Genomic DNA, 288358 nt, shown 5'->3' with positions numbered 1-288358 from the left:
ATTTTATTACCATATACAATAAAAGTGCGCTGTACATCGCAAAACACTGCATCCCATAAGAGAAAACAATACACCCACACATTATCTGAGTTCCAAAGCTCATTGATATATATATTTGTTATTAAAAGGATATGGATTCAATATATTACAAAGTACAGTATACCTATAGTTACATGGTTACACTCACACAGTAAGCAGTTAAAACATACAGTTACAGTTACATACAGTTACAGTTACAGGCCAGCGATACAATTACCATATCTTTCAATGCATTCTCCTCTTAATATCTCTCTCTCTCTCAGCAAATAAATACAGGAACTGATCTGGCAATAACTCCATCATCGTCTAGTCCAAAACACAGCAACTGACCTCCTGTGTGATCAGCAATGTGTTATCTAGTTTTGGGGGAGGGGACTCTCATTCATGATGAGTCACTGGTTTGTTCGTGTGCTGATCAGGTTCAGCCTTGGGGACGTCCAAAGGGGCTGGCCTGAGCTTCCTGTCCACTACCTGTTTGGAATATCTATTGTTCTAATAAAAGTGATTTTAGCTTTTATACATTTAATCATAATTATTTGTTGCAATGTCCTACAACTTAATAACAAGTATCAAATAAATCTACACATTAATCTGGTTGTTTTAATAGTAAATATGACAGGTCTATCTTGCTTTGTTCAAATAATACACATACATGACATTACTTCATTATATAATTTTAAATCATGATGTCTGGCGCTTGATATTATTATAATCATGTACTGCATGAAATAAGTGTCGAATCCATCTCTGTGGCATGTCCGTGTAAATGTGTGTGTTACCATATATTGCTGTGCTTGCTGCGCGTATTTTCAAGTATAGCGACTCAGAATGTGTGTAGTTTGTATGTTCTTTTTATGTAATATTTTTGACTTCGACAAATACTGGTGGTCACTGGTCAGCAAAATTCTGCACTGTCCTCCTATACTACAATGCAGCACAGATATGGAGCGTTTTTCAGGCAGAGAACGTAGATATTTTCAGCACACTGAGCACAGATATTTGCAAGCACACTAAGCACAGATATTTGCAGCACACTGAGCACAGATATTTGCAGCACACTGAACACAGAAACTGAGAGAACGCTGCACGTCCTCTCCCTATCATCTCCAATGCACGAGTGAAAATGGCGGCGACGCGCGGCTCCTTATATAGAATACGAATCTCGTGAGAATCCGACAGCGGGATGATGACGTTCGGGCGCATTCGGGTTAACCGAGCCATACGGGAGAATCCGAGTATGCCTCGGACCCGTGTAAAATGGGTGAATGTCGGGGGGGTTCGGATTCCGAGAAACTGAACCCGCTCATCACTACTTTTTACACATTACAGCAGACAGTATCCCCTTTTTTCACATTACGGCAGACAGAGTCCACCTTTCACACATTATGGCAGACAGAGTCCACCTTTTGCACATTAGGTAGACAGAATATAGACAGACAGACAGAATAGATTATAGATACTTACTGTCTCTCCGCTGGCTCAGTCAGTCAGGCTCCTCAGTGCAGCTGCTGGCAGATCCCAGGCAGGCGAGGAGGAGGGAGGTGGACTCGGGAGCCGCAGCAGCGCACTGTAATTGGTGGCGGCGCCGCTGCAGCTGTCCCTCTCCTTCCACATAGGCTGGCCATCGCCACTGTGAATGCTGGGATGCGCTTCACTCATCCCAGCATTCACAGCGGCGGTGGCCAGCCAATGTGGAAGGAGAGGGACAGTTGCAGTGGTGCAGCCACCAATTACAGTGCGCTACTGCGGCTCCCGAGTGCCCCTCCCTGCTCCCCCTTCTCTCCTGCCCCTGGAGCTGCTGCTCTTCTCTGCGCACACGCAGGTGGTTTGTAATGAGTCAGTTTGACTCATTACAATGCCGCAGACTAAAGGGCGACTGCGCTGTACCAGGCACACCTGGCACACACGTAGCTACGGCCCTGCCAATGGGATCCTGACTGCCGGGATATTAACTACACCCCGAATATAATAAGAACAAGTTGTCATATGGCCACCAAACAAGAATAAAAGCAGACATTGGTAGGCTCACAAATATGACAAAATGAGCAATTACATAGTACACAGATGTTTAATGTCGTTCAGACCATGATGCTGATAAGTTATGTGCATTTCTTCAAAGTTAACCTTTTAATAGATGATGAAAGCTTTCTATGTAGGATCAGACTAGGTGCATAAGACAGTGCCACAGTTAATGTGAGTGTTGCAATATTTCATTTTGTATACAGGTGCTTTATTTTCAAGTTCTCTATGTACAGAACTGTAAAAAATTGCATTTAAGAGTAGACAGTGTATTTTAAAAATGCTCAAAGAATACATAAATGTTAATGTAATGGTCTTAGCATAGGTATGAATAATATATGTATGACTCTCTGTTGAAGTGCCAACATTCTATATTTTATATATCTTTGGTAGTGCACAGTGTAAGGACAAATATATCCAATCACCGTTACCACTTAAGAGTCAATGACTTTGCAGACTTACTCTCTGTTTTGAATTGTTATGAACTATGAATGTCCAGAAATAAACAGAAGACACCAATATCTCTGTACGATATAAACTGTATATGCATTACATTGTCATAAGTCATACAGTGGCAAACACAGGATTTTGAAAGGGGGGTTTCCAAATAATTGGCTGCAGAATCTATGAAAAAATAGCTCAGCCACCATCAGCCTCCCCAAACCCCCCTGCATAAATAGAAAGCACATCCACCATCATTCTCTACGATATCCCCCCACCACTCATGCTGGTCTTACAAACAACTGCTGCGGTTATCAGGACACTGATACCCCTTTCACACTGCCAATGCCGGATCCCACCCGGGAATTGGAAAATGGGTCCTTCCCGGGTGGGATCCGGCATTGGCAGCTGCTGCAGACTTTCCCGACCCGGAGGCGGGGGCAGAGGTGGCGCTGGGAGATGAGATCATCTCCGCGCCACCTCTCCCTATCTAGTAAACGGGTCGGAGCCCGTTTACGCAGCCACTGACCTGGTATTCAACCCAGGTATAACACTGCTTTATACCCGGGTTGAATTGCCGGGTCAGGTGACCCGGGATTTCGGCTATGCCCCTTTAACACCGCACGCCGACCCGTGTCGACCCGGTAATATGCCGGGTCGATACCGGGTTATTTGTGTGCTCTGAAAGGGGTATGAGTGTGGTGACTAATCCAGAATAATTTATTATAGACCACCGACTTATTGCAGCAATAAGGAATCTTTAATAGTGGGTTTTTTTTTAAACAATTACTGCACACATTGCCCCCCCTTGTAAAAAAATGAAACAGATGCTAGACAGAGAGAGGGTGGGAAGGACAGATGCTGGGAAGAGACAGTGTGTCCCAGCCATATGGTGGGCAGAGAGAGGGTGGGAGACATGATGGACAGAGAGAGGGGAGACAGACAGATGATGGGCAGAGAGAGGGGAGAGCAGCCATATGCTGGGCAGAGAGAAAGAGGAGACAGACAGATGCTGGGCAAAAAGTGTGTGTGTGTGTGTGTGGGGGAAGGGGGGGGGGGGTCAGATGCTGCGCAGTGAGAGGGAGGAATCCAGATTCTGGGCAGAGAGAGGGGGACACAGATGCTGGGTAGAGAGGAGGGGGGAATACAGATGCTAGGCAGAGAAATGAGGGCAACCAGATTCTGGCCAGAGAGAGGTGGGGACAGATGGTGGGCAGATAGATGGGTGGCAGATGGTGCGCGGAGAGAGGTGGGGGATAGATGGTGGGCAGATAGCTGGGTGGCAAATGGTGGGCGGAGAGAGGTGGGGGACAGATGATGGGCAGATAGATGGCTGGCAGATGGTGGCAAAGAGAGGGGGAGACAGCTTGTGGGCAGAGAGAGGGGGAGACAGCTGGTGAGCAGAGCGAGGGGGAGGCAGATGGTGGGCAGATAGAGGGCAGGGAGGGGAGGGAGAAGATGGTGGACAGAGAGAGGGGAGGCAGATGGTGGACAGAGAGAAGGGGTCAGATGGTGGGCAGAGAGAGGGGGACAGATGGTGGGCACAGAAAATAGAGAGACACAAACATGCAGAGAGACAGCAGTGGGTGTCAGAGATAGGCAGAAGGTATGGGAACAGGAGCATTAACCGTGGAGCCAGGCTGAGTACTCACAGATAGGGGCCATGCTGAGAGATCCTCAATGTCCCAGGGGTCAGTGAAGCAGGTGCCAGTCTCCTCCAATCGGGTGCTCTTCTAATCAGCATGTGCCAAGCTCCTCCAATCAGAGCTCAGCACATGCTCTTCTGACCCTGGCCCTGAAATAATGTGAGACTCTGCACTGCAATGGGTGGTGAGAGATGCATTTGCAAGGATTCCCCTGCTGCTGCCTCAGATGAATTTTCCCCTCTCCCTCCCCGCACAGGTCACTGCGAGTCCGAGAAATAAAGAAAGACAGCCCCTTTGACACCTGCCGCCCGGAGGCAAATCCTTCCTTTGCCTCCCGGACTTACGCCACTGTATGCTCGTGCCCCTCCTCAAATCCCCATGCCGAGACCTTAACTTGAGAGGAGCTGTGCACCCTCGCTTCAGCACTCTCTACATGGTTTCCAGGTACTCTGAAACCCCCCCTGCGTGCGCATATGTCATATGTATGTGAAATTACATATAAATCCTGGTTTGTTTATACAAAGTTAATTTGAAATTAATTGAATTGAATTGGACGATAAATTAGTATTTTTTAAAGATCGTCTAAGTTTCAAAATAACTTTGAACTATAGCTAGTATACAGGGCCATAGGGAAGGTTATTACAAGTTTTCAGTTTAAAGGATCCAGATTTATATTGCTTGAAAGCAATAGCAACTGGAATTAGATAGCTCACTGTTAAGCCACAGTATATAGGGCCTAATTCAAGGTTGATCACAAAAGCAAAATCTTCCTCTAATGGGCAAAACCATGTGCACTGCAGGTGATGCAGGTGTAACATGTGCAGAGAGAGTTAGATTTGGGTGGGGTGTGTTCAAACTGAAATCTAAATTGCAGTGTAAATATAAAGCAGCCAGTATTTACCCTGCACAAAAACAATGGGGGTCATTCCGAGTTGTTCGCTCGGTAAATTTCTTCGCATCGCAGCGATTTTCCGCTTAGTGCGCATGCGCAATGTTCGCACTGCGACTGCGCCAAGTAAATTTGCTATGCAGTTAGGAATTTTACTCACGGTTTTTTCATCGTTCTGGTGATCGTAATGTGATTGACAGGAAGTGGGTGTTTCTGGGCGGAAACTGGCCGTTTTATGGGTGTGTGTGAAAAAACGCTACCGTTTCTGGGAAATTACACAATTGCATCATACATTTATAAACCTAAATTTATTTTCATCCATTTTAAGTTTTCTCATTTATAATCCATTTTATTTCATTCCAAATCATCCTTCCACCCATTCCCAACAATTTTTCCCCCCCTCCCTCTTTTCCAGCACATTCAACACATAGATCTAACAAGTCTCAGTCCGTTTTCCCCTTTTCCCTTTTCCAACATGGCCGCCACTAACAATATGCCAGCACCTTCATGATAGGAGCACTCAATTGTCCTTCATCTCATCTCCACCAATCATACGTCAAAGCGTCACTTAAATATCGGCCACTAGAGAGCGGCAGAGAGATGCTCTCGTGATCAAGCCTCGTAAGGTGAAACGTACGTCGGGGCAACGCGTCATTCAGTGACGTCATCGCGTTACCGCCCGATCCGGAAGTGGGCGGCCGCGGCTATCATCGTTCACAGCGGAGAACTCCGGGAGATGCCAACATCAGACACCACTAACCAAAGTGGTGGGGGTAAAGTACACTAGACCACCATGGCAATTGAACATTACTTGCCTAGGGACCTGCTTACTCCTCTCCCATGAACCTTGCTTTTGGCACAGTGTGCACCCTCCAAGTATTGCATAACAGTACAGCATTGAGGTATTAGTATACTCTGCCACCAGGCACAATCTTATTATTAATTTTGCATTCTCCGCCTATACCAAGGATGACTACCTGATATCTATTTATTAATCACTATAGGGACCACAGCAAATGCTTTGGAGCCAGCCTTGAGCTTTAAAGTGTGTCTCTCTTTATATATGTACCTAATTTGTCAATACCAATCAAATTAATTTATTGTCTAACTTTACCTCTATTAAGATTTCAGTAATTTTTAGAGCCAGCCTTGAGCTCAATTAATTTTTTCTTGCTATGTTTTTTGGTGTTTCTGCTATGAACTTGCCTTTAATGAATTAATTTTTATATATTTAATGAACCCATTTGTGCACTACTCAGCGGCTTCACCTCAATTCTACATTGCCCTAATTGGATCCCTCAATCTTCAATTTTTTATTTAATTTCTCAGAACAATCAATACATTGTCTATTCACTTATTTATTTATTTATTAATCAACAAGTTTCTGATGAGCATACTTTTGCTATCATAGCTCTGTCAGTTTGGCTTCTACAAGGATTGTCATCTCGGTACTTTGAATTAATTGTCTGTTAATTATCAATTATTTATCAATCAAGTCCAGGACACAATCTTTATCAATTATCAAATTATTCATTCATTTTTTTCATTTTTCTCTTTTTTTCATTTTTTTCATTCCTTCATTTTTTTCATTTTTTTTTTTTTAATTTTTTTACATTTTTTTTCCTTTTTTTTTTTCATTTATGCCTGCACTGTCTTTTATTGTAAAAAGTCAGCCAGCATCCAGCTCCTGTTGAGCCTTTCCATTAGAACAATACCAGTCCATACAACTAATTAGAAGACAGGATCCCACAATCCTTACCAATTCATATTCAGAATTCATTTTCCTGTCTCTCTCACAACGCTGGTCTCAAATTCCCACTTTTTCTCTTCACACACTCTCTCATCTGGAAATACAATTTCGGACTATTAACAGTTCTGATTCTATGTAAAGTACAGATAGCAGAAGAGGAATTTTCTTCTCCTTCAACAAACGGCCCACGGCCATACTACCCTGAATACGCCCGATCTTGTCCGATCTCGGAAGCTAAGCAGATATGGCCTGGTCAGTATTAGGAAGGGAAACCTCCTGAGAATACCAGGTGCAGTGGGCCATTTTCCAAGGAGAACATCTCCACCCTTCTCCTTTTTCTCTTTCTCTCTCTCTCTTCTTTTCCCTTTCTTTTCTTTTCTCTCTTTCCTTTCCCTCTTCTCTTCTTCATCTCCTCATCCGCAGTCAGACACCATCCCCAGATTTGACCATCATTTGCTGGCATTTCTTTGTCCCTTACTATAACAGATACAGTTATCCAAGGTATACCCATATATTTTCACCTACATAACGACCTTGTACCTCATTTGTTAAAAAGGTCAACAAGATCTTTTACTAAGAGTATCGTTGCTTGTCATTTTTCTATTTATTACATTTTTTATACAAGGATCAATTAAAGGTTAAGTTTTAATTACAATATCTCTATCTTTATCACACCTATACATTTTTCAAGAGTGCTCCCAAAAAAGGATTTTTGTCTTTTCTCTTTTTTCAATGTAGTTCATCTACAAATTTCTGGGAGCACCACCAATCGATAAGCAGTTCTAAACTTGTCTTGCTAACTGCTCACATATTGGTTACCTTATCATCCCTATATTTACACACTTATATGATACTGGTGCGGATTCACACTCATCATAGTAGTACAGTCCTTTGGTACTGAGGTTCTTTCCTCAGCTCTCGGATCCAGCACAGTCTTTTGGGCAAAATCATAGCCCATTAATTGAACATTAGTTCTAAATAATTATTCATCAACTCTTTTCCTTTTCGAGTTTTTTGTATAAAAATTATATAAAAAACATTATATTTATTTCTCTCTGCCCCCCAAAAAAACTACGGCCAGGACACTATGACTACTTTCAGTTTAAAAACAGAACTGTCAAACAGGAGATCCTTAGAAGATCTGGACACCATCTTTCCAATCAAAATACCTGATCCCATCTCGGAGGCTAATTGGGAAGATGATCTGTTCCACTTGAAGAAAACCCTCCAGAGACGCATCAGAGTAGACTGGGATCTGACCAGTTTGGAACATTATTGTAGACAAAAAATCACCCCTAGAGGACTACGACCAAAACTCTTTCCATCTTTTGAACTCTCCACGGATAACCTACGCAAAGACTGGGAACAATGCCTTCTAAAATGCTCACAAGACCTTATGGGCATTTTGATAAAACATAACCATTTAATCATGGAAGAATGTACCAAAGAAGTTGAAAATCTAGGCTTAAAACTTGAACAATGGGAAGGCAATTCAGCCTTTCAAGATCTATTTGGCAAAATGAAAAAGGAACTGGAATCATATGAAGACAACATCATAGAACGGAAGAAGACCAAGTTCGCAAGAGATAAGCGAGATTTTACATCTGGGCACATTTTCAAATGGATACACCAAACTCGCAGGAGGGACGCTTCAAGACGTGAACACACCCCATCATCCTCTGAAGTGGAATCCTCAGATGTTGAAGATCATCAGGACCCCAACCCAGACTCCCGAGAACCATTTCAATCCAGGAGGGATTCCAGCTTTCATTCCTCCGTCTCATCGGCTTCTTTTTTAGAGGCAAGCAGGGGCAAAACCCGTGGATACCCCGCAAAACAAAAACCAGGCGGGGCGGAAGGAAGAACAACAAGACCAAGATGGAGATCACCCCAACAGAAACGATATCCCTCCAGGAAGCGCAAGTAACCAATAATAACATCACTAAACTGAGAATTATTAATCTCCCATCACATGTCCTAACACAAGATCAAACTAATGTCCTGGAAAAAGGCCTTTCCTTTTCACCAACGAATCATTTCAACCGATTCAAGTGGGAAATAAACCTCCGCCTGTTTGGACGTAAACTACTGCTCATGAAACATTTTTCCAAAAAAAACACTGACAGTCTCCAACCCGACACTGATGTACTCAATTTTTCACAGCAAGAACAGGATGCTTTAGCCATCCTAGAAGAATTATCAGATGAACAACCTTCCCCATCCAGTCGTCCCATCTGCAGAAAGAAGTCAACCTTTTTTCCTCAGGACAATTTGAGCCCTGAAATTAAAGTATTCCTCAATCTGGTGTCAAGGGATTTCGACACACTATACCGACATCAGAAAACACACAAATTCGTGGATAATCTATCCAGACAACAAAAAAATGCACTCACAGAGATACAGGAATGGGATGATGTCCAAATCAAGAGGTCGGACAAAGGAGGAAATATCGTCATCTGGCCCACTGCACTATACCTCAAAGAAGCCAACAAACAATTGAAGGATACTTCTTGCTATAAGACCACCTTATTCGACCCCACACAAAATTTCCAGGTGATATACTCCCGGATCATTGACAAACACCTACGGCAAGGTACTATCACAAAAACGGAGTGGGAATATTTGCATACCCCGCATCCAAGAACGCCAACACTTTACCTGCTACCCAAAATCCACAAGAATGTGGACAACCCACCTGGACGACCCATAATATCTGGTAATGGGGGCCTTTTGGAGAAAGCCAGTTGTTTTCTTGACGTTCATTTAAGACAACATGTCCTGAGCCTCCCTTCCTATGTCAAAGATACAACAGACGTATTGAAGAAGATCCAGGGCATACACCTAGATGATTCTCATATACTGGTGGGTCTGGACGTGGAGTCCCTATACACATCCATAAAACATGATTTAGGCATAAAAGCAGTCAAATACTTCCTCTCCATGGAGGGCATTGGTGATTTCCAAGAATTCCTCTTAGAACTACTCCACTTCGTCCTGAATCATAATTACTTTCTGTTCAACAATCACTTCCACATACAGACCAGAGGCACAGCCATGGGTGCGGCATGTGCACCCACATATGCGAACCTTTTTCTTGGGCTGGTGGGAACGAGAAATGGTCTTCAATGAAAAGCAAGAAGACTATACCAACCACATCATCATATGGATACGCTATATCGATGATATTTTTATGATCTGGGACGACACCCTAGATAATTTGGAGAAGTACATTCTCTCTCTCAATGACAATCAAATAAATCTCAAATTCACCTACACCAGCAGCAAAACCAGCATACCATTCCTCGATCTCAGGATATATCGGGACGACACCAACACCATAGCAACAGAAATTTTCAGGAAAGAGACATCAACAAATAGCTTGCTGCATTCAACCAGCAGCCATTTTCCTCCAACAATAAGAAATATTCCCAAAGGGGAATTTCTTAGATTGAAACGAAATTGTACAGAAGACTCCACTTTTCAGACCAAAAGTATTGAACTAGCAGCAAGATTAAAAGAAAGAGGTTATAGCAATAGGCTAATTAAAAAAGCCAAATCTGAAGTGCACAAAATAAACCGGGACTCTTTGATCTTTCCGGCCGAGAAGACCAAAGAGGACAAAGGTACCCTACGGTTCATAGGGGATTTCTGTAAAAATTGGAAAGATGCCAGGAAAATACTACAAAATCATTGGCACATACTCAAGATGGATGTGGACCTCTCAGATCAAATTGGCCAAAATGTAAACATGAGTTGGAGAAGGGCACCAAACTTGAAAGATAAACTTGTAAGAAGCCACTTCTCAAGCCCTCCGAAACAAAGACAGCACAGAGGCAGTCACCCGTGTGGCAGTTGTAAGGCATGTCCTCACATCAAAAACACAATGAATGTAACAGACAAATTTAACCAGAAAATCGAAGTCAACGACTTCTTCAACTGTAAAACAGAGAACGTTATTTACTGCATCACATGTCCCTGCGATTTGAGATACATAGGCATGACATCTCGCATGCTGAAGGTAAGGGCACTTGAACACATCGGCACAGTGAGGAATGCCAGATCTGACTCGGCGAGATTCAAGAAACTTACCACCGTTGCCAGACATTTCTTACAATTTCATGACAGCCGCACAGAGGATCTCGGTATCTTTGGCCTCGAACACGTCCGTTTGGGTCTCAGAGGTGGTGATTCCAATATTGCACTTCAAAAGAAGGAATCAGAGTGGATCTTCAAACTGGACACCCTTATGCCAAGGGGCCTCAATGAATACATCAATTACAGCATTTTTCTACAATCATAAACACCATGTCTCACCATTTCTCACCACAGCCACACTTCATACCATCACTCATACTCAATCTAAGGTTTTCCCCTTCACCCGCACACCATGGATTCATCATCCTACACACCACACACACACCCACACCTTTTATTACAGGCCCCCCCTTGTTTTTCTCCCCCCCTTTCCCCCCCCCTTTTTTTCCCCCTCCCCCCTTCTTTACCCCGCCCCCTCCTTCTATTTGTCCCCCGTTCCTCCACTTTCAAATAACAATCACAGGCCACTCCGCACTCTCAGCACAATATTTATTCCTTTCATCACCACAATCATCAAAATTTATGATTACAATCAATTTACTCTCACTCTCCCCTCCACCCGCACACCACTGTTTCACCATCATTCACACCACACACACACACCTTATATTTTAGGCCCCTCTCTCCCCCCTTTTTCCCCCCCTTCCCACCTTCCCCCCTTTTTTTCCTCCTCCTTCACACTATCATCACAGGCCACTCCTCAGGCCTCTTCCAGCACAATTTTCCTTTTCCTCTCTTCTCCTTTTTATTTTCATTTTTATATTTTTATATTTATTTCTATTTTTATATTTTTTTATATTTATTTATATATATTTATTTTTATTTATTTTTATTTTTATATTTATATTTATTTTTACTTTTATTTTATTTTATCAAATCTCTTTAACATTTATATTCTTTCATTTTCATTTTACACAATTGCATCATACATTTATAAACCTAAATTTATTTTCATCCATTTTAAGTTTTCTCATTTATAATCCATTTTATTTCATTCCATTTCATCCTTCCACCCATTCCCAACAATTTTTCCCCCCCTCCCTATTTTCCAGCACATTCAACACATAGATCTAACAAGTCTCAGTCCGTTTTCCCCTTTTCCCTTTTCCAACATGGCCGCCACTAACAATATGCCAGCACCTTCATGATAGGAGCACTCAATTGTCCTTCATCTCATCTCCACCAATCATACGTCAAAGCGTCACTTAAATATCGGCCACTAGAGAGCGGCAGAGAGATGCTCTCGTGATCAAGCCTCGTAAGGTGAAACGTACGTCGGGGCAACGCGTCATTCAGTGACGTCATCGCGTTACCGCCCGATCCGGAAGTGGGCGGCCGCGGCTATCATCGTTCACAGCGGAGAACTCCGGGAGACGCCAACATCAGACACCACTAACCAAAGTGGTGGGGGTAAAGTACACTAGACCACCATGGCAATTGAACATTACTTGCCTAGGGACCTGCTTACTCCTCTCCCATGAACCTTGCTTTTGGCACAGTGTGCACCCTCCAAGTATTGCATAACAGTACAGCATTGAGGCATTAGTATACTCTGCCACCAGGCACAATCTTATTATTAATTTTGCATTCTCCGCCTATACCAAGGATGACTACCTGATATCTATTTATTAATCACTATAGGGACCACAGCAAATGCTTTGGAGCCAGCCTTGAGCTTTAAAGTGTGTCTCTCTTTATATATGTACCTAATTTGTCAATACCAATCAAATTAATTTATTGTCTAACTTTACCTCTATTAAGATTTCAGTAATTTTTAGAGCCAGCCTTGAGCTCAATTAATTTTTTCTTGTTATGTTTTTTGGTGTTTCTGCTATGAACTTGCCTTTAATGAATTAATTTTTATATATTTAATGAACCCATTTGTGCACTACTCAGCGGCTTCACCTCAATTCTACATTGCCCTAATTGGATCCCTCAATCTTCAATTTTTTATTTAATTTCTCAGAACAATCAATACATTGTCTATTCACTTATTTATTTATTAATCAACAAGTTTCTGATGAGCATACTTTTGCTATCATAGCTCTGTCAGTTTGGCTTCTACAAGGATTGTCATCTCGGTACTTTGAATTAATTGTCTGTTAATTATCAATTATTTATCAATCAAGTCCAGGACACAATCTTTATCAATTATCAAATTATTCATTCATTTTTTTCATTTATCTCTTTTTTTCATTTTTTTCATTCCTTCATTTTTTTTTTTTTCTTCATTTTTTTTACATTTTTTTCCCTTTTTTTTTCATTTATGCCTGCACTGTCTTTTATTGTAAAAAGTCAGCCAGCATCCAGCTCCTGTTGAGCCTTTCCATTAGAACAATACCAGTCCATACAACTAATTAGAAGACAGGATCCCACAATCCTTACCAATTTATATTCAGAATTCATTTTCCTGTCTCTCTCACAACGCTGGTCTCAAATTCCCACTTTTTCTCTTCACACACTCTCTCATCTGGAAATACAATTTCGGACTATTAACAGTTCTGATTCTATGTAAAGTACAGATAGCAGAAGAGGAATTTTCTTCTCCTTCAACAAACGGCCCACGGCCATACTACCCTGAATACGCCCGATCTTGTCCGATCTCGGAAGCTAAGCAGATATGGCCTGGTCAGTATTAGGAAGGGAAACCTCCTGAGAATACCAGGTGCAGTGGGCCATTTTCCAAGGAGAACATCTCCACCCTTCTCCTTTTTCTCTTTCTCTCTCTCTCTTCTTTTCCCTTTCTTTTCTTTTCTCTCTTTCCTTTCCCTCTTCTCTTCTTCATCTCCTCATCCGCAGTCAGACACCATCCCCAGATTTGACCATCATTTGCTGGCATTTCTTTGTCCCTTACTATAACAGATACAGTTATCCAAGGTATACCCATATATTTTCACCTACATAACGACCTTGTACCTCATTTGTTAAAAAGGTCAACAAGTTCTTTTACTAAGAGTATCGTTGCTTGTCATTTTTCTATTTATTACATTTTTTATACAAGGATCAATTAAAGGTTAAGTTTTAATTACAATATCTCTATCTTTATCACACCTATACATTTTTCAAGAGTGCTCCCAAAAAAGGATTTTTGTCTTTTCTCTTTTTTCAATGTAGTTCATCTACAAATTTCTGGGAGCACCACCAATCGATAAGCAGTTCTAAACTTGTCTTGCTAACTGCTCACATATTGGTTACCTTATCATCCCTATATTTACACACTTATAGGATACTGGTACGGATTCACACTCATCATAGTAAAAACGCGGGAGTGGCTGGAGAAACGGAGGAGTGTCTGGGCGAACGCTGGGTGTGTTTGTGACGTCAAAACAGGAACGACAAGCACTGAACTGATCGCAGATGCCGAGTAAGTCTGAAGCTACTCAGAAACTGCTACGAGGTGTGTAATCGCAATTTTGAGAATCTTTCGTTTGCAATTTTAAGATGCTAAGATTCACTCCCAGTAGGCGGCGGCTTAGCGTGTGTAAAGCTGCTAAAAACAGCTTGCGAGCGAACAACTCGGAATGACCCCCAATATAACCCACCGAATCTAACTCTCTCTGAACATGTTATATCTGCCACACCTGCAGTGCACATTGGGGCTAATTCAAACCTGATTGCTGCTGTGCGTTTGCGCACAGCAGCGATCAGGGCTGAACTACGCATGCGCCGGCGCCGTAGTGCGCCCGCGCATGCCAGACAGCCGAAGGCTGTCTTAGTCCTGTGATCGCCTCTGCCTAATTGACAGGCAGAGGTGGTCGATGGGCGGGAGGGAGCGGGCCGGCGGCATTTGGCCGCCATTTTGGGGGCGCGGTTCAGGTAATGCAGGCGTGCCCGGACCATTGGGGGGCGGGCCACTGCGGCTGCATGATGTCACACACAGCCGCTGTGTCCCAGGCAGCGACATGTAGCTCCCTGCCAGTGCGCAGGAGCTGCGCTGTGGGGAGCTAATCTTCAAGTACAAAAGCTGGCATGTGGGGCGGACTAGCCCTGTGCTGGGCTTCCCCCAGCATGTCTGAAGACTGATCATATATGTGCTAAACTTAGAACATCTACGATCAGGTCTGAATTAGGCCCATTGTTTTGTCCATTAGGAGAGCGAAATGACTGCATAGGAATGGAGAGAGTTAAACATCCTGTGAGGGGTGGACCTAGCTGTGAGGAAAGTACAGCCCATGGAAAAAGGGGAGGGTTAATATATATAGGGAATGCTAGGCCAGCTCGGTCTCTCTTGCTGCTGAATTGCCTTGGTGAGTGCTGCATAGCAGAGTCTCCCCATTGTTAGCCTTTGTTTTGCTCTAGCTCCATTTATTAAAAAGCCACTTCCTCTTCAATATTTATCATCTGTCTGTGATGGCCGCATCTCGCTCTCGCCGTGCCGCCGGGACCCCCAGCCCGTTACCGCTCATCAGGCGGTGGGTCTGGGCCCGAGGACGGGCTGGCTGGCACTGAGGACGGCTTCCCGTCCTCTGGGGCTTACGCGGGCGCTGGTGTGGACGGGGCGCGGCGGACCCAGTCATCCTTGCCGCTAGGTTCCGGGCCGGTCTTGCCGGCCGGGCGCGGGTGGCGGGGAGGGCTGGGGGTGCAGGCAGGATGCCCGGAGGTGGACGTGCATCGGCCCTCACCTCCGGGTGCAGCGTTGGCGGCTTCGGTGCCGCGTTCGGGCGCCTGCGGTGGGTGGTCGACGGAGGATGCAGTGTCGTCCCCCGTCTCTTCCCCCTCGTCGCGGCCGTGAGCCGGTGCCAGGCGAGGGGGGCTGAGCGGGCAGGAGGTGGCGGCAAGTCGGACGAGGCCCGTCGCGGGGTCTCGTCCGTCAGTTCCCCATGCAGGCGCGGATGGAGGGTTAGTGGCGGGAAGAGGCGGGCCGCGCGCACGCCCGCGCTCTCCACAGGTGGCGCCATTCGCGCAAGTGTGCGCGCAGCAGCGCCGCTGGTCTCCTTGTCTCCCCGGCTGACTCCCTTGCAGCCGGAGTCCGGCGGGGGCGGGGGGGGACACAGCAGAAATGAGCAGGGCAGCGGGGAGTCACGCCGCGGCGCCCTCCCAACGGGCGGATGGAGCTCTGGCCTGCGGGGGGAGGGTGCGCGCGGGGGGGGGGGTCTGACAGCGGAGGCAGCACTGGCACCATAAGGCAGACACTGGGGGGGAGCAGTGACTGGTGGGGGGACCGGGCCGCTGGTGGTCTGGGGCGCTGCCGGTTCCCCATCGGGCCAGTCTGGGCTTCGGGCATCGGGCCCCCTGTTGGCGCCTGTCGGGCAGGGAGGCGCGCGCCGGCATCTGCGGGGGATCCCGCGGGTGACGGCAATGAGATTTGGGGTGGTCAGGACCCCTCCGGAGAGCTGGCGTCGGCCCTGTCAACGGTGGTGGCGGCATTGGGTCCGCTGGCCGCTGCCGCATCCCCGGGGGTGGCAAGGCGTTCCGGCACGCATGCAGTAGCAAGCGGGTTCGGTACGCGGGCGGTGTCAGCGGCGCAGCGAGTTGCTCGCGCTTGCCGCGAGCTGGGGGCGGCCGCGGCGCAGCCGGGTCATCGTTACGTGCGGGACGAGCAGGGGCGCGAAGTGGGGACGCCTTCGCCCCGGGGTGCTAGGCATGCGCCGCGATTGGTTTCTGGGTCCTTTGCTCCGTCATCTTCTTCAGGTGATCGCGGAGAAGTTGAGATGGTGGGGGGCGAGGAAGAGGATGTCGCATTTGCCACACCGGAGGATTCCCTGTCCGAGCAGTCGACGTCATCAGGTGAGGTTGAGCATTCTGGGTCGGGCTACAGCACGCGCTCTAGTTCTCGCAGCTCTTCCTTTTCTTCTTCCCTGTCGTCGCCGGCGTCCGAAGTCAGTAGCACGACTAGGGCAAAAAAGCGCGTGACTAAATACGCCAAGAGGGCGGCGGGACAGCAGGAGAGGCGGAAGAGACGTAAGCGGCTTAGCGAGCAGGGCCAAGAAGCGCCGCAATTTGCCTGGGGTAGTCCACTGCGATTACACTGCCGTGATGCCGGGACTTCGGGATAGCTGCCGTAGAAAAATCTGCAGGGGCGATTACGTTGATATGTTCGTCTTGACGAAGGACGCAAAGAAGGACTATAAGTCAGCATCAGCGAAGAAGGGCATCGGGGCCGAGGCTTTCCGTACCTTCGACAACTGGCTGGCTGGTTTTTGCGTCTTCGCGGCTTGTTACCTAGAAGATAGGCTTGACGAACATATGAACGTCATTAGATACCTGCATTTAATACACGATATGCAGCGAACATCGTCGGGCATCGAATGGCGGATGTATGATGAGAAATTCCGGGAAAAACAGGACTGCTTGCAGGTGATTGACTTCGGTTGCAAGGACGTGGAAGTCTGGCTCCAAGTCACTCGGGCTTCTCAACCGGCTAGGGAGCCCCGGAATCCGGGGGCAGACGGGCACCGCGCAGGGTCGTCCCCCCAAGGGACCGGCGCGGACGGCGAATCGGGCAAGACAGGTAGGTTGGCCGTCCATGTGGGGGGGCAGGGCGCCGCAAAAGGGAAGGGTTTCGCATTTAACAATGCGTCCTGTTCCTTCGGCAAGCAGTGTCGGTTTCGACATTTGTGCTTGCAATGTGGCGGCTCCCACCCAGCCTCTACCTGTTTTAAGGGCAGTCGCCAGGGCGCCCGGGGTAAGCAAAGTTACCCAAGACCTGGCGCGAGCGGGAGCGCTCCGCAGGGCACCAACGCCAATTAATTTGGATACAATGGCCAAGTGGTTGGGTTGGTATCCAAATAAGGCGGACGCTCAGTTTTTGTTTTACGGTTTTCAGTTTGGTTTTCGCTTGCCTGTTGCGAGCAAGGTTTCGGTCCGGGCCCAACGGAATCTCCAGTCTGCTCATGCCTTGCCGTCGGTTCTGCGGGAGAAAGTGGATAAGGAGATAAGGCTGGGTAGGATGGAGGGACCGTTTATCTCACCCCCGGTGGATGACTTGGTCATCTCCCCAGTGGGGGTAGTTCCCAAGAAGACTCCAGGTGCTTTTAGGCTCATTCAGCATCTTTCTTACCCGTCTGGGTCGTCGGTCAATGACGCGATACCACCGGCTCTATGCTCGGTGGTGTACCAGTCGTTTGACGAGGCGCTAGAGTTGGTCCGTAGTTACGGCCCTGGGGCCCTGATGGCTAAGATCGATGTGGAATCCGCGTTTCGGTTGCTGCCGTTGCATCCGGATTCATTCCTTTTTATGGGTTTTCGGATTGGAGCGGAGTATTTTATCGACAAATGTTTGCCGATGGGATGTTCCGTTTCCTGCTCGTTTTTTGAACGGTTTAGCACATTTTTACATTGGTGCGTGGAGTCTTCATCAGGGGGTCATGGAGTCGCCCATTACCTCGATGACTTCCTGTGTGTGGGTCCGGCGAATTCGCCACGCTGCGGCGACTTGCTGTTCAGCATCTGAGCTCTGTTTTTCACTTTGGCGTTCCTGTGGCCGAGGATAAAACGGAGGGGCCGGTCTCCTGTTTGTCATTCTTGGGGATCGAAATCGACACAGTGGCAGGATCGTGTCGCCTGCCTCAGGACAAGGTTGCGAAGCTCCGCAAGGCTATCTGCCAGTTCGTAAGGTCACGCAAAGTCACGCTGCGACAGGCGCAGTCCTTGCTGGGCCTTTTGAACTTTGCTTGTCGGGTAATCCCGATGGGCAGGGTTTTCTGCCGGAAGCTGGAGAGGGCGACTGCGGGGTGTGCCAGACCGCATCATTTCGTACGCTTGTCCTCCGAGATTAAGAGGGATTTGGCCGTATGGGCCTCGTTCCTGGAGGACTTCAACGGGGTGTGTATATGGCAGGCCCCAACAGTCGACAGCGCTGGGCTGCAGCTGTTTACAGATGCGGCGGGTTCCTCTGGGTTCGGTTGCTATCTAGAGGGATCTTGGTGCGCGGCCTCGTGGCCGGCGGAATGGCATCGCGAGGGTTTAACTAAGGACCTTTTGCTGCTGGAGCTTTTCCCCATTATGGTGGCGCTGGAGGTTTGGGGCGATCATCTGGCGCATCGCAGCATCTTGTTTAGATGTGACAATCTGGGTGTGGTGCATGCGATAAATAACCAGAGGGCGAAATCGCTGGTGGTCCTGAGGGTGCTGGGGCAGTTGCTGTTGACATGCTTCCATAGGAATGTGTGGTTCCGCGCGCAGCATGTGCCTGGTCTGGAGAACAGAATTGCCGACGCGTTGTCACGAGGTCAGTGGGAGAGGTTTTGTTTGTTGGCACCCGAGGCCGATGAGCAAGGGTTTCAATGTCCCGGTTATGTCTGGCAGGTGATCGGGCCGGACTGGAGGGTCTAGCGATGCGGTCAGTCACTCCAAACACGCTCAAGGCTTACGGACAAGCTTGGAGCGAGTGGGAGGAGTTTGTCCGAGGACGAAGTCAACAAGGTAAGAGCGGGCATCGGATGATGCTTTCTTTTATTTGGCAGCTGTTTGTTACGGGTAGGTCCAGAGCGGTGGTATCCCAGTACTTAGCTGGTATTTCGTTCTTTAACAAAATCAAGGGTGTCCTTGACGTGACAAAGAGCGTGATTCTGCTTAAGGCGATGAAGGGGTGAGCGCACGTGGCGCCGACGCCGCCTGATAGGAGGCGGCCCATTGATGCGGCCTTGCTTCCGGCTGTCATCATGGCGGTTGGCAGTATCGCGTCGTCTATTTTTGAGTCGCTGCTGTTCCGTTTGGCGTTCTCAATGGCTTATCACGGTGCCTTTCGGGTTTCGGAGCTGGTGGTGCCATCTAAGCGAGCAGATTCGCGCATGCTTCTCGAGGACGTGGTGGTGGGTGAGAGGTCCTTGCTGTGCAGATTGCGTCGCTCTAAGACGGACCAAGTAGGTAGAGGTCGATGGGTCACCTTGGTTTCGGCGCTGGAGGAGAGCATTTGCCCAGTGAGGTTGGCAGTACAATATGCGGCAGTACGGCCCGATGGTCGGGGGTCGTGGTTGCTGCATTATGACGGTCTGCCAGTGACAAAATATCAGTTTCGTTGGATGCTGGGTCGCTGTCTGGCGAGCTTGGGCCTTCCACCCGCTGCTTTCGGGACGCATTCCTTCCGCATCGGGGCTGCGACGTCGGCTGCGTCGGCAGGGTTTTCCGTGGCTGAAATCCAGGCGGTGGGGCGATGGAAGTCGTCGAGTTACAGACGATATATTCGCCCCGTTGCATGATATGTTTGCTTGAATATGGTTTTGTTTATTTGTAGTTGCAGAAGTCCTGTTGTAAAGTTCGGTACGTCCTTGTGTGGTGTATCTGTTTGTCTCCCCTGTTTATCCTACTCAGGGATTAGCCACTCGCCGCTGCTGGCAGCGGGGGTCTGGAGTTCTTTTGCGATTTTTTGCCTGACTTGACGGACTGAATTCTAATCTACAATTCAGCTGATCAGTTCTAATCAAAGTCCCTCAGCAGGTTTTTACGCTTTCACCTCCAGCTGAGTTCTTACATGTTTTTCCCATTTTATACCCCCCCCCCCCCCCGTTTATTTCTTATTTTAATATTGATTTTCCCATTGTGTGTTTATGTTCTGCTTCAAATTGGCTGGAAGCTTGTGCAGATCGGCTAGGCCGTTACTTCTGCAAGACACGAAAATCCATTTTTTCTTTTGGCAGATCCTTCAGGTTAATGCATTTAATAAACTCTGCTTTAGATTCTTATTAACCGAATTTTTACCCCTTTCCTTCTCTTCAGGTTGGGTAGACGATGATTTGGCAGTCTGGGTGGTTGGCCACTCTTATGTGTACTGGGCAGCCAGGTTTTTGGCCTCGGAGGGGGCGCAGAGGTTTCCTAGGGCTCATGGCGTTCGTTGGCTTGGTTGGCGGGGAATGATGTGGAAAGATCTGAAGAGTAGATTAGTCAGTCAGGCCAGCGAGCATGGAGTCCCTAGGGTACTGGTTGTCCATTTAGGTGGCAACGACCTGGGGAAGAGGACATCTTTGGAGCTGCGGTGGGCCATGATGAAGGATCTGGCCTGTGTGGCCGCAGCATGGACCAATTGTGTCTTGGTGTTCTCAATGATGGTGCCAAGGTTGAGTTGGCGAGGTGTGGCGGACGGTCGCCTGATTGATGAGGCCAGGCAGAAGGTGAATGGGGCGGTGGCGAAGTGGGTGTTGTCCCACGGAGGCAAAGTGGTTCGCCACCCTAGGATTCGGTTTCGAGACAGTCACCTTTTTCGGCCTGATGGTGTGCATCTGTCCAATGAGGGGATGATGCTTTTCCTGGAGGATCTGTTTCTTGTGTTGCAGGAGTTAGGTTGAGGTTATGGTGGCGGTGCGAAGACTCTGGGGAGGAGTCTTTCGCTGTTTGGTATGGTTTAGGTGCACTCACCTCCATTGACTTTTAAGGCCGCTCGACCACCCGTCCGGGGGCAGCGGCATCACCCATCAGGGTGGGTAGTCACCGTGGGGGTATGAGTTGGGCACCTATTACCGATTTTATAGTTTGTATTTAAATTAGGATAGTTTTGAATTTTAACGTTTTAAGGTTAGCGTCAGTTTAATAGAGCCGTTCTTTTTTCTGCCACCATATGCCGGCTGAATCGGCATGTTAAATAAATTTTTCAATTTACAGGTTTACTAATGGTTAGGGTACAATAAGTAGCTAACAATTTTCTGCCAAATTCAAGTCTCCGTGTCATTATTTCTTGGTATTAAAGGTAATGAATGCTTTACTTTTGAATAAGGGTGAATAAGGGGTCCACAAATTATCATTAGGAGGTTTAGGAGAGCGAAATGACTGCATAGGAATGGAGAGAGTTAAACATCCTGTGAGGGGTGGACCTAGCTGTGAGGAAAGTACAGCCCATGGAAAAAGGGGAGGGTTAATATATATAGGGAATGCTAGGCCAGCTCGGTCTCTCTTGCTGCTGAATTGCCTTCCCGCCCTCCCACCCTGTTTGGTAGAGCTTCTGGCACGGAGTGCCTTGGCTTTGAATTGTTAGTCTGGTTTTATTGTTGGCTATTTGTTGGCGGAAAAGAACGGCAGGTTGTAGTTTGTCTTGTTAGCTGTAGTGATTTACAGTTTGGTGTGGTTTAGGTGCACTCACCTCCATTGACTTTTAAGGCCGCTCGACCACCCGTCCGGGGGCAGCGGCATCACCCATCAGGGTGGGTAGTCACCGTGGGGGTATGAGTTGGGCACCTATTACCAATTTTATAGTTTGTATTTAAATTAGGATAGTTTTGAATTTTAACGTTTTAAGGTTAGCGTCAGTTTAATAGAGCCGTTCTTTTTTCTGCCACCATATGCCGGCTGAATCGTCATGTTAAATAAATTTTTCAATTTACAGGTTTACTAATGGTTAGGGTACAATAAATAGCTAACAATTTTCTGCCAAATTCAAGTCTCCGTGTCATTATTTCTTGGTATTAAAGGTAATGAATGCTTTACTTTTGAATAAGGGGTCCACAAATTATCATTAGGAGGTTTAGAGAAAGATTTTGCTCTTGCAATCAACCTTGAATTAGGCCCATAAAGATGAATGGCTGAAAAGGCCAGTTCGAAGATCCACAGGTTAACTAATTGGATTTATCCACTTAAAACATTTCTCATAAAACTTTTCCTTAGTTTGTTACATTTATCCTTGGCCAGTTTAGTTCAGACAGGTGTAAGGGGGGGGATCCGGTCTGAAGATCGACAGTGTCTAGGTCGACAATGTTTAGGTCGACCACTATAGGTCGACAGTCAGTAGGTCGACATGGATGGAAGGTCGACAGGGTTTCTAGGTCGACATGTGCTAGGTCGACAGGTCTAAAGGTCGACATGAGTTTTTCACATTGTTTTTCTTTTTTTGATTTTTTTCATACTTAACGATCCACGTGGACTACGATTGGAACGGTAAAGTGTGCCGAGCGAAGCGAAGGCACCATGCCCGAAGCATGGCGAGCGAAGCGAGCCATGCGAGGGGACGCGGTGCACTCATTTGGGATCCCGGTCACTCTACGAAGAAAATGACACAAAAAAATAAATAAATCCTCATGTCGACCTTTAGACCTGTCGACCTAGCACATGTCGACCTAGAAACCCTGTCGACCTTCCATCCATGTCGACCTAGTGACTGTCGACCTATAGTGGTCGACCTAAACATTGTCGACCTAGACACTGTCGATTTGATGAACCACACCCGTAAGGGGGTCATTTTTCTGGGCCCACCATTAGACCTTATAATAGAAACCTTCAGTAAAATAAAACAATTTCCTCACTGAAGTGCTTTGCTTGACTGTTTTTTTTTTAAATTAGAGATGAGCAAATTTTTTTCAATGAGTCTACCATGTGTCTTGTTCAGCATTTGGCTGTGAGAATAGCCAATTTTCTGGGGTGGAATTTGTTGCTGAGAGCTGAGTCCTACCATAAAGCCACTGTGATACCCTGAAACTGCAGCCCAAATCAACTGTGGCACTACAGGTGTCAGCATGACTTTAAAAAAAAGTAAAATGTTTGCTGAAGTTGCATAGCACTGTGCCAGCAGCCTACAGCTTGCAGCACAGAAGGAGTTAACAGCACAGCTCATAGCAATACAGATCAGTCTGCAAAATGCAAAGTGCATGACTCACCCATTTGCAGACTAAGAGCGGGAAATCCCAGATAGAATGTGTTCCTGGGAATGCAAAGTTATAAAAAGGTTGTCCTGCAGCAGCCTGCAGAACAGTGAGCTGAGGAGAGTGAGCAGGCAGTGAGGAGACTGAGAGAACAGTGAGCTGAGGAGATCGGGGCAGAGGCGGGAAGACAGAGAGAGAGGACCGCGGTGTGAGGGAAACGAAGAGAGCGCGCCCACCCGCTGGAATCGCTGCTGCCTGCCACGGCCGGAGAGAAGGAACAACACCGCCGCGTGGACAAGAGAGGGAGGTGGCTCAGGTCACGGAGGCTTCCTGACACCTGCCCAACATCAAAGACGCCGCGGCACAAGGGCTCGAGATCCGGAAGGGTGGAGATCGCGTGGGAAGAGGATTCCCCTAATAACAGTCATACGGGAGAGGCTGCAGTGATTGGGAGCACAGCTGCAGACAGCAGGAGCAACGAATATACCGCAGGTACTCTCACTTATCCCCAATATCCCAGCTATCCGGGTTACAGGAACCCCAAGTACAGAAGCACTGTACCTGGGTCTTCATAGATGTTTCCACGTAAAGTAGAGGGTTATCATTAACTGCCGCCTGTCAGAAAGGGGGACGCCCCTAACCCTAAACAGCTCCGTCAAAGACTCTCCCTATGTAATAGCGCCTCCTAACGGGTCCATGTTATGATCTTCACACTTATACTGCACCCAGTTGTTACAACACAGTTCAACAAAAGGTAACAGGACTGTGCAAACCCCTGTTCTTACTGTGCAAGCCAGAACTGGTCTGTTTACTAGTTTATATCACTGGATGATAACTGACTTACCTTTCTGTGGATACAAATGCGGTTGGTACCGTGAGACATTACTGCTGTTCTGTATTATGGAGAAAGTGGTTTTGCATGCCTGTTTACAACTGTTTACCTTGCGTCCACTGACGCCTCCTTAGAAGTCCTCTGTTTCAGTATAAGCAGTCTATTAGAGAGACATTGGCTGCAAACGCCCCCTCGTGGACAGTTTAGGGAGGGCTCCCGCGTTACTGCCAGGACATACTTTACCCTAATAGGACATTATTCTCCAAAGGATTGGTAGTATGGGTGAAGTATTTGATTGTTTGATTTGGTCAAAGTTATACCTTCAAGGTGTTAAAACTGTGAATGCTGTTATAAGACAGGGAAAGACTCAGGATATTGTAATAATGTTCAACCTATGCAACTGTGTTTAATGAAAATTGAGTTACAGCGGTGACTGATATCGTCAGTGCAATAAATGGTTGTCACCGTCTCCATGTGTCGTGGTCCTTGAGCACATTGGGTTTGGGTTGCCCTTCCGGGGTTCTCCTGGTCCTTCTGCCCCAGCCTTACAGGTGAGGAGAAGAATAGACGCTGGCCAAGACATAGTTGAAGAGTGGATACAGCCGATTACGAGACCGACAGAGTTTCAGGTACGAACCCTTTTATAGAGATATTACACTTGGCGTTACGAACAGGATCGTTTCAAGATGTCGAACCCAGATGTTCCGGAGTCATCCTCGGCACAGGGACAACCACCAGCGGCACCCGGAAATCCGACAGGGACAACGGCATCACCGATCACCATGCCATATTACTTTGGGGCCTCATGGTTGCCGACATATGCAGGAAAACAAGTCCCTGGCTCAAGTACTTTCAAGGCATTCAAAGACAAAATGCTCTCCATGTTCCGCCTATATACGCTCACGGAAGAACAAAAAGTAGAGATCCTGAAGGGGCAATTAACCGGCCCAGCACTGAGGGAGATAGAAGCATGGGAGGATATGGAGAAGAAGAGTGCAGATTGTATACTCCAGAAATTGAGGAACATATTTGAATGCAGAACGGTAGCAGAACTAAAGAGCCATCTGTACGCAAGAAAGCAACGACCAGGCGAATCTCTACGGGAGTTTGCACTAGGCCTACAGGAAGCCTTGTGGGCTGTACGAACACTAGATCCACTGGATGCCGGACTGACCGATGACACCCTAATTAATTTATTTATGGAAGGAGCACAAGGTGAAGCGATTCGGTCACAATTACGAATGTGGAAACGCCAAAAACCGGACAGTTCCTTCTCTGCATTTAAAGAAGATGTTCTACAGATCTTAGGAATGAATCAGGGCAACGAGGCTGAAAACGACGAGACACCAAGGAAAGTGGACAAAGAAAGCCTCCAGAGCATCCCTTCGTACAAGAATGTAGACACCACTACCCGAGCGGGGGCAGTCCTTCAGCAGGCACAAGCCCCAACAGGGCCAGACACTATCGAAACCCTTAACCGACAGATGTCAGAAGTGACGCCCAGCCTGTCTCGGATGAGCCAGAAGCTGGAAGAACTCGGCAAAGAACCAAGTGGAAGCCGACACAGAGAAGGGCGTCAAGAACGCGGTGGAAGACGCCACCCTCGATGGGAGGTCACGAGGGAGTCAGGCCGAAGGCCTACCGATCGGTTTGACCCACAGGGTCGACCGATTTGTAGGGGATGTCACCAGAGCGGACACATCGAACGGAACTGCCCACTTGACCCTTTAAACGGGGGGACCCCGAGGCGAGGGACCGACCCTCGGGAGGAGAACCACTGACAGGTCCGCCATCGCGGGATTGGTGGCCCCAGTATGTAGGAGAGTGCCCTCACCTGAACATCCGCATCAATGGGATCGAAATACCAGCTCTCTTAGATACGGGCTCACAAGTCTCTACAATCCGATTCACGGAGTTCCTCCAACACTGGGACGAAGCTACCATTGTGTCCCCACCCACTACATGGCTCCACTTGCTAGCCAGCAATGGACAACCCATCGCCTTCCAAGGCTACTGGGAAGCAGACGTGGAAGTAGGAAACGCCGCCTTGACCCGCCAAGGATACCTCATCACCACTGCGCCCAATGCACACTTGCCACCCGTGATCCTAGGCATAAACATTCTGCGAAACTGTCCAGAGGAACTAGTAGAAGCCCTGCGACACGAGATGAAGACCGCGACCCCTAAGGAGCGAAAGGCCCTGCAACAGACCGTCAAAGTACTACAGGGCCGAAGGAAATTCATTAATGGTCAGGGTGAGAATGGAAAAGCCCGAATCACCGACCGCCAACCTGTTCTGTTGAAACCGAATTCGGAGCAAGTGGTGTGGTGCAAAACGAGAATTGGTCCGGGGGGAAGAAACTACGAGGCTCTGGTGGAACCCTGTGACCGGGACGGACAACAGCCGTTCGCTGTGGCGAGGAGACTAGCCAAGGTGGTACACGGGAGGGTACCAGTCCGTCTTCTGAACCCACACTCGTATGCCATCAGACTCTACAAGTATTGTCCGGTGGCGAAGGTCAGTTGGATTGACTTCCAAGACATCGTGAGACAGGGGGTAACCATGGCTCAATCAGGAGCGGCAGACGGTGAAAAGTCGGCGGCTGAGGAAGAACCCCCATGGTGGTCCGAGATCCAGATTGGCGATGTTGACACCCCCACTGACCAAAGAGATGGAATATTACAGCTGGTGCGACGCAACGTTGCTGCATTCAGCCAACACCCTTCGGATTTTGGTCAAGCGGATGAAGTGTATCATCACATTCCCACCGGGACAACCCCTCCTATCAAGGAACGCCACCGGCCCCTCCCCCCAACTATGTACCAGCCAGTGAGGAACATGATTGCGGAAATGAAAGAGGCTGGAGTCATCCGCGAAAGCCACAGCCCATGGGCCGCTCCACTGGTGATAGTGAAGAAGAAGGACTGTAGCCTGCGCTTCTGCGTAGATTATCGCAGGCTCAATGCTGCAACTCACAAGGACGCCTATCCGCTTCCCCGAATCGAGGAATCTCTGACAGCCTTGAAGACGGCGGCGTATTTCTCCACACTGGACCTCACCAGCGGCTACTGGCAGGTCCAAATGGCCCCTGAAGACATTGAGAAGACGGCCTTCACTACGCCAATGGGCTTATTCGAATTCTTAAGGATGCCATTTGGACTCTGCAACGCCCCGGCCACCTTCCAACGTGTCATGGAGCATTGTCTCGGACACCGCAACTTCGAGATGGTCCTGCTGTACCTCGACGATGTGATAATCTTCTCCAGAAACTACGAGGACCATCTGCGACATTTGGAAGAAGTGTTCCAACAGTTGATCCACTGCGGCCTGAAGCTTAAACCGAGCAAATGTCACCTGCTCAAGCCCAAGGTCCAGTATCTGGGGCATGTCGTCAGCGCTGAGGGCGTGATGCCCGATCCGGAGAAGATCAGAGTCGTTCAGGACTGGCCAGTCCCCAAGACAGTCAGAGATGTCCGAAGCTATTTGGGATTTGTGGGGTACTATCGATGCTTCATTGAACAATTTGCAGCAGTGGCAGCCCCGTTGCACGAATTACTCAGAGGCCAATCGGGTCATGAGCGAAGAGGGTCGTCCCTGGTATGTTGGGGAGAGGAACAGCAGCGAGCCTTTCATCGGTTGAAGACGTCCTTAATCGAAGCCCCGTTGTTGGCCTATCCCGATTATGAACAACCATTTCAAGTTTACACAGACGCTAGTCACCGGGGTTTAGGGGCCGTACTATCCCAGGTGCAGGACGGGCGGGAAAGAGTGATTGCATACGCCAGCTGGGGCCTCCGCAAGACCGAGCGTAACTGTGAGAATTACAGCGCATTTAAGCTAGAGTTACTCGCCCTCATCTGGGCCGTCACCGAGAAGTTTAAACACTATCTGGCCGCCACGCCGTTCGTCATCATGACGGACAATAACCCGCTGGCACATCTGTCTACTGCTAAGCTCGGAGCCTGGAACAGAGATGGGTATCCCGATTAGCAAATTTCCAGTACACCGTATCCTACTGAAGTGGGAAGTCCAACGGGAACGCCGATGCCCTCTCCCGATTACCCACTGTGGACATTATAGAGGAAGATAGAGATGTGGATGAGGATGTCGAAACCCCGGTGTTTAAAGTCTCTCGAAAGGGACGAACGGTCACGTCAGACCCCCTATCCGTCACCGGACCTCCACGAGTGGAGAATGCCCTACTGGATGCTCCCACAGTCGACTGGTGCGAGAAGCAGCGGAAGAATCCAGTGCTGAGGGAACTGGTGGCCTTGTTGCACCAGCGGCGCCCATTGACCTGGGCCCAACGGGATAAAGCCGACCCGGAATTGATAAAGTTACTACGGCATAGGGACCGCATTCACTTGGAGGAGGGAATCCTAGTGCGTACCAGCATAGATCCAAGTACCCACCAACCAGTCACTCAGGTGGTTGTATCCAAAGATCAAGCTGCTCTTCTGCTCACGGCCTACCATGACAAGTCCGGGCACTTCGGCACACAAAAGACTGAAGCTATCCTACGCACACGGTATTTCTGGGTGGGCATGCGAGAAGATGTAGAAAGATGGTGCCGCGACTGTGTTCCATGCACAAGGAAAAGGCAGGCCGACATTACCCAAAAGGATCCTCTGCATCCCATTAAGAGTCAACATCCACTGCAAATTGTTGCCCTGGACCACGTGAAATTGGAGCCGAGCACCAATGGATATCTGTATGCCCTTACAATAACGGACCATTACAGTAAATTCCTAGTAGCCGTCCCGGCTAAAGACCTCACTGCAAAAACCACTGCTGAACTGTTTTTGAAGCACTTTGCCAGGCCCTATGGGTATCCAGACTGCATCTTGACCGACCAAGGCCCTGCCTTTGAGTCGCAGTTGTTTCACGAACTGTGTTCCTACTACGGCTGTCGGAAAGCTCGGACTACAGCCTATCACCCACAGGGGAATGGATTGTGTGAAAGAGCTAACCAGACCCTCATCGGGATGCTCCGGAGCCTGGTGGCAGAAGATCGCACCAAGTGGCCGACCGTACTCCCCGAATTAACCTATCTTTACAACAACACTGAACATTGCTCTTCCGGCTTCACACCGTACTACCTCATGTTCGGCCAACGAGGCAAATTACCCCAGGACCTGGAATTGGCCCCTGCTGTGGTCCCTCCCATCGACCCAAAGACCGACTGGGTCCGTGAGCACCAGCGGAGGATAGAAGCTGCCCGAGAAATTGTAATAAAAAGAATTGAGCATGCCCAGCAGCGCCAAGAGATAAACTACAATGCCCACATCCGACCGGAGGCACTGAAGACTGGGGACCTTGTCTGGAAGAAACGGAATCACCGTACCAGCAAGCTTGACGCTATGTGGGAAAGTTGCCCGTACGTCGTGATCAGCGTTCCTGAGGGCGACTGACACACCTATAAGATCCGTAAGGGCCCGGAAGGTCCAGTCAGCATGGTACCAAGGGACCAACTCAAGCTCTGCACCGTAGAGTTACCAATGAGAAGCGCAGCTCCACCTGTGGCAGAGGGACGGGAGACCCTAGGGGGCATACCCTTACACGATCCCATGGAGCTCTTAGTGTTTATGGGTGGACTACCACCACCGCATTCAGCCCCACCCATAACGCCAAACCTGGTGTTCAATGGGCCTGTTGAAGACCAGGATCGGCCTAGCCTAATTACCGCTCCTGACGAGAGCGACATCCCTGGGGTTGAGACCAGAAGGTCGGGACGCAGCACCCAGGGCGTCCCGCCTTTAAGGTATAGGGAGTAAACTGTTAACCGTTTCCACTGTATACTTATATCCGATTTGTTTACACCTGTTTATTGTTATGCTTAAATTGAGATTTATATTAGAGACTTTGGCCTGCTGCCATAGGCGTGAGGACACGCAAGATTTTAGCTGGGGTGCATGTGATACCCTGAAACTGCAGCCCAAATCAACTGTGGCACTACAGGTGTCAGCATGACTTTAAAAAAAAGTAAAATGTTTGCTGAAGTTGCATAGCACTGTGCCAGCAGCCTACAGCTTGCAGCACAGAAGGAGTTAACAGCACAGCTCATAGCAATACAGATCAGTCTGCAAAATGCAAAGTGCATGACTCATCCATTTGCAGACTAAGAGCGGGAAATCCCAGATAGAATGTGTTCCTGGGAATGCAAAGTTATAAAAAGGTTGTCCTGCAGCAGCCTGCAGAACAGTGAGCTGAGGAGAGTGAGCAGGCAGTGAGGAGACTGAGAGAACAGTGAGCTGAGGAGATCGGGGCAGAGGCGGGAAGACAGAGAGAGAGGACCGCGGTGTGAGGGGAACAAAGAGAGCGCGCCCACCCGCTGGAATCGCTGCTGCCTGCCACGGCCGGAGAGAAGGAACAACACCGCCGCGTGGACAAGAGAGGGAGGTGGCTCAGGTCACGGAGGCTTCCTGACACCTGCCCAACATCAAAGACGCCGCGGCACAAGGGCTCGAGATCCGGAAGGGGGGAGATCGCGTGGGAAGAGGATTCCCCTAATAACAGTCATATGGGAGAGGCTGCAGTGATTGGGAGCACGGCTGCAGACAGCAGGAGCAACGAATATACCGCAGGTACTCTCACTTATCCCCAATATCCCAGCTATCCGGGTTACAGGAACCCCAAGTACAGAAGCACTGTACCTGGGTCTTCATAGATGTTTCCACGTAAAGTAGAGTGTTATCATTAACTTCCGCCTGTCAGAAAGGGGGACGCCCCTAACCCTAAACAGCTCCGTCAAAGACTCTCCCTATGTAATAGCGCCTCCTAACGGGTCCATGTTATGATCTTCACACTTATAATGCACCCAGTTGTTACAACACAGTTCAACAAAAGGTAACAGGACTGTGCAAACCCCTGTTCTTACTGTGCAAGCCAGAACTGGTCTGTTTACTAGTTTATATCACTGGATGATAACTGACTTACCTTTCTGTGGATACAAATGCGGTTGGTACCGTGAGACATTACTGCTGTTCTGTATTATGGAGAAAGTGGTTTTGCATGCCTGTTTACAACTGTTTACCTTGCGTCCTCTGACGCATCCTTAGAAGTCCTCTGTTTCAGTATAAGCAGTCTATTAGAGAGACATTGGCTGCAAACGCCCCCTCGTGGACAGTTTAGGGAGGGCTCCCGCGTTACTGCCAGGACATACTTTACCCTAATAGGACATTATTCTAAAAAGGATTGGTAGTATGGGTGAAGTATTTGATTGTTTGATTTGGTCAAAGTTATACCTTCATGGTGTTAAAACTGTGAATGCTGTTATAAGACAGGGAAAGACTCAGGATATTGTAATAATGTTCAACCTATGCAACTGTGTTTAATGAAAATTGAGTTACAGCGGTGACTGATATCGTCAGTGCAATAAATGGTTGTCACCGTCTCCATGTGTCGTGGTCCTTGAACACATTGGGTTTGGGTTGCCCTTCCGGGGTTCTCCTGGTCCTTCTGCCCCAGCCTTACAGGTGAGGAGAAGAATAGACGCTGGCCAAGACATAGTTGAAGAGTGGATACGGCCGATTACGAGACCGACAGAGTTTCAGGTACGAACCCTTTTATAGAGATATTACACCACAATAGAGCAGAGTGACTTGACAGTAATGGTTATAAGTCTTTTCATATAGTATAATTTCCACAACATGGAAATGTACAAATACAGTGCAGAACTGAGAAGCAAAAGCATTTTGCTAGGATTGTATTGCCATGTGCCTGAGAAGTAGCCAGGAAACTTTATTCACATGATATTGCAAGTTTGCTTATATCTATTTAAAGCAGGGGTGGGGAACCTCCGGCCCGTGGGCCGTATAAGGCCCGCGAAGCCGTTTGCTCCGGCCCACCCGCTTCTCTGTGAGACACGCCGCTGTTCAGTCCGGCGGCAGCGTGTCTCAGCTGTCAGGACATGGACTCACGAGGGGAGCGCGGCTATTGTCGGGTGGCGGCAGCGTGTAGGACTTGAAACCGGCCGCCGGTTCGTGAGCCAATCAGAGCTCGCGGACCGGCAGCCAATCAGGAGCCACGGCTGCCGGTCCGCGAGCTCTGATTGGCTCTCGAACCGGCGGCTGATTTCAAGTCCTACACGCCGCCGCCCAACATAGCCGCGCTCTCCTCCGTGTCCCGCCGAAAGAAGCAGCGGTAAGCAGGATGGGGGGCATCTGTATACCTGGCACTGTGGGGACATCTGTATACCTGGCACTGTGAGGGGCAATTGTATAACTGGCACTGTGGGGGGCATCTGTATACCTGGCACTGTGGGGGGCATCTGTATACCTGGCACTGTGGGGGCATCTGTATACCTGGCACTGTCAGGGGCATTTGTATACCTGGCACTGTGGGGGCATCTGTATACCTGGCACTGTGGGGACATCTGTATACCTGGCACTGTGGGGACATCTGTATACTTGGCACTGTGGGGGGCATCTGTATACCTGGCACTGTGGGGGCATCTGTATACCTGGCACTGTGGGGACATCTGTATACCTGGCACTGTGAGGGGCATTTGTATACCTGGCACTGTGGGGGCATCTGTATACCTGGCACTGTTGGGGCATCTGTATACCTGGCACTGTGAGGAGCATTTGTATACCTGGCACTGAGGGGGCATCTGTATACCTGGCACTGTGAGGGGCATTTGAATACCTGGCACTGTGGGGGCAATGGTGGATCTGGCACTGCACTATTGGGGGCATATGTGTATCACGTCCCATTTTAACTATCCACACCCATTTTTTTGGCATGCTTGCCTCTGGCGAGCACACACAGTGCCTCTAAGGGGCAGACCTACTGGAGGGCAGGGTAATTTTTTAAGTTGAGAATTTTTGTATGGCCCCCTAAGGATTTTATAAATATCCAAATGGCCCTCGGTAGAAAAAAGGTTCCCCACCCCTGACTTAAAGTAATCCTGAATTCATTCATATGCTAGAACTACTATTAATAGCAATAACCATCACACTGCAGGAGTGTTACCTTTCCTTGGTAAATGTGCAACTGCGCCCTCTACAGACCACTACAAGTGCCTCTTTATTGCAACGTGTTAACATAATATTGGCCCTCATTCCGAGTTGTTCGCTCGCTAGCTGCTTTTAGCAGCTTTGCACACGCTAAGCCACCGCCTACTGGGAGTGTATTTTAGCATAGCAGAATTGCGAACGAAAGATTCGCAGAATTGCGAATACAAGTTTCTTAGCAGTTTCTGAGTAGCTTGAGACTTACTCCTCCACTGCGATCAGTTCAGTCAGTTTCGTTCCTGGTTTGACGTCACAAACACACCCAGCGTTCGCCAAGACACTCCCCCGTTTCTTCAGACACTCCCGCGTTTTTCCCAAAAACGCCAGCGTTTTTTCGCACACACCCATAAAATGGCCAGTTTCCGCCCAGAAACACCCACTTCCTGTCAATCACACTACGATCACCAGAACAATGAATTTTCTTCGTTAAGCCGTGAGTAAAATACCAAACTTTTTTGCAAATTTACTTGGCGCAGGCGCACTGCGAACGTTGCGCAACGCGCAGTTTGCGACTAATCGCTCCGTTGCAAAAAAAAACTAACGAGCGAACAACTCGGAATGAGGGCCATTATTCCAATGCTTTTTGTTGCCTTATTTTATTATGTTAGAAATTTTACTAATTCTCTTTTTATTTTTTTTTACAAATTGTCAGTCTACAATGTACTTCAGCTGTAGTAGCTAAAAAGTGTCCAGTTCTGATGTCTCTGGCAGCAATCTTTTGGATTCCTGTATTGCGGTACACGAGGCAAATTATATTTATTAAAGGATAAAGGCATACTTAATATTTGTATGTTAGAGTTTGCACACCCTCCCCCATTCTGACTCTGCAGTCACAAGGATGCAAGTCAGGTGTGAACAAAGAAGCTGTGATTACTCCTGTTCGGAGGAATATCTATTATAATGCGCCAAGGAGAAATTATGTAACAAAAAACCCTAGATGTGCTCATAATGGAGTCCTACCACAAATGTCACAAAAGCGTGGAAGCACATGTATTTCTACTTTGGGGTTTTCCCAGGGTCTAAAGGTGTGTACACACGGTGAGATTTTTTCTTCCGATTCTGACTATATAGTCAAAATCGGAAGAAAAGTTAGTGCAGATCGCAAGGTGACAGTCACCTTGCGATCCCGATTCGATGCCGATGCGCAGTCCCGCGCGGTCGGAATCTAAAGAATTAATAGACTGTGCAGGCAAGTCAATTTTGGCTATCTCTATAGAAGAGATAGGCAAAATCGGGACTTAGCCAAAATCGCACATAGCAAGTATCGCAAGCACACTTATTATGTGCTTGCGATACTGGCTAAGTGCCGACCCGGCCCCTGTCGCATAGTGAGAATCGGGCATAGCCCGAATCTCACCGTGTGTACACACCCTAAGTCATTCCATGGAGTGTGCCCACTGTATTACACTCCCACCTTGATACCATACCTCACAACTGTCCCGTTTTCAGCGGGACAGTCCTGCTATTTGGACACTGTCCCGCTGTCCCTCCTGCGGTTCGCAGTGTCCAGTGGGTGGGGGGACAGTTGGGAGAACCAGTGACCACTGCTGCTCTGCTTTGCAAAGCACCCGGTGATCACTGAATAGAAGCCGTGCGCATGCGTATGTCATCTGAACAGTGCGGGGAGGAGAGGAATGGGGCTGCCCAGCTGCTCAGGGAGCACAGAGCACCCCCCAAAACATCAAAAAACGGGGATCGTAGTGCGTATTTTCTCGAGGCCCCGCCCCTTTTCCGGCCACGTTCACGCCTTCGCCGCAACAGGTCCTGCATTGAAAATTACAAAAGTTGGGCGGTATGTGATGTTACTGTCAGAAGCAATGAACTGCATAAGAACTTCCTACAGCGTATCTTGTGTTTCTTAAATTAGCTTAATTTCATAAATTATGCAATGTGTATAAATGATGGCAAACATGCTTTATGTGCACTGATGCTGCTTCTCCCCCATGTATGACAGCGGTGGTGCGGGCAAGGAGACAGGAGCGCAATGTGCCCCTATCCATATCGCTGATGTGTCAACAATGTATGACTGACCATTCCCCCACCTGCAGCTACTGATATCGACAGCTGCAGGTGTCATTGCCTATACACCACAGCAGGGACAGCGCTGTCTCTGGCTGTGGCAGGTGCCAGCTCCAGGATACGTGTGAGATCTCGCAAGACTTGCAAGTTCGTGTGCATGCCCAGTGGCAAAGTGGGAAGACTGATACCGGCACGATATGTGCCAGTATCATACATTTCCCCCTAATGCTGATATAACACATTTACAGATATTTTATTGCCTATATAAAACCACACACATATTAGACAACAGCAGCACAGTTTTCTTCACACCCATTTTTTCTGTTGCTTTGGTAGAATAATCTGGGTAATTTTCTTGGATTGCCACAGGACAAAAGTTACCAGCCCTCCCTTAAAAGTATCTCCCCTGTGATCCTATAGAGCAGGGACATCTTCAAGGCTGTATTGGGGGTACAAATGTAAGGGGTCTGACCAGGAGCCCGGAGCACGTAAGACAGGTGGCACCTCCCACCACACCTCCACGTGGTGATAGAAGTTATTGCCCATGTGTAGCTGTATGGTGATATTGCTGCGAGTACTGCACTGCTTCCTAGGGGGTGAAATGCTGATTGCAAAGAGACCACAGCAGGACTTGGAGTGCCTGGGGAAATGGTAGATGCCTGGGGAAATGGAAGCCTTCTACAAATATGCAAATCATGTGGTAATGCGCTGTAGGTGCCTCTGATGAAGTTATGCGGCATCTGCTAGATATTAAGCTGGGTAGACACTACAGCGATGTCGGCACAATATGCCGTTTCGTAACAACATATTACCTACAGCGCTCAGTGTGTAAGGGGGATTGCGCGCTCCCGCGGACGCTAGCGATGGACAATTTGTATCTGTGTGCTGCACATAAAACCATGCGTTGTCACTAGCATCCTGTATTATGCTGGATGGAACATGAGGCCCGGACCACGCCCTCAAAACGGCGGCCCAACTCAGACGGCCTGCCCAGCAAACGCCTCTGCCTGTCAATCAGGCAAAGGCGATCGCTGGGCTGAGATGCCGATCGCATCTCTACCATGCGTATGCACAGTTCAGAGCTGATCGCCTGCTGTGCGAGAACGCACAGCAGCGATCAGGTCTGAATTAGCCCCATAGTGTCAAACAGAACACACCATGCAATCCATTTACATTGCTCAGGAATCCGGTCTTTAGGTCAACAAGCCTTAGGTCGACAGTTTCTAGGTCGACCACTGTTGGTCATCAGTAAGTAGGTCGTCATGGTTTCTAGGTCGACAGGGACTCTAGGTCTACATGTACTAAGTTGACATGACAAAAGGTCGACATGAGTTTTTCACATTTTTTTCCTTTTTTTAACTTTTTCATACTTTCCGATCCACGTGGACTACAATTGGGAATGGTAACCTGTGCCGAGTGCAGCGGTAGCGGAGCGAGGCACCCTGCTTGCGAGCCATGCGAGGGGACACGGTGCACTAATTGGGGTTCCCCGTCACTCTACGAAGAAAACGACACAAAAAAAGTAAAATAACTCACGTCGACCTTTTTTTATGTCGACATAGAAACCATGTCGACCTACTTACTGTCGACCAATTGTGGTCGACCTAGACACTGTGGACCTAAGTCTATCTAACATACCACACCCCATTGCTCAACACAATAATGTCTGAAGACATGAAATCAGTGGTGTAGCCAGCTTTTACATGAGAGGGAGCAAACATGGCAAAATAGGCTCCTCAAACCCAGGTGTTCCCCACGTGCCCCTTATAAGGCCCATCACACCCCAGCATACCCCCTAATTGCTAATAAGCAAATATTTTTGTTATGCCCTCTAATATACTTCTATATTGTTATCCTATGTCACTTTGATAATTTTGGGGGTACAGGCTGATTTCCCCATTTTTACCTGCACTTTTCGCTGGTTAACACATCGCAGGTCACCCCTTTTTCTCTTACGTCCTAGAGGATGCTGGGGACTCCGTAAGGACCATGGGGTATAGATGGGCTCCGCAGGAGACATGGGCACTCTAAATACTTTAGAATGGGTGTGCACTGGCTCCTCCGTCTATGCCCCTCCTCCAGACCTTAGTTAGATACTGTGCCCAGAGGAGACTGGGTGCACTGCAGGGGAGCTCTCCTGAGTTTCTCTGAAAAAGACTTTTGTTAGGTTTTTCTCTGACGTCCTAAGTGGATGCTGGGGACTCCGTCAGGACCATGGGGAATAGCGGCTCCGCAGGAGACAGGGCACAAAAGTAAAAGCTTTAGGATCAGGTGGTGTGCACTGGCTCCTCCCCCTATGACCCTCCTCCAAGCCTCAGTTAGGTTTTTGTGCCCGGCCGAGAAGGGTGCAATCTAGGTGGCTCTCCTAAAGAGCTGCTTAGAGTAAAAGTTTTGTTAGGTTTTTTATTTTCAGTGAGTCCTGCTGGCAACAGGCTCACTGCAACGAGGGACTTAGGGGAGAAGAAGTGAACTCACCTGCGTGCAGGATGGATTGGCTTCTTAGGCTACTGGACACTAGCTCCAGAGGGACGATCACAGGTACAGCCTGGATGGGTCACCGGAGCCGCGCCGCCGACCCCCTTGCAGATGCTGAAGAGAGAAGAAGTCCAGAAATCGGCGGCTGAAGACTTCTCAGTCTTCATGAGGTAGCGCACAGCACTGCAGCTGTGCGCCATTGCTCTCAGCACACTTCACACCAACGGTCACTGAGGGTGCAGGGCGCTGGGGGGGGCGCCCTGGGCAGCAATGAAAGTACCTATGCTGGCTAAAAATACATCACATATAGCCCCTGGGGCTATATGGATGTATTTAACCCCTGCCAGGTTGTCAGAAAAACGGGAGAAGAAGCCCGCCGAAAAGGGGGCGGGGCCTATTCTCCTCAGCACACAGCGCCATTTTCCTACACAGCTCCGCTGCTAGGAAGGCTCCCAGGCTCTCCCCTGCACTGCACTACAGAAACAGGGTTAAAACAGAGAGGGGGGGCACTTATTTGGCGATATTATTATATATTAAGATGCTATAAGGGAAAACACTTATATAAGGTTGTCCCTGTAAAATATAGCGTTTTGGTGTGTGCTGGCAAACTCTCCCTCTGTCTCCCCAAAGGGCTAGTGGGGTCCTGTCCTCTATCAGAGCATTCCCTGTGTGTGTGCTGTGTGTCGGTACGTGTGTGTCGACATGTATGAGGACGATGTTGGTGAGGAGGCAGAGCAATTGCCTGTAATGGCGATGTCACTCTCTAGGGAGTCGACACCGGAATGGATGGCTTATTTAGGGAATTACGTGATAATGTCAACACGCTGCAAGGTCGGTTGACGACATGAGACGGCCGGCAAACCAATTAATACCTGTCCAGGCGACTCAAACACCGTCAGGGGCTTTAAAACGCCCATTTACCTCAGTCGGTCGACACGGACACAGACACGGACACTGACTCCAGTGTCGACGGTGAAGAAACAAACGTATTTTCCATTTGGGCCACACGTTACATGTTAAGGGCAATGAAGGAGGTGTTACATATTTCTGATACTACAAGTACCACAAAAGAGGGTATAATGTGGGGTGTGAAAAAACTACCTGTAGTTTTTCCTGAATCAGATAAATTAAATGAAGTGTGTGGTGATGCATGGGTTTCCCCCGATAGAAAATTATTGGCGTTATACCCTTTCCCGCCAGAAGTTAGGGCGCGTTGGGAAACACCCCTTAGGGTGGATAAGGCGCTCACACGCTTATCAAAACAAGTGGCGTTACCGTCTCCAGATACGGCCGCCCTCAAGAAGCCAGCTGATAGGAGGCTGGAAAATATCCTAAAAAGTATATACACACATACTGGTGTTATACTGCGACCAGCGATCGCCTCAACCTGGATGTGCAGCGCTGGGGTGGCTTGGTCGGATTCCCTGACTGAAAATATTGATACCCTTGACAGGGACAGTATTTTATGGACTATAGAGCATTTAAAGTATGCATTTCTATATATGCGAGATGCACAGAGGGATATTTGCACTCTGGCATCAAGAGTAAGTGCGTTGTCCATATCTGCCAGAAGATGTTTATGGACACGACAGTGGTCAGGTGATGCAGATTCCAAACGGCACATGGAAGTATTGCCGTATAAAGGGGAGGAGTTATTTGGGGTCGGTCCATCGGACCTGGTGGCCACGGCAACAGCTGAAAAATCCACCTTTTTTACCCCAAGTCACATCTCAGCAGAAAAAGAGACCGTCTTTTCAGCCTCAGTCCTTTCGTCCCCATGAGGGCAAGCAGGCAAAAGGCCAGTCATATCTGCCCAGGGAAGAAGACTGCAGCAGGCAGCCCATTCCCAGGAACAGAAGCCCTCCACCGCTTTTGCCAAGTCCTCAGCATGACGCTGGGGCCGTACAAGCGGACTCAGGTGCGGTGGGGGGTCGTCTTAAGAGTTTCAGCGCGCAGTGGGCTCACTCGCAAGTGGACCCCTGGATCCTACAAGTAGTATCCCAGGGGTACAGATTGGAAATTCGAGACGTCTCCCCCTCGCAGGTTCCTGAAGTCTGCTTTACCAACGTCTCCCTCCGACAGGGAGGCAGTATTGGAAACAATTCACAAGCTGTATTCCCAGCAGGTGATAATCAAAGTACCCCTCCTACAACAAGGAAAGGGGTATTATTCCACACTATATTGTGGTACTGAAGCCAGACGGCTCGGTGAGACCTATTCTAAATCTGAAATATTTGAACATTTACATACAAAGGTTCAAATCAAGATGGAGTCACTCGGAGCAGTGATAGCGAACCAGGAAGAAGGGGACTATATGGTGTCCCTGGACATCAAGGATGCTTACCTCCATGTCCAAATTTGCCCTTCTCACCAAGGGTACCTCAGGTTCGTGGTACAAAACTGTCACTATCAGTTTCAGACGCTGCCGTTTGGATTGTCCACGGCACCCCGGGTCTTTACCAAGGTAATGGCCGAAATGATGATTCTTCTTCAAAGAAAAGGCGTCTTAATTATCCCTTACTTGGATGATCTCCTGATAAGGGCAAGGTCCAGAGAACAGTTGGAGGTCGGAGTAGCACTATCTCAAGTAGTTCTACGACAGCACGGGTGGATTCTAAATATTCCAAAATCGCAGCTGTCTCCGACGACACGTCTGCTGTTCCTAGGGATGATTCTGGACACAGTCCAGAAAAAGGTGTTTCTCCCGGAGGAGAAAGCCAGGGAGTTATCCGAGCTAGTCAGGAACCTCCTAAAACCAGGAAAAGTGTCAGTGCATCATTGCACAAGGGTCCTGGGAAAAATGGTGGCTTCTTACGAAGCGATTCCATTCGGCAGATTTCACGCAAGAACTTTTCAGTGGGATCTGCTGGAAAAATGGTCCGGATCGCATCTTCAGATGCATCAGCGGATAACCCTGTCTCCAAGGACAAGGGTGTCTCTTCTGTGGTGGCTGCAGAGTGCTCATCTACTAAAGGGCCACAGATTCGGCATTCAGGACTGGGTCCTGGTGACCACGGATGCCAGCCTGAAAGGCTGGGGAGCAGTCACACAAGGAAAAAATTTCCAGGGAGTGTGATCAAGTCTGGAGATGTCTCTTCACATAAATATACTGGAGCTAAGAGCAATTTACAATGCTCTAAGCTTAGCAAGACCTCTGCTTCAAGGTCAGCCGGTATTGATCCAGTGGGACAACATCACGGCAGTCGCCCACGTAAACAGACAGGGCGGCACAAGAAGCAGGAGGGCAATGGCAGAAACTGCAAGGATTCTTCGCTGGGCGGAAAATCATGTGATAGCACTGTCAGCAGTGTTCATTCCGGGAGTGGACAACTGGGAAGCAGACTTCCTCAGCACGACCTCCACCCGGGAGAGTGGGGACTTCATCGGGAAGTCTTCCACATGATTGTGAACCGTTGGAAAAGACCAAAGGTGGACATGATGGCGTCCCGTCTGAACAAAAAACTGGACAGGTATTGCGCCAGGTCAAGAGACCCTCAGGCAATAGCTGTGGACGTTCTGGTAACACCGTGGGTGTACCAGTCGGTGTATGTGTTCCCTCCTCTGCTTCTCATACCTAAGGTACTGAGAATTATAAGACGTAGAGGAGTAAGAACTATACTCGTGGCTCCGGATTGGCCAAGAAGGACTTGGTACCCGGAACTTCAAGAGATGCTCACAGAGGACTCATGGCCTCTGCCGCTAAGAAGGGACTTGCTTCAACAAGTACCATGTCTGTTCCAAGACTTACCGCGGCTGCGTTTGACGGCATGGCGGTTGAACGCCGGATCCTAAGGGAAAAAGGCATTCCGGAAGAGGTCATTCCTACCCTGGTCAAAGCCAGGAAGGAGGTGACCGCACAACATTATCACCACATGTGGCGAAAATATGTTGCGTGGTGTGAGGCCAGGAAGGCCCCACGAAGAAATTTCAACTCGGTCGATTCCTGCATTTCCTGCAAACAGGAGTGTCTATGGGCCTCAAATTGGGGTCCATTAAGGTTCAAATTTCGGCCCTGTCGATTTTCTTCCAGAAAGAATTGGCTTCAGTTCCTGAAGTCCAGAAGTTTGTCAAGGGAGTACTGCATATACTAGAGATGAGCGGGTTCGGTTCCTCGGAATCTGAACCCGCCCGAACTTCAGCTTTTTTTACACGGATCCGAGCGACTCGGATCTTCCCGCCTTGCTCGGTTAACCCGAGCGCGCCCGAACGTCATCATGACGCTGTCGGATTCTCGCGAGGCTCGGATTCTATCGCGAGACTCGGATTCTATATAAGGAGCCGCGCGTCGCCGCCATTTTACACGTGCATTGAGATTGATAGTGAGAGGACGTGGCTGGCGTCCTCTCCGTTTAGAGAAGAAATAGATAGGAGAGTGAGAGTGAGACAGTGACACTTCATTTACTGGAGCTTAGGAGGAGTACTCAGACAGAGAGTGCAGAATTTTGCTGATAGTATTAGTTAGTTATACTAGTGACAGAGTGAGACAGTGACACTTCATTTACTGGAGCTTAGGAGGAGTACTCAGACAGAGAGTGCAGAATTTTGCTGATAGTATTAGTTAGTTATACTAGTGACTGACCAGTGACCACCAGTGCAGTTTTATATTATTTAATATAATCCGTTCTCTGCCTGAAAAACGATACACAGTGACTCAGTCACATACCATATCTGTGCTCAGCCCAGTGTGCTGCTGCATCATCTATGTATAATATCTGACTGTGCTCACACAGCTTAATTGTGGGGGAGACTGGGGAGCAGTTAGGTTATAGCAGGAGCCAGGAGTACATATTAAAAAATTAAACAGTGCACACTTTTTTTCTGCAGGAGTGCCACTGCCAGTGTGACTGACCAGTGACCTGACCACCAGTATGACCACCAGTGCAGTTTTATATTATTTAATATAATCCGTTCTCTGCCTGAAAAAACGATACACAGTGACTCAGTCACATACCATATCTGTGCTCAGCCCAGTGTGCTGCTGCATCATCTATGTATAATATCTGACTGTGCTCACACAGCTTAATTGTGGGGGAGACTGGGGAGCAGTTAGGTTATAGCAGGAGCCAGGAGTACATATTAAAAAATTAAACAGTGCACACTTTTTTTCTGCAGGAGTGCCACTGCCAGTGTGACTGACCAGTGACCTGACCACCAGTATATAGTATACTATATTGTATTGTGAATGTCTGCCTGTAAAAGTTAAACACACGTCGTGTGACTTGTGTGGTGTTTTTTTATTCTATAAAATAAAAAACTCATTCTGCTGACAGACAGTGTCCAGCAGGTCCGTCATTATATAATATATACCTGTCCGGCTGCAGTAGTGATATATATATATTTTTTATATCATTATTTATCATCCAGTCGCAGCAGACACAGTACGGTAGTTCACGGCTGTAGCTACCTCTGTGTCGGCACTCGGCAGTCCATCCATAATTGTATACCACCTACCCGTGGTTTTTTTTTTCTTTCTTCTTTATACATACTACATCTCATTATCATCCAGTCTATATTAGCAGCAGACACAGTACAGTACGGTAGTCCACGGCTGTAGCTACCTCTGTGTCGGCACTCGGCAGTCCGTCCATAATTGTATACCACCTACCCGTGGTTTTTTTTTTCTTTCTTCTTTATACATACTACATCTCATTATCAACCAGTCTATATTAGCAGCAGACACAGTACGGTAGTCCACGGCTGTAGCTACCTCTGTGTCGGCACTCGGCAGTCCGTCCATAATTGTATACCACCTACCCGTGGTTTTTTTTTTCTTTCTTCTTTATACATACTACATCTCATTATCATCCAGTCTATATTAGCAGCAGACACAGTACAGTACGGTAGTCCACGGCTGTAGCTACCTCTGTGTCGGCACTCGGCAGTCCGTCCATAATTGTATACCACCTACCCGTGGTTTTTTTTTTCTTTCATCTTTATACATACTACATCTCATTATCAACCAGTCTATATTAGCAGCAGACACAGTACGGTAGTCCACGGCTGTAGCTACCTCTGTGTCGGCACTCGGCAGTCCGTCCATAATTGTATACCACCTACCCGTGGTTTTTTTTTTCTTTCTTCTTTATACATACTACATCTCATTATCATCCAGTCTATATTAGCAGCAGACACAGTACAGTACGGTAGTCCACGGCTGTAGCTACCTCTGTGTCGGCACTCGGCAGTCCGTCCATAATTGTATACCACCTACCCGTGGTTTTTTTTTTCTTTCTTCTTTATACATACTACATCTCATTATCAACCAGTCTATATTAGCAGCAGACACAGTACGGTAGTCCACGGCTGTAGCTACCTCTGTGTCGGCACTCGGCAGTCCGTCCATAATTGTATACCACCTACCCGTGGTTTTTTTTTTCTTTCTTCTTTATACATACTACATCTCATTATCATCCAGTCTATATTAGCAGCAGACACAGTACAGTACGGTAGTCCACGGCTGTAGCTACCTCTGTGTCGGCACTCGGCAGTCCATCCATAATTGTATACCACCTACCCGTGGTTTTTTTCCCTTTCTTCTTTATACATACTACATCTCATTATCATCCAGTCTAAATTAGCAGCAGACACAGTACAGTACAATAGTCCACGGCTGTAGCTACCTCTGTGTCGGCACTCGGCAGTCCATCCATAATTGTATACTAGTATCCATCCATCTCCATTGTTTACCTGAGGTGCCTTTTAGTTGTGCCTATTAAAATATGGAGAACAAAAATGTTGAGGTTCCAAAATTAGGGAAAGATCAAGATCCACTTCCACCTCGTGCTGAAGCTGCTGCCACTAGTCATGGCCGAGACGATGAAATGCCAGCAACGTCGTCTGCCAAGGCCGATGCCCAATGTCATAGTACAGAGCATGTCAAATCCAAAACACCAAATATCAGTAAAAAAAGGACTCCAAAACCTAAAATAAAATTGTCGGAGGAGAAGCGTAAACTTGCCAATATGCCATTTACCACACGGAGTGGCAAGGAACGGCTGAGGCCCTGGCCTATGTTCATGGCTAGTGGTTCAGCTTCACATGAGGATGGAAGCACTCAGCCTCTCGCTAGAAAACTGAAAAGACTCAAGCTGGCAAAAGCACCGCAAAGAACTGTGCGTTCTTCGAAATCCCAAATCCACAAGGAGAGTCCAATTGTGTCGGTTGCGATGCCTGACCTTCCCAACACTGCACGTGAAGAGCATGCGCCTTCCACCATTTGCACACCCCCTGCAAGTGCTGGAAGGAGCACCCGCAGTCCAGTTCCTGATAGTCAGATTGAAGATGAAGATGTTGAAGTACACCAGGATGAGGAGGATATGGGTGTTGCTGGCGCTGGGGAGGAAATTGACCAGGAGGATTCTGATGGTGAGGTGGTTTGTTTAAGTCAGGCACCCGGGGAGACACCTGTTGTCCGTGGGAGGAATATGGCCGTTGACATGCCTGGTGAAAATACCAAAAAAATCAGCTCTTCAGTGTGGAGGTATTTCAACAGAAAAGCGGACAACAGGTGTCAAGCCGTGTGTTGCCTTTGTCAAGCTGTAATAAGTAGGGGTAAGGACGTTAACCACCTCGGAACATCCTCCCTTATACGTCACCTGCAGCGCATTCATAATAAGTCAGTGACAAGTTCAAAAACTTTGGGCGACAGCGGAAGCAGTCCACTGACCAGTAAATCCCTTCCTCTTGTAACCAAGCTCACGCAAACCACCCCACCAACTCCCTCAGTGTCAATTTCCTCCTTCCCCAGGAATGCCAATAGTCCTGCAGGCCATGTCACTGGCAATTCTGACGAGTCCTCTCCTGCCTGGGATTCCTCCGATGCATCCTTGCGTGTAACGCCTACTGCTGCTGGCGCTGCTGTTGTTGCTGCTGGGAGTCGATGGTCATCCCAGAGGGGAAGTCGTAAGCCCACTTGTACTACTTCCAGTAAGCAATTGACTGTCCAACAGTCCTTTGCGAGGAAGATGAAATATCACAGCAGTCATCCTGCTGCAAAGCGGATAACTGAGGCCTTGACAACTATGTTGGTGTTAGACGTGCGTCCGGTATCCGCCGTTAGTTCACAGGGAACTAGACAATTTATTGAGGCAGTGTGCCCCCGTTACCAAATACCATCTAGGTTCCACTTCTCTAGGCAGGCGATACCGAGAATGTACACGGACGTCAGAAAAAGACTCACCAGTGTCCTAAAAAATGCAGTTGTACCCAATGTCCACTTAACCACGGACATGTGGACAAGTGGAGCAGGGCAGGGTCAGGACTATATGACTGTGACAGCCCACTGGGTAGATGTATGGACTCCCGCCACAAGAACAGCAGCGGCGGCACCAGTAGCAGCATCTCGCAAACGCCAACTCTTTCCTAGGCAGGCTACGCTTTGTATCACCGCTTTCCAGAATACGCACACAGCTGAAAACCTCTTACGGCAACTGAGGAAGATCATCGCGGAATGGCTTACCCCAATTGGACTCTCCTGTGGATTTGTGGCATCGGACAACGCCAGCAATATTGTGTGTGCATTAAATATGGGCAAATTCCAGCACGTCCCATGTTTTGCACATACCTTGAATTTGGTGGTGCAGAATTTTTTTAAAAACGACAGGGGCGTGCAAGAGATGCTGTCGGTGGCCAGAAGAATTGCGGGACACTTTCGGCGTACAGGCACCACGTACAGAAGACTGGAGCACCACCAAAAACTACTGAACCTGCCCTGCCATCATCTGAAGCAAGAAGTGGTAACGAGGTGGAATTCAACCCTCTATATGCTTCAGAGGTTGGAGGAGCAGCAAAAGGCCATTCAAGCCTATACAATTGAGCACGATATAGGAGGTGGAATGCACCTGTCTCAAGCGCAGTGGAGAATGATTTCAACGTTGTGCAAGGTTCTGATGCCCTTTGAACTTGCCACACGTGAAGTCAGTTCAGACACTGCCAGCCTGAGTCAGGTCATTCCCCTCATCAGGCTTTTGCAGAAGAAGCTGGAGACATTGAAGGAGGAGCTAACACGGAGCGATTCCGCTAGGCATGTGGGACTTGTGGATGGAGCCCTTAATTCGCTTAACAAGGATTCACGGGTGGTCAATCTGTTGAAATCAGAGCACTACATTTTGGCCACCGTGCTCGATCCTAGATTTAAAGCCTACCTTGGATCTATCTTTCCGGCAGACACAAGTCTGCTGGGGTTGAAAGACCTGCTGGTGACAAAATTGTCAAGTCAAGCGGAACGCGACCTGTCAACATCTCCTCCTTCACATTCTCCCGCAACTGGGGGTGCGAGGAAAAGGCTCAGAATTCCGAGCCCACCCGCTGGCGGTGATGCAGGGCAGTCTGGAGCGACTGCTGATGCTGACATCTGGTCCGGACTGAAGGACCTGACAACGATTACGGACATGTCGTCTACTGTCACTACATATGATTCTCTCACCATTGAAAGAATGGTGGAGGATTATATGAGTGACCGCATCCAAGTAGGCACGTCACACAGTCCGTACTTATACTGGCAGGAAAAAGAGGCAATTTGGAGGCCCTTGCACAAACTGGCTTTATTCTACCTAAGTTGCCCTCCCACAAGTGTGTACTCCGAAAGAGTGTTTAGTGCCGCCGCTCACCTTGTCAGCAATCGGCGTACGAGGTTACATCCAGAAAATGTGGAGAAGATGATGTTCATTAAAATGAATTATAATCAATTCCTCCGTGGAGACATTGACCAGCAGCAATTGCCTCCACAAAGTACACAGGGAGCTGAGATGGTGGATTCCAGTGGGGACGAATTGATAATCTGTGAGGAGGGGGATGTACACGGTGATATATCGGAGGATGATGATGAGGTGGACATCTTGCCTCTGTAGAGCCAGTTTGTGCAAGGAGAGATTAATTGCTTCTTTTTTGGTGGGGGTCCAAACCAACCCGTCATTTCAGTCACAGTCGTGTGGCAGACCCTGTCACTGAAATGATGGGTTGGTTAAAGTGTGCATGTCCTGTTTATACAACATAAGGGTGGGTGGGAGGGCCCAAGGACAATTCCATCTTGCACCTCTTTTTTCTTTAATTTTTCTTTGCGTCATGTGCTGTTTGGGGAGGGTTTTTTGGAAGGGCCATCCTGCGTGACACTGCAGTGCCACTCCTAGATGGGCCCGGTGTTTGTGTCGGCCACTAGGGTCGCTTATCTTACTCACACAGTCAGCTACCTCATTGCGCCTCTTTTTTTCTTTGCGTCATGTGCTGTTTGGGGAGGTTTTTTTTGGAAGGGCCATCCTGCGTGACACTGCAGTGCCACTCCTAGATGGGCCCGGTGTTTGTGTCGGCCACTAGGGTCGCTTATCTTACTCACACAGTCAGCTACCTCATTGCGCCTCTTTTTTTCTTTGCGTCATGTGCTGTTTGGGGAGTGTTTTTTGGAAGGGCCATCCTGCGTGACACTGCAGTGCCACTCCTAGATGGGCCCGGTGTTTGTGTCGGCCACTAGGGTCGCTTATCTTACTCACACAGTCAGCTACCTCATTGCGCCTCTTTTTTTCTTTGCGTCATGTGCTGTTTGGGGAGGGTTTTTTGGAAGGGCCATCCTGCGTGACACTGCAGTGCCACTCCTAGATGGGCCCGGTGTTTGTGTCGGCCACTAGGGTCGCTTATCTTACTCACACAGTCAGCTACCTCATTGCGCCTCTTTTTTTCTTTGCGTCATGTGCTGTTAGGGGAGGGTTTTTTGGAAGGGCCATCCTGCGTGACACTGCAGTGCCACTCCTAGATGGGCCCGGTGTTTGTGTCGGCCACTAGGGTCGCTTATCTTACTCACACAGTCAGCTACCTCATTGCGCCTCTTTTTTTCTTTGCGTCATGTGCTGTTTGGGGAGGGTTTTTTGGAAGGGTCATCCTGCGTGACACTGCAGTGCCACTCCTAGATGGGCCCGGTGTTTGTGTCGGCCACTAGGGTTGCTTATCTTACTCACACAGTCAGCTACCTCATTGCGCCTCTTTTTTTCTTTGCGTCATGTGCTGTTTGGGGAGGGTTTTTTGGAAGGGCCATCCTGCGTGACACTGCAGTGCCACTCCTAGATGGGCCCGGTGTTTGTGTCGGCCACTAGGGTCGCTTATCTTACTCACACAGCGACCTCGGTGCAAATTTTAGGACTAAAAATAATATTGTGAGGTGTGAGGTATTCAGAATAGACTGAAAATGAGTGTAAATTATGGTTTTTGAGGTTAATAATACTTTGGGATCAAAATGACCCCCAAATTCTATGATTTAAGCTGTTTTTTAGGGTTTTTTTGAAAAAAACACCCGAATCCAAAACACACCCGAATCCGACAAAAAAAATTCGGTGAGGTTTTGCCAAAACGCGGTCGAACCCAAAACACGGCCGCGGAACCGAACCCAAAACCAAAACACAAAACCCGAAAAATTTCCGGCGCTCATCTCTAGCATATACAACCCCCTTTTGTGCCTCCAGTGGCACTGTGGGATCTCAACGTAGTTCTGGGATTCCTCAAATCACATTGGTTTAAACCGCTCAAATCTGTGGATTTGAAATATCTCACATGGAAAGTGACCATGATGTTGGCCCTGGCCTCGGCCAGGCGAGTGTCAGAATTGGCGGCTTTGTTTAACAAAAGCCCATATCTGATTGTCCATTCGGACAGGGCAGAGCTGCGGACTCGTCCCCAGTTTCTCCCTAAGGTGGTGTCAGCGTTTCACCTGAACCAGCTTATTGTGGTACCTGCGGCTACTAGGGACTTGGAGGACTCCAAGTTGCTAGATGTTGTCAGGGCCCTGAAAATATAGGTTTCCAGGACGGCTGGAGTCAGGAAAACTGACTTGCTGTTATCCTGTATGCACCCAACAAACTGGGTGCTCTTGCTTCTAAGCAGACGATTGCTAGTTGGATGTGTAGTACAATTCAGCTTGCACATTCTGTGGCAGGCCTGCCACAGCCAAAATATGTAAATGCCCATTCCACAAGGAAGGTGGGCTCATCTTGGGCGGCTGCCCGAGGGGTCTCGGCTTTACAACTTTGCCGAGCTGCTACTTGGTCACGGGCACACCCTGGCTGAGGAGGACCTGGAGTTCTCTCACTCGGTGCTGCAGAGTCATCCGCACTCTCCCGCCCGTTTGGGAGCTTTGGTATAATCCCCATGGTCCTGACGGAGTCCCCAGCATCCACTTAGGACGTCAGAGAAAATAAGAATTTACTTACCGATAATTCTATTTCTCGTAGTCCGTAGTGGATGCTGGGCGCCCATCCCAAGTGCGGATTGTCTGCAATACTTGTACATAGTTATTGTTACAAAAATCGGGTTATTATTGTTGTGAGCCATCTTTTCAGAGGCTCCGCTGTTATCATGCTGTTAACTGGGTTCAGATCACAGGTTGTACAGTGTGATTGGTGTGGCTGGTATGAGTCTTACCCGGGATTCAAAATCCTTCCTTATTGTGTACGCTCGTCCGGGCACAGTATCCTAACTGAGGCTTGGAGGAGGGTCATAGGGGGAGGAGCCAGTGCACACCACCTGATCCTAAAGCTTTTACTTTTGTGCCCTGTCTCCTGCGGAGCCGCTATTCCCCATGGTCCTGACGGAGTCCCCAGCATCCACTACGGACTACGAGAAATAGAATTATCGGTAAGTAAATTCTTATTTTTATTTTCAGGGAGCGCTGCTGGCAACAGGCTCCCTGCATCGTGGGACTGATGGGAGAGAAGCAGACCTACTTAAATGATAGGCTCTGCTTCTTAGGCTACTGGACACCATTAGCTCCAGAGGGTCGGAACGCAGGTCTCACCCTCGCCGTTCGTTCCGGAGCCGCGCCGCCGTCCTCCTCACAGAGCCGGAAGATAGAAGCCAGGTGAGTATTAAGAAGAAAGAAGACTTCAAAGGCGGCAGAAGACTTCAGATCTTCATTGCTCCCACACATACACACACAGCGGGCACTGTAAGGGTGCAGGGCGCAGGGGGGTTGGGTGCCCTGGACAGCAATATTAACCTCAAGGGACACTGGCATATAGATTAGATACTGCGGAGGCGGTATATTAAAAAAAAACCGCCAGTATAAATAATTTGAGCGGGACCGAAGCCCGCCGCTGAGGGGGCGTAGCTTGATCCTCCAGCACTAACCAGCGCCATTTTCTCCACAGAACACTGCAGAGAAGCTGGCTCCCCGGACTCTACCCTGCTGAACTCGGTTACAGAGGGCAAAAAAGAGGGGGGGGGCACATTTAATTGGCGCAGTGGGTGTAATTATATATATTTATATAAAAGCGCTGTACTAACTGGGATTTCTCTTACGTCCTAGAGGATGCTGGGGACTCCGTAAGGACCATGGGGTATAGACGGGCTCCGCAGGAGACATGGGCACCTAAAATAACTTTTCCTATGGGTGTGCACTGGCTCCTCCCTCTATGCCCCTCCTCCAGACCTCAGTTAGATTATGTGCCCAGAGGAGAAGGGTACACTGCAGAGGGCTCTCCTGAGTTTTCTGTGGAAATAGAATTTTGTTAGGTTTTTTATTTTCAGGGAGTCCTGTTGGCAACAGGCTCCCTGCATCGTGGGACTGAGGGGAGAGAAGCAGACCTACTTAACTGATAGGCTCTGCTTCTTAGGCTACTGGACACCATTAGCTCCAGAGGGAGTCGGAACACAGGTCTCACCCTGGGGTTAGTCCCGGAGCCACGCCGCCGTCCTCCTCACAGATGCCGGAAGATAGAAGCCGGGTGAGTATGAGAAACAAGAAGACATCTCAGGCGGCAGAAGACTTCAGATCTTCATGAGGTAAGGCGCGCAGCGGTAAGCTGCGCGCCATTGCTCCCATACACAACACACAGACAGCACTGATGGGTGTAGGGCGCAGGGGGGGCGCCCTGGGCAGCAATAAACCTCGTTTTTGGGCAATAAGGTGCTATTAGGCTGCGGAGGCAGCAAATAGATGATCCCCCGCCATTTTTGTGAAAATTGAAGAGGGACTGAAGCCCGCCGCTGGGGGGGCGGAGCTTGATCCCTCAGCACTAACCAGCGCCATTTTCTCCACAGAGCTGCATGAGAAACGCTGGCTCCCCGGACTCTCCCCTGCTGAACGCTTCAGAGGTTGGAAAAAAGAAAGGGGGGGCACATTGGCGCGCAGTGAGTGGGAAATTGGATATATACTGTATATATAATCTAAAAGCGCTATCTGTTTTTTCCAGTGTCATTTGGGCGCTGGGTGTGTGCTGGCAACTCTCTCTCTGTCTCTCCTAAGGGCCTGGTTGGGGTTTTGTCCCCTTATAGGTATATCCCTGTGTGTGTGGGGGTCGGTACGTGCGTGTCGACATGTCTGAAGCGGAAGGCTTCTCCAAGGAGGAGTAGAGCAGATGAGTGGTGTGTCCCCGTCGGTAGTGCCGACTCACGAATGGATGGACATGTGGCATATGTTGAATGCAAGTGTGACATCTTTACATAAGAGGCTAGATAAGGCTGAATCCGGGGAGGCGTCAGTGGGTCAATCCTCGGATTGGACTGACTTACAGGGCCCGTCGGGGACTCAAAAGCGTCCCTTGGCAAAAATTGTGGACACAACTACTGACACGGACTCTGATTCCAGTGTCGACTATGATGAAGCTAAATTGCAACCTAAGGTGACAAAGAGCATTCAGTGTATGATTATAGCAATAAGAGATGTGTTGCATATTGCTGATGAACCCTCTGTTCCTGACACGAGGGTACACATGTTTAAGGGAAAGAAACAGATAAACTTTCCCCCATCTCATGAACTTAATGAGTTTTTTGAAAAAGCTTGGGAGAATCCGGATAAGAGACCGCAGATTCCCAAAAGAATTAATATGGCATACCCCTTCCCTACACAGGGTATGTTGGGAATCCCCTCCCACTGTGGACAAGGCTTTAACGCGCCTGTCAAAGAAAGTGGCGCTACCGTCTCCAGACACAGCGGCCCTCAAGGATCCTGTGGATCGCAGGTAGGAGACTACTTTAAAGTCTATTTATTCACATACTGGAGCTTTGCTAAGACCGACAATTGCGTTGGCATGGGTATGTAGCGCAGTTTCAGCCTGGACAGATAACCTGTCGGCTGACCTTGATACCATGGATAGAGATACTGTTTTGTTAATTCTAGCCCTTATCAAAGACGCAGTCTTGTATATGAGAGACGCTCAAAGCGACATTGGATTACTGGCATCCAGAGCCAATGCCATGGCTATTTCAGCGAGAAGATCCTTATGGACCCGCCAGTGGACGGGTGTTGCGGATTCGAAAAAGCATATGGAGGTTCTACCCTATAGGGGAGACGTGTTGTTTGGGGATGGGCTGGCGGACCTGGTTTCCACAGCTACCGCAGGTAAATCTAACTTTTTACCGTTTATTCCCCAACAGCAGAAGAAAACTCCAACATATCAGATGCAGTCCTTTCGGTCACAAAAGTCCAGAAGAGGTCGGGGATCCTCCTTCCTTGCCAGAGGTAAGGGTAGAGGGAAAAGAACACCTGCTTCGGCTGGTGCCCAGGAACAGAAGTCCTCCCCGGCTTCTACAAAACCCACTGCATGACGCTGGGGCTCCCCTGCGGGAGTCCGCACCGGTGGGGGCTCGTCTTCGACTCTTCAGCCAGGTCTGGGTCAGCTCAGACCTGAATACTTGGGTGTTGGAAATAGTTTCCCAAGGCTACAAACTGGAATTCGAAGAGGTGCCCCCACGCCGATTTTTCAAGTCGGCCTTACCAGCTTCTACCCCAGACAGGGATGTAGTGTTAGCTGCAATTCAAACGCTGTGTCAACAGCAAGTAATTATCAGGGTTCCCTTGAACCAACAGGGAAGAGGGTACTATTCAACCCTCTTTGTGGTCCCGAAACCGGATGGTTCGGTCAGACCTATTTTGAATCTAAAATCCCTAAACCTGTACATGAAAAGATTCAAATTCAAGATGGAATCGCTCAGGGCGATAATAGCCAGCATGGAGGAGGGGGAGTTTATGGTGTCACTGGACATAAAGGATGCTTACCTTCATGTCCCCATATATCCTTCCCATCAGGAGTACCTGAGATTCGCTGTACAGAATTGTCATTTCCAATTTCAGACGTTGCCGTTTGGGCTTTCCACGGCCCCAAGGATTTTCACAAAGATAATGGCGGAAATGATGGTGGTCCTGCGCAAGCATGGAGTCACAATTATCCCATACTTGGACGATCTCCTGATAAAGGCGAGATCAAGAGAGCAATTGCTGAGCAATGTGACACTCTCTCTGAGAGTGCTCCAGCAACACGGTTGGATTCTAAATCTACCGAAGTCACAGTTGATTCCGACAACTCGACTAACGTTCCTAGGTATGATACTGGATACGGAACAAAAGAAGGTTTTTCTCACGTTGGAAAAAGCCCAGGACATCCAGAACATGGTCAGAGACATGCTAAAAGCCAAAAAGAGTGTCAGTTCATCAATGCACTCGTGTTCTGGGGAAAATGGTGGCAGCCTACGAGGCCATCCCCTTCGGCAGGTTCCATGCAAGGACGTTTCAATGGGACCTTCTGGACAAATTGTCCGGGTCCCATCTACATTTACATCGGAAAATAACACTGTCCCCCGGGGCCAGGGTGTCTCTTCTATGGTGGCTGCAAAGGGATCACCTTCTGGAGGGTCGCAGGTTCGGAATTCAGGACTGGATCCTGGTAACCACAGACGCGAGCCTCCGAGGATGGGGAGCAGTCACCCAAGGAAGAAATTTTCAGGGACTGTGGTCAGACCAGGAGTCCTGTCTACACATCAATGTGTTGGAGCTAAGAGCCATATACAATGGCCTTCGACAAGCGGAGAGTCTTCTTCGCAGCCTACCGGTTCTGATTCAATCAGACAATGTCACAGCAGTGGCTCATGTGAACCGCCAAGGCGGGACAAGAAGCAGAGCCGCGATGGCGGAAGCAACCAGGATTCTTCACTGGGCGGAAAATCACGTAAGCGCTCTGTCAGCTGTCTTCATTCCGGGAGTGGACAACTGGGAAGCAGACTTCCTCAGCAGACACGATCTCCATCCAGGAGAGTGGGGACTTCATCAAGAAGTCTTTGCAGTGATAACGGGTCTTTGGGGAGTTCCTCAAATAGACATGATGGCGTCTCGCCTCAACAAGAAGCTTTGGAGGTATTGTGCCAGGTCCCGGGACCCTCAGGCAGTAGCTGTAGACGCCCTGGTAACGCCATGGGTGTTCCAATCGGTCTACGTGTTTCCTCCTCTTCCTCTCATCACAAAGGTGTTGAGGATCATAAGGCGAAAAAGAGTACAGACAATACTCATTGTTCCAGACTGGCCTCGAAGGGCCTGGTACTCAGATCTTCAGGAGATGCTCACAGGAGATCCCTTCCTCTAAGGGAGGACCTGTTGCAGCAGGGTCCCTGCGTGTTCCAAGACTTACCACGGTTACGTTTGACGGCAAGGCGGTTGAACGCCGGATCCTAGCTGAGAAGGGGATTCCGGAGGAGGTCATCCCTACTCTAATAAAGGCTAGAAAGGAGGTGACGGTAAAGCATTATCACCGTATCTGGCGAAAATATGTGTCTTGGTGTGAAACCAAGAACGCCCCTACGGAAGATTTCCATTTGGGTCGTTTTCTCCACTTCCTACAGACAGGAGTGGATATGGGCCTGAAATTAGGCTCTGTTAAGGTACAGATTTCGGCCCTCTCGATATTCTTTCAGAAGGAATTGGCTTCTCTTCCAGAAGTCCAGACTTTTGTAAAGGGAGTGCTACACATCCAGCCTCCTTTTGTTGCAGTTCATAAAATCACACTGGTTTGAACCACTTAACAAGGTTGAGTTGAAATTTCTTACCTGGAAGGTGGTCATGTTGTTGGCCTTAGCATCTGCAAGGCGAGTGTCAGAATTGGCGGCCTTGTCTCACAAGAGCCCCTACTTGATTTTTCATGTTGATAGAGCGGAATGGAGGACACGCCCTCAATTTTTGCCTAAGGTGGTTTCTTCATTCCATTTGAACCAACCCATTGTGGTGCCTGTGGCTACGAGTGACTTGGAGGATTCCAGGTCCCTGGATGTAGTCAGGGCCTTGAGGATTTATGTAGCCAGGACGGCTACAATTAGGAAAACAGAGGCTCTGTTTGTCCTGTATGCTGCCAACAAGATTGGCGCGCCTGCTTCGAAGCAGACTATTGCTTGCTGGATCTGTAACACGATTCAGCAGGTTCATTCTACGGCTGGATTGCCGTTACCGCATTCGGTTAAGGCCCATTCCACTAGGAAGGTGGGCTCTTCTTGGGCGGCTTCCCGGGGCGTCTCGGCATTACAGCTTTGCCGAGCAGCAACTTGGTCGGGGTCAAACACTTTTGCTAAATTCTACAAGTTTGATACCCTGGCTGATGAGGACCTAGCATTTGCTCAGTCGGTGCTGCAGAGTCATACGCACTCTCCCGCCCGATTGGGAGCTTTGGTATAAACCCCATGGTCCTTACGGAGTCCACAGCATCCTCTATGACGTAAGAGAAAATAAGATTTTAAACCTACCGGTAAATCTATTTCTCCTAGTCCGTAGAGGATGCTGGGCGCCCGTCCCAGTGCGGAAACTCTGCAAGACTTGTATATAGTTGTTGCTTACATAAGGGTTATGTTACAGTTGGAATCGGGCTTGGACCGTTACTGTTGTTTGTTCATACTGTTAACTGGTTATGTATGTTCCAGGTTACATGGTATGATTGGTGTGGGCTGGTAGGAATCTTGCCCTTGAATTTATAAAATCCTGCCCTCGTATTGTTGTCCATCTCCTCTGGGCACAGTTCTCTAACTGAGGTCTGGAAGAGGGGCATAGAGGGAGGAGCCAGTGCACACTCATAGGAAAAGTTCTTTTAGGTGCCCATGTCTCCTGCGGAGCCCATCTATACCCCATGGTCCTTACGGAGTCCCCAGCATCCTCTACGGACTAGGAGAAATAGATTTACCGGTAGGTTTAAAATCTTATTTTTATTCCAGTGTCCGGTGGTGCTGGGTGTGTGCTGGCATACTCTCTCTCTGACTCTCCAAAGGGCCTTATTGGGGGACTGTCTCCATATAGATATATCCCGGAGTGTGTGGGGGTGTCGGTACGTGTGTGTCGGCATGTCTGAAGCGGAAGGCTCATCTAAGGTGGAGCACCTGATTGGTTGGATATGTGGAATGTTTTAAATGCAAATGTGTCTTTATTACATAAGAGATTGGACAAAGCAGAGTCCAGGGATAAAACAGGGCGTCAATCCATGGCTTTGACTGTGTCACAGGGCCCTTCATGGTCTCAGAAATGTCCACTGTCCCAAGTAGCAGACACTGATACCGACACGGATTCTGACTCCAGTGTCGACTACGATGATGCGAGGTTACACCCGAGGGTGGCCAAAAGTATTCATTATATGATTATGGCAATTAAAGCTGTTTTGCATATCACAGAGGACCCCTCTGTCCCTGACACGAGGGTATGCATGTTTAAGGAAAAGAAACCTGAGGTAACCTTTCCCCCATCTCATGAGCTGAATGAGTTATTTGAAAAAGCTTGGGAAACTCCAGACAAGAAACTGCAGATTCCCAAGAGAATTCTTATGGCGTATCCTTTCCCGGCACAGGACAGGTTACGGTGGGAATCCTCACCCAAGGTGGACAAGGCTTTAACGCGCTTGTCCAAAAAGGCGGCGCTACCGTCTCCAGACATGGCAGCCCTCAAGGATCCTGCTGATCGCAGACAGGAGACTACCTTAAAATCAATTTATACACATACGGGTGCCTTGCTCAGACCGGCAATAGCGTTGGCTTGGGTTTGTAGTGCTGTAGCAGCTTGGGCAGATACCTTGTCAGCTGACATTGATACCCTAGATAGGGATACCATTTTGTTGACCTTAGGTCACATTAAAGATGCAGTCTTATATATGAGAGACGCTCAGAGAGACGTTGGTCTGCTAGGTTCGAGAGCCAACGCCATGGTGATTTCGGCTAGGCAAGCCCTGTGGACCCGCCAATGGACGGGTGATGCCGACTCAAAGAGGCATATGGAAGTTTTGCCTTACAAGGGTGAGGTTTTATTTGGGGAAGGTCTCGCGGACCTGGTTTCCACAGCTACCGCAGATAAATCTACTTTTTTTACCTTATGTTCCCCCACAGCAAAAGAAACACCACAATATCAGATGCAGTCCTTTCGTTCGCATAAGTCTAGAAGAGGTCGGGGCTCTTCCTTCCTCGCCAGAGGTAAGGGTAGAGGGAAAACAATGCCTGCTACGGCTAGTTCCCAGGAGCAGAAGTCCTCCCCGGCTTCTACTAAATCCACCGCATGACGCTGGGGCTCCACTGAGGTAGTCCGCGCCGGAGGGGGCACGTCTTCGACTCTTCAGCCAAGTCTGGGTTCAGTCAGACGTGGATCCTTGGGCAATGGAAATTGTATCTCAAGGCTACAAGCTGGAATTCGAAGACGTGCCTCCTCGCCGGTTTTTCAAATCGGCTTTACCAGCTTCTTCCCCAGAAAGGGAGATAGTTTTAGCTGCAATTCAAAAACTGTGTCTACAACAAGTGGTTGTTGAGGTTCCCCTAGTTCAACAGGGGAAGGGGTACTATTCAACCCTATTTGTGGTCCCGAAACCGGATGGCTCGGTCCGACCCATTCTAAATTTAAAATCCCTAAACCTGTACTTGAAAAAGTTCAAATTCAAGATGGAATCGCTCCGGGCAGTTATATCCAGCCTGGAAGGGGGGGATTTTATGGTGTCACTAGACATAAAGGATGCATACCTTCATGTCCCCATATATCCCCCTCATCAGGCGTACCTGAGATTCGCTGTACAGGACTGTCATTACCAGTTTCAGACGTTGCCGTTTGGGCTGTCCACGGCCCCGAGGACTTTTACCAAAGTAATGGCGGAAATGATGGTGCTCCTGCGCAGACAGGGAGTCACAATTATCCCGTACTTGGACGATCTCTTGATAAAAGCGAGATCGAGAGATCAATTGCAGAAAAGCGTGTCGCTCTCCCTGAGAGTGCTGCAACAGCATGGCTGGATTCTAAATCTACCAAAGTCACAGTTGATTCCAACGACTCGGCTATCTTTCTTAGGCATGATTCTGGACACGGAACTAAAGAGGGTTTTTCTCCCAATGGAAAAAGCCCAGGAACTCCAGAACATGATCAGAGACCTGTTAAAACTGAAAAGAGTGTCAGTCCATCAATGCACTCGAGTACTGGGAAAAATGGTGGCGACCTACGAGGCCATCTCCTTCGGCAGGTTCCATGCGAGGACGTTTCAGTGTGACCTTCTAGACAAGTGGTCGGGGTCCCATCTTCAAATACATCGGAAAATAAGCCTGTCCCCCAGGGCCAGGGTGTCTCTCCTGTGGTGGCTGCAGAGTGCTCACCTTCTCGAGGGTCGCAGGTTCGGCATTCAAGACTGGGTTCTGGTGACCACGGACGCGAGCCTCTGAGGATGGGGTGCAGTCACACAAGGAAGACATTTTCAGGGACTATGGTCAAGCCAGGAGGCTTGTCTACACATCAACGTACTGGAATTGAGGACCATATACAACTGCCTACGACAAGAGGAGAATATGCTTCGCGACCTACCGGTTCTGATTCAATCAGACAACGTCACAGCTGTGGCTCATGTAAACCGCCAAGGCGGGACAAGGAGCAGAGTGGCAATGGCGGAAGCCACCAGGATTCTTCGCTGGGTGGAAAATCACGTAAGCGCTCTGTCAGCGGTCTTCATTCCGGGAGTTGACAACTGGGAAGCAGATTTCCTCAGCAGGCACGATCTCCATCCAGGAGAGTGGGGACTTCATCAGGAAGTTTTTGCAGAGATAACAAGTCAGTGGGGACTTCCACAAATAGACATGATGGCGTCACGCCTCAACAAGAAGCTTCGGAGGTATTGTGCCAGGTCAAGGGACCCTCAGGCAGTAGCGGTGGACGCCCTGGTGACACCATGGGTGTTTTAGTCGGTCTATGAATTCCCTCCTCTTCCGCTTATCTCAAAAATACTGAGAATCATAAGACGAAAAAGAGTGCAGACAATACTCATTGTTCCAGATTGGCCTCAAAGGGCCTGGTATTCAGATCTTCAGGAAATGCTCACAGAAGATCCGTGGCCTCTTCCTCTCAGGGAAGACCTGTTGCAGCAGGGGCCCTGCGTGTTCCAAGACTTACCGCGGTTACGTTTGACGGCATGGCGGTTGAACACCAAATCCTAGCGGGGAAGGGTATTCCGGAGGAAGTCATCTCTACTCTGATTAAGGCTAGGAAGGAGGTGACGGCGAAACATTATCACCGCATCTGGAGGAAGTATGTATCTTGGTGTGAAGCCAAGAATGTTCCTACTGAGGATTTCCATCTGGGCCGTTTTCTCCACTTTCTACAGACAGGAGTGGATATGGGCCTAAAGTTAGGCTCCATTAAGGTACAGATTTCGGCCCTATCAATTTTCTTTCAGAAGGAATTGGCTTCTCTCCCAGAAGTCCAGACTTTTATAAAGGGAGTGCTGCATATCCAACCTCCTTTTGTGCCCCCAGTGGCACCATGGGACCTTAACGTGGTGTTACAGTTCCTAAAATCTCACTGGTTTGAGCCTCTTCAAACAGTTGAATTAAAATTTCTCACTTGGAAGGTGGTCATGTTGTTGGCCTTGGCATCTGCAAGGCGGGTGTCCGAATTGGCGGCTTTGTCTCACAAGAGCCCCTATCTGATTTTCCATGTGGATAGAGCAGAATTGAGGACTCGTCCTCAATTTTTGCCAAAGGTGGTTTCATCTTTTCATATGAACCAAACTATTGTGGTGCCTGTGGTTATGGGTGACTTGGAGGATTCCAAGTCCCTTGATGTAGTCAGGGCCTTAAAAATTTATGTAGCCAGGACGACTCGGGTTAGGAAAACAGAGGCACTGTTTGTCCTGTATGCAGCCAACAAGGTTGGCGCTCCAGCTTCTAAACAGACTATTGCTCACTGGATCTGTAATACGATTCAGCAGGCTCATTCTACGGCTGGATTGCCGTTACCAAATTCGGTAAAGGCCCATTCCACTAGGAAGGTGGGCTCTTCTTGGGCGGCTGCCCGAGGCGTCTCGGCATTGCAGCTTTGCCGAGCGGCGACTTGGTCGGGGTCAAACACTTTTGCTAAATTCTACAAGTTTGATACCTTGCCTGAGGAGGACCTCATGTTTGCTCAATCGGTGCTGCAGAGTCATCCGCACTCTCCCGCCCGGTCTGGAGCTTTGGTATAATCCCCATGGTCCTAACGGAGTCCCCAGCATCCTCTAGGACATAAGAGATAACAAGATTTTAAACCTACCGTTAAATCTTTTTCTCCTAGTCCGTAGAGGATGCTGGGCGCCCGTCCCAGTGCGGACGAAGTTCTGCAAGACTTGTATATAGTTATTGCTTACATAAGGGTTATGTTACAGTTTTGATCAGTCTCTGGCTGATGCTGTTTTGTTTCATACTGTTAACTGGTTTGTATGTTCCAAGTTGTACGGTGTGGATGGTGTCGGCTGGTATGTATCTTGTAAAGAGTTACCAGGTGAGCGCTCAATGCCAATGATGGACACAGCAATAAAAATAAACTAATTTATTACAGAAACTGACAACATATAACACATTTTTTGTGTTATATGTTGTAATGCTCACCAGGGTAAATGCTCACCCTGCTCACTAGGGTAAAACACAAGGCGTTCCCGGTGTGAATTGGAGTGTGTCCTCCCAGCAGCTGATTCCAATTGCTTAAACCTCCAGCGCGACTGCACTATTCAATCCCCTCTATCACACCGGGAACGCCTTGTGTTTTACCCTGGTGAGCATTACTCCATCAGTACTGGGGGTGGAGAACGTTGCACTGGTGTACTCACATTCTGTCGGAGGAGAGAGCGGCTCCCCGCTTACGCTGCAGACGGACTACGCCGCTGACGAGTCCCGCCGCTGACGGATGTCTCACCCGTGCACAGGGTGATAAAGAGCGGCTACTAATACACCACTGCGGTGCAGCAAAGGAAAAACTGCCAAGTCTGTGAGTAACAGCTATTTCACAAATCCTAAATATTTGCACCGCTCATATATTTACCAAATCTGGAAATCGATGAACTCTTTCCATATTGGAATTGAACTCATATCACCTCGAGGACACCCATATGCACGGTTGTGCTAAGGGATCCGGTCTGAAGATCGACAGTGTCTAGGTCGACAATGTTTAGGTCGACCACTATAGGTCGACAGTCACTAGGTCGACATGGATGGAAGGTCGACAGGGTTTCTAGGTCGACATGTGCTAGGTCGACAGGTCTAAAGGTCGACATGAGTTTTTTTAAAAAAATTTATTTTTTATTTTTTAATGCTTAACGATCCACGTGGACTACGATTGGAACGGTAAAGTGTGCCGAGCGAAGCGAAGGCACCATGCCCGAAGCATGGCGAGCGAAGCGAGCCATGCGAGGGGACGCGGTGCACTAATTTGGGATCCCGGTCACTCTACGAAGAAAACGACACAAAAAAAATAAAAATCCTCAGGTCGACCTTTAGACCTGTCGACCTAGCACATGTCGACCTAGAAACCTGTCGACCTTCCATCCATGTCGACCTAGTGACTGTCGACCTATAGTGGTCGACCTAAACATTGTCGACCTAGACACTGTCGATAAAACGAACCACACCCTTGTGCTAAATATTCTTGTGTCTTTTACATTTGGGCGAGTAATTAATTACAGATAAAAGCTATTAGAGATTCATCTCTTAACTTAGGTATTATGACTACCTTCTGAGTACTTATGATTAGTTCTTACCATTGTTCATGCTAGAGGTTTCCGGAACCTCAGTTTTATATGATTATTGTAGTGTGGTCCTGTTTATTTTAATGTGTTATATGTTGTCAGTTTCTGTAATAAATTAGTTTATTTTTATTGCTGTGTCCATCATTGGCATTGAGCGCTCACCTGGTAACTCTTTACAATTGTTCTGTTGCTTGAGGAGGCTGGCTACCTCCTTACCAGGTGGCAGCTAATCCCAGGGTGCACACACACACAGGTCTGTCCAGCGCCATCAATACCTCTATTCTATTTCTTTTTCTGGTATGTATCTTGCCCTTGGATTAACAAAAATCCTTTCCTCGTACTGTCCGTCTCCTCTGGGCACAGTTCTCATAACTGAGGTCTGGAGGAGGGGCATAGAGGGAGGAGCCAGTGCACACCCATTCTAAAGTATTTAGAGTGCCCATGTCTCCTGCGGAGCCCGTCTATACCCCATGGTCCTTACGGAGTCCCCAGCATCCTCTACGGACTAGGAGAAAAAGATTTACCGCTAGGTTCAAAATCTTATTTTCGCGATATTTCAATAGGATAGGCTGAAAACCTGGAACACACATCAGCAATAAGCCTTTTTTTTAAATAATAGGTGCAATAACTTTAACGGCAGTCGTGTATCGTGTTATCGCAGCTAATTGGATACCCCCTTAGACTCAGTCGCACGCACATATATAAATGTTGTGCATCAAATTGATCAGTGTAGTCTAGGAATGTAGTTTTGTTGCTCCCAGTTGTTTTATTTAATGTGAATAAGATGCACATTTTAATTGGAAAAGATGCTCCGTGTGGCAGAGTCACCAGGTCCTGGCGTGACAGGAATGTCTGTTTTCCATGACTAGAATAGGGGCACACACTATTCTACAATTGTACAATGATATATCTGAGCTCTACTGAAATAATGATTTTCTGCAAAAATCATTCATACTGTATGTTTAAGGTCTGGGATATTTTTCTGTGTAACCTTTCTCACTTGTAAATATTTCTGTAAAGCTTCTCTATTGTGTAATATATTCTCTATACACATCATAAATTTCTACAGATTTCTCTTCTTATATCTTTGGGGCTGTTTGCAAACGGATCTTAAATCCGGGACATTTTTAATAGCTGCGGGCGTAAATGATGAGCAATGGGCTGTTATTCAGAGGAGAGATAAGAATTAATATTTGTTGTCTGCCTGTACTGCGGAGAAACTCCTGGATCACATCATTTCTCACCAGCAGGTAGGAGGTCTGGGCTTCAGGAAAGGTGAGCTGCAGGTACACCAGGCAGGTATTGCTACAGTACAATACAGCTCGAGAAAAAGAAAAGGTGAAATGAGGCATGGTTTGCTGACAGTGCCTACAGGGCAGGATCCGGTTAGGATCCCGGTGTTTGGGATTCCGGCAGTTGGAATACTGATGCCGGAATCGCGACACTGTTCGGAATACAGACGCCGGGATCCCGACATGGATCGAAATGACGGTGCCAGGACCCCAAAACCTAGAATCCTGAATGAGACACTGCCAGCACTGCACAGAGGTAAGCTGTGGGGGGAGGTTAGGTTAGGTTGCGGGGGAAGGTTAGTGTTAGGCTGCCGGGAGGTAGGGTTAAGGTTAGGCACCACTGGGGAGGGTTAGGCTGCGGGGTAGAGAGGGTTAGGTTTAGGCTGTGGGGAGGGGGGGTTAGGGTAAGGCACCACCAGGGAGGGCTAGGGTTAGGCTGCGGGGCTGGGGGAAGGTAAGGGTCAGGCTGAGTGTAAGTAGGGTTAGGGAGGGTGGGGATTAGGTGTGGCATATTTACCTTCTAGGTGACGGGGTCCTGAGTATCAGGATGCCAATGACGATATTTTGACTGCCGGCATCCCAAGCGCTGGGACCCCGATACCATCCCCTACCATACCCTTCCAGGGAAACTACTTATTGAAGTTCTAAGGCATGAGAACACATATTGTTACACATCTGAGAGATAATATGTATTTCAGAGGGAAATAATGTACTGGTTGCTGAGTTTAAAGTATTTAAAGTATATTGCTTCTATAATGTAAATTGTATATAAATTATATTTATATTTTAAAATGAGTTTTGGGAAGATTTGGGAACCTCTCACTCAGACTGTCCTCCAAGAGTCCTGCTCTCATGGTAGCACAGGGAGAATAGGTAGTGCTGGCACACTCTTAAGCATAGTTGCCTACCCTCCCTCATTCTGCAGGAGACTCCCTGAAATAGCAGCAATCTCCCTCACTCCCTGAAAAGTCCAGCAATATCCCCTGATTGTACCTTACCCCCATTATGCAGCTATTACATTCTTGGGGGAAAAGTAAATCAGAGATACTGTACATACATTCAAATGGGATCATTCAGTGCCATTTCCCTGCATTGGTTACAAGGCACAATGATCCCTATGGCCACTTACAGTATATGGAACCTCTTGTAAAACACAATACACAAACAAATCCTGCAAAATATCAGTGTCTTTTCTTCAACAAATAGATCTTACTGACTTTGGGGCTCATTTACATTTGGATGCAAGTCATTTTCATGACACGCCTCTCAGATGTAGCAGGACGCGCCCACGCTGATAGGTGTTACTGTCACATCTCCCTGAAATGCTTTTTCAAAAGTAGGCAAGTATGCTCTTAGGAGGGAATCCAATTACCAGGCTGTGATGTGTTCACAGGTGCAAGCAAGTGTATTCCGCACTTATGGAACTCACAAAAATTTGGGGCACTAGAAGGGGCCATGAGGGGTGGGAGTTCAGGTGCCATTGCCCCGTCAGGGGCAACTCACACCTTTCACAGAGAGAGATCTGTCCTTAGCAAAGACTAAGGGTCTGATTCAGAGTTGTACCAATGCCGATATTTACAGTGTTGAGCGATTATCGGCTGATTGCTCATGCATCACAGTCACACTGTGCATGCGCAGTGGTTCACTAGGAACGACAGTCACAAAAAGGATTTATTTGCAAAGTGATTGACAGGCAAGGACCATTTGTGGGCGGTAATGGGGAGTGGTTGCAAAAACGCAGGTATGTCACAACCGTATTTGGGGCATGTCTCAGCCTGCGACTGCGATCCCATACACAGAAAACATGGCGCCAGCGTCTCAGTTCCCGAAGCCATTATTTGCAACCACAGAGTTGCCCAGGACTGCGACAATGGAATGATCTGTGACCAGTGCTGAGGCTTTGTGCGCAGTTGCTGGAATCTGTGAAGTTGTCTGTGGGCGTCTCACTGCAAATCTTGGTGCCTGAGAGTAACATTCAGGCTTGGACTGGCCCACAGGGGAAACCACCGGTGGGCCCTACTGCCTGGGGGTCCACCTTCTGCTCTAAGGATCAAGTTCCAGACTATGCACTTGAATTATACATTATACATATGTTACCTTATACTGGACTATGGTGTATTTTCTACAGTGCATTGCTGTTATTAATCTGCTATTAATCTGGCACATTATCATGCATGCAGCAGCTGAATTTACTGTATATATTTATGAAGGGGCCCAGACGTTGCACTCTAGTGGTTAGTCAAACCAGTGAGGAAGCAGGCCACACCCCCTATGCAGACTGGCCACACCCCTAACATGGGCCCCTACCACTGTATTCCCCCGGTGGGCCCTACATGCCCCAGTCCGACACTGGTAACATTTGCATATTCCGCACAGTATCTGTGTACAGGATCGAAGCTGCCAATGCATTAGTGTAAATACTGTAGTGCATGTCTGGGAACACTGGGAATATGTCCGTGTGGCCAGTGACAGTGACTGGTGGCCAGAGCATATATGTCATTGGGGACCACAAGAAAACTAATTCTTTCCTCTCTAGTTCAGTACAGACTTATCTACCTAATTGTTCTGGGTTCCTCCCCCTATCTACTATAGGAGAGTGAGTGCTACCTGCATGCAAAATATGTCAAGTGTTTCCTTTCAGATTTTGAAGATAATTTCCAGTGCGGTGGGTGATAGGGGTGATATGATATACTGTATTTAATGTTCATCAAATGGGAATCAAACAGCGCGGATGGAACACTTTTTTTTTAAGATAAGACAATATAGTTTATAAATTGTATTAAATTACCAGTATATTAAATTATAAAGTTGATTCTTTTAAGTATTTGACATTGTATATCAAAAAAGGAGAGAATTGTAACCACAAACAATGCATCTTTCAGATAATACATATGATGAGGCTGTCACTTAGTGAAGGTAAGTGCCACTTCCATTGATCTAAACGTGTGTATAGACAAAGCGCCTAATTCAGACTTGATCGCAGCAGCAAAATTGTTCTCTAATGTGCAAAACCATGGTGGTCATTCCGAGTTGTTCGCTCGGTAATTTTCTTCGCATCGCAGCGATTTTCCGCTAATTGCGCATGCGCAATGTTCGCACTGCGACTGCGCCAAGTAAATTTGCTATGCAGTTAGGATTTTTACTCACGGCATTACGAGGTTTTTTCTTCGTTCTGGTGATCGTAATGTGATTGACAGGAAGTGGGTGTTTCTGGGCGGAAACTGGCCGTTTTATGGGTGTGTGTGAAAAAACGCTGCCGTTTCTGGGAAAAACGCGGGAGTGGCTGGAGAAACGGGGGAGTGTCTGGGCGAACGCTGGGAGTGTTTGTGACGTCAAACCAGGAACGAAACTGACTGAACTGATCGCAGTTGCAGAGTAAGTGTGGAGCTACTCAGAAACTGCTAAGAAGTGTCTATTCGCAATTCTGCTAATCTTTCGTACGCAATTTTACTATACTAAGATTCACTCCCAGTAGGCGGCGGCTTAGCGTGTGCAAAGCTGCTAAAAGCAGCTTGCGAGCGAACAACTCGGAATGACCACCCATGTGCACTGCAGGAGGGGCAGATATAACATGTGCAGAGAGAGTTAGATTTGGGTGGGGTGTGTTCAATCTGCAATCTAAATTGCAGTGTAAAAATAAAGCAGCCAGTATTTACCCTGCACAGAAACAAAATAACCCACCCAAATCCAACTGTCTCTGCACATGTTATTTCTCTGACGTCCTAGTGGATGATGGGACTCCGTCAGGACCATGGGGAATAGCGGCTCCGCAGGAGACAGGGCACAAAAGTAAAAGCTTTAGGATCAGGTGGTGTGCACTGGCTCCTCCCCCTATGACCCTCCTCCAAGCCTCAGCTAGGTTTTTGTGCCTGGCCGAGAAGGGTGCAATCTAGGTGGCTCTCATAAAGAGCTGCTTAGAGTAAAAGTTTTGATAGTTTTCTTATTTTCAGTGAGTCCTGCTGGCAACAGGCTCACTGCAACGAGGGACTTAGGGGAGAAGAAGTGAACTCACCTGCGTGCAGGATGGATTTGCTTCTTAGGCTACTGGACACTAGCTCCAGAGGGACGATCACAGGTACAGCCTGGATGGGTCACCGGAGCCGCGCCGCCGACCCCCTTGCAGATGCCGAAGTAAGAAGAGGTCCAGAAACCGGCGGCTGAAGGCTTTTCAGTCTTCATGAGGTAGCGCACAGCACTGCAGCTGTGCGCCATTGCTCTCAGCACACTTCACACCAACGGTCACTGAGGGTGCAGGGCGCTGGGGGGGGCGCCCTGGGCAGCAATGTTAATACCTTTTCTGGCTAAAAAGAATACATCACATATAGTCCCTGAGGCTATATGGATGTATTTCACCCCTGCCAGGTCTCAGAAAAACCGGGAGAAGAGCCCGCCGGAATAGGGGGCGTGGGCCTATCTCCTCAGCACACAGCGCCATTTTCCCTCACAGAACTGCTGGTGGGAAGGCTCCCAGGCTCTCCCCTGCACTGCACTACAGAAACAGGGTTAAAACAGAGAGGGGGGGCACTTATTTGGCGATATGATTATATATTAAGATGCTATAAGGGAAAACACTTATATAAAGGTTGTCCCTGTATAATTATAGCGTTTTGGTGTGTGCTGGCAAACTCTCCCTCTGTCTCCCCAAAGGGCTAGTGGGGTCCTGTCCTCTATCAGAGCATTCCCTGTGTGTGTGCTGTGTGTCGGTACGTGTGTGTCGACATGTATGAGGATGATGTTGGTGAGGAGGCGGAGCAATTGCCTGTAATGGTGATGTCACTCTCTAGGGAGTCGACACCGGAATGGATGGCTTATTTAAGGAATTACGTGATAATGTCAACACGCTTCAAGGTCGGTTGACGACATGAGACGGCCGGCAAACAAATTAGTACCTGTCCAGGCGTCTCAAACACCGTCAGGGGCTTTAAAACGCCCATTTACCTCAGTCGGTCGACATAGACACAGACACGGACACTGACTCCAGTGTCGACGGTGAAGAAACAAACATATTTTCCTTTAGGGCCACACGTTACATGTTAAGGGCAATGAAGGAGGTGTTACATATTTCTGATACTACAAGTACCACAAAAAAAAGGGTATTATGTGGGTGTGAAAAAACTACATGTAGTTTTTCCTGAATCAGATAAATTAAATGAAGTGTGTGATGATGCGTGGGTTTCCCCCGATAGAAAATTATTGGCGGTATACCCTTTCCCGCCAGAAGTTAGGGCACGTTGGGAAACACCCCTTAGGGTGGATAAGGCGCTCACACGCTTATCAAAACAAGTGGCGTTACCGTCTCCAGATACGGCCGCCCTCAAGGAGCCAGCTGATAGGAGGCTGGAAAATATCCTAAAAAGTATATACACACATACTGGTGTTATACTGCGACCAGCTATCGCCTCAGCCTGGATGTGCAGCGCTGGGGTGGCTTGGTCGGATTCCCTGACTGAAAATATTGATACCCTTGACAGGGACAGTATTTTATTGACTATAGAGCACAGAGAGATATTTGCACTCTGGCATCAAGAGTAAGTGCGATGTCCATATCTGCCAGAAGATGTTTATGGACACGACAGCGGTCAGGTGATGCAGATTCCAAACGGCACATGGAAGTATTGCCGTATAAAGGGGAGGAGTTATTTGGGGTCGGTCCATCGGACCTGGTGGCCACGGCAACAGCTGGAAAATCCACCTTTTTTACCCTAAGTCACATCTCAGCAGAAAAAGACACCGTCTTTTCAGCCTCAGTCCTTTCGTCCCCATAAGGGCAAGCGGGCAAAAGGCCAGTCATATCTGCCCAGGGATAGAGGAAAGGGAAGAAGACTGCAGCAGGCAGCCCATTCCCAGGAACAGAAGCCTTCCACCGCTTCTGCCAAGTCCTCAGCATGACGCTGGGGCCGTACAGGACCCCTGGATCCTACAAGTAGTATCCCAGGGGTACAGATTGGAAATTCGAGACGTCTCCCCCTCGCAGGTTCCTGAAGTCTGCTTTACCAACGTCTCCCTCCGACAGGGAGGCAGTATTGGAAACAATTCACAAGCTGTATTCCCAGCAGGTGATAATCAAAGTACTCCTCCTACAACAAGGAAAGGGGTATTATTCCACATTATATTGTGGTACTGAAGCCAGACGGCTCGGTGAGACCTATTCTAAATCTGAAATATTTGAACACTTACATACAAAGGTTCAAATCAAGATGGAGTCACTCAGAGCAGTGATAGCGAACCAGGAAGAAGGGGACTATATGGTGTCCCGGGACATCAGGGATGCTTCCTCCATGTCCCAATTTGCCCTTCTCACCAAGGGTACCTCAGGTTCGTGGTACAGAACTGTCACTATCAGTTTCAGACGATGCCGGTTGGATTGTCCACGGCACCCCGGGTCTTTACCAAGGTAATGGCCGAAATGATGATTCTTCTTCAAAGAAAATGGACGATATCCTGATAAGGGCAAGGTCCAGAGAACAGTTGGAGGTCGGAGTAGCACTATCTCAAGTAGTTCTACGACAGCATGGGTGGATTCTAAATATTCCAAAACCGCAGCTGTTTCCGACGACAATTTGCTGTTCCTAGGGTTGATTCTGGACACAGTCCAGAAAAGGGTGTTTCTCCCGGAGAAGAAAGCAAGGGAGTTATCCGAGCTAGTCAGGAACCTCCTAAAACCAGGAAAAGTGTCAGTGCATCATTGCACAAGGGTCCTGGGAAAAATGGTGGCTTCTTACGAAGCGATTCCATTCGGCAGATTTCACGCAAGAACTTTTCAGTGGGATCTGCTGGAAAAATGGTCCGGATCGCATCTTCAGATGCATCAGCGGATAACCCTGTCTCCAAGGACAAGGGTGTTTCTTCTGCGGTGGCTGCAGAGTGCTCATCTACTAAAGGGCCGCAGATTCGGCATTCAGGACTGGGTCCTGGTGACCACGGATGCCAGCCGGAGAGGCTGGGGAGCAGTCACACAGGAAAAAAATTTCCAGGGAGTGTGATCAAGTCTGGAGACTTCACTCCACATAAAACAATGCTCTAAGCTTAGCAAGACCTCTGCTTCAAGGTCAGCCGGTATTGATCCAGTGGGACAACATCACGGCAGTCGCCCACGTAAACAGACAGGGCGGCACAAGAAGCAGGAGGGAAATGGCAGAAACTGCAAAGATTCTTCGCTGGGCGGAAAATCATGGGATAGCACTGTCAGCAGTGTTCATTCCGGGAGTGGACAACTGGGAAGCAGACTTCCTCAGCAGGCACGACCTCCACCCGGGAGAGTGGGGACTTCATCGGGAAGTCTTCCACATGATTGTGAACCGTTGGGAAAGACCAAAGGTGGACATGATGGCGTCCCGCCTGAACAAAAAACTGGACAGGTATTGCGCCAGGTCAAGAGACCCTCAGGCAATAGCTGTGGACGTTCTGGTAACACAGTGGGTGTACCAGTCGGTGTATGTGTTCCCTCCTCTGCTTCTCATACCCAAGGTACTGAGAATTATAAGACGTAGAGGAGTAAGAACTATACTCGTGGCTCCGGATTGGCCAAGAAGGACTTGGTACCCGGAACTTCAAGAAATGCTCACAGAGGACTCATGGCCTCTGCCGCTAAGAAGGGACTTGCTTCAGCAAGTACCATGTCTGTTCCAAGACTTACCGCGGCTGCGTTTGACGGCATGGCGGTGAAACGCCGGATCCTAAGGGAAAAAGGCATTCCGGAAGAGGTCATTCCTACCCTGGTCAAAGCCAGGAAGGAGGTGACCGCACAACATTATCACCACATGTGGCGAAAATATGTTGCGTGGTGTGAGGCCAGGAAGGCCCCACGAAGACATTTCAACTCGGTCGATTCCTGCATTTCCTGCAAACAGGAGTGTCTATGGGCCTCAAATTGGGGTCCATTAAGGTTCAAATTTCGGCCCTGTCAATTTTCTTCCAGAAAGAATTGGCTTCACTTCCTGAAGTCCAGAAGTTTGTCAAGGGAGTACTGCATATACAACCCCCTTTTGTGCCTCCAGTGGCACTGTGGGATCTCAACGTAGTTCTGGGATTCCTCAAATCACATTTTAAACCGCTCAAATCTGTGGATTTGAAATATCTCACATGAAAAGTGACCATGCGGTTTGCCCTGGCCTCGGCCAGGCGAGTGTCAGAATTGGTGGCTTTGTCTCACAAAAGCCCATATCTGATTGTCCATTCGGACAGGGCAGAGCTGCGGACTCGTCCCCAGTTTCTCCCTAAGGTGGTCTCAGCGTTTCACCTGAACCAGTTTATTGTGGTACCTGCGGCTATTAGGGACTTGGAGGACTCCAAGTTGCTAGATGTTGTCAGGGCCCTGAAAATATAGGTTTCCAGGACGGCTGGAGTCAGGAAAACTGACTTGCTGTTATCCTGTATGCACCCAACAAACTGGGTGCTCTTGCTTCTAAGCAGACGATTGCTAGTTGGATGTGTAGTACAATTCAGCTTGCACATTCTGTGGCAGGCCTGCCACAGCCAAAATATGTAAATGCCCATTTCACAAGGAAGGTGGGCTCATCTTGGGCGGCTGCCCGAGGGGTCTCGGCTTTACAACTTTGCCGAGCTGCTACTTGGTCAGGAGCAAACACGTTTGCAAAATTCTACAAATTTGATACCCTGGCTGAGGAGGACCTGGAGTTCTCTCATTCGGTGCTGCAGAGTCATCCGCACTCTCCCGCCCGTTTGGGAGCTTTGGTATAATCCCCATGGTCCTGACGGAGTCCCAGCACCCACTAGGACGTCAGAGAAAATAAGAATTTACTTACCGATAATTCTATTTCTCGTAGTCCGTAGTGGATGCTGGGCGCCCATCCCAAGTGCGGATTGTCTGCAATACTTGTACATAGTTATTGTTACAAAAATCGGGTTATTATTGTTGTGAGCCATCTTTTCAGAGGCTCCGCTGTTATCATACTGTTAACTGGGTTCAGATCACAGGTTGTACAGTGTGATTGGTGTGGCTGGTATGAGTCTTACCCGGGATTCAAAATCCTTCCTTATTGTGTACGCTCGTCCGGGCACAGTATCCTAACTGAGGCTTGGAGGAGGGTCATAGGGGGAGGAGCCAGTGCACACCACCTGATCCTAAAGCTTTTACTTTTGTGCCCTGTCTCCTGCGGAGCCGCTATTCCCCATGGTCCTGACGGAGTCCCAGCATCCACTACGGACTACGAGAAATAGAATTATCGGTAAGTAAATTCTTATTATCTGCCACACCTGTAGTGTACATGGTTTTGCTCATTAGAGAACAAATTTTCTTTTGCGATCAGGTCTGAATTAGGCCCAGTGTTTGGGCCATTTACACATCAGCGCTGTACATGTGATGACGTATACTGTAGCAGGCATAGGTTACAGGTATGTTGGTCTCTAAACCACCGCAGACTCAGTGTATCCCATAGTCATCGGTTACAAGTACAGGTTATAGGTGTGTCACTGTAAGTCTCTGCTTTCCAGACACACAGCCACATGCATAGGAGGCCACTGCTCCTGCCATATGACTGGTGCAAGTTTCCATGGTGTGACAGATGGTGGTGTATAAGGATGCACCAATCTGTAGTACGGCGTGCCCAGGTGCTAAAGTGGGCATCTCAGGGGGTCATTCAGATGTGATCGCTGGGCAGCGATTTTTGCAGTACTGCGATCAGATAGTCAGCACCTACAGGGGTAGTGGTTTTTTTCTGCTGTGCGAAAATGCACAGCAGCGATCAGATCTGAATGACCCCCCCAGTCCTTACACATTCGGCCGCACGAATGTACACAAGAAAAAGAGTATGTAGGGGGTCATTCCGAGTTGATCGTAGCTGTGCTAAATTTAGCACAGCTACGATCAGGAACACAGACATGCGGGGGGATGCCCAGCACAGGGATAACCTGCCCCGCATGTCAGTCCCTGCCTGTCGCTGAAGTACAAAAGCATCGCACAGCGGCGATGCTTTTGTACTTTAAGGAGTAGCTCCCAGCCAGTGAAGCTTTTGCGGGCTGGCCAGGAGCTACTCGTCGCTGCCAGGGTCGCAGCGTCTGCATGTAACGTCATGCAGCGGCTGCGGCCCGCCCCCCACGCGGTCTGGCCACGCCTGCGTTAGCCGGACCGCGTCCTGTCAATCAGGCAAAGGTGATCGCTAGGCTACGACAGCGGCGCTTGCGCAGTTCTGACCTAATCGCTCCGCTGCAATAAACTGCAGCGAGCGATCAGGTCAGAATGACCCCCGTAGGCTATTGCATAAACTACCAGATGGGCGACCGCCAATAGATGTTGCTGCGAGTGTCTCAGAATAAGCCCCATAATGTGCAGAGCTACAACATAGACCATTCCTCACCACTACCAATGACCCTGCCTGGCCCACACACAAGCTTGAGGAATAATTGGAAAGCTATGATTTGCTGTTTAAGCTTTTCACTTTATTATAACAGAAAAGTAAGATATACAACTATTAGAATTTATAGATAATTCTATTTCTCTGGTTAACACTGACCTGCTATGGTTGTGTCTTCCTATCACAGTACAGTCGGCACAGCCATAATTATTTTGTTGAAAACTCTATATCAGCCAGGAGTAACTCCAGCTGGAGTCTTACATTTATTTATCTATCCAATCTGTGAGAAATGATTATAATGTATATTGATATATGGCCATAATTTGATTGTATTTCAGGATTCTGGATAATTAGTTTGGCGCTGTGGGGCTTGATGAGCATTGCGATGATCACAGTAGGTACAGTATAGACCACATTATCTCTATTTGGGGGTATGCTGATGTACTGTATGTGGAGTATTAGAACAAAAAGGTACAATGCATGGGACATGACAGACAATAACCTGCAGCCCTATTAGGTCCCACATTTTTCCCACCCAATGAAGATAAACAGAACAATAGCTATAGCAGTCCATGAAGGCATTGGAAATTTGGGGGGGGGGAGGGAGATGCAAGAGAGGAGAAGGCCGTGTGCAGACTCTGTCTGGGCCCTCATCTCTCTAGCCAGCAGCGCTGTAGACTGTGGGCGATCGGTTCACTAGGGGATCCTAGCGCTTTCCCAGACTCTAGTGTGCATGTTCAGGTCTCCGGGAACATGGTGCAGCAGCCATTTTCCGAGTGATTTTCTTACTTTGCATGCGCAAATGCCAGAAAAATTGCTGCCATGCCATTTTCCTGGTGATTTCTGCAGCACTGCAGCTGCTGACTCTGGAGAGTAAGTATTGAAAAAAATGGTTGCAGCCATTATAAATATGCCAGTGGGGAGATGTATCAAGCCTTGGACAAAGATAAAGTGAAGAAGTTGCCCATAGCAACCAATAAGCTTCTGATTGTCATTTATCTAGCACAGTCTATGAAATGGCTGAAGCTTATTGGTTGCTTTGAGCAATTTCTCCACTTTATCTTTCTCCAAGGCTTGATACATAGAGTTTGCACATTCTAAGGCAGGCATTCCCAACCGCGGTCCTCAATGCACACCAACAGTGCAGGTTTTAGTGATATCCAGGCTTCAGCACAGATGGTTAAATCAAAATAACTGAGGTACTAATTAAGTCACCTGTGTTCAAGCCTGGATATCACTAAAACCAGGACTATTAATGTGCCTTGAGGACCACGGTTGGGAAACACTGCTCTAAGGGGTCTTTTCATGAAGCAGTGAAAAAAGTGGAGAAACAGGCCAGTGGAGAAGTTGCCCATGGCAACCATCAGCATCACCCTTACATTTTATAGAATGTACTTGACAAAGACTTCTTTCAAAGCTGATTGGTTGCTATGGTCCACTTTTCCGCTGGACCTTTTCTCCGCTCTTTTCACTGCTTCATGAATAGACCAGTAAGTCTCGCCATATACAGGTTCCTAACATGCCGATGCACTGTATGTTAGCCTAGGGAACTGTCTGTTTTGTTTGCAGTAAAGAGCTCGGGGCATGATTCAGAGATGGACTCAGACCAGATTATTTTACACAGTTGAGCGATTATAGGCTGACTGCACATGTGACTAAGAGTCACACTGCACACGTGCGGTGATGGCCTCACAACGGCAGCAGAGAAGATCAGTGGTGGACGCTGCCCGAGGATGCAGCACAGGCCACATATAGAGCGGGGGGAAGGGGGGTGGGGGGGTTTGGGGTCGGTTAATACTTGTATGTAACTTAAGCTTTATTATACTTTTCATGTGTGTTATAAAATGTGTACAGACTGGCTGCCTGTCCCCAGGGATCAGCAGCACAACTGGGCATATCATAACCACCGCTGCACAGATCGGGAAACAGCACTCAGATTTATTAAGCCTGGTGAAGTGATAAAGTGGAAGGTGATAAAGCACCAGCCAGTCAGCTCCTAACTGTCATTTTTCAAACCCAGCCTATGACATGGAAGTTAGGAGCTGATTGGCTGGTACTTTATCACCTTCCACTTTATCACTTCACCAGGCTTAATAAATCTGCCTCTCAGCTTATCCTTCCTCTATAACCCACTACCAGATTCCATTGGCTAGTTACACAGGAGCCTGGGGCGGGTTATACAGGAAGGAGAAGCTGAGTGCTGTGTTCCAGCTGGTGTAGCGGTGTCAGTGATAAACCCAGCGGCGCTGCTGATGCCCGGGGACAAACATCCAGCCAGCACATGTTTTATAACACACTTTAAAGGTACAATGGGGTCTATTCGTGAAGCAGTGAAAAGTGTGGAGAAGTGAGCCAGTGGAGAAGTTGCCAATGGCAACCAATCAGCATTGAAGTAACATTTCTAATTTGCATACTGTTCAGTTGTACAGAGCAGCCGATTGGTTGCCATGGGCAACTTCTCCACAGGCTCATTTCTCCACACTTTTCACTGCTTCATGAGTAGACCCCTTAATTGCTTATATATAAGTATTAACTTGCCCCTCCGCCCTGCTATATGTAGTCTGCTGCAGCCCACGGGCAGCATCCATCACTGGAGAGGATTTATTCGCAAACTGGTTACAGTGATGGAGTGGTTATGGGAAGTGCCGGCAGAAACATTGGCATATCATGACCATTTTTGGAGTGTATCAGTCTGCAACTGTGATCCCATATGCAGCTAGAATGACTTTGATGTTTTACTTCCTGCGGCCATGCTTTGCGTCTATAGGGCTACTCAGAATTGTGGTAACCAACTGATCTGTGAAGGATTTTGCATCTTTGTATGCAGCCCCTGGGATTTACAAAGCCGCTGGCAGGTGTCTCAATGCTAATCCTGGTGGCTGCGCCATTTGTATATTTACGCTGTTGCGGTATTAGTGTACTTTTCTTAATCAGGAGTCAAACATAACAATCCCAATAATCACATAGCAACAGCTGCCAGTGGCCATGTGAGGAGAACTGTGTGGCAAATGTCTGTAGCATGTTTCATTCCTGCATGTGAGATGCCCTCACTTCTCGCAAGTGGATACTCATATTCCAGGGGTTCCCAAACTGGGTGCCATGGCAGCATGAAACACCTTGGGGCACTTACAGGGGTACCCTGGATTGGTGGTCCATGTAATAGGCAAACCAGTGTTTGTGGCTTTCAGTAATAAAATATGTTGACAGAAGCGAATCCTGGGAGTTATGCAGAGATGGATGCAGATCATCTTGCTTCCTGCAGTAAGATCCGTGGCACCCCACCAGAGCTGCCATGGACATTTAACTTACTTCTGTGCCCCAACATAATACAGCCTGGCAGAACACATTGTGCCTGACAGCAGGGAAAGAGTTAAGGTCATTTTCTGTGCTGTATCTGGCATGCACTGGGACAGTTAACAGCTGGGTGCTGGGACCATTGGTAGTTGGGTGGCACCCATCTTAAGGGAGAGTGATGGAGTGGGTGTGTGAGGAAACACGACACCCATAAAGAGAGAATAGAACCTGTGGAGAGCGAAGCTCGCCACCAAGCCCGCAATGGACTTTGTTGCCCTTGCCCCCCTTTTATGTATCTGGCACTGTGGTGGCATATCTGCACTGTGGGGGCATTTATGTATCAGGCACTGTGGGGGCGTTTATGTATCTGGCACTGTGGGGGCATATCTGCACTGTGGGGGTATTTATGTATCTGGCACTGTGGGAGCGTTTATGTATGTGGCACTGTGGGGGCATATCTGCACTGTGGGGGCATTTATGTATCTGGCACTGTGGGGGCATTTATGTATCTTGCACTGTGGGGGCATATCTGCACTGTGGGGGCATTTATGTATCTGGCACTGTGGGGGCATTTATGTATCTGGCACTGTGGGGGCATATCTGCACTGTGGGGGCATTTATGTATCAGGCACTGTGGGGGCATATCTGCACTGTGGGGGCATTTATGTATCTTGCACTGTGGGGGCATTTATGTATCTGGCACTGTGGTGGCATTTATGTATCTGGCACTGTGGGGGCATATCTGCACTGTGGGGGCATTTATGTATCAGGCACTGTGGGGGCATTTATGTATCTGGCACTGTGGGGGCATATCTGCACTGTGGGGGCATTTATGTATCTGGCACTGTGGGGGGCATGTCATGTGTATCTGGCACTGCTGAGGGGCATGTCATGTGTATCTGGCACTGCTGGGGGGCATGTCATGTGTAGCTGGCACGGCTGGGGAGCATACCATGTAGTGTTCCCGCTAGGCGTCTGTGGCTAGGCAAAGTGTCTAACGTGCTCTGCTTGGTGCAAAGTGTCTAACGTGCTCTGCCTGGCGCAAAGTGTCTAACCTGCTCTGCCTGGCGCAGTGTGTATAGGAGGTTCTACCTGGTGCAATGTGTATTAGCTGCACTACTGTGTGGTGTAATGCGAATTGCCACTATTATGTGGCCACACCCCTTCTCCACGAAGCAACGCCCCTAAATTTTTCCTGCACGCCTTCGGCGCGCACTGTCCGTGCTTTGGCATGTAGGTAGGGGAGCACCAAGCATTACAGTATGTACATCATTTTGCTCTCCTAACTTAAAAATGTGCCCTCCCTGTGATCAACACCCTGCCCTAAAAAGTGAATACTATCATGTGTAGCTGGCACTGCTGCGGGGCATGTCATGTGTAGCTGGCACTGCTGCGGGGCATGTCATGTGTAGCTGGCACTGCTGCGGGGCATGTCATGTGTAACTGACACTGCTGCGGGGCATATCATGTCTATCTGGCACTGCACATTATGTGTATCTGGCGCTATACTGGAGACATTGTGTGTAAGGAACACTACTGTGGCTGTTATGTGTAAGAAAGAAAGGGTAATGTGGGCGCTCGGAGGGGATCGTAAATCAATGGCTGCTGGTTTTGTAAATGTTAAACTTTGTTTATTGGTATAAAACTTCTAACAAATAGACATTAAATGGCTAGAGTGCCATTAACAATTCATATACACAATTAAATGAAAAATAAAATAAAAAACAGATTAAAACAATGATTAAAAATAATGACTGTGTCCTGGGCCTCAGAACTTGTAAGTGTTTAGGTACCAACCCTAGTTGATGTTAGTTCTCTTGCATGCATATGCCAGCTGTTAGTTGTAATAAGGGTTAGTGCATATTATGCTCAAACTGCACTTTGCAGGAGAGAAGGCTAAGTAATATTGAATAAAGCCTTTTTGATACTTCACCAAGAAGAGCTGATAGATGTGATATTCAATGGTATGGCTGGATGTAAAACGTGCCAATCCCGCAGCTGTATCCTGTCGGTGAGACTTGTTTGGTCCACTCACTGTTTAAATGGCTGTCCGCACAGCGGCGGTTCTCCTTAGCAGTGCCTGCTGTAGATGGTGTGGTGTGCTGTCTTGTAGCTCTGAGCCTGAACAGGAGCGGAGACAGGGAATCGCACGTGCAAGTTCTGGGTAGCAGGGGACGCTGTAATGCCGTGATCCGCGGCTTCCGTGTTCGGGGCTTCCGGCTTCCGGTTGCGGTCCACCTGCGTTCCACAGTCGTAACAGGCAGGTGACCTGTTACGACTGTGGAACGCAGGTAGACCGCAACCGGAAGCCGGAAGCCCCGAACCCGGAAGCCGCGGATCACGGCATTACAGCGTCCCCTGCTACCCAGAACTTGCACGTGCGATTCCCTGTCTCCGCTCCTGTTCAGGCTCAGTGCTACAAGACAGCACACCACACCATCTACAGCAGGCACTGCTAAGGAGAACCGCCGCTGTGCGGACAGCCATTTAAACAGTGAGTGGACCAAACAAGTCTCACCGTCAGGAGACAGCTGCGGGATTGGCACGTTTTACATCCAGCCATACCATTGAATATCACATCTATCAGCTCTTCTTGGTGAAGTATCAAAAAGGCTTTATTCAATATTACTTAGCCTTCTCTCCTGCAAAGTGCAGTTTGAGCATAATATGCACTAACCCTTATTACAACTAACAGCTGGCATATGCATGCAAGAGAACTAACATCAACTAGGGTTGGTACCTAAACACTTACAAGTTCTGAGGCCCAGGACACAGTCATTATTTTTAATCATTGTTTTAATCTGTTTTTTATTTATTTTTTCATTTAATTGTGTATATGAATTGTTAATGGCACTCTAGCCATTTAATGTCTATTTGTTAGAAGTTTTATACCAATAAACAAAGTTTAACATTTACAAAACCAGCAGCCATTGATTTACGATCCCCACATTACCCTTTCTTTGTTTCTGTATAGCACGGTGGATACCCAGGTCCACCATTGTGGGCAGCCAGAAGGGTGATCTGTTTTTCCATAAAGAACTGAAGTAATATTACTAATTTATCTTTTAAACCAAAACCTTTTTTAATCAGCGCCCACTTTTGTCTTCGGACATCCCCCTCCTTCTTGTTATGTGTAAGGCTGCTAATTGTGTGCGTAGAAAATATATTTATAGTTTGATTATATGAAGTTACGAGGCCACGCCCACTTTTCCAGAGACCACACCCACTTTTCCAGGAACGCGCGCGCCGGTTGGGGGCGCTCTTAAATTTTCTCGCTCAGGGTGCTAGTAGGCCTGGAGCCGGCCCTGCTTCTCACCGCATCCTGGGTCACAGCGGCTGCATGTGATGTCATGCAGCCGCCACGGCCCGCTCCCCCAACGGTCCAGACATGCCTCTGTTGTCCTGACCGCGCCACGCCAACTGCGTTCTAACGCCATTGGCATGCCCCCTCCCACCCTGCGAATGCCTCTGCCTTTGCAAAGCACACTTTGTAACTCCTCCCCTGTATATGCTCACCAGCACCTCACAAACTGCCACCTGTACCCAGCACCACACACACTGACACACAGCCCCTTGCACCCAGCCCCTCACCAGCACCTAAAACACAGCCCCCTGTACCAAGCATCTCACACACTGACACAGCCCCTCACCAGCACCACACACACTGCCCCCCTGCACCCAGCACCACACACACTGACACACAATGCTCCCTGTACCCTGCACCACACACACTGACACACAGCCCATTGCACCCAGCCCCTCACCAGCAATTGAAACACAGCCCCCGTACCCAACATCTCACACACTGACACACAGCCCCGTGTACCCAGCCCTTCACCAGCCCCTCACACAGTGCCCGCCTGTACCCAGCACCACACACACTGACACACAGCCCCTTGCACCTAGCCCCTCACCAGCACCTGAAACGCAGCCCCCTGTACCCAGCACCTCACCCATTGACACACAGCCCCGTGTACCCAACACCTCACACAGTGCCCCCCTCTACCCAGCACCACACAAACTGACTCACACTGCTCCCTGTACCCAGCACCACACACACTGACACACAGCCCCCTGTACCCAGCCCCTCACCAGCACCTCAAACGCAGCCCCCTGTACCCAGCACCTCACACACTGACACACAGTACCGTGTACCCAGCACCACACACACTGACACCCAGCCCCTCACCGGCACCTCACACACTGCCTCCCTGTACCCAGCACCTCACACACTGACACACAGCCCCTCACACACTGCCCCCTGTACCCAGCACCACATACACTGACACACACTGCTCCCTGTACCCAGCACCACACACTGACACACAGCCCCTTGCATCCAGCCCCTCAAATACAGCCCCCTCACTGACGCACCTCACACACTGACACACAGGGCCGGATGTACTAAGCGGAAAATGCTGTAAACTCCCTGTTTACCGCATTTTCCTGATGTACTAACCCCCGGCCGGCAGGTCAGCGCCGCGGCGGGGTACGCCAGCTTTAGCTGGCAATAGTCCATAGAAGCCTATGGGCTTCTCTCCGCGGCGCTGTGTGAGGGATCCGATCAGATCCCTCCTAACATACCCTGCGGCCACCCCCGTCACCCCACGCATGCGCAGACTGACTCCTGGGCCGAATCCCGGAAGTCAGGCTGCCGATGCGCATCGCGGAGGTCAGCTCTTATCGGAAGAGCTGTCCTCCGCAATGCTGATCGTATATGTTAGTACATATGCGATCAGCATCGTGGCGCAGGGTGGCGATGGGCGGCGATGTACATTAGTACATCCCGCCCATTGTCCCACTGTACAGTACACAGCATCTCACACACTGACACACAGCTCCCTGTGCACACAGCATCTCACACACTGACACACAGCTCCCTGTGCACACAGCACCTCACATACTGACACACACAGCCCCCTGCACCCAGCACCACACACACTGACGCACAGCTACCTGTACACACAGCACCTCACACACTGACACACAACCCAACATAACTGCCAGTATTGCTGTATGGCGTTTCTAGGCGGTTGTCTAATTAGACGCAGCTGTAACATATGTGGGCATGCTATAGGAGTGACCTGTGCCTGTTGCTGATAGTGGTTACGTATATAGACACTGAATTGCTCACATTGGAGGCCATACTCAGACGGATGATCTGCACCTAGCATTGGGCTGGTCAAAGTGTCATTAGTGTGACCGATGGTGGCGTCTAATGACGCACAAAGCATGATTGCAGTGGGATGACAGTGGGCATCTCAGTCCTTGTCATTCATATGCATGGATGTACACTACGTAGCTGCATTAGCAGAAAGTAGCAGACACAATGTCTGGTGAAAGTGTCGAGCTGCTGAAAGTGTCATTAGTGTGACTGATGGTGGCGTCTAATGACGCACAAAGCATGATTGCAGTGGCATGACAGTGGGCATCTCAGTCCTTGTCATTCGTACGCACGGATGTACAATACATAGCTCAGAGGGTGGAACCTTTTTTCTACCGAGGGCCATTTGGATATTTATAAAATCCTTCGAGGGACATACAAGTCTGCCCCCGCGCGCGCCAAAAAAATGGGTGTGGCCAGTTAAAATGGGACGTGATACACATATGCCCCCAATAGTGCAGTGCCAGATCCACAATTGCCCCCACAGTGCCAGGTATTCAAATGCCCCTCACAGTGCCAGGTATACAAATGCCCCCACAGTGCCAGGTATACAAATGCCCCTCACAGTGCCAGGTTTACAGATGCATCCACGGTGCCAGGTATACAAATGCCCCCACAGTGCCAGGTATACAAATGCCCCCACAGTGCCCGGTATACAGATGTCCACACAGTGCCAGGTATACAGATGCCCCCACAGTGCCCGGTATACAGATGCCCCCACAGTGCCAGGTATACAGATGCCCACACAGTGCCAGGTATACAAATGCCCCTCACAGTGCCAGGTTTACAGATGCATCCACGGTGCCAGGTATACAAATGCCCCCACAGTGCCAGGTATACAAATGCCCCCACAGTGCCAGGTATACAGATGTCCACACAGTGCCAGGTATACAGATGCCCCCACAGTGCCAGGTATACAGATGCCCCCACAGTGCCAGGTATACAGATGCCCACACAGTGCCAGGTATACAAATGCCCCTCACAGTGCCAGGTATACAGATGTCCCCACGGTGCCAGGTATACAGATGTCCCCCACAGTGCCAGGTATACAGATGTCCCCCACAGTGCCAGGTATACAGATGTCCCCCACAGTGCCAGGTATACAGAGGCCCCCACAGTGCCAGGTATACAAATGCCCCTCACAGTGCCAGGTATACAAATGCCCCTCACAGTGCCAGGTATACAAATGCCCCTCACAGTGCCAGGTATACAGATGCCCCCCACAGTGCCAGGTATACAGAGGCCCCCACAGTGCCAGGTATACAAATGCCCCTCACAGTGCCAGGTATACAGATGCCCCCACAGTGCCAGGTATACAAATGCCCCTCACAGTGCCAGGTATACAGATGCCCCCCACAGTGCCAGGTATACAGATGCCCCCACAGTGCCAGGTATACAGGTGCCCCCCCCCTCCCCGTCCCGCTTACCGCTCCTTTCAGCGGGGACACGGAGGAGAGCGCGGCTATGTTGGGCGGCGGCGTGTAAGACTTGAAACCAGCCGCCGGTTCGAGAGCCAATCAGAGCTCGCGGACCGGCAGCTGCGGCTCCTGATTGGCTGCCGGTCCGCGAGCTCTGGCTGGCTCACAAACCGGCGGCTGGTTTCAAGTCCTACACGCCGCCGCCCGACAATAGCCGCGCTCTCCTCCGTGTGGTGACAGCTGAGACACGCTGCCGCCGGACTGTGCGGCGGCGTGTCTCACTGAGAGGAGCGGGTGGGCCGGACCAAACGGCTTTGCGGGCCTTATACGGCCCGCGGGCCGGAGGTTCCCCACCCCTGACATAGCTGCTTTAGCAGAAAGTAGCAGACACAATTTCTGTAAAAGACCCAAGGAAGGCTGCATCTGCATCCAACAGAATCAGGCCCTATGACGAGCGAGTTTCCACCCCCTCAACAGGACAGTCTATCTTATAATTTAGTGCTGCTTCTAGGGAAACTAATTTGCTCCAATAAGTCTGACAACTCTCTGCTCTTGAATGGATACAGAGGGCCTAATTCAGACAGGTGCTGGTGCACCTCAAAAATGTGTAAATGACATTTATGCTCTCTGCCCGACTGTCAAAATCCTGACAACCATTGACAGACGGTCAAAATCCCAACATGGTCAATATACCGACATTTAAAATACCGACTAGGACAAAATATTGACATTTGAAATGTCAACAGGTCAAAAAGTCGACATGCGTTTTTCATGATTTTTTCATTGAAACCAACTTGTTCATACTTTACTATCCCAGTAGATCAGGAGGGGGAGCAGTGAACCATGCAAGGGGACGCGGTACACTTATATAGCATCAGTGTCAACCTATGTCGACATACACACCAAAAATACAATTAAAAACTTGTGTCAAATTTTTGACTTGTCAACATTTTAAATATCAGTATTTTGACCTTGTATGTATTTTAAATGTTGGTATTTTGACCTTGTCAGTATTTTGACCTTGTCGGTCAATTGTTGTCGGGATTTTGACTGTTGGGATTTTAGGTATTTCATACTGATCCCGAATGTAGCATAAGAATCATGCAGAAGTCCATTTCATTTAAGTGGAATTGGAAATATGGGGATGTTCCCTGATGGTTAGCATTCACTCATTCACTGATCTGCTTGTTAGTGTTGGCTGTGACCAATAGAAGATACCTGGGTTATGCTGCGAGCTTTATATGTGACATTCACTGTTCTTACAGTGTAACACAACTCATGCCTGAAGTCTGGAAAGGTCTTTCAAAAAGACGCAACTCAGAATTAGGCCCTGTGAGAAGGGATCCCGCCCCCTTAGCAAACCCTACCCCGCCTCTATTAGGGCTGCTTCCAGAAATTTCCCGGGCTGGTTTTCCATCCCAATCCACCCCTGTACAAATGTACTGTATGTTCAGTCATCTGTATCTCAATTTTATTGCTACTCAAAAACAGCAAAATAAGGTGTAAGATCCGGGGGATCCGATTATCTGTGCCTTCCCCAGATCGCTTTGAATTTAATGGTCTGACCACTGAATGGCTGAGGGAGACATCTGTCACTGCTCTCAGCCAATCAATGCGTCCCCATTGACTTCAATTAGGAAATGTGGCGGCTCCCACCGCAGAGAGAACACCGTCGGCCGCACTGTCGACACTGTCAGGCAACTGCCCGCTCAGTCACCCTGTCCCTTTGCAGAGCCCCTCCTCCTGCTGCCAACACTGTCGGCACCCCTGTACTGAGGACACCACTGGGACACCCGCACTGCAGAAACTGCTGGAACCTCTGCAATGAGGACACCACTGGCACCCCTGCACCGAAGACACCACTTGGACACCCGCACTGCCGATACTGCCAGCACGTCTGCAATAAGGACACAGTTGACATCTCTGCACAGAGGACACTAGTGGGACACCTGCACTGCCGGCACACCTGCAACGAGGATACCGTCAGCACCCCTGCACTGAGGACACCACTGGGACACCTGCACTGCCAATACTGTCGGTACCACTGCACTGAGGACACCCCTGGGACACCTGCACAGCCGACACCTTCTGCACCCCTGCAATGAGGACACCGTCGGCACCCCTGCACTGAGGACACCACTGGGACACTTGCACTGCAGGCATCGGTTAAATGAGGATACCATCGGCACCCCTGCACAAAGGACACCACTAGGACACTTGCACTGCTGGCACCCCTGTATCCGACCCACTGCTGTTATTTGGTGATTGGGGAGACTTTGGGGAGCTGCTCAACAAGAATGCTGAGTGATCATGGCTTAACATGGGCACAGTTCCTGTCTTCAGTGACTCAGGGCCCACATCAGAAAGGTACAGACTGGGCACTGAGAATAGGCATGTGCTGGGGGCATGTGCACTTCTGTATAGTGATGAGCACCGGAAATTTTTCGGGTTTTGTGTTTTGGTTTTGGATTCGGTTCCGTGGCCGTGTTTTGGATTCAGACGCATTTAGGCAAAACCTCCCTGAAATTTTTTTGTCGGATTCGGGTGTGTTTTGGATTCGGGTGTTTTTTTACAAAAAACCCTCAAAAACAGCTCAAATCATAGAATTTGGGGGTCATTTTGATCCCATAGTATTATTAACCTCAATAACCATAATTTCCACTCATTTCCAGTCTATTCTGAACACCTCACACCTCACAATATTATTTTTAGTCCAAAAATTTGCACCGAGGTCGCTGAATGACTAAGCTAAGCGACCCAAGTGGCCGACACAAACACCTGGCCCATCTAGGAGTGGCACTGCAGTGTCAGACAGGATGGCACTTCAAAAAATAGTCCCCAAACAGCATATAATGCAAAGAAAAAAAAAGAGGTGCACCAAGGTCGCTGTGTGACTAAGCTAAGCGACCCAAGTGGCCGACACAAACACCTGGCCCATCTAGGAGTGGCACTGCAGTTTTCTAGCGAGAGGATGAGTGCTTCCATCCTCATGTGAATCTGAACCACTAGCCATGAACATAGGCCAGGGCCTCAGCCGTTCCTTGCCACTCCGTGTCGTAAATGGCATATTGGCAAGTTTACGCTTCTCCTCAGATGCTTTTAATTTAGATTTTTGGGTCATTTTACTTAACTTTTGTTTTTTGGATTTTACATGCTCTCTACTATGACATTGGGCATCGGCCTTGGCAGACGACGTTGATGGCATTTCATCGTCTCGGCCAGTGGCGTAACTAGAAATTTTTCTCCCCCAAGCCAAAAAATTCTTCGGCGCCCCCCCCCCCCCCCCCATAATTGGCAGTAGTAAAGGGACAAATATGCGCGCGCCGAAGGCGTGCGCTGCCAAAAAGGGGTGTGGTTTCATTGAAATGGGCGTGGCTTCGCATAAAGGGGCGTGGTATTGCAGGAAAAGACTACCTTATACCCCAGTTTTGCAACCTGCACGCCCAGACGTTAGCCACCACAGGAAAGAAAAATAATCCTGATTCATGCCCCTTACATTATTTGTCATTTTTCCTCCTTATAGTAATGCCCAGTATACATTATGCCACATACTGCAATGGCCCTTAGACATTATGCCACACACAATAATGCACATGACACAATATGCACACACTGTAATGCCCCCGACACATTATGCCACACACCGTAATGCCTGTGACACATTATGACAGGAATCGCAATGCCCGTTATACATTATGCTACACACTGCAATACCCCTGATACATTATAGCACATACAATGTCTGTGACACATTATGACACACACCGCAATGACCCTGAGACATTATACCACATACCACAATGATCGTGATATAGTATACAACACACCGTAATGCCTGACACATTATGACACACACCGCAATGTCCGTGATACATTATGCCACACTCCGTAATGCCCATTACACATTAAGTTCTACAGTAAGGCTTCTAATTACTTTTAAATTACCTGCTCGTTGCCAGGGGTTTCATACTCTTGGTTCCATGCACGGTGCCAGGGATTTTCATGCTCAGGGTGTCATGCTCGTTGCCAGGGGTTTCATGCACTGGGTGTCATGCTCGTTGCTAGGGGGTAGTGCTTGTTGGTAGGGCCATGCTCCCAGTGCCACATATGCCCCCAGTGCCAGATATTCCCCCACAGTGCCAGGTACATGCCCCCAGTGCCAAATATACCCCCCCAGTGCCAGATATTCCCCCACAGTGCCAGGTATATGCCCCCAGTGCCAGATATTCCCTCACAGTGCCACATAAGCCCCCTCAGTGCCTGCTCCCCCCAGTGCCAGATATTCCCCCACAGTGCCAGGTATATGCCCCCAGTGCCAGATATTCCCCCACAGTGCCACATATGCCCCCTCAGTGCCTGCTCCCCCCAGTGCCAGATATTCCCCCACAGTGCCAGGTATTTGCCCCCAGTGCCAGATATTCCCCCACAGTGCCAGGTATATGCACCCAGTGCCAGATATTCCCCCACAGTGCCAGGTATATGCCCCCAGTGCCAGATATTCCCCTCACAGTGCCACATAAGTCCCCTCAGTGCCTGCTCCCCCCCAGTGCCAGATATTCCCCCACAGTGCCAGGTATATGCCCCCAGTGCCAGATATTCCCCCACAGTGCCACATAAGCCCCCTCAGTGCCTGCTCCCCCCAGTGCCAGATATTGCCCCACAGTGCCAGGTATATGCCCCCAGTGCCAGATATTCCTCCACACAGTGCCAGGTATATGCCCCCAGTGCCAGATATTCCCCCACAGTGCCAGGTATATGCCCCCAGTGCCAGATATTCCCCCACAGTGTCACATAAGCCCCCTCAGTGCCTGCTCCTTCCAGTGCCAGATATTGCCCCCAGTGCCAGATATTCCCCCACAGTGCCGCCAGGTACATGCCCTCAGTGCCAGATATTCCCCCACAGTGCCTGCTCCCCTATTCCCCCCAGTGCCAGATATTGCCCCACAGTGCCAGGTATATGCCCCCAGTGCCAGATATTCCTCCACACAGTGCCAGGTATATGCCCCCAGTGCCAGATATTCCCCCACAGTGCCGCCAGGTACATGCCCTCAGTGCCAGATATTCCCCCACAGTGCCTGCTCCCCTATTCCCCCCAGTGCCAGATATTGCCCCACAGTGCCAGGTATATGCCCCCAGTGCCAGATATTCCTCCACAGTGCCGCCAGGTACATGCCCTCAGTGCCAGATATTCCCCCACAGTGCCTGCTCCCCTATTCCCCCCCCCCCGCCGCTCCTTTGTGTTGGAGGGACACGGAGGGCACAGCGCGCGCCTCTCCCGTGTCCTTCCTGGCTATCCTGCGGGTCTAATAAAGGAAGTGCCGGTTCGTGAGCCAATCAGAGCTCACGAACGGCACTTCCTTTATTAGACAGGCAGGAGAGCCAGGAGGGACACTGGAGAGGCGCGCGCGGTGCCCTCCGTGTCCCTCCAACACAGCAGCGGAGGGAAGGAGACCGCAGATTGACATGCGGACGCTCGTCCGCATGTCAATCTGTTCTAAGTCAGTGGCGCCCCCGCAGCCCCTCGCCCCCAAGCCACCGCGAGGACTGCGGGGGCAGTAGTTACGCCACTGGTCTCGGCCATGACTAGTGGCAGCAGCTTCAGCATGAGGTGGAAGTGGATATTGATCTTTCCCTATTTTACCCTCCACATTTTTGTTCTCCATATTTTAATGTGTGGAATTATATGCCAGTAATATATCAATAGCAATGGCCTACTGTACCGTACTGCTATATATTATATACTGGTGGTCAGCAAAATTATGCAGTGTCCTCCTACTACTGCGCACAACAACTAAAATGCACCACAGGTATGGATGGATAGTATACTTGACGACACAGAGGTAGGTAGAGCAGTGGACTACTGTACCGTACTGCTATATATTATATACTGGTGGTCAGCAAAATGATGCACTGTCCTCCTACTACTGCGCACAACAACTAAAATGCACCACAGGTATGGATGGATAGTATACTTGATGACACAGAGGTAGGTAGAGCAGTGGACTACTGTACCGTACTGATATAATACTGGTGGTCACTGGTCAGCAAAATTCTGCACTGTCCTCCTACTATATACTACAATGCAGCACAGATATGGAGCGTTTTTCAACCAGAGAACGTAGATATTTTCAGCACACTGAGCACAGATATTTGCAAGCACACTGAGCACAGATATTTGCAGCACACTGAGCACAGATATTTGCAGCACACTGAGCACAGATATTTGCAGCACACTGAACACAACTGAGAGAACGCTGCACATGTCCTCTCCCTATCATCTCCAATGCACGAGTGAAAATGGCAGCGACGCGCGGCTCCTTATATAGAATACGAATCTCGCGAGAATACGACAGCGGGATGATGACGTTCGGGCGTGCTCGGGTTAACCGAGCAAGGCGGGAAGATTCGAGTCTGCCTCGGACCCGTGTAAAATGGGTGAAGTTCGGGGGGGGGGGGGGGGGCGGGGGGGGGTTCGGATTCCGAGGAACCGAACCCGCTCATCTCTACTTCTGTAGGAGGCATCCATGTCTGCGTCGGTATTTTAAACATGGTTTCAGGGTTTTTTCTTTGCTGTTTATTAACTACTACTGCTTTTAGAGCAATGCTATTCTACACACGATTCTTAGTAAATTTCTGTGATGGATTGTTTTCTATTGATAGTACTTGCAACTTGGTTCGATTGGTTATTGCTAATACATTACTAATTTGTAAAACATTTTTAAATAGAAATAACTGCCTTGTGTTTGTGCCGCTGCTCTGTTGTTCAGTTTAGCCAGCCCAACGTGTTGGTGAAGAATATTGTAAACTGTGAGGTGGTCAAAATTGACTGTAAATGACTGTAAATTAATTTTATTGAGGTCAGTGATACAGTAGTTACAAAAACAGGCCCAAATTCTGTGATTTTAGCTGTTTTTATGAGTTTTGTATAAAAAATACAGATCCGATACCAAAACCCAAGATTTTGGTCGACTCACATGAATACTCCATAGAAATGGATATACTGTACTTGCACCCCACAAAAGCAGAGATGCATCTTAACAGTGCCAGTAATAAGTGTAAAGGTCGAATTACCATATCTGTGCAGATTGTAATGTACTGAAGTGCCACAGACTGTAGACAAGAGAGAATAGAGACATAACGTAGTAGTTATCCCTTTAAAAAAATGAATTAGTGCAGGTTGAGTCTCCCATATCCAAAATGCTTGTAAACAGAAGTATTTTGTATATTGAATTTTCTTTTTTTTTTTTTTTTTTTAATATATACATACCATAATCAGATATCTTGGGGATGGGACACAAGCCTAAACACAGAATGCATTTATGTTTCATATACACCCTATACACATAGGGGGGTATTCAATTGAAGTCCGAAACTGCCATCTTGGCGGAAAGACTGCATTTTCTGACTTTTTTTTAGCTCAGAAGGGGTTCCGACCTATTCAATCCTTTCCGACAAGTCGGCAATTCCGAAAGCACGTGGATTGGCGGATTAGCCACTGATCCACGTGTTTTGTCGGATTCCGCCGCCAGAACTGACAGGTTTTGGCCCCGATTCCGAAAATGTCAATCCGACTTTAAAAAAAGTCGGATTGGCATTGTTGTGAACGGCCAAATCCACTCATTGAATGCTCAGATGTCGGATCCTTTCCGTTGTAAAGGATCCAACATCAATTGAACACACCCCATAGCCTGAAGGTCATTTTATACAATATTTGTAATCATTTTGTGCATGAATAAAAGTTTGTGTACATACAGAAAATTCATTTCTGTTTCATATACACATTATACACACAGCCTGAAGATAATTTTATACAATATTTTGAATTATTTTGCACATTAGACTGTGTACATTGGTACTGATTCATGTTTGTAAGCAAAACAAAAAAGCAAGCAACTGGGCAAAACCATGTTGTCTTGCAGGTGAGGCAGATGTAACATGCAGTGAGATTTAGATTTGGGTGGGGGGTGTTCAAACTGAATTTTAAATTGCAGTGTAAAATTAAAGCTGTCTAACATTTGTGGGCTACATGCAAAAGCAGCCGGAATTTACACTGCACAGAAAAAATACAATTGTATTTGCTCCCCTTGCATGGCAACATGGGGGGTAATTCATACCTGATCACTAGGGGGCATTTTTTGCATCCCTGCGATCAGGTAGTCGTCGCCTACAGAGGGAGGGGGAATTCGCTGTGCATGTGTGCATTCGGATGTGTTAGAGAGGTGCACAAACTAATTTTGTGCAATCTCTATGCAGCCCAGGACTTACTCTACCAGTGCGGTGATCGGGACCGGAGCTGACATCAGAAACCCTCCCTCCAAACGCCTGGTCCCTCCTGCATTTTTCCTCAAAAACAGTCAGTTGCCACCCACAATTGCCCTCTTCCTGTCAATATCCTTGCGTTTACCGGTGCGATGGGATTTTTCCCACCATCCCGTCGCTGCAGACCGTCGCATTTGCGCATTGAGGTGCATTTGCATACACAGTTCAGACCTGAACGCCCTCTGTGCAAAAACGCACAGCAGCAATCAGGTCTGAATCGGCCTCATGGTTTGTTTCAGACACAAAGGTTCTTCGCTGCGGTGCAAATGGGTCAGAACTGCGCATGTGCAGCGTGCGCAATGCGCACACGCTTCATTGCCTGGCGACGGGGATCGCCGGGCAATGGCGCGCACAGCGCCGATCGCAAGAAGATTGACAGCAGAGAGGCGTTCCGAGGCGATACTCACCGTTGGATGCCGTTTTTGAGGAGTGGTCATCCAAACGCAGGCGTGTCCAGGCAAACGGAGGGCGAATGTCTGACGTCAAAGCCAGGAGGAACGTCGCTGGATCCGTCGCACAGGGTGAGTAGATACAGTCTTACTCTTCAACAGCACAAAACTTTTTTAGCTAAGCAGGGCTGCACAAGCGAACACAGCTCTGCTACGCTAAAATACACTCCCCCATAGGGATTAGTTGATCGCACCAGCAGCAAAAAGTTGCTGGCTGTGATCAACTCGGAATGACCCCCCAAGCCAAAACATTCTCTGGCGCCCCCCCCCATAATTGCCACTAGTAAAGTGATGAATATGCGCCGTGCGCCGCAAAAAAGGGTCGTGGCCTTGCTGAAATGGGTGTGGCTTTGCTTAAAGGGGCATGGGCTTGCAGGAAAAGACTACCTTATACCCCAGTTTTGCAACCTGCACACTCAGACGTTGGCCACCACAGGAAAAAAATAATCCTGATTCATGCCCCTTACATTATTTGTCATTTTCCTCCTTATAGTAATGCCCAGTAAACATTATGCCACATACTGTAATGGCCTTTAACATTATGCCACACACAATAATGCCCATTACACAATATGCCACACATCGTAATGCCCCTGACACATTATGCCACACACCGTAATGCCTGTGACACATTATGCCATGCATCGCAATGCCTGTTATACATTATGCCACACACTGCAATGCCCGAGACATTCTAGCACATGCAATACCTGTGTTACAGTGCACCACGCACCGTCATGCCTGTGACACATTATGACACACACAGCAATGCCCGTTATACATTATGCCACACACTGCAATGCCCCTGAGACATTATACCACAATGCCCGTGATATCATATAGTATACCATACACCGCAATGTCCGTGACACATTATGACTAGAGATGAGCGGGTTCGGTTCGTTGAGATCCGAACCCCCCCGAACTTCACCCATTTTACACGAGTCCGAGGCAGCCTCGGATCTTCCCGCCTTGCTCGGTTAACCAGAACGCGCCCGAACGTCATCATCCCGCTGTCGGATTCTCGCGAGATTCATATTCTATATAAGGAGCCGCGCATCGCCCCCATTTTCACTCGTGCATTGGAGATTGAACGGAGAGGACGTGGCAGCGTTCTCTCCCTTAAAAGCTCCGTAATCTGTGCTCTCTGTGCTGCAAATATCTGTGCTCAGTGTGCTGCAAATAATCTGTGCTCAGTGTGCTGAAAATATCTACGTTCTCTGAATGAAAACGCTCCATATCTGTGCTCAGTGTGCTGCAAATTTCTGTGCTCAGTGTGCTGCATTGTGGGGACTGGGGACCACCAGTATAATAATATATACTATTCTATAGCTTCTATACTGCTTGTCAGGACACATGTGTCACAGTTACACTGCTCTGTACTGATATATACAATAATATATATACTATTCTATAGCTTCTATACTGCTTGTCAGGACACATGTGTCACAGTTACACCGCTCTGTACTGATATATATATATATAGAGATGAGCGCCGGAAATTTTTCGGGTTTTGTGTTTTGGTTTTGGGTTCGGTTCCGCGGCCGTGTTTTGGGTTCGACCGCGTTTTGGCAAAACCTCACCGAATTTTTTTTGTCGGATTCGGGTGTGTTTTGGATTCGGGTGTTTTTTTCAAAAAACACTAAAAAACAGCTTAAATCATAGAATTTGGGGGTCATTTTGATCCCAAAGTATTATTAACCTCAAAAACCATAATTTACACTCATTTTCAGTCTATTCTGAATACCTCACACCTCACAATATTATTTTTAGTCCTAAAATTTGCACCTAGGTCGCTGGATGACTAAGCTAAGCGACCCTAGTGGCCGACACAAACACCGGGCCCATCTAGGAGTGGCACTGCAGTGTCACGCAGGATGGCCCTTCCAAAAAACACTCCCCAAACAGCACATGACGCAAAGAAAAAAAGAGGCGCAATGAGGTAGCTGTGTGAGTAAGATAAGCGACCCTAGTGGCCGACACAAACACCGGGCCCATCTAGGAGTGTCACTGCAGTGTCACGCAGGATGTCCCTTCCAAAAAACCCTCCCCAAACAGCACATGACGCAAAGAAAAAAAGAGGCGCAATGAGGTAGCTGTGTGAGTAAGATAAGCGACCCTAGTGGCCGACACAAACACCGGGCCCATCTAGGAGTGTCACTGCAGTGTCACGCAGGATGTCCCTTCCAAAAAACCCTCCCCAAACAGCACATGACGCAAAGAAAAAAAGAGGCGCAATGAGGTAGCTGTGTGAGTAAGATAAGCGACCCTAGTGGCCGACACAAACACCGGGCCCATCTAGGAGTGTCACTGCAGTGTCACGCAGGATGGCCCTTCCAAAAAACACTCCCCAAACAGCACATGACGCAAAGAAAAAAAGAGGCGCAATGAGGTAGCTGTGTGAGTAAGATAAGCGACCCTAGTGGCCGACACAAACACCGGGCCCATCTAGGAGTGTCACTGCAGTGTCACGCAGGATGTCCCTTCCAAAAAACCCTCCCCAAACAGCACATGACGCAAAGAAAAAAAGAGGCGCAATGAGGTAGCTGTGTGAGTAAGATAAGCGACCCTAGTGGCCGACACAAACACCGGGCCCATCTAGGAGTGTCACTGCAGTGTCACGCAGGATGTCCCTTCCAAAAAACCCTCCCCAAACAGCACATGACGCAAAGAAAAAAAGAGGCGCAATGAGGTAGCTGTGTGAGTAAGATAAGCGACCCTAGTGGCCGACACAAACACCGGGCCCATCTAGGAGTGTCACTGCAGTGTCACGCAGGATGTCCCTTCCAAAAAACCCTCCCCAAACAGCACATGACGCGCTCTGTACTATGCCATTGGGCATCGGCCTTGGCAGACGACGTTGCTGGCATTTCATCGTCTCGGCCATGACTAGTGGCAGCAGCTTCAGCACGAGGTGGAAGTGGATCTTGATCTTTCCCTAATTTTGGAACCTCAACATTTTTGTTCTCCATATTTTAATAGGCACAACTAAAAGGCACCTCAGGTAAACAATGGAGATGGATGGATACTAGTATACAATTATGGATGGACTGCCGAGTGCCGACACAGAGGTAGCTACAGCCGTGGACTACCGTACTGTGTCTGCTGCTAATATAGACTGGATGATTGATAATGAGATGAAATCAATATATATATGTATGTATATATAATATCACTAGTACTGCAGCCGGACAGGTAGATAATATATTTATTAGGTATTGGTAATAATGACTGATGACGGACCTGCTGGACACTGTCAGCTCAGCAGCACCGCAGACTGCTACAGTAAGCTACTATACTATAGTAGTATGTACAAAGAAGAAAGAAAAAAAAAAACCACGGGTAGGTGGTATACAATATTATATATATATATATATATATATATATTATATACAATTATATATATATTAAACTGGTGGTGATTGATTATTAAACTGGTGGTCAGGTCACGTTGCAACTTGCAACTAGTACTCCGAGTCCTAAGCAGACAATCACAAAATATATTATTATACTGGTGGTCAGTGTGGTCACAACAATGGCAGTGTGGCACTGACTCTGGCAGCAAAAGTGTGCACTGTACGTTATATGTACTCCTGAGTCCTGCTCTCAGACTCTAACTGCTCCCCACTGTCAGTGTCTCCCCCACAAGTCAGATAATACACTTACAGTCACACTATCTAATCTATAAATATCACTTCAGTAAGTAGTATAGTAGTATACAGTATAGTAGTACTCCTCCTAATAATGCTCCCCAAAATACTGTGTCTCTCTCTTCTCTAAACGGAGAGGACGCCAGCCACGTCCTCTCCCTATGACTCTATAAATATCACTTCAGCAAGTAGTAGAGTAGTATACAGTATAGTAGTACTCCTCCTAATAATGCTCCCCAAAATACTGTGTCTGAGTAGTATACAGTATAGTAGTACTCCTCCTAATAATGCTCCCCAAAATACTGTGTCTCTCTCTTCTCTAAACGGAGAGGACGCCAGCCACGTCCTCTCCCTATGACTCTATAAATATCACTTCAGCAAGTAGTAGAGTAGTATACAGTATAGTAGTACTCCTCCTAATAATGCTCCCCAAAATACTGTGTCTGAGTAGTATACAGTATAGTAGTACTCCTCCTAATAATGCTCCCCAAAATACTGTGTCTCTCTCTTCTCTAAACGGAGAGGACGCCAGCCACGTCCTCTCCCTATGACTCTATAAATATCACTTCAGCAAGTAGTAGAGTAGTATACAGTATAGTAGTACTCCTCCTAATAATGCTCCCCAAAATACTGTGTCTGAGTAGTATACAGTATAGTAGTACTCCTCCTAATAATGCTCCCCAAAATACTGTGTCTCTCTCTTCTCTAAACGGAGAGGACGCCAGCCACGTCCTCTCCCTATGACTCTATAAATATCACTTCAGCAAGTAGTAGAGTAGTATACAGTATAGTAGTACTCCTCCTAATAATGCTCCCCAAAATAGTATACTGTGTCTCTCTCTTCTCTAAACGGAGAGGACGCCAGCCACGTCCTCTCCCTATGACTCTATAAATATCACTTCAGCAAGTAGTATAGTAGTACACAGTATAGTAGTACTCCTCCTAATAATGCTCCCCAAAATACTGTGTCTCTCTCTTCTCTAAACGGAGAGGACGCCAGCCACGTCCTCTCCCTATGACTCTCAATGCACGTGTGAAAATGGCGGCGACGCGCGGCTCCTTATATAGAATCCGAGTCTCGCGAGAATCCGACAGCGGGATGATGACGTTCGGGCGTGCTCGGGTTAACCGAGCAAGGCGGGAGGATCCGAGCCTGCTCGGACCCGTGGAAAAAAGCTGAAGTTCGGGCGGGTTCGGATTCAGAGGAACCGAACCCGCTCATCCCTAATATATATATATATATACAGTAAATGTAATATATATACTATTCTATAGCTTCTATACTGCTTGTCAGGACACATGTGTCACAGTTACACCGCTCTGTACTGATATATATATATATATATACACAGTAATATATATACTATTCTATAGCTTCTATAATGCTTGTCAGGACACATGTGTCACAGTTACACCACTCTGTACTGATAGATATATATATATATATATATATTGTGATTATATAGAGCGGATGTTTAAGTGTTCACTTTTCTCTCTCCCCCCCAGCGTTGCCATGGTCACGCGGCCCACGGAGCAACGATACGTCACTTCCGTCTTAGATGTGACACACAGAATACCGGACAGGAAGTGCGGCTGGCGTGGCTGCGGCGGACGCTGGCGGGGAGATCAGAAAGAGGAGGGGGGTAAGTGTGTATTTATTGTTCACTGTTGTCACTGTGTGTTTGTCCTGAACACGGGGAGGTGGTCCCCGAAACGTTGACCTCACGAATATAGTTTTTCACTGACTTCAAAGCCTCTGAGTGCCGCCTCTGATTTCTGCTATTGGTACATGTCAGGGACAGGTTCCCTGGGGAGGGCACCGGAGCGAGGTACACCCTGAGGGGGAGGACTGGAGTGCCGGAGCTTATCTTCTATATATATATATATATATATATATATATATATACATCTATCCAGTAATATATATACTATTCTATAGCTTCTATACTGCTTGTCAGGACACATGTGTCACAGTTACACCGCTCTGTACTGATATATACAATAATATATATACTTTTCTATAGAGATGAGCGCCTGAAATTTTTCGGGTTTTGTGTTTTGGTTTTGGGTTCGGTTCCGCGGCCGTGTTTTGGGTTCGAACGCGTTTTGGCAAAACCTCACCGAATTTTTTTTGTCGGATTCGGGTGTGTTTTGGATTCGGGTGTTTTTTTCAAAAAACACTAAAAAACAGCTTAAATCATAGAATTTGGGGGTCATTTTGATCCCAAAGTATTATTAACCTCAAAAACCATAATTTACACTCATTTTCAGTCTATTCTGAATACCTCACACCTCACAATATTATTTTTAGTCCTAAAATTTGCACCGAGGTCGCTGTGTGAGTAAGATAAGCGACCCTAGTGGCCGACACAAACACCGGGCCCATCTAGGAGTGGCACTGCAGTGTCACGCAGGATGTCCCTTCCAAAAAACCCTCCCCAAACAGCACATGACGCAAAGAAAAAAAGAGGCGCAATGAGGTAGCTGTGTGAGTAAGATTAGCGACCCTAGTGGCCGACACAAACACCGGGCCCATCTAGGAGTGGCACTGCAGTGTCACGCAGGATGGCCCTTCCAAAAAACCCTCCCCAAACAGCACATGACGCAAAGAAAAAAAGAGGCGCAATGAGGTAGCTGTGTGAGTAAGATTAGCGACCCTAGTGGCCGACACAAACACCGGGCCCATCTAGGAGTGGCACTGCAGTGTCACGCAGGATGGCCCTTCCAAAAAACCCTCCCCAAACAGCACATGACGCAAAGAAAAAAAGAGGCGCAATGAGGTAGCTGTGTGAGTAAGATTAGCGACCCTAGTGGCCGACACAAACACCGGGCCCATCTAGGAGTGGCACTGCAGTGTCACGCAGGATGTCCCTTCCAAAAAACCCTCCCCAAACAGCACATGACGCAAAGAAAAAAAGAGGCGCAATGAGGTAGCTGACTGTGTGAGTAAGATTAGCGACCCTAGTGGCCGACACAAACACCGGGCCCATCTAGGAGTGGCACTGCAGTGTCACGCAGGATGTCCCTTCCAAAAAACCCTCCCCAATCAGCACATGATGCAAAGAAAAAGAAAAGAAAAAAGAGGTGCAAGATGGAATTGTCCTTGGGCCCTCCCACCCACCCTTATGTTGTATAAACAAAACAGGACATGCACACTTTAACCAACCCATCATTTCAGTGACAGGGTCTGCCACACGACTGTGACTGATATGATGGGTTGGTTTGGACCCCCCCCAAAAAAGAAGCAATTAATCTCTCCTTGCACAAACTGGCTCTACAGAGGCAAGATGTCCACCTCATCTTCACCCTCCGATATATCACCGTGTACATCCCCCTCCTCACAGATTATCAATTCGTCCCCACTGGAATCCACCATCTCAGCTCCCTGTGTACTTTGTGGAGGCAATTGCTGCTGGTCAATGTCTCCGCGGAGGAATTGATTATAATTCATTTTAATGAACATCATCTTCTCCACATTTTCTGGATGTAACCTCGTACGCCGATTGCTGACAAGGTGAGCGGCGGCACTAAACACTCTTTCGGAGTACACACTTGTGGGAGGGCAACTTAGGTAGAATAAAGCCAGTTTGTGCAAGGGCCTCCAAATTGCCTCTTTTTCCTGCCAGTATAAGTACGGACTGTGTGACGTGCCTACTTGGATGCGGTCACTCATATAATCCTCCACCATTCTATCAATGTTGAGAGAATCATATGCAGTGACAGTAGACGACATGTCCGTAATCGTTGTCAGGTCCTTCAGTCCGGACCAGATGTCAGCATCAGCAGTCGCTCCAGACTGCCCTGCATCACCGCCAGCGGGTGGGCTCGGAATTCTGAGCCTTTTCCTCGCACCCCCAGTTGCGGGAGAATGTGAAGGAGGAGATGTTGACAGGTCGCGTTCCGCTTGACTTGACAATTTTGTCACCAGCAGGTCTTTCAACCCCAGCAGACTTGTGTCTGCCGGAAAGAGAGATCCAAGGTAGGCTTTAAATCTAGGATCGAGCACGGTGGCCAAAATGTAGTGCTCTGATTTCAACAGATTGACCACCCGTGAATCCTTGTTAAGCGAATTAAGGGCTGCATCCACAAGTCCCACATGCCTAGCGGAATCGCTCCCTTTTAGCTCCTTCTTCAATGCCTCCAGCTTCTTCTGCAAAAGCCTGATGAGGGGAATGACCTGACTCAGGCTGGCAGTGTCTGAACTGACTTCACGTGTGGCAAGTTCAAAGGGCATCAGAACCTTGCACAACGTTGAAATCATTCTCCACTGCACTTGAGACAGGTGCATTCCACCTCCTATATCGTGCTCAATTGTATAGGCTTGAATGGCCTTTTGCTGCTCCTCCAACCTCTGAAGCATATAGAGGGTTGAATTCCACCTCGTTACCACTTCTTGCTTCAGATGATGGCAGGGCAGGTTCAGTAGTTTTTGGTGGTGCTCCAGTCTTCTGTACGTGGTGCCTGTACGCCGAAAGTGTCCCGCAATTCTTCTGGCCACCGACAGCATCTCTTGCACGCCCCTGTCGTTTTTTAAAAAATTCTGCACCACCAAATTCAAGGTATGTGCAAAACATGGGACGTGCTGGAATTTGCCCATATTTAATGCACACACAATATTGCTGGCGTTGTCCGATGCCACAAATCCACAGGAGAGTCCAATTGGGGTAAGCCATTCCGCGATGATCTTCCTCAGTTGCCGTAAGAGGTTTTCAGCTGTGTGCGTATTCTGGAAAGCGGTGATACAAAGCGTAGCCTGCCTAGGAAAGAGTTGGCGTTTGCGAGATGCTGCTACTGGTGCCGCCGCTGCTGTTCTTGCGGCGGGAGTCCATACATCTACCCAGTGGGCTGTCACAGTCATATAGTCCTGACCCTGCCCTGCTCCACTTGTCCACATGTCCGTGGTTAAGTGGACATTGGGTACAACTGCATTTTTTAGGACACTGGTGAGTCTTTTTCTGACGTCCGTGTACATTCTCGGTATCGCCTGCCTAGAGAAGTGGAACCTAGATGGTATTTGGTAACGGGGGCACACTGCCTCAATAAATTGTCTAGTTCCCTGTGAACTAACGGCGGATACCGGACGCACGTCTAACACCAACATAGTTGTCAAGGCCTCAGTTATCCGCTTTGCAGTAGGATGACTGCTGTGATATTTCATCTTCCTCGCAAAGGACTGTTGAACAGTCAATTGCTTACTGGAAGTAGTACAAGTGGGCTTACGACTTCCCCTCTGGGATGACCATCGACTCCCAGCGGCAACAACAGCAGCGCCAGCAGCAGTAGGCGTTACACGCAAGGATGCATCGGAGGAATCCCTGGCAGGAGAGGACTCGTCAGAATTGCCAGTGACATGGCCTGCAGGACTATTGGCATTCCTGGGGAAGGAGGAAATTGACACTGAGGGAGTTGGTGGGGTGGTTTGCGTGAGCTTGGTTACAAGAGGAAGGGATTTACTGGTCAGTGGACTGCTTCCGCTGTCACCCAAAGTTTTTGAACTTGTCACTGACTTATTATGAATGCGCTGCAGGTGACGTATAAGGGAGGATGTTCTGAGGTGGTTAACGTCCTTACCCCTACTTATTACAGCTTGACAAAGGGAACACACGGCTTGACACCTGTTGTCCGCATTTCTGGTGAAATACCTCCACACCGAAGAGCTGATTTTTTTGGTATTTTCACCTGGCATGTCAACGGCCATATTCCTCCCACGGACAACAGGTGTCTCCCCGGGTGCCTGACTTAAACAAACCACCTCACCATCAGAATCCTCCTGGTCAATTTCCTCCCCAGCGCCAGCAACACCCATATCCTCCTCATCCTGGTGTACTTCAACACTGACATCTTCAATCTGACTATCAGGAACTGGACTGCGGGTGCTCCTTCCAGCACTTGCAGGGGGCGTGCAAATGGTGGAAGGCGCATGCTCTTCACGTCCAGTGTTGGGAAGGTCAGGCATCGCAACCGACACAATTGGACTCTCCTTGTGGATTTGGGATTTCGAAGAATGCACAGTTCTTTGCTGTGCTGCTTTTGCCAGCTTGAGTCTTTTCATTTTTCTAGCGAGAGGCTGAGTGCTTCCATCCTCATGTGAAGCTGAACCACTAGCCATGAACATAGGCCAGGGCCTCAGCCGTTCCTTGCCACTCCGTGTGGTAAATGGCATATTGGCAAGTTTACGCTTCTCCTCCGACAATTTTATTTTAGGTTTTGGAGTCCTTTTTTTTCTGATATTTGGTGTTTTGGATTTGACATGCTCTGTACTATGACATTGGGCATCGGCCTTGGCAGACGACGTTGCTGGCATTTCATCGTCTCGGCCATGACTAGTGGCAGCAGCTTCAGCACGAGGTGGAAGTGGATCTTGATCTTTCCCTAATTTTGGAACCTCAACATTTTTGTTCTCCATATTTTAATAGGCACAACTAAAAGGCACCTCAGGTAAACAATGGAGATGGATACTAGTATACAATTATGGACTGCCTGCCGACTGCAGACACAGAGGTAGCCACAGCCGTGAACTACCGTACTGTACTGTGTCTGCAGCTAATATAGACTGGTTGATAAAGAGAAGATGTCTATGTAACTATGTATGTATAAAGAAGACTGAAAAAAATCCACGGTTAGGTGGTATACAATTATGGACGGACTGCCTGCCGAGTGCAGACACAGAGGTAGCCACAGCCGTGAACTACCGTACTGTACTGTGTCTGCAGCTAATATAGACTGGTTGATAAAGAGAAGATGTCTATGTAACTATGTATGTATAAAGAAGAATGAAAAAAAACCACGGTTAGGTGGTATACAATTATGGACGGACTGCCTGCCGAGTGCAGACACAGAGGTAGCCACAGCCGTGAACTACCGTACTGTACTGTGTCTGCAGCTAATATAGACTGGTTGATAAAGAGAAGATGTCTATGTAACTATGTATGTATAAAGAAGAATGAAAAAAATCCACGGTTAGGTGGTATTACAATTATGGACGGACTGCCTGCCGAGTGCAGAGACACAGCCGTGAACTACCGTACTGTGTCTGCTGCGACTGGATGATAAATGATATAAAAAATATATATATATCACTACTGCAGCCGGACAGGTATATATTATATATTATATAATGACGGACCTGCTGGACACTGTCTGTCAGCAGAATGAGTTTTATTTTTATAGAATAAAAAAAAAAAAACACACAAGTGAAGTCACACGACGAGTGTTTAACTTTTTCAGGCAATCACAATATAAGTATACTACTAACTATACTGGTGGTCAGTGTGGTCAGGTCACTGGTCAGTCACACTGGCAGTGGCACTCCTGCAGCAAAAGTGTGCACTGTTTAATTTTAATATATTATGTACTCCTGGCTCCTGCTATAACCTATAACTGGCACTGCAGTAGTGCTCCCCAGTCTCCCCCACAATTATAAGCTGTGTGAGCTGAGCAGTCAGACAGATATATATGATATTATATATAGATAATAGATGATGCAGCACACTGGCCTGAGCCTGAGCAGTGCACACAGATATGGTATGTGACTGAGTCACTGTGTGCATCGCTTTTTTCAGGCAGAGAACGGATTATAAAGTAAACTGCACTGTCCTCACTAGTAAACTCTCTCCACTCAGTCTCTACACTTCTACAGTAACAGTACTCCTCCTAGTCAGCTCCAGTAAATCTCTCTCAGTCTCTTATAATCTAAATGGAGAGGACGCCAGCCACGTCCTCTCCCTATCAATCTCAATGCACGTGTGAAAATGGCGGCGACGCGCGGCTCCTTATATAGAATCCGAGTCTCGCGATAGAATCCGAGCCTCGCGAGAATCCGACAGCGTCATGATGACGTTCGGGCGCGCTCGGGTTAACCGAGCAAGGCGGGAAGATCCGAGTCGCTCGGACCCGTGAAAAAAAACATGAAGTTCTGGCGGGTTCGGATTCAGAGAAACCGAACCCGCTCATCTCTACTTTTCTATAGCTTCTAGTATTACAGTGCAGCATTTTGGTGACCAACAGTATACATATATAGTACAGTACAGTAGGCCATTGCTATTGATATATTACTGGCATATAATTCCACACATAAAAAAATGGAGAACAAAAATGTGGAGGGTAAAATAGGGAAAGATCAAGATCCACTTCCACCTCGTGCTGAAGCTGCTGCCACTAGTCATGGCCGAGACGATGAAATGCCATCAACGTCGTCTGCCAAGGCCGATGCCCAATGTCATAGTAGAGAGCATGTAAAATCCAAATAAACAAAAGTTCAGTAAAATGACCCAAAAATCAAAATTAAAAGCGTCTGATGAGAAGCGTAAACTTGCCAATATGCCATTTACGACACGGAGTGGCAAGGAACGGCTGAGGCCCTGTCCTATGTTCATGGCTAGTGGTTCAGCTTCACATGAGGATGGAAGCACTCATCCCGCTAGAAAAATGAAAAGACTTAAGCTGGCAAAAGCACAGCAAAGAACTGTACGTTCTTCTAAATCACAAATCCCCAAGGAGAGTCCAATTGTGTCGGTTGCAATGCCTGACCTTCCCAACACTGGACGGGAAGAGTTGGCGCCTTCCACCATTTGCACGCCCCCTGCAAGTGCTGGAAGGAGCACCCGCAGTCCAGTTCCTGATAGTCAAATTGAAGATGTCACTGTTGAAGTACACCAGGATGAGGATATGGGTGTTGCTGGCGCTGAGGAGGAAATTGACAAGGAGGATTCTGATGGTGAGATGGTTTGTTTAAGTTAGGCACCCGGGGAGACACCTGTTGTCCGTGGGACGAATATGGCCACTGACATGCCTGGTCAAATTACAAAAAAAAATCACCTCTTTGGTGTGGAATTATTTTAACAGAAATGCGGACAACAGGTGTCAAGCCGTGTGTTGCCTTTGTCAAGCTGTAATAAGTAGGGGTAAGGACGTTAACCACCTAGGAACATCCTTCCTTATACGTCACCTGGAGAGCATACATCAGAAGTCATTGACAAGTTCAAAAACTTTGGGTGACAGCGGAAGCAGTCCACTGACAACTAAATCCCTTCCTCCTGTAACCAAGCTCCTACAAACCAAACCACCAACTCACTCAGTGTCAATTTCCTCATTAGACATGAAAAACAATAGTCCTGCAGGCCATGTCAATGGCAAGTCTGACGATTCCTCTCCTGACTGGGGTTCCTCCGATGCATCCTTGAGTGTAACGCCTACTGCTGCTGGCGTTGCTGTTGTTGCTGCTGGGAGTCGATCGTCATCCCAGAGGGGAAGTCGGGAGACCACTTGTACTACTTCCAGTAAGCAATTGACTGTCCAACAGTCCTTTGCGAGAAAGATGAAATATCACAGCAGTCATCCTGCTGCAAAGCCGATAACTCGGGTCTTGGCAGCTGCGGTGGTGTTAAACGTGTGTCCGGTATCTACCGTTAATTCACAGGGAATTAGAGAACTGCTTGAGGTACTGTGTCCCCGGTACCAAATACCATCTAGGTTCCATTTCTCTAGGCAAGCGATACCGAGAATGTACACAGACGTCAGAAAAAGAGTCACCAGTGTCCTAAAAAATGCAGTTGTACCCAATGTCCACTTAACCACGGACATGTGGACAACTGGAGCAGGGCAGACTCAGGACTATATGACTGTGACAGCCCACTGGGTAGGTCAGTGACGTGGGGTCGGGTGAGGCAGGTGAGGCAGAGCCTTTCCTATCATACTTACGTTTAAACCAGAGTTTTGACTGAATAAAATATATGAAAAAATAAGATTTTACTCACCGGTAAATCTATTTCTCGTAGTCCGTAGTGGATGCTGGGAACTCCGATAGGACCATGGGGAATAGCGGCTCCGCAGGAGTCTGGGCACAACTAAAAGAAAGCTTTTAGACTACCTGGTGTGCACTGGCCCCTCCCACTATGACCTTCCTCCAAGCCTCAGTTAGGATACTGTGCCCGGAAGAGCTGACACAATAAGGAAGGATTTTGAATCCCGGGTAAGACTCATACGAGCCACACCAATCACACCGTATAACACGTGATACCATATCCAGTTAACAGTATGAAACATAACTGAGCCTCTCAACAGATGGCTCATAACAATAACCCGTTAGTGAACAATAACTATGTACAATTATTGCAGACAATCCGCACTTGGGACGGGCGCCCAGCAACCACTACGGACTACAAGAAATAGATTTACCGGTGAGTAAAATCTTATTTTCTCTAACGTCCTAGTGGATGCTGGGAACTCCGAAAGAACCATGGGGATTATACCAAAGCTCCCAAACGGGCGGGAGAGTGCGGATGACTCTGCAGCACCGAATGAGAGAACTCAAGGTCCTCCTCAGCCAGGGTATCAAATTTGTAGAATTTTGCAAACGTGTTTGCCCCTGACCAAGTAGCAGCTCGGCAAAGTTGTAAAGCCGAGACCCCTCGGGCAGCCGCCCAAGATGAGCCCACCTTCCTTGTAGAATGGGCTTTAACCGATTTAGGACGCGGCAGTCCCACCACAGAATGCGCCAGCTGAATTGTGCTACAAATCCAGCGAGCAATAGTCTGCTTAGAAGCAGGAGCACCCAGTTTGTTGGGTGCATACAGGATAAATAGCGAGTCAGTTTTCCTGACTCCAGCCGTCCTGGAAACATAAATTTTCAAGGCCCTGACTACGTCCAGCAACTTGGAATCCTCCAAGTCGCTAGTAGCCGCAGGCACTACAATAGGTTGGTTCAAGTGAAAAGCTGATACCACCTTAGGGAGAAACTGGGGACGAGTCCTCAATTCTGCCCTATCCATATGGAAAATCAGATAAGGGCTTTTAAATGACAAAGCCGCCAATTCTGATACACGCCTGGCCGAAGCCAAGGCCAATAACATGACCACTTTCCACGTGAGATATTTTAGATCCACGGTCTTTAGTGGCTCAAACCAATGTGATTTTAGGAAATTCAACACCACGTTGAGATCCCAGGGTGCCACTGGAGGCACAAAAGGGGGCTGAATATGCAGCACTCCTTTTACAAATGTCTGAACTTCAGGTAGTGAAGCTAGTTCTTTTTGGAAGAAAATCGACAGAGCTGATATCTGCACCTTAATGGAGCCTAATTTTAGGCACATAGACACTCCTGCCTGTAGGAAGTGCAGAAATCGACCCAGCTGAAATTCCCCTGTTGGGGCCTTATTGGCCTCACACCAAGCAACATATTTCCGCCATATGCGGTGATAATGTTTTACAGTTACATCTTTCCTGGCTTTAATCAGCGTAGGAATGACATCCTCCGGAATGCCCTTTTCCTTTAGTATCCGGTGTTCAACCGCCATGCCGTCAAACGCAGCCGCGGTAAGTCTTGGAACAGACAGGGCCCCTGCTGCAGCAGGTCCTGTCTGAGCGGCAGAGGCCATGGGTCCTCTGAGATCATCTCTTGAAGTTCCGGGTACCACGCTCTTCTTGGCCAATCCGGAACCACGAGTATTGTCCTTACTCCTCGTTTTCTTATTATTCTCAGTACCTTTGGTATGAGAGGCAGAGGAGGGAACACATAAACCGACTGGTACACCCACGGTGTCACTAGAGCGTCCACAGCTATTGCCTGAGGGTCCCTTGACCTGGCGCAATATCTAGTTTTTTGTTTAGGCGGGACGCCATCATGTCCACCTGTGGCCGTTCCCAACGATGTACAATCAGTGTGAAGACTTCTGGATGAAGTCCCCACTCTCCCAGGTGGAGGTCGTGCCTGCTGAGGAAGTCTGCTTCCCAGTTGTCCACTCCCGGAATGAACACTACTGACAGTGCTAGCACGTGATTTTCCGCCCATCGGAGAATCCTTGTGGCTTCTGCCATTGCCGTCCTGCTTCTTGTGCCGCCCTGTCGGTTTACATGGGCGACCGCCGTGATGTTGTCTGACTGGATCAGTACCGGCTGGTGTAGAAGCAGGGGTTTTGCCTGACTTAGGGCATTGTAAATGGCCCTTAGTTCTAGAATATTTATGTGTAGGGAAGTCTCCTGACTCGACCATAGTCCTTGGAAGTTTCTTCCCTGTGTGACTGCCCCCCAGCCTCGAAGGCTGGCATCCGTGGTCACCAGGACCCAGTCCTGTATGCCGAATCTGCGGCCCTCTAGAAGATGAGCACTCTGCAGCCACCACAGCAGAGACACCCTGGTTCTTGGAGACAGGGTTATTAGCCGATGCATCTGAAGATGCGATCCGGACCATTGGTCCAACAGGTCCCACTGAAAGATTCTGGCATGGAACCTGCCGAAAGCAATTGCTTCGTAAGAAGCCACCATCTTTCCCAGGACTCACGTGCAGTGATGCACCGACACCTGTTTTGGTTTCAGGAGGTCTGACTAGAGATGACAGCTCCTTGGCTTTCTCCTCCGGGAGAAACACTTTTTTCTGGACTGTGTCCAGAATCATTCCCAGGAACAGTAGACGTGTCGTCGGAACCAGCTGTGACTTTGGAATATTCAGAATCCAACCGTGCTGGTGTAGCACCTCCTGAGATAGTGCTACTCCTACCAACAAATGCTCCCTGGATCTCGCCTTTATTAGGAGATCGTCCAAGTACGGGATAATTAAAACTCCCTTTTTTCGAAGGAGTATCATCATTTCCGCCATTACCTTGGTAAACACCCTCGGTGCCGTGGACAGTCCAAACGGCTGTGTCTGGAATTGGTAATTGCAATTCTGTACCGCAAATCTGAGGTACTCCTGGTGAGGATGATAAATGGGGACATGCAGGTAAGCATCCTTGATGTCCAGGGATACCATGTAATCCCCCTCGTCCAGGCTTGCAATAACCGCCCTGAGCGATTCCATCTTGAACTTGAATTTTTTTATGTATGTGTTCAAGGATTTCAAATTTAAAATGGGTCTCACCAAACCGTCCGGTTTCGGTACCACAAACAGTGTGGAATAGTAACCCCGTCCTTGTTGAAGTAGGGGCACCTTGACTATCACCTGCTGGGAATACAGCTTGTGAATTGCCTCTAGTACAGCCTCCCTGTCCGAGGGAGTTGTTGGCAAGGCAGATTTGAGGAAACGGCGGGGGGGAGACGCCTCGAATTCCAGCTTGTACCCCTGAGATACTACTTGAAAGATCCAGGGATCCACCTGTGAGCGAGCCCACTGATCGCTGAAATTTTTGAGGCGGCCCCCCACCGTACCTGGCTCCGCCTGTGGAGCCCCACCGTCATGCGGCGGACTTGGAAGAAGCGGGGGAGGACTTTTGCTCCTGGGAACCAGCTGTTTGTTGCAGCCTTTTTCCCCTACCTCTGCCTCTGGACAGAAAGGACCCGCCTTTTCCTCGCCTGTTTTTCTGGGTCTGAAAGGACTGTACCTGATAAAACGGCGCTTTTTTAGGCTGTGAGGGAACATGGGGTAAAAATTAGAGATGAGCGGGTTCGGTTTCTCTGAATCCGAACCCGCCCGAACTTCATGGTTTTTTTCACGGGTCCGAGCAGACTCGGATCCTCCCGCCTTGCTCGGTTAACCCGAGCGCGCCCGAACGTCATCATGACGCTGTCGGATTCTCGCGAGACTCGGATTCTATATAAGGAGCCGCGCGTCGCCGCCATTTTCACACGTGCATTGAGATTGATAGGGAGAGGACGTGGCTGGCGTCCTCTCCATTTAGATTAGAAGAGAGAGAGAGAGAGATTGACCTGATTTACTGGAGCTTAGGAGTACTGTAGAAGTGTAGAGAGTGCAGAGTTTACTAGTGACTGACCACAGTGACCACCAGACAGTGCAGTTTTATTTAATATATCCGTTCTCTGCCTGAAAAAAACGATACACACAGTGACTCAGTCACATACCATATCTGTGTGCACTGCTCAGCCCAGTGTGCTGCATCATCTATGTATATATATCTGACTGTGCTCAGCTCACACAGCTTATAATTGTGGGGGAGACTGGGGAGCACTGCAGTGCCAGTTATAGGTTATAGCAGGAGCCAGGAGTACATATTATATTAAAATTAAACAGTGCACACTTTTGCTGCAGGAGTGCCACTGCCAGTGTGACTGACCAGTGACCTGACCACACTGACCACCAGTATAGTTAGTAGTATACTATATTGTGATTGCCTGAAAAAGTTAAACACTCGTCGTGTGACTTCACTTGTGTGGTGTTTTTTTTTTTATTCTATAAAAAACTCATTCTGCTGACAGACAGTGTCCAGCAGGTCCGTCATTATATAATATATACCTGTCCGGCTGCAGTAGTGATATATATATATTTTTTATATCATTATTTATCATCCAGTCGCAGCAGACACAGTACGGTAGTTCACGGCTGTAGCTACCTCTGTGTCGGCACTCGGCAGTCCGTCCATAATTGTATACCACCTACCCGTGGTTTTTTTTTCTTTCTTCTTTATACATACATACTACTACATCTCTTTATCAACCAGTCTATATTAGCAGCAGACACAGTACAGTACGGTAGTCCACGGCTGTAGCTACCTCTGTGTCGGCACTCGGCAGTCCGTCCATAATTGTATACCACCTACCCGTGGTTTTTTTTTCTTTCTTCTTTATACATACATACTACTACATCTCTTTATCAACCAGTCTATATTAGCAGCAGACACAGTACAGTACGGTAGTTCACGGCTGTAGCTACCTCTGTGTCGGCACTCGGCAGTCCGTCCATAATTGTATACCACCTACCCGTGGTTTTTTTTTCTTTCTTCTTTATACATACATACTACTACATCTCTTTATCAACCAGTCTATATTAGCAGCAGACACAGTACAGTACGGTAGTCCACGGCTGTAGCTACCTCTGTGTCGGCACTCGGCAGTCCGTCCATAATTGTATACCACCTACCCGTGGTTTTTTTTTCTTTCTTCTTTATACATACATACTACTACATCTCTTTATCAACCAGTCTATATTAGCAGCAGACACAGTACAGTACGGTAGTTCACGGCTGTAGCTACCTCTGTGTCGGCACTCGGCAGTCCGTCCATAATTGTATACCACCTACCCGAGGTTTTTTTTTCTTTCTTCTTTATACATACATACTACTACATCTCTTTATCAACCAGTCTATATTAGCAGCAGACACAGTACAGTACGGTAGTCCACGGCTGTAGCTACCTCTGTGTCGGCACTCGGCAGTCCGTCCATAATTGTATACCACCTACCCGTGGTTTTTTTTTCTTTCTTCTTTATACATACATACTACTACATCTCTTTATCAACCAGTCTATATTAGCAGCAGACACAGTACAGTACGGTAGTTCACGGCTGTAGCTACCTCTGTGTCGGCACTCGGCAGTCCGTCCATAATTGTATACCACCTACCCGTGGTTTTTTTTTCTTTCTTCTTTATACATACATACTACTACATCTCTTTATCAACCAGTCTATATTAGCAGCAGACACAGTACAGTACGGTAGTCCACGGCTGTAGCTACCTCTGTGTCGGCACTCGGCAGTCCGTCCATAATTGTATACCACCTACCCGTGGTTTTTTTTTCTTTCTTCTTTATACATACATACTACTACATCTCTTTATCAACCAGTCTATATTAGCAGCAGACACAGTACAGTACGGTAGTCCACGGCTGTAGCTACCTCTGTGTTGGCACTCGACAGTCCGTCCATAATTGTATACTAGTATCCATCCATCTCCATTGTTTACCTGAGGTGCCTTTTAGTTGTGCCTATTAAAATATGGAGAACAAAAATGTTGAGGTTCCAAAATTAGGGAAAGATCAAGATCCACTTCCACCTCGTGCTGAAGCTGCTGCCACTAGTCATGGCCGAGACGATGAAATGCCAGCAACGTCGTCTGCCAAGGCCGATGCCCAATGTCATAGTACAGAGCATGTCAAATCCAAAACACCAAATATCAGTAAAAAAAGGACTCCAAAACCTAAAATAAAATTGTCGGAGGAGAAGCGTAAACTTGCCAATATGCCATTTACCACACGGAGTGGCAAGGAACGGCTGAGGCCCTGGCCTATGTTCATGGCTAGTGGTTCAGCTTCACATGAGGATGGAGGCACTCAGCCTCTCGCTAGAAAAATGAAAAGACTCAAGCTGGCAAAAGCAGTAGCACCGCAAAGAACTGTGCGTTCTTCGAAATCCCAAATCCACAAGGAGAGTCCAATTGTGTCGGTTGCGATGCCTGACCTTCCCAACACTGGACGTGAAGAGCATGCGCCTTCCACCATTTGCACGCCCCCTGCAAGTGCTGGAAGGAGCACCCGCAGTCCAGTTCCTGATAGTCAGATTGAAGATGTCAGTGTTGAAGTACACCAGGATGAGGAGGATATGGGTGTTGCTGGCGCTGGGGAGGAAATTGACCAGGAGGATTCTGATGGTGAGGTGGTTTGTTTAAGTCAGGCACCCGGGGAGACACCTGTTGTCCGTGGGAGGAATATGGCCGTTGACATGCCTGGTGAAAATACCAAAAAAATCAGCTCTTCGGTGTGGAGGTATTTCAACAGAAATGCGGACAACAGGTGTCAAGCCGTGTGTTCCCTTTGTCAAGCTGTAATAAGTAGGGGTAAGGACGTTAACCACCTTGGAACATCCTCCCTTATACGTCACCTGCAGCGCATTCATAATAAGTCAGTGACAAGTTCAAAAACTTTGGGTGACAGCGGAAGCAGTCCACTGACCAGTAAATCCCTTCCTCTTGTAACCAAGCTCACGCAAACCACCCCACCAACTCCCTCAGTGTCAATTTCCTCTTTCCCCAGGAATGCCAATAGTCCTGCAGGCCATGTCACTGGCAATTCTGATGATTCCTCTCCTGCCTGGGATTCCTCCGATGCATCCTTGCGTGTAACGCCTACTGCTGCTGGCGCTGCTGTTGTTGCTGCTGGGAGTCGATGGTCATCCCAGAGGGGAAGTCGTAAGACCACTTTTACTACTTCCACCAAGCAATTGACTGTCCAACAGTCCTTTGCGAGGAAGATGAAATATCACAGCAGTCATCCTACTGCAAAGCGGATAACTGAGGCCTTGGCATCCTGGGTGGTGAGAAACGTGGTTCCGGTATCCATCATTACTGCAGAGCCAACTAGAGACTTGTTGGAGGTACTGTGTCCCCGGTACCAAATACCATCTAGGTTCCATTTCTCTAGGCAGGCGATACCGAAAATGTACACAGACCTCAGAAAAAGAGTCACCAGTGTCCTAAAAAATGCAGCTGTACCCAATGTCCACTTAACCACGGACATTTGGACAAGTGGAGCAGGGCAGGGTCAGGACTATATGACTGTGACAGCCCACTGGGTAGATGTATGGACTCCCGCCGCAAGAACAGCAGCGGCGGCACCAGTAGCAGCATCTCGCAAACGCCAACTCTTTCCTAGGCAGGCTACGCTTTGTATCACCGCTTTCCAGAATACGCAAACAGCTGAAAACCTCTTACGGCAACTGAGGAAGATCATCGCGGAATGGCTTACCCCAATTGGACTCTCCTGTGGATTTGTGGCATCGGACAACGCCAGCAATATTGTGTGTGCATTAATTATGGGCAAATTCCAGCACGTCCCATGTTTTGCACATACCTTGAATTTGGTGGTGCAGAATTATTTAAAAAACGACAGGGGCGTGCAAGAGATGCTGTCGGTGGCCAGAAGAATTGCGGGACACTTTCGGCGTGCAGGCACCACATACAGAAGACTGGAGCACCACCAAAAACTACTGAACCTGCCCTGCCATCATCTGAAGCAAGAAGTGGTAACGAGGTGGAATTCAACCCTCTATATGCTTCAGAGGTTGGAGGAGCAGCAAAAGGCCATTCAAGCCTATACAATTGAGCACGATATAGGAGGTGGAATGCACCTGTCTCAAGCGCAGTGGAGAATGATTTCAACGTTGTGCAAGGTTCTGCTGCCCTTTGAACTTGCCACACGTGAAGTCAGTTCAGACACTGCCAGCCTGAGTCAGGTCATTCCCCTCATCAGGCTTTTGCAGAAGAAGCTGGAGACATTGAAGGAGGAGCTAACACGGAGCGATTCCGCTAGGCATGTGGGACTTGTGGATGGAGCCCTTAATTCGCTTAACAAGGATTCACGGGTGGTCAATCTGTTGAAATCAGAGCACTACATTTTGGCCACCGTGCTCGATCCTAGATTTAAAACCTACCTTGGATCTCTCTTTCCGGCAGACACAAGTCTGCTGGGGTTGAAAGACCTGCTGGTGAGAAAATTGTCAAGTCAAGCGGAACGCGACCTGTCAACATCTCCTCCTTCACATTCTCCCGCAACTGGGGGTGCGAGGAAAAGGCTCAGAATTCCGAGCCCACCCGCTGGCGGTGATGCAGGGCAGTCTGGAGCGACTGCTGATGCTGACATCTGGTCCGGACTGAAGGACCTGACAACGATTACGGACATGTCGTCTACTGTCACTGCATATGATTCTCTCACCATTGAAAGAATGGTGGAGGATTATATGAGTGACCGCATCCAAGTAGGCACGTCACACAGTCCATACTTATACTGGCAGGAAAAAGAGGCAATTTGGAGGCCCTTGCACAAACTGGCTTTATTCTACCTAAGTTGCCCTCCCACAAGTGTGTACTCCGAAAGAGTGTTTAGTGCCGCCGCTCACCTTGTCAGCAATCGGCGTACGAGGTTACATCCAGAAAATGTGGAGAAGATGATGTTCATTAAAATGAATTATAATCAATTCCTCCGCGGAGACATTGACCAGCAGCAATTGCCTCCACAAAGTACACAGGGAGCTGAGATGGTGGATTCCAGTGGGGACGAATTGATAATCTGTGAGGAGGGGGATGTACACGGTGATATATCGGAGGATGATGATGAGGTGGACATCTTGCCTCTGTAGAGCCAGTTTGTGCAAGGAGAGATTAATTGCTTCTTTTTTGGGGGGGGTCCAAACCAACCCGTCATATCAGTCACAGTCGTGTGGCAGACCCTGTCACTGAAATGATGGGTTGGTTAAAGTGTGCATGTCCTGTTTTGTTTATACAACATAAGGGTGGGTGGGAGGGCCCAAGGACAATTCCATCTTGCACCTCTTTTTTCTTTTATTTTTCTTTGCGTCATGTGCTGTTTGGGGAGGGTTTTTTGGAAGGGACATCCTGCGTGACACTGCAGTGCCACTCCTAAATGGGCCCGGTGTTTGTGTCGGCCACTAGGGTCGCTTATCTTACTCACACAGTCAGCTACCTCATTGCGCCTCTTTTTTTCTTTGCGTCATGTGCTGTTTGGGGAGGGTTTTTTGGAAGGGCCATCCTGCGTGACACTGCAGTGCCACTCCTAGATGGGCCCGGTGTTTGTGTCGGCCACTAGGGTCGCTAATCTTACTCACACAGCTACCTCATTGCGCCTCTTTTTTTCTTTGCGTCATGTGCTGTTTGGGGAGGGTTTTTTGGAAGGGCCATCCTGCGTGACACTGCAGTGCCACTCCTAGATGGGCCCGGTGTTTGTGTCGGCCACTAGGGTCGCTAATCTTACTCACACAGCTACCTCATTGCGCCTCTTTTTTTCTTTGCGTCATGTGCTGTTTGGGGAGGGTTTTTTGGAAGGGACATCCTGCGTGACACTGCAGTGCCACTCCTAAATGGGCCCGGTGTTTGTGTCGGCCACTAGGGTCGCTAATCTTACTCACACAGCTACCTCATTGCGCCTCTTTTTTTCTTTGCGTCATGTGCTGTTTGGGGAGGGTTTTTTGGAAGGGACATCCTGCGTGACACTGCAGTGCCACTCCTAGATGGGACAGGTGTTTGTGTCGGCCACTAGGGTCGCTAATCTTACTCACACAGCTACCTCATTGCGCCTCTTTTTTTCTTTGCGTCATGTGCTGTTTGGGGAGGGTTTTTTGGAAGGGACATCCTGCGTGACACTGCAGTGCCACTCCTAGATGGGCCAGGTGTTTGTGTCGGCCACTAGGGTCGCTTAGCTTAGTCATCCAGCGACCTCGGTGCAAATTTTAGGACTAAAAATAATATTGTGAGGTGTGAGGTATTCAGAATAGACTGAAAATGAGTGGAAATTATGGTTTTTGAGGTTAATAATAATATGGGATCAAAATGACCCCCAAATTCTATGATTTAAGCTGTTTTTTAGAGTTTTTTGAAAAAAACACCCGAATCCAAAACACACCCGAATCCGACAAAAAAAATTCGGTGAGGTTTTGCCAAAACGCGGTCGAACCCAAAACACGGCCGCGGAACCGAACCCAAAACCAAAACACAAAACCCGAAAAATTTCAGGCGCTCATCACTAGTAAAAATGCTGACTTCCCAGCTGTTGCTGTGGAAACGAGGTCCGAGAGACCATCCCCGAATAACTCCTCACCCTTATAAGGCAAAACTTCCATGTGCCTTTTGGAATCTGCATCCCCTGTCCACTGCCGAGTCCATAAGCCTCTCCTAGCAGAAATGGACAAAGCACTTATTTTAGATGCCAGCCGGCAGATCTCCCTCTGTGCATCTCTCATGTATAAGACTGAGTCTTTATATGCTCTATGGTTAGCAGAATAGTGTCCCTGTCTAGGGTGTCAATATTTTCTGACAGGGAATCTGACCATGCAGCGGCAGCACTGCACATCCATGCTGACGCAATAGCTGGTCTAAGTATAATGCCTGTGTGTGTATATATAGACTTCAGGATCGCCTCCTGCTTTCTATCCGCAGGCTCCTTCAGGGCGGCCGTATCCGGAGACGGAAGTGTCACCTTTTTAGACAAACGTGTGAGCGCTTTATCCACCCTAGGAGGTGTTTCCCAACGTGCCCTATCCTCTGGCGGGAAAGGGAACGCCATAAGTAATTTTTTTGAGATTATCAATCTTTTATCAGGGAAAGCCCACGCTTCTTCACACACTTCATTTAATTCTTCAGATAGGGGAAAAACTACGGGTAGTTTTTTCTCCCCAAACATAATACCCTTTTTAGTGGTACCTGGGTTTATATCTGAAATGTGTAACACCTCTTTCATTGCCTCAATCATGCAACAAATGGCTTTAGTGGACATTAGATTAGACTCATGGTCGTCGACACTGGTATCAGTATTCGTGTCGACATCTGCGTCTGCCATCTGAGGTAGCGGGCGTTTTAGAGCCCCTGATGGCCTTTGAGACACCTGGGCAGGCACGAGCTGAGAAGCTGGCTGTCCCGCATTTGGCATGTCGTCAAATTTTTTGTGTAAGGAGTCGACACTTGCACGTAATTCCTTCCATAAAACCATCCACTCAGGTGTCTGCCCCGCAGGGGGTGACATCACTTCTATAGGCATCTGCTCCGCCTCCACATAATTTTCCTCCTCAAACATGTCGACACAGCCGTACCGACACACCGCACACACACCGGGAATGCTCTAACAGAGGACAGGACCCCACAGAAGCCCTTTGGGGAGACAGAAAGAGAGTATGCCAGCACACACCAGAGCGCTATATAATGCAGGGACTAACTGAATTATGTCCCCTATAGCTGCTATAATATTTACTGCGCCTAAATTTAGTGCCCCCCCTCTCTTTTTTACCCTTTTCTGTAGTGTAGACTGCAGGGGAGAGCCAGGGAGCTTCCTTCCAGCGGAACTGTGAGGGAAAAATGGCGCCAGTGTGCTGAGGGAGATAGCTCCGCCCCTTTTTCGCGGACTATTCTCCCGCTTTTTTAAGGATTCTGGCAGGGGTCATTATCACATATATAGCCTCTGGGGCTATATATTGTGATTGTTTTGCCAGCCAAGGTGTTTTTATTGCTGCTCAGGGCGCCCCCCCCCCCCCCCAGCGCCCTGCACCCTCAGTGACCGGAGTGTGAAGTGTGTATGAGAAGCAATGGCGCACAGCTGCAGTGCTGTGCGCTACCTTGGTGAAGACAGAAGTTTTCATGCCGCCGATTTTCCGGACTTCTTCTTGCTTCTGGCTCTGTAAGGGGGACGGCGGCGCGGCTCCGGGACCGAACACCAAGGCCAGTTCCATGCGGTCGATCCCTCTGGAGCTAATGGTGTCCAGTAGCCTAAGAAGCCCAAGCTAGCTGCAAGCAGGTAGGTTCGCTTCTTCTCCCCTTAGTCCCTCGATGCAGTGAGCCTGTTGCCAGCAGGTCTCACTGTAAAATAAAAAACCTAAATAAACTTTCTTTCTAGGAGCTCAGGAGAGCCCCTAGTGTACATCCAGCTCGGCCGGGCACAGAAATCTAACTGAGGCTTGGAGGAGGGTCATAGTGGGAGGGGCCAGTGCACACCAGGTAGTCTAAAAGCTTTCTTTTAGTTGTGCCCAGACTCCTGTGGAGCTGCTATTCCCCATGGTCCTTTTGGAGTCCCCAGCATCCACTAGGACGTTAGAGAAATACTGATGATTTGATGGAAATATCTTCTTTGCATTATTCTAATAATTTTTATAGCCCAAACTCTGGAGTAAAAAGTCTATGGCAGGTGAGGCAGTGCCTCACATGTGTATCCTTTCCACACATCTCTAATCAAAACTCACCAGATTTACAGGAGTTTATAATGCTGCACCTGTGTATAATGCCCATATGTACCCTTTGGCTCATATATTGCATGTAAATCTGGCTCTGGGTTTAGCCATTGCCTCCTGAGCCATTTAGCTCACCGCACGTCCCTGGGGTAGATGTATTGCCACCCGCAACAAGAACAGCAGCGGTGGCACCAGTAGCAGCATCTCGCAAACACCAACTCGTTCCTAGGCAGGCTACGCTTTGTATCACCGCTTTTCATAAGAGGCACACAGCTGACAACCTCTTACGGAAACTGAGGAACATCATCGCAGAATGGCTTACCCCAATTGGACTCTCCTGGGGATTTGTGACATCGGACAACGCAACCAATATTGTGCGTGCATTACATGTGGGCAAATTCCAGCACGTCCCATGTTTTGCACATACATTGAATTTGGTGGTGCAGAATTTTTTAAAAAACGACAGGGGCGTGCAAGAGATGCTATCGGTGGCCCGAAGAATTGCGGGCCACTTTCGGCATTCAGCCACCGAGTGCCGAAGACTGGAGCACCAGCAAACACTCCTGAACCTGCCCCGTCATCATCTGAAGCAAGAGGTGGTAACGAGGTGGAATTCAACCCTCTATATGCTTCAGAGGATGGAGGAGCAGCAAAAGGCCATTCAAGCCTATACAGCTACTTACGATATAGGCAAAGGAGGGGGAATGCACCTGACTCAAGCGCAGTGGAGAATGATTTCAACGTTGTGCAAGGTTCTGCAACCCTTTGAACTTGCTACACGTGAAGTCAGTTCAGACACTGCCAGCCTGAGTCAGGTCATTCCCCTCATCAGGCTTTTGCAAAAGAAGCTGGAGAGATTGAAGGAGGAGCTAAAGTGGAGCGATTTCGCTAGGCATGTGGGACTTGTGGATGGAGCCCTTAATTTGCTTAACCAGGATTCACGGGTGGACAATCTGTTGAAATCAGAGCACAACATTTTGGCCACCGTGCTCGATCCTAGATTTAAAACCTATGTTGTATCTCTCTTTCAGGCAGACACAAGTTTGCAGAGGTGCAAAGACCTGCTGGTGAGACACTTGTCAAGTCAAGCGAGTGCTGACATCTGGTCCGGACTGAAGGACCTGCCAACGATTACTGACATGTCATCTACTGTCACTGCATATGATTCTGTCACCATTGAAACAATGGTGAAGGATTATATGAGTGACCGCATCCAAGTAGGCACGTCAGACATTCCGTACGTATACTGGCAGGAAAAAGAGGCAATTTGGAGGCCCTTGCACAAACTGGCTTTATTTTACCTAAGTTGCCCCCCCCCCCTACCTCCTCCAGTGTGTACTCCGAAAGAGTGTTTAGTGCAGCCGGTCACCTTGTCAGCAATCGGCGTACGAGGTTACTTCCAGAAAATGTGGAGCAGCAATCGGCGTACGAGGTTACTTCCAGAAAATGTGGAGAAGATAATGGCCCTCATTCCGAGTTGATCGGTCGCAAGGCGATTTTAGCAGAGTTACACACGCTAAGCCGCCGCCTACTGGGAGTGAATCTTAGCTTCTTAAAATTGCGACCGATGTATTCGCAATATTGCGATTACTAACTACTTAGCAGTTTCAGAGTAGCTCCAGACTTACTCTGCCTGTGCGATCATTTCAGTGCTTGTCGTTCCTGGTTGACGTCACAAACACACCCAGCGTTCGCCCAGGCACTCCCACCGTTTCTCCGGCCACTCCTGCGTTTTTTCCGGAAACGGTAGCGTTTTCAGCCACACGCCCCTGAAACGCCGTGTTTCCGCCCAGTAACACCCATTTCCTGTCAATCACATTACGATCGCCGGAGCGAAGAAAAAGCCGTGAGTAAAAATACTTTCATCATAGTAAAGTTACTTGGCGCAGTCGCAGTGCGAACATTGCGCATGCGTACTAAGCGGATTTTCACTGCGATGCGATGAAAAATACCGAGCGAACAACTCGGAATGAGGGCCAATGTTCATCAAAATGAATTATAATCAATTCCTCTGTGGAGACATTCACCAGCAATTGCATCCAGAAAGTACACAGGGACCTGTGATGGTGGATTCCAGTGGGGATGAATTAATAATCTGTGAGGAGGGGGATGTACACAGTGAAAGGGGTGAGGAATCGGACGATGAGGAGGAGGTGGACATCTTGCCTCTGTAGAGCCAGTTTGTGCAAGGAGAGATTGATTGCTTCTTTTTTGGTGGGGTCCCAAACCAACCAGTCATTTCAGTCACAGTCGTGTGGCAGACCCTGTCGCTGAAATGATGGGTTTGTTAAAGTGTGCATGTCCTGTTTGTACAACATAAGGGTGGGTGGCAGGGCCCAAGGACAATTCCATCTTGCACCTCTTTTTTCTTTAATTTATCTTTGCATCATGTGATGTTTGGGGCCAGTTTTTTTAAGTGCCATCCTGTCTGACACTGTAGTGCCACTCCTAGATGGGCCAGGTGTTTGTGCCGGCCACTTGGGTCGCTTAGCTTAGTCATCCAGCGACCTTGATGCAAATTTTAGGACTAAAAATAATATTGTGAGGTGTGAGGTGTTCAGAATAGACTGGAAATGAGTGTAAATTATGGTTATTGAGGTTAATAATACTATGGAATCAAAATGACCCCCAAATTCTATGATTTAAGCTGTTTTTGAGGGGTTTTTGAAAAAAAAACACCCGAATCCAAAACACACCCGAATCCGCCAAAAAATTTTCAGGGAGGTTTTGCGAAAACGCATCCGAATCCAAAACACGGCCGCGGAACCGAATCCAAAACCAAAACACAAAACCCGAAAAATGTCCGGTGCACATCTATAATTATGACACACACCGCAATGTCCGTGACACATTATGACACACACCGCAATGTCCGTGATACATTATGCCACACACCACAATGTCCGTGATATATTATGCCACACACTGCAATGCCCATTACACATTATGCCCTACAGTAAGGCTTCTAATTACTTTTAAATTACCTGCTCGTTGCCAGGGGTTTCATGCTCTTGGTTCCATGCACGGTGCCAGGGGTTTTCATGCTCAGGGTGTGATGCTCGTTGCCAGGGGTTTCATGTGCTATGTGTTATGCTTGTTGCCAGTGTTATCATGTGCTAGGTGTCAAGCTCGTTGCCAGGGTGTAATATTCGTTGCCAGGGGTTTCATGCACTGGGTGTCGTGTTCATTGCTCGGGGGTAATGCTTGTTGCCAGGGATTTTATGAGCTGGGTGTCGTGCTTGTTACCAGGGGGTAATGCTTGTTGCTAGGGCTGAGCCCCCAGTGCCACATATGCCCCCAGTGCCAGATATTCCTCCACTGCGAGATCAAAGTATACCCCCATAGTGCCAGAAACACATATGCCACCAGTGCCACATATGCCCCCACAGTACCAGATACACATATGCCCCCAGTGCCAATATGCCCCCCAGTACCAGATACACATATGCCCCCAGTGCCCCATATGCCTCCCCCCCACTGCCAGCTACACATATGCCCCCCAGTGCCAAATATGCCCCCCGCCCCCCCAGTGCCAGCTACAACCCCTCCTCCGCTGCTCTGCTGTCCAGGATGGAGGGTGGTGGTACAGTCCAGGAAGGAGCCGGAGGGCACAGCGCGCGCCTCTCCTGTGTCTCCGGCAGCGTGTCTGTCAAACGAAGTGCCGGTTCGTGAGCCAATCAAAGCTCACGGACCGGCGGTTGCGGCTCCTGATTGACTGCTGGTCCACGAGCTCTAATTGGCTCACGAACCGCCACTTCATTTGACAGACATGCCGATGCCCGCTGCCAAGAGGGACACAGGAGAGGCGCGCGCTGTGCCCTCCGTCTCCTTCCCTTCGCTAGACCTGTGTATGGGTTTGTGCGTGTGTGTGTGGGGTGGAGTGGTTACCAGCTTAAATCTTGCCAACAGCACCAAGTCTCTACAGCAGTCAGTGCCGGCGCCCCCGCAGCCCTGCGCCTCCAAGCCTCTGCAGTGGCTGCGGGGACTGTAGTTACGCCACTGGGGGGGGAGATATAACATGTGCAGACAGAGAGAGTTAGATTTGGGTGGGTTATATTGTTTCTGTGCAGGGTAAATACTGGCTGCTTTATTTCTCTGATGTCCTAGTGGATGCTGGGAACTCCGTAAGGACCATGGGGGAATAGCGGCTCCGCAGGAGACTGGGCACAACTAAAGAAAGCTTTAGGACTACCTGGTGTGCACTGGCTCCTCCCACCATGACCCTCATCCAGACCTCAGTTAGGATACTGTGCCCGGAAGAGCTGACACAATAAGGAAGGATTTTGAATCCCGGGTAAGACTCATACCAGCCACACCAATCACACCGTATAACTCGTGATACTATACCCAGTTAACAGTATGAAATATAACTGAGCCTCTCAACAGATGGCTCAACAATAACCCTTTAGTTAGGCAATAACTATAAACAAGTATTGCAGACAATCCGCACTTGGGATGGGCGCCCAGCATCCACTACGGACTACGAGAAATAGATTTACCGGTGAGTAAAATCTTATTTTCTCGAACGTCCTAAGTGGATGCTGGGACTCCGTAAGGACCATGGGGATTATACCAAAGCTCCCAAACGGGCGGGAGAGTGCGGATGACTCTGCAGCACCGAATGAGCAAACTCTAGGTCCTCCTCAGCCAGGGTATCAAACTTGTAGACTCTTGCAAAAATGTTTGAACCCGACCAAGTAACAGCTCGGCAAAGTTGTAAAGCCGAGACCCCTCGGGCAGCCGCCCAAGAAGAGCCAACTTTCCTCGTGGAATGGGCTTTTACAGATTTAGGGAGCGGCAGTCCAGCCGCAGAATGTGCAAGTTGAATCGTGCTACAGATCCAGCGAGCAAGAGTCTGCTTAGAAGCAGGAGTACCCAGCTTGTTGGGTGCATACAGGAAAAATAGCGAGTCAGTTTTCCTGACTCCAGCCGTCCTGGAAACATATACATTTCAGGGCCCTGACTACGTCCAGTAACTTGGAATCCTCCAAGTCCCAAGTAGCCGCAGGCACCACAATAGGTTGGTTCACATGAAAAACTGATACCACCTTAGGAAGGAATTGGGAACGAGTCCTCAATTCCGCCTTAGCCATATAAAATACAGATAAGGGCTTTTGTATGACAAAGCCGCCAATTCTGATACACGCCTGGCCGACGCCAAGGCCCACAGCATGACCACTTTCCACGTGAGGTATTGTAGCTCCACGGATTTAAGTGGCTCAACCCAATGCGACTTCAGGAAATCCAACACCACGTTGAGATCCCACGGTGCCACTGGAGGCACAAACGGGGGCTGACTATGCAGCACTCCCTTAACAAAAGTCTGAACTTCAGGCAGTGAAGCCAGTTCTTTTTGGAAGAAAATCGATAGAGCCGAAATCTGGACCTTAATGGAACCCAATTTTAGGCCCATAGTCACCTCTGAATGTAGGAAGTGCAGAAATCGACCTAGCTGAAATTCCTCCGTTGGGGCCTTACTGGCTTCACAGCACGCAACATATTTCCGCCATATGCGGTGATAATGGTTTGCGTTCACTTCTTTCCTAGCTTTAAATAGCGTAGGGATAACTTCCTCCGGAATGCCCTTTTCCTTCAGGATCCGGCGTTCAACCGCCATGCCGTCAAACGCAGCCGCGGTACATCTTGGAACAGACAGGCCCCCTGCTGCAGCAGGTCCTGTCTGAGCAGCAGAGGCCATGGGTCCTCTGAGATCATTTCTTGGAGTTCTGGGTACCAAGCTCTTCTTGGCCAACCCGGAACAATGAGTATAGTTCATACTCCTCTCCTTCTTATTATTCTCATTACCCTGGGTAAGAGAGGCAGAGAAGGGAACACATACACCGACTGGTACACCCACGGTGTTACCAGAGCGTCCACAGCTATCGCCTGAGGGTCCCTTGACCTGGCGCAATATCTTTGTAGCTTTTTGTTGAGGCGGGACGCCATCATGTCCACCTGTGGCCTTTCCCAACGGTGTACAATCATTTGGAAGACTTCTGGATGAAGTCCCCACTCTCCCGGGTGGAGGTCGTGTCTTCTGAGAAAGTCTGCTTCTCAGTTGTCCACTCCGGGAATGAACACTGCTGACAGTGCTAACACATGATTTTCCGCCCATCCGAGAATCCTTGTGGCTTCTGCCATCGCCATCCTGCTTCTTGTGCCGCCCTGTCGGTTTACACGAGCGACCGCCGTGATGTTGTCTGACTGGATCAGCACCGGCCGGTGTTGAAGCAGGGTCTAGCCTGACTTAGGGCATTGTAAATGGCCCTTAGTTCCAGAATATTTATGTGTAGGGAAGTCTCCTGACTTTTCCATAGCCTTGGAAGTTTCTTCCCTGTGTGACTGCCCCCCAGCCTCGAAGGCTGGCATCCGTGGTCACCAGGACCCAGTCCTGTATGCCGAATCTGCGGCCCCCTAGAAGGTGAGCACTCTGCAGCCACCACAACAGCGACACCCTGGCCCTTGGAGACAGGGTTATCCGCCGATGCATCTGAAGATGCGACCCGGACCACTTGTCCAACAGACCCCACTGGAAGATCCTTGCATGGGACCTGGCGAATGGAATTTCTTCGTAAGAAGCTACCATCCTTCCCAGAGCTCGCGTGCCTTGATGCACCGACACCTGTATTTGTATTAGGAGGTCTCTGTCTAGAGACTACAACTCCTTGGACTTCTCCTCCGGGAGAAACCCTTTTTATCCTGTTCTGTGTCCCGAACCATACCCAGGAACAGTAGACGCGTCGTAGGAACCAGCTGCGACTCTGGAATATTCAGAATCCAGCCGTGCTGTTGTAGCACTTCCCGAGATAGTGCTACTCCGACGAACAACTGCTCCCTGGACCTCGCCTTTATAAGGAGATCGTCCAAGTACGGGATAATCATTTCGGCCATTACCTTGGTAAATACCTCGGTGCCGGGGACAGACAAATGCCAACATCTGGAATTGGTAATGACAATCCTGTACCACCATTTTGAGGTACTCCTGGTGAAGAGGGTAAATAGGGACATGCAGGTAAGCATCCTTGATGTCCAGTGATACCATGAAATTCTCCAGGCTTGCAATAATCGCCCTGAGCGATTCCATTTTGAACTTGAACCTTCGTATATAAAAGTGTTCAAGGATTTCAATTTTAGAATGGGTCTCACCGAACCGTCTGGTTTCGGTACCACAACATTTTGGAATAGTAACCCCGGCCTTGTTGAAGGAGGTGTACCGTGATCTCACCTGCTGGAAGTACAGCTTGTGAATTGCCGCCAGTACTACCTTTCTCCGAGGGCAGCAGGCAAGGCTGATGTGAGGTAACGGCGAGGGGGAGTCGCCTTGAACTCCAGCCTGTATCCCTGTGATACTACTTGCAGAACCTAGGGATCCACCTGTGGGCAAACCCACTGGTCCCTGAAGTTCCCGAGACACGCCTTCACCACACCTGTCTCCACCTGTGGAGCCCCAGCGTCATGCGGTGGACTCAGAGGAAGCGGGGGAAGATTTTTGATCCTGGGAACTGGCTGTCTGGTGCAGCTTTTTCCTTCTTCCCTTGTCTCTGTGCAGAAAGGAAGCGCCTTTGACCCGCTTGCTTTTCTGAAGCCGAAAGGACTGTACCTGAAAATACGGTGCTTTCTTAGGCTGTGAGGAAACCTGAGGTAAAAAAATTTCTTCCCAGATGTTGCTGTGGATACGAGGTCCCAGAGACCATCCCCAAGAGACCATCCCCAAACAATTCCTCACCCTTATAAGGCAGAATCTCCATGTGCCTTTTAAAGGCAGCATCACCTGTCCACTGCCGGGTTTCTAATACCCTCCTGGCAGAATGGACATTGCATTAATTCTGGATGCCAGCCGGCAAATATCCCTCTGTGCATCCTTCATATATAAGACGACGTCTTTAATATGCTCTATGTTAGCAAAATATTATCCCTGTCTAGGGTATTAATATTATCTGACAGGGTATCAGACCACGCTGCAGCAGCACTATTTATGCCGAGGCAATTGCAGGTCTCAGTATAGAACCTGAGTGTGTATATACAGACTTCAGGATAGCCTCCTGCTTTTTATCAGCAGGCTCCTTCAAGGTGGCCGTATCCTAAGACGGCAGTGCCACCTTTTTTGACAAACGTGTGAGCGCCTTATCCACCCTAGGGGATATCTCCCAACGTGACCTATCCTCTGGCGGGAAAGGGTACGCCATCAGTAACTTTTTAGAAATTACCAGTTTCTTATCGGGGGAACCCACGCTTCTTTACACACTTCATTCACTCATCTGATGGGGGAACAAAACACTGGCTGCTTTTTCTCCCCAAAAATAAAACCCCTTTTATGTAGTACTTGGGTTCATGTCAGAAATGTGTAACACATTTTTCATTGCCGAGATCATGTAACAGATGTTCCTAGTGGATTGTGTATATATCTCAACCTCGTCGACACTGGAGTCAGACTCCGTGTCGACATCTGTGTATGCCATCTGAGGTAACGGGCGTTTTTTGAGCCCCTGATGGCCTTTGAGACGCCTGGGCAGGCGCGGGCTGAGAAGCCGGCTGTCCCACAGCTGTTACGTCATCCAGCCTTTTATGTAAGGAGTTGACATTGTCGGTTAATACCTTCCACCTATCCATCCACTCTGGTGTCGGCCCCACAGGGGGCGACATCCCATTTATCGGCCTCTGCTCCGCCTCCACGTAACCTTCCTCATCCAACATGTCGACACAGCCGTACCGACACACCGCACACACACAGGGAATGCTCTGACTGAGGACAGGACCTCACAAAGTCCTTTGGGGAGACAGAAAGAGAGTATGCCAGCACACACCAGAGCGCTATATAATGCAGGGATTAACACTATAACTGAGTGATTTTTCCCCCAATAGCTGCTTGTATACATATATTGCGCCTAAATTTAGTGCCCCCCCCCCTCTCTTTTTAACCCTTTGAGCCTGAAAACTACAGGGGAGAGCCTGGGGAGCTGTCTTCCAGCTGCACTGTGAAGAAAAAATGGCGCCAGTGTGCTGAGGGAGATAGCCCCGCCCCTTTTTCGGCTGACTTTTCTCCCGCTTTTTTATGGATTCTGGCAGGGGTAATTTATCACATATATAGCCCTGGGACTATATATTGTGATGATTTGCCAGCCAAGGTGTCTTATATTGCCCTCAGGGCGCCCCCCCCCCCCCCAGCGCCCTGCACCCATCAGTGACCGGAGTGTGAGGTGTGCATGAGGAGCAATGGCGCACAGCTGCAGTGCTGTGCGCTACCTTGTTGAAGACAGAAGTCTTCTGCCGCCGATTTTCCGGAACACTTCTTGCTTCTGGCTCTTTAAGGGGGCCGGCGGCGCGGCTCCGGGAACGAACACCAAGGTCGGGTCCTGCGGTCGATCCCTCTGGAGCTAATGGTGTCCAGTAGCCTAAGAAGCCCAAACTACCACCTGTTAGGTAGGTTCGCTTCTTCTCCCCTTAGTCCCTCGCTGCAGTGAGTCTGTTGCCAGCAGATCTCAATGTAAAATAAAAAACCTAAATATACTTTCTTTCTAGGAGCTCAGGAGAGCCCCTAGTGTGCATCCAGCTCAGCCGGGCACAAGATTCTAACTGAGGTCTGGAGGAGGGTCATGGTGGGAGGAGCCAGTGCACACCAGGTAGTCCTAAAGCTTTCTTTAGTTGTGCCCAGTCTCCTGCGGAGCCGCTATTCCCCATGGTCCTTACGGAGTCCCAGCATCCACTTAGGACGTTAGAGAAATTTAGGTTTTTTTATTTTCAGTGAGATCTGCTGGCAACAGACTCACTGCTACGAGGGACTTAGGGGAGAGAAGCAGACCTACCTGCTTACAGCTGGCTCTGGCTTCTTAGGCTACTGGACACCATTAGCTCCAGAGGGATCGAACACAGGCCCAGCCTCGGTCGTCCGGTCCCGGAGCCGCGCCGCCGTCCCCCTTGCAAAGTCAGAAGCAAGAAGATGTTCCTGAAAATCGGCGGCAGAAAACTTCGGTCTTCATTAAGGTAGCGCACAGCACTGCAGCTGTGCGCCATTGCTCCCCATGCACACCACACACTCCGGTCACTGATTGGGTGCAGGGCGCTGGGGGGGGCACCCTGGGGCTGCAATAAGAGTACCTTACTGGCAAAATAACACATAATATAGTCATTAAGACTATATATGTGTAAAATCCCCTGCCATATATTCCATAAAAAAGCGGGAGAAGCCCGCCGAAAAAGGGGCGGGGCTATCTCCCTCAGCACACTGGCGCCATTTCCTCTCACAGCACCGCTGGAAGGACGCTCCCAAGGCTCTCCCCTGCAGTTTCCAGACTTCATAGGGTAAAAAAGAGAGGGGGGGCACTAAATTTAGGCGCAGTATCTGTATATTAATAGCAGCTATAAGAGAAAAATCACTGTATGTATAGTGTGAATCCCTACATTATATATAGCGCTCTGGTGTGTGCTGGCATACTCTCTCTCTGTCTCCCCAAAGGACTTTGTGGGGTCCTGTCCTCAGTCAGAGCATTCCCTGTGTGTGTGCGGTGTGTCGGTACGGCTGTGTCGACATGTTTAATGAGGAGGCTTATGTGGAGGCGGAGCAGGTGCCGATAAATGTGATGTCACCCCCTGCGGGGTCGACACCTGAGTGGATGGTTATGTGGAAGGAATTACGCGACAGTGTCAACTCCTTACATAAAAGGTTTGACGACATAGCAGATGTGGGACAGCCGGCTTCTCAGCCTGTGCCTGCCCAGACGTCTCAAAAGCCATCAGGGGCTCTAAAACGCCCGTCTACCTCAGATGGCAGACACAGATGTCGACACGGATACCGACTCCAGTGTCGACGATGATGAGACTAGTGTACATTCCAATAGAGCCACCCGTTACATGATTACGGCAATGAAAAATGTGTTGCATATTTCTGATATTACCCCAGGTACCACAAAAAAGGGTATTATGTTTGGGGAGAAAAAACTACCAGTGGTTTTTCCCCCTTCTGATGAATTAAATGAAGTGTGTGAAGAAGCGTGGGCTTCCCCCGATAAGAAACGGGTAATTTCTAAAAAGTTACTAATGGCGTACCCTTTCCCACCAGAGGACAGGTCACGTTGGGAGACATCCCCTAGGGTGGATAAAGCGCTCACACGTCTGTCAAAGAAGGTGGCACTACCGTCTCCGACACGGCCGCCTTAAAGGAACCTGCAGATAGAAAGCAGGAGGCTATCCTGAAGTCTGTATATACACACTCAGGCATTATACTGAGACCAGCTATTGCTTCAGCATGGATGTGCAGTGCTGCAGCTGCGTGGTCAGATTCCCTGTCAGAAAACATTGATACCTTAGACAGGGACACTATATTGCTAACCGTAGAGCACATTAAAGATGCAGTCTTATACATGAGAGATGCACAGAGGGATATTTGCCGGCTGGCATCTAAAATAAACGCAATGTCCATTTCTGCCAGGAGAGGATTGTGGACTCGGCAGTGGACAGGTGATGCTGATTCTAAAAGGCACATGGAAGTTTTGCCTTACAAGGGTGAGGAGTTGTTTGGGGATGGTCTCTCGGACCTCGTTTCCACAGCTACAGCTGGGAAATCAGCATTTTTACCCCATGTTCCCTCACAGCCAAAGAAAGCACCGTATTATCAGGTACAGTTCTTTCGGCCCCAGAAAGGTAAGCGGGTTAGAGGCGCGTCCTTTCTGCCCAGAGGCAGAGGTAGGGGGAAAAAGCTGCAGCATACAGCCAGTTCCCAGGAACAAAAGTCCTCCCCCGTTTCCTCTAAGTCCACCGCATGACGCTGGGGCTCCACAGGCGGAGCCAGGTACGGTGGGGGCCCGTCTCAAGAACTTCAGCGACCAGTGGGCTCGCTCACGGGTGGATCCCTGGATTCTACAGGTAGTATCTCAGGGGTACAAGCTGGAATTCGAGACGTCTCCCCCTCGCCGTTTCCTCAAATCTGCCTTGCCGACGGCTCCCTCGGACAGGGAGGCAGTGCTGGAGGCAATTCACAAGCTGTATTCGCAGCAGGTGATAGTCAAGGTACCCCTCCTTCAACAGGGACGGGGTTACTATTCCACAATGTTTGTGGTACCGAAACCGGACGGTTCGGTGAGACCCATCTTAAATTTTAAATCCTTGAACACTTATATACGAAGGTTCAAGTTCAAAATGGAATCGCTCAGGGCGGTTATTGCAAGCCTGGACGAAGGGGATTTCATGGTATCACTGGACATCAAGGATGCTTACCTGCATGTCCCCATTTACCCCCCTCACCAGGAGTACCTCAGATTTGTGGTACAGGACTGTCATTACCAATTCCAGACGTTGCCATTTGATCTGTCCACGGCACCGAGGGTATTTACCAAGGTAATGGCAGAGATGATGATACTCCTTCGAAAAAAGGGAGTTATAATTATCCCGTACTTGGACGATTTCCTTATAAAGGCGAGGTCCAGGGAACAGTTGCTGATCGGAGTAGCACTAGCTCGGGCAGTGCTACAACAGCACAGCTGGATCCTGAACTTTCCGAAGACGCAGCTGGTTCCTACAACGCGTCTACTGTTCCTGGGGATGGTTCTCGACACAGAACAGAAAAAAGTGTTTCTCCCGGAGGAGAAGGCCAAGGAGTTGTCATCTCTAGTCAGAGACCTCCTAAAACCAAAACAGGTGTCGGTGCACCACTGCCTGCGAGTCCTGGGAAAGATGGTGGCTTCTTACGAAGCAATTCCATTCGGAAGGTTCCATGCAAGGATCTTTCAGTGGGATCTGTTGGACAAGTGGTCCGGATCGCATCTTCAGATGCATCGGCTGATAACCCTGTCTCCGAGGGCCAGGGTGTCGCTGCTGTGGTGGCTGCAAAGTGCTCATCTTCTAGAGGGCCGCTGATTCGGCATACAGGACTGGGTCCTGGTGACCACGGATGCCAGCCTTCGAGGTTGGGGGGCAGTCACACAGGGAAAAAATTTCCAAAGACAATGGTCAAGTCAGGAGACTTCCCTACACATAAATATTCTGGAACTAAGGGCCATTTACAATGCCCTAAGTCAGGCAAGACCCCTGCTTCAACACCAGCCGGTGCTGATCCAGTCAGACAACATCACGGCGGTCGCCCATGTAAACCGACAGGGCGGCACAAGAAGCAGGATGGCGATGGCAGAAGCCACAAGGATTCTCCGATGGGCGGAAAATCATGTGTTAGCACTGTCAGCAGTGTTCATTCCCGGAGTGGACAACTGGGAAGCAGACTTTCTCAGCAGACACGACCTCCACCCGGGAGAGTGGGGACTTCATCCAGAAGTCTTCCAAATGATTGTACAACATTGGGAAAGGCCACAGGTGGACATGATGGCGTCCCGCCTCAACAAAAAGCTAAACAGATATTGCGCCAGGTCAAGGGACCCTCAGGCGATAGCTGTGGACGCTCTGGTAACACCGTGGGTGTACCAGTCGGTGTATGTGTTCCCTCCTCTGCCTCTCATACCCAAGGTACTGAGAATAATAAGAAGGAGAGGAGTAAGAACTATACTCATTGTTCCGGATTGGCCAAGAAGAGCTTGGTACCCAGAACTTCAAGAAATGATCTCAGAGGACCCATGGCCTCTGCCGCTCAGACAGGACCTGCTGCAGCAGGGGCCCTGTCTGTTCCAAGACTTACCGCGGCTGCGTTTGATGGCATGGTGGTTGAACGCCGGATCCTGAAGGAAAAGGGCATTCCGGAGGAAGTTATCCCTACGCTAATTAAAGCTAGGAAAGAAGTGACCGCAAACCATTATCACCGCATATGGCGGAAATATGTTGCGTGGTGTGAGGCCAGGAAGGCCCCAACGGAGGAATTTCAGCTAGGTCGATTTCTGCACTTCCTACAGTCAGGGGTGACTATGGGCCTAAAATTGGGTTCCATTAAGGTCCAGATTTCGGCTCTATCGATTTTCTTCCAAAAAGAACTGACTTCACTACCTGAAGTTCAGACATTTGTTAAGGGAGTGCTGCATATTCAGCCCCCTTTTGTGCACCCAGTGGCACCTTGGGATCTCAACGTGGTGTTGGATTTCCTAAAGTCGCATTGGTTTGAACCACTTAAAACCGTGGAACTAAAATATCTCACGTGGAAAGTGGTCATGCTGTTGGCCTTGGCTTCGGCCAGGCGTGTGTCAGAATTGGCGGCTTTGTCTTGTAAAAGCCCTTATCTGATTTTCCATATGGATAGGGCGGAATTGAGGACTCGTCCCCAATTTCTCCCAAAGGTGGTTTCAGCGTTTCATTTGAACCAGCCTATTGTGGTGCCTGCGGCTACTCGTGACTTGGAGGACTCCAAGTTGCTGGACGTAGTCCGGGCCCTAAAAATCTATGTTTCCAGGACAGCTGGAGTCAGAAAGACTGACTCGCTCTTTATCCTGCATGCACCCAACAAGTTGGGTGCGCCTGCTTCAAAGCAGACTATTGCTCGCTGGATCTGTAGCACGATTCAACTTGCACATTCTGCGGCTGGACTGCCGCATCCTAAATCTGTAAAAGCCCATTCCACGAGGAAAGTGGGCTCTTCTTGGGCGGCTGCCCGAGGGGTCTCGGCTTTACAACTTTGCCGAGCTGCTGCTTGGTCGGGTTCAAACACGTTTGCTAAGTTCTACAAGTTTGATACCCTGGCTGAGGAGGACCTTGCTTTTGCTCATTCGGTGCTGCAGAGTCATCCGCACTCTCCCGCCCGTTTGGGAGCTTTGGTATAATCCCCATGGTCCTTACGGAGTTCCCAGCATCCACTAGGACGTCAGAGAAAATAAGATTTTACTCACCGGTAAATCTATTTCTCGTAGTCCGTAGTGGATGCTGGGCGCCCATCCCAAGTGCGGATTGTCTGCAATACTTGTATATAGTTATTGTTTAACTAAAGGGTTATTGTTGAGCCATCTGTTGTGAGGCTCAGTTATATTTCATACTGTTAACTGGGTATAGTATCACGAGTTATATGGTGTGATTGGTGTGGCTGGTATGAGTCTTACCCGGGATTCAAAATCCTTCCTTATTGTGTCAGCTCTTCCGGGCACAGTATCCTAACTGAGGTCTGGAGGAGGGGCATAGAGGGAGGAGCCAGTGCACACCAGGTAGTCCTAAAGCTTTCTTTAGTTGTGCCCAGTCTCCTGCGGAGCCGCTATTCCCCCATGGTCCTTACGGAGTTCCCAGCATCCACTACGGACTACGAGAAATAGATTTACCGGTGAGTAAAATCTTATTTTTTACACTGCAATTTAGATTTCAGTTTAAACACACCCCACCCAAATCTAACTCTCTCTGCACGTTATATCTGCCTCCCCTACAGTGCACATGGTTTTGCCCATCTGTTAACAAATTTGCTGCTATCATCAGGTCTGAATTAGGCCCAAAGTTACTTGCTTTTTTTTTTTTTTTGCTTTACTTACAAACATGAATCAGGCCCTCCGAACCATCAGAAAACGAAAGTGTCACTATCTCAGTAGTGCTCAAAAAATTCAGTATTTCGGAATATTCAGTATTTCGGAAGTCTGGATATAGGAGACTCAACTTTTCTTTCCTACAGTTGTGGAAATGTTCAAAAAAGGAAGAATGTGATAACCTGTTTTCCGCGCAGTGAGGGAAAATCTCCAAGCAGCCTTAATATCTACAAGAGAGGAACAGAGCACTCAGTTCCACACAGAAAATAATACTAGAAAGAAGTATATATCTGGGGCGCTGGTTTTCCCTAGATAATTTGATGCAGAGAAATATTTAAAATTGTTTTTATTTAAAACAATCCAAAACAACTTGGATACAGTGACTATAAGCAGTCAATATCACATAAAAATGACACATAAAAATTACACAAATAAAGTTATAGGTATAGTGACATAGTGCAAGTAATTTGTTTTCATTTATCACAGTACCATATTCTGAATTAACACAGTGCATTTGGGACATCAAATTTATATCAGTCTCTCACCAAAGGCAGGTGCTGCGGTGGGCTAGCTTATAGATAGTGCAGGTCCCGGGCTGTTAGGCTCGGCACCACCGCAGAAAGCTTCAACAGACCAATTAGATGTTCCTCCCATTTGTGTTTTCCTGAAGGTGCACGTATTCCAAACAACACGTTTCGGTTATGATAACCTTTTTCAAGAATGGATATCATGCAGCCCACACTGGGGGTTTAAATACCCAATGGATGTATGCCTAAGTGCACCTTGATTAGCTAATTTCCATTTTATTATCACAGTAAGTGTCCCGTTTGTGTGCCATTACGATGGTTTGCGTTCCAAAAATGCCGGAACCGGAAATGACGTCATTCATTCCACCCGGAACTTCCGTTTGCGTTCCACTGCGATCACAGTTGATTACGGGATATGTGAAGTATCCAGAGCCGGCCCTAACCAATATGATGCCCTAGGCAAGATTTTGGCTGGTGCCCCCTAGCACCACCCCAGGTTCCGCCTCTGACCTTGCACTTCTTTACCAGAACCATCACCCCTCAGCCATAACAGTCCTTATTTTGGTGTTTGTACCCCCTATATTTTAAATAGGAACAGTTCGCACATTTGGCGCACAGCCCAAAAAGGGGTGTGTTTTTGCTGGCAAGGGGCATGGCCACACAATAGTAACCCCAATTCCAAATACGCCACACAGTACTGCACTTTATTCACATTTGATCATGCGATAGTTTCCATAATTAATATTACATCCCACAGTAGTATCACTTTACCTTATAAACGTTACTCCTCACAGTAGAGCCCCTTATTCACATTACATCACACTGAATTGCTCTTTATTCACATTACACTACACCCTATTGCTCTTTATTCACATTAGACGACACAGTAGTACCCTTTCTATACGCAACACCACATAGAAGAGCACTTTAAACACATAATTCCACACAGTAATGCCCCTAACACATATGAGACACATTATTAATGTCCTTCTAAACATAATGTGCTTACACATTATGACAACCTTTATTAATGCCCTTTTACACAGAATGTCCCTTACACATATGCCGCACATTATTAATGCCCTAATACACATAATGACACACATAGTGCCCCCTACACATTTGCTGCACATTGTTAGTGCCCCTATACACATAATGACAAATACAGTAGTACCCTGTTACACATACTGTATGCCACACATTATTAATGCCCTTATACACATAATGACACATAGTGCCCCTTATACATATGTTGCACATTAATGCATTTTTACATGACACACATAATGCTCCTTACACATATTCCGAACACTACTGCACAACCAACCCACTCACATGCACACAGCACTCACACTGCTGCTAACACTGTGACCTCTGCCTCTGCTTGGATACAGATGTGTCCTCATAAATCTTGCCTCAGTGCTAACGTCGGGCACATTTTTTAATGAAAATGCATCTTATTTGCATTATTATGTGGCTAGGATGCACAAGCAGCTTCTGCTGATTAAAATGATATACAGCATGCCTTTATACTGTGTGAGACTGTGGCTGTATCTGCATATGAAATGTTACACACAGAATATAGGCATGCTGCATATCATTTTAATCAGCAGAAGCTGCTGATGCCCCTGGGCATATCAAATGCCCTAGGCAATTGCCTAGTTTGCCTATAGCTATGCCCAGCTCTGGAAGTATCTCTAATGATTCTTATTGTATCATGCACTTCTTTAGTATAGTATATTTGAGTATTTAATGACCCTCCCTCATCCCCAACCGTTACATATTTAATGATTCCCCCACCCCTTAACTATTCAATTTACACCCCCCTCACTCCCACCCTTTATATATTTAATGAACCTCTCCCCACCTTTTACAAAATATTTAATTAATTTCTACCCCCATATCTTTACATTCTCACTAATCTGAGGCAGATTCAGATTCCGACTCTACACTCCAGCCTCCGGCTCGTCACCTTCTTGGGGCATGAGACATCATGAATGTCTCATCATCCAGGGTCAACTGCACAGCGCTGTCTGCATCTACTTGTTACTGACGCCAATGGAGAAGAGGAGCTAGCAGTACCACTGCTGCAGTTACATACTGCAGAGTCTGACACAGTTCCAGGAGTCAAGGAAGAATTTGTCCGTCTCCATACACCATACTTGCCTACCTGACCCTCTCCATGAGGGAGAAAATGCTCTGTTCCTGGACTTTCCTGGTAATGTATGATTGCCATCACCTGTGGTGAAACACCTTTCTTATCAATTAACTAGCTCACCACAGGTGATGCCAATCATACTTTACCAGGAAAGTCTAGGAACAGAGCATTTTCTCCCTCATGGAGAGGGTCAGGTAGGCAAGTATGCCATACACCGCCCCAGGCAGCAGCTCTCCCAGCAGCTACCACTGATGGGAGAGCTGCTGCTGTCGGTGCAGCCTGAAGATGGGCAAATTAATCCCTGGACAGCAGCTCCGGCCAGGGGGCCCCTTGAAATAGTGTGGCCCAAGGTACTTATGCCCTAGCACCCCCCCCCCCCCCCCCCCTTAATCTGGCTCTTTGCATGCGCAGAGGGCCTCCTGGGCCGGAACAGTGCAAAGCACTGGAGCAGATGGATACTAGAAAGGTGCGTCGACAGCACTGGAGCAGATGGACACTGGACAGGTGCGGCAGCAGCACTGGAGTGGATGAAAACGGGAACACTTGATATGTGCGTAGGCAGCACCAAAGTTACTGGACAGTACTGAGGGCACAGGAGTGGATGGACACAGCACAGCTCTGAGCACAGGAGCAGCTACTGGAGTGTATGTTTTTCACAATGACAGCTCACCATTATTTATGTGATGGATGGATGGACACTGGATTCTCGTGAGATTCGGATTCCATTAAAGAGCTGTGCGTCGCCGCCATTTTCACTCGTGCATTGTAGAGGGTACAGAGAGGACGTGGATACGTTCTCTCAGTGGCAAATCTCAATATCAGTGCTCAGTATCAGTGCTTATTGCTGCTCAGTAATACTAGTACAGTGTCTCTGTTGTGCTGCATCTTGCTGCTGCAGGGTGCTGTGGTAGTAGTGTCCTGTGACTGTGTATCGTTCATCATCATTCCAGTCACAGTGGTATCTGGGGGGTGACAATTCCAGAGTGCTTTTGTGCTGCTCAGTAATAGTTACTAGTACAGTGTCTCTCTTGTGCTGCATCTTGCTGCTGTAGGGTGCTGTTGTAGTAGTGTCCTCCTGAGACAGTGTATCGTTCATCATCATTCTAGTCACAGTGGTATCTGGGGGGTGACAATTCCAGAGTGCTTTTGTGCTTCTCAGTAATACTAGTACAGTGTCTTGTGCTGCATCGTGCTGCTCAGTGTCAGTTCTCCATAGTATCATCAGTGCTCAGTATCAGCAGTGCTCAGTATCAGTGCTCAGTATCATCCAGTGCTCAGTATCATCAGTGCTCAGTATCAGTGCTCAGTATCATCCAGTGCTCAGTATCATCAGTGCTCAGTATCAGTGCTCAGTATAATCAGTGCTCAGTATCAGTGCTCAGTATCATCAGTGCTCAGTATAATCAGTGCTCAGTATCAGTGCTCAGTATCATCAGTGCTCAGTATAATCAGTGCTTAGTATCATCAGTGCTCAGTATTAGTGCTCAGTATAATCGGTGCTCAGTATCATCAGTGCTTAGTATCATCAGTGCTCAGTATCAGTGCTCAGTATCATCAGTACTCAGTATCAGTGTTCAGTATCAGTGCTTAGTATCATCAGTGCTCAGTATAATCAGTGCTCAGTATCATCAGTGCTCAATGTCATCATTGCTCAGTAACAGTGCACAGTATCAGTGCTCAGTATCATCAGTGCTCAGTATAATCAGTGCTAAGTATCATCAGTGCTCAGTATCATCAGTGCTCAGTATCATCAGTGCTCAGTATCAGTGCTCAGTATAATCAGTGCTTAATATCATCAGTGCTCAGTATCATCAATGCACAGTATCATCAGTGCTCAGTATCATCAGTGCTCAGAATCATCAGTGCTCAGTATCATCAGTGCTCAGTATCAGTGCTCAGTATAATCAGTGCTCAGTATCATCAGTGCTCAGTATAATCAGTGGCCAGTGTCTTGTGGTGCTCAGTAATACTACATTACTAATACTAGTACAGTGTCTTGTGCTGCATCTTGCTGCTGTAGGGTGCTGTGGTAGTGTCCTGTCCCTGTGCATAGGTCATTATCAATCCAGTCACAGTGGTATCTGGTATCTATCTAGTGGTATCTAATTCCAGACATTACTGCCGTCTAATTCCAGATATATTACTGGCATATAATTCCACACATTAAAAAATGGAGAACAAAAATTTGGAGGGTAAAATAGGGAAAGATCAAGATCGCCTTCCACCTAGTGCTGAAGCTGCTGCCACTAGTCATGGCAGAGTCGATGAAATGCCATCAACGTTGTCTGCCAAGGCCGATGCCCAATGTCATAGTAGAGAGCATGTAAAATCCAAAGAGCAAAAGTTCAGTAAAATGACCCAAAAATCTAAATTAAAAGCATCTGAGGAGAAGCATAAACTTGCCAATATGCCATTTACCACACGGAGTGGCAAGGAACGGCTAAGGCCCTCTCCTATGTTCCTCATGACTAGTGGTTCAGCTTCACATGACGATGGAAGCACTCATCCTCTCGCTAGAAAAATGAAGAGTTAAGCTGGCAAAAGCACAGCAAAGAACTGTGCGTTCTTCTAAATCACAAATCCCGAAGGCGAGTCCAATTGTGTCGATTGCGATGCCTGACCTTCCCAACACTGGACGGGAAGAGGTGGCTCCATCCACCATTTGCACGCCCCCTGCAAGTGCTGGAAGAAGCACCCACAGTTAAGTTCCTGATATTCAAATTGAAGATGTCACTGTTGAAGTACACCAGGATGAGGATATGGGTGTTGCTGGCGCTGAGGAGGAAATTGACACGGCGAATTCTGATGGTGAGGTGGTTTGTTTAAGTCAGGCACTCGGCGAGACACCTGTTGTCCGTGGGATGAATAAGGCCATTGACATGCCTGGTCAAAATACAAAAAAAATCACCTCTTCGATGTGAAATTATTTCAACAGAAATGCGGACAACAGGTGTCAAGCCGTGTATTGCCTTTGTCAAGCTGTAATAAGTAGGGGTAAAGACGTTAACCACCTAGGAACATCCTCCCTTATACACCACCTGGAGCGCATTCATCAGAAGTCATTGACAAGTTCAAAAACTTTGGGTGAAAGCGGAAGCAGTCCACTGACAACTAAATTCCTTCTTCCTCTTGTACCCAAGCTCCTGCAAACTACACCACCAACTCCCTCAATGTCAATTTCATCCTTAGACAGGAACTCCAATAGTCCTGCAGGCCATGTCACTGGCAAGTCTGACGAGTCCTCTCCTAATTGGGATTCCTCCAATGGATCCTTGAGTGGAACACCTACTGCTGTTGTCGCTGCTGTTGTTGCTGCTGGGAGTCAATCGTCATCCCAGAGGGGAAGTCGGAAGACCACTTGTACTACTTCCAGTAAGCAATTGACTGTCCAACAGTCATTTGCGAGGAAGATGAAATATCACAGCAGTCATCCTGTTGCAAAGCGGATAACTCAGGCCTTGACAACTATGTTGGTGTTAGACGTGCGTCCGGTATCCACCGTTAGTTCACAGGGACTTAGAGAATTGCTTGAGGTAGTGTGTCCCCAGTACCAAATCCCATCTAGTTTCCACTTCTCTAGGCAGGCGATACCGAGAATGTACACAGACGTCAGAAAAAGTGTCCTCAGTGTCCTAAAAAATGCAGTTGTACCCACTGTCCACTTAACCATGGACATGTGGACAAGTGGAGCAGGGCAGACTAAGGACTATATGACTGTGAAAGCCCACTGGATAGATGTATTGCCTCCCGCAGCAACAACAGCAGCGGCGGCACCAGTAGCAGCATCTCGCAAACGCCAACTCGTTCCTAGGCAGGCTACACTTTGTATCACTGCTTTCCATAAGAGGCACACAGCTGACAACCTCTTACAGAAACTGAGGAACATCATCGCAGATTAGCTTACCCCAATTGGACTCTCCTGGGGATTTGTGATATCGGACAATGCCACCAATATTGTGCGTGCATTATGTGGGCAAATTCCAGCACGTCCCATGTTTTGCACATACAATTAATTTGGTGGTGCATAATTTTTTGAAAAACGACAGGGGCGTGCAGGAGATGCTGTCGGTGTCCTGAAAAAATTGCGGGCCACTTTTGGCATTCAGCCACCGCATGCCAAAGACTGGAGCGCCAGCAAACACTCATGAACATGCCCTGCCATCAGCTGAAGCAAGAGGTGGTAACGAGGTGGAATTTAACACTCTATATGCTTCAGAGGATGGAGGAGCAGCAAAAGGCCATTCAAGACTATATATCTGCTGACGATATAGGCAAAGGAGGGGGAATGCACCTGACTCAAGCACGGTGGAGAATGATTTCCATGTTGTGCAAGGTTCTCCAATCCTTGAACTTGCCACACGTGAAGTCAGTTCAGACACTGCCAGCCTAAGTCAGGTCATTCCCCTCATCAGGCTTTTGCAGAAGCAGCTGGAGACATTGAAGGAGGAGCTGAAACGGAGCGATTCCACTAGGCATGTGAGACTTGTGGATGGAGCCCTTCATTCGCTTAACCAGGATTCACGGGTGGTCAATCTGTTGTAATCAGAACACTACATTTTGGCCACCGTGCTCGATCCTAGGTTAAAGCCTACGTTGTATCTCTCTTTCCGGCAAACACAAGTCTGCAGATGTTCAAAGACCTGCTGGTGAGACAATTGTCAAGTCAAGCAGAACGTGACCCGCCAACAGCTCCTCCTTCATTTTCTACTGCCACTGGAGCTGCCAGGAAAAGGATAACATTTCCAAAACCACCCGCTGGTGGTGATGCAGGGCAGTCAGGAGCAAGTGCTGACATCTGGTCCAGACTGAAGGACCTGCCAACGATTACTGACATGTCGTCTACTGTCACTGCATATGATTCTGTCATCATTCAAAGAATGGTGGAGGATTATATGAGTGACAGCATCACTGTAGGCATGTCAGACAGTCCGTACGTATACTGGCAGGAAAAAGAGGCAATTGGGAGGCCCTTGCACAAATTGTCTTTATTTTACCTAAGTTGCCCCCCCTCTAGTGTGTACTCCAAAAGAGTGTTTAGTGCAGCCGGTCACCTTGTCAGCGATCGGCGTATGAGGTTAGTTCCACAAAATGTGGAGAAGATGATGTTCATCAAAATGAATTATAAATTCCTTAAGGAAGACCTTTACCAGCAATTGCCTCCAGAAAGTACACACATGTGATGGTGGATTCCAGTGGGGACGAATTAATACTCTGTGAGGAGGAGGATGTACACAGTGAAAGGGGTGAGGAATCGGACGATGAGGATGAGGTGGACATCTTGCCTCTGTTGAGATAGTTTGTGCAAGGAGAGATTGATTGCTTCTTTTTTGGTGGGGGCCCAAACCAACCAGTCACTTCAGCCACAGTCGTGTGGCAGACCCTGTGGCTGAAATGATGGGTTTGCTAAAGTGTGCTTGTCCTGTTTATACAACATAAGGGTGGCTGGGAGGGCCCAAGGACAATTCCATCTTGCACCTCTTTGCATTTATTATTTATCTTTGCATCATGTGCTGTTTGGGAACTATTTTTTTTTAAGTGACATCCTGTCTGACACTGCAGTGCCACTCCTAGATGGGCCAGGTGTTTGTGCCAGCCACTTGGTTCACTTAGCTTAGTCATCCAGCGACCTCTGTGCAAATTTTAGGACTAAAAATAATATTGTGAGGTGTGAGGTGTTCAGAATAGACTGGAAATGAGTGGAAATTATGGTTATTGAGGTTAATAATACTATAGGATCAAAATTACCCCCCAAATTCTATGATTTAAGCTGTTTTTGAGATTTTTTTGAAAAAAACACCCAATTCCAAAACGCATCCGAATCCGACAAAAATCCGAAAGGGTGGTTTTGCCAAAACGCGTCCAAATCCAAAACGCGACCGCGGAACCGAATCCAAAACCAGAACACAAAACATGAAAAATGCCCGCTGCACATCTCCCCCTTCTCTAAAAATCTATCCTTCTTCTAATGTGTGTGTGTGTGTGTGTGTGTGTGTGTGTGTGTGTGTGTGTGTGTGTGTGTGTGTGTACTGACATTGACACAATGGCTATCAGAGGCACTTCTTCTAAAGCTTCACAGAAGCTTTATGCTTGTAAAAAGTGCTCTGCCAAATTCACACAGCAAACTGAGGGTTCCTTATACTGCGATAGCTGTGAGTCAGCAACCCCAGTGGAAAGTCCTGCGATTATGTAGGACCCCACTCCTACTTGGTTAGCTCAACTGGCAGGGATCATGTCTCATCTTTCTGTGGAACTGGCTGCCTCTCATAAGGATAGAGAAGCATCCAGGTCCCTGGCTTCACTACCCGAACCAGATTGTGTGCAAAGTTTAGCCAAATCAGTAGTGGGGCTAAGGAGGACTGTGGGGGCGTCTAAATCCCCAACTTCTTTTTCTACACAGACTGTCTCTAAAAAGAGACAATTACCAGCAGTATTGCAGTCCAATGAAGCAGACACTGATGATTTGTCTCCTTTAGAGGAGGGGGAGGTTGAACAAGACTCAGACACTGAATTAATTCAGGAAGACACAGAGATTGAGTCAGAGGGTTTAGATTAGACGCACTCATTCGGGCAGTGCGTCAGGTTTTACAGATTACGGATTCTGATCCGACTCCACCGCAACCTTCCTTTGTTACTAAAAGACAAAGGAATGCTATTTCCTTTCCTGTTTCTGCTGAAATAAATAAGAAATTTTAGGCAACACATAGGCTTTTACTTGCCTATCCTTTTCCAGAGGAAAGTAGAGCTAAATGGGAGACTCCTCCACTGGTAGATCCATCTCTATCTAGATTATCAAAAAAGACTATCCTACCGGTACCCAGTGCTACCTCGTTAAAGGAACAGGCTGATCGTAGGTTGGAAAATACTTTAAAGTCCATCTACTCAGCAGCAGGGGTACTTCTTCATCCTACCATGGTGGGTCCTTGGGTTAATAAGGCTAGAAAGGCTTGAGCAGAACAATTGGTGGCAGGGTTATAATCTGGTCTATCTACAGATCAGTTGATTACACTGTCAAAACATATCAGAGAATCTGTCATTTACTTAGGGGAAGCATCCAAAGATGCAGGAACCATTGGATCCAGAATATCTGCATAGTCGATTTCAGCACGTCGAGAGCTCTGGCTTAGGCAATGGCAAGCAGATGCAGAATCCAAAAAGGCAGTAGAGGCAATACTGTTTAATGGCGAGTTCCTGTTTGGTCAAGAACTGGATACTCTGATCTCCAAAGCCACGGGAGGTAAGTCGACGTATCTTCCCTCTGCAGCTCCAGCTCCCAGGAAGACTTATTCTGGACCATTCTTCTGGTCCTTTTGAGTTCCGTAAAAATTCAGAGGACATGCCAGAGGCGGAACCACCTCTGTCAGAGGTAACAGAGGCCGGGATCGTGCTGCAACCACAACAACCTTGCAACCGGACCCTAAATCTGCCACTGAGCCAGCCGCATGACGGGCTACCCTCCATCCTGGGGGATCCCAGGGTGGGACCTCGTTTGCTGAATTTCAAACAAGTTTGGTCAGAAACCTGCACAGACGCCTGGGTAAGAGATATCATTGTCCAGGGTTACAAACTCGATTTTCAGTTCAAACCTCCTCCAAGATTTTTTACCACAGGTTTACCAGGAACGTCAAGATTCCCTTCACCAGGCAATACAAAGACTCCTGGAGATAGGAGTCATAGTTCCAGTACCTCTCCACTGGCAAAAACAGGGATTTTATTCCAGTTTATTCATGGTACCGCAGCCAGACAGCTTGGTGAGACCCATTCTGAATTTAAAGAATCTCAATTCCTTTTTGAGAGTATTCAAATTCAAAATGGAGTCCCTGCGCTCTGTTATAACTGGTCTAGAACCGGGGGATTTTATGGTGTCAATCGACATCAAGTATGCTTACCTCCATATACCAATTTGGCCTCCTCGTCAGAGTTTTCTCAGGCTTGCGGCCAAAGATTTACATTTTCAATTAAAGCCTTACCTTTCGGTCTTTCTTCAGCACCTCGAGTTTTTACAAAGGTCAATGGCAGTAATGATGGTGCAATTGCGCTCTCAAGGGGTGAATGTTGTTCTCTACTTGGACAATCTACTCCTAAAGGCCCAGTCAGAAGAAAAGTTGGTGAACAATATGAAAATAGCCCAAGCTTTTCTCATAAGACACGACTGGATCATAAATATCCAGAAGTCTCAGTTACAACTGACACAGCGGATTCAGGGGGTAATTCAGACCTGACTTTTTTGCAGCCCTGCGATCAGACAGTCGGCACCCACTGGGGGAGTGTATGTTAGCTGTGCAAGTGTGCGAACACATGTGTAGCAGAGCTACACAAACTGATTTTGTGCAGTCTCTGCGCAGCCCAGGACTTACTTAGCCGCTGCAATCACTTCAGCCTGTCCGGGACCGGAATTGACGTCAGACACCTTCCCTTCCAACGCTTGGACATGCCTTCATTTTTCCAGACACTCCCTGAGAATGGTTAGTTGCCACCCACAAACGTCCTCTTCCTGTCAGTCACCTTGCGATCACCCGTGCGATTGCTTTTTTCGCACCATCCCGTTGCTATGCATTGATCTCCGTTGCTGCGGTCTGTCGTGCCTGCGCATTGTGGTGCATACGCATGCGCAGTTCGGACTGTGAGAAAAAGCAGCCTAGCGATCAGGTCTGAATTACCACCTCAATTCCTAGGAATGATCATGGACACTGTACTTCAGAAAATATTTCTCCCTCACGACAAGATACAGTCCATTCAGGAGTTGGTTCGTCTGGTCTTACAACATCGCATAGTATCGTTTCATCTTTGCATTTGGCTTCTGGGGGAGATGGTAGCTGCCTTTGAGGCAGTACAATACAGCAGATTCAACTCCAGGCCGTTTCAACTAGATCTCCTTTCCCAATGGTCAGGTTCACATCTTTTTTTGCATCAGATAGTTCAGCTGCTACCCAAGACGCGTCTATCATTGCTTTGGTGGCTGAACACGGCAAATCTGTCCAAAGGCAGAAACGTTGTGGTCACAGATTCTCACAACGGATGCCAGTCTCTGTGGATGGGGAGCGGTGATTCTAGATTGTCAATTCCAGGGCCTCTGGTCTCCGTCCTACCTATCAATATACTGAAACTTCGGGCTGTCTACAACGCTCTCCTATTGGCGTTTCATCTCCAACAGGGACTTGCAATATGCGTGAAGTTGGACAATGCCACGGCGGTGGCATAAATAAATCAGCAAGGAGGAACCCGCAGCAGGGCAGCTATGAAGTAGGGAACCAAGATCCTAAAGGTTTGCAGTAGCAATATTGGCAGTGTTCATACCAGGAGTGGAGAACTGGGAGGCCGATTACTTAAGTCATCAGCATATGCATCCAGGCGAATGGGAATTGCATCCTCAAGTTTTTCAACAACTAGTAAATCGATGGGGACTTCCGCATATAGATCTCATGGCATCCAGACGGAACCACAAACTTCCTCGGTATTGCTCTCGCACCAGAGATCCTGCGGCGGAGGCGGTGGATGCATTGACTGTTCCTTGGAATTTCTACTTTGTGTTTTTTTCCCCTCCATTTCCCCTGTTACTTCGTCTACTCAAGTGGATCAAACGAGAAGCGGTCAGGGTTCTACTCGTGGTACCAGACTGGCCTTGCAGAACATGGTACAGTGACTTACTTCAATTACTCATAGACGACCCGTAGACGCTACCTCTTCGGCAGGATCTGCTGGTACAGGGACCTTTCGTTTATCTAAACTTAGAACGGCTACGTTTGACGGCGTGGCTGTTTAAAGGGAGATCCTAAAACACAAAGGAATTCCATCACCAGTTATTCCTACTATGAGTGCTAGAAATGAGGTCACCTCAAAGCACTATTACCGCATATGGAAAGCATGCTGTACATCTCATGGTGTGAGCAGCGTCAGTTCTCTGCTACTTTCTTTAGATTGGCCAAACTTCTGCTTTTCCTCCAGGCTGGTTTCTCGGCAGGTTTAAGCATAAGATCTCTCAAAGTTCAAGTCTCAGCCCTTTCGAAATTTTCCAGAAAAAATTGGCCTTAATGCCTGAAATACAAACTTTCCTTCAGGGGGTTATCCATCTTAAACCTCTGTTTTTTCCTCCCACAGCTCCTTGGGATCTGGATACGGTTCTAACCTTTTTACAATCGCTTTACTTGAACCTCTGGAATCGGTGGAGCTAAAATTTCTTACGTGGAAGGTAGTTTTACTACTGGCCCTGGCTTCGGCTTGGAGGGTTTCCGAATTAGGAGCTCTTTCGTGCCGTCATCCATATTTAATATTTTATGAGGACAGAGTGGAACTCCACACTCAGAGGTCTTTCTTACCTAAGGTTGTTTCTGCATTTTACATTAACCAATCTATTGTGGTCCCAGTGCTATCAAGCGATTCTCCTTCTTCGAAATCCCTGGATGTGGTTCGGGCCCTGCGTATTTATGTGGAAAAAACAGCTGTCTTACGCAAGACTGGTGCTCTTTTTGTTCTCTATGATGCTGCCAAGCCTGGTTGGCTGGCCTCAAAACAAACTTTGGCTCATTGGATCAAATTTACCATTAGGCAAACATATCTTGCAGCCTCTCTTCCACCACCGAGTTCAGTTTCAGCCCATTCCACTCGATCAGTAGGTTCTTCCTGGGCGGCTGCTAGAGGAGTTTCTTTGACACAGTTGTGCAGAGCAGCAACGTGGTTGGGGAAACATATGTTTACCAAATTCTTTTGCAGCTTCGGCTTCTCAGTTTGGCCGAGCAGTGCTTCAGGACCCTCAGTGCTTTCACGCCCGCGTTGGGAGCTCTGGGAGGTCCCCACCATAAAGATCCTCCAGTGTCCCCTAGTGGATGAAGGAGAAAACGGGAATTTTGGTACTTACCGGTAAATCCATTTCTCCAATTCCACAGGGGACACTGGATACCCTCTCAGCGCTGGGCGTCTCCTTATTTTTCTTTTCTCCATGTTAGGAGATTTCTATAGGTTTATCTACGGTTACATTGACTGGTGACAATTACAGTTGTGATAGTTATTGTTTGTGTTGTATATATTTTACTGTTCTGTGTTTTCACCTCCTCTTCTGTTCGAGTCTGTCGAGCCATCTCTTCTCGGGCTCAGTTTTCAAACTGGTCTGTAGTGGGGGCATAGAGGGGAGGAGCCAGTCACAATTCTAAATAATTTAAAGTGCCAGGCTCCCACAGGACCACCATCTATACCCCACCGTAAAGATCCTCCAGTGTTCCCTGTGGAATCGGAGAAATGGATTTACCATTTAGTACCAAAATCCAGTTTTTATTGACAGGAGGTAATAACAAGGTAAGCAATACACATATACGGTACAGACACATATAACAAAAGCAGGGTATATCTGCAATACATTACAGCAGTCAACAGAAATTATATGGAAGGTGAGAGTGTGTTCAAGGTGGTAGACAGTAAATGAGAAATACAGACACAATATACAAAAATCACAGCATGGGTAGGTAAAATTACACATCTCGCCTGGGATAGTTCAAAATGGAACACCAGAGTCTAATACTTCTAAATTGTACCATTTAGTAGATTGGAAGCATTTCCATAAGGCCTCCCTAACTAACAGGGATAAAGTATGAACATATGGAAGCCATGTATCAAAATATTTTCTCGTTAACTTTTCTTTCTAAAGCGTGGTGTTGGTCCAATCTAAATAAAACAAATATGAGATTCTGGGGTGTAGCATTGAAATAGGAACAGATTCAGAGGAAATCCATTGTGAGAGAATCTTTTTTTTTTTTTTTTTATGGCTGCAGCCAATTTAATAAGTAAAATATGTTTCCCTTTAGATAATGTATTGGGAGGAGATTTAGGGTAAATGCCCAAAATGTCCAGGTTTTATCAATAGTGAATTGAATTTTGAAGTCATTTATAATATATATTTGAAGTGCATGCCACAAGGCTTGCACCTTCAGGCAGGACCACAAGAAATGAACAATGGGGGTAATTCAGACCTGATCGTAGCAGCAAATTTGTTAGCAGTTGGGCAAAACCATGTGCACTGCAGGGGGGACAGATATAACATGTGCAGAGAGAGTTAGATTTGGGTGGGGTGTGTTCAAACTGAAATCTAAATTGCAGTGTAAAAATAAAGCAGCCAGTATTTACTCTGCACAGAAACAAAATAACCCACCCAAATCTAACTCTCTGCACGTTATATCTGCCACACCTGCAGTGCACATGGTTTTGCCCAACGGCTAACAAATTTGCTGCTACGATCAGGTCTGAATTACCCCCAATGTCTGCTTCTGGTGAACCACATTTAAAAGTCAGAAGTAGGGGCATCCCCAATGAGAAATTTCAGTTTAGGCGTAAAAATGGGCCCTATGTAAGATTTTCTGGTGCATCTCTGTATATGAGAACGAGACCAGTATTTTATCCAGATTCATAGTAGTATCTAGAATGGATTCCAGTGTGAGGTCAGAAAACTCCAGTTTCCATTGCAACAAACCAATATTACCAGAGTCCCGATTAAGCAAAGGTTGTGAATAGGTGTGTATGAGAGCGGTGGAGAAATGGCCTCCCAGATCATGGCGTAGTGTACCATCCAAGGTATTAATCCTATCCATCTTGGTCAGAGTAGACACAACCCTTTGTACATAACTACTCACTTGCAAAAAAGGGAATAGGGGAATCACTAAAGATGGAAATCTTTCCATTATCTGTGAGTGTGTGAGTAGGACTAAATCTTCCTTGCGTGAAAAGTGATAGACATACTTAAGGCCCTATTTATACCATGTATAAAATATCGGAGAAGTGTTGTGCAGTTCGAAGTCGGGATTACCCCAAAGGGGTAAAAATAGAGAGGTATGCCGCGATGTTTCAAGTTTAGAGCACACAACCCTCCACGCCATACAGGTAAATGATAATAACACAATGGGGTCATTCCGAGTTGATTGTAGCTGTGCTAAGTTTAGCACAGCTACGATTGTAAACTCAAACATGCGGGGGGACGCCCAGCACAGGGCTAGTCCGCCCCGCATGTCAGTGCCGGCCCCTCCCCCCGCACAAATACATAAGCATCGCACAGCGGCGATGCCTTTGTATTTGAGGAGCAACTCCCGGCCAGCGCAGCTCCTGTGGCTGGCCGGGAGTTACTCGTCGCTCCCGCTGGCATCAGCGGCTGCGTGACACGTCACGCAGCTGCCGCGCCCCGCCCCGCCCCCCCAACAGTCCGGCCACACTTGCGTGGCCGGACTGCTCCACCTAAACGGCGGCTTAACGCCACCGTTCAGCCCCTTCCCGCCCAGCGACCGCCTCTGTCTCAGGCGCATGCGCAGTTCCGACCCAATCGCTGCGCTGCGACAAACTCGAGCAGCGAGCGATCGGGTCGGAATGACCCCCATTGTCTTTTACAGTGTCAGGCATGGAGGGCGGTGTATTGTGCAAAAGAGATACTAGGTCCCAAGTCGGTGCAAAGGTTTGTTCTAGGTGTTGGTTAGCATAAACATTACATCCATTAATCCAATCTAAAGATATTCTATAGTTGCTGCAAAATATTCAACAAGGTAGGTACATATGGTTCCCACCAACAGTGATTATAATATGGTTGCAAAATAGGAATCATTATCCCTGTGCATTAAACCAAAATTTGGGGGCAAATATCCAGTCTGCCATATTATAATCACTTTTGGTGTGAACCATATGTACCTACCTTGTTGCATATCTTGATTTTACCCCTGAGGAAGTCCTGCTAAAAGACAAAACGCATAGAGTTTTTAAGGTGATTAGGATACCTTGATTACATCCGGGAGTCCCCACCACTGAGCTCACATCCTGGGGTGGTTGGTGGCACAAACTTGTACATCTGTCCTGGTGTAACCTTGGTTCCTATAAAACACCTTGTATTGAATGTTCATCAATATTGTATATTTTATACTGGATGTTCAAATAAAAATCAAATGTTTTATTAATCTGAGGCCTTTTGGCCATGTTCTTGGGTGTTATATTCTTTGGGGTGAGGATATCTTTGCAGGATAAATATTTGGCTGAGCATAACTAAAAACTCACCATCCCAGGCTGGGGTTCCAATCAAATCATATAAGAATACGTCACTGAACAATTGCATATTTTTCTTCTATAATCATGTATGAACTTGATTTTGGACAATTGCTTTTAACATCTTTAGCGTCCTCTGGTTTCCATTTTTCTAATAATTCAAATTAGTTCAAAATGGAGAGTAAGTATGGCAGTGCAGTGCACGGGTTACTAAAGTAAAGCAGTATGTCATCTGCAAATGCTGAAAATGTATGTTCCAAATGGGCCAACTTAATGCCATGCCATCTATCTTCTTTCAGAAAATGCCTAAAATGGGTGTCTAATGACAGGTTGAACAAAAGCTGGGGTAGGGAGCAGTATTATGGGCATTAATTGTTAAGAAAGCTAGTGGCTGCTGATATAGGGTGTGAAACACATGCAAAAAGTCAGGACCAAATTCTTGGTACTGAAGAATCCTACTTAGATGAGTCCAGGAGACTCTATCAGCATCGCAACTAAGGACTATGTTTCCTGTCTCCAGAGAGTTATGTGCTTTGATCATGGCCACCAATAATGAGCAGACATTGTGAACTGAATGTCTGTTACACAGAAAACCTGTTTGTGCTGGGTGCAGCAATTTAGGCAGAACCAGCTAAAGACGGGAATCAATAATTTTTGTAAAAATCTTGAAGTCCTGGTTCAAAAGCGATATTGGTCTATAGGAGGAAACCAATGTGGGGGTTTTATTTGGTTTGGGTAGGACAATTACCATAGCGGTGTTAAAATCAGGTGGGGCCTGGTGACCTGTAAGAATGGAATTATAGAATTTGGAGAGATGCAATCTTATTTGTGGGGAAAGGAGTTTATAGCACAAGGCAGAAAGGCCATCTGCACCTGGAGTTTTCCCATTGGGTAAAGATTTAATAACCGCCTCTAGCTCTGCGTCAGTGATGGGGGAACTGAGAATGTCTCTATCAGCACCAGAAAGGGTAGGAAGGCCTGCGTGAGTCAAAAAGTCAAGATCCATGGCGGGTTGGTCAGGGGGAGCTGTATAAAGATTTTCAAAGATTTCAAGAAAGACATCATTAATTTTATCCTAGGCCAGTGTTAATGTATACACAAAAGAAAGAAGGAAAAGGCTGTATTATCGGTGCACATGAGGAAGATTGGATCTGGTTATCACATCTACCTATATTTAATTAAAATTTAACTTTTATTGATATCTGTTTAAAAATCGTGTACATTACTTACACATAACCATGAGTATAAGCGAAACATAGAGGTTAAAATTGTGACATAGACAAAACATACATAGTGCAAATGAAGTAAAGGTGATTTAAAGATTAAAATGTGTGTCCACGTGTCTTATTCCAATGTCCAAAAATGTGTATCCTATTATTCCATAATGGGATCAATATTCATTCATATGTTTAATTATTATTAAGCTCTTAGACAAGGTATTTGGGCAACAAAAAGATTATTAATTATGGTGATATCTTAGATATTATTGCAATATGAGCTGTTGGTACCAATTTGTTTGTGACAGAACCGCTGTCGCAATGTCTGGTTGAGTCAGATGTATGATGGAGTGTAAAATACACAGGTGGTGCTATAAATTTAATATGAATATATATTATATTCTGGGGAGATGGATATCTTCCTCAGTTGTTTATAATCAATAGCATATATGATATTATATAGGAATATATCTTTCCTTTGGATATATGTCAATCAGCTCCAATAGTTAGATATTCATAATGTTGTTATCTCTAACAGGAAACACCTTATTTTTTGGGAATCAATGACACCTATTTAGGTGTCAGTATACGACCTCCCAGATTATGCACCACCATTAAACATCTGATCTAATTGTTAAACAGGAGAAGCCTTCATTAGATATGTATATGTAGCAGTGTATTATATAAGGACTTTATTATCCTGATATGTACCACCTAGTAGAGATGGATTACCCAAACAGCATTAGATATTAGTGTTAACACATTCTTTTATTCACAGCAGCTACATTGACTTGAAGGATTCATTTTGGAAACATTTGTTGCAATTGCGTCTGCTCAGCATAAAAGGATAGAGTGTATCTATTTGAACTCAAAACAGTGCCTTCTGCTCTCTATGTATATTAAAGGATTTTAACAGCCACTGCTGCGTTGTTCATTGATTAACTGTTATCTAATCAGCAAGTATATAGTTTTCTATTTTTCAGTAATCATCTGTTCATAATCTCTTAATAATGGCTGTGATAATCACTGTATATAGTAACTGGGTAGCGCTGATTGGTCATTAGTTCATGAACATTTGTTGCAATTGTATCACAGGTGTTTAATGACACTGACACTTCTAATATAAAGATCTGGTAGATTTATCTTCACTTGGAGCAGTACTTATAGCTTCCTATATATTTTCAACTAAATCTAACAGCTAATGCTGCATTCATTATATATTGCCAATTTTTGCTATCCACTGAGCAGAAGTGTAATAGGCCCTACACACATGCCGATATTCTGAAAGATATGAACGATCTCGTTCATAAATGAACGAGAACTCGTTCATATCTTTCAGTGTGGAGACTCCAGCGATGAACGATGCGCGTCCCCGCGCTCGTTCATCGCTGATCTCCCATCGGCTGTGCATGCAGGCCAATATGGACGATCTCGTCCATATTTGCCTGCACTTCAATGCAGCCGGGTGACGGGGGGAGTGAAGAAACTTCACTCCCCCCGTCACTGCCCCCCCGCCGCCGGGTTGCTCGTCGGCCGAATTGGCCGTCGGGCACCTCGGCGGCGCATCGCCGAGTGTGTAGGGCCCCTAACTCTCTGAGATTCAGTATTTAGATATCCGATTGAGTCTAATAGCTAGTGCTGCATTACTTGTATAATGACAGTCTTGTTGTCCACTAAACAGGAATATAACTCTCTAAGATTCACTATTCATGTATTCGCTGCCTCATACTGATAATCTAAACATCATAGTTAAATAGAGCTAACTAAACATTGTAACCCGGGTTCAGCCCTGACGAAGCTGTCAGAGTAACGGCGGAACACGCGTGTGGGCAGCGTGTCTCCATGTGTCTCCATGTTACAATGTTTAGTTAGCTCTATTTAACTATGATGTTTAGATTATCAGTATGAGGCAGCGAATACATGAATAGTGAATCTTAGAGAGTTATATTCCTGTTTAGTGGACAACAAGACTGTCATTATACAAGTAATGCAGCACTAGCTATTAGACTCAATCGGATATCTAAATACTGAATCTCAGAGAGTTACACTTCTGCTCAGTGGATAGCAAAAATTGGCAATATATAATGAATGCAGCATTAGCTGTTAGATTTAGTTGAAAATATATAGGAAGCTATAAGTACTGCTCCAAGTGAAGATAAATCTACCAGATCTTTATATTAGAAGTGTCAGTGTCATTAAACACCTGTGATACAATTGCAACAAATGTTCATGAACTAATGACCAATCAGCGCTACCCAGTTACTATATACAGTGATTATCACAGCCATTATTAAGAGATTATGAACAGATGATTACTGAAAAATAGAAAACTATATACTTGCTGATTAGATAACAGTTAATCAATGAACAACGCAGCAGTGGCTGTTAAAATCCTTTAATATACATAGAGAGCAGAAGGCACTGTTTTGAGTTCAAATAGATACACTCTATCCTTTTATGCTGAGCAGACGCAATTGCAACAAATGTTTCCAAAATGAATCCTTCAAGTCAATGTAGCTGCTGTGAATAAAAGAATGTGTTAACACTGATATCTAATGCTGTTTGGGTAATCCATCTCTACTAGGTGGTACATATCAGGATAATAAAGTCCTTATATAATACACTGCTACATATACATATCTAATGAAGGCTTCTCCTGTTTAACAATTAGATCAGATGTTTAATGGTGGTGCATAATCTGGGAGGTCGTATACTGACACCTAAATAGGTGTCATTGATTCCCAAAAATTAAGGTGTTTCCTGTTAGAGATAACAACATTATGAATATCTAACTATTGGAGCTGATTGACATATATCCAAAGGAAAGATATATTCCTATATAATATCATATATGCTATTGATTATAAACAACTGAGGAAGATATCCATCTCCCCAGAATATAATATATATTCATATTAAATTTATAGCACCACCTGTGTATTTTACACTCCATCATACATCTGACTCAATCAGACATTGCGACAGCGGTTCTGTCACAAACAAATTGGTACCAACAGCTCATATTGCAATAATATCTAAGATATCACCATAATGAATAATCTTTTTGTTGCCCAAATACCTTGTCTAAGAGCTTAATAATAATTAAACATATGAACGAATATTGATCCCATTATGGAATAATAGGATACACATTTTTGGACATTGGAATAAGACACGTGGACACACATTTTAATCTTTAAATCACCTTTACTTCATTTGCACTATGTATGTTTTGTCTATGTCACAATTTTAACCTCTATGTTTCGCTTATACTCATGGTTATGTGTAAGTAATGTACACGATTTTTAAACAGATATCAATAAAAGTAAAATTTTAATTAAATATAGGTAGATGTGATAACCAGATCCAATTTTCCTCATGTGCACCGATAATACAGCCTTTTCCTTCTTTCTTTTGTATATCTATGATAGCTGTAGTTGGTAGCACCCCCATAATAGATGGTAACTACCATAAATTTAAATAGGGGTCTTTGATGGAACTTATGTTTCAAATGTAGATTAAGAACATACAGTGTGTGTGCAGATACAATTTTTGTTCGCCAGTGTTAATGTACCCTGACTAGGTCGAATAGATGGGAAATGTTTAGGGGCCGATGAAGCTTTCACTAAGTGTTGCACTTTTTGTGTTATTTTTTTCTGCCAGCTCTGCAGCCATTGCAGCTGGTGTATATTTTAGGCTTTTCAACTTCATCCTTGGTTTTGTTGCAGTGAGCGTTTCAGGTGGCTGGGTACAAGTGAGCCTTTTTATGTATGATCTGTTGGGTAGTAAAGTATTAATCACAACTATTTTAGGATGTTATACAGATTTTTCTAGTATTTGCTCTAATTTCAAGCTGTCTTTGGTAATATTGGGGTCTATTCATAAAGCAGAGAAAAGCCCAATTTTGCGGAAAACAGCAGTATTCTCTGCTTTGTGCTATTCACGGAGCAGGTTACCGTGAAGTAGTTCCTGACTTTTCCAGTGGCACCACCGCTCCGTGCCTGTATCGCATCACCATACTTTAGTATGAGAATGTGATGAAACACATTAGGACTCTGCCCACGTCTTTTTCTTGGCATACACCAGGGACACAACATCAGGTTGGATCCTCCAGACTTTTCTCTCCAGCGCACAGCTAGGCAAGGTAATTCCAAATATCCGAGGGCGCTCGGACAATTCTGGCCGCTTGGAGGTCTATTGATTGCTACCCAGTACTGAATATAAGTGATGTGCACCGGAAATTTTTCGGGTTTTGTGTTTTGGTTTTGGATTCGGTTCCGCGGCCGTGTTTTGGATTCGGACGCGTTTTGGCAAAACCTCCCTGGAAATTTTTTGTCGGATTCGGGTGTGTTTTGGATTCGGGTGTTTTTTTACAAAAAACCCTCAAAAACAGCGTAAATCATAGAATTTGGGGGTCATTTTGATCCCATAGTATTTTTAACCTCAATAACCATAATTTCCACTCATTTCCAGTCTATTCTGAACACCTCACACCTCACAATATTATTTTTAGTCCTAAAATTTGCACCGAGGTCGATGGATGGCTAAGCTAAGCAACACAAGTGGCCGACACAAACACCTGGCCCATCCAGGAGTGGCACTGCAGTGTCAGACAGGATGGCCGATTTAAAAAATAGTCCCCACACAGCACATGATGCAAAGAAAAAAAGAGGTGCACCAAGGTCGCTGGATGGCTAAGCTTAGTGACCCAAGTGGCCGACACAAACACCTGGCCCATCTAGGAGTGGCACTGCAGTGTCAGACAAGATGGCCGATTTAAAAAATAGTCCCCAAACAGCACATGATGCAAAGAAAAAAAGAGGTGCACCAAGGTCGCTGGATGGCTAAGCTAAGCGACCCAAGTGGCCGACACAAACACCTGGCCCATCTAGGAGTGGCACTGTAGTGTCAGACAGGGTGGCCGATTTAAAAAATAGTCCCCAAACAGCACATGATGCAAAGAAAAAAAGAGGTGCACCAAGGTCGCTGGATGGCAAAGATAAGCGACCCAAGTGGCCGACACAAACACCTGGCCCATCTAGGAGTGGCACTGCAGTGTCAGACAGGATGGACGATTTAAAAAATAGTCCCCAAACAGCACATGATGCAAAGAAAAAAAGAGGTGCACCAAGGTCGCTGGATGGGTAAGCTAAGCGACCCAAGTGGCCGACACAAACACCTAGCCCATCTAGGAGTGGCACTGCAGTGTCAGACAGGATGGCCGATTTAAAAAATAGTCCCCAAACAGCACATGATGCAAAGAAAAAAAGAGGTGCACCAAGGTCGCTGGATGGCTAAGCTAAGCAACCCAAGTGGCCGACACAAACACCTGGCCCATCTAGGAGTGGCACTGCAGTGTCAGACAGGATGGCCGATTTAAAAAATAGTCCCCAAACAGCACATGATGCAAAGAAAAAAAGAGGTGCACCAAGGTCGCTGGATGGCTAAGCTAAGCGATCCAAGTGGCCGACACAAACACCTGGCCCATCATGGAGTGGCACTGCATTGTCAGACAGGATGGCCGATTTAAAAAATAGTCCCCAAACAGCACATGATGCAAAGAAAAAAAGAGGTGCACCAAGGTCGCTGGATGGCTAAGCTAAGTGACCCTAGTGGCTGACACAAACACCTGGCCTATCAAGGAGTGGCACTGCAGTGTCAGACAGGATTGCCGATTTAAAAAATAGTACCCAAACAGCACATGATGCAAAGAAAAAAAGAGGTGCACCAAGGTTACTGGATGGCTAAGCTAAGCAACCCAAGTGGCCGACACAAACACCTGGCCCACCTAGGAGTGGCACTGCAGTTTTCTAGCGAGAGGATGAGTGCTTCCATCCTCATGTGAATCTGAACCACTAGCCATGAACATAGGCCAAGGCCTCAGCCGTTCCTTGCCACTCCGTGTCGTAAATGGCATATTGGCAAGTTTTCGCTTCTCATCAGATGCTTTTAATTTTGATTTTTGGGTCATTTTACTGAACTTTTATAGTATACTTGACGACACAGAGGTAGAGCAATGGACTACTGTACCGTACTGCTATATATATACTGGTGGTCAGCAAAATTCTGCACTGTCCTACTATATAATACTGCGCACAACTAAAATGAACCACAGGTATGGATGGATAGTATACTTGACGACACAGAGGTAGGTAGAACAGTGGACTACTGTACCGTACTGCTATATATTATATACTGGTGGTCAGCAAAATTCTGCACTGTCCTCCTACTATATAATACTGCGCACAACTAAAATGCACCACAGGTATGGTTGGATAGTATACTAGACGACACAGAGGTAGGTAGAGCAGTGGACTACTGTACTGCTATATATTATATACTGGTATCAGCAAAATTCTGCACTGTCCTACTATATAATACTGCGCACAACTAAAATGCACCACAGGTATGGATGGATAGTATACTTGACGACACAGAGGTAGGTAGAGCAGTGGACTACTGTACCGTACTGCTATATATTATATACTGGTGGTCAGCAAAATTCTGCACTGTCCTCCTACTATATAATACTGCGCACAACTAAAATGCACCACAGGTATGGATGGATAGTATACTTGACGGCACAGAGGTAGGTAGAGCAGTGGACTACTGTACCGTACTGCTATATATTATATACTGGTGGTCAGCAAAATTCTGCACTGTCCTCCTACTATATAATACTGCGCACAACTAAAATGCACCACAGGTATGGATGGATAGTATACTTCAGTGATCGCAAAAACGCGCTATAACGCGTATTTTACGAGTTATAGGCAGTGGGGGACTCAGTTTTGAAAAATGAGGGGGTCCTGCGGGACGCGCTGTGACTCCCCTACCAATTACTGCAGGCAGCTGCACGTCGCGTCTCTTCAACCAGTCATAGCCAGCAGAGTCCCCAACCAATCACTGCTGGCAGCGTTTCCTCTCATCCAATCACTGCGGCAACCTCCGTCCTGACTTCTCTTCACGCTCTGCAGCTTGAATCCTCCTCCTTGGGCTCCGGGTGACAGCAGTCGAATGCTGGGGCTGAGACGGGATTTAGCAGCGCTCTCTGTGCCGGCTGCAGGGCGGACTCCAGGTTTGAATTTAAAGGTGAGGACGCGCTGCGCTGCGCTGCACGGCAATGCGCTGTCAGTGTGTGATCCGTCCTCCTCCCTGTTCTCACCCGTCTGTGCGCTGCCGCGGGATACGGGGCCGACGCTGCGAGTGGGAGGCAATGTCCACACAGCCTGGCAGACGGGACAGTGAGCGGGGCAGCGGCTACTCTGCTGCTCTGTCCGCTCCTCGCCTGGCTCATTACATAGGGAGGGAGGGAGGGAGGGTGATGCGGCGCTGGTAAGATGCGGCTGCTGGGGGCCATTGCTACAGGCTGGATAAGCTAATATCGATATGGTGTTGTGAGTGACAGGCAGGACACCCCCTCCAGTGACACCTGCAATGACTGAGCACCCCCTTCCTGCACAATTCCCCCCCCCCCACCCTTTTCCGCACAATCACTGTGGATACCACCTTCCCTCGCTGACACCCATGATCGCTGTGTCTGGGGGGGTCTGAGGTGGTGGCTGCAAAGTGTGTAACGTGCTGTACCCGGCGCAAAGTGTATAACGTGCTGTACCCGGCGCAAAGTGTATAACGTGCTGTACCCGGCGCAAAGTGTATAACATGCTGTACCCGGCGTAAAGTGTATAACGTGCTGTACTCGGCGCAAAGTGTATAACGTGCTGTACCCGGCGCAAAGTGTATAATGTGCTCTACCCGGTGCAAAGTGTATAAAGTGCTGTACCCGGTGCAAAGTGTATAACGTGCTGTACCCGTTGCAAAGTGTATAACGTGCTGTACCCGGCGCAAAGTGTATAACGTGCTGTACCCGGCGCAAAGTGTATAACGTGCTGTACCCGGCGCAAAGTGTATAATGTGCTCTACCCGGTGCAAAGTGTATAAAGTGCTGTACCCGGTGCAAAGTGTATAACGTGCTGTACCCGTTGCAAAGTGTATAACGTGCTGTACCCGGCGCAAAGTGTATAACGTGCTGTACCCGGCGCAAAGTGTATAACGTGCTGTACCCGGCGCAAAGTGTATAACGTGCTGTACCCGGCGCAAAGTGTATAACGTGCTGTACCCGGCGCAAAGTGTATAACGTGCTGTACCCGGTGCAAAGTGTGTTACGTGCTGTACCCGATGCAAAGTGTATAATGTGCTCTACCCGGTGCAATGTGCATAAGCGGCACTACTGTGTGGTGTAATGTGAATTGGCACTATTATGTGGCCACGCAGCCTAAATTTTTGCGGCACGCCTTCGGCGCGCATTATCTGTTCTTTGCAGTGTAGGACTAGGAGCACCAATTCACTTTCTGCCACAAAGGTGCCAAAATGTCTAGTTACAGCTCTGGTGCAGTGTCTGTATGCTACACAGCCCAGCGGCTTTGTCACTTCCCCCCTCCTGCTACACTTTTGTAGTGTCCAAATCAAGTCTGTGTTTTCATGTTTGAATCGGTAATGAGATTAATATGAACCTTCACTTCAATGGGACCCAGAAAAGGACCGGTAGGACCCCAATTTTTAAAAGTGATGGGTCCCTGGGACCCACTTTTTTTCCGGCTCAGCGCGATCACTGTACTTGACGACACAGAGGTAGGTAGAGTAGTGGACTACTGTACCGTACTGCTATATATTATATACTGGTGGTCAGCAAAATTCTGCACTGTCCTCCTACTATATAATACTGCGCACAACTAAAATGCACCACAGGTATGGATAGATAGTATACTTGACGACACAGAGGTAGGTAGAGCAGTGGACTACTGTACCGTACTGCTATATATTATATACTGGTGGTCAGCAAAATTCTACACTGTCCTCCTACTATATAATACTGTGCACAACTAAAATGCACCACAGGTATGGATGGATAGTATACTTGACGACACAGAGGTAGGTAGAGCAGTGGACTACTGTACCGTACTGCTATATATTATATACTGGTGGTCAGCAAAATTCTGCACTGTCCTCCTACTATATAATACTGCGCACAACTAAAATGCACCACAGGTATGGATGGATAGTATATTTGACGACACAGAGGTAGGTAGAGCAGTGGACTACTGTACCGTACTGCTATATATTATATACTGGTGGTCAGCAAAATTCTGCACTGTCCTCCTACTATATAATACTGCGCACAACTAAAATGCACCACAGGTATGGATGGATAGTATACTTGACGACACAGAGGTAGGTAGAGCAGTGGACTACTGTACCGTACTGCTATATATTATATACTGGTCGTCAGCAAAATTCTGCACTGTCCTCCTACTATATAATACTGTGCACAACTAAAATGCACCACAGGTATGGATGGATAGTATACTTGACAACACAGAGGTAGGTAGAGCAGTGGACTACTGTACTGTACTGCTATATATTATATACTGGTGGTCAGCAAAATTCTGCACTGTCCTCCTACTATATAATACTGCGCACAATTAAAATGCACCACAGGTATGGATGGATAGTATACTTGACGACACAGAGGTAGGTAGAGCAGTGGACTACTGTACCGTACTGCTATATATTATAGACTGGTGGTCAGCAAAATTCTGCACTGTCCTCCTACTATATAATACTGCGCACGACTAAAATGCACCACAGGTATGGATGGATAGTATACTTGACGACACAGAGGTAGGTAGAGCAGTGGACTACTGTACCGTACTGCTATATATTATATACTGGTGGTCAGCAAAATTCTGTACTGTCCTCCTACTATAGGTTGAGTATCCCTTATCCAAAATGCTTGGGACCAGAGGTATTTTGGATATGGGATTTTTCCGTATTTTGGAATAATTAGATACCATAATGAGATATCATGGTGATGGGACCTAAATCTAAGCACAGAATGCATTTATGTTACATATACACCTTATACACAGCCCGAAGGTGATTTTAGCAAATATTTTTTATTACTCTGTGCATTAAACAAAGTGTGTGTACATTCACACAATTCATTTATGTTTCATATACACCTTATACACACTGCCTGAAGGTCATTTATTACAATATTATTAATAGCCTTGTGTATTAAACAAAGTTTGTGTACATTGAGGCATCAGCAAAAAAAAATTTCACTTTCTCACTCTCTCTCAAAAAAGTCCGTATTTTGGAATATTCCGTATTTCGGAATATTTGGATATGGGATACTCAACCTGTATATAATACTGCGCACAACTAAAATGCACCACAGGTATGGATGGATAGTATACTTGACGAGACAGAGGTAGGTAGAGCAGTGGACTACTGTACCGTACTGCTATATAATACTGGTGGTCACTGGTCAGCAAAATTCTGCACTGTCCTCCCATACTACAATGCAGCACAGATATGGAGTGTTTTTCAGGCAGAGAACGTAGATATTTTCAGCACACTGAGCACAGATATTTGCAAGCACACTGAGCACAGATATTTGCAGCACACTGAGCACAGATATTTGCAGCACACTGAACACAGAAACTGAGAGAACGCTGCACGTCCTCTCCCTATCATCTCCAATGCACGAGTGAAAATGGCGGTGACGTGCAGCTCCTTGTATAGAATACGAATCTCGCGAGAATCCAACAGCGGGATGATGACGTTCGGGCGCGCTCGTGTTAACCGAGCAAGGCGGGAAGATCCGAGTCTGCCTCGGAACCGTGTAAAATGGCTGAAGTTCGGGGGGGTTCGGATATCACTACTGAATATACCTTTACCCGTGCAACACATCACCGGGAATCATTAGTGCCGCGTATTGCTGAACTTTGCACCATACAGCACTGAAATATATATATAGAAACATAGAAACATAGAATTTGACGGCAGATAAGAACCACTTGGCCCATCTAGTCTGCCCCCTTTTTTTTATCCTTTAGGCAATCTCAACCCTTTTTGAACCTTAATTCTTTGTAAGGTTATATATATATATATATATAAAGCAGCAAAAACAGGCTGGCACTCGTAGAGACTTAGAATAATGGAAGACACAATTTAGTTGTCAACGTTTCAGGGCTTCTGCCCTTTTATCAGGACCAACTGTAAAAAGACATTTCATAAAACATTTATACTTTACCACACCACGTGCACCATCCATCCACAGCGCCCGCGGAGACCCGATGATGTCATTGGCGCTCGCCAGCGCCGGCGACCCGGCATCAGAGGGGGGCGTGGAGTAACAACAAGTGTCCCATCACCATGGAAACCTGGAACGGCTAATGAAACAAAAACATGAACATGCCCTGAAATGTTGACAACTAAACTGTCTTCTATTATTCTAAGTCTCTACGAGTGCCAGCCCGTTTTTGCTGCTTTACATTTGTCTTTGGGAGCAGGGCACCGAAGCATTCATTACATTAACTAGTGGAGTGCCGGACCTTGTGTTTATATATAAATGTATGTATATGTATATAATAGTGATGTGCACCGGACATTTTTCGTGTTTCGTGTTTTGGTTTTGGATTCGGTTCCGCGGCAGTGTTTTGGATTCGGACGCGTTTTGGCAAAACCTCACCGTAAATTTTTTGTCGGATTCGGGTGTGTTTTGGATTCGGGTGTTTTTTTCAAAAAACCCTAAAAAACAGCTTAAATCATAGAATTTGGGGGTCATTTTGATCCCATAGTATTATTAACCTCAATAACCATAATTTCCACTCATTTCCAGTCTATTCTGAACACCTCACACCTCACAATATTATTTTTAGTCCTAAAATTTGCACCGAGGTCGCTGGATGGCTAAGCTAAGCGACACAAGTGGCCGACACAAACACCTGGCCCATCTAGGAGTGGCACTGCAGTGTCAGACAGGATGGCACTTCAAAAAAATAGTCCCCAAACAGCACATGATGCAAAGAAAAATGAAAGAAAAAAGAGGTGCAAGATAGAATTGTCCTTGGGACCTCCCACCCACCCTTATGTTGTATAAACAGGACATGCACACTTTAACGAACCCATCATTTCAGCGACAGGGTCTGCCACATGACTGTGACTGAAATGACTGGTTGGTTTGGGCCCCCACCAAAAAAAGAAGCAATCAATCTCTCCTTGCACAAACTGTCTCTACAGAGGCAAGATGTGCACCTCATCATCATCGTCCGATTCCTCACCCCTTTCACTGTGTACATCCCCCTCCTCACAGATTATTAATTCGTCCCCACTGGAATCCACCATCTCAGATCCCTGTGTACTTTCTGGAGGCAATTGCTGCTGGTGAATGTCTCCACGGAGGAATTGATTATAATTCATTTTGATGAACATCATCTTCTCCACATTTTCTTTAAGTAACATCGTACGCCGATTGCTGACAAGGTGAGCGGCTACACTAAACACTCTTTCGGAGTACACACTGGAGGGGTGGCAACTTAGGTAGAATAAAGCCAGTGTGTGCAAGGGCCTCCAAATTGTCTCTTTTTCCTGCCAGTATACGTACGGAATGTCTCACGTGCCTACTTGGATGCGGTCATTTATATAATCCTCCACCATTCTTTCAATGGTGAGAGAATCATATGCAGTGACAGTAGACGACATGTCAGTAATCGTTGGCATGTCCTTCAGTCCGGACCAGATGTCAGCACTCGCTCCAGACTGCCCTGCATCACCGCCAGCGGGTGGGCTCGGAATTCTTAGCCTTTTCCTCGCACCCCCAGTTGCGGGAGAATGTGAAGGAGGAGATGTTGACGGGTCACGTTCCGCTTGACTTGACAATTTTCTCACCAGCAGGTCTTTGAACCTCTGCAGACTTGTGTCTGCCGGAAAGAGAGATACAACGTAGGTTTTAAATCTAGGATCGAGCACGGTGGCCAAAATGTAGTGCTCTGATTTCAACAGATTGACCACCCGTGAATCCTGGTTAAGCGAATTAAGGGCTCCATCCACAAGTCCCACATGCCTAGCGGAATCGCTCTGTTTTAGCTCCTCCTTCAGTGTCTCCAGCTTCTTCTGCAAAAGCCTGATGAGGGGAATGACCTGACTCAGGCTGGCAGTGTCTGAACTGACTTCACGTGTGGCAAGTTCAAAGGGTTGCAGAACCTTGCACAACGTTGAAATCATTCTCCACTGCGCTTGAGTCAGGTGCATTCCCCCTCCTTTGCCTATATCGTGGGCAGATGTATAGGCTTGAATGGCCTTTTGCTGCTCCTCCATCCTCTGAAGCATATAGAGGGTTGAATTCCACCTCGTTACCACCTCTTGCTTCAGATGATGGCAGGGCAGGTTCAGGAATGTTTGGTGGTGCTCCAGTCTTCGGCACGCGGTGGCTGAATGCCGAAAGTGGCCCGCAATTCTTCGGGCCACCGACAGCATCTCTTGCATGCCCCTGTTGTTTTTAAAATAATTCTGCACCACCAAATTCAATGTATGTGCAAAACATGGGACGTGCTGGAATTTGCCCAGATGTAATGCACGCACAATATTGGTCGCGTTGTCCGATGTCACAAATCCCCAGGAGAGTCCAATTGGGGTAAAACATTCTGCGATGATGTTCCTCAGTTTCCGTAAGAGGTTGTCAGCTGTGTGCCTCTTCTGGAAAGCGGTAATACAAAGCGTAGCCTGCCTAGGAACGAGTTAGCGTTTGCGAGATGGTGCTACTGGTGCCGCTCCTGCTGTTCTTGCTGCGGGAGGCAATACATCTACCCAGTGGGCTGTCACAGTCATATAGTCATGAGTCTGCCCTGCTCCACTTGTCCACATGTCCGTGGTTAAGTGAACATTGGGTACAACTGCATTTTTTAGGACACTGATGACTCTTTTTCTGAGGTCTGTGTACCTTTTCGGTATCGCCTGCCTAGAGAAATGGAACCTAGATGGTATTTAGTACCGGGGACACAGTACCTCAATCAAGTCTCTAGTTGCCTCTGAATTAACGGTGGATACCGGAACCACGTTTCTCACCGCCCAGGCTGCCAAGGCCTGAGTTATCCACTTTGCAGCAGGATGACTGCTGTGATATTTCATCTTCCTCGCAAAGGACTGTTGGACAGTCAATTGCTTACTAGAAGTAGTACAAGTGGTCTTCCGACTTCCCCTCTGGGATGATGATCGACTCCCAGCAGCAACAACAGCAGCGCCAGCAGCAGTAGGCATTACACTCAAGGATGCATCGGAGGAATCCCAGGCAGGAGAGGGCTCGTCAGACTTGCCAGTGACATGGCCTGCAGGACTATTGGCTTTCGTGTGTAAGGAGGAAATTGACACTGAGGGAGTTGGTGGTGTGGTTTGCAGGAGCTTGGTTACAAGAGGAAGGGATTTAGTGGTCAGTGGACTCCTTCCGCTGTCACCCAAAGTTTTTGAACTTGTCACTGACTTCTGATGAATGCGGTCCAGGTGACGTATAAGGGAGGATGTTCCTAGGTGGTTAATGTCCTTACCCCTACTTATTACAGCTTGACAAAGGCAACACACGGCTTGACACCTGTTGTCCGCATTTGTGTTGAAATAATTCCACACCGAAGAGGTGATTTTTTTTTGTATTTTGACCAGGCATGTCAATGGCCATATTCGTCCCACGGACAACAGGTGTCTCCCCGGGTGCCTGACTTAAACAAACCACCTCACCATCAGAATCCTCCTTGTCAATTTCCTCCCCAGCGCCAGCAACACCCATATACTCATCCTGGTGTACTTCAACACTGACATCTTCAATTTGACTATCAGGAACTGGACTGCGGGTGCTCCTTCCAGCACTTGCAGGGGGTGTGCCAGTGGTGGAAGGCGCAAGCTATTCCCGTCCAGTGTTGGGAAGGTCAGGCATCGCAACCGACACAATTGGACTCTCCTTGGGGATTTGTGATTTAGAAGAACGCACAGTTCTTTGCTGTGCTTTTGCCAGCTTAAGTCTTTTCATTTTTCTAGCGAGAGGATGAGTGCTTCCATCCTCATGTGAAGCTGAACCACTAGCCATGAACATAGGCCAGGGCCTCAGCCGTTCCTTGCCACTCCGTGTCGTAAATGGCATATTGGCAAGTTTAGGCTTCTCCTCAGACGCTTTTAATTTTGATTTTTGGGTCATTTTACTGAACTTTTGTTTTTTTGATTTTACATGCTCTCTACTATGACATTGGGCATCGGCCTTGGCAGACGACGTTGATGGCATTTCATCGTCTCGGACATGACTAGCGGCAGCAGCTTCAGCACGAGGTGGAAGTGGATCTTGATCTTTCCCTATTTTACCCTCCACATTTTTGTTCTCCATTTTTTAATGTGTGGAATTATATGCCAGTATCAATAGCAATGGCCTACTACTATATATACTGCGCACAACTGAAATGCACCACAGGTATAGAATGTAGATGGATAGTATACTTGATGACACAGAGGTAGGTACAGCAGTGGCCTTCCGTACCGTACTGCTATATATACTGGTGGTCACTGTCAGCAAACTGCAAAACTAAAATGCACCACAGGTATAGAATGTAGATGGATAGTATACTTGACGACACAGAGGTAGGTACAGCAGTGGCCTTCCGTACCGTACTGCTATATATACTGGTGGTCACTGTGTCAGCAAACTGCACAACTGAAATGCACCACAGTTATAGAATGTAGATGGATAGTATACTTGACGACACAGAGGTAGGTACAGCAGTGGCCTTCCGTACCGTACTGCTATATATACTGGTGGTCACTGTGTCAGCAAACTGCAAAACTAAAATGCACCACAGGTATAGAATGTAGATGGATAGTATACTTGACGACACAGAGGTAGGTACAGCAGTGGCCTTCCGTACCGTACTGCTATATATACTGGTGGTCACTGTCAGCAAACTGCACAACTGAAATGCACCACAGGTATAGAATGTAGATGGATAGTATACTTGACGACACAGAGGTAGGTACAGCAGTGGCCTTCCGTACCGTACTGCTATATATACTGGTGGTCACTGTGTCAGCAAACTGCACAACTGAAATGCACCACAGGTATAGAATGTAGATGGATAGTATACTTGACGACACAGAGGTAGGTACAGCAGTGGCCTTCCGTACCGTACTGCTATATATACTGGTGGTCACTGTGTCAGCAAACTGCAAAACTTAAATGCACCACAGGTATAGAATGTAGATGGCTAGTATAGTTGACGAAACAGAGGTAGGTACAGCAGTGGCCTTCCGTACCGTACTGCTATATATACTGGTAGTCACTGTCAGCAAACTGCAAAACTAAAATGCACCACAGGTATAGAATGTAGATGGATAGTATACTTGACGACACAGAGGTATGTACAGCAGTGGCCTTCCGTACCGTACTGCTATATATACTGGTGCTCACTGTGTCAGCAAACTGCACAACTGAAATGCACCACAGGTATAGAATGTAGATGGATAGTATACTTGACGACACAGAGGTAGGTACAGCAGTGGCCTTCCATACCGTACTGCTATATATACTGGTGCTCACTGTGTCAGCAAACTGCACAACTGAAATGCACCACAGGTATAGAATGTAGATGGATAGTATACTTGACGACACAGAGGTAGGTACAGCAGTGGCCTTCCGTACTGTACTGCTTTATATACTGGTGGTCACTGTGTCAGCAAACTGCAAAACTAAAATGCACCATAGGTATAGAATGTAGATGGATAGTATACTTGACGACACAGAGGTAGGTACAGCAGTTGCCTTCCGTACCATACTGCTATATATACTGGTGGTCACTGTCAGCAAACTGCACAACTGAAATGCACCACAGGTATAGAATGTAGATGGATAGTATACTTGACGACACAGAGGTAGGTACAGCAGTGGCCTTCCGTACCGTACTGCTATATATACTGGTGGTCACTGTGTCAGCAAACTGCACAACTGAAATGCACCACAGGTATAGAATGTAGATGGATAGTATACTTGACGACACAGAGGTAGGTACTGCAGTTGCCTTCCATACCGTACTGCTATATATACTGGTGGTCACTGTCAGCAAACTGCAAAACTTAAATGCACCACAGGTATAGAATGTAGATGGATAGTATACTTGACGACGCAGAGGTAGGTACAGCAGTGACCTTCCATACCGTACTGCCTTATATACTGGTGGTCACTGTGTCAGCAAACTGCACAAATGAAATGCACCACAGGTATAGAATGTAGATGGATAGTATACTTGACGACACAGAGGTAGGTACAGCAGTGGCCTTCCGTACCGTACTGCTATATATACTGGTGGTCACTGTCAGCAAACTGCACAACTGAAATGCACCACAGGTATAGAATGTAGATGTATAGTATACTTGACGACACAGAGGTAGGTACAGCAGTGGCCTTCCGTACCGTACTCCTATATATTATATACTGGTGGTCAGCAAAATTATGCACTGTACTACTATATACTACACAATGCAGCATAGATATGGAGTGTTTTTCAGGCAGACAACGTATACTGGTGGTCACTGGTCAGCAAAACTCTGCACTGTACTCCTCCTATATAATATTATACTGGTGGTCCCCAGTCCCCACAATAAAGCAGTGTGAGCACAGATATATGCAGCACACTGAGCACAGATATGGAGTGTTTTTCAGGCAGACAACGTATACTGGTGGTCACTGTCAGCAAAACTCTGCACTGTACTCCTGCTATATAATACAGCTGCTCCCCAGTCCCCACAATTAAGCAGTGTGAGCACAGATATATCCAGCACACTGAGCACAGATATGGAGTGTTTTTTTCAGGCAGAGAACGGATTAAACTGGTGGTCACTGATCAGCAAAACTCTGCACTGTACTCCTCCTATATTAATATAAAGCTGCTCCCCAGTCCCCACAATGATATAAGCAAGCACAAATATTTGCATCAACTCAACAATGAATAAATGGAGAGGACGCCAGCCACATCCTCTCCCTAACATTTCCAATGCACGAGTGAAAATGGCGGCGACGCGCGGCTGCTTATATAGAATCCGAATCTCGCGAGAATCCGACAGCGGGATGATGACGTTCGGGCGCGCTCGGGTTAACCGAGCCATACGGGAGAATCCGAGTATGCCTCGGACCCGTGTAAATTGGGTGAAGTTCGGGGGGGTTCGGTTTCCGAGGAACCGAACCCGCTCATCACTAATATATATATATATATATATATATATATATATCGGTTCTCAGAGAACCAAACCCTACCGGACTTCACGTCACGAGCCCGGATCCGAGTCAGGCTCAGGTTTTCCCACCTGACTAGGAAACCAGAACGAGGCATAACGTCATCATCCCGCTGTCGGATTCTTGCAGAATTTGGATTCCATATAAGGAGCCGCAAGTCACGGTAATTTTCACTCCAGTCTCGGAGAGTGTAGTGAGAAGACGTGTCTTCGTCCTCAGTGACTGTGTGGGCGGGAAAGTGGAGTAACGATTCTAGTGCTGTCTTGTGCTGCTCAGTCCAGTGTAGTCAGTGTCTTATGCTGCATCACTCCAGCCAGTCACAGTGTTGGTGTCCTCTGCTGCTATACAGTATGTCCCCAGTGCTGCTGGCTGCTGTATAAGTCCCTTGCAGTTTTGCTGTGTTTGTCTTGCATCAGACCAGGGGTAGTGTCTCTCTTGTGCAGCATCAGTCCACTGACCAGTCACAGTGGTGGTGTTATCTGCTGCCATATATCCAGTGTTACTGGCATATAATACCAGTGATATTGCCATATAATTCCCGTGATACTGGCATATAATTACAGTGATATTGCCATATAATTCCCGTGATACTGGCGTATAATTACAGTGATATTGTCGGATTCCTGTGATATTGCCGTATAATTACATTGATATTGCCATATAATTTCCGTGATACTGGCATATAATTACAGTGATATTGCCGCATAATTCTCGGGATACTGGTGTATAATTCCATAATTCCTGTGATATTGCCGTATAATTACAGTGATATTGCCATATAATTTCCATGATACTGGTGCATAATTACAGTGATATTGCCGCATAAACCTCGGGATACTGGCGTATAATTCCATAATTCCTGTGATATTGCCGTATAATTACAGTGATATTGCCATATAATTTCCGTGATACTGACGTATAATAATTACAGTGATATTGCCGCATAATTCTCGGGATACTGGCGTATAATTCCATAATCCTGTGATATTGCCGTATAATTACAGTGATATTGCCGTATAATTCCTGTGATATTGCCGTATAATTCCTGTGATACTGGCGTATGATAACAGTGATATTGCCGTATAATTCTCGGGATACTGGCGTATAATTCCTGTGATATTCCCATATAATTACAGTGATATTGCCATATAATTCCCGTAATACTGGCGTATAATTACAGTGATATTGCCATATAATTCTCGGGATACTGGCGTATAATTCCTGTGACATTGCCGTATAATTACAGTGATATTGCCATATAATTCCCGTGATACTGGGGTATAATTACAGTGATATTGCCATATAATTCCTGTGATACTGGCGTATAATTACAGTGATATTGCCGTATAATTCTCGGGATACTGGCGTATAATTCCTGTGATATTGCTGTATAATTACAGTGATATTGCCGTACAATTCCTGTGATATTGCCGTATAATTCTCGGGATACTGGCGTATAATTCCTGTGATATTGCAGTATAATTACAGTGATATTGCCATATAATTCCTGTGATATTGCCATATAATTCCCGTGATACTGGTGTATAATTCCTGTGATATTGCAGTATAATTCTCAGGATACTGGCGTATAATTCCTGTGATATTACCGTATGTTTGTGCAGCACACTTGTGTTGCTTAGCTTAGTCATACAGCTATCTCATTGCACCTATTTTTCATCTTTGCATGATATGCTGTTTGGGGGTCTTTTTTTTATATCTGCCCTCCTGTCTGACACTGCGATGAAACTCCTAGATGGGCCAATTGTTTGTGTCGCTTAGCTTAGTCATACAGCTACCTCATTGCACCTCTTTTACATCTTTGCATGATGTTCTGTTTGGGGCCTTTTTTATATTTGCCCTCCTGTCTGACACTGCAGTGAAACTACTAGATGGGCCAATTGTTTGTGTCGCTTAGCTTAGTCATACAGCTAACTCATTGCACCTCTTCTACATCTTTGCATGATGTTCTGTGTGGGGCCTTTTTCTTTAAATCTGCCCTCCTGTCTGACACTGCAGTGCCACTCCTAGATGGGCCAGGTGTTTGTGCTGCACACTTGTGTCGCTTAGCTTAGTCATACAGGAACCTTGGGGGACCTCTTTTTCATCTTTGCATCACGTGCTATTTGGGGCATGGTTTTTTACAGTGCCATTCTGTCTGACACTGCCGTATAAGTCATGGGGTACTGTTGTATTAGTCCAGGGGTACTGCCTTATAAGTCCACCAATTGCAGAATTTTTTTTAAATGATAGGGGCGTGCAGGAGATGCTGTCAGTGGACTGAAAAATTGTGGGCCACTTTCGACATTCAGCCACTGCATGCCGCTACTAGATGGGCCAGGTGGTTGTGTCGCTTAGCTTAGACATTAAGCAACCTCGGTGCACTTCTTTTTCTTCTTTGCATCATGTGCTGTTTGGGGCCTGGTTTTTTAAAGTGCCATCCTGTCTGCAGCTGCAGTGACACTCCTAGATGGGCCAGGTGTTTGTGCTGCCCACTTGTGTCGCTTAGCTTAATCATACAGCTACCTCATTGCACCTCTTTTTCTTCTTTGCATGATGTGCTGTTTAGGGCCTATTTTTTAAATCTGCTATCCTGCTGCCACTGCAGTGCCACTCCTAGATAGGCCAGGTGTTTGTGCCGCACACTTGTGTTGCTTAGCTTAGTCATAGAGCTACCTCGGTGCAACTTTTATACCTAAAAACAAGTCCCTTATTCCGAGTTGATTGCTCGCTAGCTACTTTTTGCAGCCATGCAAAAGTTTAGTCACCACCCATGGGGGAGTGTATTTTCGCTTTGCAAGTGTGCGATCGCATGTGCAGCCGAGCGGGACGAAAAAGTTTTTTCCAGTTTCTGAGTAGGTCTGAACTTACTCAGCCCTTGCGATCACTTCAGCCTGTCTGGTTCCGGAATTGACGTCAGACACCCGCCCTGCAAACGTCTGAACACACCTGCATTTTCCCTACCAGAAAACGGTCAGTTGACACCCATAACGCCTTCTTACTGTCAATCTCCTTGCGATCGGTTGTGCGAATGGATTCGTCGCTAGAAGCATTGCACAGCAAGATGCTGTTTGTACCCATACAACGCGCGTGCACATTGCGGTGCATACGCATGCGCAGTAGTAACCTGATCGCTGCGCTGCGAAAAACGGCAGCGAGCAATCAACTCGGAATGAGGGCCAATATTGTGAGGTGTTCAGAGTAGACTGGAAATTAGTGGAAATGAATGTTATTGAGGTTAATAATACCGTAGGATCAAAATTACCCCCAAATTCTGTAAATTTTAGCTGTTTTTATGTTTTTTTCAAAAATCATCCAGATCTAAAGCCAAAACCAAAACACGAAAGAGTGGTTTTGGCAAAACCAAGCCAAAATCAAAACACGAGCGGGGAATTAGAACCAAAACCAAAACACAAAGCACGAAAAGTGCCTGCCGCACATCTCTATTTAGAAATGTGCGGCGGACACTTTTCAGGTTTTGTGTTTTGGTTTTGGGTCTGGATCCCCGCTTGTGTTTTGGATATGGATTAGTTTTGCCAAAACCATATTTTTGGTTTTGGATCTGGATGATTTTTGGAAAAAAAACAAAACCTAAAAACAGCTAAAACACACAATTTGAAGGTAATTTTGATCCTATGGTATTAGCCTCAATAACATTAATTCATAGAAACTTAGCAACATAGAATTTGACAGCAGATAAGAACCACTTGGCCCATCTAGTCTGCCCCTTTTTTTATCCTTTAGGTAATCTCAACCCTTTTTGAACCTTAATTCTTTGTAAGGATATTCACATGCCTATCCCAAGCATGTTTAAATTGCTCTACAGTCTTAGCCTCAACCACCTCTGATGGGAGGCTATTCCACTTATCCACTACCCTTTCTGTGAAGTAATTTTTCCTTAAATTTCCCCTGAACCTGCCTCCCTTCAGTTTCAGTGTATGTCCTCGAGTTGTAATACTTCTCTTCCTTTGAAGAATGTTTCCCTCCTGAACTTTGTTAAAACCTTTGGTATATTTGAAAGTTTCTGTCATGTCTACCCTTTCCCTTCTCTCCTCCATACTATACATGTTTATCTTTTAGCCTTTCCGGGTAAGTTTTGTGATGTGGGTCATGCACCATTTTAGTTGCCCTTCTTTGTACACTCTCTAATGTATTTATATTAGTGATGTGCACCGGAAATTTTTCGGGTTTTGTGTTTTGGATTCGGTTCCGAGGCCATGTTTTGGATTCAGACGCGTTTTGGCAAAACCTCCCTGAAAATTTTTTTGTCGGATTCGGGTGTGTTTTGGATTCGGGTGTTTTTTTACAAAAAACCCTCAAAAACAGCTTAAATCATAGAATTTGGGGGTCATTTTGATCACATAGTATTATTAACCTCAATAACCATAATTTCCACTCATTTTCAGTCTATTCTGAAAACCTCACAATATTATTTTTAGTCCTAAAAATTGCACCGAGGTCGCTGGATGACTAAGCTAAGCGACCCAAGTGGCCGACACAAACACCTGGCCCATCTAGGAGTGGCACTGCAGTGTCAGACAGGATGGCAGATTTAAAAAATAGTCCCCAAACAGCACATGATGCAAAGAAAAAAGAGGTGTACCGAGGTCGCTGGATGGCTAAGCTAAGCGACCCAAGTGGCCGACACAAACAACTTGCCCATCTAGGAGTGGCACTGCAGTGTCAGGCAGGATGGCACTTCAAAAAAATAGTCCGCAAACAGCACATGATGCAAAGAAAAAAAGAGGCGCAATGAGGTAGCTGTGTGACTAAGCTAAGCGACCCAAGTGGCCGACACAAACACCTGGCCCATCTAGGAGTGGCACTGCAGTGTCAGACAGGATGGCAGATTTAAAAAATAGTCCCCAAACAGCACATGATGCAAAGAAAAAAAGAGGTGCACCAAGGTCGCTGGATGGCTAAGCTAAGTGACCCAAGTGGCCGACACAAACACCCGGCCCATCTAGGAGTGGCACTGCAGTGTCAGACAGGATGGCAGATTTAAAAAACAGTCCCCAAACAGCACATGATGCAAAGAAAAAAAGAGGCGCAATGAGGTAGCTGTGTGACTAAGCTAAGCGACCCAAGTGGCCGACACAAACACCTGGCCCATCTAGGAGTGGCACTGCAGTGTCAGACAGGATGGCCGATTTAAAAAATAGTCCCCAAACAGCACATGATGCAAAGAAAAAAAGAGGTGCACCAAGGTCGCTGGATGGCTAAGCTAAGTGACCCAAGTGGCCGACACAAACACCTGGCCCATCTAGGAGTGGCACTGCAGTGTCAGACAGGATGGCAGATTTAAAAAACAGTCCCCAAACAGCACATGATGCAAAGAAAAAAAGAGGCGCAATGAGGTAGCTGTGTGACTAAGCTAAGCGACCCAAGTGGCCGACACAAACACCTGGCCCATCTAGGAGTGGCACTGCAGTGTCAGACAGGATGGCCGATTTAAAAAATAGTCCCCAAACAGCACATGATGCAAAGAAAAAAAGAGGTGCACCAAGGTCGCTGGATGGCTAAGCTAAGTGACCCAAGTGGCCGACACAAACACCTGGCCCATCTAGGAGTGGCCCTGCAGTGTCAGACAGGATGGCACTTCAAAAAAATAGTCCCCAAACAGCACATGATGCAAAGAAAAAAAGAGGCGCAATGAGGTAGCTGTGTGACTAAGCTAAGCGACCCAAGTGGCCGACACAAACACCTGGCCCATCTAGGAGTGGCACTGCAGTGTCAGACAGGATGGCAGATTTAAAAAATAGTCCCCAAACAGCACATGATGCAAAGAAAAAAAGAGGTGCACCGAGGTCGCTGGATGGCTAAGCTAAGCGACCCAAGTGGCTGACACAAACAACTGGCCCATCTAGGAGTGGCACTGCAGTGTCAGACAGGATGGCAGATTTAAAAAATAGTCCCCAAACAGCACATGATGCAAAGATAAAAAGAGGTGCACCAAGGTTGCTGGATGGCTAAGCTAAGCGACACAAGTGGCCGACACAAACACCTGGCCCATCTAGGAGTGGCACTGCAGTGTCAGGCAGGATGGCACTTCCAAAAAATAGTCCCCAAACAGCACATGATGCAAAGAAAAAAAGAGGTGCAATGAGGTAGCTGTGTGACTAAGCTAAGCGACCCAAGTGGCCGACACAAACACCTGGCCCATCTAGGAGTGGCACTGCAGTGTCAGACAGGATGGCAGATTTAAAAAATAGTTCCCAAACAGCACATGATGCAAAGAAAAAAAGAGGCGCAATGAGGTAGCTGTGTGACTAAGCTAAGCGACCCAAGTGGCCGACACAAACACCTGGCCCATCTAGGAGTGGCACTGCAGTGTCAGACAGGATGGCAGATTTAAAAAATAGTCCCCAAACAGCACATGATGCAAAGAAAAAAAGAGGCGCAATGAGGTAGCTGTGTGACTAAGCTAAGCGACCCAAGTGGCCGACACAAACACCTGGCCCATCTAGGAGTGGCACTGCAGTGTCAGACAGGATGGCAGACTTAAAAATTAGTCCCAAAACAGCACATGATGCAAAGATAAAAAGAGGTGCACCAAGGTCGCTGGATGGCTAAGCTAAGCGACCTAAGTGGCCGACACAAACACCTGGCCCATCTAGGAGTGGCACTGCAGTGTCAGACAGGATGGCAGATTTAAAAAATAGTCCCCAAACAGCACATGATGCAAAGAAAAAAAGAGGTGCACCAAGGTCGCTGGATGGCTAAGCTAAGTGACACAAGTGGCCGAAACAAACACCTGGCCCATCTAGGAGTGGCACTGCAGTGTCAGGCAGGATGGCACTTCAATAAAATAGTCCCCAAACAGCACATGATGCAAAGAAAAATGAAACAAAAAAGAGGTGCAAGATGGAATTGTCCTTGGGCCCTCCCACCCACCGTTATGTTGTATAAACAGGACATGCACACTTTAACGAACCCATCATTTCAGTGACAGGGTCTGCCACACGACTGTGACTGAAATGACTGGTTGGTTTGGGCCCCCACCAAAAAAGAAGCACTCAATCTCTCCTTGCACAAACTGTCTCTACAGAGGCAAGATGTTCACCTCCTCCTCATCGTCCGATTCCTCACCCCTTTCACTGTGTACATCCCCCTCCTCACAGATTATTAATTCGTCCCCACTGGAATCCACCATCTCAGGTCCCTGTGTACTTTCTGGAGGCAATTGCTGGTGAATGTCTCCACGGAGGAATTGATTATAATTCATTTTGATGAACATCATCTTCTCCACATTTTCTGGAAGTAACCTCGTACGCCGATTGCTGACAAGGTGACCAGCTGCACTAAACACTCTTTCGGAGTACACACTGGAGGGGGGGCAACTTAGGTCAAATAAAGCCAGTTTGTGCAAGGGCCTCCAAATTGCCTCTTTTTCCTGCCAGTATACGTACGGACTGTCTGACATGCCTACTTGGATGCGGTCACTCATATAATCCTCCACCATTCTTTCAATGGTGACAGAATCACATGCAGTGACAGTAGACGACATGTCAGTAATCGTTGGCAGGTCCTTCAGACTGGACCAGATGTCAGCACTCGCTCCAGACTGCCCTGCATCACTACCAGCGGGTGGACTCGGAATTCTTAGCCTTTTCCTCGCAGCCCCAGTTGCGGGAGAATGTGAAGGAGGAGCTGTTGATGGGTCACGTTCCGCTTGACTTGACAATTTTCTCACCAGTAGGTCTTTGAACCTCTGCAGACTTGTGTCTGCCGGAAAGAGAGATACAACGTAGGTTTTAAATCTAGGATCGAGCATGGTGGCCAAAATGTAGTGCTCTGATTTCAACAGATTGACCACCCGTGAATCCTGGTTAAGCGAATTATGGGCTCCATCCACAAGTCCCACATGCCTAGCGGAATCGCTCTGTTTTAGCTCCTCCTTCAATGTCTCCAGCTTCTTCTGCAAAAGCCTGATGAGGGGAATGACCTGACTCAGGCTGACAGTGTCTGAACTGACTTCACGTGTGGCAAGTTCAAAGGGTTGCAGAACCTTGCACAACGTTGAAATCATTCTCCACTACGCTTGAGTCAGATGCATTCCCCCTCCTTTGCCTATATCGTAGGCAGATGTTAAGGCTTGAATGGCCTTTTGCTGCTCCTCCATCCTCTGAAGCATATAGAGGGTTGAATTCCACCTCGTTACCACCTCTTGCTTCAGATGATGGCAGGGCAGCTTCAGGACTGTTTGCTGGTGCTCCAGTCTTCGGCACGCGGTGGCTGAATGCCGAAAGTGGCCCGCAATTCTTCGGGCCACCGACAGCATCTCTTGCACGCCCCTCTCGTTTTTTAAATAATTCTGCACCACCAAATTCAATGTATGTGCAAAACATGGGACGTGCTGGAATTTGCCCAGATGTAATGCACGCACAATATTGGTGGCGTTGTCCGATGTCACAAATCCCCAGGAGAGTCCAATTGGGGTAAGCCATTCTGCGATGATGTTCCTCAGTTTCCGTAAGAGGTTGTCAGCTGTGTGCCTCTTATGGAAAGCGGTGATACAAAGCGTAGCCTGCCTATGAATGAGTTGGCGTTTACGAGATGCTGCTACTGGTGCCGCTGCTGCTGTTCTTGCGGCGGGAGGCAATACATCTACCCAGTGGGCTATCACAGTCATATAGTCCTGAGTCCGCCCTGCTCCACTTGTCCACATGTCCGTGGTTAAGTGGACATTGGGTACAACTGCATTTTTTAGGACACTGGTGAGTCTTTTTCTGAGGTCTGTGTACATTTTCGGTATCGCCTGCCTAGAGAAATGGAACCTAGATGGTATTTGGTACCGGGGACACACTACCTCAATCAAGTCTCTAGTTTCCTGTGAATTAACGGTGGATACCGGAAACACGTTTCTCACCACCCAGGCTGCCAAGGCCTGAGTTATCCGCTTTGCAGCAGGATGACTGCTGTGATATTTCATCTTCCTAGCAAAGGACTGTTGGACAGTCAATTGCTTACTGGAAGTAGTACAAGTGGTCTTCCGACTTCCCCTCTGGGATGACGATCGACTCCCAGCAGCAACAACAGCAGCGCCAGCAGCAGTAGGCGTTACACTCAAGGATGCATCGGAGGAATCCCAGGCAGGAGAGGACTCGTCAGACTTGCCAGTGACATGGCCTGCAGGACTATTGGCTTTCCTGTCTAAGGAGGAAATTGACACTGAGGGAGTTGGTGGTGTGGTTTGCAGGAGCTTGGTTACAAGAGGAAGGGATTTAATGGTCAGTGGACTGCTTCCGCTGTCATCCAAAGTTTTTGAACTTGTCACTGACTTCTGATGAATGCGGTCCAGGTGAGGTATAAGGGAGGATGTTCCTAGGTGGTTAACGTCCTTACCCCTACTTATTACAGCTTGACAAAGGCAATACACGGCTTGACACCTGTTGTCCGCATTTCTGTTAAAATAATTCCACACCGAAGAGGTGATTTTTTTTGTAATTTGACCAGGCATGTCAGTGGCCATATTCGTCCCACGGACAACAGGTGTCTCCCCGGGTGCCTGACTTAAACAAACCATCTCACCATCAGAATCCTTCTTGTCAATTTCCTCCTCAGCGCCAGCAACACCCATATCCTCATCCTGGTGTACTTCAACAGTGACATCTTCAATTTGACTATCAGGAACTGGACTGTGGGTGCTCCTTCCAGCACTTGCAGGGGGCGTGCAAATGGTGGAAGGCGCAACCTCTTCCCGTCCAGTGTTAGGAAGGTCAGGCATCGCAACCGACACAATTGGACTCTCCTTGGGGATTTGTGATTTAGAAGAACGCACAGTTCTTTGCTGTGCTTTTGCCATCTTAACTCTTTTAAGTTTTCTAGCAGGAGGATGAGTGCTTGCATCCTCAGGTGAAGCTGAAGCACTAGCCTTGAACATAGGCCAGGGCCTCAGGCGTTCCTTGCCACTCCGTGTCGTAAATGGCACATTGGCAAGTTTACGCTTCTCCTCAGACGATTTTGATTTAGATTTTTGGGTCATTTTACTGAGCTTTATTTTTTGGGATTTTACATGCTCTCTACTATGACATCGGGCATCGGCCTTGGCAGACGACGTTGATGGCATTTCATCATCTCGGCCATGACTAGTGGCAGCAGCTTCAGCATGAGGTGGAAGTGGATCTTGATCTTTCCCTATTTTACCCTCCACATTTTTGTTCTCCATTTTTTAATGTGTGGAATTATATGCCAGTAATATATCAATAGCAATGGCCTACTACTATATATACTGCGCACAACTGAAATGCACCACAGGTATGGATGGATAGTATACTTGACGACACAGAGGCAGGTAGAGCAGTGGCCTACTGTACCGTACTGCTATATAGTATATACTTGTGGTCAGCAAACTGTGCAAAACTGAAATGCACCACAGGTATGGATGGATAGTATACTTGACGACACAGAGGTAGGTAGAGCAGTGGCCTACTGTACCATACTGCTATATATTATATACTGGTGGACAGCAAACTGTGCAAAACTGAAATGCACCACAGGTATGGATGGATAGTATACTTGACGACACAGAGGTAGGTAGAGCAGTGGCCTACTGTACCGTACTGCTATATAGTATATACTGGTGGTCAGCAAACTGTGCAAAACTGAAATGCACCACAGGTATAGGTGGATAGTATACTTGACGACACAGAGGTAGGTAGAGCAGTGGCCTACTGTACCGTACTGCTATATATTATATACTGGTGGACAGCAAACTGTGCAAAACTGAAATGCAGCACAGGTATGGATGGATAGTATACTTGACGACACAGAGGTAGGTAGAGCAGTGGCCTACTGTACCGTACTGCTATATAGTATATACTGGTGGTCAGCAAACTGTGCAAAACTGAAATGTACCACAGGTATGGATGGATAGTATACTTGACGACACAGAGGTAGGTAGGGCAGTGGCCTACTGTACCGTACTGCTATATATTATATACTGGTGGACAGCAAACTGTGCAAAACTGAAATGCACCACAGGTATGGATGGATACTAGTATACTTGATGACAAAGAGGTAGGTAGAGCAGTGGCCTACTGTACTGTACTGCTATATAGTATATACTGGTGGTCAGCAAACTGTGCAAAACTGAAATGCACCACAGGTATGGATGAATAGTATACTTAACGACACAGAGGTAGGTAGAGCAGTGGCCTACTGTACCGTACTGCTATATAGTATATACTGGTGGTCAGCAAACTGTGCAAAACTGAAATGCACCACAGGTATGGATGGATAGTATACTTGACGACACAGAGGTAGGAAGAGCAGTGGACTACTGTACCGTACTGCTATATATATAGTTATACTGGTGGTCAGCAAAATTCTGCACTGTCCTCCTACTATATACTACAATGAAGCACAGACATGGAGCGTTTTTCAGGCAGAGAACGTATAATACTGGTGGTCACTGGTCAGCAAAACTCTGCACTGTCCTCCTGCTATATAATACTGCTGGTCCCCAGTCCCCACAATAAATCAATTAGCACACTGAGCACAGATATTTGCAGCACACTGAGCACAGTCAGATATGGAGCGTTTTTCAGGCAGATAACAGAGATATTTGCACTTGCAGCACATTGAGCACAGATATTTGCAGCACACTGAGCACAGATATTTGCAGCACAATTTGCAGCCCACTGAACATAGAAACTGAGAAGACGCCAGCCACTTCCTCTCACGATCATCTCCAATGCACGAGTGAAAAATGACGGCGACGCGCGGCTCCTTATATAGAATACGAATCTTGCGAGAATCCGACCGCGGGATGATGACGTTCGGGCGCGCTCGGGTTAACTGAGCAAGGCGGGAGGATCCGAGTTGCTCGGACCCGTGAAAAAAAAGGTGAAGTTCGGGCGGGTTCGGATCCCGAGGATCCGAACCCGCTCATCACTAATTTATATCCTTCTGGAGATATGGTCTCCAGAACTGGACACAGTATTCCAGATGAGGCCGCACCAATGACCTATACAGTGGCATTATTACTTCTCTTTTCCTGCTACTGATTCCTCTTCCTATGCAACCAAGCATCTGACTTCCCTTTCTCATTGCTTTGTTGCATTGCTTTCCTGCCTTTAAGTCACTTGAAATAGTGACTCCTAAATCCCTTTCCTCCTCAGTAGTTTCCATTATAGTACCTTTGATACTATATTTAGCCTTTGGGTTTTTGAGACCCAAGTGCATGATTTTGCATTTTTTAGTATTAAACTGTAGTTGACATGTTCTTGAGCATTTTTCAAGTCTAGCTTGGTCATCAATCATTTGTTTTACACCTCCTGGTGTGTCTACCCTGTTGCATATCTTTGTATCATCTGCAAAAAGGCATACTTTCCCTTCGATACCATTTGCAATGTCACCAACAAAAATATTAAAGAGAACTGGTCCGAGTACAGATCCCTGGGGTACTCCACTGGTAACATTTCCCTCCATAGATTGCACTCCATTTACTACAACTGTCTGTTTCCTATCCTGCAACCAGTTTCTTATCCATTTAACTATTTTATAATCCACCCCCACACTTTCAAGTTTATTTATCAGTCTGCGATGTGGGACAGTGTCAAATGCCTTACTAAAGTCTAGATATGCTACATCTACAGCTCCCCCTTGATCTATTATTTTCATCACAGAGTCAAAAAAGTCAATAAGATTTGTTTGGCATGATCTCCCACCAGTAAATCCATGCTGTTTTGGATCCTGTAAGTTGTTTGAATTAAGATATTCCACAACTCTTTCTTTTCCATTACTTTCCATTACTTTCCCTACTACTGATGTAAGGCTTACTGGTCTGTAGTTACTTGCTTCTTCCTTGCTTCCACTTTTGTACAGTGGAACTACATTTGCTCTTTTCCAGTCCTCTGGAATGGCACCTGTATTTAGTGACTGGTTAAATAATTCTGTTAATGGTGCCACCAGCACATCTATTAGCTCTTTTAGTATCCTTGGGTGTATTCGATCTGGCCCCATTGATTTATCCACTTTTAGTTTTGAAAGTTCAGTTAGGACCTTCTCCTCTGTAAATGTACTTTCATCTACCTTATTTTTATGAATGTCCTTGCAACTTAACTCTGGCCCTTCCCTTCTCCTTCTGTAGTAAATACTGAGCAAAAATAATGATTTAGGTGATCTGCTATTGCCTTGTCTCCCTCCACCAAATTCTCACTCTCTGTCTTAAGTCTTATTATTCCTCCATTTGATTTCTCCTTTCATTTATATACTTAAAAAAAGTTTTGCCCCTTTATCTACTGACTGGGCCATTTTCTCCTCAGCTTCTGCCTTTGCATGTCTGATCACTTTCTTAGCATCCTTCCGTCTGTCAGGATACACCTCTTTGTCATTATTATTTTGAGTCTGTTTGTATTTCCTAAAAGCCATCTTTTTTGCTTTCACACTAGTTGATACTTGTTTTGTGAACCACACTGGCTTCCTTTTCCTGGTGCTTTTCCTCACCCTTTTGATACAAAGGTCTGTTGCCCTTAGTATTGCACTTTTCAGTTTTTCCCACCTCTCCTGCCCCCCTTCCAAGTCACTTAAACATCTCCCCATTTTTGCAAAGTCAGCATTTCTAAAATCCAACACCTTTGTTTTTGTGTGACAGGAGTTGGATCCTGTCTTTATACTAAACCATACTGCTTGATGATCACTGGATCCCAGGTGCTCACCCACATATATGTCTGATATCCTGTCACCATTTGTAAGAATTAAATCTAATATAGAGTCTTTGCGAGTGAGCTCCCTCACCAATTGCTTGAGAGATGCTCCCTGTAAGGAATTTAGAAATTTGACACTTGTAGTTGTACTTGCAAAGGACCCCTGCCAATTTACATCAGGTAAATTAAAGTCTCTTATGATTATGACTTCTCCCTTTAAAGCCATTTTAGAGATGTCCAACAATAGGTTCCTGTCCAAATCCTGCCCCTGGCCTGGTGGTCTATAGATCACCCCAATGCGAATAATGTCCTTCTCCCCGGTCTCTGTGGTGACCCAAAGGGCCTCAGTTTTGTCCTCAACATTTTATATTAAAGTAGCATTTATGCTTTTTTTCACATACATTGCTACCCCTTCTCCTATTCTTCCCATTCTATCCTTCCTAAATAAATTGTATTCACACTCATTTCCAGTCTATTCTGAACACCTCACACCTCACAATATTGTTTTTAGGCCAAAAAGTTGCACCAAGGTAGCTGGATGATTTAGCTAAGCGACACAAGTTGGTGGCACAAACACCTGGCCCATCTAGGAGTGGCACTGCAGTGGCAGACAGGGTGGCAGTTTTAAAAAATAGGTCCCAAATAGCACATAATGCAAAGAGAAAAAAGAGGTGCAACGAGGTAGTTGGATGACTAAGCTAAGCGACACAAGTAGGCAGCACAAACACCTGGCCCATCTAGGATTGGCATTGCAGTGGCAGACAGGGTGGCAGTTTTAAAAAATAGGTCCCAAATAGCACATAATGCAAAGAGAAAAAAGAGGTGCAACGAGGTAGTTGGATGACTAAGCTAAGCGACACAAGTAGGCGGCACAAACACCTGTCCCATCTAGGATTGGCATTGCAGTGGTAGACAGGATCAGTTTTAAAAACTAGGCCCCAAAGAGCAAATGATGCAAATAAAAAAAAAGGTTCACCGAGGTTGCTGGATGACTAAGCTAAGCGACACAAGTGTGCAGCACAAACATGTGGCCCATCTAGGAGTGGCACTGCAGTGTCAGACAGGATGGCAGTTTTAAAAACTAGGCCCCAAACAGCACATAATGCAAAGAAAAACAAGAGGTGCAAGATGGAATTGTCTTGGGCCTTCGCACCCACCCATATGTTATTTAAACACGACATTCATAGTTTAATAAACCCATAATTTCAGCGACAGGTGGTCCCCCTGGAAAAAGCTTGCCAAGTTCTCTGAATCATAGCTAGCTACAAACATACCACCTCCATATTTGATGACTTTTCACATTATGAGAATAGGCAAGAGGAAGAGGACAGTGTCAAGAAGGTGATTAAAAATTAGAGAGGCACATGCAATCAGGAACAACACACAGGCTGGAACAGAAAGGACTTCAACCAAGCAAATATGTAATTACCACATTACTGGAGAAACTGAAAAATTAGGGGCCAAAGCCTCCAAAATTGTACCCCCTTCTCCATTTTCAGGGATTAAGATATTCTCGGATTTAATGCTGAGATGCAAATAAACTGGTATATACCACAGGATCAAGGTTGGATATTTTCCCCTCCAAGGAGTCTGGAGACTTATTTTGTGAAAATCTCATGGGTTTCTTTTCTTTAAATTTGCCTTATTTTTGTTTTTCACAGCTCCCAGTTACACGCATGTGAGCATACCTATGTGTCCCAGTTACACGCATGTGAGCATACCTGTGTGTCTTGTTTATTTTATTCATATCTTATTTTTAAATAAAGCAGCCCCTTAGATGTTTTAGCAGCCCCTCCTGAGCCCCAACAGCAGGGCCGGATGGGGCAAGTTGAGTTCATGTGGATTTGGTAAAGTACTAAGCACAACTGTGCAGTACATTTTTTTGTTATTGTGCCCCTGCCCTAGTGGAGCTTACCACTGTACAGTCGAAAATAATTTCATACTATAAGTAGGACTGTGGGAGGAAGCAATGCTAACCTCTGTGCCCACAGCATGCCTCAGCCTGGCAAGCCAGACATCTTCCTGGCTGTAAGCCACCATGAGACTCCATGCTGGGCCTTATTCAGTAACTGTATGTGCCTCACAGGAGCTCCTGGCCCATCTATTGCTGCAGTTCAATGGAAAGCTGATGCAATGCAAGATCACTGAATCTAACACCGTGAGGTCTTGTGCTAACCCTACGCAGCCCACAGGAAAAGAGCCCTGTACAACAAATGCGCATCTTGTAAATAAATAATCCCAAAATGTGGAACATCAATAATGAATCAAACTTAAGGTTGACTAATTGGAGCCATTCATTTGAGTGAGTCCCTAACATGAAATAATTGAGAAGAACCTCTCTCTAATGCTCCGGCAGAAAATATCAGTTTTACCTCTCCGGCAGTTGTGTTGGATTATGATTCAATCTCTTCTGAGTCATACTGACTTTGGCCAAAAGTGTGTTCTCTCCCCACTTTATTTAAAAACACTTCGGCAATTTCCATTTCCACCTTTGCGGCTAGTTTTCACAAATCTGTTTGTGATGTTGAAGCTTGTTTCATATCTGCTCTAGGCATTCATTTAAACCTAGGATCAAGTACAGCAGCACCCCTGAAATTATACGGCAGCACCCCTGGAATTATACGGCAGCACCCCTGGATTTATACAGCATAGGCAGCACCCCAGGAGAAATACACAGCACAGCAGACAGGCAACAGTACCCAAGGAATAAAACGACAGTGGGGCATCACCCCTGGCCTGATAGGGCAGAGGGGCAGCACCCCATATAGGGCAGCACCCATGGAATGATGTGGCAAAGAAAAGATGTGCGAGATGGAACACTTTAACAAACCAATCATTTCAGCGACAGGGTCTGCCACACGACTGTGGCTGAAATAATTGGTTTCTTTGGGCCCCCACCAAAAAAGAAGCAATTAATCTCTCTGTGCACAAACTGGTTTTACAGTGGCAAGATGTCGTCCTCATCCCCAAATCCCCCCCTCCTTCATTGTTTAAATCCTCATCCTCACAGAGAAATACTATTTAAATAAACAAACAAACAAACCACATCATTTAGGTGTCAGTGGACTCCTTACGCTATTACCCAAAGTTTATGAACTTGACAATGGGCCTAATTCAGACCTAATCGCTTGCTAGGGTTTTTTTGTACTGCTGCTAACAGATAGTCGCTGCCCTTAGGGGAGTGTATTTTCGCTTTGCAAGTGTGCGAATGCATGTGTAGCAGAGCTGTACAAATTGATCTTGTGCAGTCTCTGAGTAGCCCAGGACTTACTCAGCCGCTGCGATCACTTCAGCCTGTCCGGGACTGGAATTGACGTCAGAAACCCTCCCTACAAATGCTTGGACACGCCTGCATTTTTCCAACCACTCCCAGAAAACGGTCAGTTGCCACCCACAAACTGCTTCTTCCTGTCAATCTCCTTGCGATCGCCCATGCGAATGGATTCTTCGCACAAACCCATCACTGAGCGGCGATCAGCTTTGGACCTGTGCGACACGCCTGCACATTGTGGTGCATATGCATGTGCAGTTTAGACCTGATCGCAGCATTAGTGAGCGATCAGTTCTGAATTACCCCCAATGACTTATGATGAATGCGCTGCAGGTGACGTATAAGGGAGGATGTTCCTAGGTGGTTAATGTCCTTACCCCTACTTATTATAGATTGACAAAGGCAACAGATGGCTTGATACCTGTTGTCTGGATTTGTGGAGAAATAATTTCACACCGAAGAGATGGCTTTTTTGGTATTATGTCCAGGCATGACAATGGGCTTTTTCATCCCATGGGCAACAACTGTCTCCACAGGTGCCTTATTCAAACAAACCACATCACCATCAGAATCCTCATCGTCAACTTCCTCCGCAGCGCCAGCTATGCCCATATCCTCCTCATCCTGGTGTCCTTCTACAGTGACATTCTCAATCTCAATATCAGCAACTGGACTGGCGGTGCACACAGGACCAGTGTAATGTTATTTTAACAGCAGCATACCTATATTTTTACAGCATACAGGACCAGTGTGTGATTTTTTTATTTTTAACAAATGCACCCCTACATTTTTACAGCATACAGGGCCAGTGTAATGTTATTTTAACAGCAGCACCCCTATATTTTTACAGCATACAGGACCAGTGTGATTTTAATGTTTAATAAACTGCACCCCTGAATTTTAACAGCATACAGGGCCAGTGTAATGTCATTTTAACAGCAGCACCCCTATATTTCACAGCATACAGGAGCAGTGTGCTTTTAATTTTTAATAACTGCACCCCTGAATTTTTACAGCATATAGGGTCAGTGTAATTTTTTTTAACAGCAGCATCCCTGTATTTTACAGCATACAGGAGGACAGCTACACCCATGTACAGCTGCAGCACCCGTAACAGCACATGAAACACCAGTGACAGCCAGGACAGCACCTCTAACACAGCACAGGTACACCACAGTGACTGCAGCTGCACCCCTACAGAGCACACACTAACCCCACCGAACACCACCACTCACAGAGAGACAGAGGTCTGTCTCCCTCGCTCTCCAAGTCCGGAGTGAAAATGGTGGTGATGCGCTGCTGTTTATATGGAATCCAAAATCTGTGTGAATCCGACAGCGGTATGATGACATTTTGCCTCATTCTGGTTTCCGAGTCTGGTGGGAAGTCTCAAGCCGGACTCGGATCTGTGCTCAGAATGGGATGTTTGGGGGTGTTTGGTTCTCTGAGAACTCAACCTGCTCATCTCTAATATATATTTCTCTTACATCCTAGAGGATGCTGGGGTCCACATTAGTATCATGGGGTATAGATGGGTCCACCAGGAGCCATTGGCACTTTAAGAGTTTGAGAGTGTGGGCTGGCTCCTCCCCCTATGCCCCTATCACCAGACTCCGTTTAGAAAATGTGCCCGGAGGAGCCAGTCACAGCTAGGGGAACTCTACAGAGCTTTTCTAGTTAAAGTTATTTTTAGAGTTTATTTTTTTACAGGAGGCTGTTGGCAACAGCCTGCCTGCAACAAGGGACTAAGGGGGGGAGCAGTGTCCGCTCTGCGGTGTCTGAGCCACTGTCTCTGCTGACTGGACACTGAGCTTCAGAGGGGTCGGATCGCTCTCCGCCACAGGGGACCGCTCGCCCCAGCAGCATGCCGCCAACCCCTTACAGAGCTGAAGATGTGGTGAGTGAGACACCGACCCCCCTAAAAAGTGGGGGGCCAGTGTGAAGATGGCAGCAACAGGGAGGGAGAGCAGTATTAACTGCGCTCCTGTGAAGGTTCAGATGCACATGGTGCGGCGTTCTGAGGGGCGCCCTGAGCCAGCGCTTACCCCCACACTGGTCCACAAGTCTGTCGGGGTCCGCGGATCTCAGCCAGCAAGTTTTACCTCAGGCCAGTATTATCTATGAAGAGCGGGAAGACAGCACCATTAAGGGGGTGGAGCTTCTCCTCAGAGCGGACCCAGCAGCGTTCCAGCGCCATTTTCCTGCCTGCACAGCGCTGGATGGAAGAACAGGTCCCTCCACAGCAGCTCCAACTGTCAGCTCCAACTATCAGTACACTGTACCAGGGGGCTGTAGAAGGGGGAGGGGAGGCTGTAAACCGACTGTGTCTCCTATTAAGGGACACAGTCTACGCTGACAAGGGGTCTCCCTTTGCTGAAAGCGCTGTGTGTGGGTTGGCTCCGATCTCTGTGTCTCTCTTGCCATTCTTGGGGGGGAAACTCTGTCTGCCCCCACCTGTGTGTGTGTGGAGTGTTTGATGGTCTACTTTAGCTATGTCCAGGGACACTGTGTCATATGCTGCAGAGGAGTTATCCTCCCAGGATGATCCCATTCCATGTAATCAGGATAGCACTGGTTTAGCACAGATACCAGCAAGGAAGCCAGAGTGGTTTTCCTCTATCAAATCTTGGATTTCTCAGATTTCTGACAGGGTTGCAAGTAATGAATCTGCAACCCAGGTATTACAGAGCTCTATGGCAGTATGTCCTGGTTCTGGTACCTCAGGATGCCCCATTATGTACCCCCACAAACGTGTGCTTGTGCATGTCACACAAGATGACACGGATACCGATTCTGACACTACAGATGGTGATGGTGATGTGTTGCAGGGGTCCCCATCTCTTGCAAAGGGGTGCAATTGTTGATAGAGGCTATCAGGGATGTGTTAAATGTTAATGATACCACACCTGAGCAGGTTGAGTTGGATCTTTTCAGTGAAAATACAAGAGCCTTGCTAACCTTCCCTGCGTCAAAGGAATGGAATGCTATATTTGAAAAAGCATGGGTAAACCCTGAGAAAAATTCCAGATCCCTAATAGGGTCCAGGTGGCGTAGCTTTCCCTGAGGAGGATAGGAAAAAATGGGAAAACCCGCCGATTGTTGATGCCTCTGTGTCCAAACTGTCAAAGAAGGTGGTTTTACCGGTTCCAGGATCTTCCGCCTTAAAGGAGCCGGCTGATAGGAAAATTGATAACGCGCTTAAATCAATGTATACTGCTTCAGGGGCCATATTACGTCCCACTATTGCTGCTGCATGGATTGCAAAGGCAATAGTAAAGTGGTCGGCTACCTTACTTGAGGATTTTGATATGATGGATAGGGATGACGTTGCATTGTATTTACGCAACATACATGATTCTGCAGGTTTTATGGTAGAATCTATGGCTGCGGGAATATCTTCCATGTCTGTTTCAGCTCATCGGGGACTGTGGCTGCGCCAGTGGTCGGCCGACACGGAATCCAGAAAAAGTGTTGAGTCCCGACCCTATACAGGTCAGGCTCTCTTTGGGGAAGCTCTAGCTGCGTGGATATCCACCGCTACAGCGGCTAAGTCTCCGTTTCTTCCCTCAGCAGCACCTGCTCCGAAGAAATCTTTCTCTTCATCTGCAACGCAGTCCTTTCGTCCTGACAAGCCTAGAAAGGCCAGAACTTCCAATACCTTCTTTAGGGGAGGTCGGGTTAAGTCCAAGAAACCTGCCACTGCAGGTTCCCAGGAACAAAAGCCTGCTTCGGGTATGCCAAAGTCCTCTGCATGACGGTGGACTGCATGCCCCGGTGGTGGGGCCAGTGGGAGCGAGACTCAAACACTTCAGTCATGTCTGGATATCGTCCGGCCTGGATCACTGGGTGGTAGATGTTGTGTCTCAGGGATTCAGGCTGGAATTTCAAAGTCTCCCGCCTCATCGCTTTTTCAAGTCAGGCTTGCCAACTCTGTTGGAGGACAGCCCTGTACTACAAGACGCTGTCCAAAAGCTGGTAGAGGCACAGGTAATTGTGCCAGTACCACCTCACATGCTGAACAATGGTTACTATTCAAACCTTTTCGTGGTACCAAAACTGGATGGTTCAGACAGGCCCATTCTGAACCTAAAATCATTGAACCCCTTTCTAAAGGAGTTCAAGTTCAAGATGTAGTCTCTCAGGGCGGTGATATCAGGTCTGGAAGGAGGGGGATTCCTGGTATCCCTGGATATCAAGGATGCGTACCTCCACATTCCGATCTGGCTGCCGCATCCGGCTTATCTCCGTTTCGCATTGCTGGACTGTCATTTCCAGTTCCAGGCACTGCCATTCAGCATCTCCACAGCACCGAGGGTGTTTACCAAGGTGATGGTGGAAATGATGATTCTCCTCCCCAAGCAGGGTGTGAACATCATTCCATATCTGGACGACCTTCTGATAAAGGCATCATCCAAGGAGATCTCACAACGCGACTGCTCCAGAGTCACGTTTGGATTCTGAACCTTCCAAAGTCACATTTGGAACCAACCCAGAGGTTGTAATTTCTGTGAATGATCCTGGATACAGAAGTGCAGAGGGTGTTTCTTCCGCAGGAAAAGGCGTTGGTGATACAAGCCATAGTTCGGGATGTCCTGAAGCCACCTCAGGTGTCGGTTCATCAATGCATTCACCTATTGGGAAAGATGGTGGCCTCTTACGAGGCTCTCCAGTAGGGGAGGTTCCACGCTCGGACCTTCCAACTGGATCTCCTGGACAAGTGGTCGGTATCTCACCTCCACATGCACCAGAGAATTCGTCTGTCGCCAAAGGCCAGGATTTCACTCCTCTGGTGGCTCCAATTGCCTTACCTTCTGGAGGAATGCAGGTTTGGGATTCAGGTCTGGGTCCTTCTAACCATGGATGCGAGCCTTCGGGGCTGGGGAGCAGTCACTCAAGGAGTAACCTTCCAAGGACGGTGGTCAAGCCTGGAAGCCGGCCTGCCCATCAACATCCTGGAACTAAGAGCCGTCTACAGCGGTCTTCTTCAGGCGGCCCCTTTTCTGAGAAATCGGGCCATTCAAGTGCAGTCGGCCAAACATAACAACAGTGGCTTACATAAACCAACAAAGCGGAACGAAGAGTAGAGCGACAATGTCAGAGGTGATAAGAATACTCCTCTGGACAGAAAAGCACGCGTTAGCACTGTCAGCCATCTTCATTCTGGGAGTAGACAACTGGGAAGCAGACTTCCTCAGCAGACACGATCTCCATCCAAGATAGTGGGGACTCCATCCGGAGGTGTTCAAGAAAATAACAGATCTTTGGGGTTTACCCCAAATAGACATGATGTCCTCTCGTCTCAACAAGAAGTTCCAATGTTATTGTTCCCGGTCGAGGGACCCATAGGCAGTGGCAGTGGACGCCCTGGTGTCTCCGTGGGTCTTCCAGTCAGTGTACGTGTTTCCACTACTCCCACTCATCCCAAGAATCCTAAAGCTCATAAGGAGAACAAGGGTTTAAGCAATCCTCATTGCCCCAGACTGGCCAAGAAGGGCTTGGTACACGGATCTTCTGAATCTACTGCAAGAAGAGCCGAGGCCTCTTCCTCTTCGGGAGGAGGAGCCATTCGCCTATCAAGACCTACCACGGCTACGTTTGACGGCATGGAAGTTGAGCGCCTGATTCTTGCTCGGAAGGGCATTCCGAAGAAGGTTATTCCTACCCTCATACAGGCTAGGAAAGGGGTAACATCTAAACATTACCATCGTATTTGGAAGAAATATGTCTCTTGGTGTGAGTCCAAGAAGTTTCCTATGGTGGAGTTTCAACTGGGACGTTTCCTCCTCTTCCTGCAAGCAGGAGTATATATGGGCCTGAGTTTGGGTTATGTGAAGGTCCAGATTTCAGCCCTATCCATTTTCTTTCAGAACAATTGGCTGCCCTCCCTGAGGTTCAGACCTTTTTAAAGGGAGTTCTGCATATCCAACCTCCTTTTGTACCGCCTAAGGTGCCTTGGGACCTTACCGTGGTGTTGCAGTTCCTCCAGTCGGATTGGTTTGAACCTCTACAGGAGGTAGAGGTCAAATTTCTTACATGGAAGGCGGTCACTTTGTTGGCCTTGGCTTCTGCTAGACGTGTGTCCGAGCTGGGGGCTTTATACTGTAAAAGCCCTTACTTGATCTTCCACGAAGATAGAGCTGAGCTCTGGACTCATCAGCAGTTTCTTCTGAAGGTTGTGTCGGCATTTCATATCAACCAACTTATTGTGGTGCCAGTGGCTACTGACTCCTTAATTACATCAAAGTCCTTGGATGTCGTAAGGGCTCTGAAGATATATGTGAAGAGAACTTCTCATCACAGAAAGTCGGACTCTATGTTTGTCCTCTATGATCCCAAGAAAATTGGGTGTCCTGCTTCTAAGCAGACTATTTCTTGCTGGATTAGGTTCACTATCCAGAATGCTAATTCTATGGCAGGGCTGCCGTGTCCAAAATCTGTTAAGGCCCACTCTACTCGTAAGGTGGGGTCTTCCTGGGCGGCTGCCCGGGGTGACTCGGCAGTGCAACTTTGCCGAGCTGCAACTTGGTCTGGGTTGAACACGTTTGCAAAGTTTTACAAGTTCGATACTTTGACCTCTGATGATCTGAAGTTCAGTCAATCAGTTCTGCAGGAGCCTCAGCGTTCTCCCTCCCGTTCTGGGAGCTTTGGTACATCCCCATGGTACTAATGTGGACCCCAGCATCCTCTAGGACGTAAGAGAAAATAGGATTTTGGTTACCTACCGGTAAATCCTTTTGTCGTAGTCCGTAGAGGATGCTGGGCGCCCGTCCAGCGCTTCGTTCTCCTGCAAATGTTATTTGGTTCAGTACAACTTTGTTTTAGTTGAGTACTGCATTGTTACTTGTTAAGTAATGTTTCAGCTGTTGCTGAGTAGTTCAAGCTACAGTAGTTGACTTAACGTGCCTTGTATGTGTGAGCTGGTATGAATCTCACCACTATCTGTGTTACATCCTTCTGTCGAAGTATGTTGTCTCCTCAGGCACAGTTTATAGACTGAGTCTGGTGGGAGGGGCAAAGGGGGAGGAGCCAGCCCACACTCTCAAACTCTTAAAGTGCCAATGGTTCCTGGTGGACCCATCTATACCCCATGGTACTAATGTGGACCCTAGCATCCTCTATGGACTACGAGAAACGGATTTACCGGTAGGTAACCAAAATCCTATTATTTCCCTAGCAAATATCGCTGGTTAGTCCTCGTTCCGCACATTGCTATGATCGTGTCAATATAGAGTCACTTATATTCATTGGGCAATATAGACTCTAAGGGGTATATTTACTAAGGTCCCGATTTTGACCGAGATGCCGTTTTTTCATCAAAGTGTCATCTCGGTAATTTACTAAGCAATAATCACGGCAGTGATGAGGGCATTCGTAATTTTTTGGAAGTCCAAGAAAAAAATTACGAATGAATACACCATCGGTCAAAACGCGGCTGTTTAAGTATGAATCTCGGTCATTTACTAAGAAGTGCAAAGCAAAAAAAAATAAAACACTGCTGTGAAAAATTACAACTCGTAAAAAAGTGCTAAAAAAAAACAGACCTGCTTTTTTAATCCGTGATTGTATAGGCATGCAGGGATCCATGAGATCCGTGCATGTATATCAGTGGGAAGGGGTGGGAAAGTGGTTATTTTCTTAAAAAAAATTGCGTGGGGTCCCCCCTCCTAAGCATAACCAGCCTCGGGCTCTTTGAGCCGATCCTGGTTGCAGAAATATGGGGGGAAAAATGACAGGGGTTCCCCCATATTTAAGCAACCAGCATCGGGCTCTGCGCCTGGTTCCAAAAATACGGGGGACAAAAAGAGTAGGGGTCCCCCGTATTTCTAAAACCAGCACCGGGCTCCACTAGCTGGACAGATAATGCCACAGCCGGGGGTCACTTTTATATAGTGCCCTGCGGCCGTGGCATCAAAAATCCAACTAGTCACCCCTGGCCGGGGTACCCTGGGGGAGTGGGGACCCCTTCAATCAAGGGGTCCCCCCCCCCAGCCACCCAAGGGCCAGGGGTGAAGCCCGAGGCTGTCCCCCCCATCCAATTGGCTGCGGATGGGGGGCTGATAGCCTTTTGTGAAAATGAAAAGATATTGTTTTTAGTAGCAGTACTACAAGGCCCAGCAAGCCTCCCCCGCATGCTGGTACTTGGAGAACCACAAGTACCAGCATGCGGCGGAAAAATGGGTCCGCTGGTACCTGTAGTACTACTACTAAAAAAATACCCAAAAAAAGACAATACACACACACCTTGAAAGTAAAGTTTTATTACATGCATCCACACAACATACATACATACTTACCTTATGTTCACACGAGGGTCGGTCCTCTTCTCCAGTAGAATCCATGGGGTACCTGTTGAATAAATTCTACTCACCAGATCCAGGGTCCCAGGCTCCTCGGATAATCCTTTTGTAATCCACGTACTTGATTAAAAAAAAAAAACGGAGAGCCGAGCCACGCACTGAAAGGGGACCCATGTTTTCACATGGGTCCCCTTTCCCCGAATGCCAGAAACCCACTCTGACTGATGTCTAAGTGGGTTTCTTCAGCCAATCAGGGAGCGCCACGTTGTAGCACCCTCCTGATCGGCTGTGTGCTCCTGTACTGTCTGACAGGCGGCACACGGCAGTGTTACAATGTAGCGCCTATGCGCTCCATTGTAACCAATGGTGGGAACTTTGTGGTCAGCGGTGAGGTCACTTTCGGTCAACCGCTGACTACAAAGTTCCCACCATTGGTTACAATGGAGCGCATAGGCGCTACATTGTAACACTGCCGTGTGCCGCCTGTCAGACAGTACAGGAGCACACAGCCGATCAGGAGGGTGCTACAACGTGGCGCTCCCTGATTGGCTGAAGAAACCCACTTAGACATCAGTCAGAGTGGGTTTCTGGCATTCGGGGAAAGGGGACCCAAGTGAAAACATGGGTCCCCTTTCAGTGCGTGGCTCGGCTCTCCGTTTTTTTTTTTAATCAAGTACGTGGATTACAAAAGGATTATCCGAGGAGCCTGGGACCCTGGATCTGGTGAGTAGAATTTATTCAACAGGTACCCCATGGATTCTACTGGAGAAGAGGACCGACCCTCGTGTGAACATAAGGTAAGTATGTATGTATGTTTGTGTGGATGCATGTAATAAAACTTTACTTTCAAGGTGTGTGTGTATTGTCTTTTTTTGGGTATTTTTTTAGTAGTAGTACTACAGGTACCAGCGGGCCCGTTTTTCCGCCGCATGCTGGTACTTGTGGTTCTCCAAGTACCAGCATGCGGGGGAGGCTTGCTGGGCCTTGTAGTACTGCTACTAAAAACAATATCTTTTCATTTTCACAAAAGGCTATCAGCCCCCCATCCGCAGCCAATTGGATGGGGGGGACAGCCTCGGGCTTCACCCCTGGCCCTTGGGTGGCTGGGGACCCCTTGATTGAAGGGGTCCCCACTCCCCCAGGGTACCCCGGCCAGGGGTGACTAGTTGGATTTTTGATGCCACGGCCGCAGGGCACTATATAAAAGTGACCCCCGGCTGTGGCATTATCTGTCCAGCTAGTGGAGCCCGGTGCTGGTTTTAGAAATACGGGGGACCCCTACTCTTTTTGTCCCCCGTATTTTTGGAACCAGGACCAGGCGCAGAGCCCGATGCTGGTTGCTTAAATATGGGGGAACCCCTGTCATTTTTCCCCCCATATTTCTGCAACCAGGGTCGGCTCAAAGAGCCCGAGGCTGGTTATGCTTAGGAGGGGGGACCCCACGCATTTTTTTTCTCCGTTTTACAGTGTTTATTTAAAAAAAAAAAAAATGAACCGCAGCACGGATCACACAGATCCGGCCGAGATTCATTGTGATAAAGTCGGCAGTGTTTTGCTAATCACTGCCGTAAAAAAACGGAAAAAAACACGAATGACATCGACATCGGAACAAATGAAAAATTCGAATACGACAGCTTAGTAAATTAGGCGTAATAAATTCAAAAAGTTGCAGTTTTACACTTTCGATGTCATTCGTGATTGAACTTTGACCTTTTTCCGAAAATTACGAATGTTAGTAAATATACCCCTAAGGGGTATATTTACTAAGGTCCCGATTTTGACCGAGATGCCGTTTTTTCATCAAAGTGTCATCTCGGTAATTTACTAAGCAAAAATCACGGCAGTGATGAGGGCATTCGTAATATTTTGGAAGTCCTAGGAAAAAATCACGAATCAATACACCATCGGTCAAATACGCCTGCAATTTGCTAGAAATCGGGAATTTACTAAAAAGTGCAAAACACAAACACTGCCGACAATAGCCAAACACTGCCGTGATAAAATACAAATCGTGAAAAAGTGCTAAAAAAAAACAGACCTGCTTTTTTATCCCGTGTTTGTATAGGCATGCACGGATCCATGAGATCCGTGCATGTTTTTCAGTGGGAACGGGGGGGAAATGTTATAAATTTTCTGAAAAAAATTTGCGTGGGGTCCCCCCTCCTAAGGCAAACCAGCATCGGGCTCTTTGAGCCGATCCTGGTTGCAGAAATATGGGAAAAAAATGGACAGGGGTTCCCCCATATTTAAGCAACCAGCATCGGGCTCTGTGCCTGGTCCTGGTTCCAAAAATACGGGGGACAAAAAGAGTAGGGGTCCCCCGTATTTTTGAAACCAGCACCGGGCTCCACTAGCTGGACAGATAATGCCACAGCCGGGGGTCACTTTTATACAGTGCCTTGCGGCCGTGGCATCAAATATCCAACTAGTCACCCCTGGCCGGGGTACCCTGGGGGAGTGGGGACCCCTTCAATCAAGGGGTCCCCCCCCCAGCCACCCAAGGGCCAGGGGTGAAGCCCGAGGCTGTCCCCCCCATCCAATAGGCTGCGGATGGGGGGCTGATAGCCATTGTGAAAAGTGATTGATATTGTTTTTAGTAGCAGTACTACAAGGCCCAGCAAGCCTCCCCCACAAGCTGGTACTTGGAGAACCACAAGTACCAGCATGCGGCGGAAAAACGGGCCCGCTGGTACCTGTAGTACTACTACTAAAAAAATACCCCAATAAAGACAACACACACACACCTTGAAAGTATAACTTTAATACATCCATCCACACCTCCATATACACATACTTACCTTATGTTCCCACGCAGGTCGGTCCTCTTCTCCAGTAGAATCCATTGTGTACCTGTAGAAAAAATTATACTCACATAATCCAGTGTTTTCGGCTCCTCTGTAAATCCTTTTGTAATCCACGTACTTGAAAAAATAAAAAAACGGATTCCCGACCACGAACTGAAAGGGGACCCATGTTTTCACATGGGTCCCCTTTCCCCGAATGCCAGAAACCCACTCTGACTGATGTCTAAGTGGGTTTCTTCAGCCAATCAGGGAGCGCTACGTTTGGCACCCTCCTGATCGGCTGTGTGCTCCTGTACTGTATGACAGGTGGCACACGGCAGTGTTACAATGTAGCGCCTATGCGCTCCATTGTAACTAATGGTGGGAACTTTCAGGTCAGCGGTGAGGTCACTTTCGGTCAACCGCTGACCTGAAAGTTCCCACCATTGGTTACAATGGAGCGCATAGGCGCTACATTGTAACACTGCCGTGTGCCGCCTGTCAGACAGTACAGGAGCACACAGCCGATCAGGAGGGTGCCACAACGTAGCGCTCCCTGATTGGCTGAAGAAACCCACTTAGACATCAGTCAGAGTGGGTTTCTGGCATTCGGGGAAAGGGGACCCATGTGAAAACATGGGTCCCCTTTCAGTTCGTGGTCGGGTATCCGTTTTTTTATTTTTTCAAGTACGTGGATTACAAAAGGATTTACCGAGGAGCCGAAAACACTGGATTATGTGAGTATAATTTTTTCTACAGGTACACCATGGATTCTACTGGAGAAGAGGACCGACCTGCGTGGGAACATAAGGTAAGTATGTGTATATGGAGGTGTGGATGGATGTATTGAAGTTATACTTTCAAGGTGTGTGTGTGTTGCCTTTATTGGGGTATTTTTTTAGTAGTAGTACTACAGGTACCAGCGGGCCCGTTTTTCCGCCGCATGCTGGTACTTGTGGTTCTCCAAGTACCAGCTTGCGGGGGAGGCTTGCTGGGCCTTGTAGTACTGCTACTAAAAACAATATCAATCACTTTTCACAAAGACATCAGCCCCCCATCCGCAGCCTATTGGATGGGGGGGACAGCCTCGGGCTTCACCCCTGGCCCTTGGGTGGCTGGGGGGGGGGACCCCTTGATTGAAGGGGTCCCACTCCCCCAGGGTACCCCGGCCAGGGGTGACTAGTAGGATATTTGATGCCACAGCCGCAAGGCACTGTATAAAAGTGACCCCCGGCTGTGGCATTATCTGTCCAGCTAGTGGAGCCCGGTGCTGGTTTCAAAAATACGGGGGACCCCTACTCTTTTTGTCCCCCGTATTTTTGGAACCAGGACCAGGCGCAGAGCCCGATGCTGGTTGCTTAAATATGGGGGAACCCCTGTCCATTTTTTTCCCATATTTCTGCAACCAGGATCGGCTCAAAGAGCCCGAGGCTGGTTTGCCTTAGGAGGGGGGACCCCACGCAATTTTTTTTTTACATTTAAACTTTATTTTTTTGTTAAACAAAGTGCACAATGAAGCCCAGCACGGATCTCTCAGATCCGGCCGAGATTCATTGTATTAAAGTCGGCAGTGTTTTACAAGTCACTCACGTAAAACACTGCCAAAAAAAACGAATGACATCGACATCGGAAAACCCGAAAATGCAGAATACGGCAGCTTAGTAAATTAGTCGTAATCAATTCAAAAAGTTGCATAATTACACTTTCGATGTCATTCGTGATAGTGATGAGCGGGTTCGGTTTCTCGGAAACCGAACCCCCCCGAACTTCACGCTTTTTACACGGGTCCGAGGCAGACTCGAATCTTCCCGCCTTGCTCGGTTAACCCGAGCGCGCCCGAACGTCATCATCCCGCTGTCGGATTCTCGCGAGGCTCGGATTCTATCGCGAGACTCGGATTCTATATAAGGAGCCGCGCGTTGCCGCCATTTTCACACGTGCATTGAGATTGATAGGGAGAGGACGTGGCTGGCGTCCTCTCCGTTTAGAGTAGACTAGAGAGTAGTAGAGACACTTGATTTACTAATTTTGGGGAGCATATTAGGAGTACTACTTGCTGATAGTGTGACCAGTGACCACCAGTTTAATTAATCCGTTCTCTGCCTGAAAAAAAACGATACACAGTGTGACACAGTCACATACCATATCTGTGCTCAGCCTCAGTGTGCCCTCAGTGTGCTGCATCATCTATGTAATACTGTATATCTGACTGTGCTGAGTGCTCACTGCTCACACAGCTTAATTGTGGGGGAGACTGGGGAGCAGTTATAGCAGGAGTACATATTTTAACAGTGCACACTTTTGCTGCCAGAGTGCCACTGCCAGTGTGACTGACCAGTGACCACTGACCACCAGTATATTGTGATTGTCTGCCTGAAAAAGTTAAACACTCGTCGTGTGGTGTTTTTATTCTATAAACGCATTCTGCTGACAGTGTCCAGCAGGTCCGTCATTATATAATATATACCTGTCCGGCTGCAGTAGTGATATATGTATATTTTTCTCTAACGTCCTAAGTGGATGCTGGGGACTCTGTAAGGACCATGGGGAATAGCGGCTCCGCAGGAGACTGGGCACAAAAGTAAAGCTTTAGAACTACCTGGTGTGCACTGGCTCCTCCCCCTATGACCCTCCTCCAAGCCTCAGTTAGATTTTTGTGCCCGAACGAGAAGGGTGCACACTAGGTGGCTCTCCTGAGCTGCTTAGTGAAAAGTTTAGTTTTAGGTTTTTTATTTTCAGTGAGACCTGCTGGCAACAGGCTCACTGCATCGAGGGACTAAGGGGAGAAGAAGCGAACTCACCTGCGTGCAGAGTGGATTGGGCTTCTTAGGCTACTGGACATTAGCTCCAGAGTGACGATCACAGGCCCAGCCATGGATGGGTCCCAGAGCCGCGCCGCCGGCCCCCTTACAGAGCCAGAAGACAGAAGAGGTCCGGAAAATCGGCGGCAGAAGACGTCCTGTCTTCAACAAGGTAGCGCACAGCACTGCAGCTGTGCGCCATTGCTCTCAGCACACTTCACACTCCGGTCACTGAGGGTGCAGGGTGCTGGGGGGGGGCGCCCTGAGACGCAATAAAAACACCTTGGATGGCAAAAAATGCATCACATATAGCTCCTGGGCTATATGGATGCATTTAACCCCTGCCAGAATACATAGAAAAACGGGAGATAAGGCCGCCGATAAGGGGGCGGAGCGTATCTCCTCAGCACACTGGCGCCATTTTCCCTCACAGCTCCGTTGGAGGGAAGCTCCCTGGCTCTCCCCTGCAGTCACTACACTACAGAAAGGGTTAAAAAAGAGAGGGGGGGCACTAATTACGCGCAGTATTAAAGATACAGCAGCTATAAGGGGAAAAACACTTATATAAGGTTATCCCTGTATATATATAGCGCTCTGGTGTGTGCTGGCAAACTCTCCCTCTGTCTCCCCAAAGGGCTAGTGGGGTCCTGTCCTCTATCAGAGCATTCCCTGTGTGTGTGCTGTATGTCGGTACGTTTGTGTCGACATGTATGAGGAGAAAAATGATGTGGAGACGGAGCAGATTGCCTGTAATAGTGATGTCACCCCCTAGGGGGTCGACACCTGAGTGTATGAACTGTTGGAAGGAATTACGTGACAGTGTCAGCTCTGTATAAAAGACAGTGGTTGACATGAGACAGCCGGCTACTCAGCTTGTGCCTGTCCAGACGTCTCATAGGCCGTCAGGGGCTCTAAAGCGCCCGTTACCTCAGATGGCAGATATAGACGCCGACACGGATACTGACTCCAGTGTCGACGGTGAAGAGACAAATGTGACTTCCAGTAGGGCCACACGTTACATGATTGAGGCAATGAAAAATGTTTTACATATTTCTGATAATACGAGTACCACCAAAAAGGGGTATTATGTTCGGTGAGGAAAAACTACCTGTAGTTTTCCTGAATCTGAGAAATTAAATGAGGTGTGTGATGATGCGTGGTTTTCCCCCGATAACAACTGATAATTTCTAAAATGTTATTGGCATTATATCCTTTCCCGCCAGAGGTTAGGGTGCGTTGGGAAACACCCCCTAGGGTGGATAAAGCGCTCACACGCTTGTAAGAACAAGGACTCTACCCTCTCCTGAGATGGCCGCCCTTAAGGATCCTGCTGATAGAAAGCAGGAGGGCATCCTAAAAGGTATTTACACACATACTGGTGTTATACTGCGACCAGCAATCGCCTCAGCCTGGATGTGCAGTGCTGGGTTGGCGTGGTCGGATTCCCTGACTGAAAATATTGATACCCTAGATAGGGACAGTATATTTTTGCCTATAGAGCATTTAAAAGATGCATTTCTATATATGCGTGATGCACAGCGGAATATTTGCCGACTGGCATCAAGTCTAAGTGCGTTGTCCATTTCTACCAGTAGAGGGTTATGGGCACGACAGTGGTCAGGTGATGCGGATTCCAAACGGCATTTGGAAGTATTGCCTTATTAAGGGGAGGAGTTATTTGGGGTCGGTCTTTCAGACCTGGTGGCCACGGCAACAGCTGGGAAATCCACGTTTGTACCCCAGGTCGCCTCTCAACATGAGAAGACGCCGTATTATCAGGCGCAGTCTTTTCGTGGACAAGCGGGCAAAAGGTTCCTCATTTCTGCCCCGTGACAGAGGGAGAGGAAAAAGGCTGCAGAAATCAGCCAGTTCCCAGGAACAGAAACCCTCTCCCGCCTCTGCCAAGCCCTCAGTATGACGCTGGGGCTTTACAAGCAGAATCAGGCACGGTGGGGGGCCCGTCTCAATGAATTTCAGCGCGCAGTGGGCTCACTCGCAAGTAGACCCCTGGATCCTTCAGGTGATATCTCAGGGGTACAAATTGGAATTCGAGACGTCTCCCCCTCGCCGTTTCCTAAAGTCGGCTTTACCGATGTCTCCTTCTGACAGGGAGACAGTTTTGGAAGCCATTCACAAGCTGTATTCCCAGCAGGTGATAATCAAGGTACCCCTCCTGCAACAGGGAACGGGGTATTATTCCACACTGTTGTGGTACCGAAGCCGGACGGCTCGGTGAGACTGATTCTAAATCTAAAATCTTTGAACACTTACATACAGAGGTTCAAATTCAAGATTGAGTCACTCAGAGCAGTGATTGCGAACCTGGAAGAAGGGGACTACATGATGTCTCGGGACATCAAGGATGCTTACCTTCATGTCCAAATTTACCCTTCTCACCAAGGGTACCTCAGGTTTATGGTACAGAACTGTCACTATCAGTTCAGACGCTGCCGTATGGATGGTCCACGGCACCCTGGGTCTTTACCAAGGTAATGGCCGAAATGATGATATTCCTTCGAAGGAAGGGAATTTTAGTTATCCCTTACTTGGACGATTCCCTGATAAGGGTAAGATCCAGGGAACAGTTGGAGGTCGGTGTAGCACTATCTCAGGTAGTGTTGCGGCAGCACGATTGGATTCTCAATATTCCAAAATCGCAGCTGGTTCCGACGACTCGTCTTCTGTTCCTAGGGATGATCCTGGACACAGTCCAGAAAAAGGTGTTTCTCCCGGAGGAGAAAGCCAGGGAGTTATCCGAGCTAGTCAGGAACCTCCTAAAACCAAGCCAAGTCTCAGTGCATCAATGCACAAGGGTTCTGGGTAAAATGGTGGCTTCCTACGAAGCAATCCCATTCGGCAGATTCCACGCAAGAACTTTACAGTGGGACCTGCTGGACAAATGGTCCGGGTCGCATCTTCAGATGCATCAGCGGATAACCCTGTCACCAAGGACAAGGGTGTCCCTCCTGTGGTGGTTGCAGAGTGCTCATCTTCTAGAGGGCCGCAGATTCGGCATTCAGGACTGGGTCCTGGTGACCACGGATGCCAGCCTGCGAGGCTGGGGAGCAGTCACACAGGGAAGGAATTTCCAGGGCTTATGGTCAAGCCTGGAGACATCACTTCACATAAATATCCTGAAGCTAAGGGCCATTTACAATGCTCTAAGCTTAGCAAGACCTCTGCTTCAAGGTCAGCCGGTGTTGATCCAGTCGGACAACATCACGGCAGTCACCCACGTAAACAGACAGGGTGGCACAAGAAGCAGGAGGGCAATGGCAGAAGCTGCAAGGATTCTTCGCTGGGCGGAAAATCATGTGATAGCACTGTCAGCAGTATTCATTCCGGGAGTGGACAACTGGGAAGCAGACTTCCTCAGCAGACACGACCTCCACCCGGGAGAGTGGGGACTTCACCCAGAAGTCTTCCACATGATTATAAACCGTTGGGAAAAACTCGACAGGTATTGCGCCTGGTCAAGGGACCCTCAGGCAATAGCTGTAGACGCTCTGGTAACACCGTGGGTGTACCAGTCAGTGTATGTGTTCCCTCCTCTGCCTCTCATACCCAAGGTACTGAGATTGATAAGACGGAGAGGAGTAAGCACTATATTCGTGGCTCCGGATTGGCCAAGAAGGACTTGGTAACCGGAACTTCAAGAGATGCTCACGGAGGATCCGTGGCCTCTACCTCTAAGAAGGGACCTGCTCCAGCAAGGACCCTGTCTGTTCCAAGAATTACCGCGGCTGCGTTTGACGGCATGGCGGTTGAACGCCGGATCCTGAAGGAAAAAAGGCATTCCGGATGAAGTCATCCCTATCCTGATCAAAGCCAGGAAGGATGTAACCGCAAAACATTATCACCGCATTTGGCGAAAATATGTTGCGTGGTGCGAGGCCAGTAAGGCCCGACGGAGGAAATTCAACTGGGTCGATTCCTACATTTCCTGCAAACAGGAGTGTCTATGGGCCTGAAATTGGGGTCCATTAAGGTTCAAATTTCGGCCCTGTCAATTTTCTTCCAAAAAGAACTAGCTTCAGTCCCTGAAGTTCAGACGTTTGTAAAAGGGGTACTGCATATACAGCCTCCTTTTGTGCCTCCAGTGGCACCTTGGGATCTCAATGTAGTTTTTGGTTTCCAAAAGTCACATTGGTTTGAACCACTTAAATCTGTGGAGTTAAAATATCTCACATGGAAAGTGGTCATGCTGTTGGCCCTGGCCTGGGCCAGGCGCGTGTCAGAATTGGCGGCTTTATCCTGTAAAAGCCCTTATCTGATTTTCCATTCGGACAGGGCGGAATTGAGGACTCGTCCTCAGTTTCTCCCTAAGGTGGTTTCAGCGTTTCACCTGAACCAACCTATTGTGGTGCCTGCGGCTACTAGGGACTTGGAGGACTCCAAGTTGCTAGACGTTGTCAGGGCCCTGAAAATATATGTTTCCAGGACGGCTGGAGTCAGAAAATCTGACTCGCTGTTTATCCTGTATGCACCCAACAAGCTGGGTGCTCCTGCTTCTAAGCAGACTATTGCTCGTTGGATTTGTAGTACAATTCAGCTTGCACATTCTGTGGCAGGCCTGCCACAGCCAAAAATCTGTAAATGCCCACTCCACAAGGAAGGTGGGCTCATCTTGGGCGGCTGCCCGAGGGGTCTCGGCTTTACAACTTTGCCGAGCAGCTACTTGGTCAGGAGCAAATACGTTTGTAAAATTCTACAAAATTGATACCCTGGCTGAGGAGGACCTGGAGTTCTCTCATTTGGTGCTGCAGAGTCATCCGCACTCTCCCGCCCGTTTGGGAGCTTTGGTATAATCCCCATGGTCCTTACGGAGTCCCCAGCATCCACTTAGGACGTTAGAGAAAATAAGAATTTACTTACCGATAATTCTATTTCTCGTAGTCCGTAGTGGATGCTGGGCGCCCATCCCAAGGGCGGATTGTCTGCAATACTGGTACATAGTTATTGTTACCAAAAAATCGGGTTATTGCTGTAGTGAGCCATCTTTTCTAGAGGCTCCTCTGTTATCATGCTGTTAACTGGGTTTAGATCACGAGTTATACGGTGTGATTGGTGTGGCTGGTATGAGTCTTACCCGGGATTCAAAATCCTTCCTTATTGTGTACGCTCGTCCGGGCACAGTATCCTAACTGAGGCTTGGAGGAGGGTCATAGGGGGAGGAGCCAGTGCACACCAGGTAGTTCTAAAGCTTTACTTTTGTGCCCAGTCTCCTGCGGAGCCGCTATTCCCCATGGTCCTTACGGAGTCCCCAGCATCCACTTTATATAATATATACCTGTCCAGCTGCAGTAGTGATATATATATATTTTTTATATCATTATCATCCAGTCTATATTAGCACTGCAGCAGACCCAGTACGGTAGTCCACGGCTGTAGCTACCTCTGTGTCGGCAGTCGCTCGTCCATCCATAATTGTATACCACCTACCTGTGGTGTTTTTTTTTTTTTATCTTCTTGATACTACTAGTAGCTTACTTTAGGAGTCTGCATTGCTGAGCTGACAGTGTCCAGCAGGTCCGTCATTATATAATATATACCTGTCCGGCTGCAGTAGTGATATATATATATATTTTTTATATCATTATCATCCAGTCTATATTAGCAGCAGACGCAGTACGGTAGTCCACGGCTGTAGCTACCTCTGTGTCGGCAGTCGCTCGTCCATCCATAATTGTATACCACCTACCTGTGGTGTTTTTTTTTTTTTCTATCTTCTTGATACTACTAGTAGCTTACTTTAGGAGTCTGCAGTGCTGAGCTGACAGTGTCCAGCAGGTCCGTCATTATATAATATATACCTGTCTGGCTGCAGTAGTGATATATATATATTTTTTTTATATCATTATCATCCAGTCTATATTAGCAGCAGACGCAGTACGGTAGTCCACGGCTGTAGCTACCTCTGTGTCGGCAGTCGCTCGTCCATCCATAATTGTATACCACCTACCTGTGGTGTTTTTTTTTTTCTATCTTCTTGATACTAGTAGCTTACTTTAGGAGTCTGCAGTGCTGAGCTGACAGTGTCCAGCAGGTCCGTCATTATATAATATATACCTGTCCGGCTGCAGTAGTGATATTTATATATATTTTTTATATCATTATCATCCAGTCTATATTAGCTGCAGACGCAGTACGGTAGTCCACGGCTGTAGCTAATTCTGTGTCGGCAGTCGCTCGTCCATCCATAATTGTATACCACCTACCTGTGGTGTTTTTTTTTTTTCTATCTTCTTGATACTAGTAGCTTACTTTAGGAGTCTGCAGTGCTGACAGTGTCCAGCAGGTCCGTCATTATATAATATATACCTGTCCGGCTGCAGTAGTGATATATATATATTTTTTATATCATTATCATCCAGTCTATATTAGCAGCAGACGCAGTACGGTAGTCCACGGCTGTAGCTACCTCTGTGTCGGCAGTCGCTCGTCCATCCATAAGTATACTAGTATCCATCCATCTCCATTGTTTACCTGAGGTGCCTTTTAGTTGTGCCTATTAAAATATGGAGAACAAAAATGTTGAGGTTCCAAAAATAGGGAAAGATCAAGATCGACTTCCACCTCGTGCTGAAGCTGCTGCCACTAGTCATGGCCGAGACGATGAAATGCCAGCAACGTCGTCTGCCAAGGCCGATGCCCAATGTCATAGTACAGAGCATGTAAAATCCAAAACACCAAATATCAGTAAAAAAAGGACTCAAAAATCTAAAATAAAATTGTCGGAGGAGAAGCGTAAACTTGCCAATATGCCATTTACCACACGGAGTGGCAAGGAACGGCTGAGGCCCTGGCCTATGTTCATGGCTAGTGGTTCAGCTTCACATGAGGATGGAAGCACTCAGCCTCTCGCTAGAAAAATGAAAAGACTCAAGCTGGCAAAAGCACAGCAAAGAACTGTGCGTTCTTCGAAATCACAAATCCACAAGGAGAGTCCAATTGTGTCGTTTGCGATGCCTGACCTTCCCAACACTGGACGTGAAGAGCATGCGCCTTCCACCATTTGCACGCCCCCTGCAAGTGCTGGAAGGAGCACCCGCAGTCCAGTTCCTGATAGTCAGATTGAAGATGTCAGTGTTGAAGTACACCAGGATGAGGAGGATATGGGTGTTGCTGGCGCTGGGGAGGAAATTGACCAGGAGGATTCTGATGGTGAGGTGGTTTGTTTAAGTCAGGCACCCGGGGAGACACCTGTTGTCCGTGGGAGGAATAGGGCCATTGACATGCCTGGTTAAAATACCAAAAAAATCAGCTCTTCGGTGTGGAAGTATTTCAACAGAAATGCGGACAACATTTGTCAAGCCGTGTGTTGCCTTTGTCAAACTGTAATAAGTAGGGGTAAGGACGTTAACCACCTCGGAACATCCTCCCTTATACATCACCTGCAGCGCATTCATCATAAGTCAGTGACAAGTTCAAAAACTTTGGGCGACAGCGGAAGCAGTCCACTGACCAGTAAATCCCTTCCTCTTGTAACCAAGCTCACGCAAACCACCCCACCAACTCCCTCAGTGTCAATTTCCTCCTACCCCAGGAATGCCAATAGTCCTGCAGGCCATGTCACTGCCACTGGCAATTCTGACGAGTCCTCTCCTGCCTGGGATTCCTCCGATGCATCCTTGCGTGTAACGCCTACTGCTGCTGGCGCTGCTGTTGTTGCTGCTGGGAGTCGATGGTCATCCCAGAGGGGAAGTCGTACTCGTAAGACCACTTTTACTACTTCCACCAAGCAATTGACTGTCCAACAGTCCTTTGCGAGGAAGATGAAATATCACAGCAGTCATCCTGCTGCAAAGCGGATAACTGAGGCCTTGGCATCCTGGGCGGTGAGAAACGTGGTTCCGGTATCCATCATTACTGCAGAGGCAACTAGAGACTTGTTGGAGGTACTGTGTCCCCGGTACCAAATACCATCTAGGTTCCATTTCTCTAGGCAGGCGATACCGAAAATGTACACAGACCTCAGAAAAAGACTCACCAGTGTCCTAAAAAATGCAGTTGTACCCAATGTCCACTTAACCACGGACATGTGGACAAGTGGAGCAGGGCAGGCTCAGGACTATATGACTGTGACAGCCCACTGGGTAGATGTATGGACTCCCGCCGCAAGAACAGCAGCGGCGGCACCAGTAGCAGCATCTCGCAAACGCCAACTCTTTCCTAGGCAGGCTACGCTTTGTATCACCGCTTTCCAGAATACGCACACAGCTAAAAACCTCTTACGGCAACTGAGGAAGATCATCGCAGAATGGCTTACCCCAATTGGACTCTCCTGTGGATTTGTGGCATCGGACGCCAGCAATATTGTGTGTGCATTAAATCTGGGCAAATTCCAGCACGTCCCATGTTTTGCACATACCTTGAATTTGGTGGTGCAGAATTATTTAAAAAACGAGAGGGGCGTGCAAGAGATGCTGTCGGTGGCCAGAAGAATTGCGGGACACTTTCGGCGTACAGGCACCACGTACAGAAGACTGGAGCACCACCAAAAACGCCTGAACCTGCCCTGCCATCATCTGAAGCAAGAAGTGGTAACGAGGTGGAATTCAACCCTCTATATGCTTCAGAGGTTGGAGGAGCAGCAAAAGGCCATTCAAGCCTATACAACTGAGCGCGATATAGGAGGTGGAATGCACCTGACTCAAGCGCAGTGGAGAATGATTTCAACGTTGTGCAAGGTTCTGCAACCCTTTGAACTTGCCACACGTGAAGTCAGTTCAGACACTGTCAGCCTGAGTCAGGTCATTCCCCTCATCAGGCTTTTGCAGAAGAAGCTGGAGACATTGAAGGAGGAGCTAACACAGAGCGATTCCGCTAGGCATGTGGGACTTGTGGATGGAGCCCTTAATTCGCTTAACAAGGATTCACGGGTGGTCAATCTGTTGAAATCAGAGCACTACATTTTGGCCACCGTGCTCGATCCTAGATTTAAAACCTACCTTGGATCTCTCTTTCCGGCAGACACAAGTCTGCTGGGGTTCAAAGAACTGCTGGTGACAAAATTGTCAAGTCAAGCGGAACGCGACCTGTCAACATCTCCTCCTTCACATTCTCCCGCAACTGGGGGTGCGAGGAAAAGGCTCAGAATTCCGAGCCCACCCGCTGGCGGTGATGCAGGGCAGTCTGGAGCGACTGCTGATGCTGACATCTGGTCCGGACTGAAGGACCTGACAACGATTACGGACATGTCGTCTACTGTCACTGCATATGATTCTCTCCCCATTGAAAGAATGGTGGAGGATTATATGAGTGACCGCATCCAAGTAGGCACGTCAGACAGTCCGTACTTATACTGGCAGGAAAAAGAGGCAATTTGGAGGCCCTTGCACAAACTGGCTTTATTCTACCTAAGTTGCCCTCCCACAAGTGTGTACTCCGAAAGAGTGTTTAGTGCCGCCGCTCACCTTGTCAGCAATCGGCGTACGAGGTTACATCCAGAAAATGTGGAGAAGGTGATGTTCATTAAAATTAATTATAATCAATTCCTCCGTGGAGACATTCACCAGCAGCAATTGCCTCCACAAAGTACACAGGGAGCTGAGATGGTGGATTCCAGTGGGGACGAATTGATAATCTGTGAGGAGGGGGATGTACACGGTGATATATCGGAGGATGATGATGAGGTGGACATCTTGCCTCTGTAGAGCCAGTTTGTGCAAGGAGAGATTAATTGCTTCTTTTTTGGTGGGGGTCCAAACCAACCCGTCATTTCAGTCACAGTCGTGTGGCAGACCCTGTCACTGAAATGATGGGTTGGTTAAAGTGTGCATGTCCTGTTTATACAACATAAGGGTGGGTGGGAGGGCCCAAGGACAATTCCATCTTGCACCTCTTTTTTCTTTCATTTTTCTTTGCGTCATGTGCTGTTTGGGGGGTGTTTTTTGGAAGGGCCATCCTGCGTGACACTGCAGTGCCACTCCTAGATGGGCCAGGTGTTTGTGTCGGCCACTAGGGTCGCTTAGCTTACTCACACAGCTACCTCATTGCGCCTCTTTTTTTCTTTGCATCATGTGCTGTTTGGGGAGTGTTTTTTGGAATGGCCATCCTGCGTGACACTGCAGTGCCACTCCTAGATGGGCCAGGTGTTTGTGTCGGCCACTAGGGTCGCTTAGCTTACTCACACAGCTACCTCATTGCGCCTCTTTTTTTCTTTGCATCATGTGCTGTTTGGGGAGTGTTTTTTGGAAGGGCCATCCTGCGTGACACTGCAGTGCCACTCCTAGATGGGCCAGGTGTTTGTGTCGGCCACTAGGGTCGCTTAGCTTACTCACACAGCTACCTCATTGCGCCTCTTTTTTTCTTTGCATCATGTGCTGTTTGGGGAGTGTTTTTTGGAAGGGCCATCCTGCGTGACACTGCAGTGCCACTCCTAGATGGGCCAGGTGTTTGTGTCGGCCACTAGGGTCGCTTAGCTTACTCACACAGCTACCTCATTGCGCCTCTTTTTTTCTTTGCATCATGTGCTGTTTGGGGAGTGTTTTTTGGAAGGGCCATCCTGCGTGACACTGCAGTGCCACTCCTAGATGGGCCAGGTGTTTGTGTCGGCCACTAGGGTCGCTTAGCTTACTCACACAGCTACCTCATTGCGCCTCTTTTTTTCTTTGCGTCAAGTGCTGTTTGGGGAGTGTTTTTTGGAAGGGCCATCCTGCATGACACTGCAGTGCCACTCCTAGATGGGCCAGGTGTTTGTGTCGGCCACTAGGGTCGCTTAGCTTACTCACACAGCTACCTCATTGCGCCTCTTTTTTTCTTTGCGTCATGTGCTGTTTGGGGAGTGTTTTTTGGAAGGGCCATCCTGCGTGACACTGCAGTGCCACTCCTAGATGGGCCAGGTGTTTGTGTCGGCCACTTGGGTCGCTTAGCTTAGCCATCCAGCGACCTCGGTGCAAATTTTAGGACTAAAAATAATATTGTGAGGTGTGAGGTGTTCAGAATAGACTGAAAATGAGTGGAAATTATGGTTATTGAGGTTAATAATACTTTGGGATCAAAATGACCCCCAAATTCTATGATTTAAGCTGTTTTTTAGGGTTTTTAGAAAAAAACACCCGAATCCAAAACACACCCGAATCTGACAAAAAAAAATTCGGTGAGGTTTTGCCAAAACGCGTTCGAACCCAAAACACGGCCGCGGAACCGAACCCAAAACCAAAACACAAAACCCGAAAAATTTCCGGTGCTCATCACTAATTCGTGATTGAACTTTGACCTCAAACGGGAAAACACGAATCTTAGTAAATTTACCCCTTAGGCTGCATTATATCATGGCTAAGGATCCACTTAAAAAAAATAAATCATATTTGGATAGCCAGATAATCTGACCTGCTGTTAACCTCTCAATTCCCAGGTAGTTAGGATTCATTACAGCACCATCCTTTAATTTTCTATGAATGCAATTTACTCTGATGCTACCGTGTTTCCCCGATAATAGGACCTACCCCGATAATAAGCCCTACCCTCACTTTTCATAAATTGTCCAAAATAAGCCCTACCCCGAAAGTAAGCCCTATCTAAATCCCCATTTTGCCGGTCCCTGCGCTACAGTAAACTACCCAGCTCCGCCCCCTGCATGAAATGGCTTCCGCCAGTATCACAGGGCCCGGGCTTCAGTACACAAACCTTTCACTGTTTTTTTTTTTTATCTTGAAAGGGGGTGATGGAGCTTCCATCACCCCCGTTGCCAGGAGAGAGACAGCTCCTGGCTGGCTCGGCGCATTAACAGCCAGTCAGGCACTGTCGGAGCTACCTCTCCGCAGGTCTCTCCCACATGAGTGACGCTGGCTTGACCCAAAGGTCGCGCCAGCGTCATTCAGTGAGCTGAGTAATGCGGAGGGGAAAAGAGATCCAGGAGCCGCTGAGAGAAGGTGAGTGAAAGCAGGGGGCTGCAGGAATGGCTGTGGGCAGTAATGATGTCTAATGTAAAGTAATGAGGCCAGAGAAGTGGGCACAAAATATGTTTATTAAAATTACTGTCAATGTTAATAAAAATAAGCCCTACCCCGAAAATAAGCCCTATGGTGGTTTTTTGACAAAAAAAAAAAAAATAAGACAGTGTCTTATTGTCGGGGAAACACGGTAGTTACTGAATCTTTTCTCAGTGAGATGCTACTATTTTAATTTGATACAAATTGAAATTAATAATGCGACAACTCTGTTACTTTCTAGTGACTGCATTGATAATTTTATATTGCATCATATGATATTACACTTTTTAAGGTATTATAATTTATGTATTGTGTTTGATTTGTTTGTCTTAATTTTTTTTAGAAATCTTCCATTTGATAAACAACAGTGCGTCAGTAAGCTGCCCGTAGACCTAGTCTTAAAGTGTCACCAACATTTCACCAAATTTCAAATACAATACAATATCACCAAGCAGGGCCGTAACTAGGGGGGGCGCTAAGGGGGCATGTGCCCCGGGTGCAGGATTTGAGGGGGCGCAAAGGAGTTACAGAGGAGCAGTTTTTTTTGTTTGTTTTTTTACCGGCAGTGCTGTGCTGCTCCAGTGAGACAGCAGACAGCTCCCAGGGCAATGTCTCTGACCCACCTGTCTGCCCGCAGCTGGCTCCGATGCTGTGCAGGTGAGCTCCGGTACCTGGGATCTCTCCTATGTTGGCTACTGTCTTAAACTCTCTTCTTTGCCATACAGTGCTGCGACTAGCGTGCAGTGCACTGTACAAGCTATAGAAGCACACTGTTCTCCCAGTTAGCAGTATCAACCTCTGCTTTGCCTCCCAGATGGGGGGATTTGGTGTAGCTTATAGGGGGATGTAGTGTAGTAATGTAGTGTACCATATAGGGTTTGTAGTGTAGCAGTGTATTGCAGTATATAGGAGCATGTAGTGCACTGATGTGGTGTAGTATATAAGGGGATGTAGTGTAGTGATGTAGTGTAGCATATAGGGTATGTAGTGCAGTGCATAGGGACATGTAGTGTAGTGATGTAGTTCAGCGTGTAGGCGATGTAGTATAATGATGTAGTGCAGTGGATAGGGGAATGTAGTGCAGTGATGAAGTGTTATGATATAATGCAATGTATGGGGGGACACAGAGGAGCATGTAATTGAACACGCTGGTGGGGCATGTGACGCTTAGGGCATTGAGGCACATAGGGTAATATTGTCCAATAGTATCTCCTTTTTTCAAATGTTTTGAATCTGATTATTTTGGTCTGACAGAGTTTGTTTTGCTGGGTTTTTTTTTTTTTTGGGGGGGGGGGCAAATTACTGCCTTGCCCCAGGTGATGACAATCTTAGTTTCGGCTTTCCCTACCACTCCCAGAAAGCGGTCATTTGACACCCATAAATGCCCTCTTCCTGTCAATCTCCTTGCGATCGGCTGGGCTAGAAGCATTGCACAGCAACGATGCTGTTTGTACCCGTACGACGCGCGTGCGCATTGCGGTGCATACGCATGTGCAGTACTAACCTGAACGCTGCGCTGTGAAAATCAGCAGCGTTTGATCAACTCGGAATGACCCCCAATAACAGCTTGAGTATGTGGTTTCCTTAAACAAAATAGAAGGATATGCTGACTAGTGATGTGCACCGGACACTTTTTTGGGTTTTGTGTTTTGGTTTTGGATTCGGTTCCGCGGCCGTGTTTTGGATTTGGACGCGTTTTGGCAAAACCTCCCTTAAAATTTTTTGTCGGATTCGGGTGTGTTTTGGATTCGGGTGTTTTTTTCAAAAACCCCTCAAAAACAGCTTAAATCATACAATTTGGGGGTAACTTTGATCCCATAATATTATTAACATCAATAACCATAATTTCCACTCATTTCCAGTCTATTCTGAACACCTCACACCTCACAATATTATTTTTAGTCCTAAAATTTGCACCGAGGTCACTGGATGACTAAGCTAAGTGACCCAAGTGGCTGGCACAAACACCTGGCCCATCTAGTAGTGGCACTGCAGTGTCAGACAGGATGGCACTTAAAAAAAATTGGCCCCAAACATCACATGATGCAAAGATAAAAAAAAAAAAAGAGGTGCAAGATGGAATTGTCCTTGGGCCCTCCCACCCACTCTTATGTTGTATAAACAGGACATGCACACTTTAACAAACCCATCATTTCAGCGACAGGGTCTGCCACATGACTGTGGCTTAAATGACCGGTTGGTTTGGGCCCCCACCAAAAAAGAAGCAATCAATCTCTCCTTGCACAAACTGGCTCTACAGAGGCAAGATGTTCACCTCCTCCTCATCCTCCGATTCCTCACCCCTTTCACTGTGTACAGCCCCCTCCTCACAGAGTATTAATTCATCCCCACTGGAATCCACCATCACAGGTCCATGTGTACTTTCTGGAGGCAATTGCTGGTAAATGTCTCCACGGAGGAATTGATTAGAATTCATTTTGATGAACATCATCTTCTCCACATTTTGTGGAAGTAACCTCGTACGCCGATCGCTGACAAGGTGACCGGCTGCACTAAACACTCTTTCAGAGTACACACTGGAGGGGGGGCAACTTAGGTAAAATAAAGCCAGTTTGTGCAAGGGCCTCCAAATTGCCTCTTTTTCCTGCCAGTATACGTACGGACTGTCTGACATGCCTACAGTGATGCTGTCACTCATATAATCCTCCACCATTCTTTGAATGGTGACAGAATCATATGCAGTGACAGTAGACGACATGTCAGTAATCGTTGGCAGGTCCTTCAGTCCGGACCAGATGTAAGTTTTCGCTCCTGACTGCCCTGCATCACCGCCAGCGGGTGGTTTTGGAAATTTGATCCTTTTCCTGGCAGCTCCAGTGGTGGCAGAAATTGAAGGAGGAGCTGTTGGCGGGTCACGTTCCGCTTGACTAGACAAGTATCTCACCAGCAGGTCTTTGAACATCTGCAGACTTGTGTCTGCCGCAAAGAGAGATACAATGTAGGCTTTAAACCTAGGATCGAGCACGGTGGCCAAAATGTAGTGATCTGATTTCAACAGATTGACCACCCGTGAATCCTGGTTAAGCGAATGATGGGCTCCATCCACAAGTCCCACATGCCTAGCAGAATCGCTCTGTTTTAGCTCCTCCTTCAATCTCTCCAGCTGCTTCTGCAAAAGCCTGATGAGGGGAATGACCTGATTCAGGCTGGCAGCGTCTGAACTAACTTCACGTGTGGCAAGTTCAAAGGGTTGCAGAACCTTGCACAACGTTGAAATCATTCTCCACTGCGCTTGAGTCAGGTGCATTCCTCCTCCTTTGCCTATATTGTAGTCAGATGTATAGGCTTGAATGGCCTTTTGCTGCTCCTCCATCCTCTGAAGCATATAGAGGGTTGAATTCCACCTCGTTACCACCTCTTGCTTCAGCTGATGGCGGGGAATGTTCAGGAGCGTTTGCTGGTGCTCCAGTCTTCGGGCACGCGGTGGCTGAATGCCGAAAGTGGCCCGCAATTCTTCGGGCCCCAGACAGCATCTCTTGCACGTCCCTGTCGTTTTAAAAAAAATTCTGCACCACCAAATTCATTGTATGTGCAAATCATGGGACGTGCTGGAATTTGCCTACATGTAATGCACGCACAATATTGGTGGCGTTGTCCGATGTCACAAATCCCCAGGAGTGTCCAATTGGGGTAAGCCAATCTGCGATGATGTTCCTCAGTTTCCGTAAGAGGTTGTCAGCTGTGTGCCTCTTATGGAAAGCGGTGAAACAAAGCGTAGCCTGCCTAGGAATGAGTTGGCGTTTGCGAGATGCTGCTACTGGTGCCGCCGCTGCTGTTGTTGCTCGGGAGGCAATACATCTACCCAGTGGGCTATCAAAGTCATATAGTCCTTAGTCTGCCCTGCTCCACTTGTCCATGGTTAAGTGGACATTGGGTACAACTGCATTTTTTAGGACACTCGTGAGTATTTTTCTGACATCTGCGTACCTTCTCGGTATCGCCTGCCTAGAGAAGTGGAACCTAGATGGTATTTGGTACTGGGGACACACTACCTCAAGAAATTCTCTAAGTCCCTGTGAACTAACGGCGGATACCGGACGCACGTCTAACACCAACACAGCTGTCAAGGCCTGAGTTATCCGCTTTGCAACAGGATGACTGCTGTGATATTTCATCTTCCTCGCAAAGGACTGTTGGTCAGACAATTGCTTACTGGAAGTAGTACAAGTGGTCTTCGCACTTCCCCTCGGGGATGATCATCGACTCCCAGCAGCAACAACAGCAGTGCCATCAGCAGTAGGCATTCCACTCAAGGATCCATCGGAGGAATCCCAGTTAGGAGAGGACTCATCAGACTTGCCAGTGACATGGCCTGGAGGACTATTGGCATTCCTGTCTAAGGAGGAAATTGACACTGAGGGAGTTGGTGGTGTGGTTTGCAGGAGCTTGTGTACAAGAGGAAGAAGGGATTTAGTTGTCAGTGGACTGCTTCCGCTGTCACCCAAAGTTTTTGAACTTGTCAATGACTTTTGATAAATGCGCTCCAGGTGACGTATAAGGGAGGATGTTCCTAGGTGGTTAAGGTTCTTACCCCTACTTATTACAGCTTGACAAAGGCAACACACGGCTTGACACCAGTTGTCCGCATTTTCTGTTCAAATAATTCCACACCGAAGAGGTGATTTTTTTGGTATTTTGACCAGGCATGTCAATGGCCTTATTCATCCCATGGACAACAGGTGTTTCCTCGGGTGCCTGACTTAAACAAACCACCTCTCCATCAGAATCCTCCTGGTCAATTTCCCCCTCAGCGCCAGCAACACCCATATCCTTATCCTGGTGTACTTCAACAGTGACATCTTCAATTTGAATATCAGGAACTGTACTGTGGGTGCTCCTTCCAGCACTTGCAGTGGGCGTGCAAATGGTAGAAGGAGCCACCTCTTCCCGTCCAGTGTTGGGAAGGTCAGGCATTGCAACCGACACAATTGGACTCTCCTTGGGGATTTGAGATTTAGAAGAATGCACAGTTCTTTGCTGTGCTTTTGCCAGCTTAACTCTTTTAATTTTTCTAGTGGGAGGATGAGTGCTTCCATCCTCATGTGAAGCTGTCCCACTAGTCATGAGGAACATAGGAGAGGGCCTTAGCCATTCCTTGCCACTCCGTGTCGTCAATGGCATATTGGCAAGTTTACACTTCTCCTCAGATGCTTTTAATTTAGATTTTTGGGTCATTTTACTGAACTTTTGTTTTTTGGATTTTATATGCTCTCTACTATGACATTGGGCATCGGCCTTGGCAGACGACGTTGATGACATTTCATCATCTCTGCCATGACTAGTGGCAGCAGCTTCAGCACTAGGTGGAAGTGGATCTTGATCTTTCCCTATTTTACCCTTCACATTTTTGTTCTCCATTTTTTAATGTGTGGAATTATATGCCAGTAATATATCTGGAATTAGACGGCAATAATGTCTGGAATTAGATACCACTAGATAGATACCAGATACCACTGTGACTGGAATTATGATGACCTATGCACAGTGACAGGACACTACCACAGCACCCTACAGCAGCAAGATGCAGCACAAGACACTGGACTTTTAGTCACTACAATGCAGCACTGACACTGAGCACAGATATTAAGCACTGTTCAGGATACTAGAAGTGACATGGAGCTGCAAGATACAGCAATGGACAACTGTACTGTACTACTATATACTGGTGGTCACCACAATGCAGCACTGTACTACTATATACTGGTCACCACAATGCAGCACAGATATTGAGCACTGATCAGGAGAATAGAACTGAGTCTGACACGGAGCTGCAAGATACAGCAATGGACTACTGTACTGTACTACTATATACTGGTGGTCACCACAATGCAGCACTGTACTACTATGTACTGGTCACCACAATGCAGCACAGATATTGAGCACTGATCAGGAGATTAGAACTGAGTCTCACACGAAGCTGCAAGATACAGCAATGGACTACTGTACTGTACTACTATATACTGGTGGTCACCACAATGCAGCACTGTACTACTATATGCTGGTCACCACAATGCAGCACAGATATTGAGCACTGATCAGGAGAATAGAAGTGAGTCTGACACGGAGCAGCAAGATACAGCAATGGGCTACTGTACTGTACTACTATATACTGGTGGTCACCACAATGCAGCACTGTACTACTATATACTGGTCACCACAATGCAGCACAGATATTGAGCACTGATCAGGATACTAGAACTGAGTCTGACACGGAGCAGCAAGATACAGCAATGGCCTACTGTACTGTACTACTATATACTGGTGGTCACCACAATGCAGCACACTGAGCACAGATATCGAGCTTTTCAGGCAGAGAACGCAGCCATGTCCTTTCCGCTCAATCGACAATGCACGAGTGAAAATGGCGGCGATGCGCGGCTCTTTATATGGAATCCGAAACTCGTGAGAATCTGACAGCGGGATGATGACGTTTTCCCCAGTTCGGGTTTTGCATGTTAGGCGGGAAGAACCAAGGCTGCCTCGGACCCGTGTAAACCACGTGAGGTTCGGGGGGGTTCGGATCTCGACGAACCGAACCCGCTCATCTCTAATATGCTCCCAATAGTTTAATAAAATGTATCAAAACAACATATAAACATAAAATGGGGTAATTTGGACTCTCACCCGCTGGTTATGCCTACAAACAAGGAAGACAATAAGCGCATAGATAGTCCAATCAATCAAGCATCCCAGTCTCTCTCCTTGTCCGACACGTTTCAACACCTATTGGTTAGAGATGAGCGGGTTCGGTTTCTCTGAATCCGAACCCGCCAGAACTTCATGGTTTTTTTCACGGGTCCGAGCAGACTCGGATCTTCCCGCCTTGCTCGGTTAACCCGAGCGCGCCTGAACGTCATCATGACGCTGTCGGATTCTCGCGAGGCTCGGATTCTATCGCGAGACTCGGATTCTATATAAGGAGCCGCGCGTCGCCGCCATTTTCACACGTGCATTGAGATTGATAGGGAGAGGACGTGGCTGGCGTCCTCTCCATTTAGATTATAAGAGACTGAGAGAGATTTACTGGAGCTGACTAGGAGGAGTACTGTTACTGTAGAAGTGTAGAGACTGAGTGGAGAGAGTTTACTAGTGAGGACAGTGCAGTTTACTTTATAATCCGTTCTCTGCCTGAAAAAAGCGATACACAGCACACAGTGACTCAGTCACATACCATATCTGTGTGCACTGCTCAGGCTCAGGCCAGTGTGCTGCATCATCTATTATCTATATATAATATTATATATATCTGTCTGACTGCTCAGCTCACACAGCTTATAATTGTGGGGGAGACTGGGGAGCACTACTGCAGTGCCAGTTATAGGTTATAGCAGGAGCCAGGAGTACATAATATATTATATAGTGAGTGACCACCAGACACACAGTGCAGTTTATTTAATATATCCGTTCTCTGCCTGAAAAAAGCGATACACACAGTGACTCAGTCAGTCACATACCATATCTGTGTGCACTGCTCAGGCTCAGGCCAGTGTGCTGCATCATCTATTATCTATATATAATATTATATATATCTGTCTGACTGCTCAGCTCACACAGCTTATAATTGTGGGGGAGACTGGGGAGCACTACTGCAGTGCCAGTTATAGGTTATAGCAGGAGCCAGGAGTACATAATATATTATATAGTGAGTGACCACCAGACACACAGTGCAGTTTATTTAATATATCCGTTCTCTGCCTGAAAAAAGCGATACACACAGTGACTCAGTCAGTCACATACCATATCTGTGTGCACTGCTCAGGCTCAGGCCAGTGTGCTGCATCATCTATTATCTATATATAATATTATATATATCTGTCTGACTGCTCAGCTCACACAGCTTATAATTGTGGGGGAGACTGGGGAGCACTACTGCAGTGCCAGTTATAGGTTATAGCAGGAGCCAGGAGTACATAATATATTATATAGTGAGTGACCACCAGACACACAGTGCAGTTTATTTAATATATCCGTTCTCTGCCTGAAAAAAGCGATACACACAGTGACTCAGTCAGTCACATACCATATCTGTGTGCACTGCTCAGGCTCAGGCCAGTGTGCTGCATCATCTATATATATTATATATCTGTCTGACTGCTCAGCTCACACAGCTTATAATTGTGGGGGAGACTTAGGAGCACTACTGCAGTGCCAGTTATAGGTTATAGCAGGAGCCAGGAGTACATATTATATTAAAATTAAACAGTGCACACTTTTGCTGCAGGAGTGCCACTGCCAGTGTGACTGACCAGTGACCTGACCACACTGACCACCAGTATAGTTAGTAGTATACTTATATTGTGATTGCCTGAAAAAGTTAAACACTCGTCGTGTGACTTCACTTGTGTGTTTTTTTTTTTTTTATTCTATAAAAATAAAACTCATTCTGCTGACAGACAGTGTCCAGCAGGTCCGTCATTATATAATATATAATATATACCTGTCCGGCTGCAGTAGTGATATATATATATTTTTTTTATATCATTTATCATCCAGTCGCAGCAGACACAGTACGGTAGTTCACGGCTGTGGCTACCTCTGTGTCTCTGCACTCGGCAGGCAGTCCGTCCATAATTGTAATACCACCTAACCGTGGATTTTTTTCATTCTTCTTTATACATACATAGTTACATAGACATCTTCTCTTTATCAACCAGTCTATATTAGCTGCAGACACAGTACAGTACGGTAGTTCACGGCTGTGGCTACCTCTGTGTCTGCAGTCGGCAGGCAGTCCATAATTGTATACTAGTATCCATCTCCATTGTTTACCTGAGGTGCCTTTTAGTTGTGCCTATTAAAATATGGAGAACAAAAATGTTGAGGTTCCAAAATTAGGGAAAGATCAAGATCCACTTCCACCTCGTGCTGAAGCTGCTGCCACTAGTCATGGCCGAGACGATGAAATGCCAGCAACGTCGTCTGCCAAGGCCGATGCCCAATGTCATAGTACAGAGCATGTCAAATCCAAAACACCAAATATCAGAAAAAAAAGGACTCCAAAACCTAAAATAAAATTGTCGGAGGAGAAGCGTAAACTTGCCAATATGCCATTTACCACACGGAGTGGCAAGGAACGGCTGAGGCCCTGGCCTATGTTCATGGCTAGTGGTTCAGCTTCACATGAGGATGGAAGCACTCAGCCTCTCGCTAGAAAAATGAAAAGACTCAAGCTGGCAAAAGCAGCACAGCAAAGAACTGTGCATTCTTCGAAATCCCAAATCCACAAGGAGAGTCCAATTGTGTCGGTTGCGATGCCTGACCTTCCCAACACTGGACGTGAAGAGCATGCGCCTTCCACCATTTGCACGCCCCCTGCAAGTGCTGGAAGGAGCACCCGCAGTCCAGTTCCTGATAGTCAGATTGAAGATGTCAGTGTTGAAGTACACCAGGATGAGGAGGATATGGGTGTTGCTGGCGCTGGGGAGGAAATTGACCAGGAGGATTCTGATGGTGAGGTGGTTTGTTTAAGTCAGGCACCCGGGGAGACACCTGTTGTCCGTGGGAGGAATATGGCCGTTGACATGCCAGGTGAAAATACCAAAAAAATCAGCTCTTCGGTGTGGAGGTATTTCAACAGAAATGCGGACAACAGGTGTCAAGCCGTGTGTTCCCTTTGTCAAGCTGTAATAAGTAGGGGTAAGGACGTTAACCACCTCGGAACATCCTCCCTTATACGTCACCTGCAGCGCATTCATAATAAGTCAGTGACAAGTTCAAAAACTTTGGGTGACAGCGGAAGCAGTCCACTGACCAGTAAATCCCTTCCTCTTGTAACCAAGCTCACGCAAACCACCCCACCAACTCCCTCAGTGTCAATTTCCTCCTTCCCCAGGAATGCCAATAGTCCTGCAGGCCATGTCACTGGCAATTCTGACGAGTCCTCTCCTGCCTGGGATTCCTCCGATGCATCCTTGCGTGTAACGCCTACTGCTGCTGGCGCTGCTGTTGTTGCCGCTGGGAGTCGATGGTCATCCCAGAGGGGAAGTCGTAAGCCCACTTGTACTACTTCCAGTAAGCAATTGACTGTTCAACAGTCCTTTGCGAGGAAGATGAAATATCACAGCAGTCATCCTACTGCAAAGCGGATAACTGAGGCCTTGACAACTATGTTGGTGTTAGACGTGCGTCCGGTATCCGCCGTTAGTTCACAGGGAACTAGACAATTTATTGAGGCAGTGTGCCCCCGTTACCAAATACCATCTAGGTTCCACTTCTCTAGGCAGGCGATACCGAGAATGTACACGGACGTCAGAAAAAGACTCACCAGTGTCCTAAAAAATGCAGTTGTACCCAATGTCCACTTAACCACGGACATGTGGACAAGTGGAGCAGGGCAGGGTCAGGACTATATGACTGTGACAGCCCACTGGGTAGATGTATGGACTCCCGCCGCAAGAACAGCAGCGGCGGCACCAGTAGCAGCATCTCGCAAACGCCAACTCTTTCCTAGGCAGGCTACGCTTTGTATCACCGCTTTCCAGAATACGCACACAGCTGAAAACCTCTTACGGCAACTGAGGAAGATCATCGCGGAATGGCTTACCCCAATTGGACTCTCCTGTGGATTTGTGGCATCGGACAACGCCAGCAATATTGTGTGTGCATTAAATATGGGCAAATTCCAGCACGTCCCATGTTTTGCACATACCTTGAATTTGGTGGTGCAGAATTTTTTAAAAAACGACAGGGGCGTGCAAGAGATGCTGTCGGTGGCCAGAAGAATTGCGGGACACTTTCGGCGTACAGGCACCATGTACAGAAGACTGGAGCACCACCAAAAACTACTGAACCTGCCCTGCCATCATCTGAAGCAAGAAGTGGTAACGAGGTGGAATTCAACCCTCTATATGCTTCAGAGGTTGGAGGAGCAGCAAAAGGCCATTCAAGCCTATACAATTGAGCACGATATAGTAGGTGGAATGCACCTGTCTCAAGCGCAGTGGAGAATGATTTCAACGTTGTGCAAGGTTCTGATGCCCTTTGAACTTGCCACACGTGAAGTCAGTTCAGACACTGCCAGCCTGAGTCAGGTCATTCCCCTCATCAGGCTTTTGCAGAAGAAGCTGGAGACATTGAAGGAGGAGCTAACACGGAGCGATTCCGCTAGGCATGTGGGACTTGTGGATGGAGCCCTTAATTCGCTTAACAAGGATTCACGGGTGGTCAATCTGTTGAAATCAGAGCACTACATTTTGGCCACCGTGCTCGATCCTAGATTTAAAGCCTACCTTGGATCTCTCTTTCCGGCAGACACAAGTCTGCTGGGGTTGAAAGACCTGCTGGTGACAAAATTGTCAAGTCAAGCGGAACGCGACCTGTCAACATCTCCTCCTTCACATTCTCCCGCAACTGGGGGTGCGAGGAAAAGGCTCAGAATTCCGAGCCCACCCGCTAGCGGTGATGCAGGGCAGTCTGGAGCGACTGCTGATGCTGACATCTGGTCCGGACTGAAGGACCTGACAACGATTACGGACATGTCGTCTACTGTCACTGCATATGATTCTCTCAACATTGATAGAATGGTGGAGGATTATATGAGTGACCGCATCCAAGTAGGCACGTCACACAGTCCGTACTTATACTGGCAGGAAAAAGAGGCAATTTGGAGGCCCTTGCACAAACTGGCTTTATTCTACCTAAGTTGCCCTCCCACAAGTGTGTACTCCGAAAGAGTGTTTAGTGCCGCCGCTCACCTTGTCAGCAAGCGGCGTACGAGGTTACATCCAGAAAATGTGGAGAAGATGATGTTCATTAAAATGAATTATAATCAATTCCTCCGCGGAGACATTGACCAGCAGCAATTGCCTCCACAAAGTACACAGGGAGCTGAGATGGTGGATTCCAGTGGGGACGAATTGATAATCTGTGAGGAGGGGGATGTACACGGTGATATATCGGAGGGTGAAGATGAGGTGGACATCTTGCCTCTGTAGAGCCAGTTTGTGCAAGGAGAGATTAATTGCTTCTTTTTTGGGGGGGGTCCAAACCAACCCGTCATATCAGTCACAGTCGTGTGGCAGACCCTGTCACTGAAATGATGGGTTGGTTAAAGTGTGCATGTCCTGTTTTGTTTATACAACATAAGGGTGGGTGGGAGGGCCCAAGGACAATTCCATCTTGCACCTCTTTTTTCTTTTCTTTTTCTTTGCATCATGTGCTGATTGGGGAGGGTTTTTTGGAAGGGACATCCTGCGTGACACTGCAGTGCCACTCCTAGATGGGCCCGGTGTTTGTGTCGGCCACTAGGGTCGCTAATCTTACTCACACAGTCAGCTACCTCATTGCGCCTCTTTTTTTCTTTGCGTCATGTGCTGTTTGGGGAGGGTTTTTTGGAAGGGACATCCTGCGTGACACTGCAGTGCCACTCCTAGATGGGCCCGGTGTTTGTGTCGGCCACTAGGGTCGCTAATCTTACTCACACAGCTACCTCATTGCGCCTTTTTTTTTCTTTGCGTCATGTGCTGTTTGGGGAGGGTTTTTTGGAAGGGACATCCTGCGTGACACTGCAGTGCCACTCCTAGATGGGCCCGGTGTTTGTGTCGGCCACTAGGGTCGCTAATCTTACTCACACAGCTACCTCATTGCGCCTCTTTTTTTCTTTGCGTCATGTGCTGTTTGGGGAGGGTTTTTTGGAAGGGACATCCTGCGTGACACTGCAGTGCCACTCCTAGATGGGCCCGGTGTTTGTGTCGGCCACTAGGGTCGCTTATCTTACTCACACAGCGACCTCGGTGCAAATTTTAGGACTAAAAATAATATTGTGAGGTGTGAGGTATTCAGAATAGACTGAAAATGAGTGTAAATTATGGTTTTTGAGGTTAATAATACTTTGGGATCAAAATGACCCCCAAATTCTATGATTTAAGCTGTTTTTTAGTGTTTTTTGAAAAAAACACCCGAATCCAAAACACACCCGAATCCGACAAAAAAAATTCGGTGAGGTTTTGCCAAAACGCGTTCGAACCCAAAACACGGCCGCGGAACCGAACCCAAAACCAAAACACAAAACCCGAAAAATTTCAGGCGCTCATCTCTACTTTTGGTGTGTACCTTGTCTGTAAGGGGTTAGTGTTAGGGTTATGCACTAAAGGGGGGTTAGGGTTAGGCTTTGGGAGAGGATGGTCCGGATTAGGCTGCAGGAGGAGTGGGTTAGGATTAGGGAAGAGTTAAAATACTCATAAGGATTTTGATTGTCTGGATGTCGCCCGGCATCCTGCCCGTCAGGATTGTGACTTCTAGGATTTCATACCCACCCCCTCTTGAAGACATATTTGTAGCTGTCCAATTGTTAGTAGTAGTAGGCATTGGAGTGGATGTTTGCATATTGTTTTTGCACACTTCATTAACATTCCATCTCCCCCATAACCATAGAGACCGCAGGTTTATGGGGGGAGGAGGGGGGGTGTATCAAAGCTTGGAGAGAAATAAAAAGGAGAGATATAAAGTACAAACCAATCAGCGCCTAACTGCCATTTTTGAGACACATCCTGTAGAATATCAGTTAGATGGTGATTGGTTAATACTTTATCTACCTCATTGGCGTTTCTATAATGGGTACAATATGTGTGGTGCATATGGGCGCACCCATGTTTTTTACTTACCTTTCCGGAGTCAAGCATTAGAGCTGCAGTCACGGCTGCATGCCAGAGTCTACTGCACCATGAAGAGGAGGCCCTCTCCTCTGTTATAACACCCCTGATCTATTTCAAAGGTTTGATACATCTACCCCTTAGTGTTGATTGATCAACAGCCTATATTTTTAAAGTATTGCTTTTTGCATTATAGAGAATATTACACCAAAATAAGTGTAATTAATTAGGAGGTCTAAAAGGCATAGCAGATGGAAAGGCTGTGGGATGCTTTAACTATGGGGGTTATTCAGAGTTGTTACAAAACCAAAAAAGTTAGCAATTGGGTAAAACCATGTTGCACATTAACTAGGGTATTCAATTATCTGCAAATTCGCGGCAATTTTTCACCCGAAAATTTTTTGCGCCAATCGGCCGAAAATTGCCGCAAAAACGCTCCGTTTTTCGACCTATTTAATTCCAAACGGGTTTCACCTGAAATTTCTTGCAGTGAAAAGTGCAGGTGAAAATGAGGAAATCAGCCTGTACCCCAAAAAATGCTAAACTAACATAGGAAAACAGAAGAGAAGTGTATTAGAGATCCCATTAGAGAGTTTTGGGGGACTTAAATTGTGTGAAATGGCTGTTATATGCATTTTTTTTTAAAAATGCAAAAAAATGATAGAAAGCAAGTTTTTTGAGCAAAATAAATGCTCTCATTAAATTTGGGGTACATGAAAATGGGTATAAGTATATATTTGGGTCATTTTAGGGTACTTTAAAAAAAAGTGGAAACAGACCGATTACTCCCATCTGCAAGCCTAAAAACACCTGTCCCACTCATAAAGCACCCCAATATACCTGTCCCATACCTTGAACCCCAATTTCCACCACTTTGTACTTTTTCACCCCAAAAATGACGTCATTATTGGCCAATTAAAAATAATTAAAAACCTCAACGTGCCTAATTAGTCATTAAGGGGGGTGTCCCAGGAGTTCTGTACCATATCCAAACATTTTTACCTTAAAATAGTGACTTTTCCCAACTTTTCACCTGCTTCAGAGTAGGTGAAGTGAAATTAGTGAAAAAATGATCACCGATAAATTTTCCAGGAAAATTGAATAGGCTGTAATTGCGTTTCGCGGGAAAAGTCCGGTTTTTCGTGCGAAAAACTAACTTTTCACGCGAAAAGTCCGTTATCGCTGCTAATTGAATATACCCCTAGGTGGGGCAGATATAACATGTGCAGAAAGAGTTAGATTTGGGTGGGGTGTGTTCAAACTGAAATCTAATTTGCAGTGTAAAAATAAAGCAGACAGTATTTACCCTGCACAGAAACAATATAACCCTCCCAAATCAAACTCTCACTGCACATGTTATGTATATCTGCCCCTCCCCCTGCAGTGCAACACGGTTTTGCCCAATTGCTAACTTTTCTGGCTTGCCAAAAACTCTGATTAAATCTCTATGTCCAACATACCCATTATATTCCAGATTTCAATCCTAAAAATTGCAATGAAAGGCATCTCAAATTTATTTTACCTCATTAGAAACCTGGCACTATATGCTCTAGGTCAGTGTTTCCCAACCTTGGTTCTCAAGGCACACAAATGGTCCAGGTTTTAAGGATAGCTATACTTGAACATAGGTGACTTACTTAGTATCTCAGTAATTTTTATTCAATCATCTGTGCTCATGCATGAATATCCTAAACCCTGGATGGTTATGGGCCCTACACACTTGGTGATTTTGCAGATGTTACGACCAACGATATCATCGTTGGCTGATTTTTCTTCAGCAATTTTAAGCATACACACTGGACGATAGCTATGGCCGATATGGACGATATGACATTACATACATCAGTATCATCCAAATTGGCTTGCATGTTTAAACGATGATCAATCAACAATGAACGATTGCGGCGACACGCATCGTTCATCATTGTTGCATACACACTGAACGATATGAACAATATATTGTTCATTTGGGTGTCGTACGGTATGCCGGCGGTCGGGCTCCACGCTGCGGGCACAGTGGCGCGCTACGAGCGCCACACTATTTTGTTCTCCCTCCAGGGGGGTCGTGGACCCCCACGAGGGAGAATAGTTGTCGGTATGCCGGGTGTCGGGATTCCGGCGCCGGTATACTGTGCGCCGGGATCCCGACATTCGGCATACAGAAGACCACCCGTTCATTTTTTAACGATATCTGTCATACCTTTCAAAGATATTGTCAAGTGTGTAGGGTCCATAAGTGTGCCACAAGTACAGAAGTTGAGAAACACTGCTCGAGATCAATAGATATTACTTTGTAATACTGTGCAATTCTGCATTTGCCTTATCTTATATATAATAAAAACAAGTGAATACTAATTAGTGTGCCAAATAATGTATAGTTATGTGTTGTATTTAATCACTTTATATCATAGAATTATATAAAAATGCACTAATGCTACTTTATGAATCACTTTTTCTACAGGTGCCATGTACTTTGACAAATGTCTGGTGCAACCCCTAATACCAATCTACTTAATTGTGGCTGGAGTTATCCACTTATTAGCCATCCTATTGCTGCCATTAAAGTATCTTTCCCCCCAGTTATCTGGAGTATTAGAGGGGGTTCTCTTAGCTTGTATGGTTTGTTGGATAATTGCTGGTAAGTACAGTACGTATGCAGTACATACATACATATATAGTATTTAATCTCCTCCTTTCCTGGTTATGTACTTACCTGCTTTCTTCTCAGTTGTCTATCCGAAACTAAACAGATTTCCTTCCTCATTTCTAAAAGCTCTCCTTTGGTTAATGAAAACACAAGGCTCCCAAATATTCACTGTGTTAAAACATGTCCTTATCATTACCTTTTCAGCAATCTATTCTATAACACTTTTCTATATCATTTGAGATATAAATATATCATAGTTGCCTACCCTCCCTCATTCTGCAGGAGACTCCCTGAAATAGCAGCAATCTCCCTTACTCCCTGAATAGTCCAGCAATCTCCCTGATTGCACCTTACCCCCATTATGCAGCTGTTACATTCTTGGGGGGGAAATAAATCAGTGATACTGTACATACATTCAAATGGGATCATTAGTGACATTTCCCTGCATTGGTTATAAGGCACAATGATCCCTATGGCCACTTACAGTATATGGAACCTCTTGTAAAACACAATACACAAACAAATCCTGCAAAATATCAGTGTCTTTTCTTCAACAAATAGATCTTACTGACTTTGGGGCTCATTTACAATTGGATATAAGTCATTTTCATGACACGCCTCTCAGATGTAGCAGTACGCGTTCGCACTGATAGGTGTTACTGTCACATCTCCCTGAAATGCTTTTTCAAAAGTAGGCAAGTATGAAATATATTAACACACTTCAGTTTGCAGTTCTGTGATTGTAGCAGAACTGCAACTGCTGAGAATCCACAGCAAGAGCTGCCACTCGGTATGTTTAAAGTCCGCCCAGGACAGAACAAGCCGCCCACCGATGTGTTTGCATTCTGTGAATGCAGCCACAGAATTGCAAATGCATAACAAAAATCAAGAACCATCGACAGTTGCACTTGACTCAGTGCTACTCAGAATAATGAGAATGCAGTCGCACCAAGCGATAAGTTTTAAGTAACAGCAATTGCAGCTGAGATCAGATGCACACCCCAATAACGGCAATGACACACCTGCGTTTTCTCAACCACTCCCCGCAAACGCCATGTGTAAGCTGACGAATGCCCACTGCCTGTTAATTAACCTGCAAATGCCCCCAAAAATACAAATACAAAACATGTGAGGGCATTTTTGTCAAAACCAAAATACAAAGTTAATACAGATCCAAAACAAAAACCAAAACACAGGAGTCCATCTCTAGTTAAAATATGCCTTTATACATCAGCCTCCTTAATTATTGTTTTGAAACTGCAGTCTAATAATTGCATAGCCAAAGATTATTTTAAATTGTTCCTGCTAGCTGCCAGAAAAGCTGTCCTGGCCTGATTCAGGCAGCTATGGATAGGGAATGCATCCTATGCTATTCCACCGAGCTACCTTTGTACTGGCTAATAGTATTAGTGTTGATGTACAGTATAGCTGCCAAGGCCAGCACGTCATCATTCAAACATAATACTTAGGAAGAAGGGAGTGTAGACTAGTATAAGGGGGCCTGGCCACATTCAGTTTCAATACCGATGTTCTCTGTAGATGTTGCACAACACCTTCTTGGCAGACATGTGTGCTGCCTACGCCTCAAAACTGGCTAATGCCCATGCACTATGTACCTACCCCCCTCTTGCCCCTCAGCACCACTGACAGCTTTCTGTTTTTGGCAGAACTACAGTACTGTACATCCTATTGACTACAAAATCCAAGTAAAGGACATAAATGGATGAGTGATCGTTTAACCAGTCATACGTAATTTCTTTGTGATTAAGATGCTCTATATACTGTATATGTGAAATACGCTATTTATAATTAACATGTTACTGGGGCTGCTAAGAGATGCTCAGCTCCCTAATGATACAGGCCATAGAGAGGTAAGCACAACTTGCAGCTTTGCCGGCAGGTTGGTATCCTTCTGTGCATGCTTGACCTGGTTTACATATGAGCACTGTGGTGGGTCCTCAGCACAATCTATTACTCAATGGGTTCAAAATAATAGATTGATAATAGGGAACAATACTTTCAGACAGGGAAGTCTTTTCATATGGGCTCAATGGGCACTTGCCCAAAGGCCCCAGGAGTCTAAGGGCCCTAGACTGATAGCTGAGGGTCCCTTCTTTCCAGGGGTAACAGATTTTTGAAAATCGGACCTGGGGAACCGGAGATATCTGACAATAAAGCAGTGGTCCCCTCTGAGCCTGTTAATTGCTCTTCCCAGCCAGATAACTTAGGTTCTGTCTGACTTACACTTTTTGTGAGGACAGACTCTAAAAGCTGGGACTCTTCCCTTTTGGTGGACACTGGCAGATTGTCTCTACTATGCCCAGAACCAGCGATGTCTGCCTTCCAGCAGCTGGTCCCTGCTCCATCTCCACATGCCTGGTATGCAGTTTTATATTTTTGTTGGTGGATTGCTCTGGCTCTTGAACTCTTATCCCCAAGTCCCCAGTACTTTCTGAAAGGTGGGACTCTGTAGTGTTTTACCCAATAAAAGCTAAGAAATCTATATCCAGGAACTGGAGATATCTGCAATCAAGCAAGCTGCCCCCACCAGAAAATGATGAATATTAAGCCCACTGCGCTATCCACCCCTTCCCTGTGTATTAAACCCTGTCTTAACACCCTGTAAATCATGTACCGGGGCCCCTTCATTCAGCCCAATGCCCCTCCCTCCCACCCCATCTTCCACCATCTGTGCAGTAAAGAAAGAGTAATTAGCAGAAATTACTACTACAGGTCCTACATGCTGAGCAGAAGATAGAACACCCCCTACCATCCCCGGAACATGAAAGCTGCTGCTGATAGCACCTCCCACCCCTACCACTGCAGGGTGGGTAGGGTCCCCAGAGCATTGCTTTGCCCAGGGGCCTACACTGCTGTCAAGACGGCCCTGCTTTCAGACGATCAATTCAGTAGAACATTTAACTCAGTTTTAACTTTTTACCACCTCCTCCTCCTTTGAGGTCTACTAATTCCTCTATCTGTCCAACTCATTGAACCTTCCATTTAATTCTCCCAGAACCTTCTTGCTACTTCTCCTTCTTTGAGGTCTACTCAACTAGTGATGAGCGGGTTTGGTTCGTCGGAATCCGAACCCCCCCGAACTTCACCCATTTTACACGGTTCCGAGGCAGATTCGAATCTTCCCGCCTTGCTCGGTTAACCCGAGCGTGCCCGAACGTCATCATCCCGCTGTCGGATTCTCGCGAGATTCGGATTCTATATAAGGAGCCGCGCGTCGCCGCCATTTTTCACTCGTGCATTGTAAATGATTGTGAGAGGACGTGGCTGGCGTCCTCTCAGTTTTATTCAGGTGGCTGCAAATATCTGTGCTCACTGCTTTATTGTGGGGACTGGGGACCAGCAGTATTATATAGGAGGAGTACAGTGCAGAGTTTTGCTGACCAGTGACCACCAGTATTATACGTTCTCTGCCTGAAAAATGCTCCATATCTGTGCTCAGTGTGCTGCATATATCTGTGCTCACACTGCTTTATTGTGGGGACTGGGGACCAGCAGTATTATATAGGAGGAGTACAGTGCAGAGTTTTGCTGACCAGTGACCACCAGTATTATACGTTCTCTGCCTGAAAAACGCTCCATATCTGTGCTCAGTATTCTGCATATATCTGTGCTCACACTGCTTTATTGTGGGGACTGGGGACCAGCAGTATTATATAGGAGGAGTACAGTGCAGAGTTTTGCTGACCAGTGACCACCAGTATTATACGTACTCTGCCTGAAAAACGCTCCATATCTGTGCTGCATTGTAGTATATAGTAGGAGTACAGTGCATAATTTTGCTGACCACCAGTATATAATATATAGCAGTACGGTACAGTAAGCCACTGCTCTACCTACCTCTGTGTCGTCAAGTATACTATCCATACCTGTGGTGCATTTCAGTTGTGCGCAGTATATATAGTAGTAGGCCATTGCTATTGATACTGGCATATAATTCCACACATTAAAAAATGGAGAACAAAAATGTGGAGGGTAAAATAGGGAAAGATCAAGATCCACTTCCACCTCGTGCTGAAGCTGCTGCCACTAGTCATGGCTAGACGATGAAATGCCATCAACGTCGTCTGCCAAGGCCGATGCCCAATGTCATAGTAGAGAGCATGTAAAATCCAAAAAACAAAAGTTCAGTAAAATGACCCAAAAATCAAACTTAAAAGCGTCTGAGGAGAAGCGTAAACTTGCCAATATGCCATTTACGACACGGAGTGGCAAGGAACGGCTTTGGCCCTGGCCTATGTTCATGGCTAGTGGTTCAGCTTCACATGAGGATGGAAGCACTCATCCTCTCGCTAGAAAACTGCAGTGCCACTCCTAGATGGGCTAGGTGTTTGTGTCGGCCACTTGGGTCGCTTAGCTTAGTCACACAGCTACCTCATTGCGCCTCTTTTTTCTTTGCATCATGTGCTGTTTGGGGACTATTTTTTTGAAGTGCCATCCTGTCTGACACTGCAGTGCCACTCCTAGATGGGCCGGGTGTTTGTGTCGGCCACTTGGGTCGCTTAGCTTAGTCACACAGCTACCTCATTGCGCCTCTTTTTTTCTTTGCTTCATGTGCTGTTTTGGGACTATTTTTTTGAAGTGCCATCCTGTCTGACACTGCAGTGCCACTCCTAGATGGGCCAGGTGTTTGTGTCGGCCACTTGGGTCGCTTAGCTTAGTCACACAGCGAACTCATTGCGCCTCTTTTTTTCTTTGCTCCATGTGCTGTTTGGGGACTATTTTTTTGAAGTGCCATCCTGTCTGACACTGCAGTGCCACTCCTAGATGGGCCAGGTGTTTGTGTCGGCCACTTGGGTCGCTTAGCTTAGTCACACAGCGAACTCATTGCGCCTCTTTTTTTCTTTGCTCCATGTGCTGTTTGGGGACTATTTTTTAAATCTGCCATCCTGTCTGACACTGCAGTGCCACTCCTAGATGGGCCAGGTGTTTGTGTTGGCCACTTGGGTCGCTTAGCTTAGCCATCCAGCGACCTTGGTGCGCCTCTTTTTTTATTTGCTTCATGTGCTGTTTGGGGACTATTTTTTTGAAGTGCCATCCTGTCTGACACTGCAGTGCCACTCCTAGATGGGCCAGGTGTTTGTGTCGGCCACTTGGGTCGCTTAGCTTAGTCATCCAGCGACCTCGGTGCAAATTTTTGGACTAAAAATAATATTGTGAGGTGTGAGGTGTTCAGAATAGACTGGAAATGAGTAGAAATTATGGTTATTGAGGTTAATAATACTATGGGATCAAAATTACCCCCAAATTCTATGATTTAAGCTGTTTTTGAGGGGGTTTTGTAAATTAACACCCGAATACAAAACACACCCGAATCCGACAAAAAATTTTCAGGGAGGTTTTGCCAAAACGCGTCCGAATCCAAAACACGGCCGCGGAACCGAATCCAAAACCAAAACACAAAACCCGAAAAATGTCCGGTGCACATCACTATATAACTCAGGGCTGTTTCTAGCCAATTTGGCTCCCAGTGCGAGATTTAAAAATGCGCCCCCCATGATATAAAAAAATGCCCTCCCCCCCACACACCTAGATAAAAAAACACCTTTGTGCGCGCCCGAAAATGGGGCATGTCCTCATCTAAATGGGTGTGGCCTCAATTAAATGGGCATGGCCTCGTCTGAAAAGACTACCTCACAATTCAGTTTTTGACCCTGCTTCAACAGATCACGACCACCACAGGAAAAAAAAAATTCTACCATATTAAGCCCCACACAGTAATGCCCCCTGCACCATATTATGCCACACACCGCAATGCCCTTGATACATTAAATCCCCACACTACGGCAGGCAAGAGTCCCCATTTCACACATTACGGAAGGTGTCCCCATTTTACACATTGAGAGAGAGAGAGAGAGAGAGAGAATACTTACAGAGGCGATTACCGCTCTTCGGCCCGCCTCACCAGTCGCTCCTCACGCCGGCCTTTCCCTCTTCCTAACTTGGATCCCCCTCTGTTCTTCGCTCGGGGGGGGGGGGGGGGGAGTTTCGCGGAGTTACGGGGTTGCGTTGTGACGTAACGGCGTAACCGCGTCATTCCGTGAAACTCCGCCCCCCGAGTGGGTTACTCGGGGAGAAATAGGAGAGGGGGAAGCAGGGAGCCACAGTTAGTGCCGCGGCGGGCGCCCAGTGCGGTTGCACTGCTTGCCTGCCCCAAGAAACGGCCCTGACTATACTCACCTCTTCAACTTGCCACGTCTGCATTGCACGTTTTTGTATTTTCTCATCTCTATACTTTTTTATAACTGACAACTCTGCATCTCTTTCTCTGACTACTACCCCAACACCCTACTTGACCCTTCTCCCTTAAGATCACCTCTTATTAACTGGAATCTTGATGCTTTTGACCCCACCAGTTTAGACTAGGGATGTACACCCAAATCTCAGGTTTTGGGTACTTGTTTTGGATCTGTATTTCCTTTGTCTTTTGGATCTGTATTTGTTTTGGATCTGATTTAAAGAAGAAAAAAAAACAAACAGCTAAAATCACAGAATTTGAGCCTGTTTTTTTTTTTTTTTTTGCTACGGTATTAGTAACCTCAATAACATTAATTTCCACTCATTTCGAGTCAATTTTGACAACCTCACTGCTCACAATATTGTTTTCATACAGTTTAGGTCAAAAGGTTGCATCTAGGTAGCTGGATGACTAACCTAAGCGACAGCAGTGGACAGCACAAAGGTTACACTTAAACTTCCAACATGACACATCTAGGAAACAGAATGGCATTGCAGTGGCAGACAGGGTTGCAGTTTAATAAACTATAGAAATGTTTGTCGTCTACACAAGCAGACAGTCAGCACTGCTCCAAATGTTTGTTGTCTACACAAGCAGACATTCAGCAATGCTCCAAACAGCACATAATGCAAAGAAAAGAGGTGCAAGAAGGAATTGTCCTTGTGCCGTCTGACCCACTAGGAATATTAATTAAACACTGCGGTTTAATTTCACCAACAGTGAAGGCTAGTCAGATGCTTGGCTGCATTGAGAGAGGAATCTGCAGCAGAAAGAAAGAAGTAATAATGCCACTGTATAGTTCATTGGTACGGCCTCATCTAGAATACTGTGTTCAATTCTGAAGGCCATATCTTCAAAAGGGTATTAATATATTAGAAACTGTACAAAGAAGGGCAACTAAAATGGTGCATGGCCTACATCACAAAACTTACCCAAAATGACTAAGAAATCTCAATATGTATAGTTTGGAGCAGAGAAGGGAAAGGGGGGACATGATAGAAACTTTCAAATATGTCAAGGGTTTTAACAAAGTCCAGGAGGGAAACATTCTCCAAATGAAGAGAAGCAATAGGACACGAGGACATGCACTGAGATTGGAGGGGTGGAGGTTCAGGGGAAATTTGTGGAAAAATTACTTCACAGAAAGGGTAGTGGACAAGTGGAATAGCCTCTCATCAGAGGTGGTAGAGGCTAAGACAGTAGAGCAATTTAAACATGCATGGGATAGACATAAGGCTATCCTTACAAAGAAATAAGGATCAAATAAGGTTAGAGATAAAAATAATGTAAAAAAAAAAAGGGGCAGACTAGATGGGCCAACTGGTTCTTATCTGCCGACAAATTCTATGTTTCTATGTTTATGTGTGTGCGTCAGAAATAGTAATTGAACATTGTGGTTGACCTTCACCAACAGTGTCACACAATGGGGGTAATTCCAAGTTGATCGCAGCAGGATTTTTGTTAGCAATTGGTCAAAACCATGTGCACTGCAGGGGAGGCAGATATAACATGTGCAGAGAGAGTTAGATTTGGGTGGGGTGTGTTCAATCTGCAATCTAATTTGCAGTGTAAAAAATAAAGCAGCCAGTATTTACCCTGCACAGAAACAAAATAACCCACCCAAATCTTACTCTCTCTACACATGTTATATCTGCCTCCCCTGCAGTGCACATGGTTTCTCTGACGTCCTAGTGGATGCTGGGTACTCCGTAAGGACCATGGGGTATAGACGGGGTCCGCAGGAGACTGGGCACTCTTAAAAGAAAGATTAGGTACTATATCTGGTGTGCACTGGCTCCTCCCTCTATGTCCCTCCTCCAGACCTCAGTTAGTATCTGTGCCCGGCCAGAGCTAATTGCACACTAGGGGCTCTCCTGAGCTTCCTAGAAAAGAAAGTATTTGTTAGGTTTTTTATTTTCAGTGAGATCTGCTGGCAACAGACTCACTGCTACGTGGGACTGAGGGGAGAGAAGCGAACCTACCTGCTTGCAGCTAGCTTGGGCTTCTAAGGCTACTGGACACCATTAGCTCCAGAGGGATCGAACACAGGCCCAGTCCTCGGTCGTCCGGTCCCGGAGCCGCGCCGCCGTCCCCCTTGCAGAGCCAGAAGAACGAAGAGAAGTTGAAAATCGGCGGCTGAAGACTCCGGTCTTCATTTAGGTAGCGCACAGCACTGCAGCTGTGCGCCATTGCTCTCTTAGCACACCACACACTCCGGTCACTGATGGGTGCAGGGCGCTGGGGGGGGGCGCCCTGGGCAGCAATTAGATTACCTTACTTGGCGAAAAGCACATAATACAGTCTGATAAACTGTATATGTGCATTAACCCCCGCCATTAAAGTACATAAAAGGACAGAAGCCCGCCGCTGAGGGGGCCGGGCCTTCTTCCTCAGCACACCGGCGCCATTTTCTCTTCACAGCTCAGCTGGAAGGAAGCTCCCCAGGCTCTCCCCTGCAGTATCCTGGTACACAAAGGGTAAAAAAGAGAGGGGGGGCACATAAATTTAGGCGCAAAACTGTGTATATAAGCTGCTATAGGGGAAAAATCACTCAGTATAGTGTACATCCCTGTATTATATAGCGCTGTGGTGTGTGCTGGCATACTCTCTCTCTGTCTCTCCAAAGGGCCTTGTGGGGGAACTGTCTTCAAATAGAGCATCCCCTGTGTGTGTGGTGTGTCGGTACGCGTGTGTCAACATGTCTGAGGTAAAAGGCTCCTCTAAGGAGGTGATAGAGCGGATATGTGTGTGGGAGGGTGTCTCCGTCGACAACTCCGACACCTGTTTGGATATGTGTAAGTGCTGAGGTAAAATTATTGCACAAAAGGTTAGGGAGCAGAAAGGAAATCTACCCTGGTCTGTCCCTATGTCACAGAGTCCTTCAGAGTCTCTCTATGTTCACTATCCAAAATAACAAAGTATCGACACGGAGTTTAACTCCACTGTCGACTACGATAATGCAAAGTTACAGCCAAGAGGGCTAAAAGATATTCAATATATGATTATTGGAATAAAAGATGATTTGCATATCACTGATGACTCATCTGTCCCTGACACGAGAGTACACATGTTAAGGGGAAGAATGCTGAGGTAAATTTCCCTCCTCTCATGAGGAAAAAGAGCGGGAATCTCCAGACAAGAGACGGCAGCTTCCCACAAGAGAATTCTCAGGCTGTATCCTTTCCCCACTAGGGCCAGGATGTGTTGAGAATCTTCCCCTTGGGTGTCCTGTTTGCACTAGCTATTCTCAGGGATCCTGCAGATAGTGTGCACATTCTAGTATACTACCCAGACCGGCGATTGTGTCGGCATGGGTTTATAGCGCTGTGGCAGCGTGGACAGGTACCTTATCAGCAGAGATTGAGACCCTAGTATGCATATAAATATTTTAAGATGCTGTCTTAAGTGATAGATATATAATTATAAAGCATGTCCAAAGGGACATGAGTATACTGGGTCCTAGAGACAAAAGCTATGTCGATTTCTGCTTGACGTGTCCTGTAGAATATACATTGGACAGATGATGCCGACTTAAGAGGCATATGGAAGGCTGAGGATTGTGTGGAGAAAGGTTCTCGGGCCTGGTCTCCACAGCTATAGCTGGTAATTCTGATATTTTGCCTTATATTCCTGCACAGCCTAGGAAAGCACGACATTATTAAATGCAGCTTTTCGAATAAAGAAACAAGAAAGTCTGAGGTGCGTCATTTCTTGTCAGAGCCGGGGGCAGAGGAAAGAAGCTGTACAACACAGCTAGTCCCCAGGAACAGAAGTCCTCCCCGGCCTCTACAAAAATCCACCGCATGTCGCTGGGGCTCCACAGGCGGAGCTAGGCCCGGTGGGGACACGCCTTCGTAAGTTCAGCCACAAGTGGGTTCACTCCCTGTTAGATCCCTGGGCAATAGAAATTGTATCGCAGGGATACAGGCTGGACTGTGAGAAGATGCCCCCTCACCGAGGACCCGGCAGGCTTCCCCCCAAGAGAGGGAGCCAGTGTTAACTGCAATTCGTAAATTGTATCTTCAACAGGTGGTGGTCAAGGGTCCCCTCCTTCAACAAGAGGGTGTTATTATTCGACCATGTTATAATCCCGAAACCAGACGGTTCGGTTAGACCCATATTGTATTAAAATCCCTGAACATATACCTGAAAAGGTTCAGGTTCAAGATGGAATCGCTAAGAGCGGTCATTGCAAGCCTGAAATGAATCGGGACATAAGGGATGCATACCTTCGTGTCCCCATTTATCCACCTCATCAGGCGTACCTCAGAATTGCGGTACGGGATTGTCATTAGAGATGAGCGCCTGAAATTTTTCGGGTTTTGTGTTTTGGTTTTGGGTTCGGTTCCGCGGCCGTGTTTTGGGTTCGAACGCATTTTGGCAAAACCTCACCGAATTTTTTTTGTCGGATTCGGGTGTGTTTTGGATTCGGGTGTTTTTTTCAAAAAACACTAAAAAACAGCTTAAATCATAGAATTTGGGGGTCATTTTGATCCCAAAGTATTATTAACCTCAAAAACCATAATTTACACTCATTTTCAGTCTATTCTGAATACCTCACACCTCACAATATTATTTTTAGTCCTAAAATTTGCACCGAGGTCGCTGTGTGAGTAAGATAAGCGACCCTAGTGGCCGACACAAACACCGGGCCCATCTAGGAGTGGCACTGCAGTGTCACGCAGGATGTCCCTTCCAAAAAACCCTCCCCAAACAGCACATGACGCAAAGAAAAAAAGAGGCGCAATGAGGTAGCTGTGTGAGTAAGATTAGCGACCCTAGTGGCCGACACAAACACCGGGCCCATCTAGGAGTGGCACTGCAGTGTCACGCAGGATGTCCCTTCCAAAAAACCCTCCCCAAACAGCACATGACGCAAAGAAAAAAAGAGGCGCAATGAGGTAGCTGTGTGAGTAAGATTAGCAACCCTAGTGGCCGACACAAACACCGGGCCCATCTAGGAGTGGCACTGCAGTGTCACGCAGGATGGCCCTTCCAAAAAACCCTCCCCAAACAGCACATGACGCAAAGAAAAAAAGAGGCGCAATGAGGTAGCTGTGTGAGTAAGATTAGCGACCCTAGTGGCCGACACAAACACCGGGCCCATCTAGGAGTGGCACTGCAGTGTCACGCAGGATGTCCCTTCCAAAAAACCCTCCCCAAACAGCACATGACGCAAAGAAAAAAAGAGGCTTTTTACTGATATTTGGTGTTTTGGATTTGACATGCTCTGTACTATGACATTGGGCATCGGCCTTGGCAGACGACGTTGCTGGCATTTCATCGTCTCGGCCATGACTAGTGGCAGCAGCTTCAGCACGAGGTGGAAGTGGATCTTGATCTTTCCCTAATTTTGGAACCTCAACATTTTTGTTCTCCATATTTTAATAGGCACAACTAAAAGGCACCTCAGGTAAACAATGGAGATGGATGGATTGGATACTAGTATACAATTATGGACGGGCTGCCGAGTGCCGACACAGAGGTAGCCACAGCCGTGAACTACCGCACTGTACTGTGTCTGCTGCTAATATATAGACTGGTTGATAAAGAGATAGTATACTCGTAACTAGTATGTATGTATAAAGAAAGAAAAAAAAACCACGGTTAGGTGGTATATACAATTATGGACGGGCTGCCGAGTGCCGACACAGAGGTAGCCACAGCCGTGAACTACCGCACTGTACTGTGTCTGCTGCTAATATATAGACTGGTTGATGATAAAGAGATAGTATACTCGTAACTAGTATGTATGTATAAAGAAAGAAAAAAAAACCACGGTTAGGTGGTATATACAATTATGGACGGGCTGCCGAGTGCCGACACAGAGGTAGCCACAGCCGTGAACTACCGCACTGTACTGTGTCTGCTGCTAATATATAGACTGGTTGATAAAGAGATAGTATACTCGTAACTAGTATGTATGTATAAAGAAAGAAAAAAAAACCACGGTTAGGTGGTATATACAATTATGGACGGGCTGCCGAGTGCCGACACAGAGGTAGCCACAGCCGTGAACTACCGCACTGTACTGTGTCTGCTGCTAATATATAGACTGGTTGATAAAGAGATAGTATACTCGTAACTAGTATGTATGTATAAAGAAAGAAAAAAAAACCACGGTTAGGTGGTATATACAATTATGGACGGGCTGCCGAGTGCCGACACAGAGGTAGCCACAGCCGTGAACTACCGCACTGTACTGTGTCTGCTGCTAATATATAGACTGGTTGATAAAGAGATAGTATACTCGTAACTAGTATGTATGTATAAAGAAAGAAAAAAAAAACCACGGTTAGGTGGTATATACAATTATGGACGGGCTGCCGAGTGCCGACACAGAGGTAGCCACAGCCGTGAACTACCGCACTGTACTGTGTCTGCTGCTAATATATAGACTGGTTGATAAAGAGATAGTATACTCGTAACTAGTATGTATGTATAAAGAAAGAAAAAAAAACCACGGTTAGGTGGTATATACAATTATGGACGGGCTGCCGAGTGCCGACACAGAGGTAGCCACAGCCGTGAACTACCGCACTGTACTGTGTCTGCTGCTAATATAGACTGGTTGATAAAGAGATAGTATACTACTAATATTATATATACTGGTGGTCAGGTCACTGGTCACTAGTCACACTGGCAGTGGCACTCCTGCAGCAAAAGTGTGCACTGTTTAATTTTAATATAATATTATGTACTCCTGGCTCCTGCTATAACCTATAACTGGCACTGCAGTAGTGCTCCCCAGTCTCCCCCACAATTATAAGCTGTGTGAGCTGAGCAGTCAGACAGATATATAATATATATTATATAGATGATGCAGCACACTGGCCTGAGCCTGAGCAGTGCACACAGATATGGTATGTGACTGACTGAGTCACTGTGTGTATCGCTTTTTTCAGGCAGAGAACGGATATATTAAATAAACTGCACTGTGTGTCTGGTGGTCACTCACTATATAATATATTATGTACTCCTGGCTCCTGCTATAACCTATAACTGGCACTGCAGTAGTGCTCCCCAGTCTCCCCCACAATTATAAGCTGTGTGAGCTGAGCAGTCAGACAGATATATATAATATTATATATAGATAATAGATGATGCAGCACACTGGCCTGAGCCTGAGCAGTGCACACAGATATGGTATGTGACTGAGTCACTGTGTGCTGTGTATCGCTTTTTTCAGGCAGAGAACGGATTATAAAGTAAACTGCACTGTCCTCACTAGTAAACTCTCTCCACTCAGTCTCTACACTTCTACAGTAACAGTACTCCTCCTAGTCAGCTCCAGTAAATCTCTCTCAGTCTCTTATAATCTAAATGGAGAGGACGCCAGCCACGTCCTCTCCCTATCAATCTCAATGCACGTGTGAAAATGGCGGCGACGCGCGGCTCCTTATATAGAATCCGAGTCTCGCGATAGAATCCGAGCCTCGCGAGAATCCGACAGCGTCATGATGACGTTCGGGCGCGCTCGGGTTAACCGAGCAAGGCGGGAAGATCTGAGTCGCTCGGACCCGTGAAAAAAAACATGAAGTTCTGGCGGGTTCGGATTCAGAGAAACCGAACCCGCTCATCTCTAATTGTCATTACCAATTTCACCAAGGTAATGGCGGATATGATGGTGCTCCTGCGGAAGCAAGGTGTCACTATTATCACATACTTGGATGATCTCCTCATAAAAGCGAGATCAAGAGAGCAGTTGCTGGACAGCGTATCACCTTCTCTGGAAGTGAAACGGCAACACGACTGGATTCTATATATTCCGAAGTCGCAGTTGGTTCCTACAGCTCATCTGCCTCGCCTAGGCATGATCCTAGACACAGACCAGAAGAGGGTTTATCTCCCGATAGAGAGAGCTCAGGAGCTCATGACACTGGTCAGGAATCCATTGAAAACCAAAACAGGTGTCAGTGCATCACTGCACTCGAGTCCTGGGAAGGATGATGGCATCATACAAGGCCATCCCCTTCGGCTGGTTCCATGCAAGGACAATGGAACTTACTGGACAAGTGGTCCGGATCACATCTTCAGATGCATCGATTAATCACCCTATCCCCCAGGGCCGGGGTGTCTCTCCTGTGGTGGCTGCGGAGTGCTCACCTTCTCGAGGGCCACAGATTCGGCATTCAGGACTGGGTCCTGGTGACCATGGATGCAAGCCTCCGAGGGTGGGGGGCAGTTACACAGGGAAGTAAATTCCAAGGTTTGTGGTCAAGCCAACAGACTTGCCTTCACATCAATATCCTGGAACTAAGGGCCATATACAACGCCCTAAGTCAAGCGGAGTTCCTGCTTCGCGACCAACCGGTTCTGATCCAGTCAGACCGCAGGGGCTCATGTAAACCGCCAGGGCAGCACAAGTAGCAGGGTGGCGAGGGTAGAAGCCACCAGAATTCTTCGCAGGGCGGAGAATCAAGTAAGCGCACTGTCAGCAGTGTTCATTCCGGGAGTGGACACGACCTCCACCCGGGAAAGTGGTGACTTCATCAGGAAGTCTTCACGCAGTTTTGCAAATTGATGGAAACTGCCTCAGGTGGACTACATGGCGTCCCACCTCAATAAAAAGATAAAAAAGGTTTTACGCTGGGTCAAGGGACTCTCAGACGATAGCTGTGGTCGCACTAGTAACACCGTGGGTGTTCCAGTCGGTCTATATATTCCCCCTCTTCCTCTCAGACCCAAGGGCTGAGAATTGTAATAAACGGAGGAGTGTGAACAATATTCTTTGCTCCGGATTGGCCAAGAAGGACTCGGTACCCGGAACTGCAAGAAATGCTCTCAGAGGACCCATAGCCTCTGCCTCTCAGTCAGGACATGTTGCAACAGGGACCCTGTCTGATCCAAGACTTACCGCGGCTGCGTTGGACGGCATGGCGGTTGAACGCCGGATCCTAGAGGAAAAGGGCATTCCGGATGCAGTTATTAGGCGTGTGTCAGAATTGGCGGCTTTGTCATGTAAAAGCACATATCTGATCTTCCATATGGAAAGGGCAGAATGGAGGACTCGTCCCCAATTTCTCCCTAAGGTGGTATCATCATTTCATTTGAACCAACCTATTGTGGTGCCTGCGGCTACTAGGGACTCGGAGGATTCCAAGTTGCTGGACGTAGTCCGGGCCCTGAAACTTTATGTTTCGAGGACGGCTAGAGTCAGAAAAACTGACTCGCTATTTATCCTGCATGCACCCAACAAGCTGGGTGCTCCTGCTTCAAAGCAGACTATTGCTCGCTGGATCTGTAGCACGATTCAGCTTGCACATTCTGCGGCTGGACTGCCGCATCCTAAATTAGTAAAAGCCCATTCCACGAGGAAGGTGGGCTCTTCTTGGGCGGCTGCCCGAGGGGTCTCGGCTTTACAACTTTGCCGAGCTGCTACTTGGTCGGGTTCAAACACTTTTGCAAAATTCTACAAGTTTGATATCCTGGCTGAGGAGGACCTTGAGTTTGCTCATTCGGTGCTGCAGAGTCATCCGCACTCTCCCGCCCGTTTGGGAGCTTTGGTATAATCCCCATGGTCCTTACGGAGTACCCAGCATCCACTAGGACGTCAGAGAAAATAAGAATTTACTCACCGGTAATTCTATTTCTCGTAGTTCGTAGTGGATGCTGGGAGCCTGTCCCAAGTGCGGACTCTCTGCAATACATGTATATAGTTATTGCTTAACTAAAGGGTTATTGTATGAGCCATCTGTTGAGAGAGGCTCAGTTATTGTTCATACTGTTAACTGGGTATAGTTATCACGAGTTGTACGGTGTGATTGGTGTGGCTGGTATGAGTCTTACCCTGGATTCCAAATCCTTTCCTAGTAATGTCAGCTCTTCCGGGCACAGTTTCTCTAACTGAGGTCTGGAGGAGGGGCATAGAGGGAGGAGCCAGTGCACACCAGATATAGTACCTAATCTTTCTTTTAAGAGGGCCCAGTCTCCTGCGGAGCCCGTCTATACCCCATGGTCCTTACTGAGTACCCAGCATCCACTACGGACTACGAGAAATAGAATTACCGGTGAGTAAATTCTTATTTTTGCCCAATTGCTATAAAAAATCCTGCTGCGATCAACTTGGAATTACCCCCAATATGTGTATAAGTACAAAATAATAATATACTGCGGTCTGACAGGCAGTGTCACAGTACTTCTGAAAATAAAATAAAAATTGTATAGTACCCTGGGGTACAGCACAACAAAAATATTAAAAAAATTATATATATATATATATATATATATATATATACACTGCTCAAAAAAAATAAAGGGAACACTTAAACAACACAATGTAAATCCAAGTCAATCACACTTCTGTGAAATCAAACTGTCCATTTAGGAAGCAACACTGATTGACAATCAATTTCACATGCTGTTGTGCAAATGGAATAGACAACAGGTGGAAATTATAGGCTATTAGCAAAGGAGTTGTTCTGCAGGTGGTGACCACAGACCACTTCTCAGCTCCTATGCTTTCTGGCTGATGTTTTGGTCACTTTTGAAAGCTGGCGGTACATTCACTCTAGTGGTAGCATGAGACGGAGTCTACAACCCACACAAGTGGCTCAGGTAGTGCAGCTCATCCAGGATGGCACATCAATGCGAGCTGTGGCAAGAAGGTTTGCTGTGTCTGTCAGCGTAGTGTCCAGAGCATGGAGGCGCTACCAGGATACAGGCCAGTACATCAGGAGACATGGAGGAGGCCGTAGGAGGGCAACAACCCAGCAGCAGGACCGCTACCTCCGCCTTTGTGCAAGGAGGAAAAGGAGCACTGCCAGAGCCCTGCAAAATGACCTCCAGCAAGCCACAAATGTGCATTTGTCTACTCAAACGATCAGAAACAGACTCCATGAGGGTGGTATGAGGGTCCGACGTCCACTGGTGGGGGTTGTGCTTAAAGCCCAACACCGTGCAGGACATTTGGCATTTGCCAGAGAACACCAAGATTGGCAAATTTGTCACTGGCGCCCTGTGCTCTTCACAGATGAAAGCAGGTTCTCACTGAGCACATGTGACAGAGTCTGGAGACGCCAAGGAGAACGTTCTGTGCCTGCAACATCCTCCAGCATGACCGGTTTGGCAGTGGGTCAGTAATGGTGTGGGGTGGCATTTCTTTGGGGGGCCGCACAGCCCTCCACGTGCTCGCCAGAGATAGCCTGACTGCCATTAGGTACCGAGATGAGATCCTCAGACCCCTTGTGAGACCATATGCTGGTGCGGTTAGCCCTGGGTTCCTCCTAATGCAAGACAATGCTAGACCTCATGTGGCTGGAGTGTGTCAGCAGTTCCTGCAAGACGAAGACCTGAATCCAATTGAGCACATCTGGGACATCATGTCTCGCTCCATCCGCCAACAGACTGTCCAGGAGTTGGCGGATGCTTTAGTCCAGGTCTGGGAGGAGATCACTCAGGAGACCATCCGCCACCTCATCAGGAGCATGCCCAGGCATTGTAGGGAGGTCATACAGGCACGTGGAGGCCACACACACTACTGAGCCTCATTTTGACTTGTTTTAAGGACATTACATCAAAGTTGGATCAGCCTGTAGTGTGTTTTTCCACTTTAATTTTGAGTGTGACTCCAAATCCAGACCTCCATGGGTTAATAAATTTGATTTCCATTGATAATTTTTGTGTGATATTGTTGTCAGCACATTCAACTATGTAAAGAACAAAGTATTTAATAATATTTCATTCATTCAGATCTCGGATGTGTTATTTTAGTGTTCCCTTTATTTTTTGAGCAGTGTGTGTATATTAGAGATGAGCGCCGGAAATTTTTCGGGTTTTGTGTTTTGGTTTTGGGTTCGGTTCCGCGGCCGTGTTTTGGGTTCGACCGCGTTTTGGCAAAACCTCACCGAATTTTTTTTGTCGGATTCGGGTGTGTTTTGGATTCGGGTGTTTTTTTCCAAAAAACCTAAAAAACAGCTTAAATCATAGAATTTGGCGGTCATTTTGATCCCAAAGTATTATTAACCTCAAAAACCATAATTTCCACTCATTTTCAGTCTATTCTGAATACCTCACACCTCACAATATTATTTTTAGTCCTAAAATTTGCACCGAGGTCGCTGTGTGAGTAAGATAAGCGACCCTAGTGGCCGACACAAACACCGGGCCCATCTAGGAATGGCACTGCAGTGTCACGCAGGATGGCCCTTCCAAAAAACCCTCCCCAAACAGCACATGACGCAAAGAAAAAAAGAGGCGCAATGAGGTAGCTGTGTGAGTAAGATTAGCGACCCTAGTGGCCGACACAAACACCGGGCCCATCTAGGAGTGGCACTGCAGTGTCACGCAGGATGTCCCTTCCAAAAAACCCTCCCCAAACAGCACATGACGCAAAGAAAAAAAGAGGCGCAATGAGGTAGCTGTGTGAGTAAGATAAGCGACCCTAGTGGCCGACACAAACACCGGGCCCATCTAGGAGTGTCACTGCAGTGTCACGCAGGATGTCCCTTCCAAAAAACCCTCCCCAAACAGCACATGACGCAAAGAAAAAAAGAGGCGCAATGAGGTAGCTGTGTGAGTAAGATAAGCGACCCTAGTGGCCGACACAAACACCGGGCCCATCTAGGAGTGGCACTGCAGTGTCACGCAGGATGTCCCTTCCAAAAAACCCTCCCCAAACAGCACATGATGCAAAGAAAAAGAAAAGAAAAAAGAGGTGCAAGATGGAATTGTCCTTGGGCCCTCCCACCCACCCTTATGTTGTATAAACAAAACAGGACATGCACACTTTAACCAACCCATCATTTCAGTGACAGGGTCTGCCACACGACTGTGACTGATATGACGGGTTGGTTTGGACCCCCCCCAAAAAAGAAGCAATTAATCTCTCCTTGCACAAACTGGCTCTACAGAGGCAAGATGTCCACCTCATCTTCACCCTCCGATATATCACCGTGTACATCCCCCTCCTCACAGATTATCAATTCGTCCCCACTGGAATCCACCATCTCAGCTCCCTGTGTACTTTGTGGAGGCAATTGCTGCTGGTCAATGTCTCCGCGGAGGAATTGATTATAATTCATTTTAATGAACATCATCTTCTCCACATTTTCTGGATGTAACCTCGTACGCCGATTGCTGACAAGGTGAGCGGCGGCACTAAACACTCTTTCGGAGTACACACTTGTGGGAGGGCAACTTAGGTAGAATAAAGCCAGTTTGTGCAAGGGCCTCCAAATTGCCTCTTTTTCCTGCCAGTATAAGTACGGACTGTGTGACGTGCCTACTTGGATGCGGTCACTCATATAATCCTCCACCATTCTATCAGTGTTGAGAGAATCATATGCAGTGACAGTAGACGACATGTCCGTAATCGTTGTCAGGTCCTTCAGTCCGGACCAGATGTCAGCATCAGCAGTCGCTCCAGACTGCCCTGCATCACCGCCAGCGGGTGGGCTCGGAATTCTGAGCCTTTTCCTCGCACCCCCAGTTGCGGGAGAATGTGAAGGAGGAGATGTTGACAGGTCGCGTTCCGCTTGACTTGACAATTTTGTCACCAGCAGGTCTTTCAACTAGAGATGAGCGCCTGAAATTTTTCGGGTTTTGTGTTTTGGTTTTGGGTTCGGTTCCGCGGCCGTGTTTTGGGTTCGAACGCGTTTTGGCAAAACCTCACCGAATGTTTTTTGTCGGATTCGGGTGTGTTTTGGATTCGGATGTTTTTTTCAAAAAACACTAAAAAACACCTTAAATCATAGAATTTGGGGGTCATTTTGATCCCAAAGTATTATTAACCTCAAAAACCATAATTTCCACTCATTTTCAGTCTATTCTGAATACCTCACACCTCACAATATTATTTTTAGTCCTAAAATTTGCACCGAGGTCGCTGTGTGAGTAAGATAAGCGACCCTAGTGGCCGACACAAACACCGGGCCCATCTAGGAGTGGCACTGCAGTGTCACGCAGGATGTCCCTTCCAAAAAACCCTCCCCAAACAGCACATGACGCAAAGAAAAAAAGAGGCGCAATGAGGTAGCTGTGTGAGTAAGATTAGCGACCCTAGTGGCCGACACAAACACCGGGCCCATCTAGGAGTGGCACTGCAGTGTCACGCAGGATGTCCCTTCCAAAAAACCCTCCCCAAACAGCACATGACGCAAAGAAAAAAAGAGGCGCAATGAGGTAGCTGACTGTGTGAGTAAGATTAGCGACCCTAGTGGCCGACACAAACACCGGGCCCATCTAGGAGTGGCACTGCAGTGTCACGCAGGATGTCCCTTCCAAAAAACCCTCCCCAATCAGCACATGATGCAAAGAAAAAGAAAAGAAAAAAGAGGTGCAAGATGGAATTGTCCTTGGGCCCTCCCACCCACCCTTATGTTGTATAAACAAAACAGGACATGCACACTTTAACCAACCCATCATTTCAGTGACAGGGTCTGCCACACGACTGTGACTGATATGACGGGTTGGTTTGGACCCCCCCCAAAAAAGAAGCAATTAATCTCTCCTTGCACAAACTGGCTCTACAGAGGCAAGATGTCCACCTCATCTTCACCCTCCGATATATCACCGTGTACATCCCCCTCCTCACAGATTATCAATTCGTCCCCACTGGAATCCACCATCTCAGCTCCCTGTGTACTTTGTGGAGGCAATTGCTGCTGGTCAATGTCTCCGCGGAGGAATTGATTATAATTCATTTTAATGAACATCATCTTCTCCACATTTTCTGGATGTAACCTCGTACGCCGATTGCTGACAAGGTGAGCGGCGGCACTAAACACTCTTTCGGAGTACACACTTGTGGGAGGGCAACTTAGGTAGAATAAAGCCAGTTTGTGCAAGGGCCTCCAAATTGCCTCTTTTTCCTGCCAGTATAAGTACGGACTGTGTGACGTGCCTACTTGGATGCGGTCACTCATATAATCCTCCACCATTCTATCAATGTTGAGAGAATCATATGCAGTGACAGTAGACGACATGTCCGTAATCGTTGTCAGGTCCTTCAGTCTGGACCAGATGTCAGCATCAGCAGTCGCTCCAGACTGCCCTGCATCACCGCCAGCGGGTGGGCTCGGAATTCTGAGCCTTTTCCTCGCACCCCCAGTTGCGGGAGAATGTGAAGGAGGAGATGTTGACAGGTCGCGTTCCGCTTGACTTGACAATTTTGTCACCAGCAGGTCTTTCAACCCCAGCAGACCTGTGTCTGCCGGAAAGAGAGATCCAAGGTAGGCTTTAAATCTAGGATCGAGCACGGTGGCCAAAATGTAGTGCTCTGATTTCAACAGATTGACCACCCGTGAATCCTTGTTAAGCGAATTAAGGGCTGCATCCACAAGTCCCACATGCCTAGCGGAATCGCTCCCTTTTAGCTCCTTCTTCAATGCCTCCAGCTTCTTCTGCAAAAGCCTGATGAGGGGAATGACCTGACTCAGGCTGGCAGTGTCTGAACTGACTTCACGTGTGGCAAGTTCAAAGGGCATCAGAACCTTGCACAACGTTGAAATCATTCTCCACTGCACTTGAGACAGGTGCATTCCACCTACTATATCGTGCTCAATTGTATAGGCTTGAATGGCCTTTTGCTGCTCCTCCAACCTCTGAAGCATATAGAGGGTTGAATTCCACCTCGTTACCACTTCTTGCTTCAGATGATGGCAGGGCAGGTTCAGTAGTTTTTGGTGGTGCTCCAGTCTTCTGTACGTGGTGCCTGTACGCCGAAAGTGTCCCGCAATTTTTCTGGCCACCGACAGCATCTCTTGCACGCCCCTGTCGTTTTTTAAAAAATTCTGCACCACCAAATTCAAGGTATGTGCAAAACATGGGACGTGCTGGAATTTGCCCATATTTAATGCACACACAATATTGCTGGCATTGTCCGATGCCACAAATCCACAGGAGAGTCCAATTGGGGTAAGCCATTCCGCGATGATCTTCCTCAGTTGCCGTAAGAGGTTTTCAGCTGTGTGCGTATTCTGGAAAGCGGTGATACAAAGCGTAGCCTGCCTAGGAAAGAGTTGGCGTTTGCGAGATGCTGCTACTGGTGCCGCCGCTGCTGTTCTTGCGGCGGGAGTCCATACATCTACCCAGTGGGCTGTCACAGTCATATAGTCCTGACCCTGCCCTGCTCCACTTGTCCACATGTCCGTGGTTAAGTGGACATTGGGTACAACTGCATTTTTTAGGACACTGGTGAGTCTTTTTCTGACGTCCGTGTACATTCTCGGTATCGCCTGCCTAGAGAAGTGGAACCTAGATGGTATTTGGTAACGGGGGCACACTGCCTCAATAAATTGTCTAGTTCCCTGTGAACTAACGGCGGATACCGGACGCACGTCTAACACCAACATAGTTGTCAAGGACTCAGTTATCCGCTTTGCAGTAGGATGACTGCTGTGATATTTCATCTTCCTCGCAAAGGACTGTTGAACAGTCAATTGCTTACTGGAAGTAGTACAAGTGGGCTTACGACTTAACCTCTGGGATGACCATCGACTCCCAGCGGCAACAACAGCAGCGCCAGCAGCAGTAGGCGTTACACGCAAGGATGCATCGGAGGAATCCCAGGCAGGAGAGGACTCGTCAGAATTGCCAGTGACATGGCCTGCAGGACTATTGGCATTCCTGGGGAAGGAGGAAATTGACACTGAGGGAGTTGGTGGGGTGGTTTGCGTGAGCTTGGTTACAAGAGGAAGGGATTTACTGGTCAGTGGACTGCTTCCGCTGTCACCCAAAGTTTTTGAACTTGTCACTGACTTATTATGAATGCGCTGCAGGTGACGTATAAGGGAGGATGTTCCGAGGTGGTTAACGTCCTTACCCCTACTTATTACAGCTTGACAAAGGGAACACACGGCTTGACACCTGTTGTCCGCATTTCTGGTGAAATACCTCCACACCGAAGAGCTGATTTTTTTGGTATTTTCACCAGGCATGTCAACTGCCATATTCTTCCCACGGACAACAGGTGTCTCCCCGGGTGCCTGACTTAAACAAACCACCTCACCATCAGAATCCTCCTGGTCAATTTCCTCCCCAGCGCCAGCAACACCCATATCCTCCTCATCCTGGTGTACTTCAACACTGACATCTTCAATCTGACTATCAGGAACTGGACTGCGGGTGCTCCTTCCAGCACTTGCAGGGGGCGTGCAAATGGTGGAAGGCGCATGCTCTTCACGTCCAGTGTTGGGAAGGTCAGGCATCGCAACCGACACAATTGGACTCTCCTTGTGGATTTGGGATTTCGAAGAATGCACAGTTCTTTGCTGTGCTGCTTTTGCCAGCTTGAGTCTTTTCATTTTTCTAGCGAGAGGCTGAGTGCTTCCATCCTCATGTGAAGCTGAACCACTAGCCATGAACATAGGCCAGGGCCTCAGCCGTTCCTTGCCACTCCGTGTGGTAAATGGCATATTGGCAAGTTTACGCTTCTCCTCCGACAATTTTATTTTAGGTTTTGGAGTCCTTTTTTTACTGATATTTGGTGTTTTGGATTTGACATGCTCTGTACTATGACATTGGGCATCGGCCTTGGCAGACGACGTTGCTGGCATTTCATCGTCTCGGCCATGACTAGTGGCAGCAGCTTCAGCACGAGGTGGAAGTGGATCTTGATCTTTCCCTAATTTTGGAACCTCAACATTTTTGTTCTCCATATTTTAATAGGCACAACTAAAAGGCACCTCAGGTAAACAATGGAGATGGATGGATTGGATACTAGTATACAATTATGGACGGGCTGCCGAGTGCCGACACAGAGGTAGCCACAGCCGTGAACTACCGCACTGTACTGTGTCTGCTGCTAATATATAGACTGGTTGATAAAGAGATAGTATACTCGTAACTAGTATGTATGTATAAAGAAAGAAAAAAAAACCACGGTTAGGTGGTATATACAATTATGGACGGGCTGCCGAGTGCCGACACAGAGGTAGCCACAGCCGTGAACTACCGCACTGTACTGTGTCTGCTGCTAATATATAGACTGGTTGATAAAGAGATAGTATACTCGTAACTAGTATGTATGTATAAAGAAAGAAAAAAAAACCACGGTTAGGTGGTATATACAATTATGGACGGGCTGCCGAGTGCCGACACAGAGGTAGCCACAGCCGTGAACTACCGCACTGTACTGTGTCTGCTGCTAATATAGACTGGTTGATAAAGAGATAGTATACTCGTAACTAGTATGTATGTATAAAGAAAGGAAAAAAAACCACGGTTAGGTGGTATATACAATTATGGACGGGCTGCCGAGTGCCGACACAGAGGTAGCCACAGCCGTGAACTACCGCACTGTACTGTGTCTGCTGCTAATATAGACTGGTTGATAAAGAGATAGTATACTCGTAACTAGTATGTATGTATAAAGAAAGAAAAAAAAACCACGGTTAGGTGGTATATACAATTATGGACGGGCTGCCGAGTGCCGACACAGAGGTAGCCACAGCCGTGAACTACCGCACTGTACTGTGTCTGCTGCTAATATATAGACTGGTTGATAAAGAGATAGTATACTCGTAACTAGTATGTATGTATAAAGAAAGAAAAAAAAACCACGGTTAGGTGGTATATACAATTATGGACGGGCTGCCGAGTGCCGACACAGAGGTAGCCACAGCCGTGAACTACCGCACTGTACTGTGTCTGCTGCTAATATATAGACTGGTTGATAAAGAGATAGTATACTCGTAACTAGTATGTATGTATAAAGAAAGAAAAAAAAAACCACGGTTAGGTGGTATATACAATTATGGACGGGCTGCCGAGTGCCGACACAGAGGTAGCCACAGCCGTGAACTACCGCACTGTACTGTGTCTGCTGCTAATATAGACTGGTTGATAAAGAGATAGTATACTCGTAACTAGTATGTATGTATAAAGAAAGAAAAAAAAACCACGGTTAGGTGGTATATACAATTATGGACGGGCTGCCGAGTGCCGACACAGAGGTAGCCACAGCCGTGAACTACCGCACTGTACTGTGTCTGCTGCTAATATAGACTGGTTGATAAAGAGATAGTATACTCGTAACTAGTATGTATGTATAAATAAAGAAAAAAAAACCACGGTTAGGTGGTATATACAATTATGGATGGGCTGCCGAGTGCCGACACAGAGGTAGCCACAGCCGTGAACTACCGCACTGTACTGTGTCTGCTGCTAATATAGACTGGTTGATAAAGAGATAGTATACTACTAATATTATATATACTGGTGGTCAGGTCACTGGTCACTAGTCACACTGGCAGTGGCACTCCTGCAGCAAAAGTGTGCACTGTTTAATTTTAATATAATATTATGTACTCCTGGCTCCTGCTATAACCTATAACTGGCACTGCAGTAGTGCTCCCCAGTCTCCCCCACAATTATAAGCTGTGTGAGCTGAGCAGTCAGACAGATATATAATATATATAGATGATGCAGCACACTGGCCTGAGCCTGAGCAGTGCACACAGATATGGTATGTGACTGACTGAGTCACTGTGTGTATCGCTTTTTTCAGGCAGAGAACGGATATATTAAATAAACTGCACTGTGTGTCTGGTGGTCACTCACTATATAATATATTATGTACTCCTGGCTCCTGCTATAACCTATAACTGGCACTGCAGTAGTGCTCCCCAGTCTCCCCCACAATTATAAGCTGTGTGAGCTGAGCAGTCAGAAAGATATATATAATATTATATATAGATAATAGATGATGCAGCACACTGGCCTGAGCCTGAGCAGTGCACACAGATATGGTATGTGACTGAGTCACTGTGTGCTGTGTATCGCTTTTTTCAGGCAGAGAACGGATTATAAATAAAACTGGTGGTCACTATCAGCAAAACTCTGCACTGTACTGAGTACTCCTAATGCTCCCCAAAATTAGTAAATCAAGTGTCTCTCTAATCTATTCTAAACGGAGAGGACGCCAGCCACGTCCTCTCCCTATCAATCTCAATGCACGTGTGAAAAATGGCGGCGACGCGCGGCTCCTTATATAGAATCCGAGTCTCGCGATAGAATCCGAGCCTCGCGAGAATCCGACAGCGTCATGATGACGTTCGGGCGCGCTCGGGTTAACCGAGCAAGGCGGGAAGATCCGAGTCGCTCGGACCCGTGAAAAAAAACATGAAGTTCTGGCGGGTTCGGATTCAGAGAAACCGAACCCGCTCATCTCTACTTTCAACCCCAGCAGACTTGTGTCTGCCGGAAAGAGAGATCCAAGGTAGGCTTTAAATCTAGGATCGAGCACGGTGGCCAAAATGTAGTGCTCTGATTTCAACAGATTGACCACCCGTGAATCCTTGTTAAGCGAATTAAGGGCTCCATCCACAAGTCCCACATGCCTAGCGGAATCGCTCCGTGTTAGCTCCTCCTTCAATGTCTCCAGCTTCTTCTGCAAAAGCCTGATGAGGGGAATGACCTGACTCAGGCTGGCAGTGTCTGAACTGACTTCACGTGTGGCAAGTTCAAAGGGCATCAGAACCTTGCACAACGTTGAAATCATTCTCCACTGCGCTTGAGACAGGTGCATTCCACCTACTATATCGTGCTCAATTGTATAGGCTTGAATGGCCTTTTGCTGCTCCTCCAACCTCTGAAGCATATAGAGGGTTGAATTCCACCTCGTTACCACTTCTTGCTTCAGATGATGGCAGGGCAGGTTCAGTAGTTTTTGGTGGTGCTCCAGTCTTCTGTACGTGGTGCCTGTACGCCGAAAGTGTCCCGCAATTCTTCTGGCCACCGACAGCATCTCTTGCACGCCCCTGTCGTTTTTTAAAAAATTCTGCACCACCAAATTCAAGGTATGTGCAAAACATGGGACGTGCTGGAATTTGCCCATATTTAATGCACACACAATATTGCTGGCGTTGTCCGATGCCACAAATCCACAGGAGAGTCCAATTGGGGTAAGCCATTCCGCGATGATCTTCCTCAGTTGCCGTAAGAGGTTTTCAGCTGTGTGCGTATTCTGGAAAGCGGTGATACAAAGCGTAGCCTGCCTAGGAAAGAGTTGGCGTTTGCGAGATGCTGCTACTGGTGCCGCCGCTGCTGTTCTTGCGGCGGGAGTCCATACATCTACCCAGTGGGCTGTCACAGTCATATAGTCCTGACCCTGCCCTGCTCCACTTGTCCACATGTCCGTGGTTAAGTGGACATTGGGTACAACTGCATTTTTTAGGACACTGGTGAGTCTTTTTCTGACGTCCGTGTACATTCTCGGTATCGCCTGCCTAGAGAAGTGGAACCTAGATGGTATTTGGTAACGGGGGCACACTGCCTCAATAAATTGTCTAGTTCCCTGTGAACTAACGGCGGATACCGGACGCACGTCTAACACCAACATAGTTGTCAAGGCCTCAGTTATCCGCTTTGCAGCAGGATGACTGCTGTGATATTTCATCTTCCTCGCAAAGGACTGTTGAACAGTCAATTGCTTACTGGAAGTAGTACAAGTGGGCTTACGACTTCCCCTCTGGGATGACGATCGACTCCCAGCAGCAACAACAGCAGCGCCAGCAGCAGTAGGCGTTACACGCAAGGATGCATCGGAGGAATCCCAGGCAGGAGAGGACTCGTCAGAATTGCCAGTGACATTGCCTGCAGGACTATTGGCATTCCTGGGGAAGGAGGAAATTGACACTGAGGGAGTTGGTGGGGTGGTTTGCGTGAGCTTGGTTACAAGAGGAAGGGATTTACTGGTCAGTGGACTGCTTCCGCTGTCACCCAAAGTTTTTGAACTTGTCACTGACTTATTATGAATGCGCTGCAGGTGACGTATAAGGAAGGATGTTCCGAGGTGGTTAACGTCCTTACCCCTACTTATTACAGCTTGACAAAGGGAACACACGGCTTGACACCTGTTGTCCGCATTTCTGGTGAAATACTTCCACACCGAAGAGCTGATTTTTTTGGTATTTTCACCAGGCATGTCAACGGCCATATTCCTACCACGGACAACAGGTGTCTCCCCGGGTGCCTGACTTAAACAAACCACCTCACCATCAGAATCCTCCTGGTCAATTTCCTCCCCAGCGCCAGCAACACCCATATCCTCCTCATCCTGGTGTACTTCAACACTGACATCTTCAATCTGACTATCAGGAACTGGACTGCGGTTGCTCCTTCCATCACTTGCAGGGGGCGTGCAAATGGTGGAAGGCGCATGCTCTTCACGTCCAGTGTTGGGAAGGTCAGGCATCGCAACCGACACAATTGGAGTCGGACTCTCCTTGTGGATTTGGGATTTCGAAGAACGCACAGTTCTTTGCGGTGCTACTGCTTTTGCCAGCTTTAGTCTTTTCATTTTTCTAGCGAGAGGCTGAGTGCTTCCATCCTCATGTGAAGCTGAACCACTAGCCATGAACATAGGCCAGGGCCTCAGCCGTTCCTTGCCACTCCGTGTGGTAAATGGCATATTGGCAAGTTTACGCTTCTCCTCCGACAATTTTATTTTAGGTTTTGGAGTCCTTTTTTTACTGATATTTGGTGTTTTGGATTTGACATGCTCTGTACTATGACATTGGGCATCGGCCTTGGCAGACGACGTTGCTGGCATTTCATCGTCTCGGCCATGACTAGTGGCAGCAGCTTCAGCACGAGGTGGAAGTGGATCTTGATCTTTCCCTAATTTTGGAACCTCAACATTTTTGTTCTCCATATTTTAATAGGCACAACTAAAAGGCACCTCAGGTAAACAATGGAGATGGATGGATTGGATACTAGTATACAATTATGGACGGGCTGCCGAGTGCCGACACAGAGGTAGCCACAGCCGTGAACTACCGCACTGTACTGTGTCTGCTGCTAATATATAGACTGGTTGATAAAGAGATAGTATACTCGTAACTAGTATGTATGTATAAAGAAAGAAAAAAAAACCACGGTTAGGTGGTATATACAATTATGGACGGGCTGCCGAGTGCTGACACAGAGGTAGCCACAGCCGTGAACTACCGCACTGTACTGTGTCTGCTGCTAATATATAGACTGGTTGATAAAGAGATAGTATACTCGTAACTAGTATGTATGTATAAAGAAAGAAAAAAAAACCACGGTTAGGTGGTATATACAATTATGGACGGGCTGCCGAGTGCCGACACAGAGGTAGCCACAGCCGTGAACTACCGCACTGTACTGTGTCTGCTGCTAATATAGACTGGTTGATAAAGAGATAGTATACTCGTAACTAGTATGTATGTATAAAGAAAGAAAAAAAAACCACGGTTAGGTGGTATATACAATTATGGACGGGCTGCCGAGTGCCGACACAGAGGTAGCCACAGCCGTGAACTACCGCACTGTACTGTGTCTGCTGCTAATATATAGACTGGTTGATAAAGAGATAGTATACTCGTAACTAGTATGTATGTATAAAGAAAGAAAAAAAAACCACGGTTAGGTGGTATATACAATTATGGACGGGCTGCCGAGTGCCGACACAGAGGTAGCCACAGCCGTGAACTACCGCACTGTACTGTGTCTGCTGCTAATATATAGACTGGTTGATAAAGAGATAGTATACTCGTAACTAGTATGTATGTATAAAGAAAGAAAAAAAAACCACGGTTAGGTGGTATATACAATTATGGACGGGCTGCCGAGTGCCGACACAGAGGTAGCCACAGCCGTGAACTACCGCACTGTACTGTGTCTGCTGCTAATATAGACTGGTTGATAAAGAGATAGTATACTCGTAACTAGTATGTATGTATAAAGAAAGAAAAAAAAACCACGGTTAGGTGGTATATACAATTATGGACGGGCTGCCGAGTGCCGACACAGAGGTAGCCACAGCCGTGAACTACCGCACTGTACTGTGTCTGCTGCTAATATATAGACTGGTTGATAAAGAGATAGTATACTCGTAACTAGTATGTATGTATAAAGAAAGAAAAAAAAACCACGGTTAGGTGGTATATACAATTATGGACGGGCTGCCGAGTGCCGACACAGAGGTAGCCACAGCCGTGAACTACCGCACTGTACTGTGTCTGCTGCTAATATATAGACTGGTTGATAAAGAGATAGTATACTCGTAACTAGTATGTATGTATAAAGAAAGAAAAAAAAACCACGGTTAGGTGGTATATACAATTATGGACGGGCTGCCGAGTGCCGACACAGAGGTAGCCACAGCCGTGAACTACCGCACTGTACTGTGTCTGCTGCTAATATAGACTGGTTGATAAAGAGATAGTATACTCGTAACTAGTATGTATGTATAAAGAAAGAAAAAAAAAACACGGTTAGGTGGTATATACAATTATGGACCGGCTGCCGAGTGCCGACACAGAGGTAGCCACAGCCATGAACTACCGCACTGTACTGTGTCTGCTGCTAATATAGACTGGTTGATAAAGAGATAGTATACTCGTAACTAGTATGACTATAAAGAAAGAAAAAAAAACCACGGTTAGGTGGTATATACAATTATGGACGGGCTGCCGAGTGCCGACACAGAGGTAGCCACAGCCGTGAACTACCGCACTGTACTGTGTCTGCTGCTAATATAGACTGGTTGATAAAGAGATAGTATACTACTAATATTATATATACTGGTGGTCAGGTCACTGGTCACTAGTCACACTGGCAGTGGCACTCCTGCAGCAAAAGTGTGCACTGTTTAATTTTAATATAATATTATGTACTCCTGGCTCCTGCTATAACCTATAACTGGCACTGCAGTGCTCCCCAGTCTCCCCCACAATTATAAGCTGTGTGAGCTGAGCACAGTCAGATATATATATACATTGATGCAGCACACTGGGCTGAGCAGTGCACACAGATATGGTATGTGACTGAGTCACTGTGTGTATCGTTTTTTTCAGGCAGAGAACGGATATATTAAATAAAACAAACAACTGCACTGTCTGGTGGTCACTGTGGTCGTCAGTCACTAAACTCTGCACTCTCTTCTACAGTATCACAGCCTCAGGTCAATCTCTCTCTCTCTCTCTCAACCCTAATCTAAATGGAGAGGACGCCAGCCACGTCCTCTCCCTATCAATCTCAATGCACGTGTGAAAATGGCGGCGACGCACGGCTCCTTATATAGAATCCGAGTCTCGCGATAGAATCCGAGCCTCGCGAGAATCCGACAGCGTCATGATGACGTTCGGGCGCGCTCGGGTTAACCGAGCAAGGCGGGAAGATCCGAGTCGCTCGGACCCGTGAAAAAAAACATGAAGTTCGTGCGGGTTCGGATTCAGAGAAACCGAACCCGCTCATCTCTAGTGTATATATATATATATATATATATATACATACATACAGTGGGGCAAAAAAGTATTTGGGCAGCCACCGATTGTGCAAGTTGACCCACTTAAAAAGATGAGAGAGGTCTGTAACTTCCATCATAGGTACACTTCAACTGTGAGAGACAGAATCTGAAAAAAAAACTAGGAAATCACATTGTATGATTTTTAAACAATTTATTTGTATATTCTTGCAGAAAATAAATATTTGGACAATCAAAAAGTTTAACTCAATACTTTGTAATATAACCTCTGTTGTCAATTACAGAGGTCAAACATTTCCTGTAGTTCTTGACCAGGTTTGCACACACTGTGGCAGGTAATTTGGCCCACTCTTCCATGCAGATCTTCTCTAGATCGGTCATGTTTTGGGGCTGTCGCCGGGCATCACGGACTTTCAACTCCCTCCACAGATTTTCTATTGGGTTGAGGTCTGGAGACTGGCTAGGACACTACAGGACCTTGAAATGCTTCTTACGGAGCCACTCCTTAGTTACCCGGGTTGTTTGTTTGGGGTCATAGTCATGCTGGAAGACCCAGCCACGTTCCATTTTCAATGCTCTTACTTAGGGAAGGGGTTTTTTGCCCAAAATCTCACGATACATGGCCCCATTCATCCTCTACTTAATACGGATCAGTCGTCCTGTCCCCTTTGCAGAAAAGCAGCCCCAAAGCATGATGTTTCCACCCTCATGCTTCACAATGGGTATGGTGTTTTTGGGATGCCATTCATAATTCTTCTCCCTCCAAACACGGCGAGTGGAGTTTATACCAAAAGTTCGATTTTGCTCTCATCTGACCGAATTACGTTCTCCCAATCCTCCTCTGGATCATCCAGATGGTCACTGGCAAACTTTAGACGAGCCTGGACATGTGCTGCAGGATTTCGGGCGCTGCAGGATTTCAATCCATGACAACGTAGTGTGTTACTAATGGTAACCTTTGTGACTGTGGTTCCAGCTCTCTTGAGGTTATTGACCAGGTCCCCCCCGAGTAGTTCTGGGCTGATTCCTCACCGTTCTCAAGATCATTGATATCCCACGAGGTGAGATATTGCATGGAGCCCCAGGTCGAGGGAGATTGTCAGTGATCTTGTATTTCTTCCATTTTTTAATAAATGCTCCAACAGTTGACCTCTTCTCACCAAGCTTCTTGCCTATTGTTGAGTAGCTCATCCCAGCCTTGTGCAGCTCTACAATTTTGTCCCTGGTGTCCTTAGACAGCTCTCTGGTCTTGGCCATGGTGGAGAGGTAGCAGTCTGACTGAGGGTGTGGACAGCTGTCTTTTATACAGATAACCAGTTCAAACAGGTGCCATTAATACAGGTAATGAGTGGAGGAGAGAAGAGCTTCTTAAAGAAGAAGTAACAGGTCTGTGAGAGCCAGAAATCTTGCTGCTTGGTAGGTGTCCAAACATTTATTTTCCACAAGAATATACAAGTACATTTTTTAAAAATCATACAATGTGATTTCCTGGGTTGTTTTTTTCAGATTCTGTCTCTCACAGTTGAAGTGTACCTATGATGGAAATTACAGATCTCTCTCATCTTTTTAAGTGGGTCAACTTGCACAATCGGTGGCTGTCCAAATACTTTTTTGCCCCACTGTATGTATATGTGTGTATGTATACACTGCTCAAAAAAATAAAGGGAACACTAAAATAACACATCCTAGATCTGAATGAATGAAATATTCTTATTAAATACTTTGTTCTTTACATAGTTGAATGTGCTGACAACAAAATCACACAAAGATTATCAATGGAAATCAAATTTATTAACCCATGGAGGTCTGGATTTGGAGTCACACTCAAAATTAAAGTGGAAAACCACACTACAGGCTGATCCAACTTTGATGTAATGTCCTTAAAACAAGTCAAAATGAGGCTCAGTAGTGTGTGTGGCCTCCATGTGCCTGTAAGACCTCCCTACAATGCCTGGTCATGCTCCTGATGAGGTGGCGGATGGTCTCCTGAGGGATCTCCTCCCAGACCTGGACTAAAGCATCTGCCAACTCCTGGACAGTCTGTGGTGCAATGTGACGTTGGTGGATGGAGCGAGACATGATGTCCCAGATGTGCTCAATTGGATTTAGGTCTGGGGAACGGGCGGACCAGTCCATAGCATCAATGCCTTCGTCTTGCAGGAACTGCTGACACACTCCAGCCACATGAGGTCTAGCATTGTCTTGCATTAGGAGGAACCTAGGGCTAACCGCACCAGCATATGGTCTCACAAGGGGTCTGAGGATCTCATCTCGGTACCTAATGGCAGTCAGGCTACCTCTAGCGAGCACATGGAGGGCTGTGCGGCCCCCCAAAGAAATGCCACCCCACACCATTACTGACCCACTGCCAAACCGGTCATGCTGGAGGATGTTGCAGGCAGCAGAACGTTCTCCTTGGCGTCTCCAGACTCTGTCACGTCTGTCACATTTGCTTAGTGAGAACCTGCTTTCATCTGTGAAGAGCACAGGGCGCCAGTGGCGAATTTGCTAATCTTGGTGTTCTCTGGCAAATGCCAAACGTCCTGCATGGTGTTGGGCTGTAAGCACAACCCCCACCTGTGGAGGTCGGGCCCTCATACCACCCTCATGGAGTCTGTTTATGATCATTTTAGCAGACACATGCACATTTGTGGCTTGCTGGAGGTCATTTTGAAGGGCTCTGACAGTGCTCCTCCTGTTCCTCCTTGCACAAAGGCGGAGGTATCGGTCCTGCTGCTGGGTTGTTGCCCTCCTACGGCCTCCTCTACGTCTCCTGATGTACTGGCCTGTCTCCTGGTAGCGCCTCCATGCTCTGGACACTACGCTGACAGACACAGCAAACCTTCTTGCCACAGCTCGCATTGATGTGCCATCCTGGATGAGCTGCACTACCTGAGCCACTTGTGTGGGTTGTAGACTCCGTCTCATGCTACCACTAGAGTGAACGCACTGCCAGCTTTCAAAAGTGACCAAAAACATCAGCCAGAAAGCATAGGAGCTGAGAAGTGGTCTGTGGTCACCACCTGCAGAACAACTCCTTTATTGGGAGTGTCTTGCTAATTGCCTATAATTTCCACCTGTTGTCTATTCCATTTGCACAACAGCATGTGAAATTGATTGTCATTCAGTGTTGCTTCCTAAGTGGACAGGTTGATTTCACAGAAGTGTTATTGCCTTGGAGTTACATTGTGTTGTTTAAGTGTTCCCCTTATTTTTTTGAGCAGTGTATTTACTGTATATATATATATATATATAATTTTTATAATTTTATTTATAGGCTTAATGTTTTTAGCTTTTTTATTATTTTAATATTACACTTGGGTTGAGCCCCTGGATGGATGCACAGATCACCCCTTTCAGATCCACAGACAGGGCACCGCTGGACTGATACAGCAGACAGAGCTCCCCGCTTGGACTGATACAGCAAAGCACCCCTTTCAGATACTGTATAGCAGACAGAGCACCCCGCCTGGACTGATATAGCAGAGCACCCCTTTCAGATACAGCAGACAGAGCACCCCTTTCGGATACAGCAGACAGAGCAACCCTTTCAGATACAGCAGATAGAGCACTCTGCCTGGACTGATACAGCAGACAGAGCACCCCTTTCCTATACAGCAGACAGAGCACACCTTTCAGATACAGCAGACAGAGCACCCGCCCCACGCCAGACAACACACTACTGAGATGGATACGTCCATCCACTACACTCTCCACAGCCGGAGAGAAGATGGTGCCAATCAACGGCGGACCTTTATAGAATCCAAAACCCGTGAGAATCCAACAGTGGGATGATGACGTTTTGCCTTGTTTTAGGATCCGAGTAAGGTGGGAAGTCCTGAGCCGGAAACAGATCCGGACTCAGGTTGCAAAGTTTGGGTGGGTCTGGTTCTCAGTTCTCTAGTTTAGACTCCTCTCTAGGTTCCCCTATCACTACTCTCTACTGCCCTGACCAAGCTGTCTCCCTCTATGGTATGCCTTCACTACTGCCCTAGCTGCCACCATTAATCTACAATAATCTGGCAACTTCACTCATCCTTCAAGTACACCCTGGTCTCCTGGTTGCTATTGTTTATCCAAAGGCCAATACTCTATTCAAATACTTTTTATTCCCACAGTGGAATTTGACATCATTGACTAACCCCTCCTGCAAACCATCTACTCCATTGGCCTTCATGGCTCTACTCTACTTAACTTCATATGTGTCCAAGCACTCCATCTCCTTACCTATGCCCACTTTCTGTTCCCCACTACTTTCCCCTCCTATTGGGGTGCCAAAGTTTCTGTTTTTGTCGCCCTTCTCTTTTCTTTCTTTCCTGGTAAGCTTTTCCATTCCATTGGCTCTGATACCATCTATATGTTGACTATACCCAAATTTACCTATCTTCCCTTTATCTCTTTCCATCTCTTTACCCCTGTATCACTTCTTGTCTGTTAGCCATATCCTCTTGGAGGGCACAATGCTTTTTGAAATTCAACATTTAAAAAATGTAACTCATCGATCGCTATTCAATTGTTATATTTAATCTAAAGCAAATGGGTTTGATGTGAAAAGTCCCATTTGAGCACTTAAATGGGTCACTTTTCATGCTCATCACCCCCGGGGGTGAAGGGTGGGTGGGGCTGGGGGTGCAAGCTAAAATGCCAGCACCAGTATCCATTGTGCTCCAATGGACCAATAACTGAATTGTTCCGTTGGCCCAACATCTTTTCCCCAGCCATAGTCCACTCTTCTCCCACACTCTGGTTCCATCTCATCTGATCCCCAAGTCAAATTTCTGGATATCAACCATGACACTGTGCATTCCAACACTTCCATCCTGCCATTTCCAACTCTACAATATTTTCAGAACCAGTTTTTCCTTACTGGTAACTACTTAAACTCTAATTCACAACCTTTTTATTTCTTACCTAGATTATAGTAATCTAATCCTTTCTGATATTCCAAACTCCTACCTTCGCCCATCTTCAGTTTATACTCAATCCAAATTCCTCTTCTGCTGTCAGGCTCGGCACTACCCGCTCAGCAAAGGGATGCAAAGCAGGGAGGAGACAGGCTGGAGAGGCGCTCTCCCTGCGCTACATCCCTGTGCTGTGCCTGTCTCCCCTGCTGCGCCTGCGTCTGCCACATTGTGTGACAGGCGCCGACAGCTTCAAACCTCCGGTCCTCCCCCACTTTATAGTGTTTGGCAGAAAAGGGTGGAGTTTTACTACATGTAGGGGGCGGAGCTTCACGGCATGGAGTGGGCAGAGCTACATGGACTAGGCTGCCAGAAACTCAGAGGGACAGCTGCTGCTTGTAAGGTACTGTGAGACAGAGTGAAGGGAAACAGGTGTATGTGCATGTGTGACTGAGTGTGTGTGTGTGTGTGTGTATGTGTGGGGAAGGAGTAATGTGAAAAAACATAGCAGACAGCAGGAGAGAGGGAGGTGTTACATAGAGCATTCCCCCTCTCTGGTGCCATCTTACCCCCCTCCTCCTGCTCCTGCCCACCACTCACCCAGCACCCTCACCCTCTGCTAGCGAGAAAGAGAGGGAAAGGAGGTGGTGGTAGCAGGGGGGTGGGGGTGTTAATGTTAATACATGCGGCAGAGTCTCTTTATCACCAAAATTGGTTAATCGGGTCCTGTTCCTTAAATAGCCATAGGAATAATTGGTCACAGATTTTTGGACCAGATTTTTGACCAGAATACCAGAGTGTGGTATTCATATACATTTCATCAGCCAGAGGAATGCTACTACCTCCTGCTCATGGTATTTGATCTCACCAATCATGTTCGTAGCCTTCCTGGGTGTACACTCTATATTGCTCCGTTGAGCTGGTTGGACGTAGGTCAGTAGAGATTATGAGATCTCCTCTCGCCTCCCGCCTCTTATCTCAAAATCTTTACTCACCTATGGCCAATCAGCTCAACGGAGCAAAAGAGACAGCACACTCAGGATGGCTATTGTATAAGCGGCACTACTACTGGGTGCAATATGTGTATAATCAGCACTACGACGCTGCGGTAATGTGAATACGATTGTGCTACTGTGTGGTGTAATTTGAAATGGGGGTACCTTGTGAGACCACTCCCCTTTATTTTTATTCACGCTGTCCCTTTGTAAGTATGGGAGGGCGCAAATTTATAGTTTGCAGGGGGGACCCAAACACCCTAGCACCGGCCCGGTCTGCTGTCCTCTCGGCCAGTGGCTCCACTGTATCCTATTCAGAATCAAAATCTAAATTCTCTTTCTCATCTATAAATCTCCCAACCTCACTGTTCCTCCCTAAATTTCCAGTCTCATTTTCTCACATAAGGGAAGATATACTAAGCCTTGGAGAGTGATAAACTGAAATATTACAGGCTGTGTTTGAAAAAATAAAACAGCTAGGGGCTGATTGGTTGGTAGCTCATCTCTCTCCATCTGCCCCGTACTCTCTCCAGCCCTCTTTGCTCTGCTAATGAGTGCTACCTCAACTCTTCCAGTATCTGTACTCCCCACTCTCACATTCAGGGTTTTTTTTCTGAATTTTTTCTCTCCTGTACTCAAATAGACTTTCATCCAACCTTCCAGCTTCTTGAAATGTCCCATTGAAACTTATTTCTTCATTCTAGCCTACCATCCCTTTTCCAAATAATAATAATAATAATAATAATAATTTTATTTATATAGCGCTCTTTCTCCAATAGGACTCAAGGCTGCAGTCTCTGTCCATCTGTCACTTGTCCTCCTCTCTCTGTAGTGTTCACTCATATTCTGTACTGTACACTCATATTCCCTATAGATTGAAGGTTTGTGTGAGCACGGCCTTCTGCCACTTATCTTTCTACACAATTTTACTAATTGCACAATGTATATATCTATATAAAATGATTGCCTTGTTTGCATCAGTCTGTATTTATATAATGTATTGTCAGTTTTACTCCTGTACAGCTCTATGAATCCCTTGGTGAAACATATAAAAGTAAACATATAAAAGTAATAATAATAATAATAATAATAATAATTATTATTATTATTATTATAATAATAGAGACTCTTGTGCCCTGCCCATAGATACAAATGCTGCGTCTCACCCCTGTATTATAAAGATCCATTGCCTGCTTAGTATTACAATGCTATTGAACTGGACTTGGGTAAGGTTATGTAGGAAATGAGCACTGGCAAGGCAATCACAATGCATGTCTTAGAGGCCCATTTATTAACATTATTTTTACTAAAATAATGTGAAAAATTGTGTTTTCACACCCGTTTCACATTATTTTAGTATCACCTGAATGTATTGAAGGGCATTTGGAGCAGTTTTCATTAAAAACTGCTCCAGACCCTTTAATTCACTTTTTTGTTGTTGTTAGTAACCAACATCGCATTCCCCATACTTATAATGGGAAATGCGATGTGGCCAAATTTATTAAAAAAAATGGACACACAAGCTGATCAAAGTGTTAAAGAAAAAAAAAGTAAAAACAAAACAAATCATACTCACATGTCCAGGGAGCCGATGTTGTCCACTGCTCCGGTGAGCGCTGCCGGGCGCCTGGTCCCCCATATACTGCACTGTGACCCCGGTGCAGTAAAGTGACGCTGCAAAGCACCGGGGGTCACCGCAGCACACAGGATCTGGGGCCCGGCAGCCCAGCAGGTGCAGCGTGGACTGGCTCCCGGAACTGGTAAGTATATTATCCTCCTAGGGGAGGTCTGCGACGTGCGGGGGCAGTTGTGATGGGGGGGGGGGGGTCGACAGGGCGGCGGCGCTAGCTGTGATGGTGGTAGGGGCAGCGCATGTGCAGCAGGACATCGGGGTATATTTTACGAAAGCTCTGTCTCTGCATGCGATAATTGATACATCCCTGTGATGTAATCAATTATCGCAGTGCAAGTTTGAGCGATTTTATCACATGACATCTGCATCCAAGGATGCTGATGGTGATAAATAGGCCCCTTAGTGTGGTACCAGTCAGTAGGTTTATTTTTAAATTGGTAATGTGAGTTCACTATGTAACGACCTCAGACCAGAGTCCAAAATCATGTGTCACAATGACTACTTGCGTTTACCTTTCTTTCTTTCATATGTAAATCAGCAAATGCTCATGTAGAGATTAAAAATGAGGTCAGGTTTCGGAAGGTCTTTATGGTTGGTCTATAAGAGCCTTTCACTGAGCATCATGATTCTGATCTTCTGAAAAAAGAACTTTTGTGTCTATCTATATAATGATGTTATGTTTATCCCTTTAACTAATCTCTTTGTGTATATCCTGTAGGTAATGTGTGGATTTTTCCCACATACACAATGCATACAGCCCTATGTAACAGTGTCCTATATCGATTCTCCTTTGGTGTCCTCATATTGCAGTATATATACCTTATTTTAGTCTCTGTCACAATGCGGGCTCAAGGTGAGTTATTGCACTTCATCTAATTTCTTCCATATGTATCCCTCTCACTCTCTGTGGTGTTAATGACATTGTGTCTGTTGTAGCAGAAAGGAAGGTGGGGCAGTTACCAATAAATTGGAGCTATATTGGGGGATACCTGCACCAGATTATAGGGAAAGTGACTGCGTGGTCCAGTAGATTCCTATATTTCAGTATGGTCTTGTCACTCTAGGCTGCTTGTGCATCCCCAGTTTTTGACAAAGCTATGCTTGCAGCCTGTGGGGGACTTTTGTCTTAAGAACAGGACAGTTGGGAGGCGTACCCTGCTGGTCAATGCCACTTCAGTACCACTCTTCTAATGACAAATGTATGCAGGCTTGAAGTGGTATTTTCAGAGTAAGGAAGATCTTCCGAATCTTGTGGCAATACGCCAGGTGGGCGTCTCATGAAACGACACAATGTAACAATGCTCCGTGCCTTTTAGTGTGTGTGCAGATGATTGGCACCAGTAAGCATGCCGTGTAAATTTGGGAGATATCTATAAATGGAACAGGATGATTAAAATAATAAATACTCACTGAAACAAAGCCAGACAGAAGAGGCACCAACACCTTTGGCTAAATGTAATAGTCTCAGAGCTGCCAGAGGTGTAGGACTTTGTGAGAGTCTGCCTGTATTTTTAAAGGGGCAATGTTGTACAAGGCTAAACCAACCTAGTTTTGCCTTTTAAATGATTGTGCGAGTCTGCCCATATTTTTAAAGTGGCAAAGTCTTGCACCTCCAGCATCTCACAGCCTATTACATTTAGCACCATGGGGTAAATGTATTATAGCGGCACGCATCGTCACCACTCTAATACAATTACCCTCTTGTTCATACATTTACCCCCTTGAGTCATAATGAAGAAAGAATGCTATAAAAACAAAATTATAATAATTATTTTTATAATAACAACAATTCACTGTTACTGTAAAAAAAAGTTGGCAAAAAAGATAAACAAGGAAATAAAAATATGAATTGCTGTCTTTTAGCTGGAGCCACAGATTCATGATCTTAATGTATACATCAATTAATTATGCTGTTCAACTTTATTCCATTCCGAATGGTATCACACTACCAGCATTGGGTGTGTTGACTAACGCATACAGAAGAAAGGAAATCGCAGCTTAACCATTTCATATTTCACATAATTTACTTCTGCATATATTTTTACTGGGCACGTCCCCAGAGTGATGAAAATGAGAGCGTATAGTTTGAATGCATAAGCAAAGGTTATTGGATATGACAGTGATGACACATATCAGCATTCTAAATAATTAGGATAACCGTTGATAGTTTCTGGAACCCTCCCTACTGTACTTCAGTGGTCTGGATGGGGAACTTAGATGGAGTCATCACTCAAAATTAAAACAGTGGTGTATCTTTTGGAGGTAAAGGACTCCCAACTTGGAACTAGAGATATACCTTATGTTACATGGACTACGGTGTTCTAAGGACTACCAGGTGGTTCTTGCTGACGCTCACGCAATTACCCTTGCCCAGCAGTCTTTTAGCCTCCTGCGATGCTAGGTTTCACCTTTAGCAGCCGCCTTTCCAGGGTGAATTAGGACCACCCTGTACTCAAATGCCCCAAGGTCTAATGTAAGGACAATGCGACTATTGGAGGCTGGGGAAGAGTAAATGCAATATGGTGAGACGTTCACTGAACACAACCTTGATAACACTGTTCAATGCACAGACAGAGATTATAAACGAAATCACGTGAGTGCAACAATGCACAGGTTGGAATAATAAGTAACTCAAACTGTATGTAAATGCAACAATGGACAGGGTGGTATAGAACACAGACTGTATGTAAATGCAACAATGCACAAGTGATTTAAGCAACCAAACCGTATATAAATGCAACAATGCACAAGGTGATATAATAATGAAATAAATGCAAAAGGCAAGAGCCTGTGTGGAAGTTCCACACAAAACCTGAATTCTAGGCAAGCTGGATCCAACCAGGGAAATGATCTAGACAGGGTATTTGAATCTCAGGAGTTCACAGAGCTGACAGGTTCTCACATGTAGCAGGAACTATCACCAGCAGATTAGGAGTGACCAGAAAGGAAATATATATATGTGGCTGCTCCAATCAGGCCCAGGAATCCAGAGCGGTAATAATTAAAGTAAAGGACGTGCAGCTGTACAGCTAGACACACAGAGGCAAACTACTAATTATGCAGCAGCTGAGGCTGCACACAAGGATACATGCAGGAATGCAGCTGCTGGAGTGTAGTAATACAGATGCACCACTAGCGGCTTGTAACAGTACCCGCCCCCCTTGATGAGGGGCTAAGTAACCCCTAGAACCTGGTTTCTGGGGAAATCTCTTGAAGAATCCTTTTTTTAGTTCAGGAGCATGGCGGAAACTCCCAGATACCCAAGCTCTCTCCTCAGACTATAGCCCTTCTAATGAACCAAATAATGTACTTGGCCCCGCACAAACTTGGAATCCAGGATTTTCTCCATAACAAACTCTTGATGTTCCCGAATCATGACTGGAGAAGGTCTTCTAAAACCCCCAATTTTAAATTTTGTAGAAACAAATGCTGGTTTGAACAAAGAACAATGGAAGGTATTATTGATTCTCAAAGATCTGGGTAATAGAAGATGGAAAGCAACAGGATTGACTTTCTGAGTGATTTGATATGGCCCGATGTAACGGGGACCCAATTTCTGAGGTGTCTGGCGGAGCTTGATGTTCCGGGCAGATAACCACACCATGTCTCCTACTTTGAAAGTGCAAAGTTTCCAAAATCTGGCAGCAAATCTCTTAGACTGAGCTGCAGCATCCTCCAAGGCTTGATGCACTTCCCTCCAAATCCTCCTGAGGTGAGACACGCGAGGAAAAGAAGAACTAGACTGTTGTGATGGAGTGAAAGTATTAAATTTAAGATGAAAACCGGATACACAAAAGAAAGGAGACATGGAAGTTATAGAATGTTCAGAAATATTATACGCAAACTCTGCAAAGGGTAGGTGGTCAACCCAATCATCCTGACATTTAGAGATGTAACACCGTAGATACTGCTTCAGAGATTGATTAACCCTCCCTGTCTGCCCATTGGATTGTTGATGAAACACTGACTAAAGACTGATATTGATCCCCCAATTTCGTACTAAAAGACCTCCAGAAACGGGCCACAAATTGAGAGCCTCTATCTGAGATGATGTCTTGCGGTAATCCATGAATACAAAAGATGTGTTGAATGAAAAAAAAAGCAATATCCTTAGCACTAGGCAGTTTAGACAGGGGAATGAAATGAGCAATTTTACTGAAACGGTCAACTACAACCCAGGTGTTCGAACATTTGGAAGATTTTAATAGATCCACAATAAAATCCATAGAAAATGGGTCCATGGCTTGGAGGGTACAGACAAAGGAAGCAACTGTCCAGAAGGAAGAACTTGAAGAGACTTGTTTTTGGCACAGACATGACATGCCCTAACAAACTCCTGAACATCAGGTTTGATAGTTGGCCACCACACAGATCGAGAGAGAAGGTGTAAAGTCTCAGTAACCCCTGAATGTCCTGAGGTCTTGTTGAAATAGAACTCGGATAACACGGCAGACCTGAGTTTCTCTGGAACTAACAGGAGTCTCGAAGGGATCTCAGATGGAGCCTGCGTATGTGCTGACTGGACTTGTGAGGCAAAATTCATGGTGAGACCATCAATAATGCATCCTGGGGAAAGAATAGGCTCCAGAAACTTAGAGACTTCATGACTACACAAAAAACCCTGGGATAAAGCGTCAGCTTTGATTTTTTTGGAGCCTGGCCTAAAGGTAATTACAAAAGTAAACCTAGCAAAGAACAATGCCCATCTGGCTTGCCGAGAGTTCAATCTTTTAGCTGTTTCAAGATAGACTAAATTTTTGTGGTCGGTGAATACGGTCACCGTATATCTTGCCCCCTTTAGTCAGTGCCTCCATTCCTCTAGAGTACATTTGACTGCTAAGAGCTCTCGAATTCCTACGTCATAGTTGACTTCAGCAGGGGAAAATTTCCGAGAGAAAGAAGCACAGGGGTGGAGTTTATGACTGATTGGATCCTCTTGTGAAAGAATAGCTCCAACACCCACTTCGGAGGCATCTACTTTTACAATGAAGGGCAGATCTGGATCGGGATGCCGGAGAACAGGAGCAGAGATGAATGCTCTTTTAAGGTCCTCAAATGCCTTAACCGCCTGTGGTGACCAATGAGCAGGATCCACACCTTTCTTGGTAAAACTCACAATTGGGGCTACTATTGAAGAGAATTAATTGATAAATCTTCTGTAATAATTTGCAAAACCAAGGAAAAGTTGAGTAGCTTTTAGATTAGAGGGACGAACCCATTCCACAATTGCCTGAAGTTTCTTAGACTCTATAGAAAACCCTTTTGGAGGTGATGATGTATCCTAGGAAGGCCACCTTCTCTACCTCAAGTTCACATTTCTCCATTTCTGCATAAAGATGATTTTCCCTGAGCTTGGTGAGGACTGCTTTAACATATGCTCGGTGTGCTTCGAGTGAGGCAGAGTAGATCAATATATCATCTAAATAGACGAACACAAATCTTCTTAAGAATTCCCAAAAAACGTCATTTATGAGATCCTGGAAGACAGCAGGCACATTGGAGAGTCCAAAAGGCATTACTAAATACTCATAGTGTCCTGAGTGGGTATTAAATGCAGTTTTCCACTCATCCACCTGCTGGATCCGAATAAGATTGTATGCTCCTCGCAAATCAATCTTGGAGAAGACTGTAGCATTTCTGAGCTGATCGAATAAGACGGAGATCAGAGGCAATAGGTATGAATTTTTGATTGTTATTTTATTCAGTCCCCTGTAATCTATGCATGGCTGTAATGAGCCATCCTTTTTTCCAATGAAGAAAAATCCGTCTCCCACCGGTGACTTAGAAGGCCTGATAAAGCCTTTTTCTAAACTTTCCCAGATGTATTCACCCATAGCTTTTGTCTTGGGCAAAGGCAGAGCATAAAGGCGGCCATTAGAGAGTCTAGCAGGTATAAGATTGATTGCACAATCATAAGGACGGCGAGAGGGCAAGATTCAGCTTGCTGTCTGGAGAAGACATCCATGAAAGACATATATTGGTCTGGAAATCCTTCAGGAACTGAAAGTGCTGAACGGGTCGGCGCAGTCAAACATTTGGCAGCACATTCCGTGCCCCAAGAAACAAGATCTCCAGTACTCCAGTTAAACACTGGGTTATGAGTCTTTTTACACGGCAAACCCAGAACAATTGGAGTGACAATGAATGACAATGTACTAGGAAAAAAGAACATTTTTCCCAATAAAACATTCTGATAAAAAACTGGAGGGATAGAGTCCAGGTGCTCACCCACTCGTATTGAAGGGGACTGCCATCTAAACTACGGACGGAAATTAGTGGACAAAGTCTCCATAGGAATTCCTCGGGCAAGAGCAAGTCCATAATATTTCCGGCAGCACCGGAGTCTACAAAAGCAGTTACTTCAATTGGACCAGAAGGGGTAGTTATCTTAATAGATAACAATAAAGAATTATTCGGGGAGATGGAACAAAGACCCAAGAAAACTCTCCCTGAATTTTTCGCCTTCTGTGGACAAGTGTTCGCCAGATGCCCCTTGGTCCCGCAATAAAGACATAATCCCAGACTGCGATGTCTAGCCTTCTCTTGAGGTGTCAAGTGGAAAGCCCCGATTTGCATGGATTCCTCAGTATCGCCTGCAACCTCTGGCACTGTCAAACGAGATGAAGGTGTGGGAACCTCTTTCTCCATCCTCCGTTCCCGGATCCGCCTATCCAAAGTGGCTGGGGAAGGATATTGAATGAGAAAATCTTTAATTTGCTCTATTAGTCCCAACCGGAACTGACTCTAAAGTGATGGGTCATTCCAACCACAGTCATTGGCCCATTGCCGAAATTCGGTGCAATGTACCTTGGCAGAATTTCTCCCTTGCTTAAGGGAATGAAGATGAGCCTCCACAGAAGCTGCCTGATCTAGGTCATCATAAAGTATTCCCAGGGCTTTAAAGAAGGAATCCACGGAACGCAGACTGGGGTGACTGGGGTGATCTGCTGAAAGGCCAAAAGCCCAAGATTGTGGGTCACCGTGAAACAGGGAAATTATGATTCCTATTGACTGGGTCTCAGAACCTGAAGAGTAAGGCCTGAGCTTGAAATACAGCTTACATCTTTCCCAGAAGTTCACAAACTGTTTATAGTCCCCAAAAAAACCTATCTAGGAGGTTTAGTTTAGGTATCCACGGAGCAGGTAATGAGACGTCTGTGTCCTACGACTTTCCTTCTGGGTGTCCACACGGAGGGTAAGGTCCCGCAGCTGTTGGGTCACATCCTGGAACTGGCCCGCCAGAATCTGGGCCGGATTTTGCACTGGATCCATCCGGAAACAAATGAACCATGGAGCTACAGTTTGTTTTGGCTGGTGATACTGTTACATGCACTACAGTGTTCTAAGGACTACCAGGTGGTTCTTGGTGATGGTTACGCAATTACCCTTGCGCAGCAGTCTTTTAGCCTTCTGCGATGCAGGCTTCACCTTTAGCAGCCGCCTTTCCAGGGTGAATTAGGACCACCCTGTACTCAGATGCCCCAAGGTCTTATGTAAGGACAATGCGACTATTGGAGGCTGGGCAAGAGTAAATGCAATATGGTGAGACGTTCACTGAAAACAACCTTGATAACACTGTTCAATGCACAGAGATTATAAACAAATGCAACAGGTTTGAATAATAAGTAACAAAAACTGTATGTAAATGCAACAATGGACAGGGTGGTATAGAACACAGACTGTATGTAAATGCAACAATGCACAGGGTGATTTAAGCAACCAAACTGTATATAAATGCAACAATGCACAAGGTGATATAATAATGAAATCAATGCAAAAGGCAAGAGCCTGTGTGGAAGTTCCACACAAAACCTGAATTCTAGGTAAGCTGGATCCAACCAGGGAAATGATCTAGACAGGATATTTGAATCTCAGGAGTTCACAGGGCTGACAGGTTCTCACATGTAGCAGGAACTATCACCAGCAGATTGGGAGTGACCAGGAAGGGAATATATATGTGGCTGCTCCAATCAGCCCCAGGAATCCAGAGCGGTAATGATTAAAGTAAAGGACGTGCAGCTGTACAGCTAGACACACAGAGGCAAACTACTAATTATGCAGCAGCTGAGGCTGCACACAAGGATACATGCAGGAATGCAGCTGCTGGAGTGTAGTAATACAGACGCGCCGCTAGTGGCTTGTAACACCTTACAGCCATGCAAGCCGCAGACTATATTGGATCTGGAACACCCAATTGTTGTTGTCTCCACGAACTACAGCTCTGTATGCATATATAAACACCAAGAGAGAGACTTATGTGCACATATTGATGTATTTCATGATTTCACAGTATGAATCGTAAGTAGCGATTCGTACGGAATTTTTGCTGAGGGGCCGTGGGTGCATGCGCAGCAGGCCCTACTGCGCATGCGCCCGCAATTTCTGCGGGGGGCTGCAGAAATTCTGATCGCCTCTGCCTGTCAATCAGGCAGAAGCGGTCGCGGGGCGGGAGGGGGGCGGCAACGCTCCGTTTTCTGGGTGGAAACGGAGCGTTGCGTTGGAGTGCCAACCAAAATGGTGGGCTGGTACGCTGCAAATGAGGCGTGTCGGGGGTGCGGCCGCAGCAGCTGCGTGATGTCACACGCAGCCACTGCGACAACAAAAATGGCTCCGGGACTCCTGCTGCCGCAGATAAGCTGCGCCGGCAGGAGTCAACCTTAATTTCTGCTAACAAGCAGAAATTGCGTGCTGTTCCTAATTTCTGCTTGAAGGAGGGGGCAGGCACCGGTCAGCATGCTGGGCGGCAGTGGTGCAAGTAGAAATATTTTCTTAGTGGTACTGAGTGCTGAAAAATGGGCGTGGTCATGTGTTGTGAGGGGCGTAGCCACATGCTGCTAGTGGGAGTGGCTACATGACACTAGTGGCGTGGCCACACAACAGCCCCTTTTTGGGGGGCAAGGCTAAAAATATATAGTAATGCCTCTAGTATAATAGAAATGTCTAGCGATACCTCCAGTATAATAAAACTATATAGTAATGCCCCCAATTTAATTACAATATATAGCATTGGTTCTCAACCTCGGTCCTCAAGTACCCCCAACAGTTCATGTTTTCCAGGTCACCTAGCAGTTGAACAGGTGTATTCATTACTCACTGACACATTATAAAAGACCCACAGGTGGAGCAAATTATTTCACTTGCAATCCTGTGAGAAGACCTGGAAAACATGAACTGTTGGGGGTACTTGAGTACCGAGGTTGAGAACCACTTATGTATAGTAATGCCTCTATTATAACAGGAAAATACAGCCACTTTCGAACTCTCAGTAACCCTGACAAAGTGGGAGGAGGTGGTTTTGTTGCTTTGTGGCACATTAGAATTGTGGTAATGGCAAAGTGTGTGGCAGGTGGTACTGCGTACCCGCTGCCAAATTCTTAAGGGTACTCCGTACCCGAGCGTACCCGCATAATTGCACCACTGCTGGGCGGCCTTGCTAACCTTACTGAATTGGCCACTCAGAGTTGGTCGTAGCAGCAAATTTGTTAGCAGTTGGGCAAAACCAAGTGCACTGCAGGGTGGGCAGATATAACATATGCAGAGAGAGTTAGATTTGGATGGGGTGTGTTCAAACTGAAATCTAAATTGCAGTATAAAAATAAAGCAGCCAGTATTTACCTTGCACAGAAACAAAATAACCTACCAAATCTAACTCTCTGCAAATGTTATCTTTACCACATGATTTTGCCCAACTGCTAACAAATTTGCCGCTGCGATCAACTCTGAATTACCCCCTATACAAGCCATTATTAGTAGAGTTATTCCTGTAGTAATTAAAGTTGTTATTGTACTCGTAAAAGAATGTGAATCTTATGTGAAGTGCTTGATTAAGTATAGGGTTTTTTTTTGTATAAGTATTGTCATTAAATTGACCTTATGTTAAAAAGAAGCTGTGATGTGTACGAGAAGGGTCTACTTCCCATAAATATAATAAAACTAATCGGAAACTACATTGCACAACATCCAGAGAGTAAGTAGAGTATATTACTATCTGCCAGATTAAACCCATTATTTCACTAAACAGGTAGTAAGAGTGGGGGCTTTCTTAAGTGGGGTTCTATAGCATATGACTAACTCTTTACACTTGGGTGGAGGCACTAGTAATCACTTATAGCCCACTGTTATCTGGGGTACCTAGAGATGGGTTACATGTGTAAAAGATTAAATTAATTAATCAAAATACTCTTGTCAGTAATCTTTTTTTTCTGCATTATAATTTGCAGATCCTCAGTAAAGCCTCCCTCATCTGAGAACATCAAGAGAGGTCCAACCAGAATGTTTCTTATAACAGAAGATTCCATCAAATTACAGAAAGAATGTTGGACTGAAGATGTTAGATGTTTTTACTAATACATGTATATGTATGTTGCATTGTTACTCTAGTCATCATTATACAAACATAAAGCCACAGTGCCACAGAGACCCTTCACAACGTCACAATTTTTCTGTATAAAGAGAAACCAAATTATTAATATAAGAAAACTAGTGGTTTAAACATCTAGGATAAGGGCTGGCATGGGTGCTCATCACTGGTTTTAATTGATCTATGGCAATGTAGGGGTGTGTCTTGGTTTGGGGGTTTATTTAAAGACTTGGACTGTGGCCAAAAAATGACTCTCCTGGATTCTGTCCCAGATGTGTTGTTGCGCTTGCACCCAAGAATAATAGGAATGATGGAGAGGGTGGATCTGAGAAGATCTGCACATACTGTACATACAAAAAGAATAGGAATAAAGGGTGGTATCTGATGAGTTCCCTCTACTCTCTCTGATAGCTCTTTCTATAGCAAACAGTTGTCAGGTTAGCTTTTCAGAGCATTTTAAATGGACAAGACCGCCCTTCCCATACAGGGGTTCAGTGTGTATTGTTTACAATAAAATGTTGACAGTGCATCATGTTGACAGATGAATTGTCCACGTGTTGAGAATGCTGACAATCACAATGTAAAATTGCTAAATTATTTATAATGTCTACATGTTCAAACTGTCAATAGCCACAATGTTGACAAGAAGTGTTGACATCCAATTTTAAACCTAACCTTAACCCTAATCCTAAAATTTCTATTCTCAAAATTTTAACTGTGTCAACACTAGAGATGTGCACTTGAAATTTTTCGGGTTTTGTGTTTTGGTTTTGGGTTCGACCGCGTTTTGGCAAAACCTCACCGAATTTTTTTTGTCGGATTCGGGTGTGTTTTGGATTCGGGTGTGTTTTTCAAAAAACACTAAAAAACAGCTTAAATCATAGAATTTGGGGGTCATTTTGATCCCAAAGTATTATTAACCTCAAAAACCATAATTTCCACTCATTTCAGTCTATTCTGAATACCTCACACCTCACAATATTATTTTTAGTCCTAAAATTTGCACCGAGGTCGCTGGATGACTAAGCTAAGCGACCCTAGTGGCCGACACAAACACCTGGCCCATCTAGGAGTGGCACTGCAGTGTCACGCAGGATGGCCCTTCCAAAAAACACTCCCCAAACAGCACATGACGCAAAGAAAAAAAGAGGCGCAATGAGGTAGCTGTGTGAGTAAGATAAGCGACCCTAGTGGCCGACACAAACACCTGGCCCATCTAGGAGTGGCACTGCAGTGTCACGCAGGATGGCCCTTCCAAAAAACACTCCCCAAACAGCACATGACGCAAAGAAAAAAAGAGGCGCAATGAGGTAGCTGTGTGAGTAAGATAAGCGACACTAGTGGCCGACACAAACACCTGGCCCATCTAGGAGTGGCACTGCAGTGTCACGCAGGATGGCCCTTCCAAAAAACACTCCCCAAACAGCACATGATGCAAAGAAAAATTAAAGAAAAAAGAGGTGCAAGATGGAATTGTCCTTGGGCCCTCCCACCCACCCTTATGTTGTATAAACAGGACATGCACACTTTAACCAACCCATCATTTCAGTGACAGGATCTGCCACACGACTGTGACTGAAATGACGGGTTGGTTTGGACCCCCACCAAAAAAGAAGCAATTAATCTCTCCTTGCACAAACTGGCTCTACAGAGGCAAGATGTCCACCTCATCATCATCCTCCGATATATCACCGTGTACATCCCCCTCCTCACAGATTATCAATTCGTCCCCACTGGAATCCACCATCTCAGCTCCCTGTGTACTTTGTGGAGGCAATTGCTGCTGGTCAATGTCTCCACGGAGGAATTGATTATAATTCATTTTAATGAACATCATCTTCTCCACATTTTCTGGAAGTAACCTCGTACGCCGATTGCTGACAAGGTGAGCGGCGGCACTAAACACTCTTTCGGAGTACACACTTGTGGGAGGGCAACTTAGGTAGAATAAAGCCAGTTTGTGCAAGGGCCTCCAAATTGCCTCTTTTTCCTGCCAGTATAAGTACGGACTGTCTGACGTGCCTACTTGGATGCGGTCACTCATATAATCCTCCACCATTCTTTCAATGGGGAGAGAATCATATGCAGTGCCAGTAGACGACATGTCCGTATCCGTAATCGTTGTCAGGTCCTTCAGTCCGGACCAGATGTCAGCATCAGCAGTCGCTCCAGACTGCCCTGCATCACCGCCAGCGGGTGGGCTCGGAATTCTGAGCCTTTTCCTCGCACCCCCAGTTGCGGGAGAATGTGAAGGAGGAGATGTTGACAGGTCGCGTTCCGCTTGACTTGACAATTTTCTCACCAGCAGGTCTTTGAACCCCAGCAGACTTGTGTGTGCCGGAAAGAGAGATCCAAGGTAGGTTTTAAATCTAGGATCGAGCACGGTGGCCAAAATGTAGTGCTCTGATTTCAACAGATTGACCACCCGTGAATCCTTGTTAAGCGAATTAAGGGCTCCATCCACAAGTCCCACATGCCTAGCGGAATCGCTCCGTGTTAGCTCCTCCTTCAATGTCTCCAGCTTCTTCTGCAAAAGCCTGATGAGGGGAATGACCTGACTCAGGCTGGCAGTGTCTGAACTGACTTCACGTGTGGCAAGTTCAAAGGGCAGCAGAACCTTGCACAACGTTGAAATCATACTCCACTGCGCTTGAGACAGGTGCATTCCACCTCCTATATCGTGCTGAATTGTATAGGCTTGAATGGCCTTTTGCTGCTCCTCCAACCTCTGAAGCATATATAGGGTTGAATTCCACCCCGTTACCACTTCTTGCTTCAGATGATGGCAGGGCAGGTTCAGGCGTTTTTGGTGTTGCTCCAGTCTTCTGTACGTGGTGCCTGTACGCCGAAAGTGTCCCGCAATTCTTCTGGCCACCGACAGCATCTCTTGCACGCCCCTGTCGTTTTTAAAAAAATTCTGCACCACCAAATTCAAGGTATGTGCAAAACATGGGACGTGCTGGAATTTGCCCATATTTAATGCACACACAATATTGCTGGCGTTGTCCGATGCCACAAATCCACAGGAGAGTCCAATTGGGGTAAGCCATTCCGCGATGATCTTCCTCAGTTGCCGTAAGAGGTTTTCAGCTGTGTGCGTATTCTGGAAACCGGTGATACAAAGCGTAGCCTGCCTAGGAAAGAGTTGGCGTTTGCGAGATGCTGCTACTGGTGCCGCCGCTGCTGTTCTTGCGGCGGGAGTCCATACATCTACCCAGTGGGCTGTCACAGTCATATAGTCCTGACCCTGCCCTGCTCCACATGTCCGTGGTTAAGTGGACATTGGGTACAACTGCATTTTTTAGGACACTGGTGAGTCTTTTTCTGACGTCCGTGTACATTCTCGGTATCGCCTGCCTAGAGAAGTGGAACCTAGATGGTATTTGGTAACGGGGGCACACTACCTCAAGAAATTGTCTAGTTCCCTGTGAACTAACGGCGGATACCGGACGCACGTCTAACACCAACATAGTTGTCAAGGCCTCAGTTATCCGCTTTGCAACAGGATGACTGCTGTGATATTTCATCTTCCTCGCAAAGGACTGTTGGACAGTCAATTGCTTGGTGGAAGTAGTAAAAGTGGGCTAACGACTTCACCTCTGGGATGACCATCGACTCCCAGCAGCAACAACAGCAGCGCCAGCAGCAGTAGGCGTTACACGCAAGGATGCATCGGAGGAATCCCAGGCAGGAGAGGACTCGTCAGAATTGCCAGTGACATGGCCTGCAGGACTATTGGCATTCCTGGGGAAGGAGGAAATTGACACTGAGGGAGTTGGTGGGGTGGTTTGCGTGAGCTTGGTTACAAGAGGAAGGGATTTACTGGTCAGTGGACTGCTTCCGCTGTCGCCCAAAGTTTTTGAACTTGTCACTGACTTATGATGAATGCGCTGCAGGTGACGTATAAGGGAGGATGTTCCGAGGTGGTTAACGTCCTTACCCCTACTTATTACAGCTTGACAAAGGCAACACACGGCTTGACAAATGTTGTCCGCATTTCTGTTGAAATACTTCCACACCGAAGAGCTGATTTTTTTGGTATTTTCACCAGGCATGTCAATGGCCATATTCCTCCCACGGACAACAGGTGTCTCCCCGGGTGCCTGACTTAAACAAACCACCTCACCATCAGAATCCTCCTGGTCAATTTCCTCGGGTGGTCTTCTGTTTGCCGGCGGTCGGGCTCCCGGCGCTCAGTATACCGGCGCCGGGAGCCCGACAGCCGGCATACCGACAATTATTTTCCCTCGTGGGGGTCCATGACCCCCATAGAGGGAGAATAAAATAGTGTGGCGCGCGTAGCGCGCCACCGTGCCCGTAGCGTGGCGAGCGCAGCGAGCCCGCAAGGGGCTCATTTGCGCTCGCCAAGCTGTCGGTAAGCCGGCGGTCGGGCTCCCGGCGCCGGGATGCTGGTCGCCGGGAGCCCGACCGCCGGCCACCCGTAGTGAACCCAATTTCCTCCCCAGCGCCAGCAACACCCATATCCTCCTCATCCTGGTGTACTTCAACACTGACATCTTCAATCTGACTATCAGGAACTGGACTGCGGGTGCTCCTTCCAGCACTTGCAGGGGGCGTGCAAATGGTGGAAGGCGCATGCTCTTCACGTCCAGTGTTGGGAAGGTCAGGCATCGCAAACGACACAATTGGAGTCGTTTCATTTTTCTAGCGAGAGGCTGAGTGCTTCCATCCTCATGTGAAGCTGAACCACTAGCCATGAACATAGGCCAGGGCCTCAGCCGTTCCTTGCCACTCCGTGTGGTAAATGGCATATTGGCAAGTTTATGCTTCTCCTCCGACAATTTTATTTTAGATTTTGGAGTCCTTTTTTTACTGATATTTGGTGTTTTGGATTTTACATGCTCTGTACTAAGACATTGGGCATCGGCCTTGGCCGACGACGTTGATGGCATTTCATCGTCTCGGCCATGACTAGTGGCAGCAGCTTCAGCACGAGGTGGAAGTGGATCTTGATCTTTCCCTATTTTTGGAACCTCAACATTTTTGTTCTCCATATTTTAATAGGCACAACTAAAAGGCACCTCAGGTAAACAATGGAGATGGATGGATACTAGTATACTTATGGATGGACGAGCGACTGCCGACACAGAGGTAGCTACAGCCGTGGACTACCGTACTGTGTCTGCTGCTAATATAGACTGGATGATAATGAGATGAAATCAATATATATATATATATAATATCACTAGTACTGCAGCCGGACAGGTATATATATTTATTATGTAATGACTGATGACGGACCTGCTGGACACTGTCAGCTCAGCACCGCAGACTGCTACAGTAAGCTACTATAGTAGTATGTATCAAGAAGAAAGAAAAAAAAAAACCACGGGTAGGTGGTATATTACAATTATATATATATACAATTATATATATATATATATATTAAACTGGTGGTGATTAATTAAACTGGTGGTCAGGTCACTGGTCACACTATCAGCAACTTGCAAGTAGTACTCCTAAGCAGACAATCACAATATACCGGTGGTCAGTGTGGTCACAATGGCAGTGTGGCACTCTGGCAGCAAAAGTGTGCACTGTACGTTAAAATATGTACTCCTGCTCTCAGACTCTAACTGCTCCCCACTGTCTCCCCCACAAGTCAGATATACACAGTCACACTATCACTTCAGCAAGTAGTAGTACTCCTAATGCTCCCCAAAATTACTAAATACTGTGTCTCTCTCTACTCTAGTCTCTTCTCTATAAACGGAGAGGACGCCAGCCACGTCCTCTCCCTATCAATCTCAATGCATGTGTGAAAATGGCGGCGACGCGCGGCTCCTTATATAGAATCCGAGTCTCGCGAGAATCCGACAGCGGGATGATGACGTTCGGGCGCGCTCGGGTTAACCGAGCAAGGCGGGAGGATCCGAGTCGCTCGGACCCGTGAGAAAAAAGCTTAAGTTCGGGCGGGTTCGGATTCCGAGGAACCGAACCCGCTCATCTCTAGTCAACACTCTCTGTGTTGACATTTTGAATGTATCGACAATTTTCAGGTGACATGTTGGGTTTCGACATTTTAACCATGTCAACATTATGACATTTGTTATTATGCTGTTGACCTTTGACTGTAGACATTATGTTTGCCAACAGCATGACTGCATACTCCATATAGGACAACAGAGATGATGGTATTCATAGGTACATGGGTTTAACACATAAAATATCTGCAATATCTTCAGAGTTAAATACCTAAAATGTGTCAAAATTATTTTTTTTAAAGTTTAATAAATAAGGCCAATTTTATTATATACAACACAGCTCTGCTCAAAATAAAAGAAGAAGTATACTCAACCATCTCCAAGGATTTTGAAGCACAGATGAAGCAATAAATATAGAAAAAATATAGAGGAAATATTAGACATACGATGCTCTATCTTTCTTATTTGCCTTTGTACATACAGTAGGTTCCACAGTCTGATAGTGTGTTCTCCTCTTCTACATTCCAAGTTCCTATTTAATGACAATGATTTGTTGTTCAACTAGCTATTATAACCAGCCTGTGTGTCCCTGGTTAGCCATTGCAGCAAAGTATATTCACTTCAGCCGTACCAGTAGTTGCAAGTCTGCAGCGTTTTCATTACACCTGTACCTAAGTCACAGCTTAGCCACCGTATGTTATTTCAGGCTACGGCCTATTAACTATTGATCCACCAAGTCTCTCTGCAGATAGGTTCATGCTGACAGCTCTCTGCTTTCATTCACAGTACACACCCAGCACCTGCTTGCTTCCCAGCAGTTAACCATCGCCTGGCTGTGTTCACCTGCAACACTTTGTTACTTCAGTTATCATTGTTCAGTTACCAGTGCATATTCAGTCCTGCAGTCTTCAGTCACCATATCTTATCAAGCCTATCTGCAGTTACCATTCCAGTATCCAGTCAGTCTGCTGTTAACCCTTGCCTTACCAATCATCCTGCAGCTAAACTCCAAGTTGGTTAACTTGTGGTCTGCAGCCTATTGTGTGAGCCCCTACTGCTAGAGATTTAAGCCCAGATGGCCACCTAAGTACCAGTGTGCTTGTTGTGCACCAGGGGAACAGCGGAGGGCTGTTATTGGTAGAAGACCCTCTTATTAGCTCTAGGGGTCTCATACACATAGTGCTGGAGTTCCCTAACATTAGCATAGCATTCATTTAAAGTGCTACACACTGTAGCAGTGATCTGAAATGCAAACTTTTGTCAATTAGGCCCAAAAATAACAAAATGAAAAAATATTGACATTATTATTATTAGTTTTAAAATATAGTGTCTCTTTCACTTTTCACTGTTCTGCCTTAGTTAATAAACATTATACTGTATACAACACATTCCTAATAGAAAAATGTCTGATCCAAAATTCATTCCTTAATGCTAAGAAAAATAATGTTTGTTATGAAACATCTGAATAACTATTAAGTAGCCCTAGAGTCACACTAAAGAGATCTTCTGCCTATAACAGCCGACCGTTGTTCCCTTAGCGTTAGATGCACTCGTTGGTACTTAGGGTGCATCCAGGTCTTAAGGCTCAGGACAATAGGGGCTTATATAATTAACATGTGTTCACGGGAATATTGTCTGGAGTCAATGGAAACAGGAGTATAACAAGGCAGGTAGCACTCAGATGACCAAATAGACAAAGGAGCTCTGCAGATGGTAATAAAGTAGCAGTATATGGATTAAAATGAGATCCAAATGCAGGCTGAAAGTCTCTGTGTAAAACAGGCTAGGTGAGGCACGGGTGTGGATTATAGGGTCGACAGTAACTAGATCAACAGTCATTAGGTCGACCACCACTGGTCAACAGTGACTAGGTCGACACATGAAAAAGGTCGACACGGTCATTAGATCGACATGAACAAGGTCGACATGGAAAAAGGTCAACATTACTTTTTAAAAAAAAATTGGTGTTGTTTTCTTTGTAAAGGGACCGGGAACCCCAATTAGTGCACCGTGTCCCCTCTCATGGCTCACTACGCTCGCCATGCTTCGGGTAAGGTGCCTCACTCCACTACCACTGCACTTGGCACAGTTTACTATTCCCAATCATAGTCCATGTGGATCGTAAAGTATAAAAAAGTGAAAAAAAGTGAAAAACTCATGTCGACCATGTCCATGTCGACCTAGTGACCATCTCGACCTAGTGACCATCTCGACCTAATGAATGTTGACCAATAGTAATCGACCTAATGAGTGCTGACCAAAAGACCGGATCCCATGAGGCACAGAGCTTCTAATGCAGGCTGAAAGTCTCCATGTAAGACAGGCTAGGTGAGGCACTGGGGGCACACACAGCAATATTAGTCCAGGACTTCAGGATCACAGGGTCAGGTAGCAAAACACCAGGGCATGAAGCTATAATAAAGCAGGGAAGTGCAGGGCTAACTGCCTTATAAGTTATAACAGTAACGGACCAATTAGAGGCTTTCAAGGAAACCAGCCAAATAGTGACCAGAATAGTTTGCAGTTGTAAAGCTGCACATACTGGGGGTAATTCCAAGTTGATCGCAGCAGGATTTTTTTTAGCAGTTGGGCAAAACCATGTGCACTGCAGGGGGGGCAGATATAACATGTGCAGATAGAGTTAGATTTGGGTGGGTTATTTTATTTCTGTGCAGGGTAAATACTAGCTGCTTTATTTTTACACTGCAAATTAAATTGCAGATTGGACACACCACACCCAAATCTAACTCTCTCTGCACATGTTATATCTGCCTCCCCTGCAGTGCACATGGTTTTGCCCAACTGCTTAAAAAAATCCTGCTGCGATCAACTTGGAATTACCCCCACTGTACAGCCAGAGTCCCAGATGCGACGGGTAGCTCGCAGCCGCAATCCGGGTTGCTCGACCCATGCTTGCTGCTGCAGCTGGTAAGCTTCGGAAGGGAGTCTGCAATTAACTCCCCCCGGCCGGTCCGTAGCACTCCTCCGTCGTGGAGGAGACAGACGCTAGAGATCATACTTGACCTCTATCATCTGTCAGTGTCAGGCCAGCGCTATAGTTACCCGGAAGTGCTGGGAGCTCTCTGCGCTGGAGCTCCCAGCACTTCCATTACACGCGGCGGCAGCATGCGGAGGGTGAGGGGGCTAGGGTGCTGGGGCACAGTGGCAGCAGTGAGGCAGAGGGAACAGAGAATGCTGGCGGGCGGGGGACTCACACACACACACCACACCACACACACACACACACACACACTCTCTCTCTCGTCAATCTGCACTGACAGGAGGGAGAGCCGCAGCTAGGATACCTCCTCCAGCGTGGCGGCGGGGTAACACTGCGTCAGCGCCATCATGATCTGGCGCTCGCTCTATGCAGCTGCGTACCCCACATATGCGTTGTGCACCAGCCCTGATTACACCCCTGAAACGAACATTACACCACTGCCAGCAAGATCCCTGGCTATGAGCATGATGCCCCTGGAAACAAGCATGGAACCCAGAGCATGACACCCCTGGAAACAAGCATGGAACCCAGAGCATTACACCCCTGGCAACAAGCATGGAACCCAGAGCATGACACTCCTGGAAACAAGCATGGAACCCAGAGCATGACACCACTGGAAACAAGCATGGAACCCAGAGCATGACAACCCTGGCAATGAGCATAAAACACCTGGCAATGAGCATGAGACCCCTGACAACGAGCAGGTAATTTAAAATTAATTAGAAGCCTTACTGTGGAGCATAATGTGTAATAGGCATTACACTGTGTGGTAAAATGTATAACTGGCATTGCGGTGTGTGATATAATGTGTAATGGGCATTATGGTGTGTGGCATTACGGTGTGTATAACCAGCATTGCAGTGGGAGATAAAATGTGTAATGGGCATTACGGTGTGTGGCATACTATATCATGGGCATTGTGGTGTGTGATAATATGTGTAATGGGCATTACGGTGTGTGATAATATGTGTAATGGGCATTACGGTGTGCG

The 288358-nt window shown here is 47.1% G+C and overlaps 1 protein-coding gene and 2 pseudogenes across 2 annotated transcripts; all 3 read left to right on the top strand.

Moving 5' to 3' along the window:
* Window positions 1–6967: 6967 nt before the first annotated feature.
* LOC134971218 (5S ribosomal RNA) lies at window positions 6968–7085 on the top strand (annotated as a pseudogene).
* Window positions 7086–13438: 6353 nt separating this feature from the next.
* On the top strand, window positions 13439–13556 carry LOC134971217 (5S ribosomal RNA; annotated as a pseudogene).
* A 53068-nt stretch (window positions 13557–66624) lies between these two features.
* On the top strand, window positions 66625–278938 carry LOC134970084 (transmembrane protein 272-like). 2 transcript variants are annotated; one of them, XR_010189648.1, is made up of 5 exons: window positions 66625–66662; window positions 74398–74453; window positions 228917–229093; window positions 268780–268914; window positions 278282–278938. XR_010189648.1 is itself a non-coding variant. In XM_063946169.1 (5 exons), exons 1-5 carry the CDS (start codon window positions 66638–66640, stop codon window positions 278290–278292), a joined length of 408 nt encoding a protein of 135 aa, XP_063802239.1. In that variant the 5' UTR covers window positions 66631–66637; the 3' UTR covers window positions 278293–278938. The 2 variants fall into 2 exon arrangements, 1 of the variants encoding a protein (XP_063802239.1); XM_063946169.1 differs by having other exon boundaries at window positions 66631–66662; window positions 74398–74457.
* The last annotated feature ends 9420 nt before the right edge of the window (window positions 278939–288358 follow it).

The sequence above is a fragment of the Pseudophryne corroboree genome, chromosome 11 (assembly GCF_028390025.1).
Source record: "Pseudophryne corroboree isolate aPseCor3 chromosome 11, aPseCor3.hap2, whole genome shotgun sequence".
Taxonomy (NCBI): domain Eukaryota; kingdom Metazoa; phylum Chordata; class Amphibia; order Anura; family Myobatrachidae; genus Pseudophryne; species Pseudophryne corroboree.
The sequence above is the reverse complement of the archived record's forward strand: the minus strand, read 5'-3'. Positions and strand labels throughout refer to the sequence as shown.

Coding starts and splice junctions, on each gene's coding strand:
- LOC134970084 (XM_063946169.1), top strand. CDS start 66,638: ATGATGAGGCTGTCACTTAGTGAAG. Junction 66,663..74,397: donor GAGGCTGTCACTTAGTGAAG/GTAAGTGCCACT, acceptor ATTGTATTTCAG/GATTCTGGATAATTAGTTTG. Junction 74,458..228,916: donor CATTGCGATGATCACAGTAG/GTACAGTATAGA, acceptor CTTTTTCTACAG/GTGCCATGTACTTTGACAAA.